This window comes from Cuculus canorus, chromosome 1, assembly GCF_017976375.1.
Source record: "Cuculus canorus isolate bCucCan1 chromosome 1, bCucCan1.pri, whole genome shotgun sequence".
Classification (NCBI taxonomy): Eukaryota; Metazoa; Chordata; class Aves; order Cuculiformes; family Cuculidae; genus Cuculus; species Cuculus canorus.
Window position 1 is genome coordinate 78,322,552 of NC_071401.1, and position 288,358 is coordinate 78,610,909.

The window sequence follows — 288,358 nt, forward strand, 5'->3', positions numbered from 1 at the left end:
CTTGTTGGAGTACAGACAAGACAGTGAAATGGGTCAGTAAATTGCCAGAAGTCATGCTTTAGGCACAGAGTAAAGTGGTTTGTTTCATCTTATTGTATAAACACAATAAAAGTGCATATTTGGCATTAATGGGGATATCTTTTACAAATGGACAACAGACATTTTGCAGTTTTAAGGCTAAAATGCATCAGCTGAGCAGAGATGGTGAGTACTTGCTGGAGGAATTAAGGACAGTTCCTGTGCCCATCTAGCTGTAACACAGCTGAGGCTGTTATTCACAGTGCTGAAAGGGCATCCTGATCCAGTGGGAGGTGTCCCTGTCCATGGCAGAGGTTGGAACTGGATGGGCTTTGAGGTCCCTTCCGACCTAAACCATTTACAGTTAGTGAAACTGTAAACAGCATCAATAATTATTGTATTACCTTCTTGATCATCTTCTGCCATTATTTTTTTTTACCTAACTCTGTTTATTATCACTTTTTCTATCCATTTTTTATCCAATCCTCATTTCTTGCGAAGTATAGTAGAAAGCAGATGTTGTTTAGCATCATGTGCCACTGTATATCAGAATAGCGAACAGACATGAAGTGCCAAATATGAGATGGTCATTCAAGTAAATCATTGCTCTTATTTAAAAAGGTGTGGTCATAGTTTCACTAAGCAAAGTACCGCTAGAGACTGTGGTTTGCCAATAGGTTAGGTTGTCTCTACCCAGGTTGTGTAACCACGCAAGCTTAAAATGTTTGACTGGATAAGATTGTATGCCTTGGCTCAAAATGGCTCTAAAAAGTCAACTAGCAATTCCACAGCATATGTGCCAGCAGGAGAGTCTAGATTACTGGAGCACAAGGAGTACTAGAGTTCAGAAATAAGAATAAAAGGAAAGCTTTGAAAAGTGAGGTTCTTTTATATTGTTGAAGTAATCTTTTTTTTTTTTTTCCAGTTTGTTTCAGGTGGGGAAAAAGAGATCTTGACTTTTTTTTTAAGCAGAGACAATTAATTCTGGTACAACGTTTAGCATATTCATAATGCTGCTTCACAAAGGAGAGTGACACACAAAACACAGGAAAAATGTGTGCCAAATAAATCTGAAGTTGGTATTTGTTTTCACTGGGTTTTCCAGAGACACTGTAAATTCAGCTGCTTCTTGACTCTTATCATTTAAGAGTAGCAACAAGATCTTAAACATAGATTGCACTCAAAGCTCAACCAAACTGTAGCTGCAGTTTTGTAATACATGTTTTAAGAGGATGAGAGATAAATTAACAACAAATTTCACACAACTTTCAATGTAAAAATGAAGATACTATTATGAGAAATACTCTATTAATAGGAATCAGTGATGCTGCCCTAACACAAGTGACAAATCTGGTTGCTGGAGATCCATGGTAGCATCAGTTTCATTCCATTCTATTGAGGTCCTTTTTTTGAAGGTCTCTCATGAACTTCATATTGTAGCACTTTTCAGGGAGGTGCTCTGCTGCTATTTGCTGTTCATAACTTTTCTCTGCCTTTCCAAGCCAAGAGTAAAATGGTGCTGTTTATTATTTAAAATGTGTTCCTTTCAGTCTGCTATGCTCTGTACATTTGTTACTAAAGCCAAGAACTTCAACTCTAAAATGAAAAAAAAAAAAAGAACAGCTGTTTTTCTGGCAAAGAGAAAAGTTATCTTGTAACAGTCTGTGGTTAAGGACCAAATATGTTGAATTGCAGTCCTTCGGGAAACCTTCAGGTTGTAATGGCCCAGTTCATTGAGTGCCTGGAAGATAAGGAAAGAAACAGGAACACACTGATAATTTCTTGCATGGCTTGGGGGCTGGCTTGCTGCATTCTGGTATTAACAGAGCTATAAAGGCAGATGACTTCATATCCCCTTATTTTGTAGTACTGTAATTCAGCCAGGAAGTGACAAAGTCATGTTTTATTGAGGCCATGTCATCACTTGCCAGGCTGGGACAAAGTCTCCTTGCCAACTACAGATGGTAAAAAGCATTATTCATAAGCTCTTCTATATAAGAACTTTGCTGATAACTGAACTTTCTCATACACATGAAATGAAAAAAATGCCCTTTATTTACCATTGGCATGTTATTTACACTGTTTGCTAGCATGTGGCATAAGAGCAATTATCTCTTCATGAATACACCTCTGCGAAAAAAGTCCTTTAGGTGCAAATTCAGCTTTCAGATGAATGTGCACATGAGGAAGCAGCAAAGGTGGGTTGCAACAAGAGAAGATGAGCTGGGTGACAGGGAGTAAAGGGACACTGACTTCACTGAAAAGGGTCACTGTCCCACAGCACCCGAACAAGAAGAGCAGGGCATGTTCCATGACAATAGTCAGCCAAAACTCCAGTGAGCTCCAGACAAATCTGCAGGGAGGAAGCCACGCTGAGGTGCGGCTGGGTGTTGAACAGCAAGCTTGGGCACAAGGTGGGAAGCAGGACCAGGGCCACTGGGCTCAGCCAGGACCTGAGCTGAAATGTGATTCCTGCTGGCAGTAGGACACTGAGGCAGCTGCCCCTGCCAGTACTGCCCCAGCCCTGCTTACCACCACCAGCTGGATCAGGCAGCAGCCTCAGGCAGGGGCAGAGACCACAGGACCCACAGTCAGGACCCTACATTGTCTGCAGAACTTAAAATGAGTGATTTTGGTGTATATGTTTCAAACCACATTTTAGCTGGGCTTCTGTCTCTTCCTAAGAACTGGCAGGTCTGGCAGGTACACTTCACGTGGCCAGCCCTTTCAATGGCATTATTTGTTCTAGGTTTTGATCGTTCTACAGCAACTATTGTTTTTGTTACATACATGAATAATATTAACAAGGTGGACACAAGGGAGAAGGGCCTTCAGTTCCTGATTCTCAAGTATGTATGCATGTATTTTGGCCATAAGAGTAACTATATTGATGGTCCATTATGCCTACAAAAAGCATAATAGGTTATGCCTACAAAAAGCATAATAGGTTATGCCTATAAAAAGCATAAGGTTACAGCATAGACTGTTTCTATTTTCTTTTATGTTCCCATGTAAAAGAAAAAAAATACATCTTATCTCAGAAGTTTAAGAATTTTGTTTCTAGCTAGAATTTAAAAAATTCAAGGGACCTGGAAAAGCTTGAGAATTGGGCCCATGTAAACCTCATGAGGTTCAACAAGACCAACTGAGAGTTCCTGCACCTGGGCCAGGGCAGGTTTCAATACAGGCTGAGGATGGAGGGATTGAAAGCAGCCCTGAAGAGAGTGACTTGGGGTACTAGTAGATGAAAAGTTGAACATGACCCAACAATGTATGCTCACAGCCCAGACCATCAGCCATTTTTTGGGCTGCATCAAATGAAGCGTGGCTGGCAGATCGAGGGAGGCGATTCTGCCCATCTACTCTGCTGTGGTGAGACCTCACCTGGAGTATTGTGTTCAGCTCTGGAGTCCTCAGCACAGGAAGGACATGGAGCTCTTGGAGTGGGTCCAGAGGAGGGCCACAAAAATGATCAGAGGGCTCAAACACCCCTTGTATGAAGACAGACTGAAGGTTGGGGTTGTTCAGCCTTGAGAATAGAAGGCTCCAGGGAGGCCTTGGTGTGAACCTTGAAGGGGGCTTACGAGAAAGATGGGGATAGACTTTTTAGGAGGGCCTGTTGTGATGGGATAATGGGTAATAGTTACAAACTGAAAGAGGGTAGATTTAGATTAGATATAAGGAAGAAATTTTTTTATAGTGAGTGTGGTGAAACACTGGAACAGTTCACCCAGAGAGGTATTAGAAACACTATCCCTGGAAATATTCAAGATCAGGTTGGATGGAGTTCTAAGCAACCCAATGTAGCTGAAGATGTTCCTGCTTATTGCATGGAGTTGGATGTAATGACCTTTAAAGGTCCCTTCCAATCCAAACCATTCTATGATTGTAAATTTCCTTAAATGTTTCAAAGTGTCTGAAAGCCAGTGTTGTCTCAAGAAAAAAAGATGGTAGTTTCATTCCACAAGGTATCAAGTGCAAAACAGAGTAATCATTTCCTCCACTTCTAAATGCAGATTTTTTTTCTTTAAAATCACAAAATAATGCCAAAACTGATCAGAACTTATGTATTAGAATTGCCATCATTTAAAGGCCATTTTTCTACCCCTGCAGCACTTACTTGTAGTTCACTTCAGCATTGGATGAAAGGAGATATCAGGAAAAAAATACTTAAAAAATTTCGAAGTCCAGCTTTGTTAACTAAGAATGGGTCTAGTATCATCAGATTTGCCTCTAGCATGGGCTGCCCTTTAATAATCCTGCTCTTGTCAGTAGGAGATATTTCCTTTTGATGATACTGAGATCTTGTTTCCCATTCCTTGGGCTGGGTTGTAAATCTGATCCAGAACGAGATGACTCTGCAAGGGGTAATTCCAGTCTGATTGCATCTCCCTTTATGATCGGAAGCGTGTGATGACTGCTTTAGCAAATGGGTGTATTTCAAATGATCACTCCTTATGCCTGTGATCACCTATTCTTCTAGATGATGTGGGAGCCTCTTTAGATACACTTAAATAATTTCTGCTGGTTTAATTTTAATCAAATTTTGCCCTATTCTTGTGATAAATTGTAAGACCACAGAAAAGACTGTCAACAAGTTCTGTAACTTTTTTCCTGTAATCTTGTTTAAACGGTCAAGTTGATGTTATTCTGAATTACTACAAGAAATAAGAGGACTCTAGCTACTGTTTCTGAGTAACATACTTTGGATTTTGGTTAGTTCCTTCATCGACATGACTATTTTATAGCATCTCTATCTATAAAGCAAAGCTGCCTTACAGTCATGAGTTTGCTTACATGGGGCCACTGATGAGGAGCACAGTGAGACTGCTGCCTTTAATAAATAACTCTGACCTACAAATACTATATAACGACTTTCTAAACCTTAATAATTCAGGGCATTCTAGAGCAAATAAAACTCATCTCCTTGCACTGGAACAGCAGTCCTTCTCTTAAATGTCATACAACAGCGAGCAGTCACTACGACCCATCTGTAGACTCCTCAGTGCTGTGTGCTTGCTGTGAGCAAACTTCTTCCCATTATTGTGCTTGCCAAGTCCAAAGCGTTCTGCAGGTTCGTGGTTGAACAAAGACCACCTGACACCCCCTCTCCTGCGCACAGCATGTACAACCATAGAATCATAGAGGTTGGAGAAGACCGCTAAGGTCATTCAGTCCAACTGTCAGCCCAACACCACCATGCCTACCAAATCGTGTCCTGAAGTTCCACATCTACATGTTTTTTGAACGCTTCCAGGGATGGAGACTCCAACACTTCCCTGGGCAGCCTGCTCCAATACTTGACTGCTCTTTCATTAAAGATTTTTTTTCCTAACATCCAATCGAAACCTCCCCGGCACAACTTGAGGCCATTTTCTCTCATCCTATCACTTGTTTCTTGTGAAAAGAGACTAACACCCACCTCGCTACAACCTCCTTTCAGGTAGCTGTAGAGAGCGACAAGGCCTCCTCTGAGTCTCATTTCCTCTAGACTAAACAACCCCAGTTCCCTCAGCCACTCCTCCTAAGACTCATTCTCCAGCCCCTTCACCAGCTTTGTTGCTCTTCTCTGGAAAAGCTCCAGCACCTCAACATCTTTGTTGTAGTGAGGGGTCCAAAACTGAATACAGTATTCAAGGCGCGGCCTCACCAGCATGAAATACAGAGGCTCAATCACTTCCCTACTCGTGCTGGCCCTGCTGATTGTACCAACTCCAGGAGAAGGATCCGGGGGGGGGGGGGGGGGGGGTGTGTGTGTTGGTTGACAGCCGACTGAACATGAGCCAGCAGTGTGCCCAGGTGGCCAAGAAGGCCAATGGCATCTTGGCTTGTATCAGAAACGGTGTGACCAGCAGGTCCAGGGAGGTTATTCTCCCTCTGTACTCGGCACTGGTGAGACCGCACCTCGAATGCTGTGTTCAGTTCTGGGCCCCTCACCACAAGAAGGATGTTGAGGCTCTGGAGCGTGTCCAGAGAAGAGCAACAAAGCTGGCGAAGGGGCTGGAGAACAAGTCTTACGAGGAGCGGCTGAGGGAGCCGGGATTGTTTAGCCTGGAGAAGAGGAGGCTGAGGAGTGACCTTATCTCTCTTTACACTACCTGAGGCGCAGCGCCCCCACCGCCCCGCACACAGCCACAGCCACAGCCCACCCCGCTCCCGCCGCCCACACCATTCCCGACACAGCCCCGCACGCGGCTGCCGCTCCCCGCCCACCCCGGGGCGGGGCTCAGTCACGTGACACACGCGGGACCCCGCCCCCCGCCCGCTCCGCCATGTTGTTTCTTCCTTCCCCAGCGCCCGGCAGCGGCGGTGGCGTAGCCCGGGCTCGGCACCGGCGGCGGCACCCCCTCTCCTTCCCGTGGGCAGGTATCGGCTGGCGTGGCGCTCATCGCGCTTTCCTCTCCGTGTCTCCCTCCCTTTTTCCTAGCAGGCGTGGGGGGGACGAGCAGCAGCCGGTGTCCCGACGAGGGCGGGTCGCCCGCCCGCTGTTGGGGCTTGAGGGGGTCACGCTCCACACGCTGCGCCCCCCCTGCCAAGATCCGCGCGCTGCCCCAGGTTGACGCCTTCGCCCCCCGAGCTCCGCGTTCCCCCCGCCAGCTCTGCTCTTCCCGCCCACCGCCCCCCCCGGCTCCGCGCTCCCTCTCCGGCAGTCTCGGGGGAGCTGGAGGGGAAGGCGTTTTCTGGAGCTGACTTGGAGGGGGAGGCTTCGTTGTTTTCCTTCCTTCTGACTCCCCGCTTGTCCCTCCGATCCCCTGCCCGAGGTTGCCGGGCGCTGCGAGCCCCGGGGAGCGGGAGAGGAGCGTGGCGTGATCGGCGATCCCGTGACTCTGGGCAGGCGGGGGCTCCTGCCGGGCGAGGGTTCAGCCGGCGCCTGATCCGCAGCCTCTGGCTCCGCAGTGCTTCCTCGATAGGGATCTGTGATCGGTTTGGGTGAAACTCGGTTTCGTACCTGTCTGTGTCCTCCTCGCCTTTCAAACTGGGAGACACACACACGTGACCGACACGGCGATGACACCGATCTCTCGGCGTTTCTCTTTGCTTCAGGAGGACTTATGTGTTCCCAAGGGGCCCTTGAGCGGTGTAGTTTTTAGTTCTTTTTCAAACCAGTGACCCGATACAGCTCCTCTCTGCAGCGGCCGCTGGCTCCTCTGGCTCGGCAGATGGCTGTGCAAGCTTGGGTGATAGCTGGAGAGCCCAAAGGACTAGGTTAAGGTTGTTAAATCGCTTACATCTGAGTGGGTAATGAGCAGTTTCGGTTTAGATATTCCAGTTAAATGTAATTGGTGTGAAAATAATTGAACGAATAACAGAATAGTGCAGGAAAGGTAGTTTTAAACCCTATATTAGTGGCGTTTATAGCAAGGTTATATATAACCAGGTACATAGGGAACACTTAATTTTGTTAACTAGGGTGAGATGATGAGTAGGGAACTCCTCGGCTAAATTTTGGGTTGGAATTAAAACCGTTGCTTGTGTGCAGATAGCTCTCCTGCAGTCTGTTGCCCTACGTGTTGTTTTTCTTCTTTCTCTCTTGTCCACAGTAATTTATAGCTCTGCTAAATAAGCATGTGGTTTTTATTTGTCTTTACCTGAAGTTGTCAGTGCTTGCTTTTTTTTTTTGTAGAGCAAGGGTGGCCCCGGGTGTGTGTCTGAGGTTTTTTTTTTGTGACTGTTTAGTAGCTTATTAGGTAACAGGCTGTAACGGGAGACTGGAGTGAGAGCTATTTTTCAGACAAACCCAAAATAAATGTAAAACTTTTTTTTTTCCCAGCACTTTATTTCTAGAGAAACCTAACCAAAGGATGGTACAGCTACATCTGTGTATCAGCATGGTATTTCTAATGAACTGTTATTTTTCTGTCTTCTTTTAGGTTGTAGGGAGCTCTGTTTGTTGCCTCAATTTTAGTAAAGCTTTTTCCATTAAGTTAAAAATAGGGAGTGTGTAATTGGAGGAAAAAACTCTGGCAGTCATTGTTTTGAGTGCTCAAACAAACCATTGGTTTCCTTAAATTGAAAATACGCGAAAAAATTGCAGAAGGAAAAGTGAGGTATTTAGATTTCAAGCTATTTTAATCTGTCAATTTAGTGATAAATCATGAGAAACAGATCTTTTGGCTCCTCAGGATTGGAATTTTACATAATGTTTCACAATGAATAAAAATTTCTCAGCAAAAAGGCTTACAAGTATTCCTTAAGAGTCTGTGTTTGGTGTTTTTTTTTAAATAACATTCATTCTCTTTGGTGTTTTTTTTTTTTTGTTTTAATTCTTTACAGAGCGGGTAGTATGATGGCCACATACAGTGTAACTCGCTTAATCCCCTAGGGATGGGCTTTGGTCACATAGCTATATTGGCCAGAGTGGGAATATACAATGTAGCCTGACCAGCTGAGGCTGCTATTGCTAGGAGTTCCCGGAGGAAAAGGGGAAAGTAATACAAGGGAGTAAGGTGAGCACATATGAGCAGAAATAATTGCTTGGTAAGATACTGAAATTGTTAGAAATGTTGGACCAAGAGCAGCAGCATCTAGGGGGGTTTTGAAGTTGGCTGAAAGTAATAGAATATTTAATGCTCAACTGTGAGCTACTGAGAAATGTCTACTCTGATTAAATCAGAACAAATAATAGTTTGCTAATTCTACTTGAACATAGCAAACAAACTGGAAAGTGAAGGCCAAGTCTCTTCAAGATTAAACTAGCAAAGGTATTAATGTAGGTATTTCTTCTGACAAGAAGAAATTTTTTGCTGATTGAGTTTATGGCTAGATAAAAGTTAGAATAAATAAAGTAATTCTGGCAGTGGGTACTGGCATGATTTTATGTATAAGTGTTGTGCAGACTTAAGGATTCCTTCCCTTGGTTGCTGCTTCTTTCATAGTCCTGAGTCATGCCAAGCAAACTACATAGGAGTTAAAAATAACTTTATAAAGACACTTCAAAATGCAACTTTTTTGTATACATATGAGTGGCAACAGCTATATGTCAGTTCAGTTTGGGTTGTGTTAATATTTGGGTTGTGTTCATATTAGAAATTATTATGAACTCTAGTGATATTCTGGTGTTGGGTAAATTGTGTCTAGGCTGCTTACAACTAGAGGCAATTTTCAGATTACCTACCATCAAATTCTTAAAGATCTGTCTGACAGAAAACACAAACTACCTTCACAGTGCAATGACGAAATCGGAGATAAAGGATGGAAGACTTGCAAGGTTATTAGGATCTCAGTAGGTCGACCCATATAATTGAAGTGCTTCCTGACTTCCTTGGAACTATGCAGCTGATGAGTGGCTATCAGTAAAGGGGTGTTCCCTATCCACGGTTCTTAACGTGGGTACCCTGTGGAGGGGAGGGTCAGTTTGGAGGCTGACTATACTGTCCGAGCTTGTAAGGCATTTAAAAGTTTGAGCACCTTGGCTTAATATCTGTATCTTGGCCTTGGAATTTAGAGCAAAATCTTTCTAGGTCAAACAGATTTGTAGCCTCTTAAGCAGTAAAAAAATGTTCTTCTGCCACTTAATTGTCCAGGGTGTAACCTTCTAAATGCAAGAACAAGGATTGGCTTAGCAGAGAAAAGGGAGAAGACTTGGTTCTGTCTTTTTGGGTATCTGTAAGCTTGTGAATCTGCTATAGGGGACAAGTATAAATACTGTGTAGTGTCTGAGGGCTGAGAGATGTAAAAACTCCACAAACAGTAAGTGTTGAAAACTACTTTACATAGTTCTGTATTATGCACCTTCTGCTGCAACTCTGATAGTTCTTGTGACTTTTTTCAGACATTTTGCACAGAAGCAGTTTTTGTCATTTTTTTCCATGAGCCACTGCAATGAACAAACCACAGAAAGCAACTGATTTTATGCTGGCCTGGTAAATATTGTCATGCTTCATTAGTGTTAAGGAAAAAAAAATAATAATGAGGAAGTAAGTTTACAGTATGTTTTTGAAAGGCAAGTGTTTTTTTCAGACAAAATACTTGAGATCTTGGTGTGTCTTTTTAAACTGTTAATGTCTGATATTTCTGGTTTAACAAAATAAGAATACTTAGCAAAGAAAACTGTGAACCAGCTTCAGAGCTGAAATGGATGTGTTGTGTACGTGTAAATTTGAGAATAGATAGGCCTATGAGTTAGGAAACACATCTGCATTATTGTTATGCTACTTACAGAACTGCTAGTTTTGCTCATCCATAACTTCAAGAGAGTGTTTTTTCTTAAATCTTTATGAAAGGTGGCTCCCTTTTTAAGGAGACTTGGCTGAAAGTGTATTAGACTGTAAGTAAACGGGATTAGTTGGAACAAGGCATTACCTTGGTTTGTTTTTTCCTTTTCCAAGTCAAATGAGTGCTCTTCAACAACTTTAGCTAAAGGTCAGTGTGTCACATATCTTCAGGAAACCTTTGGGTTTAGTCTTTATTTCATACAGCAGGTGGTTCATCAGTGACCAGTGGGTGCAAGTGTGGTGGTTGAAATAACTTTTATTGCCTGTTTCCAAGTTAGAAAGTGCGTACAAGTGGAGTCACAACAGTCTGGAAGTTTGAAGTGTCCCTTACATCAGTTTCCTCAAGAATAATGAGGGAATTCAGTGGTGCTATTGCAATGGATCCAGTTTTTAGTCTTTCATTAAAACAGTGGGGGTAGAGGTAAGATTTCAGTTGCTATGTTTGGGAGTTTTTGTTGGTTGGTTTTGGGTTTTTTTAATTATTTTATGGTGTGCAGAGATCACTGTGGTAAAAGTGAAACTATAAATTGGTCCAATTGACTTGGTTTGCCTAATAGTTTAAGTGGGGTTGTAGCTTGCTGACATGACAGATACTATGAAATTACCATGTTGGCTAGCACTGTTTTTCCATAGACAGAACTTGTTCTCAGCAACCTGTCCTCAGCCTTCAGCACTGTGGTATGAGCAGGTCCTCCTTAATCTATTAAATGATATTTTTATAGTAAGAAAACCACATTCCTAGACAAAGTTTGTGTGTTGCTGCTATGGTTTTGTAGACCAAGTATCTCCCTCTTCTTTGAGTGCTGCCTCAGGACCCAAGTGTTAAAAGAGGTAATTCCATTCAAAACAAAAAGGCAGCTATGAAGCTGACAGTCATTGAATTTGAGAAAATCTAGATGGACAGATTGGACAAGGCAGTTTTTTTTCCAAGTTATTTTTAAAAAGGGAGATATTGAGAGGTGACTACTATTTGTATTATGGTATATGATCACGTTGGAAGTGGCACTTGGTAGAAACAGTTCCATGCTTTAAACAGCAATATTAAAGTCAGTGGTCCAAGAGCTTCAGTCCTTGTAAGCTGGTGGAGGCCAGAGTGCATCTGCTTTTTATTTGCTCAGAGTTTCTTTGAATATTGAAGTGGTAAAGGAACATGGGGGAGGGAAAAATCTTCTCTTTATAGACTCCTCTGTGTATTAGGTTGAGGCTGTGCTGCATATTTAGCTTAACACAAGAAATAATTGGGACTGATAGTTCTTTGTACTTCTGTGGTGTCTTGCAGTTCCTGATGTTTGTTAAAAAATTCAGACACATGTTGGAAATTTTAAGTTTTTTGTTTTGGTTGCAGATCCTGAGTGATGATTTAAACTGAACCATTAGGGTAATAAATATTCAGAGATATGATATCAGATGTTGACTGTTTCTTCCAAAAACATTGTCAAAAGGCACATTATACAGATAAGTTCAAAGTATGTAAGAGGAGAAATAACATTAATTCTCCACGTGTCTTAAGGACTTTATTGTTTTTTATTTGTTGGAGTATTAAGGCTTTGTAACTTAGAAAAAAATTAGAAAAATTGAGCTCTTTAGAAATCTTAACTTATGTAAGGATGTATCAGTGGAAAAAACACAGCAGCCTACTGTGCTGAAAACCACCATCCCGGTTTTGCTGATACTTCAAATCACTTAATCAGTGGGGCTGCAGATGAGTCCCTTACAGCCAAAACAATGTAATTGTTTACAATAAAGTCTTTGCTACTCCCAAATAAAAATGCTTCATAATGCCTTTGAACATGCTTATTTGCTGCTTCAGACCCAGCTTGTAAGTACGCACTTAAATGTCAGAACATATATCCCCTTTATTTTGGATTAAAAACTTTACAAAAACTGCTAGCTAAGATTGACAGCTTCTGCTGTGGAAGCTGAATGTCCTGAAAAGTGATGTTGCTTGCAGGATCATGTTGAGATATTTGATACTTGCTTATCAGTGCTGCAAGACTATTTCTGTAGCCTTTGTGTAGAAAGACCAGTTTCATTCTAATTTTAAAGGCACTTTTAATGGCTTGTGGCAGATCTGTAATTGTCTGCTCAATGAAAGTATTTTTATGGTCATCAGTCTTCTAGACTGCACTGTAATGGTCCATGCAAATTAACTTCTCACATTCTGGATGCACTAAAGCACTAGGTACTGTCAGTGGTTTCTTTGCTTGTGTTTTGTTTAAAATGTGACTTCATGGAGAATTTCATAATAATAACTGTAGTTCTTCGAACTGTAGAAGCTAAAGAAACAGGTGCAAAGTACCAGTCAGAACTATGTAAGTGAGGTTTTTTTATTCACATTGTCTTCTAGGGAACTTGTGATTTCAATAGGACAGAAAAAAAAATAATTGCAACTTGTTCCTACGCGGGAGTGAAAGAACAGGGAAACATTCAGTACCCTGTGTTCTCATGGATGCATTATTTATTAAAAAGATTATATTGTCTAATGGCATAGCTCAAATAACTTATTTGTTAACCCATAGTAAGAATTTGGGATATAAATGAAGATACTGGACCGTTTTAAATATTTCAGCATGAACCAGGAACTCATGTGCAAGTAGGCTGATAACTCTGATAAGGCTTTCCACATATATAAATAAGTACGTGTTCATATCCTGAGTCACAGCAATTATCCCATAGCTCTGTGAAAGGTAAATGAACAATGTATTTGCATCTCTTAAGCAATTTTAACATTGTTATCATACAAGGCTGTAGAAATATTAAGGATTTCTAAACATTGGTTTTAATTACACAGTATGAATAGATAGAATTACTTGCTTTGAGCAGAGTTTTAATGGAAGCAGCCACTGTTCCTTTTATTTTTGAAATGTCTTTGAGATGAGGCTTCAGCTGTGGATTGTGTCTAACAAATAAACATTCAAAGACGGAAAATTAAAGCCAAAAAAATTCCTGAAATTTCTCACTTCCAATTCAGGCCTTGATTCTAAGGCAGCAGAGTCATATGACTCTCACGCCAGCTTGTATCGGGCATTAATTCCATAATGATACTCTACGCATGATGTATATGCCAGTAAGCTAATTACAACTAGCAAGACTGCATTCCTTCCTTCAGAAAAGGAGATGGACTAGGCAACTAATGACCCGTTTCCATTTTAAATAGGTGGTATTTATAGAGGAGCCTGTTTTGCCTGAATAACTTTGGTCTCTCGGTAATGGGAAGGTATAGGAACAGCAGTTTTTCTCATACAGAAACTTAAGTTTGGTCTTTTTAAAATGAAGCTTTACTCTCAAGCAATTAAACCACTCTTTTTTGCAGTACTACATTGCCCTCCTTACAGTAGTGTAAACCTTGGGCTGGCACAAAGCACTAATTAGCTAACTAATTTAAAAAAAAAAAAGTCCTTTAACAATAAAATATGACAGTAAAAAAGCTTTATTGGTCCCACTAACTCACCATCCCTGCGTGGCAGCAAACTATTCACTAGCGCTTCAGGCTGTTTCTGAAAGTTTTACTATGCAAAGTTGACAACTGCTACCTGAACTGTTAGTGTAGACTTGGCCTCAGTTTTTGGCATTTTGAGTACCATTTGAAGGACCAACAGTGAATTTGCTTTTGTAGTAGTTGTAATAGTATTACATTCATCATGGCTGTTCTGCTAGGACTAGACTGTAAAATATTTAATATTTGTGTACTGATACGTAGTCAACTGACTTTGAAAATAAAAGTAAAGCATTTGCATTTGTTCTGCACTTGCTGTGAGTTGATCTAAAATTCCTTGTATGGCTGCAGTTTTAGGTGAAGTGCAGCAGTAATTCCAGTGCAACAGATTAGTGCCCTGCTTTATTCCTAAAGCTTTCTCTTCACTTTTGCACGTTAAAAAATAACGTTGCTAATGAAATACGTCACTGTGCTTTCTAAAACTCTAACAACTCCACTTTCTCCTATGGATCTTCAGCGAACAGAAGCTAATCATTGCACTTCGTGAATGTGATGCAGTACCCCTTCTGCACAACTGCTGGAGGGCTTGGGGGTTCTAAGTGACAGACCAGAAGATCATGCTGTGTAATTCACTGCTTAGACTTCCATATGGACTGCAGTCTGTGGAAGAGACCTCTCAGTCACGTGTTATTGAGTGGGTGCTCTTACTGTGATTACATTTCACTTGTTTAGCATAATCTCCTGATTTTGCAGGAAACTTGACGTTGGTGGACTTTTAACACTTTTTAGGTATTTATGTGTGTAAAACTTTTCTGCTCACAACTCTTTTTAAATGATTTTCTGAATCTTTACAGGTCTAGGAAACAGGAGGATCTACTCCCCTAACAATGGCTGCAAAATCATCACTCCTTAAAGTAATACTGCTAGGAGATGGTGGAGTTGGGAAGAGTTCCTTGATGAACAGATATGTCACCAACAAGTTTGATGCACAGCTGTTTCATACAATAGGTGTGGAATTTTTAAATAAAGAGTTGGAAGTTGATGGACACTTTGTTACAATGCAGATATGGGACACAGCAGGTCAGGAACGTTTTAGGAGCTTGCGGACTCCTTTCTATAGAGGTTCTGACTGTTGCCTGCTAACATTCAGTGTGGATGACTCTCAAAGCTTTCAAAACTTAAGCAACTGGAAGAAAGAATTCATTTATTATGCAGATGTCAAGGAGCCTGAAAGTTTTCCATTTGTGATACTGGGTAACAAAGTTGATATTGATGAAAGGCAAGTGTCTACAGAAGAAGCCCAAGACTGGTGCAGGAATAACGGCAACCATCCCTATTTTGAAACCAGTGCAAAAGATGCCACTAATGTTGCAGCAGCCTTTGAAGAAGCCGTTAGAAGAGTTCTAGCCTCTGAAGACAGATCAGATCACTTTATTCAAACAGATACAGTAAACCTTCATCGGAAGCCGAAACCCAGTTCATCATGCTGTTGACTTGATTTTTTTTGGTTTTTTTTTTTTTTTTGTTTGGCCAAATTACTTTTGATGAGCTCACTCTGTAATATAATGGAGACAGTGTAGTAGATAAAATAACAAATGGGTTCCACGCTAATATTAAAATTCTAATATTCTGCTGCTTTCTTGGGGAAGCAAAGGGGAGCACAAGAAAAATTTCCATTTGTGAGTGACCCATTATTGAATTAGCAACACTTTCTGTTAAGAAAGGTGTCAAGTAAAACTATTAATATCAAAATGTAATTTGCCAACTTTATTCAAATGATAAATACTTTGAATATAATTAAAACTTGAAAGTTCTAGAAGCACTACTTCAGAGAGACTGTTCTGGAATTCAGATGCAAAGATACTTTTATATGTGTATATTTTTATGAAATCAGCATTCCATTTTTGTTTTACTAGAAGTCACTTTCTTAACAATGCTAGATATTAAACCTCAGTCTCACTACATTCCTTTTGCTGTGAGTGGTACTTCATCTCTAATGTGTTTATTATAAGTTAAGGCAAATTACCTTCAGGTCATCTCCATTTGCCTAATGTTGCTATAATTTATGTAGGTTTTTAAGCAGGAAATTTATTTTCTACATATCTAATGTCCATATTCGTTTCATTTACTGCCCTAATACCAAACTCTTTTTCCAGCAGTTTAATGCAAGATACTGATGATTTTTTTTTAATACATGTCTTTGCCTTAAGTCCCATTTACCATGTTTCTGATCAATAACAATTTGAGTCCCTGAAGTATAACCATCTTTAGTTAAGAAAAAGATAGCTTTATTCAGTCAGCTTTATTACCACTTGAAGGGATCCACATTATGACAAATCTGTAAGAGAACGTTTAGTTCTGTCAGCCTTAAGGTTCCAAACTTCTCATTCCTGTTAACCTGAGTTATGAATGTGTTTACTAGTAATCTCTGCACTGTGAAACTAAGGATTGGCAATACGTAGAGAACTCAGGAAGCTCTTGACTTACCGTAGATTGACAGCTTTCAGCCCTAGTACAAGTAAATACCTACAGCTTGTAACTGAGCTAAATTTCATCCTTATTTAATTGCTATTTTAGGATATGGACTTACAAATTTTAAGACAGTGTCTTTTGTATTACTGTACTCATTACACTATGGTGAACAGAAGCAAATTCTGTACTTAATGGATAGTCTTTTCTGCAGTAATGCAGATGAAACCACATGAAGCGTATTTGAGGCTCTCCATTGCAGTTAAATGGTAGAATACTTGTTGCTGAATATTGGCTCTCAAGAGCATCCACTGTCCTTGTAATAACAAACCTGATGGTGCACTACTGCTTCAATGTGTAATCTGACTGCTAGCAGGCATGCGTGTACACAGCTTGTGGACTTCAGAAGGAAGTCTGCGGCCTCTGGGACAGGTTGTGTTATTCACTAAACTACACTGATTCTGCTTTCTGCACAGCAATTGTTTTGTTCCAATAGAAAAGCCGTTCTTGAGAGTACAGCAACAGCAAGAATTTTCTCTTAATGTATCTGTTCAGTCTGTACCAGGTGAAATTATTTGGAAGTAAAGCTTGCAAAACAAATCCTTGTTGCTCTTAAGACTTTTCTGAATGTATTGTGTTCTTGCTTGAACCGGTCCAGGACAACTTTACTCCATAGATCTGCTCCTGCTTAAAAGTGACATCTTTTTACCTTTTGTACATTCCTTAGTCCAACTAATTCTTACAGTTCTGCATATACAGCAGCATAACTGTGTTTTAAGCTTCAGTCACCCAACAGCTAAATATAGTTTGAGCTGCTACTTCTGTTATGTTTAATTTCTGAGTGAAAAGATCTGTGAAGAAAATCTTAGCCAAATTCATTGTGATCTTAAGCTGAGAGTGCAAAAAGCTTTAAAAACAAAGATTGCTTGCATTGGGGGGCTGTTAAGCCAATGACATGAAATTGTTGTAAGCTACTGCCTTGCTACTTAAAGCTTCCTTTAACATGCATTTTAGCAGAGAGTAAGGTTTAAACAAAACAGGAGATGAAGTTACTGTGACTGGAGTGCCATAGATATGATTTAGATAAGATTGCCAGAAGGAAACAGTTAAGGATGAGAACCATTGTGGTCTTTTTGAGCCTAAGTGTCCATCTGTCCCCTTTCCATGTAACATAGTTACCAAGCCTCCATCTGAGAAATAGGCTTGATAAAGTTAAATAAAACTTCAGAAAATATAAGTGTATTACTTGAGCCTTAGTAACTGCTGTACCACAACTGCACACCAAAAGCGTCAAGTAAAGATAAAGCGGGCTTTATGTGCTATAGTAGATAAGAGAGAATTGAGATCAGGTTTTGTTCTTAAAGGGAGACTGTCAACTATTTGAACAAAGCAAAAGTATGAGAGGCATTTCTGTACTTTATGAAAGCTTAGTATCTATCATTCAGTATAGGGGTACAGTAGGCGCTTGCGGCATACGTTTCACTTCACTGATTCAAGTACTACTGTACCTCAAGTATTAGGAGGTCCTGTTAGCAATGAGTTCTGTAGAGTGACAGAGCATACGTATAATATATGCATATAATATATATGCAAAGTTCTAGGTGTCCTTTAAAGTGAGAAAAAAAAATCCCTTGTCATGGCAATTTGGTGGAAGCAATGAAAGTTATGCATATCAGACAGCAAAATGGGAAAGGGCAGAATAAAATAGCTCGGACAGCTAACTGCTCATGTTACAGCAAAGTATATAGATGCTTGGCATAAGACGGCTGCCAGAACCTGACTGCTTGCTTTAACAATTGCTCTGTACTTCAAACAGGTCTTAGTTTAAGTCATATGACAGGCTATGTAAACAGTCACAGAACCTTGCAGAAAGTTGAGTCCAAGTTGCATTTCCGGCCTAGGTGTATTGAGGCTAGTTCATGTTCTTGGCTTGTGCTAATGTTCTCATTTCCCTATGCTTCATTCTTGCGCCATTTAGAGTAATTCTGCTCCCTTCAACTCATAAACTTTTTTTTTGTTTCCTTTATTGCATTATACAGATTATCTCCTGCTTTCTCATACTGCAACAGATTTCACTTGAATTCTTCATCCTAAGCCTCCTAGACTGGGCACAAACAGAATACTGCAAAGGAGGTCTCTCTTTTGCCTTGTCCATTGTGCTTCATATTCCTGGGAACTTTCATTGCCTGATGCATGCTAGAACTGCATCTTTCAGACCTAGAGGAGATTTTTGACTATAGTTGATCACAAGACAACTTCCACCTGTCAGTTTGGGATAGCAGTCTTACAGCTTATTGTAAAAAGTCACTAAAAAAGCATAAGCCAATGTTCCTCCATACACAGGGAAATCACAGGTACCTAGCCAAGGTCCTTCAGAACTCTGTCATGAGACAACATTCTTCACGGCAAACTCTATAATGATTAAGGTAATGATTTTGCACATAGTTCTCCCTTTCCTGTGGCTACTAACTGTTTTCATAAAGCCTAGACGGACCTATAAGACTGCATTTCCCATTTATAATTCCTATATTCAGAAGAAAAGGGCAAAGACATATGGGGGCTGTAAGAATGGGCACCATTTAGCAAACTGCCTTCAAAGATCAGGCAAGAGACCAAGTGCTTTCATTTTACATAACTTCCTACTGTGTGCTGACATAAAAAAATAAAATTATTAAAAAAAACAGTTTCCAGAAGTGGTGTAAAGTCTTAGTACTAATCCTTTATCTTTGCTAAAACTTTTCTTACTGCCACATATGTGATTATTTAACCTAAGTGTTTCCTCAATTAGTTTTAAATGTTGGTATTTTTCCAGCATTCCTGCTACTGAGGAGGCCGCAGAAGACAGCATAATAGCTCCAACTTAATAGTTAATGAATGAGAATCCTTTACCTCAATTGTGTTTCTGTTGCTTTCATGTATATAGCAAACAAAAAAAAAAACCCAAAACACCTCAGCTGATTTACATAAGATAACATGGCATGGCATTATCAAAATGCTGCAAAATGCTTTTTTTAAATGAAATAATACTGCAAAGACAAATATTCTTATCTTCATACCATTCTGCCAATAAAGGTAGCCTTATCATGATCATCTAGTTTTCTCCTAAATAATTTCAAGTATACTCAACAAGCAGTATTATTCCACATTTTATTTAAGGTAAATGTTGCAACCTTTATAGTGTGTTCTTTTTCTCGTGGAATATTTTACAGTGACAGTTCAGCAGTAAGTGTAAATTAAACAAGTAATGAGTGACTACATATAAAGCACATGTACATATGGTCCCTTTCATTACACAGACTATGTAACATGTACTGCCTAGAAGAGCATGCCACTTCCGTTGGAAATTATTTTTCAGACATTCAAAAAAAGTCCAAGAAGATCGCTTATACAGATTTGCTGCAAAAGGAAACAGACTACTTAAGAGATCGTGAACCAACCAAAATATTAAGTACATATATGCCAAATCACCCATTTAAAAACTACTCTTTTGGGATGATGGTTAAGTTTTGCGAAAGGATCCCTAACCACATTTTACAATGGAACAGTGGCTGGAAAGGCCAAATAATGCTTCAACAAATAGGAGTTTCATGGTTCAAACATCACAGTCTAAATATATTTTCAAAAAGGAAATGTGAACACTTGCAGAGCTAATGGAAAGAAGTGGGCTTAAACATGTAAATTTAGTTTAGATTTTTCCATTTGCTAATTAGAATTACAGTCAGGGCAGACATAACTATTCTGGTCTACTTTATTAACTCCATTCATGCAGGACTGCAGCTAAACATGTATTGCACAAAACATCTGGTACATTTGCAATTTTAAGCTTTTAAACTACATCTTTTTTTTTCTAAAAACTTCATGAAATACTGAAGACAAAGCTTTGCAGATATATCCTCTTTTAATTTAGGACTTTATAATACATACATTACACATTACAATATTAATATAGACAGGATTTAATACTACAAAGAGTAAAGTTAGTCTGCCAAGCAAGGTCTCTAGCAAAGGACTGTAAGTAGGAAGATTTGTAACAAAATTAACCACTTGAGCCAAACAGTCAAGAATTCCCTTTTGCTTCTCTTAAATCACATGACTGGAGATGTCTTCAGTGTTTAGATCTCATTTCCTCCCACCCTGTGTAAGAGGCTTACATTTTGCATATGCACTGACACCCACATGTCTTAGTTTGTACCTGTTCAGTCCCTGGCATTTTTAAACTTAGTTTTCATGACATATAGCAGGAAACTCCTTAAGTTAGACATTATAACCTGAGAAGCTTGACTGTTCTTAGCTATATCAGAAAAAAACCCAAACAACTGTCTTCAGCATTCAATTCGTCAATCTTCAGGGAGATGAATATCAAACGTGCTGAGACCTAACTGGAAGAACTACAGTTCAAATAATCAGGGAAGTATGGGAAAAGCACTCACTCTCTGCAAAGTTATTTATTCAGCTTAAAAGGTGTTTCTTCCCAAGGAACTGTACTTTCCTTTCAAAGGCACTGGATCGAATAGGAGAATTGAGTTCATAAAATGGATTCATTGCAAACTGAGGAAAGAAGAAAAATTCATCAATAAGCAGAAGGTCCACCACCAGAGAAGGTTATTTCAAATGGTAACTGTTACTAGCTTTCAGTCTATTTAGTGTCCCTAAAGAGCACAGAGATCCTCAACACTCACTTGCTTCCCTGGCCTTTGCGTTCTCCCTATGTATGTCCACAGTCATCCCTTAGTACCAGCTCCAGAGAACAGACCGATTGTGACCCCTGCGGAAATCTCTGGTTTGGACACCAGCATCACTCCAGTCCTGGCAGGAGGCCATCTCCCAGGCAGAGCTGGTGACTGCCCCATCTAGTGCCAGCACCGCCAGGCTGTCAGGACATGGGCTGCTTGTTCCGAGAGCCCAGTGCCTCGACTAGGCTTCTGCAGAATGGTCCTTTGCTTTTATTGTCACCATCAATCACAGAATCATAGACTCCTTCAGGTTGGAAAAGACCTTTAAGATCATCGAATCCAACTTAAACCTAATACTGCCAAGTCCACCTCTAAACCATCTCCCCAAGTGCCATACGTACGCATCTTTTAAATGCCTCCAGGGATGGTAACTCAGCCACTTCCCTGGGCAGCCTGTTTTAATGCCTGACAACCTTTTCTGTGAAGTCATATTTCCTAATATCCAATCTAAACCTCCCTTGGCACAACCTGAGGCTGTTTACTCTCATCCTATCACTTGTTACATGGGAGAAGACACCAACACTGGCCTCACCCCAACTCTACCTTTCAGGTAGTTGTAGAGTAATAAGCTCTCCCCTCACCCTCCTTTTCTTCAGACTAAACAACCCCAGTCCCAAAATCACTGGACTAAAATGAAAATAAATTCTGAAAGACCGCAGTAATTTATAAATAATAATTTATAATTTATAATAATGTATAAATTACTGTGGTCTTTCAGAATTTATATAATAATAATTATAATTATATAATAATAATTATAATAATAAAAATTAATAATAATTTATAAATTAATGATTAATTTTTAAATTAATAATTTCTAGATTTACAATTTATAAAAATGCTCTGTTAAAGGAAAATGCAACCTATATGTCACGTTATCAACGCTGGCTGATGAGGACAGCATGGGTGCTTCTTCATTTACACAGACCCCCATGAGAAAACATGCTAATAATAGTGGCATGTCTGAGCACGTACAGCAGAACATACTGAAAAATAACTGTAGTGAGACCATAAGAAGTGGGTTCTTACCTTTATATACAAGTCATATACATCATTAAAGAAGTTCTTAATTCCGTCTTCTTGCCTTATGTCGTGAAGCATTATAAATCTCATATGTAAAGCAATTAAGGAAAATTTAGCTTTTGCAAAGAAGAGATACATTTAACATATCCTGAGATAGGCATTTACACCTAATTCTGCATATACTTTAGATGTTTAGCTGTACTTGAAATAGCAGTGGCTTTACAAGAGGAAGCACTTAGTAACTGAAGCAGTGAAACTTAGAAAGCGTTACCTTTAAATTTAAAAATTCCTCTATTTGAAAATAATCACTTCTCTATTCAAGGTTATTCTTTTTAAAGCTATACAATTCTGAATGTGGATGACACTCTCACCACCTTTGACATACACCTCTGAAGTTAAAATGACACTCAGTGTTACTTGCTATGTAAAACAAATGCTTCACAACACTTCTAGGACTACCTGTACATAAGATCAAGCTTTGACTACATTTTCAAGGTTGGCACGCTTGACACCAAGCATATTTATCCCTGCTTCTCCTTCCTAGCACTACCAAAGGGAACAAAGAATCATATAAGCTTGCTTAGACCCTCTTATACCTCCTTCCTCCACTCCATGTGATTAGGCTATTTCAGCTCCTCCAAAACAAAAAATCCACCTTTCCAACTGGTCCTAGTTTTAAACAACTGCTGTGCCACCCAACTTACTTAATCCTGAACCTGGTGACTCCAACAATAACAGCGGTGAATAGCCAGAGAAATCTATTCCAAATTCATTTTACCTAACTTGTCCCTTTCTGTCAAAAGGCTTTTCCTATATAAATATAAGGAAAGAGAAGATGGAAGGATATGACCAGCTGTGACAAAAGCAGAAACAAACCATTCATTAAACTTGTCCACAGTCTTCAGGTACATGTTGTTAGAAAGCCACATGTTCTCATCTACGAGGTCAAGAGCAGCATGGGCAATGAACTGGTTGAGGTGACGATGATCATCCTAATGTATTTCCAGAAGACAGAGGATTGGTAATTCAGTGAAAGGATTGAAATATAAAGGGTAATTTGCTCAACTTGCTAAACGCCTACTGCTCAAGTTACATAAAGTTATGTACACCCCACTTTCCTGCCACACATGCCATCCTGTAATTAAGTGACACTAATATACATTGTTGTGATATGTAGTTTCAAGGGAGAAAAATGGTCATAATAAAAAGTTCATCGCAAAACCAATCTAGAGCATCAAAACTAATAAAGTCTACATTTACAGCTCGGGAATAAATTAAAGTGTGAATACTTTTGCTTACTAATGGGTGATCTCCCACTGAAAACTTATTCCACAACAGTGCCGTGATAAAAGTCTTTTTTTCTGCTTTTCAGTCACCTGTTTTTGTGAAATTTACAGCAATTTTTTGGACCATATTGTCTGTGTCAAATCTGGCAGAAATTGAACAATAGGTTACAATGTGTAAAAGTTGGGGGACAGATGAAAAAAGCAGAGAGAGGACAGATAGGCTGGTAATGCTATCTTCTAAAGACTCTGCTTTTTCAGGTTATTTGCCTTGAAACAGAATTTTTTATTGGTTGCGGGAGGGGGGTTCTTTTTCCTAAGAGCCTAATACAGAAAAACATCCTGCAACTGGTATTAAATATATGCTTGCAGATGTAAACTGCACCTCCTCCTATAATAAATACAAATGCCCTTCACAGAGTAAACACAGCACTTGGCTGTAACACTACAAGAGTCACATAGGGAAAGAGCCATTTACTTTGTACACTAACCAGAACACCAGAGTACATCTGCCAAGAAGAAACAGGCCTAAACCATACAATTAGCTTCAATTAGACTGGAAACTTAAGCAGTCTTGTGCTGTTCCTTATAATATAGGGATGCCTGTTAATGCCACTCTCACTTCTCAGTGTACTATGTTCTTCCTCCAGGTCAAGTTTGGCTCAGGGCATTAACAACTTTACAAGTTCCATTAAACCATACTGAAGAAGAGACTAAGTAGTGAAGTTTAAGGGGCAAAAGCTTGTGCTCATTTACCATGTACATTATACAAACCATTTACTTTAGGCAGCTGTGCATCTGCGCTGAATTCACTCTTAAATGGCATGTCTCAGAAACGAAGTGATAGTTGCCAAAACACATCAATGTCTACCAGTTCTCCTTCAGTGCTCATCAAGTTTAGGTTCTCTCTTAGGAGAAGAGTTAGTATTTCAACCTCAGACAGACAAGAAGTTTACCTGAGCCAAGTTAGTTCTATTAGCAGAATGCACATAATGAATTTTTCCACTATCTGACACATCCTCACACTCGCCAAGTCTAATCCAACTAGTCTGATGATTTTTTGTGGGACCAAAATACAGATGACAACACATTATTCATATCAGTGACAGCACAGACTTCCATTTTTGAACACAATCACAGATCCACACACCTTTACTCTGAAGCCTTTGCTGTTATATCACAATGGATAGATTTGTTCTTTTCCTGCTGGAAACACTACTTATTGAGTAGTCTTACATTTCTCATATTTTCAAACTCATATCAGTACAAGTTTTAAACCTTTCTTACATAAAACCAAGTATAACTGCTGAAGATGATTAAAAGAAATGTTTTTATATCATATAAAATAAAGGAATGAATATTGCCTTTAACAACATGCTGGTAATTTTTCCAATACACTGTAAAATTATAGAAGAAAATGCAACATAATTACATCATAGGAGTTATCACAGCGGGGAAAAAAACACACCTTGGACTCCACCTTTCCAGGAGGCAGAAACTCCATTTCAAATATGGGGTTATCATGATGCCCAACTATCACGAAGTAGAAACTTCCAGACATTCTTCAAAACAGTGTTCCTTACAACAAAAGACAGACATGCTGATGAGCCTAAATACAAACTCTCAATCTGTGTGCAAGTGCTCCTAAAAATACACCCATGTACTTCCTATGAAGAGAGAAAAAATGCTTTCTTAGGCAAGCACATTTATAGTCAAATAGTGAAGGAAATACCCTTAGAAAGCTGAACATCTCCTGGAAGTGACCCTAGTTACTACTGCCTCAAAAGGCTTAAGCTACAACTGACCGATGATTTAATTTATCCCCCGATGGCTGTTGCAGGGACTTGGACAGCAACAATCCTATGAAGTAAGGTGGTGTAACCCCCTCGGAAGTATCTTCTCCCATCTCTCCCTGGGGCCCCTAAAGTCAGGCAGCACAGGGTGGCATCACTCCTCCTTGCACACAGACAGTCCCACAATGTCCCACAGCCTGGCTCTGTCCCTGGGGATTACAGAGTACATAGAATCATTGGATGCCCTATGTCGGAAGGGACCCACTAGGATCCTCGAGCCCAACTCCTGTCCCTGCACAGGACAACCCCAACATCCACACCATGGGTCTGCGGGCGTTGTCTAAAGCTTCCCTGGGGAGCTTGTTCCAGTGTTCCACCAGTCCCCGGGTGAAGAAGGGGAGAGAAGACCCCTACATCTCCACCTCGCCCCACTCCCCTGAGGCTGCTGTCTCCAGGGGAAGGGCCTGGAGCAGCAGGGGGTGCTCATGGAACACGGGGGGGGGGAGGAAAGCTGGGATGGAGGAAGGAGGAATAAGATAAGATAGGATGGGAAGGATGGGAAAGGGAAGGAAGGGAGAGGAGGAGGAAGGAAGGGGAGAGGGAAAGCAAGGAGATAGGGGAGGAAGGAGGGGAAGGGGGGGAGGAGAGGAGAAAAGGGAGGGGGAAGGGGGAAAAGGAGGGCACGAGGAAGGGCATTTGGGGAGAGGGACAGAAGGGGCCCATCTCCCGCAGGGCCCCCGCCTACCCCTCGGTCCCGCAGCCGCTCCCGGAAGCGCTCCCCGCCCGCCCCGCCCCCCGGTGACGCCGCCGCTCGCGGGGCCGTGCCTGCCCCGTGCCCGCCCCGGCCCTTCCCCCGCCTGATGCCGCTGGGCGGGATGACCGCGGTTGGTGGGGAGACCCTGTCCCGGGATGAGCTCCGAAAAAGGCTCTATCAGACCTTTAAGGACCGAGGCGTGCTGGACACGCTCAAGGTGTGTTTTGTTTTCAGCGGGTGCGGCTGGACGCGGGGGGCGGGGAAGGGGCGCCGGAAAACGTGCCTCCCGCCGCCCCCAAATCTGGCGTTGTTGCCTCGGTGATGCCGCGAAAAGCCAAACTTAATTATTGTAGAATCATAGAACGGTTTGGGTTGGAAGGGACCTCAAATATCATCCAGTTCCAACCCCCCTGCCATGGGCAGGGACATCCCACCAGACCAGGCTGCCCAAGGCCCCATCCAGCCTGGCCTTGAACGCCTCCAGGGATGGGGCAGCCACAGCTTCCCTGGGCAACCTGTGCCAGTGCCTCACCGCCCCCATGGTGAAGAAATTCCTCCTTATGTCTGGCCTAAATCTGCCCCTCTCCAGTTTATACCCATTGCCCTTCGTCCTATCACCACAAGCCTTTGTAAACAGTCCCTCCCCAGCTTTAACCTAGGGCCCCTTCAAGCACGTAATTACTATAAACTGTAGATGGACTGTACGAGCTAAATGTCAATGTAATGACCGACATGTAAGCTTCTAGATTTTTTGCTTGGCCTAGTTATGCACCTGAAAATTCGTTAATATATTTTTTAATATTTGTCATCTTGGCATCTGAAGATGAACCTTGCTTGTTTTGCCAGTTTGATTATTAATCAGGTATTCCTTTTAATAAACGGTGCCAGGGTACATGTGGGGTAACCAACCTAATGTGTCCATCTGGTTATGTGGCTTTTATACTGGTTAAACATACATATCCGTATAGATTCCGGGAAATACTGGTTAAACATACGTATCCATACAGGTTACCAGAAACATGTTACATGTCCATTGTTTTTCTGGGAACTTATTATCGTAGTTTATATCACCCACTCATGTATGCACATCACGGTTGCTTTGTGTCTCCAGAAACCTGTGATGGTCTTTATCTTGTCTCCTTCCTCATTGTGTCCTCTTGGTGAGCTCAGGTCTGTCCTTCATGCGTGCTGCGGGACTGCCCTTTCAATACTTGATTTATTCCTTGTTTCAACTAGTAGACAAGCTAAGCTGTTGTTACAATCACATTCTTTCTAACTGCAAGCTGGCCAAGATTTGATTCTTACTATTCCTATTATTCTTGCTATTCTTATAATTGCTTAAGCTAATTAATCCCATGAACATCATGATGTATTCCTTTCTTCATCGTCCTAACTTGTATTCAGGTTTTTCTTTACTGGATACCAGGTTCTTCCTAAGCAGAAGTGTTGTTCATCGTGGATCAGTCTCAAAGGCTTCTTCAGGAAGGTTAAAGGCTGTATCAGGTCTCTGAAAATTTCCATGCTTGAGGAAAAAGTTAAGCAAGGAAGAGAGGAATGAAAGAATACAGCATTGGAGAGGATCACTTGGCTCACAGAGTCTGTTTATCATCTGTACTATATAAATTGTCATCCTAAAATTATCCTATATTTGTTATCTTCCTATAATTATCCTTCTAAAATATATTTCCAGTTCTGTTTTAGAACTATTTTGAGATGTTTTCTCCCTGTGCTCATTGAGGAGAGTGTTTTAGAATATGGCTGTGTTTGAGAGTGCAACTTTATTGTGATTTGTAGCCTGGGTTTATTTATGGTTGCTCTGGCTTTTTATATCTTGTGCTGAAAGTATATTTCAGTTGAGGTAGCTCTTGCATCTCTTGATGAATTTATAGGCAGCACCTTTTCTTCATTATTCTGTTCTATCGTGCTAAGCAAGTCAAGCTGCCGTAGTCTCATTGCTGGTTGCCACAGTAACCCTCTGCACCACTTTTAAGTTTCCCCCTTTTTTAAAGGAAGGATCGTGATTATTTTGAGCTTTCCAGGTGAAGTTTAGAATAGTATTACTTTTTCCCTGATTTTATAGGTAAATATGCATGAGACTGCATATCTCTCTTTTTGAGGTATGTTACATTTGTAGCTTTTTTTGCTTGATTGACACATCCACATCTTGCTTTTTCCAAACACTAGATCCCTTGTGGTATAGCCAGCGATTTTAATCAGGCCTTAAATGCTGAAATGTTGTATTTCATATACTGTTTTGCTAGTCATTAAACATTATCTCATTTGATTTTTTAATGATATCTTGATCTTTCTGCACTTTTATATACATCTTCATGTCATCAGCAAATTTTTTTTGTTCTGACTTTTTATGTCAAATTCATTGAAGTTAAAAAAAAAAAAAGAAGAATCAAGATCTGTATTTTAAGGATGCCACTGATAAGCGTATGGCCAAGAATATCCTGTTCAGGACAACTTTTTTCTCCCTTCGTAGTTAAAATACCAAACCTGCAATGCTTGAACCATTTCTTCAGGTTGTCTTAACTTAGTCTGTCTGGTGACATGCTGTTTAAGTCCCATTCTCCTGCATTTTCCTTGTCTAGAAGATTATACATAGCATTAAAGGTTTTATAGCTATTCTGAGCTAAAGAATCAATACAGTTTGGTTTCTTATGGCTTCATATGGATTTCTTATGGATTACGCTTTCTAATGAGAAGATGCTGAACTTTCTCGTGGTCTTATCTGACTGTCTCTGCTGATAAGAGGCAGAGTGGATCTGGAACTACAGGTATGCTGAATGGCCAACATATAACAAATTATTTCTGTCTTCCTTTCCTGTAGTAGGGATGGGGATTTAGTCCTGTGTTTTCCATCTGCTCTTTGTGACAAGTGTGTAAAAGGCTGCTGGTCTCAGTTGTTTTAGAGACAATGTCATCTCTGTCAGAGTTGATTGAAACTGGGCAAGTTCAGAAATTAGTAAGGAAAACAATTTTTTCAGTTTTCTTTTTTTTCGTCTCTATTGTCAGCCTAATTCCTGTAGAAAGCCACGCTGAAATATCAGGCTAGTCTGATGATCTGGCTTTGTTAAGGTTTGGTAAGTATTTTGTCCCATTTATGGTAACATCCTACTACTTTTAACAGCTTTGTCATGCCTGCTGTTGAAAATGTTAAGCACTATTTTTGTTGTGATCTTTTAGCATGCTATAAGCAATTTGTGTAATTATATGATGAAAATCATTACTTCTTTCTTTTACGGGAGGGAGACGTTCATATTTTAGTTTTTTCTCTTACAACTCACAGAATGCAAACAATAATAAAAATGCAGTTTAGTTATTATTAGTGCCTGTAGGCTTTTTTGATTAGTATTCTTCTGTTTACAAAATAATTGATATTAAAGACATTGAATTTCCTGTTTATTTTTCCATCTCCTTTTGTGATGGTATCAGCAGCTTCTCGATATGAGACTCAGAAGAGGGCTAGTGAGTTTTCCAAGTAGACTTGAAATTGAGGCCACATCAGGCAGGCTTTGTATAAGCCAGAGAGAAGGAGAACAGGAAAGCAGTGGTCTAAAAAGGAAGCTGGGGGGGCTAGATTGGAGTTTATGTGCGTTCTGGACTAAGAATGAGTTCTTGACTGAGAACAGTACTTCTTTTCAGTTCTTCATTTCATACATCCTAAGGGAAAGTCAAAGATCATTGTAGCCATCATAAAAGGGTTTTAAAGAAAGGCACGGTGTCCCAAGCACTGTTCTAAGTTTTGCAGAAGTTAGTCTGCAGGTTTCTGTTATGTAGATTGCAATGTAATACAAGTAAAATGAGACTCCCCGTGAATTTTGAAAAATAAAAACTCTTATTAAGTAACATGTAAACTGAGGATATAATGTATTTTCTGTATCAGACACAGCTCCGAAACCAGCTAATCCATGAACTAATGCACCCGATTTTAAGTGGGAAAGTTCGGCCACAGGCTGTTCCAAGTGATGATAGTCCACTTTTGATCACGGCTTCTAACAGCTTGGTGGCAGATCATCTTCAGAGATGTGGCTATGAGTATTCACTTTCTGTATTCTTTCCAGAAAGTGGATTGGAGAAGAAGAAGGTAAGTTCGGTAGTTTACCGCTTTTAAGACTTCTAGGAGCTTTGCAGTATTCCAGTAGAATTGAAAAAATATCCCCATTTTTGATTGTAAAATACAAACACAAGTACAGCTTCTGATCATCTCCATAAAAGATGTCATTGTTCAGGGCCATTTTCATGAATGCTTTACATTGGCAATAAGCTAATGATGCTGTTCTGGAAAGACATAGTGCAAGCCTCAACCTCACACTTGCTTCACCCTTAGCCGTAGTCTGGTGTGACCATTTATGAGACTGTGTGGCAGACCACTTGAGAAATGGATCCTGATTAAAGTTAACCTCTTGTCTGGCCTTTTTAACTACAAGATGTGGCTGAAAAGGGCAGTACTTGCCCTCTCTTGGTTTTTCCTTTATGAATATGTGTTAGGCTGAAATTGTTTCTAACTGAAAATTAATTTTTTGACCTGGTGAATTAGTTAATCGTAATTTTGGTTAGTAAGCTCATCTGATTTTTATGCTAAATCAAGAAAAGAGGTCATGAATGTAGCAAGAGCATGTATCCAGGATGGAGAGGAAAGCAAACTTATCTTTTTTCACAGCTTCAGTTGGTAATGCAATGGCATGCTAGCTGCTGTTTGTCTTGGGTAGTGAAGATAAGAAAATGGTTTTGCAAGGTGATAAATAGATCTTTCTCGAATGGAAACATTCTACAACTGTAAAATAGTGCCTATTACATATTTCAAATTAGTTAATCTTTTCTAACTTACCTTTTTTTCTTTAAAGCTGTGGACTATGCAAGATCTTCTTCAATTAATGAGGATCAATCCAAAATCCAGTCTTTACAAATCACTGGTAAAGTTATTTTTATTTTAAAAATAAGCTTAAATTGCATTTGTGATGGAATAGACTGGCTAAAACATCTTCTGTTTCTTACAGACTTCGGGAACTGAGAAGGAAAATAAAGGTACAAGATGCTTATCAGACAATAATTGTGTCAGCTTCGTTTTTATTGATATGAGAGCAACAGAAATTCAGATATCTTGAGTGTGTGTTGGTATGGAATAATATGGATTTCATCAGATTTTGAAACTTGCAGTACACCAGCATGATGAATATTACATCCCAGGATTATGCAACTCCTATTTGTGGTGTGGATTAAGAGTTAACATTCACCTACAAAATAAATGTCTTGAACATTAGAAATATGAAAAAAATTTCTAATCCGATATTATATATAATGCTCCTTAGAAGCTTTTCCTGCTAATTACGGCAAATTCAGATTTCGGTTTGTGTTAGTAAGTGACTGAATTAGCCTGCATAATATACTTCAAAAACTAGTTAAGGATTTGACTTTCCATTGTTCTATATAAGGAATAATTCTTACGTCTACATGATGAAACCTCGCTGTATTGTATAGTCTGAAGTAGCTTGATCTTCAGAAACCCCTGTTGCCTGATGATCTCATAACTAAAGTCGTAGTAATCTGCTCTCTCAAATGACCTTGGAAGTCGAAGAGACACAGTTGAAAGGAAAAGTTGCAAAAGGACAGCTTTTGCAGAGTGAGATGGACTGGATTATGCTTATAATAAAATCTTAGGAGTTTACTAGTATTGATTTTTAGTTAAATACTTGGTTCTTTCTGTAAATTGAATAGGTTTTATTGTACAGTGAAAATGAATTCATTAATTACAGGTTCAAGTTCACTTTTGGTATGAGATATTGAACTAATGTTTTGGCTTTTGATAGGTTTTCTTATGCAGATTTTAATCAGGCTTATGGAGCATCATCTAAATAAGGAAACTTATGACACAGAAACTCAGACTACCTCAGTGCCTGCTTACAGAGAATCTCTTGGTAAGTGCAACCTCTGCAAGCAAGTCTCCACAGGTATTTTCATCTTAGTAAATGGTATGAATTTATAAATTGTATGAATGGTATTCATTCATCACTTACTCAAATGCAGTGTAAAGTAATAATAAGTAAAGATCATACCTATTACTAGTATGTTGATTTTCTTACCATTCTTGAAATAAGGCAAAAGTCCTGTTATGTTTTTTTTTTTTTGTCACTCAGGTGTTTTCTTAGGCATTTAGCTAAAAGCTAAAAAGTACAGAGGGACTGTAAATGTTACGTGCTGAAATACATTCTGGAAAACATAATTGTAAATGTGTGCTTTGCTTCTCTTTCTATGATAGTGTTTCAGTGAAAGTTAGGCATAGATTGGGAGTCTTTGATTTATAATGTGCATGCTTTTAGTAACACAAAAACCCTAAAAATCAAATGCAGAAGAAAATTTTTATCCATTCATGATAAAAAAGGATTAATGACTATATAATACCACAAATAGTGCCTAAACTGCTACGTGTCTCCTCCTAGGTATATGTTGTGTGACATAGAGCTGATAAATGGTGTTTCTGTGCTGTCTCTACTTTTGTGCCACACAGGTCTTTCTATGACAGTGCTGTTTAGGTAAACTAAGAAACTTCCTACAGAGAGACAGGTTCCTACAGTCTTTCTAGGATAACTGTGGTGTCTGTTTTTAAATTGTGGTGGGTATATTGCTCTCTTTATAGCCGAGAAGCTTCACCTGATTGATGAACAGTTTGCAGACTCTTATCCACAACACCAGAAATATGAATCTTTAGAAGTAAAACTTCATCAATATCGAAAAGAAATAGAGAATCAGCTTCAAGAAGAAATGCGTCAGAAGGTATAACTGATCATTGAAATGTTTACTCAGCTTAGTCACACTATTTATTTTCTTTCCCAGTTAAGACTTTGAAGCTTGAATTTCAATATAACGCATAGCAACTGAGAGGCATGAATTGCTGCCTGTGCAGTTTGACAGATAGTTGAGTTAATATTTAATACTGATGAGAATTTACATACTATTTCAAAACATCGCACTGAAACGCTAAAGTCATAATACACAATATTTTGAATTATTTAGATTTTTTCTTCCTATAATTAAAGACAGCTCTTTTAGAGAATTTTCCTTCATTTTGGGAATAAAATGAGGATCTTTTCTTTTCACATAACCTGTCGATAATCATTATGTGGAAGAATGGAGCAGAGAGAATATACTGCAGTTCATTTAAATGAAGGTTTCTTTCCATTAATTTCTGTCAAGATCAACCACTTATTTGGATAGAAAAAAATTAGAGTGACTGTATTTTGTTTAAATATGTTTTTTCCATTAATTTCTGTGAAGATCAATATTTCATGCAGATATAAAAATGATAAGCTGATTATCAATTAGAATTCTTAGACAAACTTTTAAAGGCATTCTCCTGCATATAAACTGTTTGAGGAAATTGGTTTAGTCATATTTATTCAGCTAGACAAGTAGGAGACAGAGTTAAAACTGCCAGTGTATTTTACCTTCACTTTTATTTAGTCTTTATTCCCCAAAAGGCACTGCCTTTTAGTATGAAAAACATGTTAATTCATGTATTGCTAAGTTTGTCTCAGCCTAAGAAGAGCAGTTGCAACAGAGGGGATTGGACTGTTCACCAGATATAAATCACTTCTAAATTCAGTTAACTTTACACGGATTCCTTAGCAATGTGGCGTGAATGCAACACATTTCTGATCCAATTTGTCTGTGTACAAGTGATGCTGCACTGTCTTGCTGCTTCTTTAATTTAAAAAAAATAATTATGCCCACAGACCTGAACTCCTTGATCAGACATTCCTATTGTTCTTTTCCCCTTCTGCTTAACCTCCTTGTTTTCTCCAGTCTCACCATTTTTCTGTAATTCTCTGTTTATGATTTTGCTCATTTTTTTCTCACATTTTGTTTGGTATGCTTGCTTTCCATTTTCTTCCGAATTATTATTGCAGTCCTTTATAACCCCATTTGTTCTTGCATATATTCACATATTGCTTGGAGGCATGTTCCTTACAATTCTTCTGTGCAGTTGCAAGGTACATACTTTCCTGTTTGTACGCATTTTCTTTTTTTCCAGTTGTGTTAAGAAGCCTGTGAATCAGTACTGCTGTTTCTGTAACCCTCTTTATGTGTAGTTACATATTCTGCATTTTTTTAATACGATCAGCATTTTTACGTGTTGAATTTCTCTTGTCCCTGAGTGATTCAGGAGGGGTCTGTTCATGTTATTTTTTGCATCACCAGTCAAAAGTGGTTCTTTGGGAAAGGGGCAAGAATGAGGCAGTGTCAGAGGAGGAATTAAAGAGTGTGGCTGTTCCTTCATTGGAAGCAGAGTATCACTCCTGCAGTGTGTTTTTCTGCATCAGTTTCAGTTTTGCTCTTGTCTAAACCTATTAGTTTTATGTAGTTCTACTTTGGGATGCCAGATAAATGCATGAAAACTATGTGACATGCTAATACTATGTGCTGCTAAAATACTTCTATCACAGTAATTTAGTTTCATTGAACTATCATATATAACCTATAGGAATTTATATATAACATAACAGGAATTTCAAAGTGAAATTTAGTATTGTATGAGGGATTGTCTTTGTCAATTTGAAGGTGATCCAACTCAGCCTCTCTTCTTCGTTTATCTAAAAGCTAGAACATTTTAAAGAAGTTGAAATAGCAAAGATTAAAATGGAGGAGAAAGTGCAGACCCAGAAAGAAATCTCTGAGCTACGCCATGAGTTAGAGAGGACACATCAAGCAAAGTCTGAAGCCTTGATTTCACGTGAAAAGAATGCTATTGAGAGGCTTCAAAAGCAACAAGAGGTAAAGTTCCAAATATTTTTTTCTTAATCTAGTACAAAATAATTCAGTCAGTTGACTAAACTGTTCTTTTATCTTTGGGAAATTTACCTTCAGATCTTACTTGGATTATAACTTTATGTCTGGGAAATACGGCTTAACAAACTACACTTTTGCACCAGAAACATCAGCTGAGTCTTTCAGCATGGTTGTATGCACATGACTTGCAAACTTGATATAAGCACCTTTAAGGCAAAATTGTAATTTTCTTCTTCTTAGGCACTTGTTATTTCTTTGGAGAGGTATAATGCCTTGTATGCTTAAGGACAAAAAAAAGCTATTTTTTATGAATAAAAAGATAGGTGACTTTTGGTACTAGCATTTTCATTACTCGGAGGATTCCTTTTACCATTTGTTTGATTTTAATAAGTTAAAGTGCAAAAACTGAAAGACTGCGGTTGACTCAGTTTCAGTTTTAAATCTTGTTTTATCATTTTTTTTGGCATTTATTTTCTGAAATTTGTTTTTAAGAAAAACATACAAAACAATTGTTCATTTAAAAAATTCATCTGTTTGAACATGTTTATTCTGTAATTTTTTTAAAACAAATTTTCCTTTTATGTAAGTTTTAATTGGTGCTGTTTCTTAAAACAGAAATGTTTAGTGGTACCTAATAGTGGCTCCATTTAAAACATTTTTACACAGAATGGAAGGATAAAGGGAATAAAAAAACAATTACTATTGATTCTGCATGTTATTTCACATTATGAGTATATAAATAATACTTACTGAAGTAAGACCAATTCCTTGCAAGTCTGAACGTGTTAAATAGTAGATTCCTGTGTAAAGTATGAAGTAAAAATAATGATAATATTCTGTGATTCAGATAGAAGCAAAGGAAGTATATGCTCAGAGACAGAGTCTACTGAAAGATATTGAATTCATAAGGACCAGAGAGGTAGAACTGAAGCAAAGAATTGAAGCATTTGAAATGTAAGTTGCTGAAGGCCATATACAATTCTAACTGATGCATTTGTCCTTTTTCTGGATGGCGTGCTTCCAGATGTTGCTGCTTCTGTGACGTTAAAACAGATTATATATCCCAGAAGTTGTGTCTTTCATTTTGAGGCATATTGTGTACTGTCTCTCTTAGCAAGGAAACCCCATAAAAAAAGAAGTTTTGAGGTTTTTTTGTGTTCATCTGACCAAAATAGTGTGGCATAACTTTGGAGGCAAGGAAACAGATGTTTGCTTTGAAGTGCTTAAATTGAAAAAAACCCTAAAATTATGAAGCTAGACAGTAGGTAATCCTAACACTTAGGAAGCATGTGTATCGTATTTTGCTTTTCTAGTTCTTTTTTTTTTTTTTAACTTGTCGTTGGTAACATCGGTGTTTGTCAGTTAAATAAAAATAAATAACTAAACCAGATTTGTCCAGGTTTTCAGTACAACCCAACGTCATTACTCTGTTATCCGTTTTTAATAGCAAAATGAGCATCCCACTAACGAAAACTGTCTTTTTTTCAGGAAGCCAGCAGAGGGTGCTGATAGAGTAGCATGTTCATCAGTGTCTCCTCTGAAGGCTTTCTGATGTGGGAAGCTGAGACAAGGTTAACGTGGGATAGCTGCATAGTTGATTGATACTGGATTTTAAATAGGGCAGTTTAGTTTGTGTCACATCTTGTTCTGATGAATTACCATGACAGATTTAAATTGCTACAGTGCTACGAACAAGCACATAAACTTTTGATGTTTCTAAATGTTGTTTTAAAAAAACCCAAAACCTGATTTTTTTTGCTTTATAACTGGTATATTTATGGATATTTCAGAACTCAGAAACTTCAGGAAGAGAAAAATAAAGCTATTGATGATGCACTTCGTCGTCGGGAGGTTACTGTGAAGAACATAGAGGAAACATACGACCAAAAGCTTAAGGCAGAACTCTTAAAGTAAATTTTAATTTTGTCTCTAATAGGGCACATGTTTTCCTATGATAACAGAATAATTTGTTTTGAAAAGTGTAGCAAGGCAAGGACTTTGAAAATATGCACTCGTGTTTTTGTTTTAATCAGCTTGAATTCTTTACGTTATTAGAATCATAGAACCATGGGATCACTAGATTGGAAAAGACCTCCTGGATCATGAAGTCCAACCAGTAAACCATGTCCCTGACTTGTCTTTTAAATACCTCCAGGGATGGTGACTGAACCACCTCCCTGGGCAGCCTGTTCCAGTGCCCGATGACCCTTCTGTGAAAAATTTTTTTCTAATGTCCAGCCTGAACCTCCCCTGGCGGAGCTTGAGGCCATTCCCACTTGTCCTGTCCCCTGTCACCTGGGAGAAGAGGCCAGCTCCCTCCTCTCCACAACCTCCATTCAGGTACTTGTAGAGAGCAATGAGGTCTCCCCTCAGCCTCCTCTTCTCAAGGCTAAACAACCCCAGTTCCCTCAGCTGCTCCTCAGACTTGTTCTCCAGCCCCTTCACCAGCTTCGTTGCTCTTCTCTGGACACATTCCAGAACCTCAACATCCTTCTTGTGGTGAGGGACCCAGAACTGAACACAGGATTTGAGGTGCAGCCTCACTAGGCAGAATAACCTCCCTGGACCTGCTGGCTACGCCATTTCTGATACAAGCGAAGATGCTCAGGGCCTTCTTGGCCACCTGGGCACACTGCTGGCTCATGTTCAGTCAGCTGTCAATCAACACCCCAGGTCCTCCTCCTCTGTACAGCTCTCCAGCCACTCTTCCTCTAGTCTGTAGCACTGCATAGGGTTGTTGTGCCCCAAGTGCAAGACCCGGCATTTGGCCTTGTTGAACCTCATACCATTGGTCTCAGCCCATCAATCCAGCCTGTTAAGATCCCTTTGGAGAGCCTCCCTACCCTCCAGCAGATCCACACTTCCACCCAGCTTAACGTCATCCGCATACTTACTTAGGGTGCATTCAGTATTGCTTAGCTCTTCACTAGAGAAACAATATTCTGTCAATTTCAAAAAAAGCTTGCTATAGAAAATGATTATCTCTTGATTATAGGTTATATTATTGTTGTAGTTTTAATTCTGTGTTGTTATCTGGGAAAAGAGATGTGACGTTAGTTGTACGTTTAGACAAGAGAATGTGAAGCAACATTTGCGACTTCCTTTGACCACAATGAGAAGAACTGACCATTTTACAAATGCAGAAAAGGCGCAGAGGTGAAACAAGCATTAAAGAGATGTTAGAGGTTTCTTAGAAAAAGGGTGAGGCACTTTAGCCCAACATACAGATATATTGGCTCTTACCTTAACCGCTCTGTTTTTGGAGAGGATTCTCTGTTGTATATCACCCTCCCTTATTGACTACCATCTGCTTGAATGTGATTTCAAAGAATTTGCTTAGAAATGCTCTTTGAAAGCATAAGACATTGTCAGTGATGTTGGAGGTGTTGCAATGCATATACCCTAATTGTGCTATTGTATTTTCTTGGAGTGCCTTAGTCAATTGAAGTGTTTCTAAATGCTTCAATGCAGACAGGTCTCTTGGTATGTCATTGCTCATGTGTATGACATGTCATACACATCTGACATACGATATATGTCATACACATCATGACATATGATATGTCATGGCATGACACAGTGTTCCAGTTAGGCTGTTTAACCAAGTGACTGATGTATCGTTACTCTTTATGGCCAGCCAATGAAGGGTAAATATTACCTGTGTTAGTTTGTCTTTCCTTAAGTTACAAAGCTAAATTTCACTGGGAGGACAGTGTGACATTAGCACAGGTCATCCAGGGAGGTGGTGGAATATACATACTTTGAGGTTTTCCAGACTTGCTAGGAAGACCCACAGCGGACTGCTCTACAGTTGGTGGTTGTCTTGCTTTTTGAGCAGGTGATTGAGCAAGGTGATTGACAGGGCCCTTTCCAGCTATATCACTGGTTCTGTGAAAACTACTTTTGTTAAAAATAATTGTGTGATTGTAGTTTAGACTGGAAAAGATTGGAGTTTACACAACTACACATGTATGTGCGTACATGCATACTTTGGGAATAAATAATTCTTTTTACTTCTAGATATCAGCTTGAATTAAAAGAAGAATACATAGTCAGAACCAATAAAGTTACTGAAGATGAGAAGAAAAATAAAGGTAACCATCTCTCTGAGATACATTAAGTATCTGTTTATCTCTACAGCTTTTACCAACAGGTATCAGATTAGTGTTGTTACTGGACAGTCAACGATGTTCAGTAACAGTGGTGTAAGTGACAGAAAAGCCATCAAAACATGTAGCAGGAACCTGTGACAGGTCAGTAAGTCCTTGCAGTTCAGGATTCAGTGAAGACTGTGAGCTGGTCTTCTGCACAGAGGCTGCAAAGCATTTTGCTTTTTCAGTTTCCCGTCTCCTTCTGAAGCCCTAATAGCTTCTTCATTCTCTAATTAAACTCTGGTACAGTCGGGTACCATACCATTGAATGATTGCCAGTTTCTACATTTGTTGTGCACAAGATGTTTAGTTGGGGCTTGAGGACAAGATGAACATATTTAGACTTTAAAGTTAGGGACATGTGAAAGAAATGATATATCACGTGCATATGAAATTGATTACTTAATTCTTAAAGGAGTGTGTGTACGCGTATGTGTATACACAGTGTGATTTGGTTAGTTTTGGAGTGTGTATGACATTCAGTCATTTTTATGTCATGAATTAAATTGAATGTTTGGCTTAGCAGCTTAAACTGTTTTTTGCTGATAGTTTTTTACTGTAATACTCTACTTATTTTAATTCAGCATTTGTAATCCTCCCTGCAGAGCAAGCTAAGCTTTTGCATGAAGAAGCCATTGCTGTTAATTCAAAAAAGGAGGAACTCAAGCAAGCTGTATCACGCGCAAAAGAGCTTGAGGTAATGGTAAACACGAATTTAAAGAAGCTGTAGTCTAATTAGTGCTTTTGAGGCACATTTAAAAACAACACAAGAAAATAAAAATAAGTAGTACACCAATTCATAAGCTTCTAAACTGTTCTTTATCTGCAGCTGGATTTGGAGTCAGCAAAAGCCCAGATTCTATTGGTAAATAAACAAAACCAATTGTTGACGGAAAAATTAAAAGAGGTATCAGACTACGGTTTGCTAAAAGAGGAGAAATTGGAGCTTCAAGTGCAGAATAAACTACTTAGGCAACAGTTGGATGAGACTCGCAGTGAGAACCAGCATCTTCGAGACAGTCAGTGTGAATGATTTAGTAATTTTCTTGTTTCTGTTTCCCTACAAGTATTTGTTTAGAAATAAATCTTCATTAAAACATAATACATTCTTTGTATTATGTTCACTGGTAGCTTGTATTAAACTGCAGCTAAATGTTTGTGTGAAATGAAACAGTCCTTGGTACTGTAAGTTTATTTTCTTTAATACATCTGTATTGTAGAAATTCTGATCGAAGTGGTAGTTATTATATGAAGAATATCCCTTTTACCCTTTGAAAAAAAAGCAATGCAGTATTTCTAGCCATAGCATTAGTATGGTTAATAATGGTAAAAAAAAATTGCGGTATTATTTTTAAGTGCTTACCTGACTACAGTTATAAAATGCCGAGTATTTTTAATGTACATTTAAGATTCCAGGAGAGTAGAGATGTATCCCTCCAGTTATGTAAGGTAGGGATATGTCTTTTTCTTCCTGAATAGGCCAGTCTCTGTCTAGTTCTTATATGACTACACCAACAAAAATTTTAGTCCTTTGTAAAAGGGAGGAAAAAACATCCCTAATTATGTTATTCAAGCAGATCCATATTATGTTCCTAAACCCAAATCATTGTTACATTGTGAAAGGGTGTGGTGTAGACAAGTGCACATTCATTATTCTCATCTGAGTGTCTGGTGTTTGTCTTTCTGGGCAGAGCTGTCCCAGCCCTCAGCAGAGCACCTGGCCTGCCAAGTGGAGCTGAGAAGAGTGGAACATTCTAGGAAGCTGGCACTGGATGAATTTGAGAGTCATAGGCAGATTTTGGAAAAGCAGCTACAAAATGAGGTAAATTATTCTTTCTAAATAACTTGAATCCTTTCTTCTTCCTGTTGTCTTGTTCACCTTTATTTATGTACCTGTGCAGGCTGTTTAGTGTGTTGGTATTGTGCTTTTGTGTGTGTGTAAACAACTCTAAAGAAAAAAAGACCTAAACAACACCAGAAACTGGCAAAAAAACCCCAAACCAACATAACTAGAGTAAATCTTTCCAAGTCATTAAGTTGTCAGCGCTTACTTGCAATAGGATACTATCTGTGTTTTGGCTGAACCTGTAAAACATTTAGAACAAGTACTCAGCCTGGTGACATTATTAGTTTTGTTTGAATTATGCTGGTTTTCTATTTCTGTCTGTCTCCTATAGGTCGAACGTTGTGCCCAGTTGAAGACCCAATTGTTGGACTCCGAAGCTGCTGTCAGAAAGTTAAATGTGCAGGTTGAGGAGTTGAAACTGCAGGTGAAACAAACACAGGCAGGTTTGTATCTTACACTAGAGCAGTCCTTTATGAAGTTCACTTGCTTAAGCAGTGTAAGAATTCCCAGAAGCTTAAAAAAGCTGCAGTTGCATAGCACTAATGTACCAGCAGTGAGTGGATTTCAAGTTTAAAATTAAAATATATTTAGAAGCCCAGATTAAAAAGCAAACTCATTACAACTTCCCTTCGTTTCGGAAAACAGTCATATAAGAGGAAGGGAAAACATTCCTTCCTCAGCACTTCCATGTTTTTGTCTTTTTTCCTCAGTTTGAGGGCATTAATATTTGTTGATATTATAATCACCATTTTCCTGAAGATGAGTTGTATTTTAATGCATTTCAATTCTGTAATGTCCATAATAAGAATAATCTATTTGAAATTGTGTTGCATATGTCACAAATTTGCATCTAACTTTTAAACAGTTGTTGTCAAGGCTAGTAGCTTATGCACCTCATCTGGGCGTTAGAAGGAGGGAGGCACTTGAGTAAAGCAATTTAGTCTGCTGAAAATGTGTAGTTTTAAAGATGCCTATCTGTCCAATTGCTGATATCAGGTATGAAAAATAAAGGTTTTGGGGTGTCTATCTAATCTAAAAATATGGAGTATAATTCTGCAATGGTTATGTGTTACATACAGCATGAGTTGCACCGTAGTTCAGTTTATGCAATACTTCATATTGTTCACTAGACCAGTATGTACATTTTCATACATGTATCGATACTGTTTGGAACTGGAAATGCATTAGTGTCAAAATAGAAAATACACATATATTTTAATTAAATGACTGAAAGTACTGCAGGGACTTTTGGTTTTTTGTCAGAGTTAATGATGTTGTTGAATGACGTTGAATGTTGATTATGTAGAAGGCTGTCATTTTGCTGATAATGTTACAGCCCTGTAGGTTAGTCTTTTTGGCTTGCTGAAGAATACAACTGCAAGCCAGGAAGCAGGCAGCCCTGAAACATTCAGTTTAACTGACTGTTTTGGAGAAGTACTCTTTTTTAAAAAAAACCTACCTATGTTCTTTTTTTATCTAAACAGAAGGAAGCTTGTGGCCTGCCCTGTGTCACTCACCCTTTAATAGTGTGATTGGATATAATGTGTGCATAGTGGTGATATTTTCATTTTTATTCATTTATTTGGACATAATTTAAGAAATAACATTGTCGAGTGCACTCTTCAGGTAGTGTTACATGGAAGGATTATATATTAAAAGAATAGTATCAGTGATAATTTGAAGATATGGAGCTACATTAAAAATATATTAAAATCCACCCATTACATTCTCAAAATTTAAGCCAATTCTGTGTTGATAGTTTTGATCAAAATGGAATTTAAATGCTGTGTTTTACTCTTCCTGTTTTGTTATGGGTCTCCTCTCTCACTCTTTACTGTCACTCACCTTTCTCTTGCTATCATTTAGCTTTGGAAAATGAAGTGTATCGGAATCCAAAGCCTTCACTTGTTGATCGCTCTGTCCTTGACTTCACTGGTGACAAAATTTTACCTCATGACATTTACGTGGATAGCGCGTTCCTGAAGAATCAGGTTATGACCGACGTGACAAAGGTGAACGCTGTGCCAAGAGTTGGCTATTGGCAACAGGTACAGCCATGCAGTGCTTCTCCGGATTCTGACCTGGAGTGTATGGCGCAAACCCGGGCTAGAATAAAAGAACTAGAAAAAGAGGCAGAGTATTTGGAAGAAGCCTACAGGAACTACCAGCACAGAGTCATGCAGGATGCAGCTGCAAGCAGAACACCAAGAAACATTCAATCCTCTTTACTCCTACAGTGTGCTATTAGTAGGCCCGTCTTGACTACCCAGCCTGAACTTCTAGAGAATAATACCAGCTGCCAGCATTCCCCCCTGAGCAGTCCAAGAGGTGAAAAATACATGAAAAGAACTGGACAGGTTGATGTCTTTAAAAGTCCCTTGACACCACCACACAAAGGAGCTGCTTCTTCAAGACGCCTTTCTTCTACTCCTGTTTCCAAATTGGAAAGAGATGTCAGTATCAAGAAAATTTCAGATGGTGAGACACAATTGTTCATGTGTTGTGGTATTGGGTTTTACTTGTTTCTCTTGTACTGTGGGAAGAGAAGGATTTAGCAGTGATAGTCTTTCAGTCATTTGTATTTGCTAAGAGGCAGAGGTCAGAGGCAGAACATGCTAACTGCTTGAAGTATTGCTTCTTCATGGAAACAAGTACCGGAAAAGCACCTTGAGGGAGGCTAAATATACTGCGCTTAGTTCAAGTAGCTTTAAAGAGAAGACTATGCCATATAATTCGCTGCAGGTGTAACCTTATGATATGCAGAGTTGCTATTAAGTATATCTACATTGTAACATTTATGTTAATTTCCTAGTTTTAATAACATTCCCTCTGTATTCTTATCCTTTCATTTAAATATTGTTGTTAATGTGTGCAGCAGAAGACCACATCATTTAGCTTCTCTTAAATTGATTTTCCCAATTTAAAAAGTCCAGATTTGCTTTTGTTTGTTCTTTTTGCTGTAGTATCTTTATCAAATATTCCTGATCCATAATGGAAGGAGGAAGGAGATTAGTGTTTGGTTGTGATTGGAGAATTGTGATTTGCTATTAATTCCATAGTCTCTAATAATTATTTAGTTGTGTTTTTTTCAAAGGGGCAGTATTCAGAAAAGCAAGCAAAATTGAAAAGAATTGAAAAATTTAAAAAAATTGCATTGTTTCAAATCTTCAGTACATCTGCTTCTTGAGTCATGCAATTCTTGTCACCCTAGCTTAAAGCGGATTTAATAGGATGTACTACATCCTGTTCTTGTCCATTTGTTCTGCATGTGAAAAATTGACAGGTTGTTTTATAAAAGATTGGATGTGAGTGGGCTGAGGGTTCCCACCACACACAGGTACTGCTGATATATGAGTACAACATAACGGCTGGGTCTTGTTCTGTTAGTGCTCAGCTTCCTTAGAGGGTGTTTGACTATGTTGCGTGGGCATAGGGACTGTCTAGAGATAAAAATCCATGGGCAACCTTGGCCTGAGGCATCCAACTCCTCCAGTGTCATGTGCACCATGAATGGAGTGCACCTCGATATGACCACCTGAAAGAACTTAAGGTAGTGGAGTGTTAATGGCTTTTCCTCTATCTCTTGAGCCAAATTAGAACTGACTACTGTAAAAGTTTTTTGGTCAATAAAGAGAAGAAAAACAATGGTTCCTGCTTACTCAGTGAATACCATATCGTGTGGAAAAGATACTTTATAGTCTGTTAATGGAAGACCTATGCAGCTGCAAGAAAGGAAACTTAAGATTACAAAGCAATATTTAAGCAAAGTGCTGGACTTCGCAAGTTTGATTAAAAGCCTTTGTAATACAGAGGGTTTGGTTTTTAACTTTGTTTCCTAGGAAACTCAAAATTTCTCTGGTCATACTATCTGTCTGTTTTCCTTCCCTGATAACTTTTCAGCTCTTGATAAATAGCTGAGGTTAAAATCCTCAAAGATTTTCTTCTTTGCTTCACCACCCATTTTAACAAATCTGTAGAAAATGTAACCTCCAAGTTAACTTACCTAATGAAGAATGGCTTTTGAGAGACCTCAAGCATTATCTTTTGCTGGCTAGTAAGCACATCTCTTGCTTGAAAACTGGGACCATAACTGTTTTCTTTATTGCCTAGCATGGGAGAAATTATTTAGTGTTTGGCAGAGGAGCTGTGGTTTGTTATGAACATGGATGTATTATGGGGTGATAGTCATAGGCTTTGTGAGGAGTAAGTTTATGATAGTGAAGTCTTGTAGAGGAGTATTCCCATAGAGCAGAGGTAAAAAAGAAAATAAGCCAGTACAGAAAATTTATGTTAAGATCTGGATACTCTGTGCCTGCACAGACCAATTATGCATATATTGTAAAAAGCAGCCTTGTCTGAGATGTGATAAGACAAATAACTGACTAATACAAATTTTATCTGCAGGCATTGGTGGCTCGTACCTTGCCTCTTCACAGCAGAGTGTTGACCAGGTGTTTTCTCCTATTTCAAAGCCACATATACTTTCATCTTCTGACTCTGTTTCTTCATCACCCTCCAGCCGTGGCCAGAGAACCAGGTAATGTTGTTTAAAAAGCAACATTTTTAACCTGTTTTTTTTAAGAAACATTTATCTAATTGTTCATGATGATAGCTGCTTTTACAATTCAAGTAAGCCATTAATTTTGTCAGAACTTCAGTAAAGATGGTAAGGATTTCCATTCTTCAATATAATGCTTCAAGAGGAACTTAGTTTTAAAAAAAACCAAACAACTCCTCCTCCTGCCAAAACCAAACACCTTTGGCACATATGATTTGACATTTTCACCTCTGTTAAATTTATGCTTTCTTACGGTACAAAATTATGTTAAGTGAAAATACTTAAACCTGAAGTACATTCAAAAATTCAGATGAATGCAATTTTTTTCCAAAAAAGGAGTCTTGTCCTGTCACAAAGTAAAACTTAAATTATTTACAAAGTGTTTTGTAAAGTCATTTCGCTGTTGTAGTTGAGCAAGGATGAAAGGTTATTCCAAAGATTCCCTCTGTTGGGGAGAAACAATAATGGTAGCATTAGGTCCATAGCTTAAAAAATCCGCTGCCGTGGAAAAGTGCTAAGCAAAGGACTAAAAAACCTGGAGACTGAGAACGTGAGGCATCCTCAGGGTATTTTGTTTTAATGGAGATATAGCAAATTGATAAATAAGCATCACTGAAACTTAGCTCAAATTCTGCTCTTTAGGGATATTGGTTCCTCTGTGACTAAAATACTTTTTAGTACTGTGCTTTTTAGCACTTTTGGTTTGTGCTTCTTCAGCCACTGTAGTATTGCTTTGTTATGGTCTGTGGCTTCAAATATAGAAGGGGGTTCATTGATGTGCACTGTCACCACTAAGGCACACCTGTCAGATACAAATCACACAAAGTCTGGATGTCCCTGGGCTCAGGTAAGGCTGATTTACTTTGTTTATTTTCGGGCTGCTATATAGATATCTCTTTAGATATAGCTCTAGATTTAACAATAAACTTGCGCTTTCCCCCTTCTTCTCTGCTTTTCCCCCTTCTCTGGTTTTCTAATTTCTGTGTGTCAGTGTTCTGATGAGCTTTTGGAAGTGTTGGATTATGTTATTTAAAGCAAAGTATGCTGTGTGTCCTTATATTTTAAGAGCTGCAAGTTCTGCAGCACTTGAAATCTACTATGTCAGCATAGACCTCTTTGTGTTTTCCTTACACAGTTGACCACTTTCACACAGGTGGGTGAAGAATTCATTGTTAAAAAATAAATATTCTGTTAATCACTAATTTAGGAAAATGTGTTTTCTAAAAGTTTGCTAAAAATGTAAACTGTTGCTAAAAGTGAATCTCAGTTAAACTACTGTTTTGTATACCTATGTATAGTATCTATGAAAAAAGTTTGTTTTTTTTAAACATGTTAGGAATGTATGCATATGTCCAAGATCTATCCAGCTTCTCCTGGTATCCCATAACTTTGAACCATATAGATAATTTAAAAATTTAGACAGTGTACTTTTTTGAGTGAGAATAATGCCTATACTGTGCTGCAAATGGCAACGTGAAGGTATTACGCTGGCCAAGAAACATACTAGCACTTGGTATGTCTTATTTACAGAAATCCTATTGGAATTCCTCACCCTTTTATGGATTATCTCAATGTGATGAGCTTTTGCTGATGGAAGCTTGATAGTTTCTGCTGTCTGAGAATTTAAATCAAGGCAGTTGTACTTTCTCACTTCATTCATTACAAGCTGGAGTGCTAACTTTTTTTTTTGTTCATGTGCCTAACTTTTCTGAAGAGGAATCTCCAGTCTCCTTTGCATGTGGGAAGGGGTTGGGTAGCAGAACTTTTCTCTTTTCCTTTGTTTTTTTTGTTTGTTTGTTTGTTTTTTAAGATCTCTTTTAAATAGATTAATAACTTGGCAAAATTAAGCTACATAAAGACGACTTTTCTTTCCTCTCTGCATCTCCTATTTCCATGTAAGAAATTCTTCTGTTCTTAATGGTCACTGGTGCCTCCACTCTCCAAAACTGAGAATTCTGAATGAGTGTCTCCAGAAAAAGCTAGAGTATTTAACTTTTAATGTTTCCTAAGAAGAGACACTTGAATCAGCCTTAACCTGCTAGCCATCATTCCGCATTTGATGGCTGAAGAAAGACTGCTTGTCCTGGGGCTGCTTTAGCAGGCATTCACAGGGCTTTCTTATTTTGTTGTTATTAAGTCCTCGGTATATATTTAATGTAGCGAGGGTCTCATTTATGGTTAGAATTTGGGGAGAGCCTTTGTGCTCTTGGCCTTGAAAAGAAGCTGTTTGGATTTCTGGGGACTGTGAGGTTATTTCCTTTACATGGCTGTCTCTTTTTTCTTTCCCTGCTCATTCACATTTTCTACAGTATGACTCGCATTCTCTGTATTCCTGTGACGGACCTTACAAAGCGAAGGTTGAATGTTTAAGGTGATGTGGGAAAACGCTCTAATACTGTGTACGTCTTTGGAGGATGTGGTAGAGTCCATGCTGCCTGAAGAGCTAACAGTATGAGCGAGTTGTGTTGCAGAGAACAGGCCAGGGTTTTGGCAGGCATCTGTGGGTTGTATTTGCTTTCTTGGGTTCTTTGTGACAAAGCAAGGGTATGAGGTCCAAATAATTTTCTTGAACTTACTGCTTTCCCAAGACATTCTTAAAGCAAAAAAAATGTTTTGTTGAGTATTTTTTTAATTTCTTGTGCCTTGGACTGTTTTCTGTTACATAAAATATTTGAGAAATGCATGTGTGGGCTTTTCCAGTTATTTACTCTCATTATTAGGCAAATGCCACATCATTGATGTGTATTGTGGGATTAGTTTATGACCTGTAGATTTTAAGTGGCAATGGGAACTTCAAAACAAAAAGAAAATAGGATGCTGTAACACCAATAAGCCATTGCAAGTTAGACCTCTGTTAGTGGGGAGAGACAATTGCTTCTGTGACTACAGGAGCTCCTTGCTTATTTATGTTTCAAGATATGAGCAGTATGAAGGCAGCCAATAAACACAGACAGGAAGACTAGAGTTACAAGGCAGATTAATATATTAAAACCATTGCTTTTTTTTGTTTAATGGTGAAGGAACTGATTGTGAGGGTTGTTCTTTTTTTAGCCTAAAACTGGTAATTTTGGGCATTAAAAAAAATAGTTTAGATGGTGGTTGCTGGGTTTTTTTGATTAAGTTTTGATGATAATTTTAAGCATAACACATGCAATTTAGTAATTGGGTCTTGATTGGCCTATGAGTACTGTTTTATGGAGTACTATGAGTACTTTGTTTGGTAGAATGAAATTTGAAAATGGTTTGGAAATACATGGGTTTACTAGGGTTCATGAGGCAGGCCGATCCTCTGTTTGCTGACTGTTGCAGGACCCTGTATTGAAGAAAGTGGCATGCATGTCCTCCAACCTTGCATCCTTAAGAATTATTTGATGCTTAACCATTTCTGTGAAGGAAAGACTAAAAAAATGAAGTAGACTTCTGAAAGCTTGAAGTTCCATTTACCCTGTCGTATTTAATTTACAGGATATTTTTCCCCACTGGCGTTACTGTACTATCCTTCTGACAATGCAGATTTATTTGATTTTCCCCAGATTTATATTTCTTATTGAACATATCTCATCGTGGGCCTATGCGTTCTTTGTTCTCCACTTTTGCCCCATAGGAGACCTGAACTTCATAGAAATTGTAAGCACAAACATATTTATGCTGGGGTGAAGAGCGCCAGCTGGTGTGAAATAAGCTCCTTTATGAAGTGCTACTGCTGAATTTTGTTAGTGATCTGCCTTCCTTTTTCTGTTCTGGTTCTAGTCAGAGTTTGGTATCTGGGTCACGTGGGAGATACCGTTCTTTCACATGATCTTTCTGATGAGATAAACAGGGATTTATAATGGGGGCACTAACCTAATTTTTCATAGCACCCAGATTTTCACCCCTGCATATATGTTTTGCCAGATGCCTACCTAATCCTAATACATTTTAAACACATCTGTTGAGATGACATCAAAGTGGGAATTGGAGACTGTAACGCAGAGCCTAAAAAGGCGAATTTGTTAGTTTCAGTTTGACTAAGCGTCACACTTTGTTGTATTTCTCCTTGTCTTCTTTTTTTCTTTTCTTACTGCTTTTCATGCCTTCTGAGAATATATTTTGTTTTAATGTAATGCCTTTATGTCATATACAGGCCTTGGGCAAAGGCTGCAGAGAGATGGCTATCAGAGAGACAGAGCTGACTTCTGGTCTAAGTGAGAGAACTGTATTTAAATAACAACTTTTGAGTCAGAAAGTTGCAGCATTTTGGTTGCTTGGTTTTTGCTAGTCTGTTGCTAAGCATATGAGTAAACTTTGTATTTAAATCTCCGATTGCTATTTGTTTAAAAGTTTAGCATTATATTTATTAAGTTGTTTATGTTCTTTCTTCTTCTTTCAGACTTCATAATCAACAAACAGACAAACAAGATTTCAGTGATATCCCCAAACCAGAGAAACTGATGTATGAGGACCTTGAAGAACCCATTTCTTCTCCGGAGTGTAAGTTTTAGTGCATTTTAGTCAGTTTGTTTAACACCTTAGGATTTACCAGTTGCAAGGCAATTATCTTGATAGTTTAAGACTCTAGTTGGAGAGAAAATAATCCGACTCATGCTGGAAATAAGAAAACAAACTGGCTTAGGTGGTGAGAAATAAATTTTCTTTGTATTTGAATCTTTAGAGGAGAATGATATATAGCAATAAGTAAATACTAAAACTGAGTTGGTTTTGAAATTTGTGAACATACTTTTTGGTAGTAACTGTTGCACAACCTTCTTCTGATTAGTGGGGGTAGGTCTGACAGTTGTTTCAGAATGTTTTAAAATTGTGTAGGATATTTTTTTAAAAAAACAGTAAAGTGTGCTAGTATATGAACTAAAGTGAAATAGCATGGAGTGTTCATTATGGACCAACATCAGAGCAGTATTACCAAGCTGTAATTCTGAAGATAAGTTTCTGCATCTGTTATATATAGTCTTGTTGATTTTTTTTCTTTCAGCAACTGAGACTTTAATAGAATTACGAATTAGGAGTTACTTTAGAACCGTGTATAAATGTGTGAAGAACACTTGCAATTATGTTGTCATTAATCAGCATCTCTGAGTAGTTTTCAAACATATGGTTCATTTACTGAAATGTGAATTTTATCCTAATTTTTTTCCCTGCTGAGATCAGCTTTTTATTTATTTACATTTCTGCTCTCCGTTGAGTGCAAGAAGGATTTTATCATTATGTTGTGTTTTGCATTGCATGCTATAAAATGTTTCCTTCTCTCTGTGTGCTACAGTCAGTCCTGGAGGGTCAGTTTTCAAAAAATCTTGATGTAAATAAGGTACTGTAGGAAGAGGAGGATAATATAATATAATGCACTTTATAGCCCTTTGTATATGGAGAGAGAAATAGAAGCACAGTTACTGGCTTTATTTCCTAGTTTTTTTGGCATTTGAGTGACATCTTAAAGTTGGATCTGATCAGCCATGTCTTCCATGAAACTGTCGGTTTTAGAGTCAGTGAAACCATCAAGAAAGATGTGAACATCAAGCTGAATGCTTTTCTCTTTTCCAAATTTGGTTAGGTCTGTAAAGTCTTGAGACTGGTGGAGATACGCCAGTGGGTGGTATAATTAAATTCATAGTTAGTAAAGAGATTATAATTATTGCCTGGGAGAGTTAGAATCACTGATTTCAAAGATGTTTCTGTCTGGTGTGAGTGTGTTCTTGGGTCCAAGACTGGTTTATTCCTTTGGTTGTGGTTAGGTTGTATGAAAGATGGAATGAAGCCTTTGCTCGCTCTCCTGAACCTGTGAGAATATGGCTTTCAGTATTTTAAAAACAAGCAACAAAATAAAAAGGATATTGGTTGTTTAAAGAGCAAACGTGCTGATAATACTTGGTGATAACTAGCAGAAGCTGATGACTCTTCTATGCGCTTCTTGGTGAAGTTTTACTCAGTACATTTGTTATTTCTTAATTTAATTCATTTTGTTTTCTTTATACCAGGTCTCTATACCAGGCATTATTTGAGTCTGAACTGAGCCTGAGCCACTAGTGTTTCTACTCACCTTACCTTTTTATTAAATTTTGATTTAATTGTTTAATTTCATATTAGAGGCTTTTAGGAATACATTACACTTACTTTATCACATATGCAAATAGATTGGTATTTTCTGGGCAATTAGACCTGAGTAGATGCTGTGTCCCAATAATCTACCACTGTATCATTTAGTGATATGTCATAGTCAAAGGAATAATTTTAAATTGTGCATATACCAATCATTTGTACATCAACAGTACTTTAGTTGGTTCAGATTGCATCAAAAGACAATCTCAGTATGTAGAAGGAAATCGGAATTGCTAAAAAGGGGAGAAGGTGACAGAGGAGGAATATATATAAAATATAATGTAGAATATCTGTATCCAGATAGCAGTATCCATCCTGTGCACTGAAGAAGGTAAGGATCCTAATAAAGAAATAGGATGTGATATGTGATATACGTTGGTTTATATACATGGAAAAGATGAGCTAAGCTTGGACATGCAATTTTTATGTGACCTGTATTTATTTATGTAAAGAAATGAAAACTTCTTGTTTTTCAGTTGTGTATTTATTCACGTATCTCTTTTTGCTTTGTAAACAGATGTGTTCCAATAGCTAATTTAAAAACTAACAGTTCTGTAATTAAAGAAGCAAGTCCAGCCTATGATAATTCTTAATCCTCAGGGAAATGGTCAAGCTGGAGGGAAAATGCTCAATTAGTGCTGATATTTATGTGTTCTAATTCAGCCATTCCCACACTTTGTGTCCATTGCTGTGCTTCACTATTGTAATAACAAAATAATGAAGCCATTGTTCAAATTTCTTCTCCAGATCAGGGGGACATTCCAGAGCAGTGTGAAAGTGATGCCTTGCATCCATCTGGGGACATCGTCAATGGAAACCATGTCACAGCCACTGTGCCAGCAACAGCCACTTCGCTGCAGGACTTAAGTGAGTTCTTAGCTCAGAAACAAAAGTGAATACCGCTTTAAAATGTCAAATGTATAAGACAAAAGGCCAGATATTTAACATGCTGTAGGTCTGTATGATGGTGCGATTAAAACATTTTTCCAAAAGTGCTAAATATATAATAAAGAGGAAAGAGTGTTTTCTTTTGCCTTACTGTATGAGGATGTCTTTTTCATCTTGGTTTTGATAAATTTCCTTTTGGCACCTGTCCCACACTCCTGTCCAGCTTCTGGAGAGATTATTTTGTTTTTTTCTTTTCTTTTTAGAATAAATCTTATTTCTGCTTGTGATAGAAACAAGACTTGAAAGTTTTTGTTTTGATTAAGTATTTTATATACTGCTTGTCTGGATTTTTTTTCATTTTTCTTTACTCTGTTCACAAACTGTATTACCACAATGCTATTTTCATTCTTTGGGTAGATGACAATGGTTTCAGTGCAGCATATGCTGCTTTTCTGATTGTTCTAGATGGAAGCATTATAATTATTTTTAATTAGAGAAGAGTTTTATAGCTCCTAACGGCTCCCAGTATTTAGTTTGTCCATCTAATTACTATCTGAATGCTGTTCTACTTACACAGCTTTTTAAATATACTGGTCACATCAGCTGTGTGCCCTGCAATAATTTTCAAAGGTTTTTTAAGTACTTTGCTTTATAAAGAATTGTATTCAGCCCTATTGCAGAGACGGAAGGAATATAACATGAACTTCAGGATAACAGATTTAATGAGAAAGTCCATTGTAGAAATGAGAAGTGCAGAGAGATTTGTCAACTCCCTGTCCTTTACTTTGGCTTTACTGTTTAACTCTCAATCAGTCATATATCAGACTAAAAATGTATAGAGGTGAGAAGAAACATTACCAGATACCTATAGAGTAACTTTGGTGTATGTAAAACTTAATATCCAGTTGTTTTTCATTTACTATTTATGTTATACTGGAACCTGTTACTTATTTATATGCTACTGTAGTAGATTACTGAACTACATAAATCAAATCACATATGCTGAAATAATTTTTCACAGCGGTGCTAGATCAAAGACAGAGTGAAGAGCAGAACAGAGAAGTTGAGACAAACTTAGAAGAAGAAAGGAAAGCAAGAGAAGAAAGGAGAGAGACAGAACAACAGGAAGCTTTGGAAAGAGAGCAAACAGAAGCGGAAAAGCTTAACAAAGAGGTGGTGATTTAGTATTTTAATTTCTGACAGTGATGCCGCTTTATAGTGCCGTGTATTTTAGGATCCCTGTGTGCGTGTTATTTGGTTAAAAATAGATTTTATTTTTTACGTGCAAGTAGTTACTTATGCGAAGTAACTTTCTCACTGGAAATACATGCTTTTTCTTCTATGCACCATGTAACTGGGAGCTACAGTTTTATGGCCAGGACTTAGAAGGCAGCCATCAACAGGCTATTGGAACTAGCTACAGATTTCCTGACTTTCTGCTCCGGATCACTGCTGGTGGAACAACATCAGAACGTGTCCATCTGTTCACTAGCCTGTATAAAGATATCTAGGATACTTTCTAGGCAGTAGAAGTTATAAGGAGACCTTAAGGAGTTTGCATAAATCCCTCTAAGCTAATGCAGCACGTGTTGAAGTAGTGTTCTGGCCTCGTAAGACCTGTATGAAATGTGGTTTTTTCCTCCCTCCATCTTCCTCTTCCCACCCTTAAACCTTGGTTAAATTGATTCAGTGTAGTGGTACTGATCAGACATGCTTGTGGTACCCTTCACACCAGCAAACTCAGCCCTTCAAGAAACTTACATACCCGTGTCAGCTCATCTTCTTCAATTCACATGTAGATGTTATACAATAGAAGCCTCAGGCCTCGCAGCATCTCAGACATCCAGACAGGATTAGAGAGTGGGATTTTTTGAATGCACTTTTTTGAATTGAAGCAATAGGTTAACAGTTGATCTTGAACTGCATGTAAGAAATTTAACGCTGTTTAGACTGGCATGTTTTACTGAGGTTAACAAGAACTCCTGCACGTAGTGCAGGTGTAACGGTATTTTTCTTGAGCTGAGTGGTATTTAATTTTGATTTTGTGTCTGAAAGTGGATCCAAGACTCGACAAAAATAGATGAAGAAAAAGAAGATAAGGGGGAAAGAAAATCTGAAAACAGTAATTCTGGTGCTGAAGATGACTTAAAGGATCCTACTCCAAATCCATTAGAAAAATACATGAGAATAATTCAGCAGAGAAGAGAGCAGGAACCAGCAAACAAGGTGATTATTCTCAAAACCTGTTCTGAAAAATATTATTGGTTGAATTTATGTCTAGGTAAAATATGCTTAAAATGAAAACAATATTTTCATGTTTTCATTTCTTCTTCATTCAGCAGCTTTGTGTAACAACCCACAGAGATTGGATTTGTATTGCAGAGATGTGTTGATTCAAATAGAAAAAATGAAACCTGTTCTATAAGGTTGTTTTTTTTTCCCTGCTTTGATACGGGGGTTGGTTGGTTGTTTTCCAGGTACTAGGACAGTATTTAAACTTAAATGTCCTCAATTTTCAGTTTAAACTGTGCTTAAATACAGCTTGAATGTACACAATTCTGTTTGTTGTCCACCTCCACAACTGATTGATCAATCCATAGTTTATTCTGGCAGAATGGAAAATCTGACCTTACAGAACAGGTGTGTTCATGGGTGAACATCACTTTGATGAACGACTGCAGCATGCTTTTGTTCTGACATTATCCAAATCTGATTCTTCCAAAACTTCATTATTCTGGATGTAATGCAGCAGTTGTGGAGGTAGGGGTTTTATTTTCAATTAGGTGCCTTGAAGTACAGGTGCTGTTACTAACAGTCACTTAAACCTTGACTTAAGAACCAGCTACAGAAAATGTATTTTTCTGTTGATTGTTAGGATTCAAAGAGAGAAGAAATGGGAGAAGTATCACTTACAGAGGGACTTCTGTCCAGTGAAAAGGATGACAGGTAAGGCTCATGTATTACTATTAACCACTTCTGTTGCCCTATGTTAATAAATAGCCACGGTATTAATTGGTGTTGAAACATCTGCCTTCTTAAAAACTAAAATAAATATAAATAAACTAGTAATCAAAAGCAGATGTTTTGGAAAAAATGAGGATCCTTCCATTTCTTAAGACGGGAATTTAGTTAGTACTACATGGCATTGGGATCTGGGAAGGACACTCAATTATCTCTTTCAGTAGCTGTGGCAATTAAAACCTTTTATCAGCCACTGAGCGGCACCTCAGCTCCTTCACAGTGAGCTGAAGTATGGCAGGTTCTTCTTGGGAAATGGCCCTGTGAAAGTCTGCCTGAGCTGCAGCGTGCAGACAGCCTGTTATTCGCATTGACTCTGGCTTTGACTGATCAGTAGCCTCATGGACTTCAAACAAACAAATTCACACATTTTTTTTTCAAGATTTTGGCTGCCTGTGCTGAGTTAACACTGTGAGAGCATTTCCTCTGGGTCTCTCTAGACATTGATAAATAAGGATATGTAGTTTTTAGTTGCTTGATTGGGGAAATTAAAAACCCAACCCCACATCTATCATCACAGAATCATACAATGGTTTGGGTCAGAAGGGACATTAAAGGTCATGCAGTTCCAATCCCCCTGTCATGGGCCAGGACACCTCCCACTGGATCAGGCTGCTCACAGCCTCATCCAACCTGGCTTTCTTTCTGTTTATTTGAAGATGCAGAATCGAAAATACATATAAGCAAAAAATATTAAACTCTCACACCAACAGTAGCAATGATTCAGTATTATCCATGCCTTTGAAGTGCAGTTTTATGTACCAGACCTCATCCTGGTGCTCCTGAATTGGTGGTATCTGTACAGTGTTCTTTTCACCAGGAGCAGAGAGCTAGTCCTGCTTTTTGATAGATGAGATGGCTTTCTGGCCACGAAGGCCCGACTTCTCTACATTAATGGCTTTGCTTATTGCCTTCAGTTCACTGAGACAGCAAGAGAACTGCAGCATAGCTGGACATAAATTAAAGCTAGTGATTATATGCAGTCTCTTAAACTGCATAGAACCCTAATTTTCTCTCAAAGCAAGTATTTATATTTAAGATAAGAAACCACTCTGGACTCATATCATTTTCTTTCCTTCCCTTCTATGCTTAATACAGTGCTACAGGCAATTCTCATGGAGACACAGATGAAAACTTCTGGTGAAAAATATCTACTGATTTTTTCTTTTTTATTTTTATTAATACTACAATGGAGATATTTTTAAAGCATCTTTCTACTGGTAAGAAGTTGTAATAAGTTTTAGGCACAAAAATTGCAGGCTGTGTAATTACTAATTAATAAAGTTGATTTTGAACTATCTCATCACTTCAGTCACCAACTTTAACTACTGAGCCCTGATGTGCTATTAATCCAGAATGAGGCACTTGAGTGGGGACAGAGGAAGGACAAAACCGCATAAAGAAAGGAATCTGTATGTTCAGGTAGATTGGCTTTGGCGCTGAATTCCTATACACACTGACAGCTTTTCAAGTTGTATGCACCCCCCAACCCCTTCCCCTCGACTGTTACAAACTGTAGGTCAAAGATATGGTGTACAGGTAACAAAAAAACTCAGTCATCACAGCATTTTTACAGGTGTCCTGTGAAGACCTTTGCCTTGTGCAGAGAGCAGAGTGTCAGAACCAAGCTGATATGGCCCTGTTGCTGCTATGGCAGGGGGAAAAAAGCACTTTAAAAGCAGCCTTATCTCATGTATCACCTTGTTGGTATTAACCAGCCCAGAATGGAGAGATTCAAATAAAAAATGCTATTTAACTCATCTTTATTTAAGCTTTGTATTTTGTAGGTAGATTATAGGCAAGATCATTAAACTTTATTTACAGTATAAAATACAGTATTTTTATCAATGAAGTAATTTTGAGTGGCAGCATATATTACAACTTGCACTGCATCTGAGGCTGCTCATCTTAACCTAACTACAAGAACGTGAAGCCAAGTTTGACAGAATATAGGGGCAAAAACCAAAGCTCTGTCTTGTAAATTAATTGGCTGTTGAAACACGATGTATCAAAAATGCGACAGAAATAAACTTTGCTTTTAGAAATTAAGATAAAAGAGTGATTTGGTGGCTAGTCTGATTTCACATGCTGCTTAATTTGGTGTTGCAGCAATGCTAGCATTTCCAGAATTTCCAAGAGGCTCCTTCTGTTTGACATCAGGAATGGGATGGATAGTGCTCGTTGCATTATGCTGGCCTGGAACAACTACCAATACTTCATGCTAGGAACACTCGCTGACTTACCATGCTGAAGCGTACACCTATAGGGCATCCCTTCCCAGTACACAAGCAAATGGACACTATAGAACAAAACGTGTTTAACTTCAGATAGAGACATGAAGCCTAGAGGTGCATTAGTATGGAGTAGCTGTAGGTCTCGTTTCAAATAAGCGTACACAAGTGTTGTCTATTATCTACAAATATTTATTTTAACACTTGGATGTAACTACAGGAAGCCCTTGGCACTGATAGAAAATATTGATTCACTGTTAGGTTACAAAAATTTATACATAGCAAAATTTAATGCTCTTTACATAAAAATATTAGACTACTTAAACAAAACTTCAAAAACTCCCAGTAATAGCTACACTGAATTAGAAAAGAATTAGGCTTTAAGACACTGCCTCCATTATAACCCTTATGCAAACACTGGGCTAGAACATCACCTGCATTGCTGTAGAAATGTCTCCTTCATGCAACAGGTAAGAACATACACTAGGCTATTTTGTCATATTTGCTCTACATTGATCAACTTTGCCCCTTTTTTCAAACTGTCAAATTAGACTTCAGTATTTAACAAACGAAAAAAAAAATTGTATTTGAAGTTACTCCCCCCGAAAATGCCATTTCTCCTAATACTGACTTGAAGAAATTTGTGCTTCCTTTTATATTCAGCAAACAGTCAAAACTATCAAACCACACGTCGGCTTAACATGGGTATGACTTGAATATTCATTTTTTTTCAAATGACTGATGTATTTTACCTCCCCCCCAACATTTATATATATATCATATAGAACAAACACCAAATATACCATCACTAATACTCAAGATATCACTGAATGCTTCTGAAAAAAATGTTAATTAGAAGGCAGACTTCTATGGGAAATGACTTCAAAATGGCACCAGTTTGTTCGCTGCTTTTTCTGAACACCACGTTTTCTTAATGTGCTAATTAAGTAGTAAAAAGGAAAACACGTAAGCACTGACTATAAATTTGCTAAGCACCAAGACAGAAAGGTGGACATCCTGTATTCTGTTTTATGGCTGTAATTTTTATTGTTTGTGTAAAAACTCTGCAAACTTTCTCATCCACTTATTTGGAATAGTCAGATCAGTGTCATTTTAATAAGGTAACACTTTTCACTTAGTTAAAATGTAGGATAATGGTCTCCTGCCACTATATAAATGCTAAGACATTTATAGAAAATAAATATTAAGGCAAAGCTGACATTTATTTTCAAAGAAGGGGATCATTATCCAGATACGGGGATCTGCATTCCATTAAATAGTTAATAAAAAGATTAAAACTTGGGATACCTGCTCAATGCTCATGTAACCACAGGAGCACGACTGCTTCATCATAAAAAAGTGTGGCACAGAAGTAGAATGCTGTTCCTGTGGCCCATGGAAAAAGTGGTCAAAAGACGGCTCTGTTGCGCCTTAGAAACTGCTGCAACTGTGCTGTCACTTAAGCACGAGCTGTCAGAAATCTTAGCCAGCCACAGTTTCATTTGGTATATAAACGGAGATACTAAATCGCGCACGGTACACATGCCTCTGCCTAAGGTCTGTACAGAGACCTGCCTGCTGGTTTGGAGCACCTGCCAAGGTTTGGTGCAGGACGTCATGTGGTAGAACATGCCAAATATTAAACACCAAAAGTCTCAAAGAAGAATAATTTGGTCACTTGTGAAGTGTTGCCTTTTAAAATGCCTGGAATAAAATCTCCATTCTCTGTATGAAAGGATGGAAGATTACCCGTGGGAAGATTTCCCTATGAATGTGTTCCAGGAGCTGGAATGTGAAGCTTTTGCACTTCTCTCTAATTTTGTTTGGTAGACACACATCTGTACTGCAGAGCAGCTATCTGTTGATTTGTCAGAGCTACAGAATTCTTCTGCGGAATTACTGTGGCAAACATTTATGTGTAAGAATTGAGTTGCTCTTTTGACCGAGACTGGATATCCTGAAGCTCCTGCTCTTCTTTTGCTTTGATATCTTGGTAGGCCTGCATTTTGCTTGCATCCTTTAAGTAGGCCCAGTTAGAAGACAGTATCATGAGGAAGTGGATCTGGAAGAGAAGGGTGAGCATGATGGCTAGTGAGCATGTCAAGAGGCAAAGCAAGCTGCTAGTCAGATTAATAGGCGCTTTTTAACATAACGACCAAAACAAAAGTTACTCTACGTTAATAAGCATTCTGTTATTAAAACAAGCACAGAGGCTATTTTTCAAAGATCTCTAGAATTTGGCATGCTAATACTTCAGTTGGTTATTCACAATTTAGAGAAAGTTAGTATAACAGTAATAAAACAAGCTACGGAGTCATACGGATCAATTAAAATGCAGAATGGGGGGGGAAGCAGGAAAAAAGTTTTGCACGTGACAATTTATGTAATCTGTACACTACGAGGTGCTCAGAAGAACTGTTTTCTAAGGTGGTGGTGTTTATGCACAGATCCGAGCCCAGTTCCCGGTAATTCTTCTCCCCCAACAAGCAGATGAGAATTCCACCCTCCCCCTGGAAAAAGCCTGAAACTGTAAACAGTTTTATTCACGTGAACAAGGCTACATTAACAGATTGAGAAATTAAACAACAGAACATGAGTCCAAAACTAAGCAAAAGCATGCAATCACTCGATTAAGAAGTCTTACTCATATAATTTTATAGCTACATTTTAAACTTCCATTGTCCAACCTCAGGTGAAGAGTTTTATATCATATACAGCAACTGGTTCCTATTATTATTATTACTGTTGTTGTTGTGGTGGTGGTTTTTTTTCTCTAACTTGTGCATTCATCTCTTCCCAACTTCTTCTCACCACACTTCACGCAAAAAATCTACATCTGAAAACACCGATTCACTTTTTCTTTAGTCCCAACAGTGTAAAAAGATCTCTACACTCTATGCATGGTTTTGCTTCCTGTGCAGTCATACTTACAGTTTTGAGATCTGGCTACTGAGAAATCAGTTACTAAAGTGCGAGCCATACAAGAAGAGAAGCTATTTATATATGCTGTTTTTTACGAGTTCAGGGTCCAAAAGAAAGAATGTGATTGTTTTACGCGAGCTAATAAAAAGCTATATTTCCTTCCTAAAACAACATGATTTGGCAATTACTTGAAAATGATGTAAAAGAAAATGATCAGCTTTATCTTCCGTGCACCGGAAATACAAGCTAACTAATTCATAATACCTGGGCTTCTGATTTCTGCCAAAAGAGACAGGCACCACTTTACAATTCCTTTTCTTTTGTATCACATATATTTTGTATGCTCAGGGGCGGCTGTATTTGGCGTTTCAGGATGAGGAATAAATTAGTAATTCTGACCCTGCACCATTCCAGTATTTGTTTTAGAGATGACTGTCAGAAAGCAAGAGGAGACTTCGAAAGGGAAACATCCCATCCCCTGCGGGATGACTTACAAACACCCTTACAGTAACTGAATCCTCTCGACATGAAAGAATAGCCAGATCTCACCCACATCATAGTTCATATACAAGAAGTCATTTTATTAATCGGATAAGCTAAATGATGCTTACTGAAGCTATTTACAATTAACTGTAACAAAATTCAGAAAGCTAGACTTTTAGCCTAGGGTGTCAGTGGTATTTCAAGCTACGCAATGCAGCTCTTTACTGGGCTTATACAATTTAGAATTTAGTGCAGCAATCTTCCCGACTCTTAAACTTCAAAACAGCATAGTTATATGTAGTAGCCATCATGTAGATCAGCTGGTGGAAGAGAACAAAATACAGGAGAGTAAGATACAACAAGGTGAGCGGTCAAGCCCATTTGGGCAACTGTCGATACTTTTACAACAGATGTTATTCTGAGCTTCTTCCAGGGTGAAGATGCAAGATAAGTAACTTGCTATTTATCCAGGGAGGATAACCTACATCCGGACCTAAGTATTTCATTATCAAATAGCAAGTACTGCAGCTGGATTTGGTTGATAGAAAGTTAGGAGCTGGCAGATAGAGGGAAGCATTAGCTGTTTGAAGCAAGTCACCTTGTTAACGTCCCTTTTTCCAGCTGCTACCTGTAATTGGCATTGGACCAGGCAAACTGCCTGGGTCCAGGTAAAAAACCCAAGAGGTTACAAGCAACTGATCAAATAAAACTACAAAAATGAAAAGAAATAGCAGACGTAAAACCAGAAGTAGTGGGTAGACGTAGGATTTTCAAAGGATGTGCAAAGAATTTTATTCTAAGGGTGGGGAAAGTGGGTTAAGACTTTTTAAAGCAAAAGTTTGGGACCTGCTGAGCTGTAATGACCAAACCATAGCAGGAAATAATGGCAAGTACAGTGTGCCCTCCTTAATGTCTAGTATCACTATCTTTAAGATACACAAAATTTAACCTTAAAGCATCTTAAGCCTGAAAGGAACATGTTGCATGATAAAGCAAAAAATGCTACCCACCAGTGCTACGACAGTGGCACCAGCTCCAGCACAAGCCACAATGAACAGGTGATAGGACATGTAGAACTAGAGAAAAAAAAAAACCAGGTTAAAACACTGAAGTAACTGAGGATAGTACAAAATGCATTTTAACTGTTCTAGAGAATAAGGATAATAAAATATCTTTGTAGCAAGACAGTTGTAGCAAAGCATTAGAAAATAAAAATGTTCTGAAATAACTTTCATTTTCTGGATGATCTAATACAGAATAATTTCAGTGTTGTGTTTAAGTAAATTACTTTATACTATTAGTATTAGTTTTCTCCAGAAATTTTCATCAAGTTATTTATTTCACTGTGCCCAAGTGACTAGACACAAAAGCTGCACACAGGTTACGTTTCCGTACCTCATTCGTGTTGCAGATGTTCTCTAAAATCGGGCCACAGGCTTTGCCAGGTACAGCATTCCAAGGGATAATACCTGAAACACCACAGCAAAAGAAACCACTAATTTTAGCAACCAACATACACTTTCTGTTCCTCTCTTTTCCACCCACTGGCCAGTTGTGTTCCCATTCTGGGCATCCACGCAATGACCACTACAGCTTTGAGTTGGCAGGACGAATTAAAACAACTCCCTCGAGCTGTGCTTTCTCCCTGCACCGGGGCTCACTGCCAAGACATGTTCTCAGATGTGGTTTTCCCATATGGCAGCCAAATGGTTAGTTGGGTTTTTGCACTTCAGGTCCAGTCACATACTGCCTACGCCCCAAGTCAGCATTGAAAAGGGATAATCTGCATCTCCGAAGCACTTGGCACCTTTCAGGATGGCACTTACTGGATTAACTTCTACTTAAACAAGTCACTACTGTAGAAGAGTGTGAATGTGGAGCTAGAGGGAAGCATTACAGATTTTTTTTTTTCTGTTTTAGTTCCAGCAGGTAAAAAAAGCATTAAGTGAACACTACTACAAAAAAATTCAGTCTGCCGTACCTCACGTACTCCCAATTACTTTTCTTACAACTGAAAAATCTGAAAAGTCAACTGGATCTAGAAGGCTTAAAATAATCTAAACTTTTAGGCCCATAACAGATGTAAAGTTTAAGCAAAAGCTGTTAGAAATACGAGAAAAACTATTTCTCTCCTCCATATAACTTGAATTTCAAACTCAGCTGGCTGGAATTAGCAACTCTGTAAGAGGCAGGTCATTATTTCGGCATGGTACAGCTTTCAAAAAGATTTTACAGGGTTTACTTTAAAGCCAGCTTCTTCTCTGCAACTGTGATGTTTGAAGCCATTTAGCTACTGCTTCCACTCAGAAATGCAGGGATAGTTCAGTGACACAAGTTGCCTGCTACGGAGCTGCTCCCTCCCATCACTCATTGAAACCCAAATGATTTTAATGATCAGAGGGACAGCACAGCCCCACGTGGCACTTGCTCACACAGCTGTGAAACAACCAGGAGAAGCAGACAGGTGGAGGAGCACACCTTTTCCCAGCACTCCTAGGCTTTGCTGCTGAAAAAAAAGGTCTTCCGAGACTCCTGCTGTTAGTTGCTAAAGTAGGATGCAAACATTTAACTGATTTGAGCCTTCTTGCTTTTAAAAGCAATACATGTTATCTTTTCCTACTCGACTTACAGCCCAGATAGGAAAGCTTTCCTATCAAGCTTTCCAACCAAGCTTTCTTTTTCAATCCTGAACATGTTTTCTGAGCTTTGAATGACTTAGTCCGAAGAAAGAAGCATTCCTAGAAAATGCTAGCTAAATGAAGCCAGAAGTAATGGTGACAAAAACTCTTCAGTCTACCCTGTTTTAAGCTGTTGTCCCACTCCTCTGCTACCTGCAACCCCCCTCAGATTTCTGTGTGTCATCAGAAAGCAGTATGGATTCATTAGTATTTAAAGCAGGCTCCTGATTACAGGTTTTTGGGTTTTTAACATAAAGTAATTGTTAGAGCGAATTTCAGGTGTTAGCTTCATAATGTAAAAACAGCTCTTTGAAATGAGCAAATATATACGTATGTGTTCGAAAAAACACAATCTGTTAGCTATTTCTCAGCACTGTTTCTAAGCAGTTTTATTTTGAGGCAGGTCTATTTTTAAACCTAATATTATAGTATTGGAAACCACTACAAAATCATTTTAGATAAATGACTTGCCAGCTCAGTTAAATTGATTGCATCTGGAAAGAGATCAGTGTAATCTGAATTAATTAGAAAAGTAATAGCACTTTCAAAGACAGAACATGCTTCTGCATTTCGTTCATTCGATAAGGCTGAGACAAAACTACTGAAGACAGACCAAGGAGAAGGATAAGACATTTAATCAGGATTAAAATAAGTACCGTATTGCCTGATATCCACGCAGATCTGGTCCCCTGGAACTGTCACATTTGTCTGAAGAGATTTGATGACTTCACAAGTTGACCATATGTTATAGAACATAAAGACAGGCACAGCAGAGAAGCCGAAGACCCCAAGCCAGGCCACTCCAAGCACATAGGTGAGGAAAACAAACTGGACAGAGTAAAAACAAACACTTCACGGTTATTCTTTGAAAAGAGTACTTGAAATTTCCTTAAAAATCCTTCAACGTAATCTTTAATCATACTTTCAGAATGCAAGGGATAAAACATTTGATTTCCAAAAATAAATAAAGTCAGTATTCTCCTTGCTTACAAATACTTTGGTAGTTTAAGTGCTACTGAGAAAGTAATTCCAACATTCCCTTTTTCATCATCCTGCTTGAGTAAAGAGCTTGCCCTCCTGAAAGGGCAGTCCATTAATTTCTCAAGCTTCTCAGCTAAGCAGGGATGCTGGTTGTAGACTAAAACCAATAAAACTACAACAAAAATCAATTTAGGGAGTTTTTTTAATTAACTGCAGCATACTAGCATTTCTATACAACTTGCAAACCAAAACAATACAGTCAATCGATCTTCACAGAGCGCTCCCATACTCCCCGATTTATTGAAATCAATTTTGAATGTAACTTTTGAGAATACTTGTTCTTGAAAACATACCACAACTGTTACACAGCAGATAAGAAAGATTCAATTGATCTCATACATACCGCGAAGGAGAAAATTAGTTACTTTGCCTTAGGAAATCATGGATTTTCCATTGAAATTTGCTGGTTTGGGCTTGCTCGTTTTAAAAACAATTATTACGTGCATTTTCTTTGTTATAAGGTATCGCACCCATAACTTCGGAAATCTCCAGCTTCTCCCTCCCACTGGACCTCTTCCCTTTTCCCCTCTTCTTCCAAGTTTTATGGTGAAACAGTAGCTCTGCCATTAGTTCCTAGCTCCCTCCCCCCTGGTGAGAGGATTTGGATCCTACTTGGAAAGCAGAGGAACGCTGTTACATCTTGTGGTCCCTTTTACTTAACTGTAGGTGGGCTCGAAAGGCTTTACTTCCAGTAAAGCACTGATGCTGTACTATCTCACTTGAAGCTCGTGTGCCAAAGAATAGCCAGAATGGGAAAGGTTCTGACGGGGGACATTGTTTCAGTCTGACTCAGAACTGACAGAATGAACTAATGCTGCAGTGCTGGAATTTTGCATCCTCATAGGTTTTTGTCCAGATGCAGTGAACAACACTGCAAACGTTATCACAACGGTTGAGCAACTGGTTAGGGGTTATACAGTCAACGAAGGTGATGTGTGGATGGGATGGAAGTGACCCAAAGCTAAGGCCCATGAAAAACCCAGCTATCTTTTAATTTATACCCAATTGAAGTGAAATATCCTATTTTATATTTAACAGTGCCATACACCACACCTGTATGCTTTATGTGAGAACTTGTTCTTTGGATTTTGCTACGGACCAAGTGGACCAGTTTAGAGGACTTCTACAGAAAGATAAGCATGGTTTTGCATACCTATATGTGGAAGTGTGCGTGGAAGTACACAAAGCCTTTAAACTCTTGAGATAAAAAGAAAAAACACACTCCTTCTTGCACTTAATGTGCTGGAAATGACTATTCTGCACTACCACAGCCAACACAAATCATTTAGGAGAGCTGGAAGTCTGTCTTCTGTAATAACCTCATGCAAGATGGAAGGGACTGCCTTTCAAGACCTCACTCGGTAATGTAACAGAGGAAGAAGTAGAGGAGGTCTTGATCCAAGTGGCAAAAAAAAATTAAAAAAAATCACTGTATGTCCAGAAGTTTGTTGTCCGTACCCACTACTCCATTAAGATATTACATCTCCTTGCAAACCTTGACTAACCCTGGTGTTTTATGCAGCTGTAACCCTCCACAGTGGCATACAGGCACTTTTACACCGTTACTGTCACCACTGATGGGTCTTACCAGAGCGCCAGGCCATTACTTAGCTGCTAAATTCTCTCCTTTGTTGTGTAGGCAAATATAGGCAAACATGAAAACATGTTTTTCTGTCATATTTCCATGTGTCACACTGGTATTTGTATAAGCAGCTGACAATCATGTGCCTGCAACTACTTAACTGAACAAGCAATTGTCTGCACTACTGAGATGCACATATGTGTGTGTTTCTAATGCATTTTGGTACTTTGGAAAACACTGCTTTAGATCTAATTTTGTCCTTTATGCTTGCTAGAAAAAGGGTGAGTGAATAGCTGCTTAACTGGAAAATGATAGGATGTCTTATTTTTATTAGCTCCTGAAAAATTCACAAAGTATCCAACAGCACAGTGGAAAATTGTTAAGCCTCTTGAAAATAAACATGCATCTCCTTTGTATTTAACCAGCTGAAAGTACAAATTTTTTAAGTACAGGATATAGGTTGTGTATTAAAATGCAACAATCACATCAAAAGCCTCTTCTTCTTTTCACCCACACTTTCCCGTGGGCGATCTGTCATACCACTTAGCTTCCTCCATAACTACGAGCTTTGAATTCAGATTTTCAGAAATGGCTTTCAAATCCTGTCTCAGAAACACAGTTATGTCTCTGTTCTTACAGAGTGCGCCCTAGGGGGCAACGTGGGTGAGAATCTGAAGTTTTATTTTTAGTTAAACTTTGTTTAAAATGTTGTTCTGATACAGAAGTATACTGAAGGGAAGATGGCTTGTAACTTCAAAGCTTTAAGTGTTTCAGCCTTGTGAAAAGGACTATTTGCCACCTGCACAAAGCAAGACAGCAATTGACTCAAGCGCAAAGACGTTGCAAAGCTTCAGTCATTACTGTTTGTCTTAAGGATCCAGACATCTTCGAGCAGAAATGACTATGGGAGTCAGAGGCATTAATTTTTGTGATTTAAATAACTCTGCAAACTACAGCTATTTTACGGTCTGCCTTTAAACATCACTAGTATGCTCCAGGTTTAAAAGCACAAATTTAATTTCGTCTTGTATGCAGTGTTTTAAAGTTAGCAGTCTCCATCAGCTTAGTTTAGACCTGCAGGTTCAGCTTTATGACAGGGGAGGCCACGGTAGCACCCTGACGGTCCATCTGCAGAATTTGGATTTGACCAAGCATCCTTGAAGTTCAAAGAAGGACCAGCCACAGGGATTGACTCTGACTGCCCATCAGGAGTTAAACTAAGAAGGCAGCAATATACTGTGGTTCAAAAACACAGGAGTCAAACCAAGCCCAACAGGTTTCAGCCAGCAAAGATGACTGTTCCCATTACCAATTCTACTCACCATTCCACTGATGCAGCGGCCACACGCTGTCGTTTTGAACTCTCCATGCAGCTCCTTCACAGCACTTGTTGTATAAAAACCTTCTGCCAAAAGGATTATTCCATATAAGAAGAAAAATGATGCAATGCCATAAATTACATACTGCATTAGCTGTATTCTAAAATGGAAAAGAAAAAAAAAAAGATATTATGACATTACAGTCCTATAAAGAAAAGTCAGTCCTCCTAAATCATAACACGTATGAGATAATTCCATTTCTAGAAATACAGTTCAAGGCTTCTTAATGCATTTTAAGCAAGCAGGCTGCAGGAGAGCACCAGTACAACTATCCCACTTCTACAGGTAAGCCACACTGATGTGCATTAGTCTTGCATCTGCTGGAGCATTCCTTCTTTGTGCTGCAGTTCTTACACTGATTGATATTTGTCACCAGCTTGAAGCCTCAATTTCATACTTCCACTACGGAGATTTTTTTGGTTTTCTGTTTTTGAATGGGACATTCTACTCAGGGAATGCCTGGCAGGGATGACAGAGGGAGAGTAGTTTTAAACATCAAAGGCTGGTACTGAACTACTGACTAAACTACCAGGCTCCATGGTGATTCCTCTGGCATAGGGAAAGAAAGTAGTCCTGAAACTTCACCATTTCCACCTACAAAATCCAGTTCACGTATTTTGCAAAAACTTGCAAATTCAGTGATACTTCTCTGATACAAAACTCAGAAATGTGCAGTCAACTCTCTGTAGGAGGAATGGTTTGCTCTACAGCCCGTGGAGGGTACTTTCCAAAGTGAGCAAGTAGTTTCACAGTGCCTTAAGTCAAAGCAGTGCTGAGTTCCCAAAATATAATTAAATTTTTTAAAAAATTAAAATAAATATTTAGGAAATTATTCCCTTTCAGGGACTCTGGAATCATCCAGAGGAAGAAGACTGCAGGGCACATGGCATAAGCACTTCCCTTGGTTTTGATTTGAGAACGTTCTTGACTCTTTAAAAATCTACCATCTGCAATGACACTCTTTACAGTATTTTTAGTCTGGCTAGAACAGGCAAAAAATAATTTCTAAGTATTATCAACCAGATTCAGTATCTGAACTTGACTGTTTCAGTGGATCAGAATGCTATATCTTTCATATGACATTTCTCCTGGTCTCCAAAAGTCATACTTTGTTATTAGCACACATACTCCAGAACTTATGCTTTCTTAAAAGTAATCTGATTGGTGGGATGTTTATTCTGGATGAAGCTATCCGCAGAACAGAGAGTTTAATTTATCTACATCTATACTCCCCAGTTTTCTAAGGACAAATATATTTTTCCTCAAATGTTTTCTTCAATTCTTACCTCCCTCTACTAAGTAAATGCTAGCATACAGGTTCATCTCCAAGGAGCATCTGCATGTTTTAGCTTAATTTAAGGAAAACTGATTACTACCATTTATATACTTAAATGTAATCCAGAGAGATAGCACACTCCTTGTATAAAAATAAGATATTGCTCATTTAATGTGGGAAGTGTGATGTTTGTTTTCCAAACTGATTAAAAATAACAGGATAAATCTGTTGCACCTGTGCTGTAAAACATGAAAAAATTAAGTCAGCATTTCAGAGAGAACAGAATAATTCACTTCACCATCATTAATAGTCTAGGAGGAACTCGATGCATTTTACCAGAAATTAGTAATATGAAACCTGGTTAAAAATCCATTCCACAAAGGCTGCCCCACTAGGATAGTTTTCATTTATTTTATGCCTCTTTGTCCTTAAATTATTTGCCACTTTTTAGCATCTCTTCTCTCTTGCCTTCTTAGAACCCCACAGAGCCAAAGCCCTCAGCTGCTTCAGTAGGAATTACACATTTTCCCAGCTGCTAATGCTGTCTTGACAAGAACTGTCATCAACAATTCTGCAGAATTTAAGATTTGCTGCCTGCTACAGCTACTTTTGCAATTTCTTCTGTTTTGCTCAAATGAAGACTGATGCAAGCACAACAACATTCTGTTAGCCGGTCACTGAAGAACAGCTGCTTAGTTTCTTGCTAAATATTGTGACTAACTGCAGGGTCCCTGTGGCTCACGTGCTGAAGTTGGGGACGTGGTGCCCAGCCACACTGTGGGGCTGGGAGGAGGAATGGGACCCCAATGAGTGGCAGTTCCAGAGCTGCATGGTCAAGCCCAGAAACGGGCTGTGGGACCCATGTCAGTGTTCCCAGGGAATGGAGACAGGTGTGGAAGTCTCAGGCTGAGTGCATAGAACCACAAGTACATGCCACATGGGTTCCCTCTTCACAGATTCACATGGCCTGCACAAGGACCCTCATTCAGACCCCTTGGGTTGCTTTCAGTGGGTTTTGGCTCCTCTTCTTCACACTGCCTCCCTGCCCTGCATGGAGACATCTCCATGGGCTGGCCATGAGCTGTGCCTGTGGCCGGTGCTGGTCCACAGGAAGCAGCAGGCAAGAGGCAAAACCCTGGTGCAGTCAGCATCCCAACACTTGTGCCCAGTCATTATAAAATGCAACTCAAGCAGAATTCCATACTGCCATCGGACAAAAGCCTTTTCAAAGCTGTCATCTCTTCTAACTTTGTGTCAACAGCAAACACTAAATCTATCCTCTTTCACATCAAAACAGTTGCCCCTTGTTCTGGTACTATAGGACCTATTAAAAAAATTGTCAACCTCATTCTTGTAGGCTTCCTTTAAGCACTGAAAGACCCCAGTAAGGTCTCCCTGAAGCCTTCTCTTCTCCAGGATGGACAAGCCCAACTCAGCCTTCTTCATAGGAAAGGTGTTCTATCCCTCTGATCATCTTTGTGGCTCTCCTCTGGACCCACTCTAACAGGTCCATGGCTTTCCTGTGCTGAGGACTCCAGAACTGAATGTAGTACTCCACGTGAGGTCTCATGAGAGCGGAGTAGAAGGGCAGAATTACCTCCCTTGACCAGCTGGTCACACTCTTCTGGGCCTGCAAGCACATATTGCTGGCTCATGTTGAGCTTCTCATCCATCAGGGCTACTCTCAATCCATTCCCCATCCAGCCTACATTTGTGTTTGGGATTGCCCCAATGCAGGTGCAGGACCTTGGTGAACTTCACAAAATGCACAAAGGCCCACCTCTCAAGCCTGTCAAGGTCCCTTTGGATGGTACCCCTTTCCTCATGCATATGAACCACAGCACTCAGTTTGGTGTCATCTGCAAACCTGCAGAGGGTGCAGGTGCATATGATGAAGATATTAAACAGTATTGGTCTTAATAAAAACAAGTTGAGAAGAATACACACCCTGGTTCTTTGTGTTTAAACACCAAAAAAACACCAAGTGCCGTTGGACAGAGAAGCAGCTCGATACTCAGGGATGGAGACTGAGGTTTGAATCCATCTCTGCTCATTTAGCATGAGGCAGTTAGGAGGAGCAAAGGAAATGGGAGGCATACTTACACTTCACTCAGCAAAGCATGGTCACTGGCAGTCGTGGAGAAGTGCTGCTCCAGGATAGACACCGTTCCTGTAAGCGCCACATGGCCACAGCCACAAAACAACGCTACCCCCGAGAAGCAAAGAATGGTTGCCACGAGCGAAGCATATGGCACTCCTCCTAGGCACTTAATGCAACATTCAAAGCAACCTAAGCAGAAGAAAGAAAGCAAAAGAAACGTTATGAGCAAAAAGCAAATTATAAGGAAAAGAATATCTGTCCTTCACTTGGCAAAAGCCACAAGGACTGAAAGGCCCAAGCATTGACATACTAAGCAAAAATCTATAGGTGGTGCAAGACAGCATCACCCTCTAAAGCAGTGACCTACAGATCTGTTGGTATGGACTCAAAGCCCAGAAAGTGGGCTGAGTGCTTCTGTCTTTATAGGATCAAGAGGAGATCGATGAGACAGCCTATAAAATGGAAAAAGAAAAAAAATCACTTGTCTAAAGTCATCCATTGCGATTCAGCTGCTCATACAGAGCTCACCGCGTTTCATCATTACTAATGGCTGGAGCACCAGCTATGCTGGCACCATTCAGGAAGCCCGAGAAGCAAATACTCAAGACAATGAAGCCTTTTGGAAAAGTAAAAGACAATTTACACTTTCATTGGAAGAGGAATACATTCAGGTCTGCAAAATCTAATTACTCTACACTCTCCCATTGCTCCTGAGCATCTTTTTTTGTATAAATCCATATAAGGTTATAGGAATACAGATATTTTAACAAGAGAAAAGTTGAATGGGGGCCAAAGAGTGGTAATTTTTTTCGAGGGCAATGAGATGAACCTGACCTGAGATGAATTGACCAGAGACAATACATTTCCAGCTTTATAGGATGCACTGGATTTACAGTGATCCCTCAATAGCCTGCAGTAGCATAATCATAGTTTTAATGAAATGTACCATTTAAGCAGCCCGACTTAACAAGACACCCCTCAGAACTGCTGCTCTACAAACCCTGTAATAAGGCGGTTGCAGCTGAACTGCCAGGTTCCTCCTGACCATGTGGCCAGAAAACCCATCTGCTTGCAGAGCTGGGAAATGCAAATCGGAAACAAACACAGCTTTTAACTGCGCCATAATGGTAATGGCAATCCATACCAATTCATTACTTCAGGGTGATGGCATTAAGCTGTCTCCATTAATGTGCATTTCATACAACTGCGCAAAACACAAGCCATTAAGCCAACGCTTAATGGAGCAACCAACATTGCATGTCGCAGGAACAGCCCACTGCTTCTATGGGAAGGCGTTAAATGGACAAAGCATTTGAAGGCAGGGAGACAGCTGGCGAGTACGTACATCACATCTTCTCACCCCCAAAACTCCTTGTGATGATCAGCAAGTCTCCATCCGTCAAACGAGGCAAGTTTATTTTTATCATCCTCCATTTCCCACTACTGAACAAGTTGCAAAGCAGGCACCTCCATGAAACACTGGGGAATAATATGCATCCCATAACTGAAAGCTTTCCCATTTCCTAAGCGGGAAACTCTCTGTTTAGTGAGTCACTAGGAAGTGTCCTACTCAGGCTTGAGCAGCTATCAGCACCAAAAGTGACTTATGAAATGCCACTTTGCTAACTGCAGAAAAGATTTAATTGTACAGAAACAAGCCTGGAAAGCTTTTATAGTCAAGCCCACAGCTGGAGTCTGCTCAGTAGGAACTGTCTTCATGACAAAAACACTGCCAAATGAACAAACACTGCAGCTTAGCAGTGACAGGGCAAACAAAATCCAAATACACCCTATCAGAGGAAATCATCTCTGTTTTTTGTTTTATCACAGAGGTCCAGAGTCGAGTTCAGACACCAGACGTCGCAGAGCAATTCTCTGCTTTGGGAAATCTGCCTGAGCACAGCTCACAAGCCAATGCAATGGCAGTTGTACGTGTGAGGCTGGCTCGCCTCCGCAGCATCTGCTCCTGGGTCAGGCCCAAACCTCTGAGAGTTAATCCAAGAAACGCTTACACCTGGTGCAGGATTAGCAGTGAAGGATTACTGAAGAGTAACCATGCTCCAATCCAACAGACAATGCTCAACACACGTGTGGTCAAAGCCCAGCACAAAACAAATGCCCTTTCGGGCTGCATTCCTAAAGGAGAAGGTGACTAAACACTAGATCATTGCTTGGTGAGGAGGAGGTTGATCACCTAATCATGTGGATCCACAGATTGCTTTGCAGAAGGATACTTTCAGAGACAGGAAATAGAACTAGCTGGAAGCAAAGAGACTGACAAGGTTTGAAAGAAAAGCTGCCAGTTCCAAAAAATGGGGGCAGCCTGCTTGACAAAACCAGATCGGTGTAGACCTGGGACTGATGATTAACTCCCTCAACTACATACCTGTCCTCCCAGTACACCACGCTACATAGCCAGCTTTCCAGGCCACCAGCAGAACATTTGCCCTGGAGAGCTTGTCAGATCCCTTATCTGAACACACGGCAGTACCTTCCACTAACCCACAGACCCTCAACACAAGCCAACAGTGGCAAACCCTCTCTCAACTTCCAGCAAGTGGCAGCCATACATAGCATCTTTGTGGCCATACTCTTTATGTCTTCCTCTACAGTGCAAGGAAAAAAGGCATCTCAATATTTGAGTGGCCTTCATCATATCAGGGCAGACCACAGCCAAGAGACGCCCTAAAAGGCATCTAAAGCCAACCACACTGTTTTGGGTAAGGCAGAGAAAACTGCCTAGATGTGTAACTGCAGAAACTACTAACCTTCACACCAAGACAAAAATAGAGAGGGAAATAGCATGCTGCCAGCTTGCAAGCACAAGAAGCATCCCAAAACAGCATGTTTAGAAGAGACAGCATCCATCTATACATAGTCATTCTGCATCCAAGTTGACAGCAGAGCTGCACAGCCTCCTGCCAGGGGGTAACTAACTGTGGGACACAACCTGATCACAGTGCTGGGACTGAGAGACAACCCCCTGCCCTGAGATCCCACTGTGAATGCTCTTTAGGACCAGCTTAAATGCCTAGCCTGAGCAATATAGCTCGTTTTATAATTTTATTCAAAAACAAGCCTAAACCAGTACTGTCAAAGGCAGCTTTCAAAACCAGCTAAAATTTGAGGCTCATCGAGCATTAAGATATGCTTAACAAACTTCCCAAACAAGCACTGAAGCAAATCAGAAGATTTCTGAAAAAAAATGAAAGCTTCCCAGGAAACCTGCTTTAGTCTCTCTGTAACCTCAAGTCAAGAAGTACCTTCCTACAGTATGACTGAAAACCCACGATAAAGTTTGTTCAGTTCATGTTCATAAAATAGCTTGCTAACATATTGATGACAACTGCAGGCTGAAGGCCTGTGAACTCAAAGGGACAAAAATAAGTAGTATTAAAATAAATTTAGTTCCAATTTGCCAGTAGTTTTTGCTTTCCATATGGCCAACACGCTGAACTTTTCAGCTATATATCCACTTCCAACGTAACAGTGCAAAACGATTTAAATATGAAACTGTACAGCACAAACACACATCACTGCTTCTCTCTTTTCAATGGCCATTTTGTGCAAAGCATCACTGGAACCTTTTGTGCAACTCAGCAGAATAAAAACATTTTTTGTCCTCAGGCTGGCGAGCAGCAGTTGCCATGGAGGCAGGTTAATAACAGCCCAATGATTTGCCCAGAGCTGCCTGTGATCTTGGCTTCAGATTTAACACACTCTCAGAAGGAGGCCAGCTAAAACAAGGACTGAGATTATTCTCCAGGGAATGAATGCTATTAAACACACACACACACACAAATATTCTTGCTAAAGGACAAAAATAAAGAGGAGAGAAAAAAACAGGAACCAGCTATTCTTTTAATCTCCTGGAAACCAACAGTCACAGGAAATTGGTAAAGGATGAACCTACATATGTACACAAATCGGCAATTGGTTGCTTAATGTATGAAGAACACTAATACAATCCACCCAGCAGCATACATGGTACTGCATATATGCAGGGGCTTAGCCATTCAATTTCCCATGTCAAATGGCAATTGTGTTGCTAAACCTTCTTTGGTACTTTAAGTAGGGCTTTAAGATTTAAACTCAGAAAAGCAAGGTAATGCAGAATTAAAGGAAAGTGGTCTTGAAAAAAAAAACAGAAAAAAAAAAAGGGGCAAGTCGCAGACTCTTAACTCATGCTACTAAGCTCAAGACGGAGTAGAAGGACAAAATCTGTGCTTTGGATATGACAAAAGACAATACATTGGGATCAGGCAGCTGTCTTAGTATTCCCAGGGCTTGCTCTAGGAAGATCAGACATCGGCTCTTGAAGCCCAGATTCAAAAAACTGAGACAGACACATGTTCACAAAGCGATCCCTGAAAGAACCATGGAAAACATGATGTAAGAGTAGAGTGTCCACAACTGGACAGATAACCAGTTGGTCCTCTAATGTCCCAAAATCCTCCTAGGTTGAACTAGTGCCTCAGTGTATCTCCGGTACGAACCATTGATCCCATTTTCAAGGTCACTAAGGAACAAAAAAAACTAAGGAAACAAAGAAAACTTGAAAGGGGGTTTGAAAAGCTTTCCATTTCAGAGAGCTAAACCTCCAGGCTCCCATGGCTGTTTTCTGATTTACTTCCCACTCTCTCTTCCTTAGAAGTTTCATCTGTCTTGCTGTTCTGAAAGATGAATCAATGGGAACCATTTTTTTTCCTCAACACTTACTTCCTGTAATTTTGTAATGCATTTTTAGAAATCCTGGTATGTTGGACACATGGTAGAAATTACACTGTGTGTTCCCCACAGAACCACAATCTCTGTTGGCTTCAGCACCACAGCTCAGGCACTACGTGTGGAGGAACTACCTTAACAAAAAGAAGGTTGCAAGAAACTCAAGGGGAAAAAAAAGCAATAGATATCATCTTAAATGGAGCCATGGCATGTAAATCAGGCTCATTAAATATCCATGAGAGTCTAGTGTTGGGAGCATTACTCCCAATTCACAAAGAAATATAAGAGAACTCAATCCTCTACATTCACCTCCTGTTTCCCCAGTGCTGAATATTATCCAATACTAAGCATGTATAGTATCACCAGATTCGTAAACCACCATGGATCCTTGTCAGAGAATGAACTTTTTGTCAATGAAAGCAAACGCCAATGTTATTTTCTGCCACTTACTGTATTTTTCAAAATCTCCATTCTGAAAAGCTTATGCATGGTAGGATGTACATTTTCACACCTTACAGCAAGATTGACAGCTACAGGGAAAGCAGTGAGAGATGCTGGAATACACTAATACCCCAGAAGCATAAAAATGGAACTCACCTCCTTCTTCCCTGTGTGAGAATAAGCCAGTACCTGGCAGTATGATAACTTTACCTCTCACACCTGTCACCCACATGATCAGCCAAGGGTCAGTGGCAACAGTAGAATAAGATATAATATTTAATCTTACAAGGGTAAGATTTAAACCTCGTGACAAATTCTCTCCACACTTTAATAGGGACACTAAAATAAAGAGTTTTTGTGTTAAATCACTTGGAAGTCTTTGTTGAAGCTCTATCCTTACCTATTCCTGTTCACCTTAAATTCTTCTGATTTACAAAACATGACAAAAAGCTAAAAGCTGTTACTAATTACAATAAATGCTTGTTCGCCACACGTTTGGATTAAGTACATTAAACGAGTGATGGGCTCAAATAGAGAAAATCCTTTATCTTCCTCCCACAAAGCTCTTAAACCTCTTCCACAGAAAAATTCCTCTCAAGTTCAACATTTCCTAATTTTGCCTTTCTGTCCTCTGTGAATCAGAAGGTGTGAAATTGTTACATTGAAAATCAACCCTTCATGAGAGCTAGAAAACTTAGCACAAGGGTACTTTAGTCTAGCCAGATCGATAATCTTTCCCTTGCATTCACATCCCCCTCTTCCAGAGTTGTAAATCAATAAAGAGTTCTTCAATCCAGCATAGCATCTGTAACAAAGAAGCCGTGACCTTGGGAGACCACAGCCATCAGGGCTGCCACAAAGAATCAGGCCTGAAATCAAGCAAAACCACCACTCTCATCCTCCACAGCAGCTAGCACAAGATGCTTCAGCCAAGTGAAACACACTGAGATCTGGGGTAGTCTGATCCATGCAGTAAATCTCATCCCACCCTGTACTATTAAAGAGCTACTAAAAGAACAAGTAGCTCCTTTCAGGAGATTATCAGCATTAATTGCAACTTCTCCAGATATTCTTAATACATATACATTTGATTTCAGCACTGACATACAGCTAATTCCCCACTTCTGAGAAGGAATCTGTTCTCTGTTAATGGTTTTAAGTCTTAAAACTTCATTAGATGTTTCCACATTCTTGTGTAGCAGAGAACTAAAAAACCTTCTTCATGCTTTCTGTGCTGGAATCTCCTATGCAGAGAAACCAGGAGAACTGGTGCACACTAAGAACAAGATTCTCACTGCCTGGAAGCACCACTAGCAGACTGCTTTTTAAATACACAAAGCACCAAGTATCTCTGTGGTACTGCATAAGTGATGATAACAAGCTGCTCCTGAACACTCAGGCAAATATACAGTAAGCGGAGGTTTAAAATCAAGCACATTTTTTCTAACATGATTACTAAAAATGAAACCTAAACACCCTTGCAGAGGTTATCAATGTTCATCAACAGTGAAAGCTGAAGTTTTTTCCATTCCCTAAAGAAAACATGATGTTAACACTGAAGAAAAGGCTGTTTTATCAAGGCAGGATTTGTCTCTTCTGGATGTTGTTAAATGACCCACAGAAGCCTAAGAACAGATGGCAGTAAACATATCCCCTTTTTTTCTTCCAATCTCAGGCCCAAACCAGCACTTCTTAAAGAAAAAAAATTAGCATTCCTACTGCAGGAATCAAACCTGTTTCATCTGAGGACAGATGATCTGAATGGTCTTTTATAGGCCTTATCTAATTTATCTTCAAATTTATTGAAATACACGCACTCCCCAATTATATCATTCACAGCCTCTGTAAGGCTCATTAAGCTCACAGGTGTTCGGAAAGCATCTTTTTCAAACAGTGCATTCTACAAACCATGAATCACTACATCCATGCTCATTGCAAGCGCCCATCCCAAGTGTTTGCAGTGTGAGAGCAAGAACACAAACCTGCATGGGAAGAACGCTGCTGCCTCATAAGACTGTGGGACAAGAGAATTGTCCAGCTTCATTGATTTTGAATAAACGTCAGGCAAAACTTTATCTTAACTTATGTTAACATAACACTTGTAGTGATAGGACTAGAGGGAATAGATATAAACTGCAGAGGGGGAGATTTAGACTGGACATTAGGAAGAATTTCTTCACCATGAGTGGTGAGGCACTGAAATAGGTTGCCCAAGGAAGCTGTGGCTGCCCCACCCCTGGAGGTGTTCAAGGCCAGGTTGGACGGGGCCTTGGGCAGCCTGATCTGGTGGGATGTCCCAGTCCATGGCAGGAGGGTTGGGACTAGATGATCTTTAAGGTCCCTTCCAACCCAAACTATTCTATGATTCTATGTCTTCTCTGTGTTACTTTTGGCCTACAAAACACTGGAAACTACAGCAGAAGAAAAATACCACTTATACTTTGGGAAAGGCCTTACTTCAAAGAGGATTATATAAGGATCCTTGAGTATGGGTATTTTTTAGCTGTAAGCTACTTCTGCAGAAAAATATTAAGTTGGTGATTTAAAAAGACCTCTTGCATAAAGGACAGCTCCATCAGTATTGATATAAGCTTTGGTATTAATCCTTCTGGAGACTCGTTCTAGTGTTTTACTCTCCAAAGCAACCTTTGGGACTTTTGCACAGCCTAAGGAATGGGGAAGGGCTCATTGACACAAAGAGCTCAAATTGCAAACACGCACCATAAGCAAGGGCAGCCTCTGGTCCAAACTGTGGCTGTAACTCTCAGCTGACACATCAACAACTCACTGCTCAATATGCATTAAGACATTCCTCCTTTCTGCCCCTCACCTCCCTAATTTTTGGCTTCTTGGATAAGCGATCAGTTTCTCCAAGGTCAACGTGCAAGAACTTGGGCTTCAGCAGGTTCCAGTCCATGTGGTTATTTTGGACAAAGTCAAGCCAAAGAGACAAATAAAGTGATGGGCAGACTGCCAAAGATACTAAAATGCCTGAAGGACTAGACGAGCTCAGTAGGGGAGGTCCAAAAGCACCTAAGGACTTCAGTGCCATGGGTTACTTCAAGCAGTTCTGCGATACCTTCTGTAAGAACTTCTGAGACTCCTTAACTCAGATCCACCTGTACCTGGCTGACACCACTTTAAAAGCTAACTTTACTTAATCAAAGGTGAGCATCTTACCTGGAAGGCTGGAGTTGAGTCTCTTAGCTCCACCCTTCTGGCAGCTGTAACTCATCTCACTCTCCATCAGCTTTCAGCACTCAGAGCAAAACCTTTGTCACACTGGATTTCAGCAACCACTACAGAGGGCTTCCCCAGCTGACTCCTCCCTAGCTACAAAGAAGCAAACAGAAACACAACCTCTCTCCCTAGTGCTGAGACAAAACCAGTGTGTGGGGGTATTTCAGCAGATCTATGACTGGGAAGGTAATTCTCCATTTCAGAGATTACTAAAGCTGCTAAGATCATATCAGATGTTTACCTAATGATGGGACTAGAGAAGTGGTAAAAACCTGACTGCAGAAGTACTTTTCCCCGAAACAGTTTTCACTTAGTATTTCTCCAACTGAGTCCCCACCACACCATTTGCAAAATTCAAGCTTGCTTCAGAAAGGGAGCAGGCTGTTTTAAGTTAAATACTCCATATTCGCATGCCCTTATACACTCAGAAGGCAGCTGAAACGCCTCCCAGCATCTGGGCAAAGCAAGTTAAGGAAAAAAAAAAAAGATTCCCATAAAGCAAACAACCACCCACCCAGCCTGGAAGAATGCCTACAGCTTAAGCTCATGTTAAACAACCATTTCTAAGTTTCTCTTGCTAAAGAAAAAGATGGTACTTTGCTTCCTGGGGAAAAAAAAGAAAATGTTTTAGGCAGTTTGAAAGGCTCATTAAGCTGGCAGGTGTTCTGGGGATGTCTTGGCTCCAGCACTATACTGACTCTTCCCTTATTGCTCAAGTGGCAGATTAAAGCTTTAAGATGGAGAAGGGAGATCATGGAGACACTGGAGAAGAGGTGGATGCCTCAAGGACTGCCACAGAGATGCTCTCCTAGTGATGTCCATTCAGATGCCATCAGAGGAGGTAGAGTAGAAACGTCCACTCTGCAAAGCCACCATAGAAATAATATGGCTTGTCAAAGAAACAGTTTATCTCAGATAGTAGCCAACGCAACCCAGCAGTGGGGAGCTGTATGCCAGTACCAAAGGGAGGTGGTGTATTAAAGCTGTGACTTGTGTTGTGACTGAAGTGACCTTTTTCCTTCCAATCTAAGGGAAAGGATCAAAGACCAATATTTTCAATGTGGCTAACCCATCACTGGCAAATTACTCTTACTCAAGACGTGTTCAGAGCAGTTTCATTGCTGCCTAGAAACCTTTTAATTTCTTTAAGTGCAGCCATTTAAAGCACCTTCCCTTGAATTGGCATTTCAGGGCTTGGTTGGTGGGCGATTTTTCCGCACCCCATCAGCAAGAACACTTTCATCTTCAACTTCTCCACAACAGGCACCATATTTACCTGCATGTTATTTCAAGAGGCTTCCCAAGGCAGCTTGTATAGGGTTCAGTTGCCTAAACAAGGGCTTCTAGCAGCATTTTAGGTGCCAGACTCCCAGCTGCTGTGACAGAAGGCTGTGCGTCTCCTCTGCGCCCTGGCTCATCTGTGCCAGCATATACGTATGTGCCTCATCACTGGAGACAGCTGGCAGGGCAGAAGACCCCAGTAACCAGGCACCTGGCCTGTTCCCTCCGTGCTCTCCTTCACAGGAAGGCAGTGTCCATAACCTGTCACTCCTTCCTGAAGCATTTCTTCCTCATACAAAATATCCCACATGCAAGGACCTGAAGTTTTGGAAGGTCTTCTGGCAGCACTGACTCTGTCACCCAGGTCATTTATCATAAATTATGGCCAAAATTAATATTGATATTGCAGATGTAAATCATGATTTGCAACCAAAGTATTTGTAAAAAAAAAAAACAACAAAAAACCATTCTGAAATACATAAACATTTTATTCCTAAAGAACAAATGTGTGAAAATATAATGGAAAAGGGAAGGATTAGGCAGCAAGCTTTGGTGAATATTTCCCTGCAGTAACTGTAAAAGTCTCTGATGCGGAGGCAGGCATCTCCAGCAAACAAGCTGTCAAGCAGGCTTCAGTCAATCAGCTCCATAAAGAGAAGAGGATTGCTGGATCGAGCTAGCTGCAAATGCTATCTGTGAGCATGTATATCATTCACTGTGTTAACCCTCAATCAGACTGGAATTTTCCAATGCAATCAATCATGTGCTCAATTTCAGATGCCTTTCTGAGATGCTTCAAAACTAAATTTGCCACTAACTCTTAAAATGAAGCTTCAGAAAAGCAAAGTAGGATCTTTTTGAGGTCTCAAGCCAGATACTGAAAGGATAGACATATGGAATCGCCAAATCATTTTTAAAGCCTTAAATGAAATCCTCCTTTTGATTCTGATGTGCACACTTAACGGGTTCTAGCAAGAGAAAAATGCAAACAAAACCACGGAATATCATCTAGGAAGCATATTGCAAGAGACAAATAAATCAGATGTGCTGTCACTGCTTTAGTGTCAATTACTGCATTTGTGGCTGATGCGTCTGACAGATTCACCTGCATTCAAAACACACATCCTAAACTGTCTCATCTGTAAACAGTTTTGAAGCCATCGGGCAGCACAGTTAAAAGGGAGGTCTTCCTCACCACGCATTATTTTCTTTCAAGCATTAACAACCAAATTTAAATTTACATGAAGTATTCGTGTGAAAGAAGTAGACTCCTTACAGCCTGAACAAACGAAACAAGAAAAATAGAAGAACATTTATCTTAAATTGTTAGGACTAGTGCAAAGCATTAGGTTCATGCTACTACCATTTCTGAACTCTCCATTTCCCTTTCACCCAGCCCTTTATTTACCTTGAATCCCCAAAGGACTAATATTGCCTCTCAATGCTGGCACATGGTGGTACCGGTGTGGCCTTGAACTGCTGTACATCCAGTGGTACCTGCCAATTTCCATTTCTGGTCTGGTGATCACTGCCAATTTTAGGTGGTAAAAAGTCAGTGTCACCAGCAAGTTTTAGTTCAGTACTTTCAGTCATTTAATTTTCAAAGTAAGAGCCCAGAAAAACATGTTGTAGTTTTAGAACTGAAACAAACCAAGGGAAGGGGTGGGAGGGACAATCAACAGGGAAATGCTCACCAGGTGTTAAAGAAGGCTGAATAGCTAAAACTCCACCTAGGATCTGAATTAAACACGTAAGGAGTGACTTTTCCTTCCCACCACCCACTGTCATGTCTCCCTCTCTTATCCATGGCAAAGAGCTCTGCTCACAAAGTAAAGAAAGATGAAGTAATGGAAAACCACGTTACCTGTTTTCTAAAAGACCCTAAATATGTCAAAGAAAATGGTTATTATCATACATAGATGTAAGGCAAACACAGCAGTTTGCTCCATTACTTGCTTACACTAAAAATAAAAAAAAAGTCATGGGCTTTTTCTCACAACAGCTCTGCTCATGTCCAGAAATCTGGACTGAGTATGTCAAAACAGGCTTATTCCATGTTTAAAATGAATGAAAACAATTATCCTTCTCCTCATCTTTTCAGAGGACATGCGAAGCTCAGCAACCAGATCCCACGCACAGTAACACGCCTGACCCACTTGCACACTCATCACACGCTCACGGCACAGATTTCTGAGCCCCCTGAAAGATGCCACTGGCGAAACAACATCAAACCACTTCTGAACCTCCATCTCCCCCCTCGGCACGGCTATGGCTTTGCCAGCCCGCTAGGGTGAGGCAGATGGAGCTTTATTCAACATGTACCACTCTACAGGGGCTGAATGAAAAAGGAACCATCCTCTAGCCAAAATAAATCCAACTTAAGCAGTATTTTGGCAGGTGGGGGCTGTGAAGGTTACAACGCTGAAAATCGATCCACCACAGACTAGATCAGAAACAAATCTGAGGGGGCAGGGGGAATAGGAACACCATAAATTTCTGGCTTGGAAGTTCCTGGTCCTGGTCCCTCTCTCATGTGGTTTTGCTGCTGGTGCAATGAGGAGTTTGGCACAGCTATATTTACATGTGAGAAAAAAATCTTGGCGTCAAATCCAAATGTTGGATCTAGAGATTTGAAACAAGAACTTTTTCGTCTCCTACACTGGCAAATGAACTCCAATACTAAAACAGTCTTTTGCATTTGGGATGCAAACCGAGTTACCAATGGCTCTCAAAACCATACTCTGCAACTTGGTATTTCTGCCCTCTATGACTCACTCAGCAACCAGCAAGCAGGTATCAGGTAGTATATTTTTTCTAACAGATGTTACTCCCTTTTGTACAGCTTACCCTTCCTTTTAGGAAAGGCAAATTCCACATCTTATGAGCATAATGAAATTCAAAATACACCAAAAGTATTGTTCCAAAATGACTGCAGGCTCAGGATGGTATCATCCCCTTCTGCTTACACAGGAACAATCCTGTTTATGAGATCACAAGGAACACCGTAATAATTGAATTGGATACAAAATGGAAAATAACAGAGTTCATTGCCAGTACTGCATATGGTCTCCCCCCTCCCTCCTAAGTGCTCTCTGCTTTTTTGAATCTACTTACTGGACATTGGTAACAGGTTCTGATTTAATAATAAATTAAAAACTACCAGCCACGAAGACTTCTGGGAAGTAAAACATTCTTCATTTGCATTGCAGCAGGCTCTAGACCAAGCCCTTGGCACCAAAAGAATTTTATCCTACTGGACCTGAACCCGCAATTTGAGATTTCTCCTGTAGTAGCTATAAAATCCACTTGGTGAGAGCAGCAGGGCAGGCAGCTGGCTTTCTCCCTTAGCCTGGGGGGAAACTGGTGAAGTCATTGCTGTCTGCTGTGAGCAAACATCAAACCCTGAATTGCGGAGACAGCACGTAAAACTTGTAGCATCATTTCTGTAAGTGAAAATATTCTACGAAGTTGGGCTTTTCTAATTGGCAATTTCTGGATTTGCAATGAGAGGGCTCCCTTTACTAGGAGCCGGTTCAAACTCCATAAAGAATCTCAGTTTTTCCACTGATCTGGAATGGGCCACTTAACAATGGCCCTTACTGCATGCCTTATGTGACTTCTGAAGTTGAAGAGTTATCTTTCGGTGACTTCCCTAGGACCAACTTGGGTCCACCCATGCAAAAATCACCACCAGGTCAAAAGCCTCACAGGATTCAATGGCATAACAACAACTGCACACAGCATATATAAACTAGAATTTAACTCTGTGCCCCTAATAATTAGGAAAGGAAACAGGTGTAAATTTCTTCCTTATCTCTTGCTTTTTGAGGAACTAACTACACAAACTGCATTCCCAGGTGTAGCTTACAATGCCCTCCATGCACAGCCAGGCTCATGCAGCTCAAGGCCTCCCGTCTCAATCAGGTCATACTCAATCCTGCACGGATGCAGCAGCTACAGAGCTGATGTTTTCATGTCATATCACACAGGCACGCTGATGGTGATTGTGGTGTTCAATATTCATATGGGATGAATTATCTTGCATGCCTGTAATAGAATTCCTAGTGCTCAACATCCCCATGCTTGCTGCATTTAACATATGGTTTTAGAGGAAACAAACAGTTAGACATTCATCTGCTGCAGTTGAGGAAGCAGTCCATGGGAGCAAAGAGAAGGCTGTCATTCCGTCGCTTATGATCTGACAATCTGGTGATAAATATTGTACATTAGGAGCAAGGCTGGCCAGGAAATGGGGAATGGTCAGAGTAACTGAAGGGGGCTTCGCCCATCCCTCTTCTCCCCCGTTTTTAGCCCCTTTGCTCTCGTTGCAGAGCCCATTGTGCGCACACAGTGCCATCTGTGGGGTTTTTTTTTTCTCATCTGTTACTATATCCTGTGGCACACATGTCTAGGTTTTCTGCTTTCATGAGGTCATACAGACCACCACGAGCACGTTCTCTGAGTGTTTTTCAGTCTCCTCCTATTTAGAAACCAAATCCTATTCATTAAAACCTAAATCACTAAGCCTGCCAAATTATTATCCCCAGAATATCGCGTGTCCCAGATTCTCCCTGGGCTGGACCTCTCTTTCTACAGTCATATTCTTCAGGGACTTAAAGCTGTTATTGTTTTCAAGGGAGCTGAAAGACCAATAAACTGCTTGAATCATGAAAAAATATGCAGCATACTAAAATCTTTGAACAGCTTGACAGCTCCGAAATCACCATGTGAGCCTAACATTAAGGAAGTAAGTTTGAATTTGTTGGCTAGTAATGATAATACATATATAAAATGACAATTTTTCCAATTTGCTGTAATGAAAAATATATCTGTATGTGCGACACATGAAAATGTTATAAGGTCACTCCATAAAAAGAAATTTGCTGAAAGCGAAATAAACTGCACATTAATTCACTCCTTTCTCACATCGCACTTCAACACCTCCATTTACACTGCTGCACATGGTTATACAGTTGTGTTTAAAAGAAGCATTTTCCTTCTATTTTTTACTAGCACATACTTGTCCATTTAGAGTTTAAAATCTGAAACATTGCTTCATATACCATGAAAATAATAATCAAATCTCAAAGCCACTCTTGAGCACGAGGTCTTCTTTCATCGAGAGTACATTAGTAGGGAAGAGCCAATTAAAAGGAACCTTGGGTACAGCTGCTCAGGCTGGTTTTTCATTATTCCTCAGCACAGCACATGCAATTTGAACATTATATGCATTCATACAAGGAAGCTATATCCCAATATAACAGCTTTCTTCTGTCCTCTCTTGTGTAGCTGGTGAATGCACCATTTCATCCACAGTTGAGTTTATTTTGTTTTGTTTTGTTTTTTTTAATTTTGAAACTTGGTAGTATTTCTCATAGTTAAATGAAAAGGGAAATTTCTTGTCTCTGTTAATATGTATCAGGATCTATATCCTTCACTGCTGATGTAAAACGGCATTTCGTTTTTCCTATTTATTCCACCTCAGTAAATCTGCCTGCCCAATCCTCACGTTTTGATTTAATTTAATGCCTGCAAGATAAACCCTGTCATTTGTAATAATTTGTAAACCTTCATCTTTAAAATGCATCCAATCTGTCCTGCAGCCCTGTAAAGTATCTGTTAAACATTTTGCTTCAGCTTGCTCATGGTGTTCTCCTCTGATAAGGGTTGCTGATACACAATACAAAGCTGACTTATTTCTTATCTCCATCAACATGGGTGTTGTTCCATTTCCAATTAAAAAAACTGGGGCAGCAGCCAGTCATGCGGGTGCAGAGAAACAAATGTCTGATAAACACTGAATCCATCAGCTGGGCAGTATCACTGCCTGAATCAGGCAGGGGATTCACAAAATAATTATTAAAGTATGAAAGTGGAATTAATATACAGTTTAGTGAACTTTAAAAACCTAAATGAGATCAATCATTTTCATTTATCAATCAGTGAATATTCATAAAGCACATTAGCTTGTGTAAATTGGCTCAGGTACACTGCAATCCAATATAACTGGCCATTTGCATTAGCCACAGGGATGAGGAAACACGGACCAGTACCTATAAGACACCATCATTCAGATTTGACTGTATTAGGTGCTTGAACTGAAAACAGATCTTCCTGCTCACCCCAAATGTTTGGGCAGCATTCTGCAGCCCTGTTCTCCTCCAGAGTACAAGGAGCTCTCTATGTTGGGTCCTAACCCAACTTCCAAGTATTGTTTCTATACAATTACAGTGCATCACTGAGGAGATTCTTGCATTAAAAGACACAACCCAGAAACTTGTAGCTTAAAATTCTGGTAAAGGAAAGTACAAATTGCTAATAGATAAGTGCAGATATCTTCCTCAGAATTTGGCAGTGCCAAGCATAATTTGTGTGAACCTTGATGCCTACAGTGAAAAACGCTCACGACCTTCTCCTGCTCTGTCTCAGCAACAGCAACGTCCCCACAACCCCTTCAGATACTCGTTTGTCTTCCTGGACTTTGCAGTTCATTTCTGGAAGGAAGAGTAAAACGACTTTCTGATAGTGCTTCAACTGCTTCAAGCTGTGGTGGCTGCCTCATCATCACTGGATCTAGGGCATCTCAAAAAGAACAGCCATTACACTAAGTCCAGGTGGGATCTTGGAGGAAGAAGAGAATGTTGGAAGCTTGAGAATCATGTAAGGCATAGCAAGAAGAAAATCCCACCCAGACAGCAAATTAACACATCTGCCTAGGGGTCAGCTTTTATACCCCAAACTGAGGCAGCCGTGTTTTCCTGGAAGTTTCTTCACACAGAGAAAAAGCTCATTTTTCTCCATGAGAGCTGCTGCTGAAAGAGCCCTTTGGAACAATCCTGCCATTTCAGAGGTAGCTGATGCCTGCTGAGCCCATCTAAAAACCCAACTGGGCTCAGTGGTCTTAGCATTTTGGAAAACCCGTCACCTCCAACCAAATATGCCTCCTCCATCACTGCTTCATGGCAGTAACTTTGCATGGGTATCTGGGCTATTTATTTTGCTACTGAAACTAGGAGTAGAATTGTTTCAGCTTTATGCATTTTATTTCATGTGAAACGTATTGGTAACTTAAGTGAATAGAAATAAGAAGCGTAATGTGAAAGATCATGTGTAACTTTCAGAAACTAAGGAATTGGCAAGAACAAAGCCTCGAAGTGTTTACATACACATACCTATGTAACAGATCCGAAGTATAAAATTGTCACAGAAAACCAAGGAAATAGTGGTGAAATTAAGATAGGAAGTTCCCCTGCTTGCGTCCTATGAAAGCAACAGATCAACCACCTTGACTTGGTAACAGATTGACCGTTCTACATGTTGTGCTTTCAACCTTGCCAAAATAAAAGGGAAACCATAAACTCATCATAAACACACTCAGCAACACATGTCATTTCGCACAGCTGCTAATGCATACAGATAACTTTCTTTGAGGTTTATTGTACATGAATTTCTTTTAAACTAATAGAATTTATCAATCAGAAGGAAAAAAATTGCTCTAATTTTTGAATAATGATCTATGCATTCAAGGTGGTTCTATAGTCAAGGTATTTAGGACATTCTGTACATTAATTACTCAAAATCTACAGTGAGGTAGGTTATTGTCCACATACACTAATGGCTTTCAGAGCTTAATCTCTCATCAGTGGACCTCCTTTTGTGAAATCCCTAAGGGATTATGTAGTACTATGTCTAATCACTTGACAAATTTCATTTGCTTGAAACCGAAGCTAGGTTTGAATTATACAAACCATGTAGGAGGAAACAGATTTAAAGTAGGAAAACAAAATCTGGTACTGGACAGTACTGAGATTTATCAATACATTCATATTTGAACTATTTAACAATAAATGAAAAAACTCTACTTAGGGAAATGCATCAGTTGTGTATCAGCTGGTTAGGCAAGTAAGATAGTCAGATTGCTTATTAATGGCATATAACAGGTTCAAAAGTATACTATGAATCCTAACAGTAGAAATTTTAATAATTTTGTTGCTGCTGCATATTAAAAAAAAAAAGCTACGATTTGTACAGTAGTTTGATATACTGAAGAGGGACATTTATTTGGCGTAAATTATATGTCACGGAAACAAAACACCCTTTGCTAGTTGAATTTACCCTCTGAAGTTCAGCACTCCAGACCACATAAATCATCTGTAAGGCTGGGATCAATGAAGCACCTCTCCTTCTGTGCTGCCATCTCCCTACCAGAATCACTACCACAGAATTGTTCTCTCCATTAAGCATCAATTCTCAGTGATTAACACATCCCGAAACCTAATGTTGTAAAACTCATTGCATTATCCCCCGTTATCATAGCACAGGCAGATCTCTACATAAGCAAAATTTGCACGACAACACCATAGAAAAGGAATTAAAAATTAAGAGTAACATTTGGAACCAAGTAACTAGACAAAGGTTGGGTGATATTATAATCTACTATATGTTATTATAACCTAGGTCTCCCACACTGCATTGCAAAGCCTTGCTACATGGCTAGTCTTGATGAAAACACCAGATTATGGTTCTGAAAACAACACGCAAACACACAGGCACACGCTACCTCTGTAAACCAAATTTACCAAAATCTATCAAAGACACAGCAATAACAAGACTTCACTCGCAAACATCATTTCTGCTTAGGTTAGAACAGACTCAGAGCAAATACAGATGCAGACAGAAAGATTGCTGCTCTATTAATTTGTTGTCAAGCCATGCAGAAAAGGACGTCTGAAAGCCTGAAGATGCAGTAATGATTGTTTAAGAGCGATTCGAAAAAGTGACAAAACTGGCCTAAACCTTTTTAAGCCCTCTGAATGAAAAGATTTAAACAGGCTATTGTTAGACCCCTGGGTACCTTTTTTCTCTTGGCTTTGTTCTGCATTTTCCTCCGCTGCAGTTTCCATGGCTGGCTTCATACCATCCACCAAAAATGCCGCCCCCCCTCCCCCCCCAGCAAGCACTTTTTCTCTTCGCCTCCTTTCTCACTCCCTTCCGTCTCCTATTTACAGCGGCAGTGATTGAGCGGCTCTGTTCTCCCCTACAGTAGATTACAGTCCTTTCCAAAACGCCAGAAAAGTCTTGTCAGCTTCAATTTCGCTCCGCTGACTGGTCCACGAGAAGCTGTGCCAGCGAGCGCTCAGCCATACGTCATCGAAGTCCCCAGCTATAAGATAGCCATCCTGTGCCCGGCTGTGCCCCGGTTTGCTGCGTTGTGGGGACTAGCATCACCAGCTTGCACCCCCTTCTTCTTGCCCTTCGCTCTCCCTCTCTCTCCTTGCCTCCCAAGGCTCCCAATGAATGTTAATCAATTCTCTAAGCGATGAATGGATAGGTGACATCGGGAGGGGAGATGCGGGCGAGAAAGAAAGGAGCCCCCCAGCTGCCATGGGGTGAGCCCCCCAGACGCTGTCTCTAAGGGTAGTGCACGCCGGCACACAATCACAAGGCTCCCTTTCCCATGGGACCTCGTTATTATGCTTCACGTTTTGATTTATTCCACATGCCCTCTGCTCTTTCAAGGGGCGGAGGGTGATGGGTCTGTTCTCTCTGTTTGCTTTCTTTGCCGAGTAAGTTCCGCTCACCCACAGTAAAAGACTGTGTGAGAGAAGCATAAAAGCAAAAGTGGGCATATATATATATACACACACACACAAATGGAAAATTTGAATTCTTTCTCTGACTAGCAAGGATGATGGAAAAAAAAAAGCAAAGAAAAATTCAAGCAAGCAGAAAGGAAGCAAGCTCAAGTGACCAAAAATGCACGTGCAACACTTTGAAGGATAAAATGTTTAACAAAACACAGCTTGGGCTTTTAAAACGATCTCTGCCATTAGAGATCTCAAGCCATGCTAAAAAGTGAGTGCAGAGTTGCTGTTGAGCACGTTTGATTGCTCCCCTAAATGCAGACAGACTGCAGTGTGATTTAACAAGCTGTGCAACAAAACCTGGACACGTCCATGTTGCACTGTGTGAGGTGACTTTAGGTGGCCCCAGCCCCCTCTAGGCAGCCTTGTGCCAGGGAGCCACAGAGCCAGCAACACCACAAAGGGGTATTAATCACCTTCCGAACCCCAAGACAACTGATATATTTAAGGCTGTATTGTACTGACACTAATTAACCTTGCCTATCACTTTGCTTGTCTCAATAGCCTCAGAGTGAGCCACACTGCACAGGGCAGACATGTCCAAAGGCACCCCTTTTTGTGTGTAGGATGATGGAGCAACCATGGAGTAATGGCCTTTGCGGTCTGGAAGGCTTTGCTGGTCCAGCTGCTGCAGCTGATTCTGCAGGCTGCAAAGATGTTGAGCAGATTCAGCAAATGCTGGGGATGTTAAAACCTACACCCTGCATGTTCCATATAACAGATTAGAGCAAAAGAGTGGGAAGAGGGAAGCAGTCCAAAGATCTGTAACTGCAATTCAGCCTCTTCTGGTTAAAGTTATTACACCCACAATTTTGCTGTGCATTTTTGTTTCTATAGAAGCCTAGTGAAAAGCACAAAATCCTCAGACCCAACCTTTAGAGAAAGTTCCATTCTCTTGCAAGAAATCAGTGCACAAATCTTCTCTCCCCACGGACGCCACAGTTGTTACTTTGCTTTGGGCATCACTGCTCAGACATATGCTTCATCCCAGCTGCCAAGAAGTCTTGGACTCATCCTCAGCATTCATATTGAAGCATGACAACCTGACGTCAAGCATTTGTCTAAAAGATTTCTTGGAGTCCAGGAGAAGTCTGCAGTTGAAGCTCCCACCTCAGCAGACCTCTTTATAACCAGGATGAAGTTAATTTGTAGAGGAGATGAAGTATCCTCAGGAACCAATGTCAGGCAATGGCTTGGGTTCCTGAAGGTAATCAAATCAGCAGCCCCAGCTGAGACCTCAACCCAGGTGCAAGGCATATTTCTCCAGTCTCCTTCTCTAATGCCCACATAGCAGTCCATACACGTACTGAAATCCCTGCCCAGCAAGACCATGTACTGCAAATGCACTCCCTCAAGGGAGCAACTGAAAGGTGAAACCATAGGTGATGTGTTTGCTGTATTCTTTTAACCATTACTAAAAGCTATTCAAATCCCACAGTCAAGAAATGAAAGACAACTTCTTTCCATTTGGGATAATGATTATACAAAGGCAACACTCTATGAAGAGTGATTTCTTTCCCCATTCAACATCAATAAGACTGAAAAGCCTTAGCAATTGCACCTTACTTCTGCAAGTCACAAATTTTGCTCATTGGTCAAAACAGTTAATCTCAGACATTAAAATTCCTTCCTTGGAACTTCCCATTGTTCGGTCAGTACTTCTGGTCACTGCTGTCTTAGTCTAGAACTCCATTTCTTAGTGATCTTTGCTTACTTTGGAGGGTCTAAAAGTTTAAAAGGTTGAAACCTCTCTTCTGGCTATCCCAAGTTAAAAAAGACCTGTTAAAAAAAACTATTTGAGTGGTATAATATTAATCCACTTATCAGTATAAATATACAGGAAATACGAACGTCATCTGGAATTTCCTGTCTAATGTATTTTCTGCCTAAAGAAAGAACCTTTGGTTACAGACTATCCCTGGAGAAAACCCACTGACTAAGCCTTCCACTCTGCATCAGTGAGATCCACTCCTTCAAACAGCTCTATGATTTACTGCTGGAAAGCAGTTTTTGTGAGGCAGGCTCAGGGCTTCAGAGCAGATGTTTTACCAACATGAAACTAACAGGCTGGGAGACTGTTTCCCCTACTTTCTCCCAGGATAATGCTTTCCCCAAATGAGCAATGAGGGAATAGAGTGCACAATACCAGAATTTAAATCACAGGAGCTTGAGCTGAAGACTTCAGAAGCCATCAATCCCAACTATTCAAAAGCACTGGTTCTACCTACTAAATCATGCTTTAAAAGCTGCAAGTGATGCATGACTGTAAAATTCTCTCCCCTCACTTCTTATGACTTTCCAGGTTGCTGTAGTATATGATGGGTTTTAAGCACTTGTCATCTTAAGTCATTTCTTAATCTTCAAACTCTGTCCCACCACTGATAAACACAGCAGGCAAAATTATACGCTACTTCCTCTGGGGCTAACATAGGTACTGGTCTTGCACTTCGAGCATTAACCTCAGTCAGCAAGTTGTCTCATCCTACACTCCATCCCTTAATCTGATACATCCTTTTTGTAATATGTGATGAGATTGGGCGACATCAAGTCTATGTCAACATGGCAGAAGACAAAGCCACAAAGGGAGAAATTACAAATGCTTTCTTAAGGACTGATATTCAGCAAAAATCTGCAGTACAGATCAGGCTTATTTAGACAACCAGCAACTAGAGAAGACAGCTAGCTTACATTTCACGAGTTTAGCACAGCATTTTATTTGCAGAAAAAGAAAAAAAAAGAAAAGGGGGGGAGGGGCTGAGCAATAAGAGTTTCTGCTGCTGAAGCACAGCTCTGAGTCTACAGCCAAACCTCAGGATGAACAGCAGTGGAGCAAAGTATGTGAAGGCACTGCAGACCAAGTGACATACATGGCAAAATAGATTTTTTTAAAAAGAGGTTTAAATCTATTTTATCTACCTTTAAAAAAAAATCCATTTAATCATTTTGCTCAGTCAAGTAAAACAGTACAATCACACAAGTTAAAAAAAGGTATTAAAACCCCAATTCTGTTCACATGCGAATTCCTTTCAAACATCTATCTATGCCACTGAATCTAGTTTACATTCTCCAAGGCTGAGAAGCTCTATCATAAGCAACAGCAAATTCTTCACAAGCTTTCAAGAGATGAATACACACTTGCTATTTCTACAAGGGCTTCACAGAGCTGTAATAAAGACTGTTCTCACATACTTCAAGAGCAATTTGAGATTAGCTTGTGAGAATGGAGACTCAGAAGTTAACATTCAGAGACTGTCCCTCAAACAAGAGTGACACGTATTCCAAACAACTAATTTAAAAGACAACTTGTTGAATACTCTTTTTGGGGGGAGGGAAGAAACATGAAAAAATATTGAAGAGAAAGAACAAATAGACATGCAGACACTTGGCCTGTCTCTCAACATAACTGCTCACGTTCAGACCAGCTTTAGGCCAGTTACCGAAGACTTGAATATAAAACCCGATCTGAATGCTTATGGAAAAGCAGACAAATTTTCCATGTGGATAGAATCAAAGCATGACAACAAGCTCTTAGCTGCACAGCAGGCATACACCTGGCAAGCACTTGAAATAGAACGGGCTCTAGATTTTTAAGACATACTAAATTTCTAGGAAACTGAAATCCAAATCAATGAACGAATAAAAGTAGGAAAAAAATACACTTTTATCACAGTATAAAATATAAACTACTAAAAAATTTAAGTCTGCACTGCATTTAAGGAACTCCATTTTGGATTTCTGTAGATTAAGCATGGTTAGTGGTTATCTTTGCAACTGAAGAAAACCACTGAGTTAACTGATGCAACTAAATCCAAGTGTATGACATCAACAGTCCTGTGACCCCCTTAAAAAAGCCTCACGAAGACGGCAACTACTGCTACCCAGCCAAATGCCTGGCAGCAAGAAAACAGGCAAGTGGATGCAGTTCAGTTGCTGGTTTCATCCACTTCTCTGGCTGGCCTGCTAGCTTCCAGCTGAACCACTGCTTTAGCCCATTGCAGTCACAGACACTGGTGAGAATCAAAGGCAATAAAAAGCCTAAATCCAGAATATACACAGATGGCTAACCTTTACTTGGAACATAAAGAGGGGAAAGAAGGAAATCCCATAAAGAGTGAATAGAGGGTTCTGTATGGCTTTTCCAGTAGTTAACTCTCATCAAGTCCTAGTCTCAAAGATTACTCAAACAGCAGAGATGTGAAAGCTCTCAAAGAAAAAAGCCTGAAGAACTACAGTCAAAGTGAAAATGAAAGCAAATGTTGATGATGTTCTTAAGAAGCTGGGATACCCACTTCTGCTTATCAAAAAAAGCTAGATATTATTTGATTATTAATCCTAACTAATGGCTTCAAGGCCTTTCTGGGAGTAAGAAGCTTGTATTTTAAAAACAGACTTGAGGAAAATAATTCAAAACCCCGACAGACAGAACACGAGAATCTCAACCACACCAAAGACTTTTGCGGAAAAGCAATAAAAATTAAAACAAAATAGGCTACATTTGAAACTGAGCTGGAAGAAACACCACCCCTTGCATTCCTCTCATGTGAGGCTGCCTAGAGCAGCACCACACTCTTGGCAAGCCAGAAAGAAAAATGCTGACAAACTGGAACCCATTTATCCTACAGCTGAAAAAGCAAGGAAATACAGGAAATTGATGCAATGACATCCTAGCATATCCCCCTGAAGTAGTTTCATTCAGCAAGCAATGTTCAGAGTGCCAACCCTGAGGGTTGCCTTCAGCTTTTACTCCTGCTCAAGAATGTTATGGCAATATGTATAGCTTCCTACAAGTGTAATGCATGGCAAATGTCAAATTTCAATTTAGGCAGCACAAGAATGCTTAGAGTTACTCAGTCTTACATACATTTTCTGTCCAGCAGTGGCAACATCTTCACATACATGACTAATATATGACGTCTTCCAATAGTGCTTCAGATGCTCCTTCATCATTTTAAGGGCTAGCTTCTTGATTTTGGCACATATAACCACCCTTTTTTGTTCTCGCTGTCACCTTCACAATACAAAGGAGATTCTCAGCTGTCATGCTCGTGTCTCCATCCCTCTGCCTTGAGTCATGCATTCAGCAGCAGCAGCAGGAAAGTGATATGCTCAGGTCTTTTGTATTCATTTCCTTAATTCTGGGCCTTGAAGACAATCCAACCTACTTAGCTTTTGCTCTGAACCCTCTTCTCCAATACTGTTGCCAAAGCCCACTGCCATCTCAGAATACTAACAAGACTTCCTAAATAGTTGGATATACTGAAATAGCATCCTAGATATTTATGTTGTACTTGCTAGCACTTAAGTAGAAGTGCCTCTTGTACTTGTAGAAGAGCTATTTCTGCCAGAGTTTTAGAAGGCAGCAAAGGTATCATTATAATCCTGTGCTGCTAATACAGCTGCTTAGTCTCCACGCACCTGATAGTTTGAGAGAGGATTGGTATTGGGAGGCTACCTATTGAATTTTTTTTTCTAGCTATAAATAAATACGAACTTCACTGAGTTCAGCCTTGACACAAACTTATATTTCTGCTCCACAAAGTCAGACTTAATCAGACAATCCTGTGTTAACTTTATATCCAGTTCTGATTTTCAAAACTGCCCTCCCACTCTTCGCATAGACTTCAGCATCCCACCTACAATCTCTCATCTATTCAGTGCTCATTTTGTTCTTCAGTCTTGGCCTCAGTCCAGTCTTTTCACAAAGCATGGAAAAAAGCATGGAAACTTGAAGAACTACAAAATGCTAAAGCTCCCCAGAAAGAAAGCAGAGGCACTCGTTATACAAAAGTACCCACACTGGAGGGGCATAGGGAGAGACTGGGATGAAGACAGCTCCTGAATTTCATGAGGTATTTCATGCATAAATCATAGATATAAATGCATATGTATACATATGCAGAAAAACATATATGTGTCGGTATATGCATGTAAACAAAGAAAACATACATATGACTATTTATCTATTTTTATTGGGCAGGAAACTTTATCAGCACCACAGGAATCACAATAAGGAATACACACTAATTTATACAGTAATGCAATAGGTGTTAAGTTTGATAATGAATGCACAACTAAGCACCATTCCGGTGCTGCAGCCTTCTCCAGCCCAAGATTTCAGGTCTAAGAACCAAGTTACTCAATATCAGACTCAAGTAAGAGCATTATTTCTTAGGCATCATTACCCAATCACCTCAGTATCCTGGGCTGAAAGGCTGGCCCACCAATACCAGGCTCAGCTGTATGTCACTCCAAGATCTGCTCATGGATTACTGGGCAGTTGTGTGTCAACATTTTCAAAAGCCCGTGTAATTTGGCAGTCAAAATGTTGACGTAAAAGAGAGCATCAAAATAATGATTGGTACAAGTTACTGAAATTCATTGTTTAAAGTTTCAGTACCTTGTAAGTCGCTGTTACTGTAGCGGTTTCCCTGATACTGAAAATTCCCATTCCAGTGTAATTAAACTGTACTTTGGGAAAGACCCTGAACCGGTTCTGTCACGCAGACCTGGACAGCCTGTTGAATTGCAAATATAGTTTCTGTTCACACACAAGACACTAGTCATGAAATCCTCAGTTAAGACACTAACGAAAGGGTTCCCAATTAATCATTGTATTCTTTGCAAGAGCAGATATCCTCATTAGGAAAGCGGCAGGACATTAACAAGTTCCACTTTGACGGTGTCCAATTAACTCATCTACTAAATATGTGCCAGGCAGCTTCAACTGGCCCAGCTTTTCCCATCTCCTCTTTCTAGGTGCACCAATTGGGACCCCAGTCATGTATAAAGCAGTGGTTCTTTCTACACTTTGCAAAGCCTTTGAGAACACCATCAGTGGACAATAAACAACAGCCACCCAAGTGTTCAACAGGTCCTTCACTTGCGTCCATAAAAAGTTAAGTGAGCACTCAGCAAGTTCAGTGCAATTAAAAAAAAAACCCAAACCCCCACCCTCCACCTTATAAACGGGGAATGGCTTAACCCGGCAATGACAAGCACGGTTGGAGCTCCGTCTGGATCATGTCATGGCTCGATTTTTGCCGAACCTCAGCAGCGTATGATCCTGCATACAAAGTGAGCTCTGACACAAAAGTGCTATAGGGTGAGTTAAGGACAAAGTAGCAGCTTTCAGCCTGATTCCCAGATATGCTGTCAAGTAAAATCTCTTGCCAGGGCAGGATTATTCCCCAAAGTACACATTTCCAACAATTCGTCTTGCCTAATTTTTTAAATGTCTCGAGCTTGGAGCCTCTTGATCGTTTCGCAGAAAGAGCCATTCTGCAGCCGGCAGGTTTTGAGGCTTGGCACAAAGGAGGGCTTGCACAATGGCCAGGCGCCCACTGCAGTCAATGCAGAAGGAGCAGTTTTTCCAAAAGGAGCTTGAGTGGGTTCTCAGCCTCCAAACTGGCCTCCTGTCCCACTACCTGGAAACCCCACAAACTCTCTTCTGAGTGATTCCACCCTGACACTGCCTACCTACATCCCTATTTCTCTGTTTCTTTCCAAACATGACATTCCCTTGTTTTAAATGGCTGCAAGGCATAATTTCTGAACTTTATCATGAGTCAGAGTGAAATTCATCTAGCATCTACTTTTCTTCATCTGTTCCTTGTACCTTTCCCATTCCATTTCATTTCTGCTCCTTGGGTTTGAGCACATTTGTAACCCTTTTTCTTGTACTCAGAGCTCCCCAAGCATAAGCACTAAACATTATCATTATGTGCTTGCTGTAGAGACCCTCGCATTCATGATTCAAAATGGCACTGGGCATTTTCGCTCTCAGTAGTACTACAGACACATCTTGTGTACATATCACCAGTACAAATTCCTGAAGAGAATCAATCACCTACTCCACCTTTCTGCACCTTTTAGAGAGGAAAAGAAAGGAGCTAAGGAACTCAGGAAAACGAATGGATATATTGGAAAAAAAAAAAATAATTAAAACATCAGAGAAAACCACATGGCAGAAATGACATCAAAGCCTCTGGCTATGAGTCTTTCTTTGGTCTGTAGGAAGAACTGCATATCTCTACCAAAAAACTGTACTATACCAAGTGTGCACTCACCTTCCATTGCTTAACATGGGACAGAGCTCTTATTGCAGATGTGAGACTTGCCCACAGGTTGCAGAAGATCTCAGCTTCTCAAGCCAAAATCAACCTGTGCAGAAGTTTATTAGTACAGGGAAGAAACTAAAGACCAACTACAGCTTTAAAAGTATTTGCAAGCACTTAATTCCAGCTATGGTCCTCAGAAATATTAAAACTAATTGTGTGTTCAAGTGCAGCACATACTTCTATTGCTGAAAGAACATCACCAGATTGCAAATGCAATCAAAAGCCCATTTTCTTAGTGTAATTTGCCATTAGCACACTGCAGGTTTATAGAGCCAAACAAACAACTGCAACTAAATTCTCATTGCCATTTCAAACTGTTTCCAAGTAAATATCATAGCAACATTATCAGAACCTCCAGTTCACTTAATCCCAAACTCTAAAATTAAACAACACCAGCACCTGTTAAAAAGAAAACAGAAAATATTGTCCTCCTGGGTAAACTGAGCACCTCCCTGTATTCAGATCAACAGTCAGACTCCTAAGACAGTTAAAGATCTTTTCATGACTTTAAAAAAGAAAAAAAAGAGATGAAAAAAACAAATCCTAGGGTTTTATATATATCATGCAGTTTTTAAAGAGCAGTGCTTACTGATTGTTAATACATACCAAACACTGAATCTATTTATTTCAACCTAAAAAATAATCATATAAACGACTGATAACAGATTTAAGTAGCATTTCATAGATTCCCTGCTGTTTCATGACTGTAAAGAAGAAACCCATTCCAAGTGCAGCGGCACCCATTTCCTGAGCTGAAGACGCCTCTTTACTGTGGGAACTCAGCATCGCATAGCCAGCAAGCACCACCGCCCCGCAAGCATCAGCAACTTGGAAAGGATGCAACAGAGGACTTGTCAGGAAAAAAAATCAGCTATTTCAGCTTAAACTGCACTTATAGTCAACAGAAAGTAGCTGCCTGCATCATCCAGAAAGAAACAGTGGGTTACAGGGCGGCAGGGCAGGCAGCAGCCGCCCTTCTGCTCTTGTCCTGGTTGGTTGGGAGTTGGCTAACGCTGGAAGCATCCCAAGGATGCCTGCAGCAGGGAGTCCCAGCAGGGCCAAGGGCAGCAGCCAGCGCCCATGGGAACCTGAACGGCCCTGGGGCCACAGGGCTTCACGGGTGACCGGGCTCGTCAGCCCTATTCAGCCCCACTCCCCATGCACAATAACCAGCAGCCACGCTCCCATAATATGGGCCTCCCCCTTTTATCATCCTTCATATCTCAGCGATGACAGGACTGAAAGGGCTTCTGATGGGAAATGTGCTTCGAATTAGCATATTTCCCCCTGCGTACAATGGAGGCATTAAGCTGCTGTGTTTTGAAAGTCCAAACAAAAGCAGCCCAGGCTGTTTTAGCAGTGCTGTTTGAAGTTTTATTCCCCCCCCCCTCTCCCGAGTTGCAAGCATATCTAACAAATTTTCACTCTTTCTGAAAAGAAGGAAGCACAACTGATAAAATCTTTTTGGTAAATTATATTATTTAATATGTTTCAGACTTTAAAATAAAAGCAAATCTTTCAAAGTCGCTCTTGGCAACCTGGTGTCTGATCTTACCTCTAATGAGCCTGTCTGGCTGCCCCCAGCACTTGCACGGACCCCGTCATTGGGTATTTTGGAATCCAAATACATTCACAGTAACCCAATATAAAGTGTTCAGTACCCACAGCTCAATTTGCCACCCTGTGCCAGGGGCACACTGCTGAAAATACCAGTTTTCTATGAGAAATTAAAGCATTGTGCTGCAAGGACAAACAAACAAACTTCATCCTCCCCCCCTCCCTTACTCCCCTAAGACTCCCAGACTATCCTTTGGTTTAACTTGCCGGTTATGAACAAGAGGGCTGAATCTCGAAAGTACAATCTTTATTAAATGGCTTCAAATCTTCAAATTCAAAATTGAATAGCTATTTACCAGTGAAAGGACTGCAGGAGGAAAGAGATGGAAATTACACCAGTTCAGCATAGGGAGGAAGGAAAACAAAGCACTCCTGTATCAAAACATCTTTGGGCAACAACTGCTAGGAGAAGAAATCTACCTTTGCTCAGTGTGTTGGTCTATAATTGCTCATTAGCACAGCTGGACCATTAGGAAGCCAGTTTGTGGCTGTCTTGGTTAAGAGGCACATCTTCCTTCCTCCTATGTTAAACAGAATTTTCTGTGAAAGGAAGAAATAATCTTATATGGTCAAAATGTTTCACAGAGGAAGGGTTTGGTGGTTTGGGTTTTTTCTTCTTCTCGTCCTCCTCCTCCTTCTTCTTCTTCTTCTTCCCCTCCAAAGATTTCCAAGGTATTTATGTAATCTTCTATATGCGGCACAGCTAAGAACAAAAACCATGCTCCTTAACAACATGAGATTACAGCAGAAAAGCAGAATGCCAATGAGATCCCAGGCAGGCAGTTTGCAGTGAGGTGGCTATAAACTGTTCATTAAAAAAAGGCTGGGATGCAGCCTTGCAAAGTCTTGTAGGAGAAATGTCTGCTTTGTTCAGACTCATCTCCTTTTCCGTTTCAGGAAATTTTCCTGAAGACCAGGATTGATTTCTTTAGCAGCAGTGCTCAAAATACTTAACAGTCTCTGCTGTGTACAAGCACTTCACTGTCAAACATCCACTTTTACCCTACCACGTGCCAAGTGGCCCACACATCCCTGTGCTCCTTCCCATAGAGTACCCAACCAGCCTTCTTTCTAAATCTGCATTACCTGGCAGGCATTTCACCTACTTATTTGCACCAGAACAAATGAGTTCCTGGTACTGATGCGGTATGTTGTCCATATGGCAACTACATAGCAGTGACTGAGGTCTAACAGCAGACATAGCCCTCCCTCTGGCACATGTTCTCATTCCCTTCTAACCAAAACGTCCTACAGCCCAAGGATCCCTCTGCTAATAACCTGCACTTTCCTCTGATGCACTAGCTCAGTCAACAAGGAGCCAACTTTACCCCCAGGAAAGCCTTTTCATCATCTCCAACAGCCATACATCGGCTTTAGCTGTGTGTTTGCTGCACTTGGGGCCACACTTGACTGGATGACAAGTTTCTGACCAAGAGGGACTAAAAGAATCTGGCTGCAGAGTACAATGTCTTATTTAGCTTTATTTCTCTACTATCACCTGTAAACTGCCTTAAAGGCCTGATGCATACTTTCCCATGCTCTGAGGCACTTCACAACTTAGTACCAAAACAGTGGACAAGACCTCCACATGTTATGGCAGAGAAGTCTCACATCAAAGCAAAAGCAGGAAGAACTTAGGATGCCTTTTAGAAATCTTCATTTAGTCATTAACAGATGGATGAGAGTAATAAAGCAGTCTAGGGAGGAGACAGAGGAATTAAACAACAAAATGGAGATTGTTTTTCTCATTCAGACTAGGATGAGCAGAACTTCACTTTGTAAGCACTCCTTCTGAGATGAGTCCTTTGGAAGTGTTGCTCAATCAATCACCATGACAGCTTGGCACAGAAAATGAAATAAAATAGATTTCAGCTCCATTTACAAACAGATGTAATTGCACCACCGCAGTTCTTAAAGATCACAAAAAGGTAGTAAAATAAATACGTACTAAAAAGGTCCAGTAAGCCCAACAATGAGATTTTAGGCTTCTTGGAGGTGGGATCTATCAACAGAAACTTTAAGTAAAACAGCCTTGTAACTTTGAGTTTAGATCAGGAAAGCTGAGGAAAAAAAAAGCCTTCCACTGATTAGGAGATCTCACCTGTGGAATGTCTCTCCAGCATGGCTGGGATGATATGAAGAGAGGAAGTGAAAGAAGTCAAAGCAGGGTAAAGCACTGCCTTTCATGTTGCTAGTGCCCCAAAGGGACCTGACCACAGTACTTTACCAACCAATCAAGAAAGTGTTCTCAAATTCCAGTTATTCTTCAGATTCACTGGATTCAGACCAAGGATGAACACACAGCACATGCCACCATCCACTGTGGTGTTCTGGCACAGGGCAGCACCCTACCAACAACAGCACCACTCTTTCCTTTCAAAAGCCCCAGAAAAAGAGCTCTGTATTCTCACATGATGAGACAGGTTTTTACAGCTTGGATCACTACAGGGTATTGAACCCTGGCAGTATTCTTACTGAAAGTTCACTTGCTTCTTCTTAGACCTCAAGAGATACATACCATATATAAGCTAAGGTAAAGCCATCCTTACTACATTCATTTTGGCATCATGAGTCACTATCTGGCTGAAACAAAACTATCTTCTCACCTCCACATTGAGCAAGTGCTATCAACTTTTCCAGTATCCTGCCTACTGCTATTTTCTTCTGTCTAAGTGAGCAACATAGAAGCATCACAGAATACACTTCACGCTTCGGCTTTCAACGAGAAGAGAAAGCCACAGAAAACCTCCAGGACATACTATGCATGCTCCTGCAGGCAGAAATAGTTTCTGGACTTCTATATTAATCTCATGGAAAAAAAAAAAACCCAAAACTACTTTACACTCAGAGATTGATTTGCTATGAAGTAGGACAAGTCCCTCACATCGCCTTTCCTGTTCTTTCAACTCAGTCTAACAAAACTGATTTCCTGCCTTTTTACTACTTTTACTATTTTCTAAACACTGCCATGACTCGGGAACACTTGCTGAAGGTATGAAGTTAAGGCAGAGGTGATTTTCAGTCTTTTCAGGATATGGAACAAATTTACTAGTCTAAAATTTCTGCTCTAAATATGAGAGCTCCAGCAATCATTCAGACAGACACGTGAATAAGAGTTAATGAAAGCACCCTGGACTCCTAAGGCTGCCTTGGCACAGACGGGCCCCCAAAACAGAAGACTCCCTTGAAGCTACGGCTGGAGAGCTCGGAACACCAAATACTGGCACAGGGCCACCAGCTACATGATGACCAGGCTCAGGAGAGCAATGCAAGCTGGCACAGAGCAGGGCAAGGAAGAGAAGAAAGTGCTTCCCACGTTTCACACTATGCATCCTACTCCATTCTAGTTGAAGTGCAGTGTCTAGATGGAAGCCATCATTCACAGTCACTGAAGTTTCCCACAGGGATCCTTTATGGGTCCCATGCACGGCACATGAGCTGATCCCAAACTGGGGAGGAATATCCTGCATCCTGCTAGAGAGGGACTTCCACGTAGAGATGTGCCTCTGAAGTGTAACAACTCCAGGAACACACAAATGTCCGCATACTTGAAAACGTACAAGCCCTTCTTCTCCTCAAAAGCCATACTCTCCTCTTTGCTTCGCACCTATGCTATACCTGCAATACAGCATCACCAGAGATGCTGACGAAATTTCATCTCTCCTACATATTTCAAAGTGAAAGGGTTTAGAGCTTCATACAAAAAAACCCAATCCAACACGTAGCAACCAAATACGTGTGATGCCCTACAGAATTAAGTCAAATACAATTTTTCTAGTTTTGAGTCATTGGGCACAGTGTGTTAGACGTGCTGGTCCATCCTGATAACTATTATTGAAGATTTTTACTGAGGACACAGAATACCTACTAACAACACATACAGATGTCCTCTTCCCACCTCTAGAGTTGAAGTGGCATTATGAAAATGCTGTGCAAATAAGCCTCCCGCATTCCCACAGAAAATCAGAAATTCTGCACCTAAAGCTGAGCAGATAGTCAGAACTGCAGCAGAGAAGGAAGACATAAATGCAGCTATTTCTACCTTAAAATATTTGTAACACAACTTGTCATTTTCTTTTTGAAAAGCCTTTGCTTCTCAGTGCTGGTGTATACCCTAAATATAGAGGCACAGGGCAAGTATTTCTATTCCTCTACAGTAAGCATTATAGAAAAGAGTTTCTGACTCCATCTCTCCTTTGCACCACGTTTCAGCCTGAATTTAACCTTTTTTCACTGTACAAAATAGCTGATGCGCATGTAAGTGAACAAGGTTAGAGGGGAAAGTATGTTTGTGCCTGGAAACCTGCCATTACAACACAATGTTAGAAAAGGAAGTACATGAACTGAATACTGTCCTTTTCTGTTTGCTGAGATACTTCATAAATGTAGGACAGGTGTATTATCCTTTTTAATGAACAAACTAGGCCACAAAAATTGCTTTCACAAACACTAAAATCACTTTATTGATCTTTCACAGTATGTGCCGAGATTTCGATAGACTGTGAACTACAGGGGTCAATTAGCTACAACAGATATCATTAAACATACCAAATTATCTGAACAGAAAATGTTAACAAATAAAATGGGTTACCATTCATATGTGCTACGTCTCCTGGGAGCAAGAAAGCTACTTTCAAATTATCCCCAAGGAACATGTCAGTAATACTTGTTTGAATTTTTAGCTAAGCTATTTCTTTCTTTCTTTGACTTTTATAAAAAGTTTCCTAAACTCTTCATGATAATTAGATTCTAATCCAATTCACCAGATGTGGGCAGTCATCAGTACTCTTCCCATTAAGAACTTCCTTAAAAAAAATATTGCTTCAGTTCCTTGTTGGCAAGGCAGCGCTCTTCAGCATTTTGTTCTAACAAGAGTATCAACCAGGGACTGAAGTGAGCAGCACAGGTTACGTTTCTACCTTAGACCAAGTTTCTCTCCTCAATAGTTTTTGTATCATTTACCACTTACTTATGCTTGTGCCTGAATGCAACATCAAGAGCATCAACTATTTTCAGTGCAACAGCAGTATTTTATATCTTACCAGGTAATTCAACAATGTTCCTTTTTAGAGCGGATTTAATGGAGCCAGGGGAAAATGGAAATGCAGTTTCAAAAGTGAGATGGTTAAGACTCATACCGCACTTCGGAAATATCCATGCAGCTGGGACAATGACTAGCAACTATGACATTACATTTAAATACTGGTACCCAATACTTACTGATTAGCACCTCTCTGGAATTCTGCTCCTTTTAAGAAGTTTCATTCTTCTGCCTTCAAAACAGCTACGATTTACTAATACATAATATGCCTTAATACCCCTCTGACAAGCTCTACTGGCACAGTCATATTTTTCCCACTTGGATTTTCACACCATTTGAATGCATGATTGTCAGCCTCCTCTGCCTCCACCTCTCCTTTCCTACAGTATGTGCAGCACTCATTTACTTCACATTATAAAAAGCACTAGTGGATTCTGAAGCCACTAAGAAGAAATAGCAAGCATGTGGGATCTGTGGGAAATCTGATCCAGCAAGTGAGATGAGCTTCAATTTTAGAAGTAACTCATAAATAGGGGAGAAGTTTCAAACAGTATTACCATCAGACAGGTTGGATTTTCCTTTTATAGTTATGCATAAGAACTGAGGCCACGGCCCTTGCAGAGGACTGCGAGAAACCTGGTTTGTTGATTTTGGCTGTTTTTCTTTGTTGTTTGTTTTTTGATTTGTTTTTGTGGGGTTTTTTTTCCCTTTTTTTTTTTTTTTTAGGAACAAGGCAGATGGCCCTGGCTTCAAATATAGAAAAATCTTCCTACACAAAACAGAGGTGCTGGCACACGATACGTGGGTAGAAGGTTTTTCTGGATACTTCCCTGGGAATGTGTGCACCCAAGAGGTGAAATGGCAGGATGAAAGAGAAAAGAGAGGGGGGAAAAAAACCCAAACCCACAAATGGAAAAACAAAGCTCAGAAGGAAGAGAGAAGAAGGAAGCACAAAAGCAGCAGGCTTGGTGACACTGTGTTGGTCACAGAGGAAAATGCAAAATGCATAGCCTTCTGAGGAGGTGGGGAGTGCAAATGCACCTTTACACTGTGATTCCGATGACCATGGTGATTACTATTTCTAAATGACTAAAAGGAACTTGACATGGTGAGCAAAGAAATTACTTCAGTTCAGATGCAGGAGGTGGCAGAGCTCTGTCAGACTCCATTCATCTCCCAGAGGAGCAGGAAAGCAGCTCCTCAAGTCCTGCAAGCAGACAGTGTCATGCCAAACTCATGGTGGGTTTTACTCCATAACTGGACCACTTCAGGAGCCCAAACCTGAACCTCTCTCATTCAAGCAGCAATTAGCAGTAGCTATCTTCTTGTTCACGGTCTTCCTCTCCTGATGCTCGTTGCCTGCCACGGCCATGGGCTCGCTTTCTTTGTCTCCCTCCTGAATAACTCCTCCTGCTTTCAGCCTGTGCTTAATCCTCCAGGAAACCTCACTCTCCGGAGAAGAAGAGTGCTTCTGTACATAATCTCCAGACAGCAGCTGTGACCCTCAGCACCCAGAAAGGGGATCATTGTGCAGAACCGTGGTATCAGGGATGAACTTCCCCTCTCCCCCCTGCCATTTATTTAAAGGCTGCTGGAAGCTTGGTTAGTTTATGCGAACACGCTGCCAGTAGCAATTTTCACCGGCAGCTGTTGGGTGCTTGTCCCTTTGCCCTCAATGCAGGCTACCCTCAGAATCTGCACAACCATCTACTTTATTATTTTTTATTTTGCATTTTCAGGGATTGAACTTCCCACCTGCCAACAGAAGGAGCACTTGTTTTTTTTTTTTTTTTTTTTTTTTTTTTTTTTTGCATGTGGCCCCTCAGGCTGTCGCAGTATTAATGAAAAGTCACTTTGTCCATTTTTAATATTCAGAAACACAGAAGAGCTGTGCTTTCTTGTAGTCCTTTTGTGTAGGAGTAGCTCAAAGATACTAAATTCAAAGCTGCAAAGGCTCAGATCTGAGCCACCTAAAAAAATTTCTTTTTTTTTCTTTTTTTTTTTTTTTGTGTTCCCCCCCCCCTTTTACACTATATACTGATTCTCAAGACAGACTACTCTACCAGTACCCGTCAGTAAAGCAACAGGTGTTATTTCAAGGCAGAAGAATCTGAACAATGTAATCCTTCATGGCAGGCTTATCAGCCTTTTAGCACACTCTGCTTGTATTATTCTGACATGAGATAAACTTACGTAATGGCACAGAACGTACTAATTCACAGGATAACAACATGGATCCTGAGTTCCAAACACTGTACTTTTGTTTCAGTCTGTGGATATTTCCCATACTCCTAAGAAAGGCATACGCTGTGCAAACACTTTTAAAAGCATCCAAATGGAATTCAATATATCGAAAGAAGCTAAATTACTCTGGAGTGATTAATAAACGTGCTTCAGCAAAATGGCACACAAGAATAATTAAGGACTAAACCTACACAGATACTAAGACAACTAAAATCTCTCCAGTTTCTTATACAGTTGATCAGAAAAGCCCAATTGCCCACTGACTGTATATAGGTGGTATAAAACTGGTTCCAGACCACAGCAAGCAACTACAAACCTTCCCATCTTCTAATGCAATTCCTCACTTTTGCAGGATTGAAATGCTCCTGTTTGGAGACAGTGAAGCTAGATGTGGCCGTGAAGCTGAACAATACCCCTCCTCTGCCTCCTCGGAAGAGTGCTAGAAGCATCCGTCTAGGATCTCGTCTCTGGCAGAGTTAAAGAGTCAGAGCAAAAATGGTATTAGAAAAACAAAACTGTCTGAAATGGCAAAAATGCCAGGGGAAAAACATTGCCAGCACTTTATTTTTTTCCAAAATTAGATCATTTGACCTATCCCTCATCCCAGAGATCAAATATAAAACACCTCAAGGATAACGAAATTATTTTTTATCTCTAGCTCAATAAGTTTTCTAGATTCTGCCTTCACAATCCAAGGCATCATCTCTGTACTAAAAGAACATAATCCTGGTGAAAGGTGAATAGTGACCATTCATCTTACCAAAATGGATGACAGCATTGCTCTGGTTCCATTCAGCCCTTGAACCATTTTTGATATCAAAGTCCTAAGCAGAAAAGAAAAATAATCTAAAAGCACTCACAGTACTTTCTCAAAGGCTGAGACAGATTCCCAAAAGGAATTTTATACTGAGCTCCTATTTGCCCACCTTTAAAGCACACCTTCCCTTCCCTCCTTGGAGACAATTATACTCAGAGGAGGTACATGCATACACACATTCCTGCTAGCTTTGGCACACATCTTCAGGATTTGTGGACCTGGTGATGAAAGCCACTTTGGTACTATGGGCTGGAGAAAAGCTCCCAGCTAACTGCATGTAGGTGAACCTTTCCCACTCACACCTACTTCCCTTTTCTCATTAGAGCAAAGTACTTGGTTTATACTACCTGCCACGCTAGTGCTGCATACACAGGCTGCTCTGAGTATCCAAGCATTCATACAATGATGCAGCCCTTATACACGTGAGGTGCCTTCAACCAGTCAGCAGGCTGAAGCCCTCATCCCATAGTGACAAAATGCTGCAGGCAGCAACAGGCCATGAATATTTATATATTGCTATATCTGTTCATGTATCATCGGTGAGCATCAGTGCTACTTCAGGTGGTTGGCACCGAGGCTGCCTTCCTCATCAAATGCTTTGCAGGGAGTAAGCAGCTCTGAGGCAGATCCGTAATCGCTGCAGATGCTGTTTGCCTGTCTTGACCGCGTCTACACAAGTGAACATATGGCCTTCTAGCACAAGACCAGCTTATACAGTCATTAATTAAATATAATTTCAGCCTGTTCTACACATCCGATACAAAACTCTGTTCTCTGGCAGGAATACTCTTGTGCTGTAGAAGATTCCTCTCTTTGTGAATTGTCTCCTCTGATGAGGGACATGAAACTCCTTTGCCTGTAACTAGATAAATTTCTGGTTTTTAACAAAGGCAGCTGTAGCAGCGTAAACACACCCAACTTCCCAGTGGGTTTCTTCACACTTTCTCTGGCAAGCAAGTATTCTTACTAAAACGGAAGATGGGCACTCTCCTCTCTCCCTCCAGCATGCAATACCTAAGAAGTTATCCAAAAGCACCACCACAGCCCAGCAAGGCATTATGATGCTAGCAACTAAGTTATGCTGCTAGGCTCGGAGAGCTAGTCTCCAAACTCGAGGACAGCTCATGGAAGTAAATTATCTGCCATGTAGCCATACCTCAGTCGTCTCTATATCAAGGTGGACTTGGTGAATTGTTGGAGCTGGCCTATTTTAAAATGAATAATCAGAAAGAATGTTAATGAATGCTGAAGGCTCAGAAGAGTTGGTATACAAAACACACTTTCTGTTAAAGAAGGCAAAATTTTGTCTCACTGCTTAATCATCTCACACAACAGCACTGAACAGCATAAGACGCATACACAGTGGCACTCTGTGCTGCCACTCAGTAGTAACCAGACCACATGAGAACCTCATTGGGGTTTCCTCACTGACCAACATGCTAAGGAGGACTTTAAGTCCCACTCTCGTCCTTCATCCCTTATAGCATCGTGTACAAGTCTGCAACAGTGCAAATTTTTTGTTCTCCTCTGCAGAAAAGCACAGGAAATTTATGGAGCTTGTGAGAATTTCCTAAATCATATGAGGTATAAACTTCCAATTTGCAGGTATTTTAAAGAAAAAGTGAGGATTTAAGAGCAACAACAAAAAAACCCAGGCATTTGAGTGATAGCATCTAGTTCAATCACTCTTCTTTGATGGCACTGAACTATTCCTGGATTCCTATAGAAGAACTTTTAAACTTGTCGTAGTAGCTCTTGATTGGACACTAGTTACAGAACAAAAAATTCCCCAACAACAGTGGCCCTTCGAAATACAGTGATGGGTAGATGTGCTTTTTTGTGGAAACAATAAGAGCTTTAAGAGCTTTCCTTAGAAGCTAGCTGGTTCACTGGCTTTCCCTTGAACCCTGTAATGTTTGCATATGCTTATCTTTAGCTCAGCAAATAAACTTACTTAAAAGTGCATTGAAGCCCTCTTTCATGTGAACCCTGTCAGCTTTACTGAATTGTAAAAGACACAAGAGAGAGATGAGATCTACTAGAGATGAGATTTACTAGAGATCACGGAGATGAGCAGTCATGAATTATATATACCTAATTATTACAAGAGAAAACTAGTTCTAACTTCTTTGTTGTGTTTCATTGTAATGGATTATTTTTTTTAAGACTGACTTCCAGCATATGCTCAGTGTTAGTAGAAAAGGTATATTTTAAACACCTATAGTATATGAATAATACTGTGCTTATGTAGTATATTCATCCTTTCTCAATTCCTGAGTTCCAAATGATTAATAGCTACTTAGTGGACACTAATATAATTCTTCACTATTGACTTCTGAAGTTGGGAACTGCTGCCAGCTGATCACTGTTGCCAAACATAGATACTTTCCTCATGCAGAGGTATGTACAAGGCAGCATTCGGTGGTCCATGTACAATTTAGGATTCCTTAATATTATTTATTTTTACGTTCATAGACTGTATCAAGATCTCTACAAACTGAAGAGTTCAAGGTTTGTTTAACATCTTTGCCATCTCTATCCCTTTCCCAAAGGAGGTTGCAGAGTGATGACAACAAGCTAGTAACGGAGAATCGATGAATGTGGTTGATATTCACGTTGATATTTGCATGGAAGGCTCTAGAGAAAGATCTGGCACCTGGAGATTTCAGTCTGCCCCAATAGGCTGGAGACAAATCACTGAACTGGCCGCCCAACACCTGATAGTAAAGTGCTATAGTAAGTCACAAGGTGGCACAAGACAAGAATGTCTACAACATCAGAAGGCATTTAATTGAAGGTAATACATACCACGTGGACACTTAACAAGCTAGACAGAGTCTGGTACTCCCAAAACCTACAGGATGTGTGCCTAAATATTTCAGTTTCCCTCATCTATGGTCTACATTTTGCATCTCAAATCACATGCATATGCCATATGAGGGGCAGAAGCTCCTAGGAGATCAGGTTTGCAAAAAGTCAGCACAAGGTCAGCACCCACTTGGGAGTAAAGGATAATGACATTTAGCTCTGACATCTGTGAACAGGCACAAGCCTCAAATGGGCACAGTCTAAGCAAATAGGAAGGATTACTGGACAGCAGGAACATAAAAGCAGACATTTCCCAGTTCTAACTTTGGTGAGTTTAGCAGAATCTACTCTTAAGGAGTAACATGTAGAGCTTCAAATAAGTCAGAACTGTCAACAGAAAATATTACACAATTTAGTAAGCTGCCTCTAAAAGTTTCCTGAAGAGTGGAACCTAACTGTACATAAAAGCCTCCAAGATCCCTTACTTCTCCACAGGTCACTGATCTGGATTTTTGTTCTGTATTTTCTTCCATTTCCTCTGATGCCCAAACAAATACTCTGCTAGAACAGCTTATAATGTGCATCATCCATTCCTGCAGTGAAAAGACTACGAAGAAAGGCCACATTTCCTTCCACTGCCAAAACCACTTAGACATTTTGGCAACGTAGGACACATTCTTTATGTTAACTGGCAGCTACTGTCTGACAGCTGTTCAGCAGCCTATCCGAAAAAAAACCTGATGGCCTCACTCCAGTTCCTGACAGACTTATTCCAGATCACAAAGTTTCCAGATTATTAAAGCCCACAAGGCTTTACCCAGTGAGTCCCATATCACCTCACTCTCTTCTACCTGTGCTACAAAGCTATATTATTTCTTCCGCATAAAGACAGCTAATCTGATGTCTTTTAGGATTCAGCCAGATGGGGAACCTACCAAATTTATGCTTCAGTTCTTTCATAAATGAATCATCAGCATAATAAAGAGTGTTACTTATTAGCAGCATTTTACGTTCCAACTTCCAGAAATCAAATCTTGTTATGCTCTTGCTTTATGAATCAAATCTCTGTCCACTGGTAGAATATTCTTCCGCACAGAGACTGACCTGGCAACATCTTAACCTTCTCTTGGATCAAAGCAAAAACTCACAGCTTTTCTAGACTTACTGTTCTCTTTGCAACTCGTGATTCGTTCACGCAGTACTGAATCTCCATCACTCCAGGAACCAGGGATCAGCTGCATTCCTTTATCGAGGATGCCACACTGAACGCTCATGTTTCATTATCCACCACAAACCATATTGTGTCTCTCAGACCACAGTTCTTCCCCGTCTTGGATTCTGATCTATATTTGGGTTCTAGATACAATCTCTTTTTCAATTGTTTCAATACTCTATCTTCATCACCTATGGCTGGTTGAATTAATTTAATAATAGATTAGCCTTCTCCCTCATCAGCCCCACCAAAAAAACCATCAATTTGTAGCCCACTGGATTTTTATGAAGACATTTTATGTCATCTATAATTTACTTACAACAGCATTTATTTACAGTTTAAACGGTGCTACCAGATTTTCTTATGCATTTTTTCTTCTTTATTGTTCAACAATAATTAAATAGTCCCCCTTAATTAGACTTGTGGGACAATGCAGCCCAGGTACTCCAAGGGCAGCTAACATTGTGTGACTTACTTTTCCACTTCTAGGTCTGATGGTAAGGAGAAAAAAATCCAAATACTGCTTTCTTGTGTCACAAAGATTTTCATCTCAGCTCAGCTTTTAAATGGCTTCTACAATTTCACATGGTATAGAAGATAGATCTAAACACTACTTGGCTGAGCTCTTCCCAGAAAAAAAAAAAATATATATTCTTCACAAGTATCTCAATACAAGAGACTTTGTCTTTCAGTGAGCACTGCCTAGTACTCTTCTGCAAGTCATCTACCACTTCAAAAAATACGCATAAGAACACCAATGGGCAGAATGTGACAGGAAATCGAATTTTCTTATCAAGCTCCTTCCAGCCTGGACCACACACTTACTTCATTTAGAATTTCTTTGATATTGATGGACCAGAATTTCTATGGACTTGCAACAGGATAGCACTGACACATCTGTGTTAAAAAACTAAGATATGTGAATTAATGAGTTACTTCGGAATAGCACGAAAAGAAACATCTAGAACAGAAAGCATAAACATGTCTTCCAGAAAACACTATTTTCTGCTGAAACATGTAAGGTTAGTTAATGCTAAGGAATTTTCCCTTTCTGACCTGTTGCGCTGGGAAACACCTACAATACCAACTCTTTTTTGCTTATCTTGAATCTGTCTGGCAACAGGCAATCAATATCCTCTCCAACAACCATAAAGTAAAGAAAAACTCTTACAGAGCATTAAAGCTGGATATTCCTGCTACTTTATGTGTTTAGCTTAAGCCACGTGAAAATTTAACATTTAAACATGCTTTGAAACAAGTACTTGGAAAACGTCCTGGAGTTTGGCTGGGAAGAGACAAGTGTTTGAAATCGCTGCTATTTGTTTTTCTCAGCATTCAGGAACTGGGGCTATGAGACTGGATTCTTCTAAACTGCTCTTAGCAAAGAGTCTATACTAGGGAAAGCGAAGTTATACAGTACTTTAAACTTACTATTTTTGCTTGCCAACACATTTTTACGCACATAATGAAAATAAGTCCTGAGCATACTTCTTCATAGCTACCTACATGACAGTCCTCAGAAGCCAGGGAGTAACAGTCATGGACTTCCCTCCGATTCATGGCTGTAGGATAATACCCTGAACATACAGCACCTTGTTGCATGGGACTCCTGACCTCTAGTCGCTCACCAAATAGTTGCTTTTGTAGTCTCCTGACATCTACCAAGACCATCCCCGCTCCATTTCATTTCAGTTGTCAGCAATCACACAGAAAATGCGACCATAGAATAGAACGACAAACTCATGCAATACCACAGATATTGGTATGAATAGGTGAAGACTAATTTCATAAAATCATAGAATAATTTAGCGTGGCAAGATTCCTGGTGGCTTCTAGTCCATGCCTTGGCCAAAGCAGGGTCAGTTACAGCAGACTGCTTATAGCTTAGTCCAATTTTGTACCGAGTATGTCCAGGGATGGGGCGTCCACAGCCTCCCTAGGCAACCTCTTCCAGTGCTTAACCACCCTCATGGGGAAAAAAAAAGATTTCCTTGGATCTCACCAGAAATTCCCATGTTCCAGGATGTAGTTTCTTATCCTAACACCATGCGCCTTCAAGGTGAGCCTGGCTTTCTTCTCCAAACTCTTCCATTAGGGCATGAAAGACTACTCACCATGAAAAAAGAGAATATAAATGTTTTCTTTCCCCCATTTAAAACATCTTTGCCAAATATAAAACTGATATAGTCCTCAAAGTGTCTTGCAATCACACAACTTTCATGGAAGAGATGAAAATATTTGTAAAAAAGTACACTTTAAGAGGATGCTTCAGAAAGAGCCCCGTTAAAGATCTTATTCTGCACAATCACACACAGATTTCAAAAGAAAACAGACTACTCAGTATTAAATAAAAAACCAGAGAAAGGGGGGAAAATTCCTTTGTTAGTGCCAAAATCTTCAACTCTTTCAAAAAAAAAAAAAAAAAAAAATCACATCCTGTAGTTCTAAAAGCTGCTGCAAGAATCAACATGGTACTTTTTCTTTCAGGAAGAAGAAAGTTAGTTTCCCATCAGGCGATCACAGCTAAAACAATTCATCCACATTGCGATTAAATGAAACTTTTAAAATGTACTCAAAAGCTACATTCAATCCTGTAAGGAAGAATGACCTCCCTCATAATGAACTCCAAGGCTGGCAGCCAGCTTACAGAGGTTTTGTAATGACCAGTTTTGGCTTCAGAGTAGCTGGTAGCTTCATTTTGCGTGTAGCATAGCAAGTCTGGGGACCTCCTGAAACACTGAAAAATGAAACTCGAAAGTCTGCAGTTGAGGCTGGAAAATTATATTTTGTGTTTAAGTAATATACTATAAACCTAAAACTTTGCTTTTCTTTAAATTTTGTGTCTTCAGATAAGCACTAGAACTGGATTTCTGCAGGCTATATTAAATGCTATATTTCAGTTTTAAGTGAGTATGACAGGTGAAGAAAGCTTCTTACATACTAAAGAACGTAAGTTGGATTGAGGGATGGAGAATACTCCTGAATGCAGTTTGCTAACAAAAGTCCTAATCCATGTAAGAGCCAAAAACCACCCTACCTGCACTGGAGCAAAAGGTCACCTGTGAAGGAAGGCTGAGGAAAAAGCAAGGTGAGGAACAACAGGATGAAGCTGTTCCACAGAACAAACCTGCTATGCAAGGTGTACAGTGAGGTCCCTTCACCCCTCCACCGCGCACCTCTGCCCCCAGCACTACCTTGCTGCTGGTAATACAACACATTGAACAATAAAAGATATATGGTTGCTGTACATGGCTAACAGCTGCAGCTGGTCCATCCTGGCCCAGACAAACCAGAAGGACAACTTTTAGGTATCTCGCTGGACTTCAGTACTTTGAGCTTGGAAGTGAGGTTCTGCAGAAGACGGCTGTTGCATACAGGCTAGCAGCCAGGCTGGGATACAGAAGCATGATCGCACCAGGTGACAAGAAGAGAACCTTGGCTCTAAGCATTTTCAGGTCTCAGGTAGGGACTTCTGCATATTCCAGACCCAGATGGAGAAAATTCTGTCCAAGGAAAATTTCTTGAAAGCCTCTGTTCCAAAACATGCTGGCCATGTGAAAAGAAGGCAAAGGCCAAGGTGATAGCATTGGGAGTTAGTTATGTGCACAGCAAGAACACATGCATGCGGGTGACAGCACAGTCCATGTCTGGAGCTCTGCCTCTGTGCCCTCCTCCTCAGAGCCATTTTATAAGAACACAGTGCCCATCAATCTCAGAAATCCACATTCACAGAAGACATGCAAACTCTCTCATGCATTTCCTTCTGCCTTTGGTACAATATAACTCAGGACTAGGAAGAAAGACTGTGCTTGCTCAGAACTCCAGATTGAAACAGAAGAAAACTCCCTTGGTTCCCCTGCCCAAAGATGAGGTCCCAGAAGTTTTCTAAATTTAATTGGGAAGGGATTTTCACATTTGTAAATTCAGCCTTTTGTAGCTGAATCCTCTTTTGGTATGGGGTTTGGCCTGAATTTACTGTACCTTATAACAATTACACTGCCCCTGCTGCTACAGCACCAGTCTGTTTTTTCAGACTCAATGTATTGAATACATTATTGAAGCATTAAATCAAAATAGAACATACAGAGCTCAGACGTGTGCCTGCAAATACAATTAAATGTTAAAAGTCCAATAACCATTCTATAGATGGCTGCACAACTGGCAAATTTGGAGAAGCAGTTTGCTAGTGAAAGATCTCTCTGAACTAACACTCTATTCCTCTGAGGTCAACATCAAAACAACAATCCTATTCCAGAGAACATGCCCATTTAATCTTTACTATCAAGAGGGCATTCCATTCATTCAAAAAGGATCAAAACCAAAAAAGCTTTGTTTGTACTCTAATACTCAATGCCTACTGTTGTGGGACTCCTGGCTAGAACAATATAACCAAGCTAAGAACATAACAGAGTAAACTAGGAGGGGGGACAACTCTAAGAATTCATAGTGACTGATACGGTTTTCATACTTTTTCTCCAGCACGTTATTGTCCGAGGCACGGTGGTAGCTCAGGAACACATGCCCAAATTAGATTCACTCTAGCTAGCACAGTTATTAGCTGCAAGCCAAGTCACAAGGAAAGAGATGCAAGAACAAGCTGTATGAATTCAAGCACATGGGTATTTCATCTGAAATGAAGGGCAAAACACCACAATTACATTGCAGTCCCCATGAAACCGCATCTCCTTCGGTAAGTCTGACTTGTCAACCCCTCAGTCTTGCCTGCATTTTCTCTACAGCTATATCCAGCAACAGGGATCACCACAGCCCTTCACGTCTGCGTCCCTTCCCTCCACTGGCCTATATCTGCATCTGTGTTACTAGTAATAGAGCACAGTAATAGAAATAAGCAAAATATAGGCCATTTTTTTCCCTCTGTAATATAAATCCACTTTTGGGCTTCAACAGCAAGTGTGTTAAACACATAAGAGCCGTAAAAGCCCTGAGACTTACGCACGATGAACACAAGGGAAGAATGGGATTCTGCACTAGTAGAAAGTACAGTATGCAATTACAGCAACTACAGATATTCCATGTGGAAGATTTATTGGCAAAGCTCCACAGGGCCTGTAATCCCTAGCACGATTTCCTGTTCTCTTTTTAAAGGAAGATAACCTTTTGGCAATAGTTTTTTATAAGACGACAGCAATTGCTCATGATAAAGAGCTTAATTAGAGAAAGATAAAGTATTTAATTGAAGAAGATGACAGCAAAATACATCCTATACAATTCTCAATTTTTGTAATACTTGATAAAATGGAAAAAAAAAAAAACCAACCTTAAATTTAGCACAAGAAAATACCTAACAAAACATAGGATGGGGATTGGAAAACACTTTCAAGCCAGCTGCAGATAGCTGGACAACAGAGTACACATATTCTACTTTCCCTTGGGTAATTTGTGGGTTTCTTGCTGGAAATGGAAGTAACTGTGTTATACACAGACTTCTAATGAAATGTTGCAATGGAGTCCTTTGTTACCGTGTGACTAGGACACTGCATGACCGCATGCTTCATTTTACTCAGAAATGAAGCCTAAGGAATTTTAATCAAACACAAACCCAACACAACATGCAGCATGGCCAAAAGTAACCTTAGACATCTTGTCTTAGACAAATGGTAACGTAAAAAGTAAGCAGGGTCTAGACCTCAACAAAAGAAACCTCAAACCCCACAATATGCGATAAAACTGAGAGGCAGAGAAATATAAGGATTATGAAGGCAAGGATAGGCAACAACTGCTCCATGCCTGTAGGTGCTCAGTTGCCACAGCAACGTGAGATAGGCTGGAGGGGGTGGGAAGCGGCAAGGAGGTATCTAGAACTGCATTGCTCACACCCTCCCATCCTGCAGCTCATATACACCACTAAGTGTTGGCAGCTCTGAGACATCTAAACTGCAGAGGAAACACCACCAGGAAATATGCAGATAAACAAAAAAAGTATCCACTAAATATTAAATGGACTTTGCATTGACTTTGACATCTGCAAATACCAGCCCCTGAATGGATTTCTAGACACTTTTAACCACTGAAAGCAAAACACAGGCTGAAAAAACATGGCACCAACGGCACACCTCAGCCAGCGGTTAAGTGTGGTTCCCAGTCCTGAGTTAGGTTGAGCTTTTCCTACCATACCACAACAGTTTGCATACAGGTGCCATAAGGAACATACCTGCACAGAGCACAGGAAGTGCAGAAGTCACTCCAAAGCAACATCCCAAGCTCTCCCTCAACCAGGAAGAGCAAGACAGATGCTTTGAACATAAACATCTACTGGGCAGCCAGTGAAGAAACAGAATACAAGCAAGTCACAGCTCACTGTGTTCTAGCCTGCCCCTTAATTACATTTAGACAGCACACACTAATGAAGTACTTGGGGCTCAATGCCTTTTCAGGTAGCAGCAACTGCTGTTCCAGGGTAGGGAAACAGAGTAAAGCCAATCCATATTTGGAAGCAGAAGCCGTTGGATTCAACAAAAACAAGCAGAGAAACCACATTGTTCATTTGGCTGTAGGAAAAAAAAATAAGAAGAAAAACTTCCTTCAAAACAAGAAAGGAAAGTCAGGAACTCATCCCAGAACAGGAGATGACCTGTGTAGCTCCTCACAGCTGATGACTACCTGCAGGGCTGGGAAATTGAGTGAAACTGGCTTGATGTAAGAAAGCACCAAACTTCAGGGAAGTCAAAATTATGCAGCTGAGATCTGTTTGTCATTATTTAGATCCTGAATTGGCAAGATGTGAAAAGCACAAAAACAGACACTAGACACTTTGGACACTAAGGTCAGGCATGTGCATAGACCTCACCAGCAACATAACTTATGCAGCAGTTTATGCAATACTTGAATAGAAATACCACATATTCACTACCTGGTGGACTGGAAAATTTATCTTGGGCACACCTAGATGTAACAGAAGATGCAGACATATGTCCCTTCCTGGGTCCCACTAAAAAAGAGGTGCCTTCCCTGAAGTGCTCATCACCCCATGTCAAGCAGGAGGGGTGCTGCTCCCCCAGCTCTGCCACTGCAAGCCCCACAAGAGCCAGGAACTCTCAGACAAACAGCTGAGCAAAGAGTAACAAACATCCGGGTGCTGGCACGGGGCTTGTGTGCAGGGTCCACATCTGCCTTTGCCCAAAGGGAATAAGCATTTAATGGAAGCATTTTCTCCAGATGTAAAACCAGTTTTGAAAGCCAAAGAGAGCCCGGAAATGTATTTCTTGGCTTGGCCTGGCCTCGGAGCCTAATAAGAGACACTCATGGCAAACCTGGGTTTGTGCCAGCAGTAGTTTGAATGCAGAGCCCTTCCTCCTTTCCACAGCAATTGGCTTGAGAGGTTTACATCCATGATCCTAAGCGTGCACAGATGCAAGAAAAGGATCAAGGAAAGCAATATTTAGGATAGTTAAGGAAGGTGGCAGAAAGAATTGGTATTTATCTGTTCTCCTGCACAGAGTCACCAAGCCTTTGAGAAAAGGACCTAGTAATCTAAAAGCAACACGCAGGCCTCGAGACAACATGCATTTTGAGCTCACATACAGAAACAGCACTTTCAAAGGACCAAACCCAAGCCTTGATGAAGCCCAGGTGAGTCCTCTAATGCTACTAACAGATGATTTTGCACACCTGTGAACATAGCTCTAGCAAGACTATGATCTACAACAGAGAAAATCCTGCTCTTCTCTGTGTGCAGTGTATCAATGAGGGCAGGCAGTCACATAATGGACAATACTGCCTATGTGTCCCGCTACTTTTCATCCAGCTGCTTTCTTCTAACTAAATACATTTTGTGTTCATTGTAAACTATCCAGGAAACAGATCATAGATAAGCACTGTTACACAGAAAGATGATACTTCTGAAACACAGGACACAAGGCCATGTTAGGGTACATGTGCATGCACATACATACATATATGGAGAAATTATTTGTTCAAGGACTATTAAAAGTGGTAAATAATATATATGCAGCACCCTGCCTGAGCAAGCAACTTTCCAGTCCCCCTGCTTTCCTCCCCTTCAGTCAAGAATGCGTTCAGAACTATTCAAGAGGGATCCCAGCTGAAAAACCTCTCTCCTCTTTGTAGAGCATCCTTAAGTGCTGCCCTTGAGCTGGACTTGCTAAAACGCCCTGCCAGCTCAGAAGCATACCAGCCAGCACAGGACAGCAACATTATCAACCTCCATGTGGCACTGTACATCAGCTGGAAGACGTATGGCCCAAATGTGAAAAGCTAGTAGTGCACAAATGACTTGCATCATCTCCTACATACCCAAAGAATTTGCAAGTCGGGTTCCTGTAAACGCACCTCCACTGATAGGAACTTTGAAACAAAGCTACAGGAGGCTGCAGAGGCAGTTTCACAAGACCCCACTTGCCTAATTGGAAACAAAAGCATATTTTTCTTTGCAACTGACATCTCATGAGACTCACTGCTTTCCAAAGTACAAAGAATGTGTGCAGGGAAATATGAGGTCTGTCATATGACCTTCATGTCTTTCATAATCATTTTTTTGGGAAAAAAAAATGTGTCAGCGCTTGGCACAGAAGGTGTCTTTTTTCAGACCAAAATGTGATGTCTGTTTTGTTTTAACAACTGAAAAGCATCATCTATCCCAGACACCACTGGCATGATAGTTATTTTTAGTGTCCTTGTCACTTGTATCTTGTCTACAGAGGTAAAGCAATGGCAGGTAAGTCTACGGAAATATTAAATCCATTGCTATCCCCAAGCCTGTTTAACTAATCTATACTTGCACTGAGTTTGGCTCTCCTCCTCTAAAATATTAAACCAGCATTTTAATTTAACATTAATTCCCACAATTTACACTGTGCTATTTGTCAAAAGCACTACCAGATTACTTTTTGAAACACTGCCCTGCAAACTGCAAGCAGCAAAATGAAGTATTTTACTTGCACGTAGTCCAGTCTCAGAATAAAACTTAATGGCCATACTCCTCCACTGTTCATACATACTGTGTGCTGAGGCAATGCCCGTCATAAAAAGGCGCATACTTAAAGCAAAGGGCAAACAAAATAGACGAATTTAAATCATGTAATTTAGAGATGGGTTGTTTACCAGCCCTCACAGAAGAAACACGGCTATAGTTTTAAATACAGAAAAAAAAAGCCAGATCTGTTTAAGACACATATGAGTGAGGTCTACACGCACACATCTATGGGGACCAAAACACTGTGGCATGCCTGTACTGGACTTGTGGTGGTTGAAACCGTAAGGAAGACATGTCACTGTTCAGCCATTTGTTCTTCAAGTTAAGAGAGGAGGAGGTGAGCTATCTTCACTTTCCTTACATTAACTTAGCACTTTTATAATACAGCAAGTCAATATGGGACACAGAACATTACCATGTGCAAATGTGGCTCACACTGTTGAGTAATACCACTATTTTAAACCCTCTGCTGCTAAGCAACACTGACAGTATGGTTAGAACATTTTGGAAATACGGAATGCTTCAGTTCTCCCCCACACAGACATGTACAAAAGCTGGTCCCACACAGTACATCTATCCAGAAGCTATTCAAAACTGGAGCTTCAGTTTTTATCAGACTGGTTCTCCACAGCATTGCAAGGACATTGGTCATACATTGCGCAGAAGCAGTGGCTAAACAGATGCACAAACCTGGCCCCTTGATTTGTATTCAGGCATCCCAAAGACACCATTCCCAGGAAGGCTCAGCAGTCACTCGCTTATGTTGGATACACACAGCTAACAAATAAACAATAAAATGTTCAGACCCCTTAATTCAGAACAACACAGGCAGGTATCACCTCCAAATATTATGCTTACCTCATCTGTCCAAAAATGGGCAATTTATGTCCCTTTCTTTAAGTGCCAGAAGGACACTACAACCCAAAGAGTAATGGCTGCTAACATGAAAAATTTCCAATGCCTGCAGAGCAACAGGAACAGAAGAGAGCATAGGGAAAATAAAACATTAAATGTCTTAGGAGACAGCCAAGATATGGATGGGAGGACTTCAGTGAAATTGCACTTACTACACTGAAGAATACTTAATTTGAAACCCTTCTATTTATGTACACTTCAGTGGAAGGTGGTGTGAAACCAAGCTTGGAGGTCTCTAGCCCAGGGGCTGCCAGCAGTTAGTCCCTTTAAATAGGTCTCATTGCATAAAGGACTTCCGCACTCTTCTCTTTACCAAACAATCCACACAAAATGGTCTGGTGCCCATTAACTCTGTCTCCTCTTGCATGGACTGTTTCACAAGGGTGGTCCACGTTTCCACAGGCAGAAGTGTACCTCTGAGATACACCTCATTAAGAAATGTTGCCCAGTTTTGACAAAACACAGAGCAAACTTTTCATAACCTTACTCCTCTCATTGTTATTCTAATTTATTCGAGCGTACTTTATTTTGCCACAGACTCTAGCAAGGTTACAATATTCATGTCTCTCCGACTATTAATTTTATGGCATCTTTCACTTCATCGTATATTTACCCATCTATTAACTTACATGGATGATTTCATTGCTAATCATTTCTAACACCCTTTTAGACATTTGTGACTTCAATACTGAAGATGTAGGTGGATGAAAAGACTTGTTTGTCTTCCTCCTCCCTCTTGCAATCTAAAATTAAATTGATGTGACCAGGACAGCGTGCCTCACACATCATATATTTCTCTGACAGACAGCACAGGTCTAGACCCAATTTCCACCCTAAAAGTGAATCACTGAAGAACGGCAAGGCAAACCTTAAGTGTAGACACTACAGACTCCTGGAGAAAGTGTGACATAAGATGTAGAACCCAAATTTGGGTATCATAAAGGTATCATTATGTAAGATGCACTGGAAAAAAAATGGTGTTTATCTTCCAGCTGACTGATTTTTACTGGAACAGACCCTAATATGGTAAAGCGAGAACTATATTACTTTTATTCTGCTGTAGGTGAAACAGGTCTTCTTACCTACAGAAAATGCACTTAATATAACATCTCTTTGGACCATTCTCTCTTTATTCCAAAATAAGGTCCAGCAGTCCACTCTCCATAATTAACAGAGTGTAGTAACCCATCACATATGTCTCCCTGATCTGCGACATGACTTATCTTGGTGATCAACTGCTGTGGAAGACAATACAGTTCAAGCACAGCAGCACTCAGCCTGCAGTATTTAAAAAGCCTTCTCTAGTTATCGAAAGGCAACTCTTTTCTCTCTTTTCATCATGACACACTGCAAAACAAGAGACTACAGCATGACTAACGAATCCCTGAATTCCCATCTGCCAACACAAGTCACTAGCGTTTTACCCGCTCACCCCCAACTACTCAGTGCTCCGAAGCGTCTGTTGAGCCCTGCACCCGGTCTGCCTCAAAATGGGATCGCTGAAAACTGCAGCACACACCACACAACCAAAATCTTCCTGTCAGGGCACTGGGCACCTCTCGCTTTTTATGTTGTTAGACAAAAGGGTACTTTTGATAGCTTTTTCTTCTTTTGTTCCACCATCAAGTTTCATTGGCTGTAAATCACAGGAAGACTGCAGAGTTCACTTTCATTTCCACGTCCAGTATCAAAGTTTACTTTCACAACTGCAGGAGTGGGAGATAGGCATAGATCATTATCTAGTATGTAATTTAATGATTTGCTTGCAAATTTTCTGTCCTCATTAGAGCTCTTCTTTTCATTAAAGCTCTCAATGCCAAAACAAACAAACAAACAAACAAAAAGCGTATCTTCAAGGTCCAAACCGTCAAAAGGGGAAGAGAAAGTTGAGATGAGCAAGCTCATTGACCTCTGCCATTTCAGCTGTCTTTTAATGACCTGGTCTGTAAGCTCAGGAACTCAAAATGATCCTCATTGTCTTCTCTGTTCTCTCTCCCTTTTCCTCAGTCTACCAACAGCGGGTCCCACCGAATCTGAAATCAAACACCACCACAACTTTGGTGACAAGTAATACCTGGAGCACAGGCACTCAGTAACAGCAGGATAAATATCAACTAAAGGTAGCATGGAGGGAATCCACAGCCATTTTGATGCAAGTTTGCTCCATCTAGAGAAATAAAGAAGTGCAGCGGACCTGCTGAGGGTATCCTGCCTACCCAGCCGCTCTGTTGCGTGAGGGGATTCTTATTCTGCTGAGAAGGAACCATATGCTGTAAGCTGTCACGATCAGCAACAGTATAACTGCATTAGCACCTACATGGCTCAAATCGGGAGAAGGCTCCTGCTGTGTTAGGCATGTCAGAAATGAAGAAAGCCGTAATCCTAGACTGAATTCTGTGCTATGGAGACAAGTTGAAGGAGCTGAACAAAAGAATCAGAGAGGAGGGAATACCCATTGACTAAAGGATAAAGCAATAGTGAAATCGGGGCACCAAAATCTAAGACTTCAATCAGATATTTGAATTCATGGCTAGCCTGATACTACTAAGGTAGGTGCACCCTGAGAAAGGATGAGATGGCTAAGCATCACTTCTCCAGGCAGGGAACTCTTTCCATTTTCAAACAGAGGCACTACGAAGAATCAAAATGTATGTGCAAAAAAAAAAAAAAAAAAAAAAACACCAAAAAAACAATGATGAAAGTCAACAGAATTGTTTGAGCAAGAATTCATATCCAGACCAAGCTGGTGCCTTAATGCCTTGTTTCTTCACATGCATTATACAGGAAAAATGCTTTAATCAATTTTTGTGCTTTTTGGGAGCATATTTGGTAACAATCCAGCAGCTGGCTAGCTCAGAGCACGCAAAAGTCAGCATTGTACCATCACACATCATTACCAAATCCCACTAGTATAGTGCATAGGATATTGCGATGAGGAAAGGAGTTGGTTTTTTTTCCCTTCATCACTTCTTGTTCACAAGGATGCAAAGGTCAGAAGTGGCTTAAATAAGTAGCAATTGCTCAATGTTATCAGAGAAAAAGTCAATGGGAACACACTAGTCATACTGTCATGAAGACGCAAAGGACGGGGGAAAGACAATGGTAGTCATTCATTTTGTAAAATGACGTGTTGCAGCAAGACTTTTGGGCAGTGCTTTCCTCAACAGAAGGCAGAAAATACGATCAAATGCCCATCCCTCTGCTTCTCTTATTTGATTTTTCAAACAGAACAAACAACAAATGTTAAGTGGAATCATCCATCCTCTGTTCCTCCAAAAACTCTTCCAATAGCACCTGGTTAGAGAGAATGATGCCTAGCTTCTCGGTTTCTGATGTATCATAACCAAAGCTATCACAGAAAAGAAAATATTCTTCCTATGAAGCTGGGAACAATTTGTTTCCATGGCAGCAAGGACAGTGATGAGCAGCTCTGGTAAATAGCTCGAGAATTATTAGCAGCTTAACATGGATCAGATGATTTACATACAACATAAATAGTGCAGGAGGTGATGAAAGCAATAGCCTTTGAAGAATGAGAATGATAGAGCCAATCATCAGATCTAGACTCTGTATTTCCCTTTCATCCCTGTGCATAGTCAGGAGAAAACTGTCAGCACAGATGGATAAACAGCGCTGGAGGAGATACAATGGCATCTTTGAATCATAATGCTGTAATCCCAAAGTGGGCTTCCAACAGCCGACATCCGCATGAGAAGAGCAGTAATTTTAACAATTTTCAAAGTGAGGTGTAAACTTTGTTTAATATACGCTCTGCAACACACTGTCAACTGTTACCTGAAACAGTCTGACAGACACTGTGCTTGTCTGTTTGTGGAAGTTGCACATGTAAAACAACATCCACGCAAACCGCCTTTTCATCAGTGAAATAAATGTAATCCACCTCTGGTTTTGAGGGGACTGAGACAGAACTTCAAGACAACACAAACCCATGAGTAGAACCTAAGTCAAGTTCCTAGTCATCTGCCTTGGGCACAGAATTCCACTCCCTCCCAATACTGGTTTGCCCATAAGTGCCCTAAGTCATTAGAGGATCCCACATTAATACTGTTGTGTATTGGCCCTTTACAACTTTGAACTAGAATTTTGGTTCCAAATTTAACCGAACTAAACACATTGACTGTCAACTAGCTGCAACAGTTTCTGTAAAAGGATATTTGCCTAAAAGCTCTTGAAATTCCATAACTTTTCATGTACAAAAAGTTGCACATCATCTACAAGTTTCCACTCTGTGACAGAAGATTAAACTCCCTGCAAAATTTTTCTATACTCATTCACTTCATTTTGTTTATTATTAATGCTGAAGATTGCTAGCAGGCACATTCTGAAAGGAATATTGCCAATGTTTTTATGACACTGTAACCCTGAAGGCACCTTGAAGACTAAGTAGCATCACAGCTATGCCAGGGACAATCCACTTAAGAAAATCAAGCTGAAATTCCTCGCTTGGTATTTCTGAGAACAAGGTGGCAAAGTTTTAACAAATCCATCACTGAAGGTATTCTGTATAAGACAACTCAGAAAAGTTTCCATGGAGATTATATCCAGTCTCCAGTACAGATAATATCCATATCGGTTGATGCAAATCCGTAACTGAAGAATAAAAAAAACAGGTGGAGCAATTTATTTTCTTCTATGTGGAACAATAAAACATTCTGTTGTTCCCTTCGGGTTTCTCAGCTCCACATTACACAACAAGAAATATCCCCTCAGAAGCATTTCAGAGTCAAGCTTTGAAAAAAGCTAGACCTGACATCTTCCTGTTCAGGGAATTATCTTTTGCAGCCATCAAGTAGTCTTGAAATAATAGCATGGGAAGATAAGCACTATGAGGATGCATTCATCTCCTAGGAAATAATATGTCCATATGTATACAGAGAAAAAAAAAAATCTATAGAACGATGTTTCTGGGAACATGGGAACAGGAATTTTGTGTTGCTTAAAAATGTAAGTAATGATGCCCAGCTGTGTCAGAGCAATAGCCATCTAGCCCAGCATTCTGACTCAGAGAATGACAAAAGCAGATGCTATTTAGAAATATCATGTAAGTCTGGCCATTTTTGCAGCTCTTTCCCCTTATGCTCCCTGAGGATTTGGAATTGCTATATTAAAGAAGCCAGTGTGGGTACTTGGAACTTACTACTGAAATTTTCCCTGAAATCTTGAATCCTTTCCTGCCTATAAATTACAGCCTTCAAAAATTAACCCTTGTTGTGTTAGATACTGCAGAGTTTTATCAGCAGTAGTGCATAGATTCCAATGACAAAAGCCGCCTCAAAATAAGACACAGGCAGGTATCTGCAACTCATTGACACGTATAATGATTTTTCCTTTAATTACCTGTGTATGAAATGTCCTCCTTTAACTTAGTTCAATTCCTGTTTGTTCATTTAGGAGCACTCACAAGTTGAATTCTACTAAAAATTACTGAAGCCAAGCCAGTGTGCACTGGGGATCCTGGCAGAAAAAATGTAGGTGTCATCTTTATTTCCTTTCTAAATGGCATGAAGACCCTTTCCAGGAAAGACTATTTTTACACTTCATTTCCCTATTTTAACCTACCATTTTTTGCAACTGTTTACACTCTTAGACCACATTTCATTGCTTGCACAGTACTACAGCACTGCAAGGGACCAAGAGGCTGTCACCACCATATCATGCGAAGTCAAGCACTGTCATCTGAGCTTACCACAGCTCTGAAGCAGAAGCTACCACTACCCTCAGCCTCAGTCAAGAGCCAATAACAAACCTCAGGCCTTACTCTCTTGCACACATTCACTTAAAGTAAGACTGTTGATTTCTATGCAAAAAAAGACACATATTGAAGTTAAGGCCCGTCTCTTGCAGTTCATGGAAAAGGTTGCCCACACAGCAAGCAAGTCATTTAAAAGCTTATTCCTGTGCCAGTTTGGTTTACCGTCTAGCCAGGAAACGCTTCTGCCCTGCCCCACTCAAAGGACATCAGCATTATTCAACTTTAGCAAGAGCAGTCATTATTCTGGCTAAAAGCCATGAAGTGTCACCTTCTGAGTATACTAACTGAAGGAAAGCTTTGGAATGAGAAGAAAAGCTGAGGAAAAAAACAAGCACATAGAAGTTATATTTACCCTTTGATCCACAGAGAAAGATCTCGCTTGCAACTGGATCTTAGTTAAAGGGCTGCATAAGTACACTGGTACCTTTTTTAAGCTTGATATGGTCACCAGAATATGATAAGCAAGTGACATGTGACATCGGCTTCACAGAAACCTCTTCTGGTGACAAGTGTTAGCTGAGTTTTTATGTACCTGGCAAGCCAAGGAGGCAGGGTCTCAAATATTTACATCTCAAACACTTAAACATAAGCCTACAAAGCACTGCCTGCATCAGCCTGACAGAGCCCAGATCAAAGGTACCCCCACACCCACTGCTTATGCCCTCCTTCAAAAGCACGTCTGAGTAGACCCAGGCTAAAAGCTAAGCTCAGAAGTAGCCAAAAGCAGCTGAAAGATCACTTGAAGTTGTGAGGGAAAGCTCTCTGGTTGCTGTTCGGCCAACAATGTCCTTGTGGTCAAAACAGGTGGATTAAATTGAAGAACATCAGTCAAGAGGCCAGTTCTCTCAGGGTCTCTCAGCAGCCAGCATTGCCAGAGTACTGCTGACACCAGCTACCCTCTCCCTGTAAAGGGCTATTCTACAAGCTCCCACCTCGCATGGTTAGCTAGAGAAGGCCTCCTCAGCTACGCAGCTAAAGTTAGCTGGTAACATAGAAACGCGTTCACACTACCCACATATCCAGATGTCAGATTAATTTAAGCATCTTTAACCATATTCAAAATCTATACATTGCCAGGAAAACAAGTGCAGTAATTTGTGCCTGTGAGAACTTCAACTGGCAAATCCAGAAGTGACATGTAACTGATAAACAGGTTAGATAGTGGAAATAATGATGCATTTGGCCATGGCTGTAATTTGTCAATATAGTGCTTTTAGCAAGCAAAAAGCATTTGCACAGAGACCTAGAAAATGAAGCACTGCTAAAAAGATCAGCTGCTAGAAGCAACACTGCCATCTCATGATTTTAATTCAAGTCTCATGATATTCAGTGCTTTTATCAGGGCTTCAGCTTCTCAACCGTTAAGTCTCAGCTATAAGTTGTATAAAAACCAAAACCAAACCAAATTTTGTACTCATCATGTTTTCTGAGAAAAAGTCTGAGAAGGTAACCTTTAACAAGTCACAAACCAGCAAAACTGAAGAACCCAAAGCACACAATTTAAAAACAAGCTGTGTGCTTTTGGGTGATGACTTCCTGACAGCCTGACCTTCTGCATCAGACACCGATCTCATGAGCTTGGTAAGCATAGTCGAAACCCAGGAGATGAGTTCACAGACTGATCTGAAAAGGTCTGATCCTCTACTCTACCAGCTCCAGAGCTCAAGTTCTGGGCATCTGAAGGGAAAAAAAACCCCAAACAACCAAAGACAAGAGTCCACATCTTCCTTGCAATGCTAACAACTGCTAGAATGAAAATGTATGTCCCAAAGCTCGGTGGTGTTTCTAGTTCCTAGCAAACACTAAACATGCCTGATGGACAAACAATCTGCAGATCCCCACTCTGCCACTGACAATTTAGTGGCAAAGTGCTTTCACAACCAGGCTGTGGTTTGGTGTTCACAAGCACACCAAGAGTCATTTAAACCTGAAGCAAGAAGGCCTTCTGCTGTTCAGAGCAACATCTAGCTGCTTGGCTGAGAAGGATGGAGGCACAACCTACATACCGATTCCTCTTCATGATGTTTCTCACCCAGCACCCAGCTTCTCCCGAAACCTGCTGATGGGCTTTCTCCCATCGAGCAGGAGTAGGGAAAACCCTCCACCTGCATCAATTTGAAGTGCCCTCTCAGCAATAAACGTGAGGTTTCAATCTCCTGACACAAAGGATTGATTTAAGGGAGAGGATGCTCCCTGAGGGAGTGCTTAGCAGCCAAAGATAAGGGTGGAGGCTTTCTGGGTCCTACCCACCTCAAAGACTCCTGGGCATTAAAGAGCCTCTAAATGACACACTTTTGATGCACAGAAGTCTTGCAGCTATAAAAGGGGAAGGACAGAGACCAGAAACTTCAGGTGAAGTGCTCCAACAGACTGAGATGCAAATACTCCCAACTTGCTGCAAGCAAGCCTCTCCAAGGAGTATGCAGGGCACTGCACCCCAAGTTCCCCCAGCTGCCCAATCCCAGCCAGTCCCTCTGCCCAGGAGGCAGCTGCAGCCCTGCCACCCACCCACTGTGTGCTAGCTGGTGCCCACAGGTGACCCATGCCCAAAAGCAGCAGGAGCTCCTCTGCCAGGTTCTGGGTGAGTTTCTCCCAGGCTACATCTACTTATGGAGGCAAGAAAGTTGTAAGACTTGGCAGAGGAATGCATGAAGCTTTGAGCCATGTTCTTGATGATAGGTCTTGCTCTGAAGGGGCTCCCCACAACAGCAGATGCCTTAGAAGGGTTTTTTCCATTCCTTCCCCACAAACTCCACTTACATAGGAGAGATTTTCTGGACTGTTAGGTTTCTGAAGGAGAAAACTTGAATGGCAAGGCTCATGACTGCTTTCCTTTGCAGAGGAGCACCAGCAGAGGCCACCATAAACCCAACTCAGCAGGTTTCCAGTTGCACAGGCAGGTGAGTGGGTTCACCCACACTGAAGGGAAAAGGCACTGCAGGTGGGATCAGGACTTCAGCTACACCTAGGCCTGCATTTGAACAAGGCACTAAAGTAAGCCTCATCAGTGGCAGCCAGAAGCTCTTCATGTGTTTTCCACAGTTTCGTTTTTATTTCCCTATTTTTCAGTTTGAAGCTCATTATTACGTTCAGAAGAGCACTAGGGAAAAAAGGGTAATATGACAGTATTTCCTGGGCATCATGCAAAGTGCTGTGGCATTCAGCAAGGAGAAATCCTGATGAATCTTTATCAAGAGAGGCTGGGGTTAAGCTGTCATTCCTATATTCTCTTGCAGCTCACACCAAAACCTCATTCACCGATGTCAAATCCTGGTTTGCCTAGGAGAAACTAATACAGGCCAGTTATTTTTCCTCTCAGCTTTCTCCCCAGTTAAGTCATCACTGAAACTCCTGTATACCTGAAGGACACATTCTCATACGCACTCAGTTCCATAGGAACAGTTACTGGCTGAATAAAGTATATAGAAACATGCAATACTTTAGTACCATGAAACAAGGTTCCTTCAATTTAACAGTTATAAATCACTGCTGGACTAACAAATGCAGTGTGACCAGGCCAGTTCAAGCCAAGCCTTGTTTCTGGCCTTACACACACTAACGTAAACACCAGTCTGAAATGCAAGCGGATTTTGCATCGTCACCAAATGTACATTTTCTGTAGATGAGAAGTTGTGGAAGGGAGATATACTCAAATGATGTTATTCTGGCTGATGCTCTTGAAGGAGCATCTTGAACTGCAGGTAAGAGCAAGGTGACTTCTAAAAAACACATTTTTTTATAAAACAAAAAAAAATGCACAGATTTCTAACTAGCTACAAACAAGGTGATCTTGTCCTTGTCATTACTGAAACATTGAAGCAATACTGCTACTTCAAGTACTGCAGCAACCTTCCAACTCTCCTTTCCTACCAACATCACTGCCATGCTGTTGCTTGAGGGAGGATCACCAGATGAGCAATATGCCTGTAAGTTTACAAAGACCATTTGTTTTATTACAACACTTGAACATTAGTTTTTTTTTCTTACTGCTTTTCCATAACATTCCTCACACAAAAAAATCTCCCTTCCTAGTAGTATTTTTTATTCCTATCATACTATTGGCTACAGATCCCAAATAAGACAAAGCTAGGTGCTAATTATCACATGTACAGTGGTTATTTACATTACTTGTCCCAGCTGTAGGGGTCAAGGCAAAGTCCTGGAGGCTGTGTCATAGGGATCTTACTTGTGGCAGGACAGAGCTTTTCTCAGCATCCATCAATACCCAGTAACCAAACAACACTGACTGCAGGAGACCATTTCCTCCCACAGCCAGAAGTTTTAGCACCTGGCAGTTACTACGCTAGCACAGCCCCTATACTGGTCATACACAACACCCCCAAGTCACTTGCTTCAGCGGGCCAGTAAACAGAACCTCCTAAAATTGTGTGCTTTCTGGCTTATGCTAGAAAGCATCAACAAGCAACCTCTTCTAAAATGTATGCAGGTGTTTGGCTTTTTTTAAAGCTGCGTGTAAAAGAAAAAATATAACAATATATAACTGTTTAAATATCAGCCATGCAGCTTTACACAATCAGTGACAGATTATGCAAAGACACTGCATGAAAAATGTTCTCCAGCACATGTGTATATGAGCTCATACGGCTTGAAGGAACATTAAGAGTATCTTAAGCTCTTCCTTAATCCAAAAGCTTTCATTAAAAACCCATTTTTATTTCCTGAACAGGAAGGCTTTCAGGCAATGCCATCTTGAACTTCCATAAGCAGAGTGCACAGTTGACCTCATCAATATACCTTTAAAAGAAATCATAAAACCACAAACCCTCAATCCTGGCTCTCAAGCACTGCGTCTGGATCTTAGGTGGGGGCATTTACCAGAACCAGCAGGTCTCTTCGAATCAAAACAGTAGAAAGGCCTCCCTTGGCCCTTTGCACTCCATAAAAATGAGAACAACAGCCTTCATCCAAGGTCAGATTAAAATCCCCCATTCTGGGTTAAGCAGAGGGGTATTTACCACAGATTCTGTGGAGGCTGATTCTGGGGTCCGGAGGTCCTCGGATAGATGGGTCCAGGCTGGATGACCATCTAAGAGTCGCAAAACCTTGTTCTCACAAAGCAAGCCCACCTTTCCTGTTCACCCACAGCCAACACTTGGATGCAATAGGCGAGTATAAACCAGTAGCTGTAGCTAATTACTGCTGCTACATATCTATATGTCATTCTTCACCGCCTAATTATGTGCTATTCAAGCACTACAGGTCATTAATTGAGCATTACGGGTTAAAGCCACATAAATCAAGGTTACAGTGATAAACAGGAAAAAAAGCAAATGTGCTTTCTCACAATTGCTTATGCTACCTGTTTGCTACCGAACACACCACAGGTTTGCAAATAACTTTATTTTGTAGACTCAGACAGACCTCCACCTGTGATTAGATCAATAGCCTATAAATAAAAGATGGAGGCATGACAAACTATTTTGAACATCTGAAAGGTTTTTGCAAAGAGGATGAGAGTGTATTATCCTCCCTATCCACCAGAGACAGATAGTACAGTTGGCTTAAAATGATACTACGAGGAAATTTAGACTGATTACTATGAAACTGTGGGGAGGAGGTGGTTGAGGGAAGAGGAACAATGGAAAAAAACAAAGACACAACCATCTTGAGGTGTAAGGACCGGAACAGGTCACCCAGAGCTGCCTACAGTGTCAGTCCCTGGAGGCTTTTCAGAACAGACAAGACAAATGCATGCTAGGAATTGCACAGTCTGCCAGGAGCTGGGTGAGAACCAAAGGGATGACAGGTATGGGTGTACTTTCTTACAATGTTGTGATTATCACATTTAATTCACTTCCTTTTTTTCTTACAAATGCTTTAACCAGCAGCTACGTATCTATCAGATAGCTGACAGGAGATTACCGCTTAGAGAGGATGCATTCACCAGAAGTGAATAACAATCTTAAGACTTTTAGAAATGGCTGAAGAGAGGAGGAGGAGAAGCTCTTACCTTCAACAATTCACCACTGCCTGACTCATGACTTTGAACTACCCCCTTGTAAATGCCTCCTGAATTTCAAAGCAATGCAAACCCCCATCCAAGTGGTTTTTAAAGGTTTTTCGGAACAGGGATGTTTCAATTTTACTTTTTGATCCAAGAAGTGAGAGGAAATACCAGTTTCAGCTATCCAGTTATCTTTTCCTGGATAGCATGTGGCACAAAAGAATAATTCTTTGGTATTTTGTTGTACAGTCATGAAGATCAATATTTTGAAAGCATAACAATCTTTTCTCCAGGTCAGTAAAAGAAGATTGATTACATTTTTTTTTTTACTGATTCAAGGACAGCACAAGTTATTTTCTTCCCTCTTCATGCTCGTATATATTAATACTTTAAAATGAAGTTTTGTCTAAGTTGCTTTTCTTTGTTTAACTATGTGGCTAAATAAATGGTACCGTACTGCTCTGGATAATACGTAACAGCTTTCATCCACAGATTTTTGGCATCTGAGTCCTTAAAACTGTCACAGAAAGCAAAAGAAAATTTAAAAGTAACACCAAGGATTTCTAAAAATCTTTCGTAGTTCATTAGTGACCAGATCTTTCCAGTATCTCCTAAAGTTTATGCAATTCTTTCCACTCATTGGTATTGGCTGCGCTCCACAAATGTATCTATTCAACATATATATTTGCTCTGTTTGGCCATTGGCTTTTTTAAAGAAGTTTTTTCCAGTCAGGAAAAGTCCAGTTACAAACCTACAAAACAATAACCTTAACCACATAATAATGGTAAGTTTCAATGACGGTTTGCCTAAAAACCACTAGATATATTTTAGACTCACTTTTACAATGAGTTAAATCCACTATCAATGGTTCAAAGCATTCAATAGCTCTCTTCAGTGTCAGAAAACACTTAAATGAGTGTCTATGGGAAGAGTCAACCATAAATTCTCATAAAATAGTCTGACTCATTAATAGTGCTTAAACAACAGGCACTCATACTAAATTGTTCATTAATGAAAGAAGGTGTTTGTCATTAACAAAGAACAGTAACAGGCTATAAGACTACATGATAAGGGTAGAGGAGAGGACAAATGCACACTAAACAAAAGCTGAAACTTGACTTCATTGCCAAGTCTTCACTTCACAGCAGGACACTGCATAAAATGATGTATGACACTACCTGGTCACATACAGCTGCTAAGAGTTACAGGAATACATTCCAAATTTGACTTGGGTCTTTTAAACCAAGTCAGTCATGATAAATCACAGATGAATTAAGATTCCCCGCAAAATCTGGCAGTAGTTTGAAAGACCAGTTGTCTGACAGTTGTCTAACTTACCTTCTCAAGTAACTCAGATAACAAGCATACAAAGTCTATTTCATGCCAGGGGTTTCTCGCCCATAGTTATCTACCCAAATTTCCCTGGAGAGGGCGCAGGAGAAACGGGGTAAGAAAAACAATCACATACACCCCACAAAGGTGTGCTAAGAACTGCACAAATTATGCCAGAGTCACTGGAAGAAACCTCTGGAGGTGAAAGAGATGAACCTCCTGCTTATAAATGGGCTAGTTTCAAAGTTCGACCAGGTTGCTGAGGGCCTTGCCCAACTGAGTTTTGAAAATCTCCAAGAACAGAGTTTCCACAACTTTTGTGAGTGACTTCCAGCACTTACCCACTCTCACTGCAGGTTTTTCTTCTTACATCCAATAAATAAATTATTTTATTGCAATAAGTTACAATTGCCTTCTGTCTACCTCGTGTGTGTATATCTGAGAAGTATGTGTCTCCAGCTTCTCTACAACAGCCTCATTATTATTTGGGGATTAGATGTGGCCCCAACCCCAGCCTTCTTCCTTTGCTCAGCCTCTCGTCATATGCTCCAGTCCCCTAAAGATTTCACTGGATTTCTGCTGGACTTCCTCTCTGACCTCTCAAATCCAAGATAAAGCAGTTATTAACTACTTTTTAGTGGCAGCTCAAGGAGCAACAAGTCTGCTTCGAACATTTCAGTGGGTCTTACACTAAGAGGACATGCAGAGAAGCACCAACAAATCTTTTTCTGAACAAGCAGTGATCATAACAAAGTACCTAAAAGGTATGCTCTTCTTTTCCCGCAACAGTTAGGTTGGTCAACAACTTCAGTCTCATTGACCTCTCGACTAAGAGCCACCACCCTTGTCAAAAGTCTTCAACCATAATTGGCAAAAATAAAATAAAATTAATTGCACTGTAAAAACAACCAAGATGCATCAAGACAGCATTTGGATTAAAAAACCCAACTGTTTGTAAACCAAGTACAGCCTTATGATCTTCACTCATAGAAGACGTGAGAGGCAATGACCCTAACAATGATAAGGTCAACAGCAGAGCAAGAGTCAAAAATGTAGCTGTGGCAAAAGGCACCCTCTATTTCTCCTTCTCCACTTTTGTTGATTAGAAAGAAATATTAAGATTTTCACTTGCAGGCTCAGAGAAGTAATTTCAATTTACTATCATAAGTCTTGAAAATCGAGGTTTGCTGAATCCAAGCATCACTAAGACTATGCCAAATCAGTAATTATCATTGCACATTCACCCCCACGTGCCCCCCCCCCCCCCCAGAAAAGGGCCTTACTAACCAAAACACATTCCACTGCAATTCTATAGGAAATAATATAATTTTCACAGCCCAGAATCAGCTTCTGGCTCTCCCAGACAGGGACAATCCCTGTTCCCACTTCAGAGTAGTTTTATTTCAAGAGTACCGAAACAGATTACAAAAACATTCCTCGAGTGCAGGACAGACAATCTACTGGTACTTACCTGCAAAAGTTCAATTTTTCATTCTTCTCAATTCCTACAACTGCCAAAAGGTATGCAATTTAAGTTCTATTTCAGTTTATTGCTTTAATTATCTGGTCCATATCTTCAGCTTACATAATGATCATATACTTAGCAAACAGACACAAAGACTAACACACAAGTTGCAGGATGTCAGGCTCTGGGCAGGTGGTGGAAAAAGGGGAAGAAACATATCAAGATACAGAGTATTTCCATAAATCATTTTCACAAAGCAGTCACAAAGAAAGCATTTATCTGAAACTGAGTAATTTAGTGTTGTGCTGGTCTGCTTTCCAGCTGCAAATTATGCTCAAGCACCGAAAGGAATGTACTAAACCTGTTCCAAAATGACCAGATGTGCACACTCAAACACCATTCACACCACTCTGGTGAACAGCTGGAGCCAAGTTTTGACAAGGCAACACTGCAGTTTAGTACTGACAGACAATAACATCTGAATTACGACCAAATGATACAGTCCAGCCAAAACCAAACCAACAAAAGCTGGGGACATCATAGGAACACATTCAATAGCAAAGGAACACTAATGCTAAACTGAATAGGCAAAATTAGCACTGTCCTCTTACAAAAGTGCATAGGGATTGAACAGCTAGGGAACATCAATACTACAAAATCCTAAAAACTACTATATTCATGTGTAAATGCACTCAGTTTTCAGGCTCAGACCAGAGCTAATTTGACACGACCCCCCATCCTCCAGCAACATGTTCATCAAGGACACTGGGACCTTATCAGCAGTGGTTTCACTGTATGGATCCAACCCTAAGGAGCTGCACACTACTTGCTTGTGAAGGATATGACCACCTCAGGCTGCACCTATCAGATGCACACAACCTCTCATCTGTGCAGACCTGGACGTGGTGCAGGAGAAACACAGCTCTCATTAGGCCCAGCAAGAGATGCAGGTTTCACCTACTTGGCTGCGGCAAGCTGTCATGTGTTCAGTTTGACTAAAATAGTGAAGTATTTCCTTCAATACCCTACCTCAATAAGCTCTCTAGAAGATCAGAAGCTGTGCTATGCCTATTCATCCCCACCATTTCAGCATCACTTCATTGTTTTACTTCTTCCTGAAGTCTGCTCTGTCAAAGCTAAACATAATTTGAAGAGAGAACTACAGAAAAAAAAAAGCTACAAATCAAAAAACGCATCAAACAGCTAAAAGCCAAGGCAAAATAAGTCACAATGACTCCACTCCCTTTTACTTTCTAATTTTTCATGCTTTACATGGACCACTTCCTTGGCACAGACACTACTCTGAACCCCAGTCTGCTATCCAAGCATGACTGAGGAGCTGTGTTGTGGTAGAGGAGGAGAGGAAAGTATTACAAAAGTAAATGAAAAACTAAGTAAAAGACATTCTTTAGTTTTCCTCAAAAGTCAAACTACTTCTGAGCTTTGAAAACCTATGCCGAGGTGTACATTGATTTATCACCTACATGATTATTGTGTATAGTGTGTACCTAAGCAGCTTATGCTTTCTGTCAAGTTTCAAAGAAAAACAAATCAGATTAGCAGCAGTCACCAGCTAAGCACCAAGAATTAGAATTTGGCTTTTTCTCTTTAAACTCTTATTTCTTGCTCATTTGATTTATTTGCTAGCCCAGTCACTTAGACTTTAGGAAAATTATTCAGAATTGGAAAAAACCCAGCCTTTGTCACCACAGGGCAAGGAAGCACACCCCAGAGCCAGCTCTGCTAACCCTCCTGTGATCACAAGATTTTTGTGAACCATCCTGCCCAAAGCAGCCCACCGCATTAGACAGCTCAAGTATAAGCTGTCTAACCTTACTCAGTTGGGAGGTAAGATGATGCCATTCCTGCCCCACCCTGGTACATACAGCCCACCTACACTGTAGAAAGGAGAGAGGTAGGGACTGCACAGACAGTGGACAGGCATGAGCTTCCCAGCTCCTGCTCCTCCACCTCCTCATCTTCCCTCACACCTGTACCTTCTCATGCAGACTTGTATCAAAACAAGTGTAGATCACATGCAGCATGTGGGAGATCACGTGTGGGTTTAAAATACAGCATACACTTAGTCAGGAGTGATCAGATGGAACTATTTCTACTTATTAGCTGCATGTGTCCCTTCTAAAGGCAAGTTTAACACAAAGGCTATTTATAGCTCAGTCAACACGTATTAAGTGGTCACTGGACAACCAGCTAAGAAATAAATTTGCAAAGTGACAGCAGCTGACATGCAGGGCAAACACTGCTGAGGCCTCAGTACCCACAGCATATGCTCTTCTAGAGGTGAGGAGGGGACATGACTCCAAGCCAGCTCTACCCCGATCCCATGAACTGACCAACCCCCATCGGTGGGAACTTCCCAAGTGCCCTCCTGGAGAGCACATTTCAAGTCTAGTTTCATCCAAAAGGAACAGAGTCCACTTGCTCCAGAACTACTCTAAAGTTCGAATCAAAGCACGGTGCATAAGGATACATGAGATTTGCTTCAAAGCCTCATCCCTGGGTCAAAAATAAAACAGGAATTAAGAAATCCTGCCAGTCAAGACATTTACTTGACTACAGATTTCCACTCACTTTCTGAATTTAAAATATTTGAGCTTATACACTGCTCTGCTATAATTTTCACTGTCAAAATTTTTTTCCTGCAGTTCAAAAGAATTACAAGAATTCCCTTCGGCTTCACAGCTCTCAATTTTCAGCTTTGCGTGGCGACCCCAGCTCCTATGAGTATAGAACACTACAGAGCAGAGAAGGCCGTCTCCTCTGTACTCCCCACTCTCCTTCCCCATCTCATTAAAGGGTTAGCTTATTTGCATGCTTATTCATAATTTCTTCCTCTCTAGAACACCATACTGGATGCAGCCCCTGCAGGACAGTTAATTTGAGGAATATACCCGCATTTAAAGCGGAAATTTTCCTCTGCAGGTGGACTGAAACAATACACTGCAGATAAATATTTTTCAGCTGAGCAAAAGTGGGGCCTTAACGGTGATCTGCAGTCAATCACACTGATTAACTTAATTAACTTAACTAAACTGGGAGCACTGTGATAAGGAAAGGAGGTCTTCACCTGTTGTTTCGTCAATAAGTTAACAACAACCTTACCAACAGTAGGACAGTACTTTTCTCCACAGGTTACTTTCTTTCAAGTCATGAGATATATTTTCACATATCTCCTTCAAGGAAAATAATCCTTTGAGCTTGACAGTTCCATTTATCCCTCAGCAAATTAAAAAAAAGAAAAGCAGCACAAACATTAATGTTTAATGTAATTCAGTCTTAACAGGTACCTTAAAGTCTGTCAAAGGTTTATCTAACTACCATGTTCAATAATAATCTATCTTCCTCACAGCAGGATATTAGTGCCAAATATTCACATCCGTAAGCCCTGCTTCAGAGTCCTGGCAAATAAGCATTCAAACATTCCGCTGAATATTGAGCTGCTTCTGTACAAAAACTTGTGTTGCATCTACGCTGCACCAAATGTGAGAAAAGAAAAAGATTTATACATAAGTAATCAGATGCACAACAGAGTGACTAACTTAAAAACTACGTCCAGCTCTTTTGACAAATTTGACAGCTGTTCCGGAATACATCTTTTCTCCTCTTTTCATCCCTTCTTTCTTCCCCATTTTCTTTCTAACAGATGCTTTTATTCTTGTTTGGGTTTTTTTTGTTTCTCCTCCTCTCTTCAGTGGCAGCACCAAGGGGAAGGAGGGAGGAAACGTAGGGTGCTAATGCACAAAGCAGCACTTGTTAAAAACTGAACATATCCAGGCAATGCGCCAAATTTAATTCCAAAGACTCTGCTTGTGATTCAATGCTAAAATGGAATATAGCATTGTTCTATCTGTCTGTAGGACACTGTGTCTTCTATGGAAGAGGGGTTAAAAACAAAAGGACAAAACCCAGCTTGACACTCCCCCAGCCTCCAAGCACACACGCTTCATTCCAGAAAATAGCATATTATGTGGCCTTCAGAGTTGTTAGAAATAAATCAAGCAGCAAAAAAACAGGATTATTTCACAAACATAATGAAAAAACATTACTGAAGTTCGCAGCAGATGCAGTAAGCGAAAAAGGGTCAAAATAGTCTGCTTTTATCAGATTCGCCACATTCATTTTTTGGATTCGGACCTTGTTGCACTGAAAACTGTTCATTAAGAAGGGATATCAGAATCTGGCCTGAAAATACTGAGCCCCGTGTCCTTGAAACATGTGAAGTTTTGCAAAGCTTTGCAAATTCTTTAAAACCAGACTGTGATTCTGGTATTTCTTTAATAAGCAGTCATTACCAGAGGCTAAAGGAGGGACCACTCAGGTGAGAAAGTGCTCATACCTGTAAATCAGCAGCTCTAAAGCTAAGACTAAGATTAGTTATGAAATGGGGGAGGGAGAAAGAGAAAGAGAGATTACTTATGCCTAAAATTATAATGAGTAATAGTCACATACACTTTCTCCCCCACAATTTGCCATGCAGACTGATTCGTCCCAACAGATATTACACCATAACTCATAACAGTTGCACAGTGGAAAAGAGTATTAAATTGTGAAACAGGCACTACATGAGTTTAAATTCCAGATGATTTACATCGTGTTCTGTTAGCAGCATTACATACCCAAAATAAAATGCATATACTGACATCCACAGAAGTAATAATACACTAAACTATATATGTAAGTTGTGTGCGGAGATAAATCAGTATTTGACTGATGAGGTCCCAAGCACAAATTTAAACTCGCTTTCCCTTTAGACCATTCTTTTCTTTTTTAACCCCATATGCAAGAAGCGCTTCCTTTCCCATGACTTTCCACTTTCCCCCCACTTACAGCCTTTCCCATCTCTGCCTCAATCCCCCTGATCCTCCTCATCATCATCCACCCCCTCTCCTCTTCAACCCAGGTCACTCAGTCACCAGTTGAGCAGGGATTAGCACCTCATAAGGGCTCGAAGCAGATGTTCCTCTTCCCTAGTCCAGCTGTGGAGTCTCCACCTTCATTTGAACCACCACTAACAGGGTACAGCTTTCCCTTGCAGAGCACAAGGGAAAATTTATTTTTAAAGATGGGTAGACAAAGCAGGAAAGGACTGCACATCTCAAGGCCAGGAAAGAGTAAAAGGGCTTTTCCATTCAAGAGCTGTCAAGCATGCAAACTCTAGGAAACGCTGTTATTCTTCTCAAAACCCTGTTAGCCAGCTCTTTCTCAGACATGCAGCAGAAGCAGAGGTCCCTCCATCATCTGGATGACCATGCAACTTGGTCTTGCCATGTAAACACAGAAAGCAACAACAGGCTGGTTTGCAGGCAGGGCTTGCTTCTTACTTCTGAAGCTCCAGAGGTGACAGAGCCAGAGAGCTCCAAATCAAAAATGTGAAGCAGCAATGGGTTTTTTCTTGCTTTCTTGCTGTAATGTTTTGCAGGGCTTTTTTTCCCCCTCTTAAGTGATAAAAAACTGTGTCTTTCGTATTTGGACAAACATACATAGAAAGGCAGGGAAGAAGGATAACAGGCCAAGAGAGCGTTGGAAGGAAACTAAACTGCAGGAAAAATTTTACATTGGTTTCCGAAAGGCAACACAATGCCTCTTTCCCCAGCCACAGCCTGTTTCTTCTTCCAATCTTTTGCTTTATGGTTGCAACAGGAGAAGCCAAAAGGACAGGATTTACAGGCCTTTATATACACCGCTCTTTTGGAGAGTTCAGACAGGCATAGTAGCTGAAAATGCTAAGAACAAGTATGAATTAAGCCTGCAACTCTGAGTCATGTTTTTTCCAGAGAGCCACTCCTTTAGCATCACTCTGTTTCCGCACCGCAGCATTTTAAAGATAATAATTACTCATTAAGTACCTCAAATACATAAGCAAATGGAAGAGAAGTGAGCTAAAAGAATTCAATTCATTTGCTCGAAGCCATAAAACCAAGAAACAGGTACTGATATGACTTAAAATTCACGTAAATCACATGACATTTCCCAATACAGCATATAGAGCATATTGCCTTAATGAACAGCTTAGCATTTTGCTAAGCCAATATGCTTGTTCCTGTGAAAAAAGCACTTGGGAAGATTCTCAAGAACATTTTCATCAGACGGGACTTTCCGTAGTCAAAAAGATAATGCTCTCTCAATAATGTGCAAACTTGACATTAAAAAGCAAAAGCAACTGATAATGCTTTTCTACAGAAGATGCGTGTTCCTCAATCATAGAATGATTTGGGTTGGAAAGGATCATCTAGTTCCAACCCCCCTGCCATGGGCAGGGACACCTTCCACCAGATCAGGCTGCTCACAGCCGCATCCAACCTGGTCTTGAACACCTCCAGGAATGGGATATCCATGATTTCTCTGGGCAACCTGTTTCATATTCAAATACATACAAGATCCACTGACCCCTCATTATCACTGCTTAGGACACCATGCTCTTGACAATTTTAGCTGTTAGGAAGACTTGCATGTTGCCTTCTGAGTCTGATTTAGTGTCACATTTAACAAAGTTTAAACACCACAACAAATTAACTCTCTCGCAGCCTTTATGTTCCAAATTCCCACAGACCTGGCTCTTAAGGAATTAAGCTTTTTGGAAATTCAAGAATTAAGAAAGCTCTTGTACACAAAGTGTTCATTTAGAAAGGACAGAAGTTCTGCATCCTCAAGCATTTTCTTAAATACCCCGTTTCATAACAAGGTATTTATAGTATTTCCCAACTTGTCACATGAAATAACCTGTTTCTGCAGTAACTCTAGAGCATTCTTCTTAAAACAAACATGTGTAACATAGATAAGACTGTGCACTCAAAAAGTACTTTTTATGCACCTGACACAGCATGGGTGGCTTGCAGACTAGCAAATCTATGGTAATAAATGGAGTCTGAAGATGGACAGCCCTTTCATACATTTCTCACCCAATGTTTTAAATAGTGAAAAAAACCAGGAAGACTGGGACACCATTGCTTGTAAACTGTTGTGGTGGGTTTTTTTCTTTAGAGGAACAGTTCCTCTAATCAAAGCACACGATTGTTCTTCGTATCACAGTTACAACCATATAAATGAAGAACCCTAAAGAAGTTGCATAGTCTCACAGGAAAGCAAGAGTTTTGCCCTAACCACGTTAATGGTCTAATAGCTGTCAGCTCTCAAGTCGACTCTGTCTCGAAGTGCAGAGACATATACAAGGTTGAGTTTAAGTTTTCGTTTAAGTCTTCTCTGGCTTCCTATGTGAACCGCAGTGGACATTACATAGATACTAAAAAACTGGTTGGAAGGTCAAAGACTTTAAAGCCACACATAAAAATTACTTATTTCTTGGCAGGTAAGCAGTACCCAGAAAAGGACTGAACAAGCCTTATGTGGCATTGCAGTCATCAACTGAGTTTAGAGAATTTTGTAGCAGGGCATAGTGTTTGTTACTAGTTGTGTTTCCATTTCAGATTGATATACTTTCAAGACTTAAGGCATTTGGAAACAGCTACATATCTTAAAATAGAGAAATTTTGTTTCCCATATTGCTTCCCATAATTGCCCTAGGCTATATAATTAGGGTGAGCTTCAGCTCTAATGAGCCATACGCAAACCCACAAAACAGTCCCTGCTCCCAGACAACTACACCCTAAGGTTTGTTTCTTACAGGCACGTACCACTTTCCTTCGCAAGACTAGTTTAATTGGTGTATACGGTTCTACAAGGAATGACAGTACAATGTCACTGTACTGTCAGTACAATGTCATTGTACAATGACAGTACAATGACAGTACAAAGAAAGCCACAGTGGTAGAAGCATGAAGCGACATCTCAACTATTTATTCTTATTTTAAAACCACATAGAGGGTAGATATGCAACAGAAGAATCTATTTCTGACCATATAGGTACCTAGAGAAAATATGTCATCAACAAAACAGAAGAAAGTTGCTTACTTTTGTCTTCTCAAAGGAGACATTTCTGGTAATAGAAAGGCACTGCAGAATTCTTTCTTTTAAAGAAATCCAACAGTCATTACAAAGCAACACTGCTGCATTGATAGTATCGCTTTACTCTAAAAAGGCACAGTTTCTGCCACCTAGCTGCTACATGTAGGTTCACTTACGTCTATATCTAAAGGAGTTTCAGCATTTCAAAGATGAAAGTTTATTCACAATATAATGTAGTTTTCAAATATTATAGCATTAGTTTTAATTAAGTGCATTAAATGCACGTGTAAAAGGAGCTATCTAAGAGGAAGCACCTAGGAAGGCTGCAGTTATAGTAACTGTTAGTGCCTCATTACTGAAAAATTAACTGGCATTGGGGGAAAACTGAAAAAATGCAACTCTAGAAAAGCACAACCGGCATGTTCCCCTGCAGTCTTGGCAATCAATTCAGCACTTCACAACACATCCATAAGTCTGTCAGAAGCCCTGTTTTCAATTAACTATAAGAACTTTTAACATATTTTGCAACTATGAAACAGTATAAACTTTGCTGGTATACTGACAATCTCTGTCACAAACCAAACTTTTATTTATTGCAATGCATTTAATTGCTAGATGAGAAGCAGTGGTAACAACAGAGTTAAAAAAATAGTGGTGTGTGGCTCCAGGAAAAGAAAAGTTTGAAGCCAAAGCTCCTACATGTTATCCCATTGCTAACCTGAATTATCTGTTAGAAGCCAATAATCATGCTTTCACATGTCATTTCTCTACATCAGCTTAGTCATTTGTATACAAGTTACAAAGTCCTTCACTTTCATGAGAGCTATTGCTTACCATGGTAGTGATCCTCACTGACAAATGTCCAAGATCATGCTCACAGCATGTTTTGTACATCTTATTATAATCAAAACTTTCTTCCTGGATAATCAAATAGCAATGCATATTCCAGTAACTGCTTACCTGAAAGATGAAGCTAGGGAAATATTTCTTTTGTTCTTTAATGCAAGGTGTCAGCCAAACCAAAATTATTCCAATTCATGCTTTATGAACTACCCCAAACCATTTTTTTTCCTACTTCCAAGTCTAATACGAAGTATGACTTTTCCTCTCTGTTAAAGCAAGCAAGAATTTGCAGTGGTAATAAAAAACTGCTGCAAAGCCTCAAATCAGCTAAATTTTACCTGCTCTTTATGTGTATTTTCCTATGTGTGTTTTTAACACCAGTTGGCACATAGAGACCCCAATTTAGCAGACTACTTGCACATTCCACAGCTAAGTACATAAAGTATTGCTTCTTGAGCTCGTGAGGCTGCTTGTCAAACTGCCTAAGGACAAGCATATATATTAGTGCATTTCTGAAATGGGACAAAATTTTGTATTAACGAGAATGTGCCACTAACAGATTGCACCGTAAGACAAAGTTCCCCTCTGAGAATTAGTTATTGAAATAAGCATACATTTGATTTCCCATTTCAGCCTATTTTTTTCAAATAGGCACTTAAGATTGCCATTTGCACCTGCTGCCTTTCTCCAGCTTGCCATATAATGGGGGAAAGAGGGGCCAACACTGAGCACTACGAAGAAAAGACAATCAGTTCTGTGTCTCTAAAGCAAAGTTATCCACTTCAGAGCAATCTTCATCACTTTTAAAACTCTTTGTATTTGGACGTTTCAGGAGGTGGCCACCCACCAATGTAACATTTTGTAGAAAACAACCTTTTAAGAAGAATTAATGCATTTACTTTTTAAGCTCTTCCCTCAAACTAAGCTAAAACCAAGTTAACTCTCCTGTTTTTTTACAACATCAAGGCAATACAATCTGGCTCTAGAGCCTCCTTTTTCTTCTTATGGAAGACAGCTGAGTGAATTGCTTTGGAACTTTAAAAAAGAAAATTACAACTTTTTGCTCTTAGGTTCCTTTACAGCAACCACTAATAAGTATCCCGTAAATCATGGCTAATTTTTAACTTTAAACACACCACTGACTCAGCTTGCTTTAGGTGAAGAGTTTAATAAACTCCTAGTAACTGGAAGAAGTTCAGCTGAACGTAAAATTCTTCAAATCAAAGACACCTACATTAGATGTCCATTGAGGGTCTTTTACTGCACTTCTAAAATTAAATTGGGCTGTGTAGAGCCTTATGTCAAAAAGTCTTATACAAAAGCAAAATGAAACTTGGCAGGATAGCTCCGTGGTCTATGGCACAGAATAAGCAGGCCATCTAGGCAAGAAACTCCAGCATTTCTACCATCATATTAATGATATTTACTAGAGACTGAACAGGTGGCAGCAGTGAGATTTGAAAAAACAATTCTTTCATGTGAAGTAGTCTAATACCAATGGAAGCTGTACAGGACAAAAAGATAGGCAATTATTTCACAGCACTTTAATTGCACTCCCAATTTTTGGGACACAGTTTTATTGTAACTTTACACCTTCTTGTAAAAATGCTGCAGGAAACACAAAAGGAAATTATCATTTACCTTCCAAAGGAAGTTTAAGGACTGTGCGCACATATTCAACGACAGATTCCTATACCAGACAACCAAAGCCATGGTGGCAAAATGACGCTCTAACAGTAGCTATAGACGGTTTCTCTTCCCTCACTGTAGTAATTCCCTAACTGTTTTAGTAAAGGGCAGATGTGCATGACCCAATTGAATACCCATTTTTATTTTGTTATGGCTTTGGGGAAGGAAGAGAGTGTTGCACGCAGAATTCAGCGTTGATTAGAAAGCACTAACATTTGGCTGAACAAAACCCAATTTAGCCCCCTGGGCCTGTCTGACCCACTAACCCCACTAACCACTGCTTCCTAACTACTCTGTTATGACAAAGTTTGCCTGAAAAATGCAGAGCTTGTGTGGCAAAAGAATATGACGCTTACATCAGTTTTGCAACCTTTCCTTTACAACATAACTGTGAAAATCCTCATTCCCGCACCCTCACATTTATTGTTTGGAAGTAAACATCTGTAATAGAGATGTAACAACTGATGGGGCCTCTTTGGTGACCAAACTGAGAATGCACAAAAGTATCAGTTAGACATATTACAAAGCTCAAATGCAGCCAATGAATTTACGGCAAGATCTGCTTTCACTATAGGGAAAAGACGGGGGAAGAAGTACAGAGTATTTTGAGAATTTAAACATACCATCCCTACGTTATAGGACAACACTTTTCCTCCAGACACTATTAAGTCTATCCAAATAGGTATCACTTACCAAAAAAGTGATTCACGTTTTGTTTCCACAGTTTTCTTTCAGATATGCTTTCTTAAAACACAGCTCTTGTTACGGGCTTGGAGGGTTTGTGCTCTCCTGTGGACCTTCAGCATGAAACAGAACTAGCCTTACCTCCCCCAAAAGAAAGAGCAAAAGTACTAGTGTCGTGCAGGAAGAGAGGCACACTATATGCATTTGAACTGTCTCGTGCAATGCCATCAACAAATTTATCAAGATCTGGTGCCAAACTTAAGTCTCAGTTCTAAAGCACACATGAAAAACTGCATCTTATATTATGAAGAACAAAACAAAAAAAAAAAGTAGCTTTCCCTTCATCCAAGAGCAAAGATTCTGTGGTGCTCAAGAACAATACCTGCAGCTCTCCAATGGATACCGATCCATCTCCTGCACAGAAGTACAGAGACAGCAGAGAGACCTTTTCTAAAGAGCATGGAACATCTCACGAGTAGCGGAGGTAAAGGATACCTTACAAATATGTAATTCTTTAAAGGGAGAAGGGACTGTCACGTTTAGAGATGATCAATACTTAATCATTTTACAGGACCAAAGAAAATTATATTCAGTGACCTCTAATTTCTCTGGTTTTCCAAAGATAAATTAGAACTTCAGAGGAAGAAACAGGGAAAATCTCCACAGCCCAAACCACAGTTTCCCTGTACAACACACAGATTTCCTTTCTTTTTCAACTGCTCTCAAGCCAAGGGGATGTCCAGTATGAGCCATCCAACTAAGGATTGGTTTCATTTCACAGCAGAGACTATTCTTTCAGAGGAAAAACAAAAAGAAAAGCAGCATACCACAATGTACATTTCAGACATTTTTTCCACTAAAGACGTTTCAATTTCTTATGAGAGAAAGGCCTTTCTAGTATCAGTATCCTGCTTGTCTGTATTAAAAAAAAAAAGTCCCTACTGTTTTTTTGTTTTTCTGCCAACATCAACATCGTAAATACTGGAAAAACAAACAGTAATGAAAAAAGAATAATATTCACTCCATCACTAGAGGTCACAGGCATGGAGGGCCTTACCGCACCACTGTACAGCACATCAGAACAAGGCAGGGGCATCAGGGCATCCAGGCACTATACTGGAGAAGAATCTGGGAAGTATTTTCAGCAGCTCCCAGTGGATACTGTCTGAAAATTGCCTTGGAAAACAAGTAGCACAGCTGTAACATGGGAGACTTGGACACTAGAGCTCCACAGTTGTGACATGATGACAAGACAACCTGATGCAAAATCCTTCTTTATTAAAAAGCTTTACTGCAATTTTTTGATGATAACCCACATTCATTTTACTGTCCCCACAAAGAGGGCCTGAACATACTCTTTTAAATGGTGGCATCTACATATAAAGAAAATGTAGACATGTCTTCCACCTTATATGAAAGAAAACCATAATCAAGGGACTCAGCACTCAAACCGAGAGAGCTTCCATGGTTTGAGATTAAAACAATCCCATACTATTTGGTTCAACAAGGTGAAGTGTTGGGTCCTGCACTCAGGCCACAACAACTCCATGCAACACTACAAATGGATGGGAAACTGCCCATTGGAAAAGAACCTGGGGGTGTTGGCTAAGAAGGCCAACAGAATCCTGGCTTGTATCAGAAACAGTGTGGCCAGAAGGAGCAGGGAAGTGATTGTCCCCCTATACTTGGCATTGGTGAAGCTGCACCTTGAATATTGTGTTCAGTTTTGGGCCTCTCACTAAAAGAAAGATGTTGAGGTGCTGGAGCATGTTCAGAGAAGGGTAATGAATCTGGTGAAGGCTCTGGAGCACAGATGTTATGAAGAGCACTGAAGGAACCGGGGCTGTTTAGGCTAGAGAAAAGGAGGCTGCAGGGAGACCTTATCACTCTTTACAACTACCTGGTCTCTTCTCCCCGTTAACAAAATAAGAGAAAAGGGCCTCAAGTGGTGCCAGGGGAGGCTTAGGCTAGATATTAGAAAATTAAGTAATTAGATATTAGGAAATACGACTTCACCGAAAGGGTCGTCTAGCACTGGAACAGGCTGCCCAGAAAAGTGGTTGAGTCACCATTCCTGGAGGTATTTAAAAGATTTGTAGACGTGGCACTTAAGGACGTGATTTAGTGGTGGATTTGGCAATAATCGGTTCACAGTTGCACTCAATGATCTTAAAGGTCTTTTTCCAACCCAAATAATTCTACAATTCTTGTTTTTTCCTGAAGTTCACACACACACACACACACAAAAGGCAACATCCTTAAAGCCCAAAGGACTTAAACATTAATGTAATAACTCCAAGCAACCTGAATTTGTTAACTAAACACTTCCAAAGACCTTGAGAAGAACGACATTCAGTACAGTTGTGCATGCAGTGCAGTTACCTTCTCAATCCCCATCTTCTCATCTCACAGTCCTGGCTTTCTGGTGACTGACTAACACAAGATCCTGGCAGCCATCAGCAAACTCTGCAGTGGGCACCACGTGCCTGACAGAGCACCACCAGGACTTACATTAAGTGTTAGCCAAAGCCATGTTTTCTCTACAGTGATGAAGGGTCTCATCTAAACTGATACTACCCCAGCATATGCTGTTGAGCTCATGGAGTGGCAGGCGAATGAATGGCATAGAAGGGAAAGATTTAGCAAAGCCAAATCCCGCTAGAGTTAATAATCATGCTGTAATTCAAACCAGGCTCTTCCAAAGTAGTTCAGGTTCATTTTAATTACTGTGCAAGTTTTTTCTTGGCATAAGCCAAAGGGGTTCACATCATAATCGCAGCAACTACTTGGGAGGCAGGAAGCTGCTGTGCTTAACCTATGAGTACCATGACGTGAATTAATTAGCATGTAGCGCAGCACATTTCCTTAAATCATCTTCAGTCCATACATCCCTGGTCTTACATCCAGGGTCACCACAGCCATGAGGGAAACAAAAGACGGTGGTGAAGCTTGCTGGTGCTGCTCTCCTGCCTTTTCCACATGCTTCCACAGGGGCACAGCTCCTGGGGCTAACATTTAGGATGGTATTTCCTCATGCAAACTCCTACTGTGCATGCTACAGGTAAGCCTACGCACAGCTCCGTGAAAAGAGACAGCAGGAGATGGAGTTCACAAGCAAAGCTGGAAATGAAAAAGTCTGCATGCTATTGTGCAAGAGAGTGAATTAATAGACAATTTAAGGTCATGCAAACTGAGGCAAGTTCAGGTTACTGTATGAACCCTCACAGGAAAGAAGCTACACAGCCCAGACATACACACCTAGAAATTTTTGCCCTAGTGCATAAAGTGACATTGTGATTTCCCTTAGATGCAAACCCACCCAGTCCACTGCGCTTCTTGTAAATGAAACTTATGTCAGCAGTATATACAAACACAAGGAGGACCCTTTTACATAATATTACTTTTACATCTGCAAATACTCCTTTGTATTGCATCAACTGCATTCCATAAACAACAACAGAACAAAAAAATATCAAAAAAGGCAAACGTAAAAAAATAAAAGGAAAGAAAAATGAAAAAAAGAAAGTTTGCCTTGTTTCATACTAAGTCCAGAAAGGCCTCAGAAGAACCATACTCAAAAAATCTTTGCAGAAGGGATCGCAGATGCCCAAGCCATGTCTTACACTTCCCTGCAGCCAGAAGAGCCCCTCATCATGATGGTCTCCCACAGAGGGGATGCTGGCAGTGGGCACACAGCTATGAAGGACTGTAATCCTGCTGTCCCTCTCTCACACTTCACGTTTTGCATCATTAACTGCAGTGCTTAAGAGAAACACAGCTGGTCTTGGCAGGTCATCCTCAAAGAAGAAAGGCAGTTTCTGGATAATAAGTACAAAAGCTCCTTAAAAGCCGTGATGACCTAGGGGAAGGATTTTAAATTAATTGCCAGTATCTCCTAGCAGGAAGCACCAGCACGGTATAATCTGAGTGCTGTGGGAGGCCTTGGATGCAGGCTGTCACCAGGGTGCTCTTCCCAGACGGCCCCTTCAGGACAAAGAAGAGTGCACAGCAGCTGCCAAGTGCCCCAGCTCCAACCATGTCAGCCACCAAAGAGTGAAGTTTCCTGCTGCAAGTTCATTCGTGACTGTGGAAGTCATCTGACTGCCCAAGAGCAAAAGCCCGAGTTTCTCCGGGATTGCACGCAGCAGTTTAGGATCAATTCAATTTTGGGATACTGCTGTGATTTAGCCTGACACAAAAAAATATGTCAATGGCAAATGAATGCAAAAATATGTTCAATGGCAAATGAACGCAAGTTCAACAAGGCCAAGTGCGAGATCCTGCATCTGGATCAATGTAATCCCAAAAACAGGCAAGGTAACGAGTGGACAGAAAGCAGCCTTGTAGAGAAGGACTTGGGAGGTACCGGTGGATGAAAAACTGAGTATGAGCTATCAATGCATGCTTGCAGCCCAGAAAGCCAAGCATATTCTACTCTGCTCTTGTGAGACTCCACCTGGAGTACAGCTCTGGAGTCCTCTGTGTCCAGAGGAGGGACACAAAAATGACCAGAGGACTGGAACACTCTGAAGAAAGGCTGAGAGAGTTGGCTTTGTTCAGCCCAGAGAAGAGAACACTCCGGGGAGACCTTATAGCAGCCTTCCAGTACATAAAGGGGAACTACAGGAAAGATGGGAAGGGGCTCTTTATGATGGAGTGCAGTGATAGGATGTGGAGTAACGGTTTTAAGCTGAAAGAGGGTAGTTTAGATTAGATATTAGGAAGAAAATTTTTCCTGTGGGGGTGGTGAGGTACTGGAACAGGTCGCCCAGACAAGTTGTGGATGTCCTATCCCTGGAAGAGTTCAAGATCATGTTGGATGAGGCACTAGCAACCTGATCTAGTGGAAAGCATTCATGCCCACACCATGGGGTGTGGAACTAGATAATTTTTAAGGTCCCTTCCAACCCAAACTGTTCTACGATTCAGTGATTTCTCTTCCACATTTAAACTCGGATAAGGAGAAGAAATCTCTCTCCACAAAAATCTAATAATCATATGCAAATCCAAAGCACATCTGTTGGAGCAGTGAAGCATATGCAATTAAAAGCTTGACATATTTTCTGAGTATGGCAATACAAAACACTTACTTTATTTACGAGGTACAGGAACTGACATAAGGGACATTTCACACATGCAGAAGATGACAGACTACAGGCCATGTGGGAAGTGGGCACAGCAGTCACTCTCTCAAATAAATATGGAAGGAGAAAGATATTCTGTCCTCCTACCAATCTTACCATCCACTTCCCTAAAAACAAAGGGTTAAGGATCAAGTATTTTAAGAAGGATTACAGTAGATGAGAAATTAAGCAGGTATGATGGTATTTTTGAATCCATAAATCTGCCTTACACCACAGCAAAGAGGAAGGAATGCTTTCAGAAACTCATGGTTTGGCTGGATAATTGCTTCTTCCCTTCTGCGTCTTCTTATGAAGCTGGTATAAAACCCTCCTCTGGAGTCCTGCACAGGGACCCATTTAGCATGCCAGAAGAACTAATGAACAGAGATATCGGCTTTCCAAGCAGCTGTTAGGGCTTCTCTTGGTTTTTGTTTTTTTTTTTCATTTGGTTTGTTGTTTGTTTTTTTTTTTAACAGAAACACAGGTATTGTTTCCATTTTCATCCTACAGTTAAACTCTAACAATTGTGTTGCAAACAAGGATTATTCTTAATTCTCTAACTCATTTGAACAGAATTCCTTCTAAGAGGGCAGATGAACTCAAGTAGATTGCCATTTTACAGCCAGGACACTGCCCAATTTAGCAAGTACCTCAACATACAAAAACCAAGCAGGACTATCTAAGATCAACCAATCAAGCATGAAACAAAATAATTTCATCAACTAAACACATTTTGTAAGGAGTAGATAGTGCTTGAATGTAATTATGTTGGTATTTTCACTGATTTTTTCTTTGTATGTTCTTATAAGAACAGGAAAAAGATTCAGTATGCAGTAATTAACACATTTATACATCAGGTTTTAACAGCAGCTGGGACATTCCCATTAGCCTTGGTGACAACATTTAATATTCCACGTGTGCCATGCCCTTCTGTCACTGCGCAAACAGAAAGCCAAGCTTCCAATTTCCCTCTAGTAAAGCACTTAATTTTGCTTTAAAAGGGGTGTCTCCTGACTTTGCTTTTTTCCAAAGCTGTTTCTCTCAGTGTCCCCACTATTTTCGTTCTCTAGCAGAAATATAATGCTTACTTTGCAATGGATAAAAGTTATCAGCTATCACAGAGAGACATCATCTACCTGCACATGCCCAGTGTACCACTGGATGGTATCACAGCCATGTTCACCATTCATGCAAAACTGGCAAATGCTCTTAGCCACCATTTCAGGGAGAAACCCTTCAATGGAAGATCCAACACCAACCGGAATAACGGAAGCAGGGAACTATCTATCCACATATACACCTCTGCTCACAAAACCTGGTAGAACACAACTTACAGAAAGGAAAGGACAAGGTGAAACGACAAGGTTTGACCATGAGGTCAGGCACTTCCTCTCTGCAAGGATGATGGAAAGAGCCTAAACCATGCTGGGGAGCTGACTGTAATGAGGAAAACATTGAGTAGCTTTTATGATGATAGCCATAGAGCACCTAAGAAAATTAAAAAAATAAAGTTTTACGGGAAAATAAAGTCATTTTAATGAAATCTGCAGACTGTTTAAGGCTAAAATCATGTGAATCCTGACTCATGCTGCTACTTCATTTGTGTTCTGTTTCAGTTCCACCCACTCCTCAAACATTTACCTTCAGTCCACCACGTCTACTTTAAATTAGCATTTTCAAGAGTTTTTTTTAATTCCTTCCTGGTCCTTTTCTGCCTCCCTGAGGTTTCCACTGAGGAATAAGAGGAGTTAATTATGCGGTGGATTACAACAATTTCTTGCAAGCACATTGGTGGCAGATAGGACAAAAAAAACCTTGAAGAATTTCAGGAGGAGGTTAAAGATTGAGTATCTCTTATAGGCTTCTCAGCTCAAGTTTGAGGAGAAAACCAGGTATTTTCAAACAGTTTGAAAATAATTTAAAGCAAGAGACTAAAAATTATAGGCTATAAACTCCAAAATTACATAAGCAGCTATGTTTCATTCCATGTCATTATTTCTTTAAGTTTCCTGACATTATCTGAAATGAGGCATTTCCACTGGACAATTATCAAGCATGAGAAATTGCCACTTCCATTTTAGCATGGAATGTGGAAAACATCTATGGAGTGAGGGTACACACTGCGCGAGAGAAATAATTACTAACACAGGCTGCATCAGCATAGAAAAGCCCCCTCCACGCTGCATTCCTTACAGCTGGACTCAATGATGTTAAAGGTCTTTTCCAGCCTAAAAGATTCTGTGACTCTGTATTTGCTTACGCAACAATCTGGCTCAATGAAACAGTTATCAGCTTTAGTACCTAATAACTTCACTGTCTGGGGAATAAGCAATAACAGATGATTCACTAAGATCCTGTTAAATTCCCCTGACATGGTATGACAAGTACCTCTGAGATTTCAAGAGATTTCAAGGCTTTTGTACTAGCATCCATCACAGAGCCTAAGTATATGTTGCATTAAGAGTTATTGTTCACTACACCCTGCAAGTTGTGGGCTCTCAACATATGTGCCAGAGCAGATCCCTAGGCTTGCACCAGAAGATCTCAGCTCCAAACACTCCCACTATCTCCTTCCTCTTGTCTGGTTTGGGTTTTTTTGGTGGTTTTTTTTTTTTTTTGGTAATACATGTCTAAGCAGCTCAAGAAAAGCATCTGATTTCCCATAAGGGAAGTTTCATGTGGAAAACTTCTTTTCAGCTGTGTGCCTAACAAATACAACTACTCATTTTACACTTTTGTTTGGGAAAGTGCAGATATTTATGTCAACACAGTTCTGGTAACAAAAGCATGAGTTTACAAACAAACAGCGCTCATTTAAAACCTTAGAAAAGTTATTCTTTAAAAAAATCAAAACCAAAATACACAGAGAACCACCATCAGCAAAATGAATATTGCTTTAATAGAGACGTTAGGAAAAAGTATTGAATATCCTGCCAGAAATCTGCACTAACTCAGATTTGCACAGCATGGTGCATGCCCAGAACTTCATTCCAAAGCCTGACAGAGGCTCTCAGAATCTTGAACTTAAGCAGCTTTAAAAAGAAGTCTCAAATTGATGAAAGCATTGTCTTGTCATGAAACACCAGTGTCTCACCAGAAAGCAAAACATACATAAACCCATGGAGTTTTAAAAAAATCTAGGGTAAACCTCTCTTGAAGATATACTAAGGTTGAACAGCAGCTGCTCTCCTGGGCAGGCTCACAAAGGGCACGGGTGGAAGCCCGTAGGCAGTCAATTCTCACCTTCACCCAGCAGCTTCACTAATGCATATTTGGTATTTGAACTGAAAAGCCTGAATTAATTTTCTATCATGCAAGCTGATAAACACGCAGACTAAAAGGTAAAGCAAAATCCAGACACTGGAGAGTCTCAGTTAGGTGTGCCTTGCTGGCAGCACGAGAAAGTCAGATTCCTCCTCAGTTCACCATCAGTGGCAGGCTCCACAGCTCCAGCTCAGCAAAACAACCAATAAGCCCAAACGTATGTTTCCAATATTAGGAAAAAACAGTGCATACTCAAAACCTAATACGCCGCTGGCTAGACTCCCATCACTTACTCTGGTTTTTGGGTCTCTCAACCAGCCATATCATTTACACAAGGTCTCCCTTCTGCCTGCCAGTCCACAAACCAGCACCTAGAAGGCAAGCCAGCTGCTTCCTTACTCCTGAGCCACTAATGGGGCAAGTTTTGCCATTTGCTTTCAACGCAATCCCATTCACTGATTTTAGACTAAGGCAATTCTTATATTTTCATCGGTATTGAAGAAATTTATACATAGCCAGTTTTAGGCTGTAATATGCAATGACTGCATATTTTAATATGCTTTTAATAAAACATAATAACCCCCCCACAAAATTATGAGGGCTGTATCTTATGTTGGATACTCCAAATCATATCATAACTTCTCCATTACCCAGGTCCCAGCTTTTGTAGAACCACAGTCCTTTTCAACATTCTCCCCCTCCAGGCAAAAAAGAAGTCCCCAAACACTAAGTACAAACACATTCCCGAAAGTTGCTTCCTGTACATATAACTTCAGGCTAAAATTTCTAAGTGTCAAAAGCACTCAACTATCAAAGTATGAAACAAACACACACAAGACTGATGCACAGCAAAGCAGTGAGGTTCATACAATGCGATAGCTCTGAGTCAGGCACATCTTTCTATTAATGAAACATGAGCTCCATTCAGTTTGAAATTGCTGCTATTCAAACAGCTCCAAAAAAAAATGGAGAACAAAAGATTTTGAATTCTCATAGTTCTTTGCTTCGCTTGTAAATGTTTCCCAAGCCGCAAATCCACATGCAAGCTTTTGAGCCTAAAGCCCAAGAGACAAATAATTACGGAGCAGGAGACTGCCAAAGCACCAAGACAGAGCAGCAACAGAAGGTAAAAAACAGCTGAAGACTAAGCGTACGTACAATGCTATCTGCTTGTTACAATGAATGGTCAAAACTCCTCCACTGCTGATCACTGTGTTTGCAGGGGAGGGGCGACATAGAATTTCAACAGGCACAGCCACCCTGGCACCCCAGCTGTCAGAGGTTCATGCCTGCCTGGAGAAGAGAAGTTGGGAGAGGATCAGAAGATGAGATTCCTCCCCCAGTACTGTCAGGCTGAGTTTGCTTCCTCTGGGCCACAGCCTACGTTCCATATGACTTGGAAGAAGCCACCTTACAAGATGGATGTGATGGACAAGAGCCATCACAGTTCTGTTTTGTCCTTTGCCCATTGTGGGTACTGCTCTGTTAATCCTCTCAGTACACACTTCTGCATCTGTACAGAGCCTTGCAGGATCAGCTGAGATCTATTACTTTAACATAAACCTCTTCAATGTCCGGCATGGAAACCACACTATCTTTCCTTACATTTGCTCACCATGACTCAAACCCAGAGGAACTCATACCCAAACAGATTTTAAGGAACCAGCCAGGAAAACAGAAAATATTTTGATTTTGCTGGTTGGCTCAAACCAATCCAGCCACACGCACACCGAGTCGAACCCTGGAAAATGATCCCCACAAAACGTGTCACCGCACACCCCACCAGACCAGCACCCCAGCATGCACTCTACTGGGAGTGAGCCTTGGCCACACACTCTGGGGAAAAAGCACGTATGTTAGAAGGACTCTATAAGCAAATATATATGTCCTCTGCAGCACTAACATTGTGGTGCCACAAAGGGAACAATTTTTTGTGGGTAGACCTCAGCAACCCACAGGAAGGCAGCTCCCATGGCTCCATGCAAGCTTTCGGTGTGTAAAAACACCGAAAGGTACTGAGGACGTATCCATGGGGACCAGGTGTGTGACTCTAAGGAGGGCTGAAGGGCACACACAGCTGGGATTTACATGGGGGAGGTCAAAAACAAGAGAAATCCAGCAGTTTCAGTGGGAAGAACAGCCATTGTGGGGAGTGTGGTAATGCAACAACCCACAGCAGCTCCCTTTGCAAACTCCGTAGCTCAGTGGAATTTCACTGGACAGAATGTTCTTGCACTTCTAGAAAGATAACAATGCATTTGCATCCAAATACCATCAGTGGAAGTACAATACGTGCAGTGATTCTGCGTCTGGCTGTACATCTATATCCCAGGGAAAACAAAATCCTTGTTACAACAACGTGCACCCACTCAGCGACGACACAAAAGAGATACCAAGATGCAGGCTTCACTGGGTTTATTTTAACCTTATGTTGAAATGGACTCACTACTTATTTTTCAGACTAATAACTTTAGATATTACTAAATACCGAACGGGACTTTGAGCAAGTGAAAACATGTCCCTGCCCCAGCACAGGGATTGGATTAGATGATCTTCAAAGGTCCCTTCCAACTCAAATCATTCTGTGATTGGCTAGCATTAGCCTTCAGAAAAAAAAAAAGCTATAGAAAAATTACTGTTTAAAAAATGATGCTTGTAACATGACAACTGCTGGAATAAATAGGACATGGAAACAAACTTTGAGAAAAAATACCTGTCTTGAGAAAAATAATTAAAGTCCTTTAAACATTGAAAGTGACCTGCAGATTCCAATTGGTTTAAGGAATTCTAGAAACACACACAAAACGACAGATAATCAGGCACTGTCACAGTTCAGCCCTCCCACAGATGTAATCTATAATCCAGTATGTTTTTCTGAAATGTAACTTCTCAAGATCTATTATGACACACATGGGACAGCAGATTTTTCTATATTATTGAAACACACATTTAGAAAGAGAACAAGAGGGAGAATCTGTAAATATGGTGAAAGCACCATTTTTTTAGGATACTGGGGAATATCTGAAATTCACAACATCTTCTCTTCAACGACCTTCTCAGACAAAAAGGTGAGAAGGCAAAATTAATTTGCCAGTCAGAAGGCAAAATTAAGTACTTTTTAACAGCCTAAGCCGGCGTGGTAGAGACAGAGAAAGGGCAGCAGTATAGAATTGTATATTTCACAGGTTTTAAAAGAAGATAGATTTAATATTAGTTGGGTTTTGTTAACAGGAATGAGGTCAAATATATTTAAGAGGTGCAGGATTTAAGAGACTACTGACTACAACACTTGGCAATTGAAATCCAGCCACGCTTAATGACCAATACTAATCAGATTTTACTGTTACTGTGACATAGAAAAGATCCAGCTCCCTCCTGGAAAAGTGTACAGGTGAATAGAAAGAAAGAGGACTGATTCTCTTTCAAGATTTGCCCCTAGCTGTTTATAAGAAGGAAGTCTGGTTTAGGGACTATTTGAACCTACTTTGGGCACATTTCATATAACAGCTGAAAAGGTGAGGACTGTTTCTGTGAGTGGCAGAAGCCCCTAAGGTGGAACTCCCAATGTTACTGCCTGCAGGGAGGGATGGTTCGCTCTGAGATGCAGGAAGAGCTGCAGGAGCTGGATGTACTACGGACGGTGTGAAGGACAAGGCGATAGCCCCAGTACAGCACAGATGCCCCTCAGAACTTGTGGGTCTGCAGGCTCCAGGAGGCAGCAGTTCCTGCACAGGGAATGCAGAGAGATGGGACACAAACCCACATGGAGATGCGTATAATTTCATCCCCTAATCGTGTTCTCCTTAGTGTCTTCTTTTTAAAAATCAAAGAAAACGTAATACACGTAATACATTCTGCTCCAATCACTTTTCTTACTTGAAAGCAAGAGTCTGGGGAGTACAAACAAGAAAAGGTGTAAAATTATGAAACCACACAGCTCCGAAGAAATGATGCTGTATCACGCTTTTCTAACTTTTAGGAATTAAAAACCTTTTGCATTATTTCTTCATTTCATAAAACAACAGCCCCTTCCCACCTCCTAGATGAGACACAATATTTGGGAGAGTGTGTGCCATGACCTAAGACACCAGTGGGTGGGTCTTCTAGCACAGGATGCACAAAGCACTGTGCTGGTCTAATACTGACGACTCTCTAACCAGACACAAACCCTAACTGGTGCTGAACGCAAGACGCCTGACTTTTTGAAGTGCCGAGGGAGCCAAAGTTCCAATGAACATCAATGACCATGGTGGGCCCTCAGCACCTCCAAAACGAATAAAAAAAATGATGATCAGCCCAAGCAAGCCAGTTCTACACAAAAGTTTTGTGTGAGCAAGGACAATTCAAATGGTTCCAATAAGAACCAGTCAAATGCATCCTTACAGTTGGATTGGAAAGCTTGATACAGTGCCAGGGCTCCAAACAAGTCCTGGTTAAATGGTCACATCAGCCTCGGCCTACCTAAGGCCAAAGCAGCAGTTATGCAATGGCATAAACAAAACATCGTATTCATGCGAGACTGGGTCCCCAGCCAACAAAGACTTCTTTTTGTGTCTTCTTTTTGAAGTTTTTTGATTGAAATTTGTGCTAGAAGTCCCTCTCTCAACTGATCACACCACTGTTACCCAGTCAGGCGTGACTTGACCATCCAACAATGTTTCCAAGCAAAGAAATTGGCAGATCTTGGAGTTTTGTGCTACTGTCATCATTATGAGCAAAATGTTCAAGAAACGCTTTCTTCTCTCCACTCCCTTTTTCTCAACTGTTACATTCAGGACAAGACATTCTATACGGGTATAAAACACACATTTCACCCACTTTTGTAGATCCACAATTTGAAAGACTCAGTGTAGTGTTCTTTCAAGATTTTAGGAGTAAAAGATTTACTGCTCCTCAAGATCAAACCCCCACAAACATTTCAAACCCTCATGCAACTTAATATACTGAAGAAAAATCAATTTCTTAGACTTATCAGCAACGACACTTAAGAACAATTTTACATGGGTTATCTAACAAATTTTATTCCTCCTCCAAATAAAACGTTGTAATCCAATGAATACACTTCTTTTAACAGGACACTTGAAAACATCCCTTTCTCTCCTTCTGCCTTTCATCCCCATTCCAAGATTTATTTGACATTAATCCATGGCAGTGTAAAAGTGCACATTAGGGAAAGGATTCTAAGATACAGATAGACATGGAGAGGCGGTCAACTTTACAGTTTCATTTAATATCAAAAGTTGACATAGGGAAAGCAGTGTAAAAAGTGAGTGTTGGAATATATATGCAAAAAATAAGCTTTGTGGTGCCGATAATACTGCTGGTTTGTCTGTTTCAGCCTCCAGAGCTACAGGGGCAGTAGTAATCAATACTTTAACTGAGAGAGATGCTGGAAACTTCAAAAATGCTTAGTAAAAAGGATTGTAATACTACAGGAGTCTGATCTTCACTAAGCTATGGAACAAACCCGTTAACAAGCATTTAGAAATTAAGGAATTAGGTGATGCGAATTAATTTAACAAAGTAGCAACCAGAGGAATTCTGTCAGCTTCCTTTCGCTTTGGCTGAGTAATTAATCCTTTTTAATTTTTTCTTCTCCTTAATTAAAACCAGAGACAGTGCCAGCATCAGTATGTGCATATTAAAACTTGAGCACGCACCGATAGCTCTACTCTAGCAGCTGCAACCCCTAAGCAAGAATACACTACTGGCAAACTGGACCAAAGATAATGCTGCATCATTTATTTCTTCTTTTTTTTTTTTTTTTTTTTCCCCCTAAACCTCCTAACTTTAATTACTGCTTACATCATTTGGATCTCTTGTTGTCGAAAGGAATGCCCGCAGGAAGGAGCTCGCAGGAAGGAGCCCATGCTAAAAGGATGCGAGCTCTGTAGGTGTGTTGTCTATGGAATGACCCATGCGCAGGACGAACCGTTCCCTTGCCAGGGCCCCACTTCTGCTCGTGTTAATGCACTCACAAATTCAGATGCAGTTCTTTCCTCCTGGGATGTGCCAGACAGGACCCCTGCCCCTCTTTGCTTCAGATGCTGGCACTAAGGGTACCCCTGACCCCCAGAGGGTCCTGCTTCTTACGTCTCTCCCTGCAGTGCTTCCCTCCCTATAAATTTAGGAGTGGATTAACACGCACCTACAGCGCTCGCATCCTTTTAGCGCGGGCTGCTTCCCGCGAGCATTCCTTTCAACCAACAACAAATCCAAATGAATTAAGCAGTAATGAAAATTAGGAGTGCTTCCCTCCCTGTAAGTTTGGCAACAGAAGCTGCCACTTTCCATCGATGCCAAGTTCTCTCCGCCACTACAGGAAGGAAAAGCACGCCACGTTATCCCAACGACCCACGGGATTCCCCAATGCTCACACCAAAACGCATTATGCCCGTACTCAACGCTTCCCACCTGCAAAAAAAAATTCAGGTCCACTCCCTGTGCCCGGCGTTTATCCGTCCTCTCCCCCGGCAGAGCCCGAACCGCACCCCGGGGCGCACAGAGGGGGCTCGGCGGGACCCCCGAGGGGAAACCCGAGCGACACCGAATCGCTGCCAGCCCCGATGGGGGCTCGGGACCGGGGCAGCCGAGCCGCTCCCGCCTCCCCGGCTCCAGGGGACAACGCACACTCCGTGCCGGCTGCGCACAAAAGCCTCCACGAAACTAGAGCGTCTTGCATTACTATTAATTTCTTTTGGGTTTTTTTTTTTTTTTTTCCTTTTTTTAAAGGAAAGGGGAACGCTCTGCAGCCGGCGAGGTCCCGGTGCCCCCCCGCTCCCGGAGTTCCAGCGGCAGCAGCCCCAGCGGAGCGAGAGGCGCGAAGGGGCAGGCGTCTCCATCCTGTTCCTCCGAGCGTGCAACAGGCGGCTGCCCCCACCCCGCAGCGCCCCCGGGGCTGCCCCGCTCCTGCCCCCGCTCCCCGCAGCCCCGGCTCCCCTTGCACACCCAGCAGCGGCGGCTCTCCCTAAGCTCCCGGCTCCCCCTGCATCCCCGCAGCAGGGGCTCCCCCTGCACCCCCTGCATCCCCATAGCGGGAGCTCCCTTTGTACCCCCGGCTCCCCTTGCACCCGTGGCTCCCCCTGCATCCTCTGCTCCCCCGACTCTCCTTGCACCCTCACAGCAAGAGCTCCCTTTGCACTCCCGGCTTCCCCCGCATCCCCGGCTCCCCCCGCCATCCCCGCAGCGGGGGCTCCCCCCGCATCCCGTGCCGCTCACCCATGTCTGTCGCCCCGCTGCGGGGAGGGAGCAGGGCAGGCTCTCTCTTCGCCGGGCTGCGCTGTGCCGGGGCGGGAGCCGCTCGCACACTGTGGGTCCCCACTGGCCTCCGGCGGCTGCGGCGCGGCGAGGAGGGGCGGGGACGGCCCCGCCTGCCTCCCGCACCGCCCGCGGGGCGCCCGGGCCCGTCCCGTCCCTGCCCGCCGCGGGGCAGAGCTGCCGCAGCGCCCCGGCGCGGGGGGACCCCGAAACAGCCCTGCGTGCGTACCTCCAACGCGGTTCTCCTCCAGGGTTTGTCATTCGCTTCCAGGCGGGACCCCTGCCCCTCTCTTCGCTTGGGATGCCGGGCACTAAGGGCACCCCTGACCTTCAGAGGCTCCTGCTGCTTAATGTCTCTTGCCGGCAATGGCAAGGGCGCTCTGCCCAAACATGACGTTATTTCATTAATACCTATTTCCCTATTCTTTATTTCTCTGCCTCTTCTGACCCGGTGAATGCTGCTTCGCAGAGTTCACCCAGCACTGCGGCAGCTGCCGCTCCCATGAGGTTCCAGCCACGCAACCTTGGGCTCGAGGTGACTCGCGAGAAATGTATCTGAGCTTTTGGGAAAACCAGTGAAGGGAAACCCCTAAGTAACAGACTGGGGTGGTTTAGGGGCATATGGATGGCTTCTCCGCTAGGAGCTTACTGGTGAACCCCCCCATACAGAGCTACCTTGGGCGCACCAATAACTGTGCTGCACGGGAATAAGCCTTCAGAGGCGCAGGCAGTGGGAATGGACAAGAGGGGCCAAGTCAGCTTTTTCAGTTTAGTTGCTTTTCTCAGTTGGACTTTGACCATCAGGGTGATTTGATTGCTTCAGACGCAAAGGCCAGCACTTCAGTGAGAACAAATGCTTCTACGGTGACTAATATCAATCAGGTTGTGCTGATTTACATTAATTGGGTACTTGGCATGCATTTCTGTTGCCTTTATCGTGATAATACTATCATTTTCTGTTATTTACATAGAATGTAAGGATATACATTTCACCTTCTCCCATGATTATTAACAAATTGATCCGTTAAATTATATAACCATATTATTCTTCTCTAAGTGAGATCGATTGCTTAAGAACACATATTAATAAAACACGAAGGCAAAGGCGTGACTAAAACACGAACACTCCTTGGCATGGGAATTAGTCCGTACTTGGCAATTTCCAGCCTCTGCTCCTGAAGTGGTATGTGTCTGCGCTCACATAGAAAATTGTGATGTTAAAGCTATGGTTTGTTTTCCGTTATAAGAAAAATCCCAGTCTCGCGGGGCCAAAATAATCTGAAGCTTTTGTATTGATCAAGGAACACATCATAGAAACACAGAATGGTTTGGGTTGGAAAGGACCTTAAAGATCACTTAGTTCAAACCCTCCTGCCATGGGCAGGGACGCTTCCCACTAGATCTGACTGTTGAATATGCATTTTTCCAGTAAAGACTATGGGCCCAACATCATGCAAGCACTGCAGCATTGGGGAGTAAATGCTTCTTCTCTAAGAGGTGATAAGTGGATTGATTAGGTAAGCCATTTCATAAGGTAGGAAAAAAGAATCATACTAAAGCTGATCACTAGCAATCTGCTTCTAGTCCGCACTGGGAATTAAGAGTAGATGAGCTATGCACCTTTGAAAAATGAGATTAATTATGCAAATAGCACATGACCCTTACCTAGAGTGGCTAAATAGCACTGAAACATGGCAGGAACTGAAGGCACCCAGCTCTTATTATGAGGGTCTACATTTGTTTTATTTTTAAAGATAATTTATATAGTTAAATTTATGTTCTGTGACACTCTTGCAGCATACTGCTTGATTAATATTAGTATCAGCTGGAAAACAGGTCTGTGATTCTGACTATGTTTGCACTTATGGGTAACTTTGCATCATTGAAATCCATGAGACTAGTTGTGCAAGGGAAACTGGTCAGCCTGGTCAGTGCTATCCGTGCTGTGTTGACATACTTGAACTCAAGTATTGGGTAGACATTCCTGTGGTAGTTGTCCATGTTAACACGAATGCAGTGAGAGAAGGGAGAAGCTGTCCTTTGTTAGCTTTCTGTCATCCTCTGAAATATTGGTCATTTTTGTTGTCAAAGATCAAAGCAAAGAACAGCTTTGATTGATATTGATTATGGCTCAGCAGCCAATGGGCATTTCCACTCAGAGATACTGAGTCTCTGACAAGTGAAGAAAGAAGTTGGCAGGGCTGACGTCAGAAGTTTTGGTTCCTTAAGAAAACTGCGTCACAATACTCAAATGAGGTCAAGAAGGCAGGAGTACTTAGCTGGAATTTCTACTAGGAACAGAAACTAACGGATTTCATTTCAGAACTAAGATGTCTGTATAAACAGGTCCTTCCCTACTTGGGAAAGGCTTATGATTGGATTCTGGTCCATGCTCTTACCCTTATCTAGTACATAACAGTAAGAAGAAAGGCTGGAGTGTGCAGCATTTCAGCAAGTCTCAGTAGCTGAATGGCTCCTTGGGTGGTAGAGCTGGTAGCCATAACGTAGTGCTAAAAGCCTGCTGTAAATTATGCTGGAAACCAGACTGATCCTGCCAGTCATGGTATCAAAGGATTGTATAAAAGAGTTAGTGCCACTGCAAATCTAATCTATAAAAGAGAAGGGGAAGGTTAGAATTCTGCATTGATTAATGTCATTTGTTGTCTATGCTGAGTGCTCAAAGCCTTTTCCATAGGCTGGGTAACAACCTGTGAACGTTTCTCTATTTGTAGTGTGTGATATCAGGTATTTAAAGAAATGTGTTCACTCTCTGTACCAATATGCTTGGTGTATTTCCTAACCTAGTTCGAAGCAGTTTGCTCTTCTCTGGAGATGTTTTAAGGAGGCCATCTGATTTGCAGAAGAAAATTTAAGCTGAATTTCAATGTCAAGATCAGTCAAGGAGAGGTAATATGGAACGGAAGTGTCTTATCGGTTGCAACTGAGACCACATTATCAAGTTGAAAATCCATATTTTACTGTTTGACCATTTCCAGCAATCAGTGGTGAAACAGATTCCGAGAACTCCATCTGTCTCCTCACTTCTTCAGTAAAGAATATCCTATCTCTAAAAAAAAAAAATCCCTTTTTTCCTTGTGGACAGCAACCTGTTTGCTTATCTATTTTCCACTGCTACCGTCTTTCCTCAGGCTGCCTAACTAGACAGATTACCCTAGATATGGAAACCTATCCAACTGAAAGCAGAATCGAAGGCAGTATGTTTCCACTTATTGTTTTAGCTTAGACCGAACATTTAGTTGCATTAAAGATGGTAGTTTAATAAAAAAGATGTTCTAGTGGGATGCCTGCTTTGATGGGTTCTCGGCTCACATATATTGTGTCTTTTTGTTGGCCATATGTTAGCCCCCTCCCATGGCTTCATCTACTAGCAGTGAAGCTAAGGCTTAATCATGAATACTACTTCTTCTGACTGCCATACAGGCAGTGCCAGTGGATAGCAATCATTGCCAGTTTCCAGGGGATTAGAGAGAGTCTTTAGAGTGCCACTCCTGCACTTAATTTTGCAAAAATCCTGTGAGTCTCCGAAACCTTATACAATTGGAGACTAACAGAACAGCCTCCCTTTCAAAGTTAACACAGGTGTACTTCAGATTTAAGGGAATCAGAAGTGATAAAATCTGATTTAGTTGTAGTGAGTGTTCTCTGTGGCCTTTCTCAAGGGGGTTCATCGGTCCTCTCTGTCTCCAGCTTTTGTGATTCCATGTACAGTCGAGGTATGCTGAAGTTTTTCTCTCCCATGTGATCTTCCATTCAAAGTACTGTTACAGAAGCCACGGATGTCAAAGAGAAATAAGATGACAATTGGATCACTTTGTACTGTCACCTGCATGCAAAGAAGAGGTGACCTCTTTGTGTTTTGAACTCAGCATCTTGATGTAGATTAAGGGGAATGACTCATGCTCTCCTATGTCATTTGTACTTTTTATATGAAGCTGATCCACTTTAGACTCAAACTGCTGCTACCAAAACCCCTTCTTAATGCTCACTGCAGAGATCTGTTTGCAAAGTTCATCGAGCAAAATGCTGAACAAAATTGTTCGGATCATTGGCACTGCGTAGTCTGGGGGAAAAGAGAGAAAGGAAAAGATTAAAAAAAAGAAGTAACTCAGTGGTTTAGCCAGCATGTAGGTAGTCCTCCTGGATTTTAACATTCAGGTACAATTGTGTAAGGAATAAATATTCTTTAAAATGAAAAATGCTTCTTATTAGCAAGTAAGTCATATTTCCAGCAACCATTTCTCAATATGTAAATATGAGCAGTGATTGCTTTAGAATAGATATAATTATATATTCAACAGAATGCATAATTTTTTCCCCAATGAACCATAGTTAATTTTATCTGAAAATTAGTGATTACCATTTTGCTGTTAATTATGGAGAACTAAATACGTCTTCAGTATTAAAGATAGACTCATTTCTGTCTCATAAACCCTAAGTCACTTGTGGAATAACCGATGTCACGTTATGATTTTAATGATACAAAAAACCTAATTAGACTATATCACTGAAAATGAAGGATTAATATTTAGCTTAGGACCTCTGGCAACTAAAGAATCATCATTCACTTAGTTATGTGTGAGGGAGCTTACCCTAAGAACAGTATTTTGCGCTTAAATGCATGGCTATTCTGTTAGTGTTCATGAGCGATACAAGTCTGAGGGGGAAGACCAGAGGGAAGAGAGTGATAGTATTAGCTGGTTTTATTCTGGATACACACACTCGCTTCTGTGTCTTTCTCTGCCTGCATGCCACGTAGGTAACCCATAGCTGGTAGGGGACCAGGTAGGAGATAATGTGAGGTCTGAAAGAGGGTGGATGGTCTCAGTAAGGCATTAAACAGACCAGAAAGCTTGTGAGAGTGAAAGAGTAAACTAACATCTCTAAAACTGGATGCTTATTATACAGAAAGAATACAAGTCAGTATGACCTTTCCTTCTGTGTGCAGCCCACCTTGTTTCATCCTCCCTGATGTGGATGAGAAATGCCGACAACCCTTTCTCAAAGTGAGGCAGAGAAAAGTCTTACCTCCGGCTATGAGAGTCACAATAAAATGATCCTGGAGAAGGCACTCTTCTGAACACCTAACTCTAAAACATCCAGGCTCAAAAATGGACTTCAGTATGGTCAGAGATGGTGGGTTCAGTCTACAAGCTTGGCTATAAACATTCACTGAAGTGCTTTGCTAAGTTGCTGTTATGTTGTGGGCTAGGATCCTGTGGGCTGGAGAAGCCAGTCTGTCTTTAGGAGGAGCTGACTCAAATGTATGGATTATCCAACATTTTCGTTAGCACCAATGGGGATATTTGAATGTAAAATAATTTGCAAATGAAGAAACCAGACCGGGGCCAAATGCACACTCAAGGATCATTAGCATTCAACCTCAGAGCAATTTCTTTGGGAGCCTATATGTACTCATTGCAATATCCTGAAAATAATTGCATACATATGTATGTTAGCCCCACCCTCCAGAGGTATCAATAGACTTACCCTAAGTTTTATGCTGACTTGCAAATTAAGGGAATAGACTTTATTTTAAGAGTGTTGAACACATGGCTGTCATCCAATAACTTGAGTATGGCACCCACCCAAGAAAGTGCTCCAAGGCAGTGTAATCAGGACAGAATTCCTGGCAAAAGTACATTTTCAGACAAGGCTCACTCTCTTTTTCCAAAGTAGAAAACTCTTTTGATGACAAGCACGGAGAGTATTTAAGAACATTCTCAGGTGGCTTTTTTTTTTTTTTTCCCCCCAAACTGAAAATCAAACTCAAAGAACTGGAAAAGAAAACTGCAGGACTCCTTTTTACACTTTTCCTGATCAAGTTGGGCAGTGCAGGCTGAGTAACAGCCAGCTGATTTCATTTTAGTTCTCATTTTTTTCAATTCTGTCAATAGGCACAAGCTTGTAAAATATTGCAGAAGGTTTTAATTCTGCTTTGTAAACAGAAATGGTGCCTAAGACTTAAACTGTGTCAGAAAGCTGAGTTAAATTCTCTTTTAATGGACTACGCAGCTTTAGTTTTCTACCAGTATACACTTCAAAATGCAGATTGGGGTTTTGTGTTGGGGTTCCCTCTCCAGCCAAGCACACACAATGTTTTACTGCCTCCGTATTGCTCTTCATGCTTTGCGGTCCACTTCTAGCAAATGTGTTTTTTGGCAAAAATGTAATATATTGCAGGAAAGATGGGAATGACTCAGTAATTCAACATCAGTGTAACTCGCTCAACATGCCCAACAGCACAGCAGCACAGTGCAACCAGGCTGCAGAGGATGGATGTCCTGTGCGGTGGGAGCTATGGCAGCTGGTGAAACCCAGCAGGTTCTTCACTGGTAGGTAATAAAACTGGGACTAAGGCATGATGTCCTCCATCAGCTCAGTGGGGTTTTAGAAGGAAAGTATGGGGTTAGGTCTGCTGGTATAATGGAAATGCTTCGCTTCCCTCTGACTTCACACAAAGCTAAATCCTTTAGACGGGTCAGAAATGTAACATTCCGGAAGAAAAAAGCACAACCCACTCAGGTCAGATGAATGACAGCCCTCCAGCAAAGCCTAACCAGGATGAGAATGCAACTGAGGAACTGGAAAAATAACCATGTGATGAAGTTTGATATTAAACCTTACTTTTGGAAAATGAGTTTAACATCTCATTCCCTAGACTAATAAACTTGTGTTTTCCCTCAAAAAAATCCTAACAGCTGTTGCAAACATAAACATTTTCCTCCTGTTTTCAATTCAGACAATGAATTTTTGCAAATGCCGAGCATTAAAAATAAAAAAGGCAGGACACTGTAGTCACCCATACATATCCATTCTCCAATTAGGAGAGATGTAAAAGTAAATAAACGAAAGTGTCAAGGTCTTACACTAGTAATCATTTTATCATTCATTTATAGCATACATAAGATAGGTTGGAGAGCCTGAATTTTTTAAATAAAGATCCCTTTTTTTAAGAATCTTGTTATTTGATTCTTGTTATCTTGGATATCATATTCAGCAAACAGAAAAACAGTACCGTTCCAGGAGAGGAATGTAATAAAACTTTTTATTAAAGCTATATTAAACATGGGCTACTGTCATAGGTGTATTTGGATACTTACTTTTTGTACTTTTTGTAGATTCAGTTCAGGCCAAACTCAAGTCTTTGTTAGCTGCCAGATAGCCTAGAACATTCATTCCGGCCTCCCATATTCCAAGGAAATAACTTCTTTGTGTTGAAAAGATGAAAGGGACACAGACAAACCAAACATCACATGAACCAGGCAGACAAAATGACCCAGGACCATTAAAGAAGTTACAGAAAATGCAGCTTGGGAAATTGTTTCTAAAGGCAACAGCACTTCTAGCAGCCCTTGGGCCTTCCCTGTTTGGAGCCCACCTTGAAAAGGATGCAGAAGTGCATGCCCAGGCCTTGAAGTAGTGTGTAATGGGTCATCTATATGAAAACAGTAATGGGATGATGCTGTAATGAGCGTGGAGATGATCACCTGGATGCCTGGAGGTAGATGATCTAGTGGAAGATGATCAGCAACCTGCTGTAGCTCAAGGTGTCCCTGCCCATAGTAGGGGTCATTGGAACTACATGAACTTTAAGGTCCCTTCCAAACCATTCCATGATTCTATGATTCTATGACTCTATGATTCTATGATGTGCACGAGGAACAGGAGACAAGACCTAGCACTGGCTTTCAGACCTGCTGCATTTCTGCAGGAGAAGAGAGGCTGGAGCAGAGGTGAATGAGATCAACAAGCTGGCAATTAAGGCAACAAAACCAGGAGGAGTCAGGAAAAGATGCAGAGAAAGAGGCAAGGCTCTGGAAGCAAGCCCAGTAATGAACAAACCAAGAGACAATGTTTATATTTCAGAAAGGAAAAAAAAGGTCTTATTACAGCTATTTATAAGGCACCAGCTGCTGCTTCACCTGCAGTGCCATGTAGCCCCATCTCTGAAGCGGCTGTGTACGTGTTGGTGGCTTGTGTCCTTTCTTTCCTATGATTCCCACAGGCTTTGGACCATGCTCCTATAGATTTTCAAGCTTAAGAATTCCAGCAAGTAAAGTTAGAAAGTTGTAGCCATTAAAATAATAGGTGATCCCTAGATAAAGCAAACAGTGCTATGTAGAGAATTTATTAGCGGCAGGCATAGAAGCCTGTATCAGCACTTTACTGATGGATAAATCAGTGGGTTTGCTAATGAGGTTTCGGTTCTCTCGATTGAATTGGATTTGTAAGAGAGAAATGCAGCTGCAGACTGAATTGCTTTATATGACAAGAGAATAATGAGTAGCCAATCCTGAACACCCAGGGTTTCTGTATATGTGGGATAATTTAGCTTCTGTTCTTGTTGTTATTATTTTATATGCAAATGGAATTATCAATGCCTTTATATAATCACTTCCTGGATCACATCTATTCTAGAGTTTTTGCCTGTTTCTGTGCAAGAAAAATTTTATCCACTTGTTTTAGCCAGGGTTTAACACTAAATCCTAGTCCTACTGGAGCCTGTGTGAATAGGCCATAGATATGGCCTATTCAGAGGATGTTGACGGTAAACAGAAAATACTGGAACTGCCTGTAGGTTATGAAAGTGCTATATTTATTTGGAGATAGGGCCATTACCTTATGCTGTTATCTGCATGTTACATGTGTTGGGTTTTGCATATTTGATGTTTACTTAACATGCATATCAGGTTAACAGTAGCGTTTTGGAGATGATCTGGCTAAGTGCCCTCATCAGCCTCTTGCTAGGTTGTTCTCTGGGGTTCCAAGCCAGTAAATCACTATGTGTTTTAAGCTCTAAATAGGCTACTGCTCCCCCTCTGAAGGATCACGCTGAGCTGAAGCAATGCTCAGTGAAAAAGTAGAAAGTGGAATGCCAGCTGGCCAAAGAGGGATGAAAAGAGAGAAAAAAAAGAGATAAAATCATTCTTAATTTGAGAAACTGCCTTAGAAATGTCCTCATCTGCTGTGTGGGAACAGATCTTGGTTGCATGGTTAGTCTTTGAAATGGCTAAGCTCCTGAATTACAGTTACACCTTGCCATGGGAGAGATAGAGTTGACAAGAGAAGTACTGTTCAGATACACTATAAATTAAACAGATGGATTGTGAAGTCCAAGGCTCTGTATTCAGTAATTGTTCCTCCCACTAGGAGGAACAAAACCTTACAGAAGCTTGCCCTGGTGCTCAACAGGATCACGGTGGTTTCATTGCACTGCAACTTTAGAAAGGCTTCAGTCAGTAGTTAAGAGAAGTGGTGATATTTACCATGGGTGATTGACTGGAGTCTGCTCACAGTGTGGAGACATGAACTGGTGGTGACACCTTTCCCAGCACTTGCACAGCATGAGGAAGTTTTGTGGTTTAATTAGGAAAAGAGGAGCAAGTGATCTTCCCTCTGCCACCAACACCTCAGGGACAGCACTGTGGGAAGGGCATTGGTACTTTGGGCTTTTAGCATTATGGTGCCAGAGGCACTGACTTTTTTCTGGTCATCTGAAATAGTCCTTCTCATTCACTCTGCTGGTTGCTGAGTGTCTGGGCAACATTTCGTGCCCTGCTTGTGGGAGGCGGACAGGAGTGTAGGAGCTGAGAGAACAGAATCAAGCTGCAGAAGAATGTGCATTGGGGTGGAGGGATCGGAGCTTCTGTGGAAAAGATGAGGGAGCAAGAAGGGAGCATAGGTAGACTGAAAATGACAGGCAGGAGACATTTTGGAAACTGCTCAGCTAGATCCTTGGAGATCTAAAGGATGATGAACATTGCCAGAATGTCTAGGTTTCTGCTTACTGTCCTGATTTCAGCTGGGATAGAGCTAGTTTTCTTCGTAGTAACTGGTATAGTGCTGTGCTTTGGATTTAGCGTGAGAATAATGTTTACACACTGAAGTTTTCAGTTGTTGCTAAGCAGTGATTGTACTAAGTAAAGGACTTTTCCGCTTGGCGTGCTCTGCCAGTGAGCAGGTGCACAAGAAGCTGGGAGGGAGCATAACCAGGACAGCTGACCCAAACTGGCCAAATAGGTATTTCATACCATATGACATCATGCTCAGTATATAAACCGGGAGGAATTGGCTAAGGGATTGGTATTGCTGCTCGGGGATGGGCTGGGCATCAGTCAACAGGTGGCGAGCAACTGCATTGTGCATCGCTTGTCTTGTATGTTCTTTTATTTTCATTATTATTATTATTCTCTCTTCCTTTGCTGTCCTATTAAACTGTCTTTTTCTCAGCCCATGAATCTTATTTTTTCCCCATCCTCCTCTCCATCCCACTGGTGGTGGTGGTGTGTGTGTATGAGCAAGTGACTGCATGGTGCTATTGTTGCAGGCTGGAGTTAAACTACAGCATAGAAAAATCATAGAACCATAGAATTATTTAGGTTGGAAAAGCCCTTTAAAATGCATCACAGTGCATATCCACTTAATTCCAGGTAGCTTTGTGGGGATGGCGGCAGTGGGAGAGGCAGTGTAGGTGTTTTTCCTACATTCAGTATGTATTGAGATGTTATTTCAAGCTCTGCAAAGTGAAGCTGCTCAGCCGTTCACATTTAAAGGTTGCTCGGCTAAGAAGCATTAAAAAAAAACTTTCAAATTTTATTTTGGGAGATCAAGAATTAAAATAATATTGGAAAATCAACAAACCCAAAAAAATTTTTTTGACACTTTCTCTTCACAATTATTATTATCATTTTGGACACACTACCAAGGAAAAAAAATCTGCATTGTGCTTGAGATTCTGTTGTATATTTTCTAGCATTACAGTGGTTTTACATCATTTCACACTTCAAAAGCCTGACATGAAGGAAGTTAAACTTGCAAAATAAAACAGTTCAATTACTGATTTTTAATATGTTATTTTAACATATTAAAATATTTTAAGGTTCAACAACAGAAGCTTATGGTATGTTTTACTCCATCAGTATGTGGTATCTTCTTGGACTGAAGCGAACAGTTCTGCTACATTGATGGGACCATCGCACTCCAGGCTATGCTTGGAATGACAGTTTCCACAATGTAACACAAACCACTAGCGCAGTTAATTGTCATCAATGTATTTACTACAAAAAAGCTTTACCCATAGCCATGCTGGAGAAACAGATTTCATCTTGCTAGACTTGAATAATGCAAGTAACACTGCTAGACTGAAAGAGCTATTGAAGGGAAGAGACCACAGCAAGGCAGCTATTTTTCTCCTTCCAAACAAAATTTAACTGTTGTTGACAGGGAAAGTATAGGACATCTTTATAGAGCAGGTCTACATAGTAAAACACATTTGTAAAGGGCAAATAAAACTAAGCTCTTTAAAGGTTGTCTAGAGAAGCACTTTTGCACTCTGGAGCTACATACAGGTTTATGCTCTCATACTGGAGCTGTAGATGACCTGAAAATGGATCTGCTCAACAGAACAAGCACAGGAGAAAGCACTGAGCACTCCTTTTGCCAGTCATTCCTCTATTTTCATTGCTGGCAGAGGAGAGCAGTTCTGGAATAAGGAGTTTCTGTAGCACAATGCAGTTGTTCTTTCTGGTCTGTCCCTGAAATGAATTAATCATCTGGCATTTATGGTTATCACGGCCATGGTACCCAGCCACGTCACACAGATGATGCACTCAGCATCACAGCTTTGAGAGCAAAAGCAAGCCTTGAAAAGGGCAGGATGGTTTGCATGTTCCAAGTTCAATGGTCAGCAAAAAAAACCAAAGACCACAGCACCAATATATAATGATAAAAACAGCCGCCATGACTGCTGCTCAGCTGCAGGAGGTGCCAAGAAAGGACATCACGCGTGCCCCTGGAACACTCAGGGCAGTGACACCAAAAGAGGGCCACAAATCAGCTGCGGCACTGCTGCAACACAGCTCTGTGGCAGAGCAGTACAAATGAAAATATCACGTTATGCTCAGGATGACTCTGTATCAAACAAATACTTTCTTGTCTCTAATTCAGGGTGATCAGGCATTACTGGCAATCCTAAATTCATCAGAGGTACAGAAAATTGTTAACAAGTCACGAATATTATTATATTCCCAGATGTGATGATTATGTAGAGTATTTTTTTTTTTTTATTGCTTTTGGTTTACAGTCCATTTCAGATTTATACTCTGCAGTCATGTGAGGATTATTCTGTTTGGAGCAACTCATCAATCTTTTGTGTTTCGAGTGCATTGCAGCATAACTGGCTGAAGTTTTAGCTCAACCTCACCACTTTGCTCAAAAGAAAGATAGTGGGAGCCTTAACCACTTAACCACTTCATGGAATATGCTACAGACCAGAAGTGTGGCCTTTGATTAATTATTTCTTAAGTAAAAATATACCTCAAACACCTCCTCTATCACAACAGTAACTCCTTTCCTTCTGCCCAGGGGCAGGATATTACAGTACCATAATTAATACAAAAACAATCCCCAAGATATGTAGTCTGTACCCGTCTTCAGATTTTTGGAGCTCTCTGACAAAGAACAACTTAAGCTTGTGACAGTCTTGGTATTCTGTTATGCTTTGCAACTGCCAAGTAGGCCATGCAGTCTTAACCAGCACAAGTGGGGGTAACAGTAAATAGAATTTGTTTTAAAGTGGAGCCTAATTAATTTCTGAAATGGATTAGATGATGTGGTTGCTGGAGGTAGCTATGTGAGAAGCAAAATTAATGAAATACAAAGCATGGACTTTTTCTTGCTGGATGCTTGTACATGTCTAAACCAAAAGACTTGATTAAATCTTGGGCCTGAATCTTAATTCCTGCTATAGTTCACACCGAAGCAAAGGGTGTGAACTGAATTGTGCAAGTATGCTCCTTGGCACAGTGTCTGCAAACCTGAAAGCTCAAAACACTAACTTTCACACAGCAAGCAGCAATGAAATAAAAATCATTAGAAATCTTGGGATAAACTCTTCCGTGGGTTTGTCCAAAATGAGTGTTCAGCAAGGAAAATAAACGCATCCTTTTCTAGATGTTTTGTAATAAAAGAAAGCTGGCTAGCGTGCCTGATGAAAGAAATGCAAAAGGATTGCTTTTATACGAAAGTAGGAAAAATCCTTGAAGTCTTCAAGTACTATGAAAATGTGCTCATACGTTCTCTTCTAGCAGTGGCAACATTGCTTTATGAAGGCTCACTCCTATGGAGCTTGCTGTCTCCATAAATCTGCTCATCCAATTGTGTGAGTGGTTCCCTTAATCTTTCCAGGACAAATAAACTGGGTTACATTAAACGGTTTAGCAGCAGGGCTCCACCAACTTAATTCCTTTTTACATACAGTGAGGGAGTGACAGTGCAATTAAGATCTGCTGGCAGACCTTAATGGCAACTTTGGTGGAGTTGAGCCACAGGGGTGACTTCTGTACCTAGGAAAAAGGATAAATGGGATACCTGAAAGCTGAAACTCAGGACTGGTATTTCAATCTTGATTTTCAGTATAAGCAGCAGAGGAAATATTCTAAAAATCACTATAAACAGATCAGAAGCCTGATGGCAACCATCTGGAGGACGGTATATGAAAATCCCATGAATAAAGCATTTTGTTACCCTTTCCAACTTCCAGAAAGGTACAACTTAGGGACATCCCAACACAGTGCTGTAAATCAATTTTTAACATCCACTGATAGACTTTTGCCTCACATCTTTATTAAACCCAAATTTTGGCAAATTTTTTATTTAAAACAAACTCTAAAAATTAAGGAAGACCACTCTGAACTGTATTTGGAAAACATCCCTACCAATCCTTTCCACTTTTCTCGTCCCTCCCCACAAAGGTATTTCTTTGGGATGCCTGTAAATAACAGTCAAGGCACAGCAGTTTTCTTTATTCTAGCTTTTCAAAAGGCTTTGTAGGCAGAAGATCTCAGTGTGGTTTAAGAAACCAGCAGAAGCAGTGGCATTATCAGGCTGAAAAGTATTATCTTTTCAAAAACTCTGTGTGTTCTCACTTATTCTATTTGTTCACTTTCTTAGAAGAAAACAATTCATGATTAAAGGGGAAAAAACCCCTTCTGTGACTGTAATAGAATCCATCCACAGAGGATCTTGGTCACACACTCAAAGACTCAAGTCTTTCTCTGCTTTTACACTGCTCCTACCCTGCCAAAACTAATAGTTGAGGCTGATGCATGTTGGCTATCCTGCTGCAAAGAATGGACTGGGTCCAAGTAATTCTTCTGCTACAACAGCTAGGTCTTCAAAAGAACAGCCGAATAGCAATGTCACAGTCTATCATCTACATAGACCTCCAGTGCACGAGCCTCTGTGTACCAGCTCAGCAATTCCAGCTATGTAAGAATATACGAAGGGATGCGAAGCCTTGAACCTCATACCCTGGCTGTAGTCATCCTTCAGGAGCAGCTGGACTCCTTTGCAAGCTGCTGTTCTTCCTAAGAGAAAAGCTATGAGAATTTCTTTTCTTCAAATTTAGACTATCCAGATGGGACCACAGAAGACAACAAAGCAGGTTAGACAATGTAGACGTTAGATAAATTAGCACACAAACATGAAGACAGAATTATGCTACAGCAAGAACATATTATGTATCAAATACTGTATTTCCTGGTAACTTAGGCTTTTAAGAAATTAGAAGGAAAATAAGATTCTGGATAGTTGCTTTTGACAAACTATATTTTATATTTTAGGCAATAGTCTTAGCCCCTCTGTAAATCTTTCAGCCAAAATATTCAGACCAGCATGCCAAAAACCATAATTAAAAATCGAAATATAAGCAGCTGAATCAGAGTGTCTTGCTTTTCTCAATTTCTATTCAAAGAGTTTGAACCTTATTAATGCAGCTGATGAAGATGGCAATAAAAATATATTTCATGTAATGACTGAGAGAGGAGCTTTTGCAAAGAAAGAAAAAGACATGAGTGAACAAATCCATATGGATTATATATGTGCTCATCTTACACAAAGGCTGTTTGTGAAATTTAGGTTTCTTTTTATTAAAGCTTCTTCTAAGTACAAGATGTTTGCAGCTAGCCATTGTACAAGACTGCCATCAAAAAGGATGAATACTTAGCAATAAGGCTGATTAAAAGAAAAATTATACTCATCAAAAGCATTTAATCTCTTCTCAGTTTGCCTTTACACACAGACACACTAAACTGTGAGCTGCTTTATGGGGAAATAATTCTAAAAGGATGAGCGTTCTTGACAATGTCACCATTGCATAAGAGTAAGCAGTTTTTCTTTCAATAGGAAACAGAGGTTATTGCTTCATTTGTATGGTAAATTTATACTGCACCAAAAAAGGTTTAAAAATTATTTTTAAAGAACGCTTTCAGTAGAAAAACAACTACTACCATTTTTCTCTGATCTTCAAAGTGTCTTCAACCAATCACTAACTCTTCTTCTGAAGATGAGGCTGGTTTGCGTATCTGCATGTAGCAAACAAAGAAACCAGTTTCTGAAATGAAATTGTTTGTATGACAACTTGTACTTGCAACTTCAAAGTGTAATTCCTTCTCCTGGAGCTCATGAGAAACAGCACTACCAGTAAGCAAAGAATTTGGGCCAGATTGTACAAGCGGTTGGCACAACTGAAAGTGATGGTGTGATGTTCCGGATAAGGAAGAATGAAGTCTGCAGCATCACAGGCATAACACTGTATTAGGGAGCGAAGAGTACACTGTCCCATGATTGAAGATTGCAGCATAACACATATGTGCAAGAAAGATGAATGTCGCAGGCATATATGAGTTGCAGTTGCATTGCTTCCACGATCACGTTTTTATGTGAGGTATTTCTCAGAAATATAACATGACATAGGAGATGGAGTAACAGAACTGCAACACAAGATCTCAAAGTTCCACTTAACTACCAGCAAAAAGCGACATCTCGCCAACTGCCAGCAACAGACCATACCTTGAAATTCAGGAGCAGTAAAGAGATTATTTGGCAGCAACTCTAAGTCTGTACTTCCATCTTCCTCCCTTTCAGGCCTTAATACATAGTTCCTAGGTAATATTTCATCCAGCTCTCTCTATTTCCAACCTCATGTAGCATTACTAAACCCTCTTACAAATAGTGAGAAGAATGAAGGGCAAAAAAGTCTCTTCTATGTTTTATGTGAAGTAGGAAAGGAATTCAATGTTTTTCTCGTACGAGATCTCTACGAACACTTCTGGAGACCAGAGTTTCTGCTAGCAGAACCAGTTGGATGCAGAAAAAAAAACACAGCAAGAACTGGGAATTGGGTTGAAAAGTAAGAACAGTCCAGTACTACTCCTCCTTTCTTCTGTACTGAACTGCACAGGGCAGACCACACTGGAAACATTTAAAGTAGGAACAGAGAAATCTATGCACATTAATCTCGGACAGGGTTTCTCCCCAGCACATGCAAGAGCCCTCCCATTCATTTTGTGCCATACCGTGTGTGTGTGTGTGGTATTGACTGGCACTCCTGTGAAAGTCCTGTCAACACATCTTTTGCTTTTCAGTATGTTAAAACTGTCCTTGCTCCAAGCTCAACATTCCTTGAACAATACAGCAGCTAAAAGAAGCTTTAGCATCCGAGAACTTGAGCATTGAAGTATGGAAGTTAGTTTATAAAAAACAAAAAATAAATTACAAGTTGTTAAAGAAGCAAATGTATTTGGTTAACAGAAGGAAACCCAAACAAAACACTGAATTTCTGACAAAACCTGCCAAAACCAAGAGTGAGGATAAATGCAGTATTGTTCATAACCCTTTTCCCTCTCACATAAGTTTTTCCGATTCATCACACTGGTAGTAAGTCTTGGGGACTTTGGGCTTTTAATTTCAGCATTCAAGTTGACTCCATCTCATGCATCTAAAGCAAAGGAGGTGGAGCTAAAATGAAAATGCTGCTTTGAAAAAACATAGTAACAACTAGTAAACCCACAGACCTTCCAAACTGCATTGCAGACTTGCTTTGGTGCTGCTGGCTGCAAGAGAGGGCACAGCAATTGCTAGTGTGTATTACAAGCCACGCATGCTACAGAGATACACCAGAAACAATGGGCATCAACTGAAGTTAGAATTTCAGAGAATTTTAGTTGTGACCTTCCTCTGTTGCCAGAAAGGCACACAAATATTTGTGACAAAACACTATAAGGTTCCCTTGCCCTGGCACAGAAATGCTGCTTAATGCAAACTATTGCCCTTCAGCACACTGATGCGTAGTAGCAGTGCTTCACAGAAAGTCCTTAGAAGCGTTCAGGTTACCATTTTCTAAGGAGTATTAATTTTCTAAGGAGCATTGAGCGCCAATTGTGCCTGTCTTACACAGACCACTTATGTGCCTCACTCTGCCTGGTCAGCTATTAATGGGGCAAGCACAACTGACCAGAAGTAGAGTGACACAAGCGGAGCTAAGTAGCCTGTGCAGATGGAAGAGTACGCACAGAGGCAAATTTAACTAGCCCATATTTAAGCTTTGAGCATGTGTTATGCAGGTGAACATTGCACAGCTGTACCTAAAATAAACATAGCACTGAGTGCTATGTGGCTTCCACACCTCTAGATACAGCATGCAGATGCACCCTTAGTCTATCAAACTATTCCATCTTCTTTAAACCTTCAAATCAATGAAATGATTTTTATTAAAATGGCAAAAATTGCCCAAAAGTGCTCTGTCCTCTTAAGTTTCTCTTCTGCTAAGCAGATCTCTAATGACAGGGCCACATCAAGCTGCTCCCCCTTCCTTCATTAAAACATTTTTCTACATAAATTTTCTTTAAAGCGGAACTCCTGCCAGACAAGTATCAGCCTGGAAGAAAAACTTCCTGCTTTATTATAAACCTTTGAAAAAGATGTCAACTGGCCGGGCTACAGAAATTGAATATGTTGTATCTTGGCCAATGGGCTCCCATTTCTCAAAAAAATCCAAGGTTAGCAGACATAACACTTCAAGTTGTGTTGCTTTAAACAGGATCCAAATGCTACTATGTTAAATAAGACTGAAAAATGGAACTACTTTATTTCCTAAATGGGAAGAGACGACAATCCATATAGTCATTTTATTTTTCACTTTGCTTTAAGTTTTCCCAGTTCACCGAGTATAGAAGTTGTTGTTTCTTGCAAGCACAGTCCAGGCAGGTGAGTATTAAATGAGTGAAACTATGACTTTAGATAGTTTTGATATTACCATCTCTTCTATTACTATTTGACAACTGTATGTTGGTAGAACAGACTGTGACAATCGCAGACTGACAGCGTAAAAGGAACCCAGGGCAAAGAAACATGCTGCCCATGCCAGCCTCTGCCCCAAACCCCAACCAAACCCAAAATTTGCAATTTGCTCTTTCGGCAGCACAACCTGAGGCACCCACCCTACACCTCTGTGTCAGGTCAGAGCAAAGTCTAGCTACTCACAGCTTAAGGGGAATAATGGGCCAGTATTTAGGCTGCTTTTTGTCACAGTTTCTATCAAAGATAAGCTGCATGGCAGCCTCCATTGCCTGGATTTTGGCAGCTGCTGCACCATACAGTTTCTTCATTTCTGCCATTCGCCTCTCCCCAGGCCTTTCTGTAGGTGGCTGTGCAGAACGCTCCGTCCTTCGGTGAAGGTCTTGATCGGCTTCCACATACTGGTCCTCAGCTTCCAGCTCCTGCTGTCTTCCTAGACAAATAAACCAAACGAGATGTAAACTACTGAGCTATGAATCAATCACAATGTATATTAACTTTTAAAATATTATATATTCAAATTTGTGCTTGATCTAGACGCTTGAGATCCACACATTCTAGGGTGCAGCCAACTTCTGCAACTGATAAAACAACTTGCATATTACTTGTTCTGCTATGTGTATTATGCATAATGACAAATGCCTACTAAATATTATGATAAAGCCAGGCTGGAAGAAGTGGGAAGAAAGGAAGATCATAGAACTAAATACGAGGACTATAGAAAAGCTCTGTATTAGTAATAACAAGCAAAAATCAACATTGCTTTACTTCTCTCCAACATACACACATGCCTTGAAAAGAAAGAAACTGAAACAAAAACCAACCAATACACACAAAAAAATACTCTGTCCCACCCCCCAAAAAACCAAACAACCCCAAAAATTCAACCAAGAGAGCTGGTTTCCAAAGTAATGACTCAGCTCTTCAAATAAAGAAACAATGCACAGGAAACACAACTTTAGCTGAACCATAGCCAAGAGAAAATGTAATCAGTTATTACTCTACAAAAGTGAACAAATTGGTCTGTCATGTGTCTGCCATAACGCACATCTAAAGAAACACAGCTGTTAACTGTGTTTAGACAAGAGATCTCATCTATTTCTCAAGACTTATAAAGTTCAAAATCAACTGCCTTACTGCCATTGTTTTGAAGACAAACCAGAACAGCACACAACATAAATCCCTGCACCATGTCTGTTAAAGTGGATTTAAAACAATTCAGAGAGGTGAAGTATTTGGCCTGATCTGTCAGCAAAAATCCTTGGGAAGCAAGAACTTGATTCTGCATGCCCAAACATACTTCCACTTTCTGGGAACTGCTCTGATAGAACAAATAATGCTTTATGCAGTTAAAACAGCAAAGCATTATTCAAGACTCTCCTCTTCTGGGGACATTTCTATGAGATGAAGAAAAACACCTGGCAGTTGAACTTCACCTACCAATAACAAATGACAGTTCTCAAAAATGCATCACAGAAACAGTTCACTGCTGATGCCACCACTTTTTTTTTTTTTTTTTTTTTTTAATAACACCAAAGGGGACAAGAGTGTCCACAGGTCAGGATGCATTAGTCACATACAGGACGTTCTTCTCAGAGTTTAGTGCCACGTACCTCTTCCCTCCTTCCCTTGAGACAGAGATTTAGCTTCCACAAAACACATGACATCTGCAAACCCTAACCCAAAGTTAAGTATCCTACCATATCTGTGTCAAACATCTGCAGCTTATTTTTACACTGGAAAGTATTGTACAGAGCAGCCAACTAACTGTCGCTCAGCCTTACTAGATGAATTATCCCCCGTACTTCACAGAAAATAGGTATTTTAAACACTATATTCAGAAGCTTCAATTGTGGCATCTTTTTGTCTGACAGGGACACAGAAAGCTCTTTCCCATCATTACAAACACCATCCAGTTTTGTGCTGGTAGGCCAAGGACAGGAATGCTTGAGGGGTTATTAACAATCTATTCCAATTTCACTTTCTGTGATTTTGCTTTAAGGGCACACCCCTATGTAGACTGCACTGCCAGAATTCAGGAAGAAACATACATTAGAGCCCATATGCATTTTTGGAAGAGTCTGATTTATTTTGTGTCAGGCTACTTCAAGCAGAAGGTCTGAGTTAAAAGAACTAACATTGCCTACAGAGGGCTCAGCACCACCAGACAGGCTACAGCACTCAGGCTGTGACTACACAGATCACTTGCATCCCACTGAAACTATCTTCCTGCAGCACTAGACTGCCCACAGATAGGTAAGATGCTTTCAGGCATGAACTTGATGCAAATTACACTGAGTAGTATTAGATAGAAAATAAAAATTTGTGCTGGAAAAACAATGTGACTCACTGCAGGTTACACAGCATAACTTTGTCAGGGCAATTAACTGAACCCATATTTGTTGACTCTCTTGAGCCACAAAGATAGTTCCTTGTACTTCTCTATTGCCCACAGATATTTTTTACGCATTGGTTCTATAGCTGCACGCTAGAAACAGCTGCTTCCTTGCCTTCTTGCCATAGAATGCTGATAGCTCACTGCACACAATAACACTTAAGAAAAATTAATTTATCTGGACAATTAATTCTTCTGTTTGGAAATTAAATGGGTATCCAGCAGAAGCCTTATGATAGATGAGCGGATTACAGTTTAGTATGCATTAATCTCCATTTTGTAGCACAGAGCAGTTCATAAACCTGTAGATCCAAATGATAATAATCAAAATAATAATACCAATAAAAATTCCATTCTTAAAATTACTTAACAAATCTCTGGAGTATCTGTTTTACTTTATACTCATCAGGTGTACTGCCCTTAACTTTCTAAGCTGACTTTTACTATTTCAAAGCCAAGGGTTAAAAAATTCCCACAGCGACTCTATTACAGAGTCCCAGACATGTAAAACAGCTCTACAGAGCCCAGGCAGAGACTGGGGACAGAAATCCTGTACAGGGACCTACAGTTTTTTCTGTACCAAATTTAATCACAGAACATGGCTACTGTCGCTGTTGGAATACGCTGAAGTTTCAAATCCGTTATTTGTGGAGAGATGCTAACATGACAAACTTCACTGTTAGTGACAGCACTATTTGCTGTCATGGACAATCAAGGAAAGGTAAAGCCATGGAAATAAAGCCATGTGTACCGCTTTGGGAAAAAACAGTATTTCCAGCCAAACATAAACATAAGAAACAGATGACAAGAGAGAAAGTTTTGTCTTGGTGAGATACATGCTAAACTTTCTTTCGCAGGGCAGGGGCTGGGAAGTAGAACTGCTCTTATTTCCTGCAGCCTGGGTTTTTTTGATTACCTCAAAATTTACTTTAAAAACACCACAAAGCAATGCAACTTGAGCTTAATGTGCAAGTACCTCTTCATCAAAAAGATGAAAAGCACCTGACAACTGAACAAACAAAATTATAAACTATCTATAGCATTAAACCTATAGAGGCAAACAGAATTTCTCTGAAGCAAGTACCACAAAATCATCTATGAACTACGTAGCAAGGTTTACCAAAACACTAATTCTATGTAAGCAGCAACAAAGTTCCCAGCTCATTCTAAAATCAGTTTCACACTCCAAATTTGCAAGTCTTTGTGTTGCCAAGTTATAAATGTAAAACAATTTTTACACAGTTCTAAGCAGTTCCTCATTCCACATTCACACAGCGCTTTCTTTTACAGCATTCAGCTTCAACTAATGGCAAACTTCCTCCCATTGTGGGACAGTACTTTGCAAATGTTCACAAGGCAGGCAGCTGCCATGGTGGTCGGTCCCTACACAAAGGAAAAGCACTGCTATCATTTTCCTAATTGGTCAGCTCCATTTCTTCCCAAAGATGCTCTTCCTCTCTTGAAGCTCTTCTCAGAATTAATTTCTTCCTACAAAGTCCAGTCCATTTGGGAAATCATCATTACCTGGCCAGAACCAATTGAGACATCTTTTTCCAAACATCGTAAATAGCCTTTTTTCTTTATCTTTAAGGAATACTGAGATCTCTACCTAACTCATAATGCATGCTGGGACATCATCAGTTATTCCAGTTTTGGGTTGCCGTCTGTTGTTCCCTGAAATTTTCCCCACCTTATACAGATGACTTTTAATATGGGGTATAATAGCTGAAAGGAAAAATGAGCATATGTAGACAACTACCTCCATACTCAGGGACTGCCAAAAGCAGGATAAACAGTAACTAGTATCTTAGCTATTCACTGCATTTTGGTCTCCATATGCACACAAATACCCTTTTACAAGTTTTCAGCAAAACTATGACCTAAGCCCTTCAAGATGTAAACTATTTCCCCCACAGGCATTTAGAAACTCAGATGTCCTGTTTCTCTTATTTTCTAAGAAGGAGACCATCACATACTTTCGTAAGTTTGATCCACTTTGCTCTCCTTTCTTTGTAATATCCTTTGAGAAGCTTAAGTAGTAATAAAAAATTTCCTCTCTGGAATTCACCCTCTTATTAAAAGAATAAAAACAAAACCAAAAAACAAAACAAGGAGAAAAACAACCTTAAAACTAAAACGCAAATAAATTTCCTTATTTGGAGAAAAGTCTTAATGGAGAGGCTTTTCAACATTTAAAGGAGACAAAAGTAGGGAGGGTAATCATCCGCATCAGATTTTTAATGAAAGATTTATACCCAGTGTTGTGTTGTTTCTTGTACATTTCCACCTCTTAATATGTATACGTCCAACCCTTAGCTCACTGCAGCTACTGATCCTAGGTGATCTGACGATGTTCCTTATACAGGCAGTCTTCTTCACTGTTCTATAGCTGCATACGCTCTGCAGTCTACCATGTTCTACCCCTCACAATGGTAGTAATGGCAAGTGACCAGGGGCTTCTTCCTTCTAAGTATCAAATGGCCTCTACTGACATTCAGTTTCTTTCTTAGCACATTATTCTTCAAGGAAATATTGCACTTTCCCCAGTCTTGATCTGTTTTTACTTTTCCATGATTTCAGACGGACCTAGACCCCCGTTCACATATTTACCTGCTTATTCCAAGTGATGAATGATTTTCTGTTACTGCTGCACGTGCACATTTTGAGCCTTCTCGTCTTGTCTTAAATGCTACCTGAGATGATCTTGAGCAGCCCACACTAACCAAGTTAAAAACACTGCCCAATTCTACTGATTAAAAACTCCTAGTTCTCTCTTTGAATGTCACTTCCTACAAGCCTATCTGCTGTGTTAAATATTCTGCCCACACAGGCTTCTCAACACAAAATTTGTCAGCTTCTTTGTCTCCCTAGAAAAGCTAAGTTCCTTTACCATAAACTTACATACAATTTTTTTCTGAGATGATAGCATCAGACCATTTTTTTATGCCTGCACTCTCATAAACCAGGCACATCATGGGGAAAACCAGAATGTTTGCCTAAAGGAATTCCAACAAAATAAGGATTTAAACCTGAGGATTTGTAAACACAATATTCAAGGAGTTCAATTTCTAAAGAACTTTGAACTTCCAGAGAGCTGAGATCACTAGCATTACTCTTTATCAGGTGCAAAGCTTTGCAGGACCCGCAAAGATGCAGAGATTCCATCAGTGGGAGCCTGTGAGATACAAACAATTGTGACTTACCCCCACATCTGTAAAAATAAAATATTCAGGGATGCTGAAAATGGCAGTCTTGCTTTCTCACTTTGGAACACCATGCAACTCACAGAAATTGTGGAAATATACTGGAAGAACAGAGTGATGATTTTACAGTGGAATGAACAGCCTTATTCTATGCGTAAGCTGGCTTGGGGAAAAATACACTTATGCTTAAACTTCTTAAATTTAAAACCTTGTGCTTGCAAAAAAAACCCCAAACCAAAAGGATTACAGATGACATGACGTAACTTCCTGCTTCACTTTTAACAGAAGTCTGATTTACAGAGAAATGAAGACAGCTAGGCCATATCTTACTATGCCAGCAGCCTAACCCATGCAGCAAAATAAGATGTTGTAGCTGATTTGAAAACACTAATTTGCAGTAAAAGTGACTTTTTGGAGGGGATAATTGCCTGCAATGATAAGCTCTCAGTCACCAGACTCACAACCACCATGAAAGCAAACTACCAAAACCACTGAGGGTATTAAAACACCAAGCATCTACACTGATAAGTTTTCCATCACAGCTGAGGAGAGAATGAGTTAAAATAAATTGAATATTTCACCACATATATCTACAAGCAATGCAATATTCTCAAGAAAATAAAAAATGTTCTGTTACAGGCTTTGAAGTAAGAGCAGATGTGATTCCTTGGCAGGCTTCTACCAGTTCCATGGTTCCACAGGCATTTTTCTGTCCTCAGCTACAAAACCAGCTTAGGCAGTTTATGCTCCCCTTCTTCCTCCCTTAGTGGCATGCTCCCAGGCCCCTCAAGGATGTTGCTACCATTGTTTAAGGGGCCATACAATGAGTCCTAAAAAAAAAAAAAAAAAAAAAATCCCAACCCCCAATAAATTATATTTAATCCTGGTTCAGTTCAGTGTCTTGCACCACACACACACTAATGGGGCAACACTGGAGCAGGAGTGAATTGTTAGGAAGAAAAGTTGCTTAACCTCGCTTTGCACTTTTGAGATGTGTTCATCGAAGCACAGCCTGACTGAACACCTATTGGTAGAAGCAGGAAATACTCTAAGGCGAGAAAGTGTGCTCCCTAAAAAAGATACAGTTCCAACAGGCTGTCTAAGCAGACAGCAAACAGATTTTGCAAATCTGAGTACTCAGTTTGATACTTTCACTATAATGCAGACTTTCTACATATTTTAAAGAGGACACCTCTGTAGAGAGAGGGCAAAATTACTTACCGAGACAGCAAGTGGAGAGAAACTATCTTTGCAATCAAAATTAATACAAAGCCAGGAAATAAAATTGGAACCAAGGTGTTCCACTTACAGGTTTGCTGCTGGGTAGTATGTACCACTCTCAGGATAATTAACCACACACTTCACTATAATGAATCCATAGAATGAATGTAATACTTCCCTAGTGACAGAGAGTTTTAAAGAATTAATCATCTTGCATTATTTTGAAATCCGTGAGTTAAGTAACTAGCATAAAGGTACACATTTAACTGGAGAATAAAGAAGCCAATTTCTGGTTTAGAAATAGGATTAAAACCCAAGAAGAGTTGGTTGTCTTGTGGTCTCCAAAACAAACTGCCAAAGATCCTAGAAGGAAACAATACATACCTTCGTGTCCACATTTTCACTAGCAGTAGTCTACACTGGTTACTGCCCAGCTAAACAACAAAGTACCTTTCTTTTATTTTCTTCTAGTATCTTCCACAATAAAACCCTTAAGAAGGAGTATTCTTATTGCAACCAGAAAATGAACTGAGACAATCAAACCCCATAAACACCAGACAACCAGCTAGATCAGTGGAACCTCAAGTGAAGACCTGCTCTAGAAATCTGAATGCTCTACATGTAACTCATAATCAGGTTTATGTTACAAAACACACAGGCAAGCCCAGCGTGACCAGGCATCTATACCACACCAAGAGATACCAAGGTGTCCAGACTTGTGCACTTGTGCCACCTGACAGAATTAAACAGCCAGGAAGCTGCTGACAGACCACTGCTTAGAAATTAGTACAGGACCAGGCACTGGCATCTGCCTCCAGTAAGGATCAAGTCTACAGCAATAAGATTAAATACAGACCAGCTGACTCTGCATTCCCATCCCCCAAAACAACTCCAATCTGTCACTGATGGCAACAATGCTGACGCCAGACAAAGACACCAGTGCTAGAGTAAACAGAAGGATTACTTAAAGCTATATATAACTGCATCTACATATACACATACATATATGGCACAGTCAGAGAAGACCAAGCAAAGAAGTGTTCAAATTTAAAAGTGCCTCTTTAAAAGCAAACCAGCACATTGAAGAAACTTGAGTTTTCACAATAATTTTTCACATGTGCCCTGAATAGAAATCAAGCACAGACACTTGTAAGACAGTATTCCACAAGGTACAGAGTGCTAGACAGCTAAACAATACTGAAAGCTTGGTGCCTTCAGGCAAGAAAAAAAGCAAGTAGCCTGTACCAGTCTTCTAAATCAAACTCACACATTTGAAATTTCTTTCTTGACTCAGGCCACAGACTACACTGCTGAATTCAACTTTGTTTTATTGCATGACATGAGAAAGCAGCTCAGTAATATATGCAGGGAAAACTGCAAATGTATAAATTTATAAATAAATCAAAAAAAAAGAAAACTTTCTTTGAGAGCAACCTGTAACCATGTTGTTGGTTTTCTAAAAGGAGTTATAATCAAGCTATGGACTGACCTTTCAGATAACCAGCAGGTCCATAAGTAAAGTATTACTGCAGGCAACATGGAACTAAGTAACAATCTCTGAGCCAGATAAAATTATTTCAGCATGTAAATATACATTATTTCCATACTATCAGTAAACTACAGTGTGCTGCCTGGCCAATCATTTTGAAAGAGCCATCTGGAAAAAGTGTCAAACTAAGGGAATCAGCAAAATCTATCGCAACTCCTGAAAGAGAAGGCTGAGCAGTAGCTTTGGAAACTTAGTTTACCTTCAACTTTCTAGAGTTTCTCATCGCTTGTTTCAGCATTCTAGTAAGTTAAATGAAATATACTTAAATGCATGAGGATAACTGCTATGGCCAGTATTAAAAACACAACAAAAAACATTGGGAAAATATGCCAGAGAAAACTGGCACATATGTGTCTATTGTACCTCCCACAAAAGGGAGAAACTTGCCACTAGAATTAATTCCAAAGTTGGCTGCTGGAGTAGTAGTCTGAGCATTATCTCTTTCAAAAAGGGAGCTGGCACTCCTGCCTTCAGCAAGTCACTTTGTACTTCTTAGTAAGTGAGAGCTCCATGTCTCCCCCTCAGTCACTTCAACAGTGCAATTCACACGTGAAGGAAGTGTTTAAGTGACTTGAAGAGAAGACTTCACATGAGGAGAGCCATCAGACTTAAAGCCCATCTAGCCTCACAGCCTGTTTACCACAAAGTAACTAATGCCAAGGGAAGAATGCAAAAGCAGGGAATGCAAGTAACTACACTTCACCAGCTTTACCTACAGAGAAATGGAGAGATCAAAAAAAAGGCAGATACCTCTTCCTGCACTCCTCCAAAGCCAGCCATATGTTCTGCTATCTACCCACCTCAACACTTCCTCCACAAACGTGTCACACATGATGCAGTCTCCATAATCTGAACTCTTCTACAATTCTTCAGCCTCCTTCCTACCATACCAGCAGCCAAAAATCCCCAAATTTTAAAGTGAGTCTTCCAACCTTTTTGCTCAGCAACCACAGCAGAAATTGAAGACCTCCTAGAAAAGCTGCTCTGCACGCTCTTTGGAGACCTGCATTCCCTGTCAGTTTCTCCAATTTCTGTGGATACAGAGCTGACTTTTTGAACAACAATCACCACTACAGCAAGGACAAATGAAATGAAACATAGATGATTCATATCCAGCTAAGGTAATAGGTAAAGGTAATAAAAATAACAATCAGTAGTAATACACCCATGTTATTTATTTCAGTACTAATACCTATTTATGATTTGGTCTTTATTTTACATTGCCTCTGTGATTTCAAGTGTATTGCAGAGCCGCATTCTGACAATTTAGACATAAGTTCTTGAAAATATCAGGGGGAAGCTTTGATAACCAGATGGACAGGTATGGGTACTTTGGAGGCCAATAACTTTAACAGCAATGAACAGCTGGATCAACCTGTATTGAGTACCTCACATGGCTGTAGCACAACTGTTTGCCTCAGTGTGCTGTCCAACCAACCTTCTCTATTTTCCAGAGAGACAGGGAAGTGCTATCACTCCTGTATAAAAAGAAAAAAGACACAAATTCCTAGAGCAAGTGGTGCCTTACATTCCTTGGAATGGGCTTCACAGCAGATCACATCACAAACTGGCACAGGTGCTCAACCCAGGCACTGAAAAAGATGAGAATGACAATATTCCCTTCACCTTGGGGTTTAAGATGCATTATACTTTGGGCATATCACTAGCTCTCTTCTTCCTGGAAGGCACAGTTGGAAGAGAAAGATTATTATATTGGATATCTGTTTCTAAATTCCACCCATGTTGAAAGCTTCGTGGATCTAATAATCCTAAATGGCATGTCCAAGGTCATTCTGTAAGTCTGAAAATACTACCAAGTTGCCATGGGTAGCCTAACAGCCTCTGTCTGTTTCACTTTATTTTGAGCATGTGAGGAAATGAGTTTCAAAAAGAGGCAGATGGAAGTCTCTGAACTCTCTGTTTCTGCCTGCACAGCACCCACATTACCCTAATGACAATGCACATGAATTCTATCTGGATGCTTCCGATAAAACTGAGCCACAGTGAGAGATGGTGAAAAGCAAATGGTGTCTCTGAAGTCTTGGCATTAACAACGCCCCATTAAAACCAGCAGGGGTAAACTGTGGGTCTCCAAGCACATACACACAAGGGCTCTGCTTTATAACAGAGACTTAAAGTGTTTAACACTTGGAATATTTTGCTGCCATGCTCTGTTGTAGATTCTGAGATTTTGTAGATAAATAGCATAGAAAGCACACAACGTCACTATATCCTCTTCCATCTTCGTCCTTAATAATGCTTTTCATAATCACTTCAGTGCTGTATACCCCGAAACATTAAACATTCTTGATACAGCAGCAGTTCCCTCAGTTGTGTTAGAAAACGCTTAATTCATAGCTTACACTGTCATTGTCTGCTTACAAAGCTGAGAGTATCGCACTAAAGGCAGATGAATTCAGACTTCTTAGCACAGAACTGAGTTAGAGCTCTATCCTAAGTAAAAACATTTAGATATTCAGCAATGCTGCACGTGGCACTCAGATGGAACCAGTAATCGAGGAATTTTAGGTGAAATGGAAAAGTGCATAAACTGTGGAGACAGACTACCCAAGACAAGCGATTAGCACAGAACAGCTTTTATATCAATTTTCCCTAGAGCTGTGTCTGTCAGCATGGTCTCACCTGCTCTTTTCCACAGCAGCTGCAGCTGTTTTCACAGGCTACCCTGCAGGGGCAAAGAATTAAGAGAAGACTGGAGGAGCCACTCAGAGCAGCTGCAGATGCTAATGGTATAATCAAGCAGGCAGACCTGCCTTCAAAAAATTACCAGCACTTTTGAGTGCAAGTAGTGTCTGCATCTTCCCACACCAAATTGTTCTTACATGAAGCAGTCTTCCATTACAGCCTTCTGAAAGCTATTTTCAGTCAAATGGCAAGACACTGTTGCATACATGGCCTCCGAGCCCTGGGTTCTGCCTGGTGGTTCTTTGCCAAAGCTTTGCAGAGCCCAGGTATGTCACAGCAATGTCCTCAAGCATTGGAAATCACACAGACACAAAGCAGGCAGTGGCATTCTGCTTGTCTGACCTAAAACCGAATTGTTATGTGTATTTTCCTCTTTAAAAGAAAGTTCCAACAGCTAATTCATCACAGCCATGAAAGTGACCGTGTATATGATAGCAAACTGCTGTTTCCTGTTTCCATGGGATCCTTCTGAGACCAGCAACTATAAAGAACCATCTGTCAAAAGCAGATCTAGCACATGGATGGTGAGGTACAAGGAAGCAATGATCTGTCTCTGTCCTGCACATCTTATTTCTTGCAGATATAAAAAGGCAGCTTATGGTACTCCATACTTTACAGAGTAAAGGATGCTTGGAGAATGTAGTACACTACCTAGGTCTGAGAGGTATGGGACTTAGAAAAATTACGTCATGCTTTTGAACAGCCAGAGGGAAGACTTAAATGCAACTAAGAACATCCCCAAGAAGCACAGTACATTATGATCACAATTACACGAAGAATCAGAACAACAGAGTAGCCTGACAAGAAAACTAGACAATCACTAGATAATTATGATTGCATATGAAGAAACAACTTAAGAGGAAAGAAATTAAAACTGTCTGTAAGGGATTTTAACCAAATGTATCATATATCTGGAATACCAGATGAGTTTGTAGTGCATTAGATGTCTGAGTTCATACATCCTCAGCAAAACTCGGCTCACAATTCGTCAGGGCATTCCAGGAAAATACAACTTGAATGCAACATGACATGAATATAAAACCTAGTAAGAATTTGACATGAATTCAAAGGCAAAGAAATTGTTTTAAAAGAGACTGTGAATGACTGTATCACTGCTAAAGTGTTAAATCATGCAGCAAGGCTCAGAGTTTGCCAGTTTCAAAGGCTTTACTGTGCAAGTCAGCCAATCACTACAAGTGCCCACTGTGAAAACAAAAAAAATCGCTACAGAAGTTAGGAACCTGCTTGTTGAAGTTTGTACCGGTTATATAAAAAATGAAAAAAAACTTAGGTTTTCTTCTTTGGCTAGTTTGATGCAATGGCTTTCTTATCTTTGAAACTTTTGGCTTTGCAATTAGCGTTACATTTGTATTTCACCAAAATGCCTTTCCCAACTACACTGCAGGCCTATTTAAGTCTTCCACAGTTAAAGTTTGCAAGATCTTATGTTCCAATGTCTGCGATCATGTTTACCTCCAGCAGACTCTACATCAGGCATTAGAAGTGAAGAGTTTGACAGCAGCTAGGATCCATTTTAGTCGATTTGATTATCCTTCTACACACCGATGAAACATGGATCGTGTGTGGGAACCAACTATGTCTTACTTGGTAAATCAAGACTGTCATTATGCATTTCCAAAATAGCTGCATTAATGCTGCATAGTAATTTCTAATTTTGCAGGGCCTGAAAAACACCAGACTAATGGAAATCATCCTTCAAAAAGATAAATCAGATCTCCACCCTCCATACTAGTATCCCCTTCTTTGTGTCAAATTCCCATTTATGTTTGTCCCATCACTCTTTTCCTATGTGTCTCGCACTTCAGTAAGTTGCAATAAACATATATTAAACTCCTGCATAGCATTTATTTTAAGAGAAAAGAAAGCCAGGTGTCTTCTCCACAAGTACATATCAAGGTGCAGGGGTCAAAGGCTGCAAACTCCACCTGGAGCCCCTTATTTATGCCAGAGAAAGAAAACACAAGACACAGCCTTCCCCTTAATTTTCCCTAACAGCTGGCTTGTACTTCATCTGATCATCCAGGTCATTATTGATATTCTGCTTTGACACATAACTAAACAATGTAATTCAGTTCAGAAAAAATTTACAACTCTTACCTCAACATTACAAATGTCTCTTCCAGAGCTGGATGCCTAAATTTTAGGCATTACTAAGCTTTAAAGTCCCTCAGTTTCTCTAAAAATCTGCTCCTAAGATGGAGGGGCAGCCCAGGACATACCGTTACGAGAGGAAATACTTAAGTAACTGTGGGTTTCTTTTCTGGATGCATTATTTCCATCTTCCTAAGCATCAATACAGAACAACAATCATTCTTCAGCACAGTATGGAAGCTAAAAAATGACAGTATCATTATAGATCGCAGCTTAATGAACCCCTAAATTTCATTTTGTTCAGTAACAGCATCCAGGAAAATTAATAACAACTACCTCATAAAATAGAGTGGTACCACCTTCAACACAGTATCCATACCAGTTCATTTCACATGATCAGGTAAACAATGATTTCCCCCTCCTGCTGCTGATGTTTCTTCTTATGCGAAAGTTCAACAGAATTAAAAATGTATTCTATTTTCCTTCCCCCTCCACAAAAGAAAAAAGTATTTCTGAACAAGACCATACTGTACTTTTAATTACTCATAAATTTAGCACTTAGATAGCACTAAGTTCTGAGACACTTTTAAATTTCAATTAAATCAAGTACTTGTTTACTTTTTCATGCTTGGAGAAGTACAGATGATTACTATTATTATCCTCATTTTATCAGGGAAAATATTAAGGAAACAGGCATGCAGTAGCTAAAGACCAGACTCTGCTTAAATTTTCAGGAAGATCTGGAATAGCGCTGCTGAAGAGAATGGACTCACACCTGCCCAGAACTAGGTTACTACATGGCACACAGCAGAGACTTCATAATATGAAAAGGCTCCAAGTACTGCTGTGGTGGAAGGAACAAAAGTAAAATCTTAATCTGAGTCACAAACTTCTTCTGGATTTACGGGCTCATCATAAAGAATCAAATCTTATTTTTAGCAAGAGCAGTTGGTGAGGGACCGGGAAGAGATTAAATAGGCATACCAAGGTCATATAGGACATTTGTGACAAAAAACATCTCTGAGCTTAGATTTCCCAACTTCCAGGATACCACTTTTATCACTTGCACACCTTTTAAACACCACTAACCATAAAGACAAAATGAATCCAAAGAACATGTACTGCATTTCTAGAAGTAATAGAGCATCTTAAAGCTTTCTGTACCTCATCAAAGAATGTTTCAACACAGAACACCAAGCTGATTCTGCACAAGCATGACAAGAAAGGGATGCATGTCAGGCATTACCACTGAGCTCATTAACTCACCTTTGTCTGTGAAATAAAGCAGCTGTGTGTGCATTATACTGATGCAAGCGCAAAGTTAAACTCAGGTGTTTCAGTTCATTGGATACCCTCTGATCAAAGAGCTTAACATGATTTCTATCTCTCCCTCCCAATCCCTGCCTTTATTACTCATTTTTACAACATTTACCTCTTTCAAAGAAAGCTCTATTAGGTATTTCCTATTAGAGTAACATGGGAAAAGTTATTTTTATCATGCTGCTTTCTTAAAGCAGATAATAAATCTGCCTGCAACATTTGTATATGTAGTAAAGTGTCAGTAAAATACAACATAATATTTTATTTCTTTTAAAGATTTCACAAAAACAAAGATGACCAGTAGCTCTGAGGATGAAGACCTGGGAAAAAAAAAACATTTGGCTTATTTTCCCTGTTTAAAGACTTGGGTCCTGTATTAAGATGCAAAAGAAAGAGAAACCTGTGGTAGAGAATGAAGAGTACCCTAGGGATGCAGGAGGAGAAGAAAAAGGCTGTGGAATTTTACTGTGGGGTTATCAAAAAAATAACAAACAAAATGTTTGCTCCATTTTATAAAACACATTCAGGATTACTCTAGGGTTTAGTTAATGTAGTGAAGCACTTCCTCTGGGTTCCCCTCTCAGACATATAGCATGTTAGCTAGATTTAACCATAAAAATTTGGGAGTTTTTCCTTCAGCACTGAAGATGAATATTGTCTTCTGGACAAGTACATTATTGTCCTATTTGCAGTCATAATTTTCTCTCTTCACAAAAAAACCCTTCAAACGTTTTCTGATGCTTATTTCTAATGAATGGTATTCAAGTGCACCCACCAGCTTTGCCTGTTTCATTCTGTTTGGCTTGCTCACGTGTAGAACCTATTTCTGTGAATTGTTACAAAACCTATAAATGCTGAAGCCACCCATCACTCAATGTTATGGCCACCGAATACCAGAAAACATAGAACAAGCATGGACTTACGCAGTTCTTCCCGGTGCCTCTCTGTCTGCGCAAAAAACTGACGAAGCTCCTCTGTGATCTCCATGTTACTCAAGTCGTATTCTATCTCCCCTTCAGACTCAGAGTATTCCTCCATTTCAGAGTCACCATCCTCCTTTCCCTGGTGGGCACCTGCGTACTGCTGAGCTGCCCCACGGTACTGATCTCTGCCATGAGGGCTATAGCTGGAAGAATAGCTCTGGGTATGTGGGAGATCATTCCCATCCCAATCTGAGTAGCGGCTACTTGGAGTGGTTGTAGAAGGATGCCATGGTTGGTGATAAAAGGACTCCATGGCTTTCCTGTAGGCTTTCTGGTGTCTATGCATCCAGCGCATAGCTAAGTCATAGTGCTTCCAGTATCTTGCATACACTCGCTGAGAATACCATGGCTCTGTGTCTTCCTGTGGCCAAAAAAAGCGAAGGCAAAAGAACATCAAGGTTAAAAAAAAAAGTAAAAAAGGAGAAAATAATTGAGGAGAGAAATACTGCCAACTCAAACACAAAAGTCTTCCTTTTAATAACTAGTCATCCTTTTCCTATGTTACCTCATTACTCTGACAAAAGATTGTTTTCGCATGAACACAACTACCAATGAAGAGTTAGCAGTAGAGAAGTCGTCATGTCCAGAAGGACTTTCAAAGTGTTTGTGCTACTACAGTGGAAACCAGTTATTTTTAAGGCTGCGTGGATGCCGTGTGGGTATGTTCCACATTTCCTTAGCCACTCACATGAGTTGTAAGAACTGAATCATTCCAAGGTGTATGTGTTACAACCTACACCTGATTTCCAAATCCGCAGACAGAAAACACAAGAGATTAAAATTCCTCCACATTAAACAAAGGCATTCATTTTATCCAGTAACATATTTCCTCCATCTGCCTGCCAAAGTAAGTTTCCTAGAAAAGGTCAAATGGCAATTCAGCCAAGTTCATATATCCATCATGGCCTTGATCAAAAATAAGACTGTATTTAGCCAAGTGCGAGCTGCCAGTAAATTCCCCTTTTGTACTCATCAGCAACCAACATATGAAAAGGGGTAATAAAGTACCACTGATAAAGTACATGGAAAAATAGTTCTATAAAATGAAACATACTGCAACACACCTTCTGTCTTGCACCTAATCTTGGTTTTCCTGAAAAAACACAGCTTCACACTGTTCTGACTTTACCAGAAACTACAAAGCCCCGCAGTCCCTCTAGCCTTAAGCCCACCTTCTTACAGGCTACTTCATCTTCCTCATCATCCTACTCTCAAAAAGAGGGGATAATAGAGACTCTTAAAAGAAGGCCATAAAGTAAACCAGAGCCTAGAAAAACTAAGATAAATAGTAAGCTTTTTTCTTTCCCCAACATCTTAATTTCCACAGAAAATCTTTCATCTGGGCCAAAACAGAATGCCTATGATTTAAATTGGAAGAATTTTAATTAAGCCATGTTTTGGCAAACACTCAAAACTATGGCAAGATTAGCTGAGGTTTTCAGAGATGAATGTGACATTTACAGCCCTTTATTAGTTTTTTAAGAAAAGGGCATACAAGACAAAAATCTTTCTTTAAGCATGTTTTCTTGATCTGCACTGGCACCATTCCATAGCCTTAAAGGAATGATTGCCTGGAAAAAATATCCCAAAACAAACCTAAGAAATCCTTTCCATTTAGTGCTAATAACATCAAGTGAGGTTAATTTCATTTACTTACATTTGTTTTCACTTTCTGGTTCTCAGGCAATAACGTAAATGCTAAAGAGTTTGGAATATTAACTTTAACTCTGATGTTTCTCTTCTTTCTGCAAAATTGAGTCCATTATCCCATAAAAGATCCATAAATGCTATTTGTTTTTAAGGTCATTGGTAAGTGCTCTCAGAAACAAAACACCTCCGGACATTAGAGTCCATAAAGAAAACTCACTTCAACAAACATGCATTCCTTAAGAAATTCTGATCAAAAAATGCACCCTATTTGTGAAGAGCTGTGGGGCACAGCTACATGATTTAAAAGTCCAGACAAATTATCTTTCTGGATAGTAACAATTAATGGAGGTGAAACTTCATTCTAATTCTCCTCCTGGTCTAACATTGCAATGTTGCAAGATCATGCATTTCAGAAGATTTATTCCTAAGATGAGTGGGTGCAAGAAAAGCATCTGCCTTCCATATGGAATTTCTTCATTCTTAATCATCCAACCACTTAAAAGCTAGGATGAACAGTGTTTTATTTACAGATCTTGTTTTGCTTAAGAATGTCACACTGACTCCTCATCCTTCAGCACCCAGATGAGAATGCCCTGTTGTCAAATCTAATACATTCACAGGTTGCTTTTAGAAGATTTTGTCTTCTTTTATCCTACTACTTAAAAATCCAGTTTTGAAACACCACAAAGCTTCACAAAAGCAGGTATCTCCTACATTCTATGTATTTCCAAAGAAGACAACATACTCTTTTAAAGTCAAAAATTATCTCGTTTTACCAAAGCATTTCTAAAAAGGGCCTTGATGACTTTACTGAAAGCTCTGGAATCCAGCTGGCTGACTTGTCTAGCCAACTAGCTCCAGTAGTTAATTTAGGGGAAAGAAAGACAAAAAGCTACTTCATGTAGACAGAACTGTGATGTTGGCACCTGTCCAACTACTTTTTGTGGCTTTTTTGTTTAAAGTGACCCTTGAAAACCCCTTTTACATTTGAATTTTAAAAATACATCTGTTAAAAAAGATATTACAGAAATGTTTTACATTGGGGTGGAAAAGGGAAAGGAACACTTTAAAGTCTGACTTAGTTCTATGTCTGTGCTTTTTCAGCTGTAGAATAAATGGAAATAAAGAGATTTCCTCAAGGAAACAAAAGCTATAAATCTAGGGCAAATGATCAGAATCCTCTGTTCTTTTCCTGTTATGTCTCTGGAGTCTTCCCAGCAGCAGACAAATCACTCACTGTTGTAATATGAATTCTACTTTCAAAGCAATTCAGCTACTTTCACATCTAATTTTTACATATCCGCACTGACAGTTCAATAAAAGTGTTTATATGCATTTTGTATATAAAATGTGACTAAGTTATCACACAGAAACCCACAAAGACCACTTACCATATCTTGTGGAGTTTATTCTGGTGATTAAGACGAACTAGGAAAAAAAAAAAAAGCTTTTTAATTCATAAAAATATATGCATTAAGATGGTCACAAGCACAGAATATACTTTTGTTAAACTTGAATATTATGGTCTACAGCTATTACCTATCCCCTCTCTGTTGCAGCTAGCTGATATCTCCTATTTATAGTTTTTTAACCACCATCAGCAGTAGTCTTATTCCTTAAAATTCCCCACTAAAACAAGGAGGTTAAAAAGGAGCCTTCTACACAATGCAGCCAAAACTCCTGAGACTGAACACAGTGTTTCCCTATCACCGTTTTATTTTCTATTTTCTCCCATACTTTATTCTTATACAACCTTTATTTTCCAAATTAATGACAACAAAAATCATAAACTTGGAACACGAAACAAGCTGTTCTCAGTTTTTAGTGGTGTCTGTACAGGGACATCTACAAAAGAAGCAATTACCATAAAATGATTAAATCCATCTTGACTCCATTAAAGTAGTAAAGTTTCTGTTGAAATCTATGGTACACTTATAACCGTGTACAATCCCTTCTTTCACTTTATTTCTCTTTTTTTTTCAGACATCTGATCTTGTCTCTCATAAAACACAGGGCAATTCAGTTGCAATCGTACTTTTTAAATGTGAGGAAAAGACAAAAGGAAGAGGGGCAACTGGAGAGGGGTTAAAAAAAAAGAAGAAAAAGGGAGAGGAGACAGGGAGAACAAGATATCCATAAACACCAGGCAGGATTTACAATTAACATCATTTTCACTGTGATTTACCAGCATGGAACACCCAACAATTAATTTTATTACATTAAGATGTTAGCTGCTTCACCCAGACATTTCTCCTGATGCTCTCACCGTCAACTGGAACTTTATGTTAGGTGAGTGCCGGAAAGGTAACAGAAACTCTTTACGCTAAAGGACCATTGCTACCCCTAAGGCATGGTCAAATGCTAGTCCCAGCAACACTGGAATATAGACAAGACAGCACTTAAAACCGTTGCAGATTTATACCAGCATAAAACTAGAATTTTTCAAAATGTGTATGAATACAGTACATATACCAGATATGTTCTGCCTCATACTTAACAATACTGATAAAATAGCAAGTTTTTGTCTCTTAAGAGAAACTGCATTGCATGAAATGAGAACAGGGATGGGTCACAAAGGCAAATTATTTTCCTTTGCAAAGCCCACGCTAAGCACAAACCCACAAACCCTTGGTCACACCAACCCACCTACAAGAAGCACTACCTCCATGAGCAGCCCCATTGCAATCAATGGGACGACTCACGCAAGCAAAGCATTGCAGGATCATTAGGCAACCAAAGTGTGCAAGTCCATTGTATTCTCTCCTGTCTGTTTGGAGGATGAAGAAAACTCAGAGATGAGGTCACTTTAAAACACTGCTGTGACTTGTACCACTCAAACCACACACATACATGAAAGGGTCCTGGGATATCGCCCTTTCTTCATTTCAAATACCACATTTCCCATGCTAGCCCTCTTAAAAACTTTAATTTCCACTCTCATGATGTACACGTGTACTTTTTGTCCCTTTCCCATATGTATCTGGCTAGTGTCAAGGCTACCATACTGTCTTCTTCTCACGCTTAAAAACCTAAGTCCATGACAGCAGGTTCTTCCATCTTTCACTTCATAAAATGTATTTGTATCTCATTTTCATGTTTCACCCTAATTCATACACGACAAAAGATTCTTTGAACTAGTTTCACCACAGAAATCAGGTTCATAGCTTAATGTAAATAGACTTTCTAAAGCAATAAGTGAAGTTTGACACTTTGCTATTAATACACAACATGTACATATGCTCTCTGAAGGGGAACGCGGGAAAAAACACTGGCAAAACTATCCAACTGTATTAGCTTACCAAATATGAAAAACCTGTTTTGCCAAACACAGAAGCTTTAATTATTTTCATAAATTATTTATGAAACATTAGACTACAAATATAAAGCAGAGCATAACAATGCTGCAAGCCAGGACACTAAATTAAAGAATGAGTTTGCTTTATTTTCAGCTGAAGTAACAAACTACATAAAATATGAAACATGTCAAGAAGAAGAAAATAAACACGCTAGCTCTACCTCGATAAATCATACTTTAAAAAATACAACATGGAAGCAACCAAACATACTATACTGACCAGAAAATGTAGAATTTAAAATGATGAAGAGATTTGTCTGTGTATGCTGACCATTAATGATGAAAGTTATTTTTTTGATAAATGTTACTACTTCCTTTTCTCAGTTTTAAAAAACTTCCCAGACGATACTTAAATATGTGAAAACTTCATTGTTTTATATATATATATATATTTAGATATATCCAAACTCAGTACCCAGTTCCTGGCAATGGCTAGTAGATGTTCAGTGAAATATAACATTATAGCGCATGCATACAGGGATTACTTTTCTAGACACACTTCTCCTGATTACAGCAAGTGGCAGTTCAGATACTTTGTTCAGCTGCAAACTTTTTTTGGCTTATAAAGCCAGAATTTGTCATTTCGATGTTTCCATGTCAAACCATGGCAGGAAGTTTCACAGTTTAAGGTGTTAAACATCAGTCTGTGCTGTGCATTTTGAACTTGCCTTACTACATACTCTTTAGAATATCTGAAGAATCCAATAAGAAAAGCATGCCATGTAACATCAATAGTGTGAATCTTCCCACAAACACCGATTTCATTCTAATGCTTACTTTTGGTGCCGAATTCCCATAAAGGAGAAATGTCTGAAAAGTGTTTTGACGGTCTGTGCTTCAGATTAATACTGTGCATTGCTGGTGTATGATGGTAACCTTAATACCAAAGCATCCTGGTTACGCAAAAATTTAAGCATGTGATGGCTGAGACAGTTTCCCTTGAAAAGAAGCAAAGGTAAACTAGGTAAACTCCCCCCTCCACCCCGTATATGCTGCATTCTTGTTTGTGAATGGCAGTAAATATAAGACCTGGCTGGCGCTTAGGATATACCTATGGCTGGTTGGTTGTCACCCCAGCAGGCGAGTCAGCTGAGCTACAAAGACTTACCTATTACTATGGTATCTTCACACCAGTGTCCTCACACTGATAGTAGCAATTCCTGCAAACAGAAGGGAAACAAATTACATGTGAGCCAAAATTATGTTAATTGCAGGGACAACTCACATTTAACATTTAGACCTGAAAACAAAGCAAGCAAATCAAACTTTAGCACATGTGCTATGACTGTTTTGGCAGGAGCAGAGCCTGAGACAGCGTCATCCTCTGCTGCTCCCCAAAAGAGGGTCTTCTCTGAGATTCAGGACACAAACCTAAAAGCTATTTGGGCCAAAGCTGAGAAGTCAAAAGTGCTATAAGCTATACAATTACAGAATCATAGAATCACTAGGATGGAAAAGACCTTTTGAGATCATTGAGTGCAACCATACCTGTCCACTAATAAATCATATCCCTAAACACTTCATCTACATGTCTTTTAAATGCTTCCAGGGATGGTGACTCAACCACTGCCTTGAAAAGCCTGTTTCAGCACCTGATAACTCTTTTGGTGAAGAAATTTTTCCTGACATCTAATCTGAGCCTCCCCTGGTGCAGCTCGAGTTCATTCCCTCTTGTTCTATCACCTACCACTTGGAAAAAGAGACTAACGTGCACCTCTCTACAAACTCCTTTCAGGGAGTTGGAGACAGTGATAAGGTCTCCCCTCAGCTGCTTTTTCTCCAGGCTAAACAAGCCCAGTTCCCTCAGCTGCTCCTCATAAGTCTTGTTCTCCAGTCCCTTCAACAGCTTCGTTGCTCTTCTCTGGATGCGCTCCAGCACCTCGATGTCTTTCTTGCAGTGATGGGCCCAAAACTGAACACAATATTCAAGGTGTGGCCTCACCAGTGCTGATTGAAGGGGCTCAATCACTTCCTTGGTCCTGCTAGACACACTGTTTCTGATACAGACCAAGATGCCATTGGCCTTCTTGGCCACCTGGGCACAAATTCAGATTATTAGTATCCCCAGTTAGCTTCTGTTTCTTTCACATAAGGCTTGTCACTTTAATTGTAAGTAAGAAGATGAAACTTGTAGACTTTTAAAGGCAAAATCCAAGCCCTGGTCTTGATACAAGAAGTAGTTACTGTTACAAAAAGAGGAGTATTTTTTATTTAAGCCAAAGTAGAGTTAAATTTCATCTGAGTAATCATATTTTTTGGAAGTTAGAAAGAATACCCCTCTGACGGCACATTTTCTTTCAAACAGTGTTTTTACAGACACTGTTCATTCTTTGGAGAGGATAATGTCTTGTGTGAAGCATCATCTATGCCGAGCAGATGTCTCTGCTTCTGTATCACCTCTGTTTGCAGCCTTTCTGCATCTCAAATGCAAGGTCAGGAAGAGGCGACCCCAAAACTCCAAATTAGCAAGAGTTTTGTGTGTTGTGAAATTCATAATAACATTAAAATTAGTCCTTGGAAAGTAATGGAATATGCATACGCAACTTTCCAGTACCTGATAGGGGCCTACAAGAAAGCTGGGGAGGGACTGTTTACAAAGGCTTGTGGGGATAGGACCAGGGGGAATGGGTATAAACTGGAGAGGGGCAGATTTAGACTGGACATAAGGAAGAATTTCTTCATGATGAGGGTGGTGAGACACTGGCACAGGTTTCCCAGGGAAGCTGTGGATACCCCATCCCTGGAGGTGTTCCAGGCCAGGTCGGATGGGGCCTTGGGCAGCCTGATTTAGGGGGATGTCCCTGTTCATGGCAGGGGGTTGGAACTGGATGGGATGTAAGGTCCTTTCCAACCCAAACCATTATGTAATTCTATGATTTCTGGGAGAATTTACACACGTGCATGTAAGCGGGAAACACACTCTGTCCCAGCTCTGGTCTGGCTGCACACGATGGACGGAGATCGCTCCCTCCTGTTGCCCAGCCCTGATAAAGGATGCTCGCTCTCTAAAGCTCCAAAATGAGTCTTAGAGAATTTATCTGCCGGCATTTTCGGTATCAATCTCACAGTGCCAATCTCCCGCGCCCAGTCTCCGCCTGAGGCGCCACCGAACCCAAGCGCAGCTCCCATAGGGCGAACAATAAAGCCCCGGAGCTAGCAGGAAAACCCGCTTCCTTAGGAAAAACAGCCTTTACACCCGCCCCAGGCGAGAGGAATAAGGGCAGGGAAAGCCCCACTGACCGCGGATCGCACCCCCCCCACCTCCGCGCCCCCCGCACCCACCAGCCCTCCACGCGGCCGCAGCTCCACCTCCTTCCCGCGCGGGGCGGCACCTCCGCCCGCTGCTTCCGCCCGGCCCCTGCGCGGCCCCGCGGCGCCACCTGCTGGGGAACCGCCCCCCCCGCCCGCCCTTCCCGGACCGCGGGGAGCGCTGTGGGGGAAAAGAGGTCAGGGACCGTCGAGGGCAGGCGTGGCTGTGCGCTGCTAAATCGTAGCGTTTGGGCTGGAAGGGACCTTAAAGACCATCCAGTTCCAACCCCCCTGCCACGGGCAGGGACATCCCACTGGATCAGGCTGCCCAAGGCCCCATCTAACCTGGCCTTGAACACCTCCAGGGATGGGGCATCCACAACTTCCCTGGGCAACCCGTGCCAGTGTCTCATCACTCTCATTGTGAAGAAATTCCTCCTTATGTCTATTCTGAATCCGCCCCTCTCCAGTTTATACCCATTGCCCATTGTCCTATCACTACAAGCCTTTATAAACAGTCCCTCCCCAGCTTTCCTGTAGCCCCTTCAGGTACTGGGAGGTCACCATAAGGCCTTCCCAGTGCCTTCTCTTCTCCAGGCTGAACAACCCCAACTCTCAGCCTGTCCACATAGCAGAGGTGCTCCAGCCCTCTGATCATCTTTGTAGCTCTCCTCTGGACCTGTACCAACAGGGCTCCAGCCTGCTCCGTATCGTTCTTACATTGAGGATTCCAGAACTGGACACAATACTCCAGATGAGGTCTCACAAGAGAGGAATAGAGAGGCAGAATCAGTTCCCTCACCCTGCTGGCCACGCTTCTTTTGATGCAGCCCAGGATACAGTTGGCCTTCTGGGCTGTGAGCAAGTGTTGCCAGCTCATGTCGAGCTTCTCATCAACCAGCACCTCCAAGTCCTTCTCTGCAAGGCTGGTCTCAATCATCCCCCATCCTGTATTGAAACCACAGATTGCCTCAACCCAAGTGCAGGACCTTGTACTTGGCCTGGTTGAACCTCATGATGTTCTCACCGGCCCTCTTCTTTAGCCTGTCCAGGTCCCTCTGGATGACATCCCATCCTTCTGGTGTGGCAACTGCACCACTTATGTGCCTGATGACCATTTCAGTGAAAATTTTTTTCCTAATGTCCAATCTAGACTTCCCCTGACACAGCTTGATGCCATTCCCTCTTGTCCTACCACCTACCACTTGGGAGAAGCGACCAACACCCACATCTCCGCAACCTCCTTTTAGGTAGCTGTAGAGAGCAATAAGGTCTCCCCTCAGCCTCCTCTTCTCCAGGTTAAACAACCCCAGTTCCCTCAGCTGCTCCTCATAAGACTTGTAAAGTATAGAATCATAGGATGTCCTGGGTTGAAAGGGACCCATAAGGATCATTGTCTGGTTCCTGTCCCTGCATAGGACAACCCCAACCTTCACACCGTGCATCTGAGGGCATTGTCCAATTTTGAGGGAGGCAATTCTCCATCTCTGCTCTCATGACACCCCAGCTGGAGTGCTGTGTCCAGTTCTGGAATACATAAGGAGGATATGGAACTGTTGCAACAGATCCAGAGGAGGCCACAAAGATGATGAGAGAGCTGGAGTGCCTCTGCTATGAGGACAGGAGGAGAGTTGGGGTTGTTCAGCTTGGAGAGGAGGAGGCTCTGGGGAGACCTTACAGCAACCTTCCAGTACCTGAGGGTACTGGAAGAAGCTGGGGAGGGACTTGCTGCAAGGGTGTGTAGTGATAGGACTAGGGGGAATGGCTGTAAATTGGAGAGGGGAAGATTTAGATTAGGCATTAGGAAAAAATTCTTCACAATAAGGGTCGTGAGGCACTGGAACAAGTTGCTGAGGGAAGCTGTGGATGCTTCATCCCCGGAAGTCTTCAAGGCCAGGCTGGATGAGGCCTTGAGCAGCCTAGTTTCATGGGAGGTGTCCCTGCCCATGGCAGGGGGGTTGGAACTGGATGATCTTTAAATCCCTTCCAACCCAAATCATTCCATGATTCTTTGACTGTCGGGCTTGATGCTGTGACTACTTCCCTAAGGAGCTATTCCAGTGTTGAACTGCCTTCTGGGTGAACCTTTTCCTAATATCCAACCTAAACCTCTTGGGGCTCATCTTCCTGCCATTCTCTTGGGTCCTATCACTGGTTGCCAGAGAGAAGAGATCAGCGCCTGCTCCTCCTCGTTCCCTTGTGAGAAAGCTGTAAAATGCAACGGCGTCAACCCTCAGTCTCCTCCAGGCTGAACAGTCCAAGAATTGAGCCACTCCTCATGTGGCTTTCTATGTACACCCACCACCAACAGGTTGCCCAGAGAGGCAGTAGATGCCCCATCCCTGGAATTGTTCAAGGCCAAGTTGGATGGAGGATGGAGCTCTGTGCAGCCTGTTCTAGTGGAAGGTGTCCCTGCCCATGGCAGGGGGTTGGAACTAGATGACCTTTAAAGGTCCCTTCCAACACAAACCAGTCTATGAGTCTATGATTCTACGAGCTAAATTATTACTCGAAACATGTATGTGCTGTGGTGGGTGGCACTGTGATACTTTGTCCGAGGATTTTTTTTTTCCTAACTAATTTCTAAATCTTCTGTTCAGGTTCTGTGCCATTACTTAGCCAGTATTTTCACAGGACTGTGTGCGAGGAGCCCATTTGGGGCCTGTCATGACCAGCAGAGCAGATACTGCTTTTTCCTTTGTGTAGCATTTTACATAATTTCTGTGTGTTAAATCTGCCTGTTATCATGCAGTGCTGTAATGTTGTTATGTTTTTCTTCATGGTCAGTAAACCCCTAAGCTTTACTGAACTGAATAGCACAGCACTCTCACCAGCCCATGCCCTTCTTCGGACAACTCACGGGTGAACTGCACAGTGTGAGTGCAGCTCCTGCCACCCATCCTGACAGGGAGGGCTTCCTCAAAGCACCTCTCCTGCTGTCAAAGCTCACAGTTATTTTTCCTCTCTACTTTGCTTGCTTTTAATTAACACTTCTAGTATAAGAAACTCACATTTTATTCCCATTTTTCAGCTCTCCTGGTGTGCTTACTGCCCTAGCTGCTTGCCTGCTGAAAATCCCAGCAGACTGTATCAAGACAATTTCCCTTTGTTACTTGCTTGAATTAAAAATCTCCATTTTGAAACATGGAGACTTTAAAAAGCACACACATTCAGTTTCCTTCATATAGCAAATTTCTACATTAATCTCTCATATATCTACTGAAGTTATTATTTGAAATAATTTCTACTAATTTGCCTGGTGTGGGCATTAATAGTTCGTAAGATCTTCAGATGTTTTTAGGAGCCTGTTTTACTAACATTGTCAAGTTAGCTACCTTGTACTCTTGTACTGAGAACTTCAATTGACGCAATTTGCTCATACTTGAGTTCAAGAATACTTGAGGATTGATTCAGTTCTGTGTTCTTTTCAGCATGCTCCTGGAACAGCTCACCGGCCCTGCAGACCTGCTGTTGCCCAATTTCTTTGTTTTGTCAGCTGCTCTACAAACACTTGTAGTGAAAAAGATCTTCTAATGCACCTCTCCACATGCTAACATGGGAGCTTCTCCAAGTTTCTCTATGATGATTACAGATAAAAACCAAACCAAACTAATTAAACCAACAAACCAACAATTACTTAATGGCCAAAACTTTTGAATATTTAAATCAGAGCAGGCAGCAATGAGTTACAATAAATGAAGATGAGAACCAATCTCATTTTTTTGCTGCTGTATCCTTTACAAGGTATATATTTCCTTCCCAAGATCATTCTGATTCTGTTTATGACTTCTGCAACAACAACAGTGGTCTGGTTCACATACCTGTCACTTTGCATTTCTAATCAATGTTACATATTGTGAATAGAACTAAACCGATTCATATGTACATACTGACTTTGACTCGCCTTCTCACCAAGCTGCCTGGCATTACAATTGCTGGTCATCACATTGAGATATACATTTTTTTCATCAACAGCATTTGGATAGTGTCATTATATCATATATTTTCAGATTATTATATTATTGGCAAAATTAGACACTGCTTTATTTGCTATCATCAGTATAAAATCTCAGATTTGAAGAAATCTGCAGCACTTTACTGCTTTAGGACAAATATGGCAGGAGTGTTAGAGAAGGTAATCTGGCAATGATAGCGATGCAGTAAAACGTGCAAGAGTTTAATGATAAGAAGCAAATACACTGATCATTCTCAACATATTAAAGCTGTGAATCAACCCTCTTTTAATGCTAATAGCTTCATCACTGTGTAAGTATTCTCTTCCTCCAGCTACTCTATCACTGTATAGTTTCCAGTGGGAGTTAGGCATCTGTGTAGAGCTCAAGGGTCTAAATAATACAGTAGACTTTGACTGTGGTCCTGTTCACCCCCTGCCTCACAAGTGTTTTGTGATTTCCCCATGTGCAGCTAAGAAATTAATAGACAACCTCTCCTTTTCCAAGGCAAAATAGATTTTCTCATGACCACTCAACGCTCTCGAAGACTCTCAACTTTTCTTGCTCCCCCCTGATCTGCGTTTTCTCACAGGCAATCTAGTTGCTTTATGCTCACACATTGATCCTTGCCTTTGCATGTGGCAAACTGGTAGCTGAAAGTTGGGGACAGCAGAACATCTATGTTAACTCAGAGAGTCACTAGGTTAGAAAAAGATATTAGGCAAATCATACAAGGCATAGCTATTAGTCATCAAGATACGGTTCTGGTTTAGGAAGTCTGTGTGTGCTAAGAAAGAGATACTGTATGCTCACCCTGCTCATTCCTGAGGACTCTGCCATTGGCTGCTCTCAAGGACAGTGTAAGTGGCTGGACAGAGCTTCAGTCTGACTTGGTGAAGTGATTCTTATGTTACATAAATAGTAAAGCAAAGGCAGGTAGTACTGCTCAACTGCTATACTTTGTATGGGAGAAAGGCATCAGGGCAAACTTCACAAAGGTGTGGCATATGTATTGATTTTATTAAGGTTATCAATCTCAACCAAAGACTTCAAGTAAGACATTTACTGATGCTGCTGTGTAGATTTTGGAAATTATTGTACTGCTCTTGGCTTTCTGATACCTTAGTTTAAAATACTACTTTTTTGGTAGTATCACTTGTAATGAAATGCACATTGTCTTCATTCACTGCTTCCTACTTATTCCCTTCTACCTGCCCTACTTATGTATATTTGCAATTACATCGTTATTGTCTATGTGAAAATGCATCAGAAGCTATATATCTTATGTGACTGACATTAATACCTCATTAAATAAAGCCCTGATCATATGTGATTTTTGAGCAGTAAGATCAGTACTTTCTGCCTGCCTAAAGGCAGATTTCTTTCTTTGTGTTTTACCTGATTATTTTCACTGGATCATTTCTGAATCTTTCACTTCACAAGATATCTGCTGCTGTAACAGCTGAGTTTTTCTTGGGAGACTGTGCAGGTCTTTCACATGTTTAAAGTCTACATTTTATCAGCGGAGAAGGAACAGGTTGGCAAAGATTTGCTTTTAGAGGCAACTCATTTACACTGTCCTTAACACAGTGCAGCAATAGTGATGGTCTCACCTTAATTCTTAATTTGTAAATAATTTTCTTCTACACCCATGAAACACGAAACAAGTAAATTGAATCTAAAACAAAGTGCATAGTCCTGCAATTTCTTTCCCAAAGGTTTGGTCTTATTTTCATAGAATATCTCAAGTTGGAAGGGACTTGTAAGGTATCCTGTAATACAGCAGGACCCTCTTGAACTACTTTCTCCCATAGCTGGGTTCCTTGCAGCTTTCAGTGTTGCTGCAGTGGTTGAAGATTAGGCACGAACCAGACTGAAAATAAACATGGTGTTTCCTGGCAAGAGAATGAAATGTTATAGAACAGATATTGGAGTAGGAAAATTTCCTCATAAGAAACAGCATTCGCAGTTGTCAGGTCTAGACAGTTTAGAGAGCATTTATTGGATACTCAGATTCATTAATTAGCCACTTACTTAAATTAACTTATGCTTTAAGAAGCAAGGAGGGCAATGACTGAGGGTCTGTAAAAAATGTAGAAAGTTTAAATTTGCAACACATTTTAAGGCTTATATAAGCTGAAAAGAGCACTTTAAGCATCAGATCTGAAAGAGTGGTACTTTCCAGCACAAGGGGATGGCGATAGGAAGCAAAAAAGTAGATATTTTTCTTGTACCACTGTTCAAGAAGTACACAGCTGTCACAACCAAATGTGTGGCTCAGTTTGACTTGTGTAAATTTGTATATAGAACATTATTTTGCAAAGATTGTGTTATTATAATATTGCTCTACTGAGTTAAGCCTAATCTAATGTAAGCCACCCTTAAAACTGCAGACTAATTATTGACTGGCCAAAGCACTGAAAACAGTGACTCTCCTTGTCCTTTGTTAAGACAAAATCATATTTAACATTACATTATTTGTAGCAGATTTTCAGCCATGATGCAAATTCTATTTTTGTATTAAAACAAATCCTCCTTAAGCCTAGCTCATTTTAATCTGAATCAAAAATTCATAAAATGTTTAGAAGATCAATGCTTCTTTTTGTGGGGTGTGGAGTGTGTGCGTGAGCAGGAAACTATATGTGTTCCTTCTCTTATTTAAGCTTTTGGAGAAGGGAAAAGGACAGGCTACTGGAGGCAGAGAGTAGAGAGAAGTAGAAATATCTTAAAGACAATTTTACTGCCAAAGAAAACATACAGTGGAGCTAAACTTCTGGACCAAGCATTATCACTCTTATGCAAAGCTGTATGTAGTTAATCCCTCCTTTCTCTAGTACCTATTGCCTCATTAATAAATGTTAGTGAATTCAAAATCAGCAATACCTCTCTCTGAAGACTTTCCCTGCTAGATAGGGGGCTAATATTCCTTTTGCTGGCTTTCTATGCTTATTTATAGTGTGACAGGGATTTCCACACTTGAGCTGGTTACTCTTCAGATACCTTTGTAGACATTGGCAAAGCACAGTAATGCTCTTTGGGTGTTCATCTGATGCACCTTTTTACTGTGGGGTGAAATGAATCGCGCCTCAGAAGAGCTTGTTCCTACTACTGACTTTCAGGGAAGCCTGATGCGATTCTCATGAGGTGCTTTTGTTGCAAGGTGTACGTTTAGCTAGATAAATCCCATCGAGAGAAACTGTAAAAGTGCAAAAAGTTGATAAAGGAGAATAAGGCGACACTGATGATAAGGGTTAAAAGCTCACCTAAGCCAATAGATGGCAGCATTGTAAGTGGTAACGCTCAACCCTCTGCCTGAAGCAGCCGTGCCGGGGATTCTAAACAGGTTGCTCTGGAGGAGTAAAAGAGCTGTCAAATAGCCCTGGCTCGTGTACCTCTGGCTTGCTAAAATATGATGTCTTCTCTCAGCTTTCAGATGACACACAGTCTCCCTTTTTCACAGAGCTAACGAAGGCGACCTTGCACCATCCAGACTTCCCTAGTTCGAAAGGCAAAATAGGACAGCATTCAGCTATTTCTTGTATTTCTGTTTCTGGAAGCTTAACACTGGAACATTTGGGCTAGCAGGATTTAGACCAGAATTTTATGTGGTAATTTTATGCAGTATACACACACAATAAAACATTATGATACATTTTCATCTCATCTTTGAATTTTATTCTGTTGGTCTTTAGTAATTGGATTGATTTCATGTATCTTTGTTAATTTTGGCATTATTATACAGCAACAGAATTTAAAATTGTATAATTAGGAAATACAGATGACATTGTGCTCTTTCTCTTGTACAGTAAAACATAGAATTGTTTCACATTTGTCATCAGTTATTTTTAATTCAGAAAACTCATTAATAATGTCAGAAGTGCTTTAAGTGCAAACAGTTAGCAGGTAACATGTGAAAAGGCCACAGTAGGACATCTTCATCAGAAGATGTCAGACAGGTTTGATTCCTTTGCCCAAGGAGAGCCGCAGGGCCTTGAGAGGATCAGGGAAGAGTTGTGTAGCCAAATGGCTGTGACCACAGCTGTGTGGGAAGAGACTAGGTCTCCTGGTAAATCCTGTGCTTCTTCTGACTATGCGGGATAGTTTCTACCCCATCAGTAATGCTCCTGGCTTAAGTGCTACTGTGTACGGAGTAAGTGTCTGTTTGATTTGAGCTCCTCATGTCTGAATGTGGCCTCGAGAAAGCGTGTTGGAACAAACTGCATGTGGGTTAAACCAACAGTATACTTGCCTTCATTATTTCCCCGACTCTTCTATTTTCTGTAACATCATTAAGCCCCAAAAGATCCCCAAATGCATACGGGTAGAAAGATTCCACCAAAGCGAACAGGCATATATGTGCAGAAAGAGTTTGTGCAAATCCTCTGGCTTGGGATGACGTTTGTTCGTTATTGGACACATGTTAATTTCTGCCTAGCCTTAAAAATCAGTCTTTGATTGACCATAGGTTAGTCACAGAAGTGCTGAGTAACACCTTGAATTCGATTAAAATTACTCAGGTACATACTTTGTCAGGCCTTGTTGCTGTTTCATGTATTAGCATTGCCTTCCACCTTTATTTTTCTTCATTTCTTCTATTATTTCTTGTACCTATCTGTAATGTCCACAGCTATTGGTGCAGGCTGTTGGTTTGTTAGCCCTAGCTTGCTCTCATCTTGAATTGTTATTGCAGTATGCCTCACTGATGATGTTTCCATGACCTTTTGAATTTCCTCAATTGTAAACGGCTGTGCTCAGTACAGTAGGTGATAATAATTACATGCATACCTGCACCTAGTTCCTGAGAGACCATAGCATGCTGACCTATCTTCTGCTACAAGAGGGTTCTGAGGAGGCAAAAAGCTTTCTTTATGTTACCTGTATCTTCTCCTATAAAAGGCTTTAGTCACAGATACTGTGAACTGAGACTAGAAGTGCACTGATGAACAGCACAGAATATAGATTAGCTATGTACTCAAGTTGACCTGCCCCAAATAAAGGACAGCTGCCCAGTCCTCCCAATAGGAGGACCAAGGGGAATCTCTATCCTTTACTGGAGGCAGGGAGAGCAACAGTGACAAAGGATGAGGATAAGGATGAGGATAGGGCTGAGGTACTTAACGCCTTCTTTGCCTCAGTCTTTAATAGTAAGGTAAGATGCTCTCTGGGTATTCAGCCTCCTGAGACAGAAGATAGGGAGAAGGAGCAGAACAAAGCTGCAATGATACAAGAGGAAATGGCTAGAGACCTACTTGGCCAATTAGATATTCACAAGTCTATGAGGCCTGATGGGATCCACCCCAGGGTATTAAGGGAGCTGGCAGAGTTGCTCACCAAAACCCTTCCCATCATCTACCAGCAGTCCTGGCTGACTTGGGAGGTTCCACTTGACTGGAGGCTGGCAACTGTTATGCCTATTTATAAGAAGAGTTGAAGGGAGAACCCGGGCAACTACAGGCCTGTCAGTTTGACCTCAGTGCTTGGGAAAGCTATGGAGCAGGTCATATTGAATGCTGTCACACAGCACACAAAAGACAGCCAGGTGACCAGGCCCAGTGAATATGTGTTTATGAAAGGCAGGTCCTGCCAAACTAACCTGACGTCTATGACAAAGTGACCTGCTTAATGGATGAGGGAAAGGCTGTGGGTGTACTTTGACTTCAGTAAAGCCTTTGACGCTGTTTCTCACAGTTTGAGAAACTGGCTGCCATTGGCCTGGACAGGCGCACCATCTGCTAGGTTAAAAACTGGCTGGATGTCCAGTGTGTTGGTACATGGAGTTAAAGCTGGTTGAAAGCCAGTCACAAGTGGTATTCCCCAAGGTGCAGTGTTGGGTCCAATATCTTTGTCAAAGCCTGTTTAAGATCTTTATCTATGATCCGGATGTGGAGAATGAGAGTGCCCTTAGTAAGTCTGCAGACAACACTATACTGTGCGGAAGTGTCGATCTGCTGGAGGGTAGGGAGGCTCTGCAAAGGGATCTGAACAGGCTGGATTGATGGGCTGAGGGCAGTAGGATGAGGTTCAACAATGCCGAGTGCAGAGTCCTGCACCTGGGACACAACAACCCCATGCAGCACTACAGGCCTGGGGAAGGGTGGCTGGAAACTGCCTGTCAGAGAAGGACATGGGGGTGTTGGTTGACAGCTGACTGAATGTGAGTTAGCAGTGTGCCCAGATGGCAGAGAAGGCCAGCGGCATCTTGGCCTTGTTAGAAACAGTGTGTCCAGCAGGACCAGAGAAGTGATCGTGCCCCTGTACTCTTCACTGGTGACACCACACTTTGAACACTGTGTTCAGTTTTGGGCCCCTTGCTACAAGAAAGACATTAAAGTCCTGTAGTGTGTCCAGAGAAGAGTGACAAAACTGATGAAGGGGCTGAACAAGTCTTATGAGGAGCGGCTGAGGGAACTGGGGTTGTTTAGCCTGGAGAAGAGGAGGCTGAGGGGAAACTTTATCACTGTCTGCAACTACCTTAAAGGAGGTTGTAGTGAGGTGGGTGTTGGTCTCTTCTTCCAAGTGACAGGCAATAGGGTGAGGTGGCCTCAAGTTGCACCAGGGGAGGTTCAGATTAGACTTCAGGAAAACTTTCTTCACCGAAAGGTTTATAAGGCACTGGAACAGGCTGCCTAGGGAGGTGGTTGAGTCACCACCCCTGGAGTTATGTAAAAATAGGTAGATGAAGTGCTTAGGGATATGACTTAGTAGTGGGCAGGTACGGTTGGATTCGATGATCTCAAAGGTCTTTTCCAACCAAGTGGTTCTATGATTCTATGATCTATGTAAAAGCATTGCTCAGTCTCCATAGGACTGAGAATGACGAGATGCCTATTGAATCACTCTAAGAGCTACATAAAGTTCCAGGCACAAGGACAGGAGATGGCAATGGCTCTTGAGCTAGGTGTACAGGTGGATTGCAACCCAGCAAGGTTGATCTCAGCAGCTTCTTCTAGCAGACAAGGTTTTGGATGACCCACGGGATGTGGAGCCAGTACAACCCTGAGAGGTGGAAGAACTACATGTGAACTGCTCAAAAAACTTCTGTAATCTTGGAACTACATATGTTTTTTTTAGTCTCAGAGTTCTTAAGGTTTTCCATTCCTTAATGGTCTAATTAAGTCTGTTAAACTTGACATTGACTCTAACAGGAATGAGGGGGAAAACACAGATGTAGTAGAGGACATGTGTGCATGGCTTTTGGATGCTTAAGCCACAATGTGTGATCCAGAGCTGAAAGCTGTATCTGATGATTTCTGTTCAACCCATGTGTGTGTCTCAGAGAGTTACTTGAAAAACCTTTGTACTGATACCTGTATTTATTCTACTAAATTTAAGCTTCCAGCTGAAGTGGTTGTACTTCATTTCTAGTCAGTGAAGACCTGCGTCTCCAGCGGCAGTGTTTCTGCCCGTTGGCGTTAGACCAAATGCAGATGCAAGCTTAGGTACTTCTGCTATGTAATTAAAGGTAGGTAGGAAGAAGTTGGAGAAACCATAGTATGGAGATGTCTTTATCTGCAGCTGTTTTTGAAAAAAAAAAAAAAAAAAAAAGATGCATGTCTCTGTCTTTTAGGTGATGCGGAAATGTCATAATGAATGTGCCCTCGCTGATTATAGAATAGCTTGCTGAGTACATCACTTCCTTAGAAAACGAGACATCTGGGTTTAATTCCCTTCTAAGCCTCAGAGGCTTAATGCTTACCCCCAGGAGAACAAACAAACTGGTTGCATCTCACTGACCTTGAAAGCCAGACTCCTGTTTATAGGCCAACATCAACATTTTGTTTTTCATTCTAGGTTTTTGTATGTGTCCACAGACATTATTTGGCAAGCTGTTCTGTTGACTTTGCTAGAGATATTGCAATGCTCCAGCCAAATACTTTGACCAATGTAGAAAAAAAGACTCTGACAAAGTGATTTGAAAATCAGGGGAATAAATAGCATGTTTGTTGCAGTAGGAATGAGTAATCATGAAAAAAAAAAATTGTTAGGTAGGTTCATAAATTTTAAACATTGTGAGTATCAACTGTTTGTTTTATTTGTCTAATCACCAGTTGTACCCAGTTTCTGCATATGATTACCTCCATTATGTTATTTCAGTGAGAATGCAGTCCTGGGTTGACGTTTTCATGGAAACATTTGCTGGTGCTCTCAGTGTATTTTGTACTTGCACAGAAGTACCTGGGGGACCCACCATAGTGGGATCTCCCTAGGAATGGGGACATAAGAAAGTAAACAATTTTCTTCAAGAAAATTTGGTGAGGGCTGCGAGAGGTGTGTTGTGTCAGCCCCACCTTCAGCGTACTCCCATGGGATCTGGCTATTGGTGAAGCTGATTCCTGCTTTTGGGCAGGAGAGGTGAAATCCCTTAGGAATGTATGTTTATACATTGTATCATAAATGTGCAGCAAAGCCTCTGCTGTTCAGAAATGTCAGATCCACTGTTTGTGGGGGTGCTGTTCGTTTGCTTATGTGCAAGAAAATCAAGGCAGCCTGGACATAAGAAATTCATGCTGCAGTAAATATGCTGCTTCTCCAGCAGCCTTATGTAGTTCTAGGGTTGGCTGAGCAGGTGCTCTTGAGTTGGGTTATGCACAGGCAACAAAACCTCAGGAGCTTCCTCACATACAGCACTCCAGAATCTCCAGACAAATTGATACATACCTCAGATTTCCTCTACTGAAAATTCCCAAATCATAAAAACGGGCACGTACCGGAAAGCCTAGCTGCATGCACCCCCAAAGGAATGGCCTACATGCAACATGTAGATACTGCCATTCTCCCTCCTGAAGACTCAGTGGGCTTTTCTATCACAGGACAGGAGATAAAATATATTTATTGCAGCTGACATGCCTTCTTACTGTGCTCTGAGATGTGCACGTGAAGTCACTTAAGAAACCTGATGCACATGCATAGTCCTTCCACATGGCCAGGAGTGATGTATGTGAAGATGTATGTAGAGGAAAGACCTTGTTAATGCTCCTAAGATGCTGCATGTGTGTTTGTTTATATGAGTGAGAAAGTTAGCAGTGAATGGCTGCTGAATGCCACCATAGCAGGTTATGTGATGCATGCTGGCAGAAAGATGGCATCACTGCTCAGCTGTTAGCCTTGAATCACCATTCTCAGTGCAAAATAAAAATGAGGAGATAAGACAACCGATACACAGAGAAGACAGACTCTGTGTGTGAAGTGAAATTGCAGTCTTCACAAATTTAATACAGAGAATTCATAATATCAAGCTGATTTTAAATTGTACGTACAGTGATTCTACAAATCATTGCATAACCGTTTACAGACAGTCACATAGAAGTAATAGGCACAATCTTTGAAAGTCCTAGCTCTTTTATCCTTGAAGAAGATGAACATTTAGTTTATTACCAACATTATGCTTCGTACAAGTTTTGCAGAGAAGTTAACACAGGGTTGATGACCTGACTATATCAGTCATATTGGAGTGGATTGGGCTAGGATTCAGTAATGACCCTATAAAAACAGTAAAAGGCATATAAGTCCATGTACTGCCTTAGTAAATATTCAATGATAAATTGAAGTGGCCTTCATTTGCCAATAATTAATTGTGAATTGTTCATCTGTTCCTGGTTAATTTACGTGGTCTTTGGGAGTTTTATCTTCCCAGTTTGGTATGCTGTGATTTACAACTGAAGCACCTCCCTGTTAAAAGAGAACTTCCTATATCCGCAGAGACTCCTGCAGAATGAATAATGAAGTACTTTTTATTAAATGACTGTGAAAATCAAAATCTCACTACCAGTATTTCATAGAGAGAGGGTTTATCTTACAAGGACGTGCACATGTTGTTGAACCAGTGTGACAGGAAATCTTCAGGAGCAGAGATGATAATCTGTTTCTACAAAATGACAGAAATGCTGGTGTGATAAATAATACTTGCTTTCAAAAGCAAATGCAATATTGCTGAATTTCCCATGCTTGTGTATATTCGCGATATTACCAGACAAACCAGCTGTTACTTCACTTCTGTTATTTCTTATTATACTTACTGTATGTTGTATCTAGACACTGAGCAAGCTGTTATGTACGCTATACAGGCACCGGATACACAAAACAACTAATCTGCTAGCATAGAAATGAAGATGAATGCAATCCTATTGTGGGAAAGGAGATGGAGATTGTTATTTGTATTGTAAGTAGTTGGATGGTGTTCAAATGCAGCTGTAATGGATATGATATGACATAAGTGGATAGATCCAGAGGTGGTTCCAGAGATTTATTCCTGAGAACATAATTCCACTCTACACATCAGCATTCTGTGATACACTTTACAAAAAAAAAAAAAAAAAGCTTGTGTGTTTGCATTATTATTTTACAGGTTTATGAGAGCACTGTAAAACTCCTTATATGAGATTTTTTTGTTATATTTAGAGTCCTATTCCTAGGAAGTAACAATTAATTTCTGAGAATACAAACACTGAAAATCCTTCTCAGAATCCTTCTGGCTGGCTTAGCTTGTACAGAATTACCAGGGCTTATTGTATTACTACTGGTTTAATGGTGTTAGGTTTTCAGAATATATTTTCATGAACTATCGCAAACGTCTTTCTATTTTTATCCTTTTTCAGAATGGCTATGACCTGTTATTACTGTGAACAATAAGGAGGCCAAGCTGTCCACAGCTAAGATCATGATTGTTTCTACAGTGTCTTTGTGATATTGTCTTAGTCTTCAAGTAAGGTAGCCACCTTTGCTTCTGTAGTCACTCTGAGTTTATGCCATTTACCTCAGTGAAAACACTGTCACTGCTTCAGAATGCGTATAGGTGAGGCAACACTAAGGATTAGGCAGGAGACAGCAAGAGGAAAGGCAAGATTATTTGCAAGCCTGAGCATTACAGGAGGAGAAGTCAGCAGTACGACAGCATATTTGTAGGGCAGCAGTAGGAGATGGCAACTATTGGTGCATGTGATGCTGAGATCTACTTTGTGTGCCAAGGCTGTAGTTATTTGAGTACGGAATGATCCTCAGAACAGTTTGTTCTGAAGCACGCGGTTGCTTCCTTGGACATAAATAATTTTTGATGCATCAGTCTGGTACCATCCCTGTGGGTTGGTAAGAGAATACAGTCTGCACTACATACTTTCATTAACTTTGTATGCAAGAGTTTCAGGGGTCCTGTGGCCTAAAGGTACTTCTGATCGCTTTGTTGGCTAGAAGAAAGTGCCGTTTTCATACACTTCCATGCTGACCACAAGGAATGGTGAAGATGGGGTAGCGACAGTGAAGACTGGATAGCGACAGTCATACAACAAACACTATGCTGAGCAGTGATAATGTGTAGGGCTGCTACCAGCCCTACATATTAGCCCATCAGCCTGGAGGTGGGCACTCTTACTGCTTTCAAGCCACTTTTTGCTGTTTTAAAAATACCCCTCCCTGTTGTTTGTGGAAATGGTGGGGTGTGAAAATAGCCAAGGGAAACTCATGTCTTGTTGTGTGAGGTTGTCCCAAGTGACACAGTGCTTCTGCTAGACCGTCTCCTGTGGTCAGGAGCTGCTATCCCCAAGGGTGAGTGTCAAAGGCAGAAGACTTCTATGGTGCTGCCTCAGCTCCCCTGTAGGCACATTCTTTCCAGAGTCGTTATTACTGTATGCATTTCCAGCTGAAAAAGTGGTGTACAGCGTATACTAACATATTCACAAAATTCCTTAAACCTCAGACAGTATCATTCAGGAATTCAAAGAAAGTAAACAATCAAAATCCTTGTGGTGGAGAAGCCAAATTAAAAAAGTAAAAAGTATGCAAGTTATAGAGAAATGCTGGTAAAAGCAGAAAAACTACATGCCAAGCTTTGTATCATAAGGATCTAAGAAATTAGTTTATTCCTCTTTCATTCCTTTCCTCTCATTTACCTCATTACTATTCTCATTGGTCTAGAATTTACAGATGTCTGTAATTTGGCATTTTTAATTTTGAAATAGTGTTCTCTGCCTTTTCTTGGCATCTAAATGCTATTCAGATTTCATTGTTAGATTGTCTGGACATTGCTTATACGACATTACATTTTTCAAACTCTCAAGACACACAGCCTTCAATTTTTTTATTTAGATTAATTTTGGCTCATTTTGTCTTCCTAGAATAGATATAACTGAGATTACAACATGTTCATTATCTTGTAATTATTATAGAAGTCTTTCCTCAGCGCATTAATAAAAGTTATACTCTTTGACACATTTATAAGGGTTATCCACTAATGAGTTACAGTTTTCATGTGTATACAACAGGTCTACATTCCATCAGCCTTCATTAAACAAGAAAAATAGAAGGAGCAGAATACTAGCTGGGATGTGCTGGTGCACAGCCAGGTTTTCTCTTAATATTTCCTCTGTCTACCACTTCAGGAATTTTGATGACACAGCCTGGATGATAATAATATAAAGTATATTGAGTCATAAAGCATTTTAAAAGAATTCTCAATACCACTTTTATTCAAAACATTCAAGCCAAGTGTGGACAACCTGCAAGAGCAAGACAGGGGCAGTGAGGGGCAGCACAGGTGTAGGGTGGTGGTGGCAGGGGCACAAAGTTCTGTTAGGGGCTGCTGGTGTAGCTGGGGGGCAAAAGAAATTGAAGCAGGAAGAGATAATAACCATGAAGAGTGATTTTTGAGATGATCTAAGTGGATATGCAGGGAGTTAACCAAGAAGATATCACTGGCTGGCAAGACAAGGTGCCAGGAACCCTTCTGCAAGGCTGCAATGCTGACTGAGATGTTGAAAGCTGGGATGGACGGGGCTGGTGTGGCTTGGTCTGCAAGGATTTTTCAGGGAAAAAAAGAGATAAAAGTTGCTATATTTAAGAGGGCTGGAGGAAAGCCTGCAGGAGTGTAGGGCTGAGTAAAGGTGACCATATTTAAAAAGGAGGTGGAAGCAAGAGGTTAGACAAGCTATGGCAAGAAGAGCAGAATGGGACCTTGCTATAAATGTTAGATAACTTTGTAAATATAGTTGCCAGCTGTCTAATGTTGTTGCGACAGCTCTAAAAATAATAGCACTCTAGTTTTTGTGAAATCTTTTCTTGTTAAACATTTTGACAACTGAACTTCTGCAGTGGTCTAATTGGTCGTCTCACCACTATCTTTTTGTAGATTTCAAATTGTTACAAAAAAATGTTCAGTCCTTATGTAAGCTGTTATAGCTCACAGAGAAAACATCTATCAACTCACACAAATTATTCACACAAATTATTGTATGACCCTGCAATAAGAATGGTCATAAAATATGCCAGGTGTTCACAGCTGTGTTTCCTTGAACACGAACAACAGTGCTTTCATGATCATACTCTGTAACATGACAAATAAGCTGAACTGGAAACTACTTGAAATAATGACATCAGAGGGGAACAGCTGTAGAAAATTTTATCTTTTCCAAAGCCTAATTACACTTAACCTGTTGTTCAAGTGCTTGAAAACCATGTGATATATAGCTAATGTTTAAATGCCCTTGATCTGAGCCTTTTCTAAGAGCTGCATCAGTGTGCATTCCTATGTAAAATTGTGGGACTATCACAAATAGACAAAAAGCCCAAGGTGATTCTGCACCTAACTAGCTGGGGGAAAAGTTTCACAAAATGTCTGTGGGAACAGCTTCCAGTCTCAGTAATGGGAAAAAGCCATTTATGCAACTGTCATTTTCTCTGTATTACGTCGTCTTGTTTCTAAAGAGTTTGTCTGCAGCAGAGATATACTGGGGCAGTATTGATAAAGTCTGGTTGTTTCAAAGCAAACAAACACTGGGAATTTCTCTCACGGAATTTATTTTTTGCAGTAATGGCATTTAAACTAAAATGGCACGATTCCTTTCTGTGAATAAAAAAAACCTCACAGCAATTAGAATGTTTTTGTTGATCATGGTTCCTGGCAAGGACATACTGGGTTTTTTTCTATCTTAGTCAGGTATAATTAGGCACTGCAGCAAGCACTTGCAAGATAATCTGCTCTAGAGCAGTAAGGCAAAGCAGAAATTCCCCCAGCAGTACAAAGAAGCAGAAATGGCCCCCAGCAGAATATTGTGAAACACAACCTGTTTTACTGGCATTGCCTATAGCAGTGGATGCAGCTTATTTGGAAGTGCAAGTGGGAAGCTGAGGTAAATTAGATATCAAATGCTGTGAAACCTGGGTTGTGCCCAAATGTTGCTGTGCAGAGCAATTGCTCTGATTATGCTGTGTCAAGGTCTGCTTTTTACTTTTGTTTATAATGGGTGATTATTTAAAGAAAAAAAAAATCTGTTTGCTCCAGGTGAGCACATCATCACTTCAGAAAAGCTCCAGTTTTCCACCCAAACAGGCAATTTCCCTAATAAATATTTGATTTACTTTGGCAAACATCAACATTTAAATGGCAATCCCTCTACATCTATAAAAAGCGCAGCAACTCAGGACTTGTTTTTCTTCAATGTCCCCTCCTGGACCTATCCTACTTTTTTCTCTGTTCTTGCCTTGCTTCTCTTAGTAATAACTTCTACCTCCTCAGAAAGTCAGACTTATTGCACAGATGTTTCTCTCTGCTCTTTAAAGAGGAAAGATAGGCCATGGTCAGCACAATATACAGCATCCTCCTGAGCAAACTATCTTGAGTGCAAACTGCACCCTGCAGCATAGAGGCACTTGAGAACAGAGATGCTGATGAAAACAGCACGGCTGAGTGCTTACATGGAAGTGGGAACATTGAAAACAGGCAAGATCAGGGTCTGGAAGGGAATAAAGTTAACGTCCCCAAATGTGTCAGCCCCCCTCTTTTGAACCTTGTGTTGTCATTTACACTATGAGAAGGCTGTAAAATACTGTCGAGCTGACTTTTTTCCTACTAATACTAATTAATGTATAATAAGAATCAGACTCTTATTATTTCACCATGTTAGGCGAATTGTTTTGCTCTGTACCATTTTTTTGCTATGCTTTGTGATGATAATTACAGTAAGAAGATGATGGTGGGAAACTTTGCCTGAAGCATTTTTATCTGTTTTTTTTTTCTCCTTCTCTTTATTTAGCACCTTTCTACAAACACTGGCTATTAGATGGTGAATTTTAAACAGCCAAAGAAAGGTTTATTTAGCATGGGAAATGTTAACAGATAGTATGTATGTGGCAGGGTAATGTATACCTAGCTCTCCACAACAGCTTTAAGAGTAGTATTAACCTAAATAAAATATTTCTCTAAAAATGCGATTTGAAAGAGAATGTGAGGATCTGTGTTTACCCACTGTGGATTTATTTTAATAGTTTTTTCTTCTCCCATGAGTACTGAAATATGTGATTCTTCTTCCTGGTGTTGGATTTGATTTTGCCTGTTCCCTAAAGAGGGAGTTCAAATTTGTCTTAATAACATTTGAACTGGAGAACTTCATATGGAATCCAAAGTACTTTGTGTTCTCAAGAGCTGATCTGAAACCCAAGTAAACAAAATGAAATAAAAATGACCATGCAAATAATCTCGTGACTCATTCAGTTGAGATTTTTTTCTGAGTTTGATTTAATTTCTTCTAAATGATCTGTCTGTACTCGCAGAACTCAGCAATTTGAGCACTGCAATAAATGCCACTATCCTGCACTCTCAAGCAGTGACCTGGAGCAGAAAATCATCCGCTCCTGCTCTCTCTCTTCAGAAAAATGCAGAAATGAGGCCAGGTACAGCTCCTATGACAGAAGCAAAAGCATTGGACCTTCTAGCTATATCTACATCAATAAATTGAAACTGCCTGAGCATGATGCCTGGTGCTGTTACCCAACGATGTGCGACACCCAATAGCCACACTGCTAAACCATTCTCTGTAATAAAAGATGCTGCATGCTGACTGCCTGTCCATGGTAGTATTTGAATCATAAATGGAAATTTTTGAGTAGTGTTAGTTGAAATGGTCCTGAACTATGCCAGGGATCACTAAGAATTTAATGGTGTGAAGAATCCAGCCTGGCTGTGTTGAATCTGAGTTGTGGCTTGGTGCTGTTTGATTTACAAGTATAGGCATAGCATTTCTAATTTTCAGCTGTCCCCCGTTAAATGCATCATCAGTTATATGCTGGATTTATTTGGTCATACTTCTAAACACAGGAGCTTCCTGCTCTGTTTCTTTTCCTGTATACGTGGATTTTTCTCTTGTACACCGTAACCCCAGTTAACCTGTTCTCTCTGTACTTTGATAACTTCCTTATCAATTGTTATTGTAAGAGAATAATCCTTCTTCTACATCACTTAAAGCACTGCCATGACCCATGGATGGAGCTGAACTCCGCCCTTCATTCACCAGCAGTCACCTAGTTATCAGTTGATGAGAAAGCTGCAAAAGTTGTTTTTTCTTTCTCTTCTCTGCTGCTAGTGAACGGGAGGATGAAAGGGGCAGAGACGTGTCTTTCCTTGAGGTTATATTTTTTTATTGTTGATTAGACTAATCCAGAGTGCAAGCAAGCTTCCCTTTTAGGACTTTAAATAAATAATGACACTCAATGGCTCAGCCCATCATCATTAAACACACTTTTCATGGAGGCCTGTGAATTCCATACTGGCCTTATTAAAGCCGTGGAAATTTCATCAGTGCTGATGGTTCTGTGTAGTGATTTAATTGAATTTTCTTATTGCTGGAGCGTGTCATTGTGCCAGTGATTTTCATGCTGGCTCTCTAAACTTAAGGAATTTTTGGTCAAGTCTAAAAAATCCAAAATGGATTTTATCGGTGTTTAGTCTACTGGCAACCTATAAGGCCTGAATGAACAAGCCCTTAATTGGAGGGCTAGGGAATTTTCTTTGTTTTTGTCTTTTTACTAAAGGACTTAATTTTCAACTCTTCTTTTTTTCATTGTTTCTTTCAAGCAGTACACTCAGTGGACTTTCTAGCCTGTGACATAAGACTTAGGAAACTCCCAGCGTGTAAACAGAAGAAGCTTGAACTCATTAGTATGTACTAGGTAAAGCTGGATTTAATTTTGCAAAAAAAACCATGCTACAAAAAGCTGGGCAATACAGACGTGTTAAGCTCTAATCTAATATTGTTCTGGGAAAGCACAAATCTATTCAAGACACAATAACTTCTACATTAACACGGGATTGTGGCTGAGAATTTAAATGCTGCAAAGCTGGAGGAATTCCCACAGCAATCAAATTTCAGGCCTCTGTGGTATTGAAGATTAATTTTAGACTGGGCAATGTTTTTGTATGATAAAACCATTAAAAGCTTTGATCAGGAAAGGCAGCTGTGAGGTGGAGGAATTGGAGAACTTGGTGGTGATGTGAGCAAGCAGAGATCATAGACACAGGATACTGACACTGAAGTGTATATGTCTGCACAAAACATGTATCAATGAAGAGGAGATCCACAGTAACAGGCTGATGCCTGTCTCGCCTGGGTATCTCTGAAGAGGCAAATAAACAAGATCAAAATCTACAGCCAGAATACAGCTCACAATATTTTATATCTTGGAGTATGAGCCATACATTTCTACTGACTCTGCATAATGCCCAGTTCTTCACCATACCTCAGCTCAGGTAGTGCATACTGCTTTGGACACGTGGTGCTACACAAGTGATGCAGAAATAAATAGTGAAAGCAAATGATCTTACATTTGTGACTTAATGTTCAAAGGTAATTTTCTCTTTTTACAAGCTCTGTAATTTGAATTTCATGATTTTATAACCATAAGTTGAAGCCTTCTCTGTAGTACACTTGCTAGTTTTTGAGTATAAAGCAACTTGTGCTTCTAAGCAGGTGCACAGCCAAATTTTGTATGATCTAGATTTTTCTTCATGACCTCTAATTACTGTCCTTGATACAGTGAGTTTTATTTATGGAGCCTAGAAGGCATTGAGTTTACAAATTATTATGACTAGATGGGCAGCATGTCTGTACTTGACAATCAGACATTTATGATATCTGGGCATTTGGGTTTTTTTTTTTTCACTCGCTGATGAGGCTAGGGCCAATCAGGTATCATCCTCAGAGAGGAAATAACCCATGGTGAAAAACCATGAAATCCCACAAAGCAGTTTTTGATACTGTCCCAGGTGTTCTGATAGTTTCACTCAATAAAACCCCCATCTTCTCATGCTATTTCATCAGAAAACAGAAACATGAAGAAGACAAGTTCTAGAAAAGATGCAGTGGGAAAATTCTTGGAGTGACTATAAGAGAAATGACCTAGGTCAGAGGATATAAGGTCACATTTCGCATACTGTTGCTCTTGAAGGAAAGGGCTGTGGGTCTCATAGTCTTCTATTTGTGGCACGCTGATATCAACCTGAAAAATGCTAGCGACTTAATCAAATGGACAAATATTGCTAAAGTTTTTTTAATAGTACCAGGTGGTAATCCTTGTTCTGTACTTACTAGTGTTGGCGTAAAGTCAGAATACCAACTAATTCCAGTTAAATTGTTCTATATTTGCCTATTCTAACAGAGTAAAATTCACTCTGGTATTTTTGCAGGCTATTATTTGGCAGACCACCATATCTTTAATGCGACTTACTGTAACTAAGAGTGGGATTTATTTGTACATTTTACAATTTTATAATATACAATGTCTGTAGCTGCACTGGATTAGAATTGCAGTACTGGGAAAACCAAATCACAAAATGAAACAATTTAATCAGAAACTAGAAAGACAGGACTGGAGATGCTGCAAGGGTTATGTTTGTTCTACATTCATGCTACATTTATTTACACTGAAAAATAGAAGCAGTGGAAGTAAAAGTTCGGTTCATTCCACTTCGTAAGATTTTCAGTGCAACACTATATTTTGTTGAACTCCATTCATCCCATTCTGGGGATAAAGGTGTTCTGGCAATATATATATGAATACTATAGAATATATCAAAACAATATTTCACTGTGTTACTAGCAGTGCATCAGCTCCTAGTTTGTAGCTGCAGGCTGGAATATACGCTTCTTCGCTTAGCTAATGAACTGCTCAGGGAAATGTATTTACTGTGCTGCTTTGGTAGGTGAGATCGTGCAAAGACGAGGTCTGCTAGATGACCTCTAAAAAGGCAGCAAATAGCATGTCCCTAGAAAAAAGAGTGATGGGCTCAGCTCCCTGCTGACCCCATGTTTACAACTGGAAGGCATCAAGTCTTGCTCATCCTGAGCTGGGGATCTGCTTGCTGGAGCAGCACGAGGAGGCGCCCACAGGAGAGGTCTTGTCATTCCAAACTCCCACAGACATAAACATTTAATGCAAAACTTTCAGAGTAGTGCCTGCTGGGAGCTCCCTTCTCTTCTCCTCTGGACAACCGTCTTTTCAGCAATGCACCAGCACTCCTAAGGAAACTTTCAGGATTATTTCTTCATCATTAAGGGGCTTCCAGGCAGCAGGGGGAAGCTGGTGTCTTCTTTAGCACTTTAAATCATTCTTCAGGGACCTTCTTTCACAGGCTAAGTAGCCCTAAGCTGGGTACTCTGAATTATTTTTATTATTCATGCTTTCTGTGGCCAGGCATCCTGTTTTGAGATGTTCAGCACTTGTGTCAGGCAACTAAAGTAGGCGGTCTGAATAGATGCCATTGTGCCAGAGGACCGCAGGGAGAACAAATGCCAAATTTAAGATTATATTCTACAAACAGAAAGCTTATTGCTGCTGTCTAGCTCAGCAAGCCAATTCAAAGCCAATCCCTTGAGCCAAAAGCGAACCAGCTCTAGTTATTTCTGAGTCCAAGCACAGAAGGCAAGTAATTTGTTTTGGACTTGGATTTGCAGATGGGAAAACTGATGTACTGCATCTGGATGTTTATGTTACTTATTTGTGATTTTATTTATGAAAAAACATGGAATCAGAGCAACAAGTTAGTGAATTGCTTGCAAAACTTGCTTTAAATTTTGTATGCTTTTTATCTAAGTGCTGAAGTATGGATTTCAGCATGTCCCTTTTTCTGTTTTGATTGCTTTGATTTATTCTGTAAGAAGTTCTGTATGCCTGTCCAATAAAATCATGCATTTGGAAGTGTTTTTTGCATTCTTTCAGTATTAGCCTTTTGTTTTCTGTTTTGCATGCTCAGGACTGTTAATGCACACTGTGAAAATAAACTCACTTCTTCAAAAGCATCTATCCTTTTTCTGTCCACATGGGCGTGACTCTTTTGGGAAAGCGAATATGGACAAGGAGGAAAAGTAAACTGGAGTACACCATAATAACCTGACTAACTCTTTTTCCCTTCCTCAGCATGCTGAATCAGTTTTAGCTGGGCATTGGAGAATCCTTGGGAGACGCTGCATGCGTCTTTTCAATAAGCTGGTGTTAGTTTGCCTTCCTCAGCTCTCTTTCTCCAAGTGCTGTGAAACATCTCCTATGAAATGTGGGAAACGGTGCAATCTGAGCTCAATATTAAATCCAGTTCTGTATGGCAGCATCCAGTATGGAGGTTACAGCTCCAGACTTTCTTACCATTTTTTTCCCCTGCATTTCAGTAGGAGCACTGCAGTGCTTTCCTTATTAGAACTCTTCTGGTTTTCCAGATCTCAAAAACTTTGTTTTGCTTCCCATGTACAAATTTGCATTTTTATTCCTGTGCGAATGATGTAGCTAATAAGTGCTGTTCAGAAGTAACTTTGCCAGCTTGAGCTGAGGATTTGGTACACAGGACTCACAACAGAATGTGTATGCCTGAACATGGGGGTAGTGTAGGGCAGGAAAACATGAAAGGGAAAATCAGTCCTCTGCCATAATCAGAGAAATTGTGTCCAAATAGAAAAACAGTTCCCTTTTTTTAAAGGGATTTCTGTAAAATCAGACTTTAACAACTTTCTTGCTTAAGTTTCTGGACAGTTGCAATTCTTTTAAAAGAAACGTAGATATGAACTGTTGCAAAAGAATTTGGGGTGGAATAATGTCCACTGTGAAATCAATAGCTGGACATTATATTTATTTTAGTGTTTTCTATGCTGTAATTTGAAGGGGAGAGGATTGTGTTGTGTTTATTCTGTCACTCTGCTGCTTTTCTACTTTGCTGTTGTAGGAACAAAATTACTTGTCCAATGTGTCACTCAATGTATAGTAAGCAGCTTGAAACGACTTCTATTGAAAAAGCAATTACCTTTCCTGCATCAAAAAAAAGCATGTAGATGTCATGGCCTTTTTTTGCTAGGAAAACTGCTTAATGACTCAGGACATGTACATAAAAAATTAATAAGTCTATTTTACAGCCTTGTTGTATACAGGACTTTCCACATTTCAGAATTCTTACTCCAGAAGAGCTTTTGTGTGTGTGGGCGTACATGTGTGGGCGTGTGTCAGAATCAAAGGAACATGATGTCCTTTACTTTAATAGTTTATTTTATGTTATTGCTTTGTGTTTTGCAGTCCCTCTAGCCAATCTGCCTTTATGAACTGAAGAGAATAGGAGCCAAGGGCCTAATATTACAGTAAATTAGGCACTGAATTTCTACTTGGGTGATTTAGTTTTGAATTTAGCCTTTATTCTAACTAGATAATGTACAGAGATATTATATTGAGCATTAGGAGACTTGCCCCTTTCCTCGGCAACAAGAAGATGGTAGTCAAGGAGTGAAGAGGAATACTTCCCTTTTAAACTCTCTCTGCTCTGGTCTTCTGAGTTGCTTCTCAGACTTTCATACAGCCTGCCTCGGACATTCAGGGGTCTAGTTGCTAGGGCTATTGGGATTTTTAATTGTTCCTGGAGCAGGAGTAGGATGATTTCTATCCATAGAGAGAAACAGGCAGTGTCTCTTCATGTTACTAGTCTCAAAAAAAAATGTTAATATTTTATAATTTTTTTCTATCGTTACTAAAAGCAAACTGGGTTAGGAGAGAGGAAATTCATAGAGTTTATCTTTTGCCTTTTCACAGTTTATGAGATACTCTGTGTTGGAAATATGATCAAATTAGAAACCTTCTGTTACTTTCTCAGTGAATGTAGCAACATGTTTGTGGGCTGAATTTATCCGGATTCCTTGGAATATAGCCATTTTAAGGAAAATTGTGCTCTGGTGCTACTGAGAGGGTTTGGAGTAATCCTCTTTTTGTGCTCCAATTATTGTAAAAATCAACTATGTCAAAAATTCACTACTTTTCATTTTACACTGGCATTATGCATCCTGATTCAAATTTTCACAATGCATTTTCATGGTTATTTCACATAAAAATGGTTACAGCTTTTTATCTTCACACCTCCAGTCCTTTCTGCTAGAGGCTGTGTCAACAGGAGGTTTAATTGTATGGCATATTCAGGAACTGTAGTAACATGTTTCTGGGCGGATGATCAGTGAGCTTGGTTAAAAATATTGTGTCATCCCATTTAACAGGTGAAGGCTTCCAGGTGCACTCTCACAAGCACAGTCCCTAACTGAAGGCTAACTGCCCTCCGGCCTTACATGAGTGCAGGTGTCCCGACTAGCAAATACCTAGGACCTGCTTGACAAAATTGTCCTGGAACTCCAGAATGCCTGAAGACCTGGATGTTTGGGCTTTTCCTTCTTTCCAGCTGACTTGCATTGGTAAGACTTTCTGTTGTGGTAGTTATTTTCCTGTTCAGAAGCCATGATATTTTGTATTAGCCTTAGTGAAAAATTACATCATATGTAGAGTCAGCAACCCAAAAGGCTTTCTTTCTGGCTTCTTTATAGCCATAGTTACATTGATCAAACACAGAAAATAGCAATGAAGTACAATGACTAAGCATCTGACACGGAAACTGCTGCTTTTTATACCAAACTATTGGTATTTCCCTGTCAACTCAGGTTTGCCTATCTGCTTTCAGTACCCATGCCATATCTCCTGTTGCCTAAGTTTCTTCTTTTGAAGCAGAGATTGCCTTGTTTCACTATGCATGTGATCATTGCTGTACTTCTGTTAGGAAAACAAACTGTTCGTAACAGAAAAGACAGAAGTGACTTGTGCAATGTGCAGTTCAGATGAGATTACCAATGTATAGTTGCCCCTGAAAAAATAATGCTATATGTTTTCCTAAAACTTTTATTAAAACAAATTATTTGACCAGAATCTTGTTGACTGCAGCTTTAAAGGACTGGGGCTTTATGGTGGATTATTTACTCAGGGGTGAAAGCAAACCAACATCACAAAGAAGGCAAACTATATGCTGAGCCACTTTAGGAGGAAGGTGGCCAACAGGTCAAGGGAAGGCATTATACCTCTTTCCTCAGCACTTATGAGGCTACCACTAGGACACTGTGGTTAAGGATGGATGGGGACAAACTGAAGAAGGTCCAGTGAAGTGCTGCCAAGGTGGCTGGGAGCTGGACCACATACTGCATGAAGACAGACTGACCTAATAGCAGCCTGCAACTACTTGAAGGACAGTAAGAAAGATGATGAACCGAAATCCTTTTTGATAGTGTATAATGATAGAACAAGTGGTGACTGCCACAAAGCATGGCAGTTGACATTCAGGCTGAATGTTAGAAAACTCTTGGTCTCCAGGAGGGCAAGGCAGTACTGGAACAGGTGCCCAGAGAAGTTTCATGATATACATTGGAGATTTTGGAGACTGGACTGGACAAAGACACAGATGACCTGATTGAGCACTGTTGAAAGCCTTTGTTTAAGTAGAAGATATATTCACATGCCTTTAAACCAACACTTCTGCAATTCTGCCCCTTTGTATCTATACCTACATTATATTTCTGGCAATGGGTCTAATCCTAGAAACCCAGAATACTGTTAAGACCCGGCAAGTGGCATCCACAATACTCTATGAAGTCAGGCTGTCTGTAGGTTTAATTTGTCTGGAGACAGGTAATTTTGGGGTCTTTGTAGGGAGGACTCCTGGACTCCTGATAGGATGTTGGCCATGTGCTGCCTTTTAAAAGGCAGGAGGAGGCCGTATGTTGTTCCATGTTCTGCTCATGTAGCAGAGAGGTGCAGTGCCACCTGAAAGCACAGGGCATATTCAGGATCTCTTTTCAAGGAATATGAGCTGGATGGTCCACTTACAAAGATATGGAGGATTTTCACTAGTGCTGTTTATTTCATACTAGAGATATGAAACCTTTTTTGTATGACAAGAAAGAGGTGGATATTTAGCACGGGAAAGGCGACTGTGATGTGGAGAGAGAGAGGACAGAAATATGAGCTTCACAAAAGTGAATAGAGGTTAATTGACTGTTTGCTATGTTCCAGCACAAGGACTGAGAGAATATGAGAGACAAAGAAAGAGAATATGAAATAACAGCAATGAACAGAAATCTTAAAATGATGAAATTCTGGTAGATCTTTGTGCCACATGTGGTTACTAGGGTAGCTGGAGAGTGGTAGACTTCTCTGCCACAGATATTGCAGGTGAGAAAGGTTTACATAAGTTCAAGAGGAACTGGATGGAAGAAAAAAGCCATTGAGCACTGTTGGGTACAAATAAACCTTTGGCTCTGGAAGTCTTGAACTGCAGTCTACTGGACTAATGAAGACTATATGAAGGAATTATCACTATATTCTGCTCTTCCTTAGGCAGCTGGTGGTGGCCACGCTTAGAGACAGGATACTGGGTTAGGTAGAGTGTCAGTCTGGTCTTCTCCACTCTTGAGCTGAAAGAGATCTACAGCAGTGTGTGCTGTGGCTGGGTGATTTGGCCTAGAGCCTGGCTTTTAAGCTGCTTCAGTGCAGCAGTGGAGACGTAGGAAGGTATAGAGCCTGGCAGAGGGCTGAAGTGCATGGACAGAAGGACCAATTTGTTGACAATTGAATAGCAACATGCAATAAAGCAAGCTTCTAAGATGTTTATGTGATGATGAACTATTCCATATTTGTGAAACCAGGAAGGAAAAAGAGAACAGATGGCAGAACCTTAGTGATCCCTAGTGCTGCAGATCTGGTGGTGATGCTGTTCTAATAGCCAGGGCATCATCGAGATGAAACAATCCGACTCTTTTTTGCAGAGGATCAGCTGTGGAGTGCTTGGAGTGCTCAGGGCATAGACACCTGTGTTCACAATACTTTTATACCTCCTATAGGCTTGAATGCAGCCTAGATCCAATACCTAGTGCATTTACCCATTCATTAAGTATCACTGGCATTGTTTCATTTTCTAGTCAATTCAGCTGAGACAAGCCGACCCATCCATGGATGTCAGTGGCCTGAGATCAGCCCTAGACTTTGCAGGCAAACTGTCTAAGGTCATGCCTGTGTTACTGAATTCAGAAGCACTTTCCATGTCCTGGCTCTAGATGGATCTTCAGGACCCATCCCACCTCCTGTGGTATCAGGTTTGCACCAAATCCTCTTCATTCAAACCTCTTAATCCTTCTGCGGAAGTATGGCAAACCCTGAAGTGTAAGCTATAACCTAAACAGACACAATGCGGAAATGCAAATGAATGAGAATGAAGAAAAAGCTCATACAATAGTCCTTCTATCACCTGCAATGGATATTGGAAGAAGATGAAGACTATCTCTGAGACAAGCTTCTGAAGACATGTACATACTGGATGTGGCATCCATTCTGCCTGTCTCAGCTTGTGACTGGCAAAGGTGCTGCTGGAGGACAGAGTTTTCTAACATGAGGTTTGAGTATAACTGTCCAGACTGTGATGAACATGAGGCTGGAACATAGTGATGACGTTCAGCCCTCAGTGGTGACCAGCAGCCTGGAATGCCAATCTTGACTGGAGAGTTGAGAAGGAGTTGAGGCCCATGGCATGTGTCTCATCCATGGAGACTTCACAGCAGAGTGCTGTGAGACAAATAATGAACAGCTATGGAATTCTTCAGGGCTGTTTTTTTTTCCTTCCAGACATAACCAGAGGGACAGACACAAAATAATTGTATTTTGAATTTCACTTTGGGAGCTAGTCTATGCATGGCTGCCTGGCATGGCTTTCTTTTAATTTTTTATGTCATTTAAATGTTTGTGTTTTAGTTCATTACAAATCTTAAAACAAGACTCTTAAATAAAAAGTAGGTTTTTATCCAGTGACCTACAAAAAGTAATTGCTGCCTTTCCAGACATTCTGTTTAAAAATTAATAATCAGAGTTGTCCAGCAGTGAAACTTTTCTTTTAAAATGAATATAATTTTTTTAAAACGTGCACCAAAGAAACTTACAGTACTACTCAGGAATAAAACAAACCACCTGTTCTGAGAACTGCACTAAAAATTGTAAATTGCAGTACATTGTGCAACTCCTCCCATAAGTCTGCTTGAGGTTTTTGCTGCAGTACACACAGGTCCCAGCAGCTCCCTCCCTACTCCTCAGCAAGCTTCTGTCATCTGGAAAAGAAGGTGCTGTGGTTCTCAGGGTCCCTCCTGCTGCAGCCCCTAAGTGATCCAGTTCTATATCCCACTGTTGAAGGGGGCTGTTCCCTCTCTGCAGCTGCACACCGCCCTGGTGGGAGGCACACCTGGTCTGAACTGTGCCTAGTCTGAATGGTTCTTCTCAGCAGTGAAGGATTTTTTAGGATATCTTTTTATAAACCAAAAGCCAGACACCAAAGCAAACCTCTTCAATATTTCTGCTGGAGTGAGTAAGCCCTAGCAGCACAGCAGGGCAGAGGAGACCCTGTCTCCATGCATGGACAGCTTTGCCTCTGACCATTGAGTATGGACCACAGCCACTCTACTTAGAAGGCCACCACCAGCCCTGGACACTCTTCCAGTGCCCCAGCAGGCTATGACAGCATCTTCCAGCCCTTCACAGACTTGGGACCAAACAAAAGTTGGCTTGTTTTCCTGCACAGCCCCGCAAGGGAGGGAGGCAGCGGTGCTGGAAAGCAGCATCTTTGCTACCAGCGTGAGCTCTGGCTCGCTCTGCATCAAACGGGTTTCCTCTAGCCCCTGGTGATATGCTTGGGCATGCTCCCGGCACCCCTGCTTGAAGAGGAGAGCAGTCCAAGGCCATCTGTGCTCTCTCTGTGCTATTAAGGGATCAGCAGCTGGCCATGTCAGCTGTGTCTGCTCTAATAAATTAAGCAGTGCCAGGGCACATCACTGGACTTGATTATTTATATTGTTAAATTATTGAAATGCCCCCCAGCTTGCCTTTGGCCAAGTAGTGTTCTGCCAAATGATTCTCAAGCACAGTTCAGAAGTTAGCTTAGGCCAGGGACTGCTCCCAAGTGCAGTGTATCCGCAGCCCCCTATTTTACAGGATAAGGGAGTTTAATAGTATGGATACAAGCTGTTCCATACTACTTGGCCTTAGTGGCAAAGAGCAGCTTCAGGCATGCTTCCTTCAGCAGCATGGGTATAGCTTTTGGGTCCAAACCTCATTCATGCCATCAGAGTGGAATAAGCTTAAAAATCCAGTCTTGAAAAAGAAAACCATCTGATACAAGCAGTTGTTAATTTTGGATTTTTTTTTTGTTGTTTTTATTTGTTCCTGAAATATCTGACCTCCATTTTGTTTGAATACATTTTTTTAATGTAGCCACTCATTATTTTGCTGTGTCTCAGTGACATACAAACACTAGATTTTGCCCTTAGTGTTTTAGGACGTCTCTTGAAGGAAGTGCTAAAGCTGCAAAAAGAGTTTGAGTGTTTTCTTCCAGCTTGGTAGAAAAATTTATGAATAATAGCTCCCTGGAAAGCCTGTTCAAACACATTATGTATCCCATATACTCACATTATGTATATATGCATACACATTTAACATTCAATAACTAACTTTTATTTAAAGATGAAAAGCATCTTATGATCTTGATATTCTCATGAACACCTGAATGCCCTTACAAATTGTCACAACTCTAAGTTTTTCTTGGATTTTCTCCCACTCATTTTTTTCTCTGTTAATTACTTTTTCCAATGGAGTTGATATTTCTCTGCAACACCAACATTTTTTATAAACAGTAAATTTAATTTATTCTCTGTGGAATCAACCCAAATGTTCAAGATTTGCTTTCTTGGTTACTGTTTGAAGTGTAATATTAGCTGTGAAAACTGAAGACTTTAGCACCCGCTGTTTCTTGGACAAACTTAATATCTTCCTGTTTTCTGATCCAGACACTATGAAGTAAGAAAAAACAGCTCTGCTTGTACCCTTACTCTCAGCTGGAGTCACAGAAGCACGTATTTTGGGGCTGTAAATATTTTGATGGGAATTTCATCCTTATTTTAGGCTCACATTTAGAAAATATTCAACAATGGGAGAGACTGCATCTTCTCAAGCCACAGCAGAGTGTGCCCTAGGTATTCCTATCTAAGTCTCGTGTTCTGCCCTGACAGAGGAAAATCTTGATATCAATCCCCCGCCTCCCCGCCACGAAATATTTAAATGACAAGCATGACCTCAGTTCCAGTTTGCTACATTCCCACAGAATAAACATGGAGCTGAATAACAATGCCTGGATGGACGAGGCCACTTTGCTATTTGCTTCAAATTTTCCTAGGTTAAATTGAAAAGAGAGAGGCTTTTAAACTCACACTCTTGATTTTTGAGTTCCTCAGCAGGTAACAACAAGGTTTTTCAACAGCCTTCTTATTTGGGCAGGAAAAATTATTCCATTGCAAGGATGGAACCAAATGTCTAGTTTTAGCTTTAGAAATTTAGTTATTATTATTTTAGTTATTTTCTTCCATTATGAGACAATATTTGAAACTTTCAGAAACTACTCTCAGCCTCGTGGACTTGGATTTCATCTTGTTGTGCTTCTGCTCTTGACAGTTATGGTAGTGGAGGGCTACAGGAAAGGAAACATGGAGACTTCTGACAGCAATGTTGAGCTTGAGAAACAGGTTCCTCGCAATTTATAAGAGAAAAGCAAAGATGTTAAAATCTCCTTGATGGTGCACTGAAGAGTGAAAAGTTGTAGTGAGACAAGACAGAATTTAAGATGTATTTGAACAGCAGCCAATTGTAGAATGGAGTGCCTGAGGAAAAAAAAAAACCCAACCAACAATAACCAAAACCCAGAGCTTGCTTCAAAGTTTGGGTCAAGTTGTGGAAAAAAAAGTTGTGCTCTATTGACAAAGGAAAAAGACAGAGAAAAGAAACAGAGGTTAGAACAGAGGAAGGAGTGGTGCTCAATAGAAACCAACGAAGTCAAATTGCATTAAAGTAGTTTGAGGGATTTCGCTGATTTAAAGCCTTTAGAAATCTGTATGATATACTTATTCTCACAAATTAAAACAGAGTAATAGGTTTTATAATTTAACAAGAGATTGGTCCTGAGTTCTCTGTGCCCTTCAGAGTTTTCCTGCAACTAATTAAGTGGAAATCATCATTAAAAAAAAAAAATATTATTTCAGTCTTTAAGCAATGGGAAAAGGAAACCTTTCCTATCCTTTGCATAATTTCATCTTCCCTTACAAATCAGAGCACAGCCCTGTCTCATAGCAGATATAAATCCATGATATCTGTCTATATTGTAAGAAAAATATAATGAAAATGCAGAAGAAAAGTGTCATCACTTAGGTTTATTGGAAGTGATTAAAAGACAAAGAAAATTAGATTGATAGATTAAAAGCAGAACAGCAGATCATTAGATTTTGCTGGTGCTGCATAGGAAGCACTATGCTTTGTTACTCCCTGACCAGCCCAATCCAATTAAATCCCATCAAAGTTAATTCACTGCAGTGGACATGTTGTGGCCACGGGTAGGCAAATGTTGACCATTGATAGTCAAGGTCTAAAACATGTTTTTTTCAAGCACTGTTGCAGTGATAATGTCTCTGGCCTCCGTCCTCCCACTGTGTATAAAGTCAGCACTGAGCTCCCAGTGGCCATATGGCTCTTGCTCCTGAGCTTCTAGGTGCAAGTACCTGCCCCAGGTCCCTCCTGACTCCTAGCAGGGTTGGCATGTGTGCAGCTTAAACACGTCCAGTGTGAGCATGGTTGCTATGGGAAACATGAGCAACAACAAGTCTTGAGGACCATGGAAGCCCTGGGGCTATGGAAGGGATTAAATGCGATGTATTTCATACAGTCAGTGGAACAGCAGCCATTTCTCCTCTTCCACTCCCACAGGTTTCATTAAAATGCCCAGCCAAAGGACAAAGGTGAAGTGTGAAAAGAAGGATGCTCTGAAACCTCCATTAGCAGAAGTACTCTTCACCACATGATGGGCAAATGATACAGTGATTGTGCAGCCCTCATCCAAGCTGTGGTTACAGTCAGAGTTGGCTCAAGACATTCAGATCTGTAGGGAGAGCTCAGTATCTGCAAAGAAGGCTCTGGATGGGTAATGGGAAGAGAAGAGGAAAGAGGGAAACAGCAGTTTTGGATAACTCTGAGTACATGAAACAGATGTATAGGTGACTTAAGGCAGTGGAAGTTTTGGGAGGCTCAGAGAAAGAATTGGAGTTTTGGAGAGCAGAGGTGGAGACAGAAGCCTGGGATTTCTTTCCTGGGATATGGGACTTCCACTTCCTCTTGTGATGTGACCTGCTCCCTCTACAGCTTTGGAGAATTAGAGTCACTTAATTGTCTCCAAAGTAAAATCAAAGAGCATGTCGATATTAACAGAGAACAGAAAATTTACTGCTGTTCTCCCTGCTTTACTCTTACTGTAAATTTGTAATGCTTCTCTCTTTTAGATTTGTAAGATAACAGACCCAACACCTCTTAGAGACGATGTGCTAACCCAGTTAGCCTTACATTAAAGTCATGATAAAGCATGATGATATTTCCACTCCCTGCAACTTGGATTTGGAATTCTCTGAGTTTGATTTGACAGATGGCTTAAAAATAATACCATCATTCTGTGTACAAAATCTGCCCACCTTAATGCTATTTTGATTCCTTTGAAATTCTTTGTTCAACTTTGTTGCTAACTCTAGGTAATATGCCCATTTCCAACTGCTTTTAACAGCTTTCATGTCTCCAGCTTCACAATATATCACAGTGTGGTTGCTTCTGCTGAGTCCACTTTGATTTCTGTTATGACAAATTACCTCCTGGTAGTCAGATTCGTAATTATTAGTAATATAAGGCAGCTATTTCTCCTTTAATATTTTTAGGCATCTGCAGAAAACATTGTTGACCTTTTTTTTTTCCATATCTTTCTGCTTCTGTGCTTACAGAAATAAAAATATTTCATTTGTTCTTTAAAAGATTTCAAGCCCTCTTTCATCTAAGATCTAAGAGCCAGATTGTTATTTGCATCAAAAACTAAGTCGTGGACCAAGATGCCATTGTGCTTAATGCTTTACAGACAGACATAAAAAACGGTCCTTGACCAAAAGAGCTTACAACCCAAGTATGAAAGCAGAGGCACTGAACAAACAAATTACCAGGGCGCCGCAAGGAATGGATAATATACCATTGGTCATCATGGGAAGTGGGGCTTTGCATATGCAGGAAAGAACCTTTGTTTTCTCTGAGACTTTGTGTGTGGAAAATCTTACAACAAGGGTATGAAAAAAATCATAACTACAGTTTCAAAACAAGTATACATAGACAGAAGAGTATTTACAAACATTTCTAGTACCTCAATTTTTTATTATAATCCGTCTGAATTGCGACAATGCATCACTAAGAGAATGGAATCCGATACACTCCATTTTCATATGGACCTCAACTTTTTAGTTTATCCTGCACCTTTGATAAGATGCACAAACTCCTAACTTCCTAACCAACTTGCAACAGGTAGTTAGGGGCTTAAATCTTTTATTGAATCTTGCTATTGATGGACTAGTGATTTTACAGCACAGTGTGAGAGACGCTGTTTACAATGTAATTTAAGGACCTTCTATCATTTGACTGAGGCAGAACGTCCTTCAAAATGACGACTTCCTTGGTCTCTCTATTGGTACTCATAGTGCAACCTGTAAAATGGTGGGAGACATTAATTGAACACTGAGATAAGACAAGAAAAGACGTAGCCTACACTCATGACTTTTGATCATTTACAGTTTTGCAGGATGAACTACCTGTCTGAAAGTTAAAGTATGTTATATATAACGCTGGTAATGTAAGTTTGAATTAGAGAGATCTAGTCATGTATTTAGAGAGACAAAAGTGGAGTTCAGAGTTTTTTCAGAGAGATGGCAGCCAGGTTAATTTCTCCAAGGAAGAATGTCAAACCCAACATCACAGTAAATCAAATAACTTGATTGATGGTTCCGTGCTTTATGTGGTTTTGTTATTGCTCATTCAAGAATTATATCATTTGCCCTGCCTAGGCCACTTGGCTGGTGTTTCTTGTCTCAGGTACTTGCAGACTGAATTTATCTGGTGTGCCAATTATAGTGTCTAGATCATTTTGGATCACACTAGAAAATAAATGCACAATAGCTGCAATGGAGGAACAGCAAAAGGAAAGATAGTAATCTTTGGTAACTAACAAATATGACTCCTTTATGGAAGAACCCAAGAACAAAGAATAAAGGCTTTAAAGAATAGCAGATTATGATAGTTTAGTGGGTTGGTCTAGAAATAAAGTCTGTAACAAATATAAAAATATTTGCTATATGGTTTCTAGTGACTAGAGGGAAAGAAATGATTATGTGTTTATATGGGATTAGGGACAAATTTAGAGCGATATCTTTGCAACTTGCAACTGCTTGGGCACGACTAAAGCAAATATATATGTTACTAGTAATTTTCAAGTGTACATTGTGATTTTTATTAGCATAGTTATAGAATTGGCATCTCCCAAGATGAAAAATCCCAACTAAATTATCCAAGCCTATGAGACTGGCTTGCAGATAATGATATCTTAGCTGCACTTCTTGAGTTATTTTATCACCTGAAACCATTCACAAACACAGTTAATAGTTTTTGAGTCTGTCAGTAACCCAAAGAGCTTGATTTCGTTCTGAATAAACACTATATCCTGATGTAACAAGCTGGTCCTAGTGTCAGATATTGCAAGACTCCCAATCAAGTTAGGAGACTGACATCCCTCAGAATGAGAGGTGCTGATGCAAGTGCTGGGATGCAAGCAGATAAAATTATAGCATATTCCCATGCCACTCTTCTAAAAGTTCTAATCTGCACAGGGAGAGTGACTGAACACTTTCAAGCTGAGCATTCCAAAAAGGAAAGGGAAATTGCTCTCCAAGCAGCTATAGAGTCTGTATTTCTTCTAACAAAGTCCCTCACAAATGCAGGCCTAATTTTGCATGCTGTCAACAAGGTCATAGCCAAAGATAAAACAGGGCCAGAACAAACAACCTACATGAGTTTGTCTTGGTGGCATAGCATCTGATGTGTTATTCCGTGGTGTATCATTAATGTTGCAGCACACACCAAAACAACACAAGGTAGAATATTTGATCTCAAAAGACAAGATTTGGTGTGGTGTCAGTATTCTCTTGGAAACAGAGTTTGCAAAAGCCATTCCCATCAAATGATGCTGAAAGCTACTTGCTTTATGCACTGCATTTCTATTTTGAACGTTCTTCCTCAGAGAATAATATGGGTGAAGAGGACTTCACAGAACACGAATATGGAGCATCTATGATAGCCATTCCTGAACTCAGTGACTAAAAAGAAAATGATGCTATCTTGTATGAAGTGGACCCAGCTGACACATCAGATTGAATTTTCTTTTTAAATTATAGTGAGCAGCTGCAATATTTTTGTTTAACACACCTTTTTGCAATGTAGTAGTTACAGAACTGTATGTATCCAGTTATTTCCAGAAAGAAGAGGAATTGAACAACAAGCAGATTGCATGCTTTCACTTTTAACTTGCATGCTTCTCTTTTTCCAGTTATGATCAGAGACTATAAAAGAAATAGCTCACTGATATTTTTGGGAAGTGTAAAAGAGAAGCAAACCTCTCCTCAGTGCCTTTGGTTTCCATGGCGCTTTTGAAGAGTAAACAGGGAAGTTTTTATGTCTGTGTAAGTCAGGCAAAGCCAGCTGTGAGTTACTCAACACCATAGATCTGAAGCCTCCACTGAAGGAGTCATCATAAAAAAAGAGGGAAACACCAATAATTTATGAACCAGGATTAAGGAGCACTACCCAGAGTGCTTAGAAAAATGCACTTATGCAGTACCTCACTGGGGAGCTTTTATTATAGGTCAGGACCACAGAGAATTCTAGTTTGTTTGAACTTCTGAAACCCTGTGTCATTCTGCATCAGAGCAAGATACTCTTTGGAGTGCTTTGTTGTAGGGAAAGGCTTGTGGAAAACTCTAGGAGAGCAAACAGCCTAGTGATTTGGCTGCATGTGCCAGCCCCTTCTAAATTAGGCTGAAGACATGCTGACCTGTGATGTCCACAGCAACCACTTAAGATGTGGGTGAATAGCTGCTCCTGAGGCTGATGTCTTTGAAAGGATATCATCCTTCAAAGGATCCTTCATCCTAGACTAGAAAAATCCTTCTGAGGTTTTCAACTGTTTTGCGGAATCAAACCCTATGACCCAAAATGAGTTATAAAGCAGGTATGTTTATTTCCAGTTTTGGGGTGCAAGGGGGTTTTTCTCCTAGCTTGCACACCATATGGCTTAACAAGCAGCTACTTATAGTGTAGAGACATGCATAGGTATAAATGCCTACTACATAATCATACCCTATCCCTGCTTCGTATTATAATTAGATCTGGAAAGTTCGCTCCAGTCTTGCGCCTGTGTAGTGCCTCCTGATGGTCGTGGGCCGGGGTCTTAGGGATGAATTAGGAAGTCTTCATCGGGATGAATATATTTCTTTTTGAACTTTGCGCAGAGTCAGTCTCCTCTGGCTGTTTTCAAAGTCCTGAACCAAATGCAGACAGCTTTCTGCATTCCAAGGCCCACTTATCAGAAAACTGCTGCTAGCTGGCTCCTTCATTATCAACTTCCAAGGTCTTCAAGGTGAATAACACCAAGCTCTAACGAACGCTCCCAACCCGCCTTGTCTGCTTTCGCTCATCACAACAAGTCTATGTGATGACTATATTCTGCACAAAAATTTAACTTTGCTTGCCACTCCTCGAAGAGATAGCAAGAAGTTTGCTTTTCCTCAACTGTTTCTCTTCTGGTGGAGTCCTATCCACATTGTAAAGGATTCTCCACTTGGTATAGAGCATGATATCTGCCCTGAACTGTACTGATAAGGTACGTGAAAGGACATGACACACAGATGTTCTCTGCATCCTTTAGTAGCTGGTGTCTGCGGCAGTGACCTACCTAGGGATGAGAAAAATAAAGAAAGTGTATCTTTGATCATTATTTTTAAGCCAACAAATTAAGTCTGAATAAGTGTTAAGAGTCTTGAAGGGGGGGTAAGAGCAGGGGATGACAAGTAGCGTAAAAGGCTTGAGAAGAAACATGAGGGCTTTCCCAGTGAAAGTTGAGCTAAACAGCTTAGTAGTCTGAGAAAGCTATTGTGAGGAAAAAAATGTGGCTTTAAGGCTACAGCCTCCCTTTTTTGTACTGACTCTTCTATAAAAACTATATTTTTTATTTCTCACAGTGCTCTGCAGGGCTTCGTGTCCCTGTCCTTAGTTGCATCCTTACTGATTGACATTTTTTAAATTCATAACGTATCTTCCTCCCCACTCAGCAAGTCAGTCCAATTCAAGATGAAATGGGGCAAGAGGCAGCATCCCCTTATACTTGTCTCTAAGAAATACCGTGAGTGAAGAAATTTCACCCTTTCTTCCTGCTTTTCCTGCCAGCTCTCTGACTCAGTTCATAAAGAGGTCCATGACCATTTGGTTGGTTACAGCTCAGGGGTTGCATGCTGTAGAGAGTATAGCATTTTGTTACAGCAGTATTTGTCCAAAGGGTGTGCAAAACTAAAGTACGTCTCACTTCCTATAATACCCTGTCTTCAGCTGTGAGGCCCCTCTCTGCAGCCTTGTGTCTCCTCCTTGATGTAATTCTTTTTGCCTGTTGATCAATAGCTATAATCTCAGTCAAAGATTTCTCATCATTAAACGCTGAAGGACACTACACCTCTGCCTTTTTCTCATTACCTTTGTTTTATCCCATTTTGTTCTCTTGTATTCCTCTGCCACCTTCATTTTCTTTCTCTTCCTTCTCCTGCTGTGAGTTTCCTATTTCCAAATGCTGCCTGACTTATCAGTGCAGTGTCTGCAGACAACAATGCTATTTGGATATACTTTGTTCTTCACAGACAACTCTGCTGTGATCTTCAGACTAGTCTTGTTGCCTTCTTCCCCGTTGTGTTTGGCAGGCTACAGCAGAACTCCAGCTGGAAGCCAGATTTAAGTTTAACACTGTGTTTATTCGTTATTCTTTTGGTTTGGCTGCACCTCTGATGTTGTACTTGCTATTGTCATTTTTTTTTTTTTGCAGCTACCATGAGCTTAAGAGATAGGAGTGGAGTGTTCCCACACCACAATCCTATTATCTGGTGAAGTTTTATAAACCCAGCATGTGTTTGTTGAACAGCCTTTTTCTCATATCTTTCCTGGTCTCCCAGAAATGCCTCAGATCTCTACCATGCTTAATGTCTTCTGCGTGCTCACTCTGGGTACAGCAGAATCTGGAGATGTCCAGGTGACTCTTCTCAAACTCGATGAAGTAAAAATATAAAGGATGTGGCGTATAGTATCACTTAAAGCCTTATCAAAGCCTACAACTCCCATTGCAATTGATTAAAACAATTTAAAAAGATAGGTCTAACAAAGCAAGCTCTTGGTTAAACCTAATCATACCTCTGCTCTTTTCCTTGATATATGTACCATATAGGAATTTTGAGGTTGCCTGTGTTACATTTGGATTCAGATGTGTCTTGTTTCCCTTTGGTCTTAGCTTGCTCCTACAAAAGCCGTGTACCCACAAAATACTTCCATGGGTGGGATGTGGCTAGTTAGGGCATTCTTCTGCTAAGGAACACATGACCTCTCAAGTGCATAAACACATACATATATGCATGTATGTGTGTGAATATATATATATATGCAAATATCGCTAAGTATGTATATTGATGTATGTGATGTGTCCATAAGGACTGAGTGAAGCACAGGTAAACAGATGCATGAAAATAGAATCATAGAATCATTAGGTTGGAAAAGACCTTTGAGATCATCAACTCCAACTGCACATGTCCCGTTTCAGGAAGGTGAAGTCATGGCAGTCAGTGATAGATGATAATTCTTTTGTGTGTGATATTTTAATTTTTCATGAAGTGTTTAAGGAGTATTTAGGTGACTCTGGGGACTGTTGTTCCCAGGCACTCAGGAAAGGGGCACACATATATTTTGTGCCTTTTTTGTGACCATGTTTTCCCTATTACTTGAGATCCCCTTTTAGTTTTCCATTATAAAGTAGAAAGGTTTTATTCCTCATAGAAGCAGCCCAGCCTGCACTCAGTATAGCCTCACGGGATTCAGAAGAAAGCCTTGAAAATCATGGGGTTCTGGTCATTGATTTGTTATTTGCAGGCGAAATTGATGGCTTTACTTTTACAAAGGAAAATGTTTTTCTTTCTACGTGTGATAAATATCTCTCTGCTGGAACAGTGATCTCTGTGCCCTAGGGACACAAAAGGTTTGGCTCATCTTCCTTACAAGAATGTGATGTTTCTTGAGACACAGATAAGACTTGGCCCTCAGTATCCTGTTACAAACTGTAAAAACTGCAGCTTTAAGTGAATTGATTTATCTGTGTCTTAAAACACAACCACCTGCGGATGGCTGCTACTACAGACCCTGAAACAAATCTACCTGGTTTTCACAACTACCTTTATGTATATAAAGATTTCTGGTTTAATATGCTTCCCTAGTCCTTGGGGCTCATGCTTTGCTTACAAGCTTATTTTTCTAGTTGCCAAATAGAAGAAACATTCTGTAATACACTGAGAGTGGGTAAAGGCTTTCAGAACAGCGTTTTGTGATAAGTAATGCTTTTAGTGCTACATTTAAGGCAGCAGTTGCATTGGTGACATAATTGCCTAACTTGTATTGTTAGGGTTTTTTTTTTTTGGACAGCATAAATTTTCATTAAGAATAGAGTTAAATAGCTTTGGTGGAAAACCAGGAGAAAACCCCACAAAACACTTCTCTGGTCTATGGGAAAAATAAAACTCCTAGGAGCCTCTAGAATTGTTCATAATAGTGGGCTTTGGATGTAAATAATCATGTTAAGTATGGCATGCTTGTACTGTGAAATTATTTTGTTTAGATATAGGTAAAAGATAGCTTTCTGAACTGTAAATCTTATATTTTAGAAAGCAGAGAAACATGCCAATATTGAATTTGGTGTATGGTTTGGGCATTTTTGTAATAAGATGGTCAGAACACTTCTGTTGAAATCAGAGATGCTTGTAGTATTAAACTTGTGAAGAAGAAAATGGCCTCAGAGAAAGAGATCTTCCCATCTTTGAAAACTTTAAAAATCAAAAGTCCTGGTAAATATATTTTAAGATTTATTTTTTGCAGGAGAGTCTTTGTTTTGTAAGTTGACAAACCCCTGATTGCTAGGAGGAGTAGGAATATGTTTAAATAAAGGGCCAGCAGATTTGTCCCTGTATTTTTTTGGTACTGAATTTTGTTCTGACTCTTTGCTTATGGAGATGGGTCTATCCTGCCTATAAAAAAAAAAATATATATAAATATATAGAAAAATAACCACTATCTCATAGCATGAAGCCTGCAAACAGGGGTGGGTTCAGAGACTTTTACATCACTAGGACAAAAAATTACAAGCAAATCTTCAAGAATCTCTACAGGTCTCTGCACTACAAACACCTAGCTGAAAGGCAACACCACCGACAACAGAAACAGCAGTCTCCTTATGTATGTGTCTCTAGATCTTTTTTGGTCTAATGTTCTGTGCCCTGGAGGAACAGATAATCATAGAATTATACAATCATGGAATAATTTGGGTTGGAAGGGACCTTAAAGATCATCCAGTTCCAACCCCTCTGCCATAGGCAGGGACATCCCACTAGATCAGGCTGCCCATGGCCCATCCAACCTGGCCTTGAACACCTCCAGGGATGGGATACCCACAACTTCCCCGGGCAATCTGTTCCAGTGTCTCACCACTCTCAGTGAAGAAATTCTTCCTTATGTCTGGTCTAAATCTGCCTCTCTTCAGCTTATACCCATCCCCTCTCCAGTTTATACCCGTAATACATAGAATTATTGCTCCCAGCCCTCAGTGGCAGCAAATGGGAGTTAGATCTGCAGATGTGCAAACTGTTGAGAAGCAGGAGACTTGTAACTAGCACTGTTTTGTAACTGATTTTAAAACACACTGAGATTTCATATGGTTTTAAAGAAGAGAACATCTGGAAAATAGAGTTGCTGACCATGGGTCCCAATAAGAGATGGTTTCGCTGAGGATATTGTGATACTGCGAGGGTTTATGAGAGAAAAAGATGGCTGTTGCTCTAGAGGAAAGAAAATACTTTGGTAAGTGCCTTGGTAAGTATTTATCGTAGCTGTTTGGAGAAGTAGGCTGAATTGTGTGGCTCAGTGGCAGATATGGCTGTGGGGAAAATGGAGCAAAACACTGTAGGAAGAGTGTTTGAGGGACTTAACAGGGGGAGGGCATGAAAGTAAAATATGAGGGTTTGGTTGTGGAAGTGCGAAAGGCTAAGAAATGTCTGTAGATGAAAGAAAAGAGAAATGCTAATGGAGTCACTGACATTAAGTGATATGAATTAGGAATGGATCATACTTGTCTCCAAGGGGGACTAAAGTTATCTCTAAAAATCTAGTTAGGCTCTTAAATAGAGCTTTAAACTAGATGTGAAGGGGGAAGGGGAGGAGACCAGGCTAGTTGGGAATGAGCCTGGAAGTGGGAAACCGGTGGCTGAGAAATGGTGTGCTGGAGAGGACCACCAGTACACCACAACAGGGCAAGTGAGGGCGAGTACAAGTGGGGACAGTAAGGATGAAACTGGGTCTGTGGAATTAGTTATTCCAAGGACTAGTCAATCGAGAATAAACTCTCTTCCCTTTACGAGGGCTGAAGGTTCATCAGCCCAGCTAAGTTCATTTACACCAATGCACGCAGCATGGGCAATAAGAAGGATGAGCTGGAAGCTGTTGTAGGGCAAGGTGACTATGATGTCATTGCCATCACAGAAACGTGGTGGGATGACTCACATAACTGGAGTACAGCTATGTTGGGATATAAACTCTTCAGGCGGGACAGGAAGGGTAGGAAAGGAGGTGGGGTAGCCCTCTAGGTCAAAGAGTGCTTTGATACTCTTGAACTGGATTATGGTGAGGACGGGATCGAGTGCCTATGGGTTAAAATCAGAGGAGCCCACAAGAAAGGAGACTTTGTGATAGGAGTCTGTTACAGACCACCCAGCCAAGAAGAAGCTGCTGATGAGCTCTTCTATAAACAGCTGGGGACAGTCTCTAAATCTCTGCCTCTTGTCCTTGTGGGAGACTTTAACTTTCCGGATGTCTGCTGGGAGTACAATACAGCAGAAAGGAAACAGTCTAGGAGGTTCCTGGAGTGCATCAAAGACAACTTCCTTGCACAACTGGTTAGCGAACCAACAAGGGAGGGTGCCTTCCTAGACCTGCTGTTTGCGAATAGAGAAGGTCTTGTTGGGGATTTGACGGTTGGAGGACGCCTGGGATTAAGCAATCATGAGATGATAGGGTTTTCAGTTCTAGGTGGGATAAAGAAGGGGACTAGCAAAACAGTCACATTAAACTTCCAGAGGACAGACTTTGGCCTGTTCAGAAGGTTGATTAGCAAAGTCCCGTGGGAAACAGTCCTTCAGGGCAAGGGAGCCCACGAGGGTTGGGCGCTCTTGAAAAATGAAATCCTAGCAGCTCAAGAGCAGGCCATCCCTGTGTTCCGGAAAAGGAGCCGGCGGGGGGAAAAGCCAGCTTGGTGGAGCAGGGAGATCTCAAGATGCGTCAATAATAATAAGAAGCTCTATGTGCTTTGGAGGAAAGGACAGGCATCTTGGGTGAACTACAGGGACGAAGTGAGATCGTGCAGGGAAAAAATCAGGAGGGCCAAGTCCCAACTAGAAATAAAACTCACTAAGTCTGTGAAAGACAACAAAAAGTCTTTCTACAAGTACATTAACAGGAAAAGGAGGACGAGGGAGAATATCCAGTCTCTATTGGATGCAGAAGGAATAACAGTGACAGGGGATAAGGACAAGGCTGAGGTACTTAATGCCTTCTTCACCTCAGTCTTTAATAGCAAAGAAAGTTGTTCCTTCTGTTTACAAATCCAAGAGTTAGAGGGGCAGATTGAGGCTCCCATGATCCAAGAGGAGGCGGTTAGAGACTTGCTTGCCCAGCTAGACGCCCACAAGTCTATGGGGCCGGATGGGATCCACCCAAGAGTATTGAAGGAGCTGGCGGATGTCCTTTCCAAACCCCTATCCATCATCTTCCAGAGGTCCTGGCTGACTGGGGAAGTTCCACTAGACTGGAGGCTGGCTGATGTTGTGCCCATATACAAGAAGGGTTGCAGAGAGGATCCAGGGAACTACAGGCCTGTCGGTCTCACCTCAGTGCCAGGGAAAGTCATGGAACGGGTAATCTTGAGTGCTATCATGAAGCACACGCAAGAGAACCGGGTGATCAGGCCCAGTCAACATGGGTTTACAAAGGGCAGATCTTGCCAAACTAACCTGATCACCTTCTATGACAAAATCACTCGACTACTGGATGGGGGAAAGGCTGTGGATGTAGTCTTCTTGGACTTTAGTAAAGCCTTTGACACAGTTTCTCACAGCATTCTGCTGCAGAAACTGTCAGCCTCTGGCCTGGACAGGCGCACTCTCTCCTGGGTTGAAAACTGGTTGGATGGCCGGGCCCAGAGAGTGGTGGTCAATGGAGTTAACTCCAGCCGGAGGCCAGTCACAAGTGGAGTTCCTCAGAGCTCAGTACTGGGTCCAGCTCTGTTCAATGTCTTTATCAATGACCTGGATGAAGGCATCGAGTGCACCCTCAGCAAGTTTGCAGATGACACTAAGCTGGGAGGAAGTGTCGATCTGCTGGAGGGTAGGGAGGCTCTGCAAAGGGATCTGAACAGGCTGGACTGCTGGGCCGAGAACAATGGGATGAGGTTTAACAAGGCCAAATGCCGGGTCCTGCACTTGGGGCACAACAACCCTATGCAGCGCTACAGACTGGGGGAAGAATGGCTGGAGAGCTGCACGGAAGAGAAGGACCTGGGGGTGCTGGTTGACAGCCGACTGAACATGAGCCAGCAGCGTGCCCAGGTGGCCAAGAAGGCCAACGGCATCTTGGCTTGTATCAGAAATGGGGTCATCAGCAGGTCCAGGGAGGTTATTCTCCCTCTGTACTCGGCACTGGTGAGACCGCACCTTGAATACTGTGTTCAGTTCTGGACCCCTCACCACAAGAAGGATGTTGAGGCTCTGGAGCGTGTCCAGAAAAGAGCAACAAAGCTGGTGAGGCAGCTGGAGAACAAGTCTTATGAGGAGCGGCTGAGAGAGCTGGGGTTGTTTAGCCTGGAGAAGAGGAGGCTGAGGGGAGACCTTATTACTCTCTACAACTACCTGAAAGGAGGTTGTGGAGAGGAGGGAGCTGGCCTCTTCTCCCAAGTGACAGGGGACAGGACAAGAGGGAATGGCCTGAAGCTCCGCCAGGGGAGGTTCAGGTTGGATATCAGAAAAAAATTCTTCACAGAAAGAGTCATTGGGCACTGGCACAGGCTGCCCAGGGAGGTGGTCGAGTCGCCTTCCCTGGAGGTGTTTAAGGAACGGGTGGATGAAGTGCTTAGGGACATGGTTTAGGGAGTGTTAGGAATGGGTTCTTTCCAACCTTGTGATTCTGTGATTCTGTGATTCTGTGAATTCAAGAGCCTTAGATCCTTTCTTGAGAGAGGCCTTTGTTGCCTACTTTAAATTGTGGTAGTGAGTCTTAACAGCACCCACCTTCTGCATGTATACAGCAAATGGTGAAGGGCCACAGACTCACTAAGGAGTATGGGAGGAAATGTTAGATGCAAAATAGCAAATACTGTATCCTGTGATATGCCTCTCTGTACAAAGAAGAGGTATTCGATAGATCTGAATTGTACAGATAATACATATACCCACAAAACCATGTTGCAGTCTGTCACTTGTCCTTCTTGTCTGTGGGCAACCACAGGCATAGAAATAGAGAGATGAGCAAGAAACATGAGTGGCTTGGCTGAGAAAAAACATTCCTCCCTGAGGCAAGAGGGATGGAAAAATGCTTATGGCTCAGAGTTTGGGTACTTTTGTTCAGTGCTTCAGGATCCCAGAAATGTTTGAAAACGTGTGACACTCCTAAACATCCTCAGACTTGTCTCATTCTGTGATGTCAAAATTATTGCAGAATTTTGAAATCAAAAAATAATTTGGAAAAAGAAAATATTTTGAAGCATAGTTGATAATATATTTGAAGTTCTCCCTTCAAATGCTTGCTTTGCTTGACTGTGACATGTAAAGGTTACATCAGCTGTCTGTGAAACTGCAGATGATACTGTTGTTCTGAAAAGTGGCTAGAGGCTTACATCATTTTGGCATTGTTATCAGGGTCAAAGAGTCATATAAAGCTTTCAGGGATAAATGCTGCATTGTGTGTGGACAAAAATTGCAAGTCCAGGCAGAAGTATGTATTGAAGTACCCCTTTATGTAGAAATTGATTTATGTTTTATAACCACTTAACCCCAAAACTAAATAAAACCTAGAATCAAAAAGTTAAATTTTTAGAGTTCTGAATGGAAGCAGAAATGCATATTCTTAATTACATTTGTCCAGTGACCATAAAGTTGGAAAGAGTGTACAGAAAGTAAAACCGAAGTATATTTATCAACCTTGAAGATTTTTATGGACATTAGATTGGTGTGGCATGAATAAGGGGATGTCATGAACCATCAAGGGTCAATGTGCACAGAAGTGGAACCTGTGTTTCATAATCTCAGAATTTTTTGATCCATGAAATCTAGCAAGCATCCTACAGCATGAGTTTGAATTTTTAAAGGATAGTCCTCCCATTTGCAGATGTGCCTAAGTATCAGTATTAGGTCTTTGCCTGGAGTGGGTGAAAACAATTTCTAAATGGCTTGGGAAGAGCAGGGGGAGGATGCTTACCTTGATAGGGGAACTCTCCCCCTGCAGTCTGCAGGACGTTGCCATTCTGAAGGGCAGTCCTGATTTCTTTCCACTAAAATCATAGAATCATAGAATGGTTTGAGTTGGAAGGGACCTTAAAGATCACACAGTTCCAACCCCCCCTGCCATGGACAGGGATACCTCCCACTAGATCAGGCTGCCCAAAGCCCCATCCAGCCTGGCATTGGACACCTCCAAGAAATGGAGTTTTCACAACTTCCCTGGGCAACCTGTGCCAGTGCCTCACCATCCTCATTGTGAAGAAATTCCTCCTCATGTCTAGTCTAAATCTGCCCCTCTCCAATTTATAGTCATTGCCCCTAGTCCTATCACTATAAGACTTTATAAAAAGTCCCTCCGCAGCTTTCTTGTAGCCCTTTCAGGTACTGGAAGGTCGCTATAAGGGCTCCTCAGAGCCTTCTCTTCTCCAGGCTGAACAACCCTCGTTCCAACAACTCCATATCCTTCTTATGTTAAGGATTCCAGAACCAGACACAATACTCCAAGTGGGATCTCACAAGAGAGGAATAAGGGGCAGAATCACCTCCCTTGAACTTCTGGCCATGCTTCTTTTGATGCAGCCCAGGATACGGTTGGCCTTCTGGGCTGCAAGTGAGTGTTGCCAGCTCATGTCGAGCTTCTCGTCAATCAGAATGTTTTAAGATGATGCAAAAAAAAATATCCTTCGGTCTACGAGTAAGGCTAAAATCAAAACCAGAAATACCCCAGTCTGTTCCAGTGTATAACCTTGGCATCTGCCTGCATGAGTACTTGTAGGTTTAAATTCTTAAGAACTGGAAACAGAGTGGTTCTTCCTTCAGGCTGCTGTAGCTGACAGACTGACACATAGCCAACTCCATCCATATGGTGGTTCTTGCATCATTCACGTGTGGAACACACAGAGCTAATGAGGACTGGAGAGTCATTTGCCAGGATTTTTTGAGTCTTTGATGGGAAATGCATTGCCATTGAGCTTAATACCATTTTTTCGGTTGTAGGGATTTTGCTGGAATTTTTTTTGGTTGTTTTTGTTTTTTTTAATTTTTTTTTTTTTTTTTTAAATAATGAGTGTACCTGTGACTGTAAAACAGAGAGAACGCCCTTCTAGAAACAAGATATAGTTTTCTTTATATCAGAAACAAGACATGACCGATCACCTCTGAAGATAAGGGGTATGCCACCAGCACTGTTCGGGAGTATGAGTCTTCTATGAAAAAAGAATTGCTGTGGATTTTTTAATCAAAACCCAGACACCACTGTTTTTGAAGCACAGGGATGCTCTTTTCTTCTGAGGAGACAGAGACCTAACCTGCCATGAAATGCATGACTGTACCTTTCTGAGTATATAGTTTCATCTTGGACAGAAATGATACACATGCACAAACACACACATATGCACAGACTTGAACTGCACATGGGACAAATTTGCAGCTAATGGAAATTGAAATTTTTAATTGAAATTAACACTTCGATAAATCACTTTTCATTTACTGTAACCTAACTGTCTTCCTCCTCCGTTTGGCCTTCAATGTTAGCAACCCCATGCTTTCCATGAGTTAATATGTGTCTGTGCCTCATTCACTGGTGTTTCCAGAGAGATCTTCCTCTGTGGCTTGGCCATAGTTGTGATGGATACTGCTGGCTGACACTCTGGAACTGGTCTTTGAGGCTCAGGAAGACTTTCTGGCTCCTGCCTATCTGACATCTGGCTTTGATTTCATGTTTCCAAAAAAGAGGCAGCAGCTGTCATCAGGCTTGCTGCACTCTTGTGACAGCACCCATCGCTCATCATGAAGTGTGCTTTGGCAAATGCCTAGCAGAGCCATGCGTCTCTCTCCTATTAGTCACCCCCCTTTTGTGGACCACTCAGTCAGGAAAAGAATTATCAGATTTTAGTGACTAGTTGCTGGAGATAATTGTGGTTCTTTGAATCTCAATATAAATTGCCTGTCAAGGAGTGGACTACAGATCCAATTACTTGTTGATTAATTATATTTCTTTAATTAAATTTAATTCTTCAAAATGGGAACAGGGACTAGGCTTCATAAAGGCTTCAGTGATAATAATCCCTTATGATAGTGCAGGACAGAGTATTTAAACATGTCCTGTGAAAAAGAAAACACACTGCACACAAGACGTGCATTTTCCAAAGGGGCAATTTTCAGAAATTCCCAAGAGTGGGGTAGATAAGAAGAAGAGTTGAAGCCAAATGGGAATCTGGCATTTTATACTCCTCTCATTATTAAGGCAGTGTTCCTCCAACTCCATAAAATGGCCTTCCCCCTGCACTCCTTCACTTAAGTGTAATATCTCTGCCTGGTCCTACAACCATGTGGACTGGATGCTCTCTCCAATGTGCTACCAGGACACTGACAGCTGGCTAATTTCTCTTGGGCAACTTATTCAGTCACACAGGATGAGCCAAACCACAGATTTACACCACCTCCCTCCCTTACCCCTGTGGCATGGCTGCACCTTTCATTGCCCATCTCGCTCCTCATCCCTCACTCACCTTTCTGGTCCCTGTCTTTCCAACAGCAAAGTGCTCAGGAAGCCTCCCAGATGCCTACAAGTCAATCCAAAGACCTCATACCTGGTGTAGTAGCAAAGGAGAGATGATCTCTAGGTTCCACCTGGCCTCTCTTTTACAAGGACTCTGTCAGGGATGGGATGAAAGCTCTTCCAATTTCCTAAGTCTCTCTGCCACATGGGTCCTCTGCTTCCAACAAAACAGGTGCTGGCAGAAAAGCCTGACTCCCGCTCAGCACACTTCTGTGGTGTTTGTCCAGCGTGGAGCCTGTGATTTAGCAAGGATGTGTTTTGTATGGCTTTTCATCTGTTGCAGTCATTCGTTGGTATTTCTTCTGCGTGGAATCTTGTTTTGATCTGCAGCCTCTCCAGCTGCCTGGCCAGGGGAGATGCATGTTCCTCTATGGCTGAGACAGCTGTGTTAGACTCTTTTGCCATTTGAATTATTGATACAGCATATCTCAGATGAATTTATTCACACTGTTTTGGGCAACATCTCCAGCTCCTCTACAATGGCTGTTTATGCTAATTTCTCCTTGGGGAAGATCCCCTAATGCTGAGAAACTTCTGAGATCCCACTGGAGATTTTGCTTCAGTTATAAACTGGATTTGATCCCTTTCTTGTGCAGTGGCTGTCATGATTAGAGATGTCTTGTGAATACTTTCAATACTGAACTGTTTTATCTGACTGCTCCTCGGAGAGTATCTTAGCTGCTACTTAGAGCTGCATTCACTCTAACAGTCTTCTCAATATCGTACCTTGGAGAATGTTTATTTTCAATTGTCTTGGTAATGTGTATGTGTTTTAATTCCTTGAGAATTTCCTCTTGTAGGTCCTCATTCTTCTCACTTAATGTGTGCACCCAGCAAAGAACCAAGGCTTGCATCAAATGCCAGACAAAGGAAATCTCAGAAGGAAGAACTGCAAAAACATACGTGTCCTGAAAATCCTTCTCCAGACTCTGCCAAATCCATATAGGTCCCACTGATGCTCAATATACTCCAGAAAAATCGGCAAAGCAGTCTCCAAATAAGATAAGAAGAAATAGGCTGTACCTCCACTTACAGTTTCAGGGAGAAAAAATGATAAAGTTATTGCTAGAGAGTATTTATGAACATTAAAATAACAGTAGGAGGCTGAAGAAATCTGACTGAATTTCTGCTACTAGAGGAGAAAGCAGCCATAAAGGATTCAGAAATTCTTCCTAACCGCATCAGGCTATCAGTTTCCTGATGTACTAGTTCTGTGGTCACACCCTGGGGATCTAATTCTCCAAGTAATTTGTTGCGATTTGTTCCCACAATTTCACTTTTAATCCAGTGTCTCAGCAGCCAAACAGTGCGACTTGAGCCCAGTTTTCACTGAGTGGCTGTTGGGGAGGAAAAGCTAGTTTTGGTAATTCACTGAAAATCACTGCCATTGGGGCAGAGCAGCAGGGACAGATGAGGCACAGGCACATTTGGGTTTCAAGAAGGAAAAAAGGAGGTCTGGAGAGCAGGATACAGGCTGTCGCCATTACTAGCAGTTATCTGGTAATGCTGTTTATGCAGCCTGATTAGTTGTGAAATTTTAGGCAGTGAAGTTTTGGGATTGTATTGAGCTTTGGTATCTAAAATGTATACTTGAGATAAATGTTTAGGTGCCTGCCGCAATCAGTGGAGGAAACAGGCAAAACTAGATCAGATTAAAAGGGCAAAATGTTGAAGACCTGTTGGAAGAATCCTACTTTCTGTAACTGTCAGCAGTAGAATCCACCTTTGACTAGAATATAAAAAACCCATCCTAGCTGTGAAAAAGCCCATGTACCCTTATCTCTGTAAAGATGCAGAGAATGAACGTTCCATTCCCTAGACTTTTAGTGTAGCTGTTGTGCATGAATGGTCTTCTGACCAACTTTTAGTGATTTCTCAAGCATTTAAAAGAAAAGGTTATGGCAAATGAGATGCTCTCATGAAGAATACCCCTAGATTAGACAGCTAACACAAAATGAACAAGCAGGCCAGATCAATCTGACCCCATTTGATCCCAGAGGGCTGTTAAAATTGCGGTCATGAGAGCTGTGGCTTAGGGTTGGTAACCAAACCTAATGCAAGGTGAAATGTGGTGTCAAAACCAGGTCAGTACACAGTAACACATAGCAGAGCAATCCACTTCAGCACTATTTTCACTTGTTTGCCAAACTTAAACATCAGGCTGAAATTTTTCTTGGTTTCTCAGCAATTCACCTTCTGCCATTTCTCACTCCCACTTTGTTTTCCTGTCTTTTTCTTTCCTAGGCTCACCAGTCCCTTTCACTGGTACGGAAAGGTCATGTCGGGGAGGACTGGAACTGAACAGGTGGAAATTATCTCAGCTTTTCTGATCTGTTCAGTCCTTTCGTGGTTTGTGAATGTGCTCAGTGATGTTTCTCAAGCAACATATAAGCTGACACAGACCATACATCAAAGCCAAGATTCTGCTGAAGTTCAGGCAGACCCCTGCCTGTACCACCCTGGCCCTACCAAACCCCTGCAATAGGCTGGACATATCCTAGTGACATATTTATGAATATCATAGAATCATAGAATCATAGAATGGTTTTGGTTGGAAGGGACCTTAAAGATCATTCAGTTTCCAAGTACCCTGCCATGGACAGTGACATCTTCCACTAGAGCAGATTGCTTAAAGCCTCTTCTAACCTGGCCTTGAACACTTCCAGGGATGAGGCATCCACAACTTCTCTGCACAATCTGATACAGTGCTTCACCACCCTCACAGTAAAAAATTTCTTCCTAATGCCTCATCTAAATCTCCCCTCTTTCAGCTTAAAATTTACCTCTTATCCTATTGCTACACTCCCTGATAGAGCCCCTCCCCAATCCCACATGTCAGTGTAGCACGGGTTTTTTTTTCTTGCTTTGAAAACTATCTAGTGTTTAATTGGCATGTAATAAGTTCAAGTGGAAAGACTTTTCTCCATTTTGAGAAACAGCCTAGTAGATATCTGCCTCAGACAAATTTCTTCTCATATTTCTCTTGGATTTTTTGCCACTTTATATTCCCACTTTAAACAGTTCTGTTTCTGGTCTTCTTCATTTTCCTCTTAGTCTTTCACACACTTTAATGTAAAAATCTAGCTTGATCTCATCTTCGTAAACACATCTTAAGAAAAACACTTGAAGATACCCTCAAAATCTTATCTCTATGTATATTATATACTTGCTGCTTCCGTACTTTTATTACTCTTTCTTCCTTCCACAGCTCTACTCCTTTTTGTTCTGTTTCCCTGACTTCTCTATGGTTCCCTGAAGTTTTCTGAGTAATAAAATGGATACAACTGAGAGCCGTGGGCCACAGGAGTGTTTCCCAGCATCACACATAAAAAAGCTGCCCTGCCCCTGCCAAGCTGCTCAGACACGGCTCTAAATTATCCTGTCCATTTTTGTTACTGCTTGTTATCACAAGATTCAAATTCCCTACATGGGGGACAGCTAGGATTGGCTTTTTATTTTCTATCCAAAGGTAGACTCTATACAGGTAAAAGTTACAGTGAATGGGATTCATCCAACAGGTCTTGGACACTCTCAGTGTACACTTTTAGTCTGATCTACTTTTGCTTGTTTCCACTGTTGACCATCAAAGGCGCCTGAATATTTAGCTCAAACATATGTTTTAGTTAACAAAAGTTAAAGCAGTTAGTAAATACACTGATGATTTCCATGCTTCACTTTTTCCCAGGATAGCTTCATTTTGGCTGCCATTTTCCCCAGCTGTATTTACATGATGCATGTCTCCTCCATCTGCTGTGTCTCAACCAGTGTGGTACCTGCAGCATCAACTCTGGGAAAATTCTCTGGTTCAGATGCTTTCTCCTCTTCCCATTCCTTCCTTGTGTTGTTTCACATCTCTTCTCTACTCCTGACTTGGAAATCTGTTACCTATTTCTTCATCTATGACAAAACATAGGAAAGAGAATTGATTGGCTCAGTTGGTTGAAGTTTGAGTCCTTTCAATTACAGGGGGAAAAACAGTGTTCGTTTGGTTTGAAAAAATAGTGTTTAGTTAAAAATTGTCCCTCAACAGCCTGAGGGGGGATTCAGCTGACCATAGTCTTCTACGTAGGTACTTGCTGTCCAATCTCCTGCTGTGGTCAAGGGAGAAAAGTGGGCAATTCTCTTAATCCTAAGGGAAATATCCAAAACAGATGGTGAAGAGCCCCTAGTACAACTAGTGTTGATGTCTCAGTTTAGGTGATATCATCGTGTCTGTCCTATAGAGGGTTTTTATTCTAGAGGCAAATGTTTTAAATAGTAACTTCAACAGCATTTCGCCAGATATAAATTCATTCTCAATGTTTACCCTTTTGCTCATTGTTTGAGTTTCTCTCAGGCTAAACAAGCAATTACATTTTGCCTACAGTAAATCTCTCTTTGCAGATCCCGTGGATGCTGGCATCCACCCTGTAACACTACTACACAGAAGATGTTGCTGCTTTCCCTCCCTGCCCATACTGTTTGTTTCCTGTTCTCCTCCTCTGAACTCCATGCAGACTAAATCAGATTGCTGTCTGCTTTGGATTCCCCACCCATGGTTCCTGCAAGAATGGTATTTTGAGGCAAAGTTCACTCAAAATGTAGCATTTGGAAAGTTTTATTGAAATTGGCAAAACAGTATGCGGTTCTTACCTGTGGGACAGAGCTTAAATGCCCGTGTTATATTGGCACCTTTCAGACCAAATGCTTCTCCTGCATAATGATGCTTGCTGTAAAGGGCATCAGAACCACTAGAGGAAAGGAAGAAGTAGAACCAAATTCTGTCCTGGTGGAGTATGTAGAAACCCCACTGATTTAGTATGTTTTTAACAGGGTTTATTTGAACGCTGCTGGCAGGAACGTGTTCCCCAGGGTGGCTGAGTAAAATCAGGTTGAACTCTCATTTCTTTAGCTGAAGAGACAGTAGGGATACACTGGTACAGATGGCAGGGAAAATAAAATGCAGGCAAACAGAGATTATGCTTCTGCCTTAAAATTTGAAGCTGAACACTTTGCACTTGCCTTTTCTATTACTTGAAGTCCCCTATAATTAATCTACTGTCAGAAAAATTCAATTTGTTGTTGCTAGGCATGAAGACCATCGACAGGGAGCTACTAAAGTAGCACCTGTATTCCTCGCAAAGACTGGAGTCAGCAAGAAATACATTTTCCAGCTCACCCACTGACTAGTTGAGTGTTCATGGGGAAATGGAGCTTAAAAGGGGTTAAGTAGGGATAAAATACATTTGCAAAGCACTTGAGAGCTGTGTAAATGCTAATTGTAGGTTGCTGCATGGCCTGTGGCTTAGATAGCTGCCTCCTTCTTTCAGCCTACCACCACCCTGTGAGTGAGCATCTTGTCTCTGCCCAGGGACCAGTCGAAGAACCTCTTGCCTCTGGATGTTTTTTTCTGCCTAGAGTATTGTGAATGGAGAAGTGGAAAACTTCTATGCCTTTTGGACAGCAGAGCTCACCTCTCACCAGCAACCCATGGTATGCATTACCTTACTAGCTCTTTATGGTGATCCTCTTTCCCAGAGGAGCCAGGGCAGTTTTCCAGCCAAAAGCTGACCAGAGAAAAACAGGCTTCTCAGGATCTGCAAGTGTCTGTGTTGCTCCTGGCTCTGTCTGTAAATGGCTGTAAACACAGTAGGACAGCTCTGTTTTCTAGTAGGACTACTGTAGTTCAGGAGGTTGAGACTGGGGAGACACATTTCTGATCCTGCTCACTCTTGTATGGACTGCCAAATACTGAGATATGTTGTAATTTACCCTTTCCTTGTGCAATCCTTGAGCATGATCCTATCCAGCCTGGATGAGGTGGTCCCCCTTGGCTTTCTAGGGCTAGCTGGATGATCCAAAGACACTTGTATTTGTTTCTCTCTCAAAAAAAAATTGGAAACATAGCTTATGGCAAGCCTCAGAGTTGACAATTAACTTTTGAGCACTGAAGGTTGGTCCTCCTTTTCTTTTCAGGCAGGAATTTGCAGGATTTTATCTAGATTGGCATACATCAGATAGCTCCAGACACATCCTCAGCGCACATGCCTCACGACTGTGCTCTGCAAAGACAGAAAAGCTAACACTTGCAGTAAACATCAGACAGCCTCTAGGCATAATGTTAAGCTGTTGGAGCTTAAATCCCTCTGCCCTGAAAGTATAGGCTCTCTGTGCATGCACAGACCATCTATAGAATAGTGTAGACACATCCCCAAAGATATGGATTTGTTGCATGTGCTGTGCAAAGGGCATATTCATGATTTCCCAGTGAATGTTTGCAGTATTTAGCTGTGCTGGTTTAGGGATACAGGTGGGGCAAAGATCATAGGTAGAGGTAGCACGCTGTAGTAGATTAGCTGTCAGAGCCGAGCAAGCTCTCTGGGGCATAAACCCTGCTTGAGACCTGCAATAGAAGGGAAGGGAAGGGAAGGGAAGGGAAGGGAAGGGAAGGGAAGGGAAGGGAAGGGAAGGGAAGGGAAGGGAAGGGAAGGGAAGGGAAGGGAAGGGAAGGGAAGGGAAGGGAAGGGAAGGGAAGGGAAGGGAAGGGAAGGGAAGGGAAGGGAAGGGAAGGGAAGGGAAGGGAGGAGCAGAATGCACCTTTACTTTTGCTTGAATGAAAGATGTATATTGCACAAGAGAGCTGTGGACAGATGTTTATCTTTTCAATACCTTCACACACATAAATAAAACATACTTATTTCCAGAAACTGCTAATGACATTTAACATTGGGAACAATAGTGTATATTATCCATGACACAGAGACTCTTGCATTGAGATGCAGATTCCAGTACAAATGCTGTGGGTATTTGTTCGTGACTAATATTTAAATAAAGGAGTGTGAGAATAACTAATTAGAGATACTACTTTCTCCTTTAGCTCATGCCCATCACAAGTTTAGAGAGGACTGATATCACTTAAGTGTCTTCTGAGTTTTCTTCTTTGTAAAAGTCTTTTTTTATATTTGCCTTTGATACTTTTGGTATCAGATACTGTTTACCACCTCTAGATACAAACTCCCTTTAAAAATATTCTGGTTACAAAATTGTATCTTGATATTTCTATATTCTTATCAGGAGGAGAAGGGTACTGTGTATTTGGTCTATCAGCAGAACCATAAATCTGCAAAGCTTTTATAAATACTTAATAAATACACTGAGAGTGCTGGTTTGCATTTCATTTTGAAGTCAGACTTTAAAGTATTCAGTTGATGGTTTTATTATTGAGACTTCAGCTGAATAGCAATCCTTATGAAAATATTTCGATGGAGAATTCTAGACTAAAGTTCACTGGCACTCCGTGACACGATCCTCTAATGCCTCTAACTGTAAAGAAAAAGTCAGCAAATACATTGCCTATCATCTCATTGAAACTGAATGTGTACCTAATTTCATCATTAGTTATGATTCATGTGTTAGGTGAGATATATGGGAGGAGAACCAAAATTCATGTATGTTAATTTTGTTATCAGCTTTTAGTCTCTAATCCTGTCATTTAGAGATATCCTATCACATGGTGCACCTTGTTTCATGAAGAAGAGGTAAGGAAGGAATTCAATATCAATTCTCTTTACATAGGTCACTATTACCTTCAGGGATGCCATTGGTACCTGATTTTCCTGCCACGGTTAAAGTGTCTTGAAGCTTCTTTAAAGGGTGCTGTAACAGTAAGTGTCCTTTTATCCACTGATCACTTGGAAACAGGCCTATTAGGAAACTCCTTCTATTGGGATAATTCATTTAGGCTGTTCAAATACTTGCCTAAACCAATAAACGGATTATCTAGGCTATGTTTCATTACATGCTTGTGTCTCATGTTGCTATGAACAAATCTCCTTTGACAGGAAAGAAGTCAGGAGTCTATTTTTAACACATCTAAGCAATAGAGTTCCCATCGTAGCTTAGAGTTTATTTATCTTTTAAGCATCCAGGCTACATCTAAATGGTTAGAACTGGGAGCACTTCTCCCATGGGTGGATACATATGTCGGTGATATCCTGGCTTAACCTCAGGATGGTGCTCAAAGATATCCCTTCCTTCTTTTCATTTTAAGATTATTTTATAAAAAAGGCCTTTTCTCTGTCTGTACAAGGGGAATTACTCTAACAATAATTTTTGAGAGCCCTAATCTGCTACAGCCAAGGAATAAATAGCAGTCTTGAATAACAGTGCTTATAATTATGTATAAACCTGATATGTTTTTTATATAATGCTGACTGGTTTTATTTTGAAAAATTGAAATATTATTAAAGCCAAATTGATTATGTCATAGTTTTCAGTCTAATTCTCCATCACGTAAGAATGACAATGAGTTTATTCTACTTAATATTCTACATAAGCTACAGAAGTTAAGATCCTCAATATCATTTAAATTTAACAGAGTGGTGGTGTTTACTCTGTTCGCAAGCCAAGAATGTCTGAGGATGAAAGAGGTCTAAAACCAAGGCAGTTGCTTCTACCTGGAAGCTTCTGTAGGTTTGCAAATGTCATAAACGCACATGAAATGAAGAACAAAGCTTGTAGAAAGAGAGTTTTGTAATAAAGGATTTGCAAACATTTATAAGCAATCATAGAAACTAATATAAATAAGAAATGTGTATACACATATAAACAGTTACTCTCCAGCCATGTAAGTAGCTATTGAAAGAAAGTAAACAAAAACAGAAATGGCATTTCAGTCACGGATTTGGCTAGTGCACCTCTGTTGGATGAATAAGCATTTCAGTTGGATGGAAATATCATAATTCATACTTACTGTGTGCCCAGACTTGCACACTTCCTCTCCTCTCCTCTCCTCTCCTCTCCTCTCCTCTCCTCTCCTCTCCTCTCCTCTCCTCTCCTCTCCTCTCCTCTCCTCTCCTCTCCTCTCCTCTCCTCTCCTCTCCTCTCCTCTCCTCTCCTCTCCTCTCCTCTCCTCTCCTCTCCTCTCCTCTGGTAAAGATTATAGTTGTAGCTTGTGGAACATCTTGACACTTTCAAATTTGTCTTAACTCACAATCATACAAAAAACCACCAATTTGCCGGCTTCCCACAAAATAAGAAAAAATATTCAGAACCGTGTAATTGTTTAATTCAGATAACATCAAGATATTATAATGTAAAATATGTTATAGAGTTGTAATGTAATAGAATGATGATTTGCATATTTTATATAGCTAAAGGAAGTGAATCAACACAAAGCAAATTTGATTTTAATCATGTTTGAAACAATAAGCTCCAACATCAAAAAGTGTTGGAAAATTGAAATAATTCAAATTAATTTACATGGGTTTTGTCATGAGATTTTTTTTAACTGACATATTCCTTCCTCCACTGATTTTACTTTAGTTAAATTGTCTTTTTAAATGTAAATTTTGACCTGTTCTCTCTCTGAAAACAAAGTCATTATTGACTAGTGAAGAGAGTTGCTGTGAAAGACACATGAGAAGCATTCAGTAATTTTCTTTGCAATCTTTTGTCGATGGCCATGTGTAAAGGATAATTTAAGTCATCTATGTAGGCTTATTCCCATATGCTAAGACTCCATGACTCTGTTCAGGAACTTTCTAAACAGGAATCAGTATGGCTGAGCTATGGCTAATGATGTGCAAGAAACAAGTGTTCAGAGACCTTGAAATTCACAGGTCAACTGAACAGCATGCATGCAGCATGTCCGTTCTTGCAACAATGCTGTACTGCACACAACTTGTGTACCATAAATGTAATGTTTCCTGAAAACTGCTTAAAGGCACTTATTCCATCCAACATCCATGAAGCGAATCAGATGACTCATTTAGGTGCCTAGGACCGTTTCACATCACCCAGCATGTAGGAGATATTTAAAAGGGCTTGTGGATGCAGCATAGGACACATGGGAGATCTTTGTCCACCTAGAGAAGCAGCTGGAGGACATATGGGGTATTCCAGGGTATCTGAAGCGGCACTGGACACATATAGTTGATGACAAGAAACATTCCTATCAAGAACCTCAGGCTTATATATGTGTGTATATAAACATATATAGGTTTAAAATGCATACAGGTTTTAAAATCTACTTCAACAAAATTTCTGGGCAAAAAGAAGGGATAATGTCTAGAGAAAGGAAGACATCTGTGAAATACTCTCACTAGTTCTAGTATAAGTTCTCTCAGCTTAAAGATTTTCCACACTATGACACCTGAACAGGTCCTCTGATAATTCTCTGGGTTTGAGAGTGGGTTGCCCAATGTATCTGTAGCTCTGCTGATTGCTTCTTGTCTGGCTACACATAGTTTGTTTAAAGCCAGGAAATGAAAACATCTTTTGTTTCACTGAAACCACTCAACATCTCATGGCAGAATAATAGGACTGCAGCAGCAGTAAATTTAACTAAGGCAGCCTGAGATCTGTAATAACTATTTCTCAGAACCCGTGGAAGTTGAAGAAGGTCTGACAGATGAACAAACCTAATATCTTTCTTCAAAAAAAAATGTAAGAGCATGCCAGCCAGTTTAAATCTAATGCTGGTAATAAGCAGTAAACAGAATGTTATCACAAATTCAGGAAGACCTCTGACACTGTCATATTGTATTCTCTTAATAGTATCATAAAGAAACTACAGAAATCTAAATTAGCTGAAACTACTGTAAAATGAAAACAGAGCTGCAGAAAACACCAAATCATCAGAAAGCTTTGTTAGTCATTATTGTCACACCAGCCTCTGCAGAGTAAAGTTCTTCAATGTTCTGATACTGTGCAATGTCACAAGAGGGAACTGCACAGGGCAAGAGGGAACTGCACAGGCAGTGAAAACAGGGACAGGTAACCTGTGTATAGTGTATAGTGACGCTGCCTGGTCATGTGGGGATGAGGTCAGGAAGGCCAAGGAGCAGCTGAAGATGAACTTGGCAAGAGAAGTGAAGACCAACAAGAAGGGCTTCTATAGGTATGTCAATCAGAAGAGGAAGGTTAAAGAGAATGTACCCCCACTGATGGTTGAAAATGGTGACCTCTTATCAACAAATGAGAAGGCGGCTGAGGTATTTAAAAATTTCTTTGCCTCAGTCTTCACTGACAACCACTCTCCTCAACTCTCCTGGGTCATGGGACAACAAAATATTGACCAGGGGGTAAACCCCCTCCCACTGTAGAGGAGGATCAATTTCGCAAACACCTGAGGAACCTGAACATATATAAGTCCATGGGACCGGATGAGATGCATCCCAGAGTCCTGACAGAACTGGCCGATGTGGTTGCTAAGCCACTCTCCATGATATTTGAAAAGTCATGGCAGTCAGGAGAAGTCCCTGGTGACTGGAAGAAGGATAACATTGTGCCCATTTTTAAAAAGGGTAGAAAAGACAACCCTGAGAACTACGGACCTGTCAGCCTCACCTCTGTGCCTGGGAAGATCATGGAACAGATCCTCCTAGAAGCTATGCTAAAGCACATGGAGGGCAGGGAGGTGATTAATGGCAGCCAGCATGGCTTCACCAGGGGCAAGTCCTGTCTGACCAACTTAGTGGCTTTCTATGATGGGGTAACCACAGCAGTGGATACAGGTACACCAATGGATTTGATTTATCTGGACTTCTGTAAAGCCTTTGACATGGTCCCCCACAACATCCTTCTCTCCAGATTGGAGAGACGTGGATTTGATGGGTGGACGGTTTGGTGGATAAGAAACTGTTTGGATGGTCGTATTCAAAGGGTAGTGGTCAATGGCTCTAAGTCCGGAGGGAGATCCATGAAAAGTGGTGTCGCTCAGGAGTCCGTAATGGGACCAGTCCTGTTTAATATCTTCATCAATGATATTGACAGCGAGATTGAGTGCACCCTCAGCAAGTTTGCAGATGACACCAAGCTGAGTGGTGCAGTTGCCACATTGGAAGGACGGGATGTCATCCAGAGGGACCTGAACAGGCTGGAGAAGTGGGCCTGTGAGAACGTCATGAGGTTCAAAAAGGCCAAGTGTAAGGTCCTACATTTGGGTCAGGGCAATCCCTGATTTCAGTACAGGATGGGGGATGAAGTGATTGAGAGAAGCCCTGCAGAGAAGGACTTGCAGGTCCTGGTTGATGAGAAGATCGACATGAGCCAGCAATGTGTGCTCACAGCCCTGAAGGCCAACCCTGTCCTGGGCTGGCATCAAAAGAAGTGCAGCCAGCAGGTCGAAGGAGGTGATTCTGCCCTTCTATTCCCCTCTTGTGAGTCCTCATCTGGAGTATTGTGTCCAGTTCCGGAATCCTCAACATAAGAAGGATATGGAGCTGTTGGAACGGGTCCAGAGGAGGGCTACAAGTCTGATCAGAGGTCTGGAGCACCTCCCATATTAGGACAGGCTGAGGAGTTGGGATGGTTCAGCTTGGAGAAGAGAAGGCTTCAAGGAGATCTTATAGCAACCTTCCAGTACCTGAAGGGGCTACAAGAAAGCTGCAGAGGGACTGTTTATAAAGGCTTGTAGTGATAGGACCAGGGACAATGGGGATACACTGGAGAGGGGCAGATTTGGGCTAGACATTAGGAAGAATTTCTTCATGCTGAGAGTGGTGAGGCACTGGCACAGGTTGCCCAGGGAAGCTGTAGCTGCCCCATCCCTGGAGGTGTTCAAGGCCAGGTTGGATGGGGCCTTGGGCAGCCTGATCTAGGGGGAGGTGTCCCTGCCCATGGCAGGGGGATTGGAACTGGATGGGCTTTATGGTCCCTTCCAACCCAAACTATTCTACAATTTCATGAGTATTTTTGCCAATGACTTGAATGAAAGATTAGGAGTATACTTTGCAGGTGCAGAAATCACACTGAATGATGGAACTAGAAATCCGAATTACATTGTCACACCAGAGGAAAATACCAGAAAATATATGATGAAGCTGAATGTAAAAATTCAAGTGCTTCTAAAACGAAAAGAAATTGTTTGATATTTTGGCAGGAATATTCGTTTGAATAAATGCAATAAATGTAAGATGCTGGACTGAATAAAGGCCATATGGGGAAAACTGATGTAGAAAATGACCTCAGGATCTAGTAACTTACGTACTGAATATGAGTCAGTAATACTTTGTAGTTATGAACAAGATGCACAATATAGTCAATTGTGTAACAAAAAAAGAATATGGTCTGAGACATTAAAAATTACAGAAACCATAGAGTTCAGAACATTTAGAAATTAGAAATAATATTTTTAATAAAGTTTTTATACAACTTCCAATATAGTAAGTACTTTCTAGTTTTCAGAGACAGAACAGAGAACTGCAGGGGCTTTCTAGCTGCATAGGTTGTAATTTTGCCGTCAAGTCCCTATGCAAGAGAATCAAACTCCACTTTATGTGTGGGGCTAACTCAGCACACTGAACATTACAGCAGACACCTGATATGTTTATGGCCTTACTAAAAGCAGCTGTAGTAGAACACTGCAAGCATGACCTGCCCAGGTGCAGTACAGCTTTTCAAACGTGACAACGAAGTTGTGGAGGTCACAGTAAATGGAGAAAGAGAGACAGTGTTCTTCAAGAGAAATGCAAGCAATTTGCATGCAACAACAGCAAATATTTGAAGACAAAGGACAGATCTTCTTGATGTTATCCTGTTGGCTTCAAGGTTTATTCTGATGTGTTCTGGCACAGATGAAAGGATGGGCATGAACAGGATACTTCACTAGGTTACAGATCCTTTGCCGACTGTTTACTCTGTCCTTGCAGAACCTCTCTGGGAGCGTCAGTGGGTTTTTTTCCATGGCAGTAGAGAGATTAAATTCTCTCTCTTCTGATTCTCTAGTGTATTGTAAAATTTTGTGTATCACAGGAAGTTCAAAATCTTGTCTTTAGTTACTCAAACGCAAGGATTCTGGAGAATGAGAGGATTATTATCAGAAATATTACACTATGCCTGTTTTTTTTTCTTGCATATGATAAACATACTTTTATAAGCACATTTCATAAATTTATTCCAAAGCACTTTGCACTTACTTTCTTATGAATATGTAGAATTTCTAATAAATTGTGTACTAATTATATAAATAATTTTTTTGAAATAGTATGAAAAATAATTGAAAAGAAGGGGCAAGATATGTAAACCACTAAGCAAGAAGCATGGAAAACAGTAAATTCTGTTAAACTTCCAACAATCTATAGTCCATACAGGTTCTATATCCACCAGGTAGAGAAAACAGCAATGTAAACTGAATTTAAGGGCACTGTCTTAAGTTACTACTGCTTTTCCAGTGTCATTAAGACACTGTATCTACCTCATGGAAAAATAGATTCCTGCATTTTTTTTGTAGCGTAGGGTCTTTGCAAGAGTTTTTATGTCTTCTTTAGTTTGTAGTTCAGTGAGGTAACCATAAAATTTGGGGCCTTCTGAGATTCTGAGTATTTGAACTCAAACAACCCACAGAATATATATAAAAAAATTGTATAATTGACTGAATGCCAATAGAGATTCTCTACTGTATTACAGAAGGACAAATTTCCTATTCCAGTTAATCACTCTTGTCTTCCAGCATAGTTTCTAGCTACCATTTCTTAAATTTCACAATAGATTAAAGTTCAGTAGTGTCAGTATTTCACTATTTGTCTCCATCGGTAGTTCTTGTCTCTGAAATGAAACCACAACCAAGACATTCCCACCTTGTGTATACACTATGGCTAGAGTTTTTGCTGTTTTCTCAGCATGAAAGTATTTGTTCCAGTGGGTTTGGATGCTTTAGGCCAGCATAATACCGGTATACATTGCAGATCTTGTTACTTGAAAAAAACCCAAAACATTTCTGAACATTGCAGAAAATATTATATTATGTCTTTAGGCTTTACTATCAGTATCTCTTTCATGCTGTTAAAGACTCATTTCTTTTGGATGCAGTATAGTAAATTTCCTGTTTTCTTTAAGAGCTAAATTTTAAACCACTGGAAAATGCAGTGCAAAAGTTTCTAAAAGTAAAAAAAAAAGAAAGATTATACTTATGATGAATTGTTGTATGATTTTAAACCCTTATTTAGCATCTCTGCCAAAAGATGTACAGTAGTAGTCAACTATAATTCCCAAAGGGAAGTTGATTTCCCAAGGTTGTCACAAACATTTATATTTACAAAAGAAAATGTGCAGAGACCAAAGTTTTCAACAAAGTAAGAATTAAATCTATATGTTTCAAACTTTTTGTGTGATTGTATTGACATTCTGTTTCACATCATGAGGAGGATTAAGAATACTTGTTTTGGAAAATTCCCCCCAAAGACTTTACTTTTGCTGAAGCAAAGGTGCTGTTGGAGTTGAATCAGCATCCTGTACTGGTTGAAGAGTAGGAGTAATATTACATGAGTCATTCAAGATGAATTGCCCTGGTTTTAGATAGGAACTCTTGGTTGTTATTGTAAAGAAACTGTACGTGCATCCATCACGCTTTGAAAGTAATTGCTTACTTTATGTAGCTGTTGATGCTAATTACATTGCAGGATCTAATGTGACAGGCTATTTGTTATCCTTGAAGCAGAAAGTTCAATACGTTAGCTGGTAGCATTTTTCTGAAGTACTTGACAAAGCCACCAGTCGTCTGATTTTTCTTCATAATTCTGCAGGTGACTTAGATAGCATTTATATTTCTTAGTATTTTGGCCTCAACTTTGGTGTGTGAAGCCTGTTGGAGAGTCAAGTAGTGAACAGTGGATACTGCGTTTTCATAGAAATCCTGTATTATGTGACTCCTTAATTTTGTTTGATTGTCAGTGAATATTGTTTTGTTTTGTCCTCACTTTTATAGACACAGTAGCTCTCAAGTGTGTTAGAAAAAGGACCAGAATCTGTTTCTGAAACTGAAAGCAAAGTTCCATAAAAGCATTAGGCAGATTCCACCATTTTTCTATTTTCAGCAAGACTTGTACATAGAAAAATGTTTAGAATATGAAGGTTTACAATGACTGATCTGTTTGCCACAAATCTCGTACATTCTATGGAATGAAAGAGCAGTTTCTTTTTCTCCTTTCTCTCCAAGGCTAACGTGCTAAGTGTAGTTATGTATATATTTGCATGTACGGTTTAAACCCAGTCATGGTGAGTCTTAGCAGGATTGACTTGGAGAATGGTATTTTTGAGCATGTGGGAATCCTTATTGCCCTGAACTCCAGAGGCCGACACATGCTCTACACGTCACTTTAGCAGATGGCACTTCTAGATGCAAAGTTCTCATGAAAATATGTCAGACAGAGAGAGATTTGAGAACGTAGTATTAGTAACGTCAGTGTGAATAATATCTGTGACTCTATAAAGTAATACTAGGGAAAAAAAAATCAGTGTATCAAAAAGCTAAGCTAGCCCATAAAAGTGAATGCAATCCAAGTTAACTGACTTCTGCAGTCCTCTAGATATCAGAGAAATTCAGAATCTTTAAAGGCTTTATGGGAAATAAACAAGGCTCTCAAGTCTGGATGCATTCCTTCTTAGCAACTAATGTGATTATTGATAGCAAAGTTTCAAAGCCCTCTGACGACAGAGGTGTATGACTGCACTCCAGATCATCTGAAACACAATGGAAAAAAAGAGATTTAAAGAATAAGTTTCTGCAATGATGCCATTTGCATCTGCAGAAACTTGTTTTTCACATTTATTCAAAGGAATGTGTGTATATTTACATGTATTTATGAATATATTTACATATATAAACCCCCTCATCTTAAAACGCTTCTTTATTAAAATAGCTCGGAATTCATAATGCAGTTTTGACCTCTTAAGTTTAAATAATGTACACAGTGTTGTTCACCTAGAAAACATGTGTAGTTTGTCTGATCTAAAACAAAGCAAATGACCTAAGACCAAAGACTGCTTGCTGCAACAGGTGACTTATCAATACTGTATCAACAGTTGACTGAGTGTAGTTGATTCATTACAGTCTGAAACAGTGGGTTCACTTCAATCATACGAAGATGTTTTTTTCGCCTGAAAATGCAGTTCATTATGGAATTGGTTATTCATTTTAGTGCACATATAAAGCATTATATTTTTTCCCAAAACCTTATAGCAGCTTATATCATTGCATGGCAAGCATAATTCCATGCTCATTGTACCCTTCTGCGCTCTCCAGCTGACTCAGGTGAAATGTATGAAATGAGTAAATGCCATTGCCATGAAAGAGTCTTTACTTGTAATATATACCCTTTAAAACATTATATCTCTAAAAAGTACCCTCCATACACCAAGCCTAAACAGAAGGAAAAATAAATCAAAAAAGCAAGGCAAAATTCACCCTTTTTGTGAAGACACTTAAGTGGCCCTGAAACATACCTTGGACCAAGAAAGGCAAGGGCAGCTCTTCACATTAACTGCCTGAAACCAAGCAGAATCACTGAACCTGGTGACCTATGAAATGTCAATACCAAAATCAAAGCTGTTGTGTTGGTGCCGTCTGCCACATGTGGTGAACTGAAAACACTCAGTAAGAGGCTCACACTGTATCCCACCAACTAAAATGTAAAAGCTCCAGAAGCCATGGATTATGGTGCTAAGCTAAGGTATTTTCCACGGTCTAGTGTACTGCAAAGGGAGTTGGTGTGCAGTGTCTGTTAATGTTGAACATGGGAAACTATTCCAACAAGTGCGGTATGAGAACTATTGAAGAAGGAATTGCACATCTAGATGCTGCTGCTTTTTTTGGTATTAATTTATCATGCATCATTTCCTATTATTTCATGTCATGACATATTCTATTAAGTTATTTTAGCGTACAGGTTGTGACTGCAGCTGGCACCATATGTCACATTATATCACATCAGGTGGCAGCATAAGGTAAATGCTTGGTTTGAGCTTTTACTTTTTTTTCGTCAAATTGAACTGTTAGGGCCATTCAGGTGAATGAAGTGAAGAGGGTAAGAAATGAACAAACCACCTTGGGCTTACTGAAAGGGTAAAAATCTCAATAGCCTTTGGGGGTTGGACATCCCCCAAGGCAATCTTGCCATATCCCAGCACTCTCACCTTGTCTCTGTGGAGCCCTTGGCTTTGTCCCAGTATGAGTACAACTGCCTGTCTCGCAGGCACAAGCATGGTTTGTTTTGCCTGGGAGCCCTCTTGCTTTGGAGAAGAAAAACTCAGTTGTGTTTTGAGATTTGGAGGCTGAAAACTCCACATGGTCCCTTCCCCTGCTCTACTGCTGGGCACTACAACTCATTTGGATGAGTTCAGTACTTTTTGGCAACCATATCTGGAGGCTTAAGCTTGCTCAGAAACCTGAGCATAAGGAGACTGGCAGCCATCCCTTGCCCAGATCCTGGGTTAGGGAACTGCAGAGGGGTGAATTTATATATATGCTCCCTGAAACCAAGGTATTATCCCTGATTTTGTCGAGATATGACCCACTGACAAGAACAGGTACAAAGTGGAAAGTAGATTTGTGACTCCACTTCTACCCGTTCACAAGACAGGCTCCGTCTTGCCTGAATACTTAGTTCTCCCTGACTTTTAAGTCTGCATAGCTGCCTACTTTCAGGGGTGCATTAGCAAATACACCTTCCTTTTTCACTTCTCCTCCTGAGAAATGATATTCCGATCAAATGAGTAACAACTAACCTTCCAGTCCTAGCTGGGAGCAAAAACTGGAATACTCCTGCAGTCCCTCTGCCCCTTCCTTTTTGCCTAGAGATCTTATCTTTTTTTTTTTGCACTGCAGCAAGCCTTTGGGAAGGTTCCAGCTCTTAAGGTTTACCAAAGACTGAAACAGCAATCTGAGAAATGATACACCAGGACTGGCATTACCACTTCTTAACTGTTCATAGTGAACTCAGTGGTGCAGCCTCCTGCCTTTTTGCCCTTCTGCCACCTTGGTGTGTCAAACTTGGCTGAATCAAGAACTGCCAGTCTGCTACCCTGGCTGATGAGTCCCTGTACACGCAAAATAGCTGAAGGAGTGACAGTCCCTGAGTAAGTGGTTTACTTCATTAATTCTCTGATGCTATGGGTTTCAGCTGGACTTTTAACGCTTCTAGCAAGATTCCTCAACTCATACACTTTTCAGCCTGTGTGTCTCCATGCAGGCCTCTTGAGATGAGGCACAAGGTGTGTTACTGACTTTATCATCCTTACTGTATGTGAGATATTTTGCTTGCAGATAATGACGTGGATCTGCCAACGGTTCCCCAGATACAAGCAAAAGACCTTTTGTTTTCAAGCAGCTAGCAGTCACAACTCTCAGCACTGACATTTTCATTCCTGTGTATTCAGGGGCTGTGAATAAATGTAGACTGGAAATCAGAAAAATGACAGCCTATAACAGCCTTCCAGTAAGAATGATGGGAGTGAATTATTTTTCAGATGGACCAAAGCAGGAAAATGATCGGGTGGTGTGGGCAACTGTGATAGCTGAAGGTTTTGTCACAGTGATTCTTGTGTTTCCTTACAGTGCTGTTTTCTGCTTATAGGAAAAAACAGATTCCCTTCTGTTCCCTTTTTTTCAAACTCTTACTGCCTTATGAGCATTTGGTGCAAGTTTAGGTTGTTGGATGCTAACCTCCTTGCACCTTTAGCTCTCACTTAAGTGCTCTGATGCTTCGTAATCTGCTCAGTTAGGCCCAGATGCCAGTTCCATTTATACTGGCAAAGTCACTCTCCAAAGCTAATGGTCCACTAATGCTGTCCTACAATTCCCTCTGTGAGTCCAGATAGACAAACAAGTTCCCAAACCTTCGTCAGTGAAAAGATCAGAGTAGCTTAGCATAATGTAGCATCAAGAACCACAAGAGACGTCTGCAGATCTAAAAAGGTAACATGAATAAGCAGAGTACCATCGAAGCCCATTAGATTGATTGTGACTTTGTAGTGTGATTAAAATCGCTCAGACAAGGGTAATCCATCTGTGCTGATGCAAGATAACTATTCTTGTGAGTTAATGGTGTGTTAAAGAACATGCAGCATTTTTATCTTTTAAGAATATAGGAACATTTGGTTCAGACAAAAGTGCTGTCTCGTCCTGTACTCTGTCTTTGACAGCAACCAGCAGTGGTTTCAAATGACAAGGATAAAAAGGGACCCTGGACTTGCCCCAGGGATAAAACTGCTAGTTATTTTTTGGAAGTGTGAACACCTCTGATGAAGAAATATCTCTAGGTGAGGCAAGGAGAGAAACAGCTGAGCCGAGTTCCAGCAACAAAATTGAGACTTTATTCAAATTAATGGAAAACGTGGATTTCCATGGGGCTGGGATTTCAAAACAAATTTTCACCCTTTGAATTTTTCATGGCAGACACGTCTGTTTCTATTAAATCTCTCAGAATCAAAAGCTACTTATTTTCATCCCTCTAGGCCCTGCTCTCCTATTAAGAAAATCACCACTGCCAGGGTGCTAGGACTCCAAAGGTCTATAGGCTCAGACTTTCTGTGTGTAAAAACAGCCTGCTTTTATTGCAGTCTGAAACTGCAGATGCCTTTCAGTTAGCTGATGAACTGATGCTGTATCTCTGAGATAAATGTTGAAATATAATGTCATGTGTATGCACTTAAACCTGAGATAGCAAAGGTTCGATGATTCCTGATTGTATACACATGCTCAAGTATTAGAGCACAATGTGAACCCTGTTTCTCAGGAAGAACTAAGGAAGCTGTGTCTCTGGTGTGCTTAGACCATTTTTGTGAGACCAGGAAGAGGTCTCAGAGGATGTCCCAGGCTGCTGCAGCAACTAGTATGGAAACAAGGAAAAATGATGCTGGAACCTACCAGGCTCTTCTTCCCTTGTTTTAACTGTTTTTGACTGGGGATGACAGATCCAGAAATCCTACCAGGTGTATCAAGGCACAACTTGAGATAAAACTGAAACCCAGCCATTCTTATACTTTGCTTTACTTTGTTTTGTCACTGTTTTGCAACTGAGCCAAACCCTGTTCCTGAGAGTCAACTTGCCTGGGAATTCTCCCACTATTTTGAGACAGAGACTAGTCCAGGCTGTGCAGATTTCCCAGTGAACTCTCTAGAAAATGTTGAGGTGCTTTGTTTAATGTAAGCAATGTTATATTGAACAGCATCATGAATTGCTTTCCATCTTATTTTACCAGGATTAACATTTCTAATGAAATTGGTAGCTTCAATTTCTTCTGAAATGGATGCTTATCTACACCATCTAGCTCTAACCCTAGCATAGAATCAGGCTCTTGGCCTGATTCTGCAATGACTGAAATTTCATTTCAATGCAATGAAATACATTTAAGGTTAAAATATGTATCAGTCTTACCATATCAAAATCCTCTAGAGTGCTGATGGGCTGCATTCACAGTCCATGGGACATCTTATTTAGTGTGTGTTCATATTAGGGGTAGGCTGTCCAGTTCTACCATGCTGTACCTTTGGAAGAGAGTAAAAGCATAAGTTACCGGTAAGGATGAAAAATGAATGAGCACATCTAAGAGATGATACAGCTAACTCAGTTGACAAATTAAAGGATTCTGCAGCCCTGCAGCACAACACATGCTGATATGAAAGAACAAAAAATGTATCTTCTGTGATTAATATTATCATCTTCATGACCAATATCTTGAAGATCAATATTGCAGCAGGCTGAAATATGAACAAAGACAGTTTCTTTTTTATGCTACTGAATACAAACAGTCTTTTACCATCTCTATGTCAAAAACAAATTAGTTTTTTGTATGAAAAGGAGTGATTCAGAAGAAATTACCAATTTTTTTGCTGTTTCCCTAGTTAGAGTAAGGATACTCAGGTCTGTTGGAGAGAAGGCAGTACTTTTATCTAACTGTGAAAAAGGTATTTTTTTTTCTTTGAGCATCTCAGAACTACTGGTGATTAATGAGGGTCACGCTTTCAGACAATGTCTTTAATAATGTTCTGTATCGGAGAGATCTTAAAGTAACTGCATGTTGAAAGGAAGAAGTGGAGAATTGTTCCTTACAGGTTGTTACAAAAGTGTTCTTGAGGAAGGGAGCAGGTAATGATCTTTCTGCACAAAGGTAGTTGCAGAACTCTTATATAAAATTCCAGAGTTTTCATGGACTTCTCATGGTGCCTGTCACTAGCACAAACAAGAAACAAGCTTGGACTACCTCATAAACTGCAACAGAGAATATGACAATTTCCTGTTGGCATAGACTGCAAAATTAGTTTGTCACTACCCCTTAAGTAGCAAAATAAAACAAAAAACCCATTCATTTTGAAGAATAAAAAGATGAACACATTATGTTGGAATAAAGGTCCTTTAACCTGTTTTGTCTTCTGTGGCTTCCACAAATAGATGTTAATTTTTAACATAAATGAAAGGCAGCACTGTAGCCTAAAAACTTCTATTTAAAATTGGGACTCTGAAAGGTAACTACACGACGCACTCCAAGAAATTTTGAAACCAGAGAAAGTCTCCGAATGACAAACATCACATTAGCCTCACATATGCAGAATCTAAATACTAGAATTGCCTAAACCTGCACTTTGGAGTCTGAGAGAGATGTTGAAACACTTGCACATCCAGGATGTGGATACCACTGAAAGCGGCAGGCAAGTGAGATGAAATTTCTTAATTGCAACCAGAGAGAAGGTGTGGAATGGAAACAAATGGCTGTATTTCTGAAGATCAGCCTTAAGGTTAAATGCATAGCAGCTGTCTCTAGTTTAAAGAAGTGTAAGGGTTTTGGCTTTATACTCTGAAGCATAAGTTCTTTTACAATTAGTTAAAACTTGCGCAGAGTCTTGGGCTATATTCAGCCCCTGGATAGTCAAATACATATACAAAACTCTGACTCAAGTGGAAACTTCATGCTTGTTCCCCAGGAAGGACTTTAGAGTTGCTATTTAATATGGCTTCTGACATTTTAGGCTCTTCTTTCCTGTAGAAGTAAGAGGATTCACACATCAGAGAGCATTCCCAGCCTTGATGTGCCCTGGTGACCGCTGCCTGCTAAGTTCATTCACTGATTGCCAGGGAGAAGTATACCTTCATGGAGAAGGTAGGTTTAATTTTCCAAAACAAAACCTTACAGATTCAGATGTGAATAGATATGAAAAGGCATTTATTATTAATGTCTTTCATTAAATATTTATAAGGAGTCATAACGTTTGCCTGGTAGTTTAACCATACTATTTAGAGATTTATTTCTCTTCCTCCTCTTTTGGATTACTAACACAGCTGTACTTTCACAAGCCTTGAATTAGCTGTCTTGACTCCACTTTAGCATCAATCGCATTTCTCCAGACAAAGATTAGGGGTGTGATTCAGCTGGACATTTATGTCTTTTTGTAGCATGATATGTTGTTCTGATGAGAGCTAATGAGCCTCTGGGTATTGCACGTGTTTCCCACTGAGCTAGGTCAAAGTTTTCTAGAGATACACTTCCTCACATCATCCTCTCCCAAGTAAGCTTGAGGGTAATACCAAGTAACAAAAACAGTGTATCAGAGAGTTTCAAATTCTTGCAGAAGTCTCTTTTTTTCACACTATCTATTAATCTATACAGCCATTACAGTCTGAGGAGTCTGGGAGATACTCAGTTGTCCAGATATAGGTGTCTGCTTTAGGGGTGAGCTGAACTACTCTTGAGGTTCCAGTTGCCTTGATTAGGTCTTCATGGATTGCAATGGGAGCTTAGGCATCCAACTCGCATTTAGAAACCATGTATTGCAAGCTGAATCCCAAGCAAAGTGTTCAATGTTACTTTTCAGGACTGTATTTGGTTGCTCACACAGAGGTGTCAGATGCCATTTGAAATGCCCCCAGGGATCTCACTTGGCAGCTAGGAACCACACTGGAAAGATGAAAGACTCTCAGGGTCCTATTCTGTATAGTCCAGTCGCTGGTTTTATGGCACTAGGTATTTGTATTCATATACTTGAATTCTGCTGTTAAATCACATTGATTATCTTGTTCTAGCAAAATGGAGATGGATGGTGTTAAAGAAAGAATAAGCACGTACCTTATATTTGATAACATTTTCATAATAAATGCTTTACTACAGACTTTTCACAGTCTTTTTTTGCTGGCTTATTTTTAACCACGTATTGATTTTGAACATGTTCCTGCCTTTTTTTGTTTGGTGTTTTCCTTTGTTTATCTGCATCATGGCTATTTGTTTTGTAACTAATAACAGGAATATACTTCTATAATCAGTCAAAAATTATCTTTATTTGTTTTATTTTTTATAACGGTTAATTTTTTAAATGTGCTTCTGCTTTGTGCTGATGTTATTGTAGCTGTTTACTTAGCATGATGCATTTCATTCCTCTAATAACTGCTCTCTTACAAAATTAGTGAATTTTGCATAAATGAGTGTGTAATTACAGACTTCTTTCAAAAACAGAAGCAATCTTTCACTTTCAATAAAATGTATTAAATGGTGTTGATTGCCTACATTTTATGCATAAAATTGAATTGAGATATATGCATTTGTTCCTTCAGGGCAACAGAGTGGACAGAAAGCTGTTGCAGTTATTCAGTGATATGAGGTAATATCACAGCTTATTTCAGCTCTGATATAGAACTGCTTGAAAGTTTTTTGGGTAAGGATAATGTTGCTTCTTTCTCAGGAAATTTTTGTAAGGACACAGAGGTAAATTTTTATTGTGGCTGATTTTTATCTAGTCTCTCCTGATATGTCAGAATTTCATGTATTGCCTCAAGATCTGAGACCTATACTTCTACTGATGATTTTCATACTCATGATTATCTTCTTGATAACTACATGATCATTTAGGTGACAGATGAAATTTTTCCTGATGGTTTGGTATTCACTGGTCTACCTTTGTTAACATACGAAGCAAGCCACTGCTACTGTGATTAACAGCTTTATGCATTACGTCTTGATTCACTCAATCTAAAGCTCTTACTGAAGTTACATTTTTTTCACAGGACCCGAGAAGACATTTTGAAGAACATCACAGCTGACAGACTGCCTGGTCCATACCTATGGGGATGTTAACTTCAGCCACAAGAGGAACAATTCCCAGATACAGGAAGCAATATCTGTTTGTGTTTGTGGATTTACCTCTGCTTACATGAGGTGTGATAGTGTCACATTCAACTTTCTTGCAATGCCAATGACAATTTTCCTCAAAGTTCATAGCAGGTACAGAAATTACTTCAGGACTTCTATACATTCGATTCAAACTCATTTCCTTTAGAAAAAGCTCCAAGTTGCATAGAAGATATCTCATCATTAAAAATATTGCTACTTCTTTAATGATCTAATTAGTTTTACCTGCCAAGGTCAGTCTCATTGATTTCAATTAAAAAGAAAAAGAAAAGACCTATCAAGTGACCTACTTCTTAATGTATTCAGTAAGATCAAGGTTGGAGCAGCAAAAAGTTTTAATGAACACAATCCCTGTTTACTGAAAGTAAAGCTATTACTGATTTCTTATTGATCTGAAAAAGAAAGGACAAACTAGGTTAGAGGATATTTCATGTTTTGTCATTAAAAATCGATGAAACCAAGACTGACCTGATTTCTCCCTCTTGTGTTTATGCTTGAAACAGATTAGATTGTTAAAGGAACAGTAATAGTCTAATTATTTAGACCATTCTTAGTTCAAATTGTAGAAGTGGCTGAACTTGCCTAACTATAAATAATAAAATACCTTTATCTACAGAACAAGATCTAGGGAAATGGTGTGTTGGGAGTCAGACTGTGGCCACAGACCAGTATTATTAATTTATGTCATCATTTCACAAGTACCATATAGCATTAGGTTGAATGGAAACATAAAAGTTCAGAAGAAATAAAATCTTATGGATCAGACTTGAGCAATGAGCGAACTCTCATCTCTTTAAAGAGGCATAAGCCACTAAAGCCTTTCTGATAATGTTTAATGTACATCATACGTTGTGAACTGGTTGTCTAAAGGCCATTTTCAAGGCCTATAAGGCAAATAACACAGGATTTTAGCCAGATATGTAGGATATTTTGGTGACTGCTCTGTCTATACAGCTAAATAAAAGTGGTAGAAAGAGAAACCCTGAGCACTGGATTGCTATGTGACTGTTACCTCTCATCTGAGCTCTGCTTTGGACCACTCCAGCAGGCTCTTTCTAAGGCCATATTTCTGTAGATGTTGGCAGTGTAGCTGTGAGCTAGCCACTGCCACTTGGTCTTGGTGCCAGGAATTGCTCCTCAACATTTTTTTTTTAGTTGGCAATAGGAACACGGTCACTGGGAATTACTTGGAGCCCAGCTTTTCTAACCCTTTATGTGATGTGCTGTATTCTTGATGCGCCGTCACGGGAGTGTCAGTAGAGTGCTTCTATCAGCAACAATGCCTTTTTGAATAAGGAACTTCTGGGCTCAGCTCATAGATTGGATAAGGACATCACTTCTGGGAACTGTCTGACCTTTCTGGCTTCTTTGACCTAGAAGGTGTTTGCCTTGGTGAGCTCACTGAAATAATGTATAATGGAGAAATGCATGTTACCGTGTTGGTGATTTTCTAGCCTTTCAATGCATTGTTTTCTATTTTCACCTTGAACTTTTGTGTAAAATTTCCCTAGAGCAGTACTAGCATTAGCCTTAGCCAAGAGGCTCATCTTGTCCTATACTGAAGGGCTCTGAAGGGCTGAGTGACACGGCCAACTATTGTATTTCTTTCTGAAGTAAGTAAATAGGTTTTATTTTTTTTCTAATTCATGCCTGCAACTTAAAACAAGCTTAAAACAATAATCACTCAAGCCTTCTTCTCTAGGCAGACAATCAATCAGGCTTTGAATGACTGTTGTGCAGGTGAAATCTAATTTACTTTTGCTGATGTATGCAGTTATAGTTTCCACCATTTATATTTCTATGTATAGAGAATCATCTTTGGTTAGGCTATACTGTTTAGGCTTTATATATTATTTGTATGTCCCTAATGGTTTTAGGCATTTAGTTGAGTAAGTCTTATCTATGTCCATTTTGGTTCAGCTGCAAAATCCCCAAGTAAGCTTTTATTAAACATAATATATCTTCATATAACTTCTTCAGAATCCCATTCAGTCAATAATTTGATTACAAAACCTTCACACTCTTTTTGTCACATCTAGGATGAGACCAACAACTTGGTAATTATAAACCTGAAGTTTTTGGGTCATATGCTATTAGGTCATTGCTGATAAACTCAGCTTTGCAGAAGCACAACAAAGTAGTCAATGAAAGAGAACTTTTTTGTTCTACAACAAATTTTTACTCCAAAATTCAAGTGACAAACCATAGTCTATTTAAGTCTCCTTATCTTTACTATTATTATAAGATTCATGAACAACTTCTGTGCAGGACTGCATAGTCAGATACAAATAAAGCAGACAAATGTCCTGCTCTGCATGTTTTTAAATGTTGAGATGTAGCTAGGTTATTTTCCTAGCAGTCTTCTGGGAAATTAATGCATTTCAAACCTAGATAGTATCATTTGTTAGGTATCTTCAGTTTCTGCTTAAATAAATGCAAAAAAACCCTTCACAAAACAAAGCCTAGCATTCAAAATGCACAGACTGTAGTTTCTACAGTAAGACAGACAGTTATATAGCAATGGATGCTATGGCTATCGTGCTGGTACAACTATATGTCCTAACTCATGGTGTATGTGTGTAGGTGATTGGCAACCAAGGGCTACTTCTTACATGAAGTACCAGCAGTGAAGTCGTTTCACTCCTTGCATAGGAACAGTGAAGAACTCACGAGAAATTTGTAAAAAAGAAGAGGAACAATTACTTGCAAAAGAAAAGGAGCGATTAGTTGCAAATAACACGTGAGAGAATTCTAGTAATCCACTTTGTAGTATGATAAAACATGTGAATGGTACAATGATTGACACTGGAGAAAAATCTCATTTGCAATTGCTGTTCTAGACATTTCTTGTGAACTGCAAAAGATGCTATGCTTATCCTTGGAAAGGAAAACTGTAGGTATTTTGAATTTTTGATTTCCTATTCTCCATCATACCATTCTCCAGTTTGCTGTTTGCCACCAGCCTGATAATGACCTAGTTCAAGAAAACAGCCTTGTTCCCAAAGTGTATTTGATTTTACATTTAAAGTTTACATGCTAAATTCCTTCTGGGACTTCAAGTCTTCAAATTAAAGCCTTGTGAAAGAATTTTAAGAATTCTAGCTGTATTTTATTAACACAATAGAATTACCTTTTTTTGTAATTAAAAATTGAATACCACAATAGCTTGCTCTATGGCCGCACATTGTTATTTTGCTGCTATTAACTAAAGAAGCTCCTCTTGGGACTTCGTGGGGTCTTAAATACTGATGCAAAAATCCATCGTACTGAATTAAGTGCAAGGTAATTATCTCATTCCTTCAGAAGACTTTGAAAATTCACTCCTCAGTGTTTAATACTCACTTGGTGCCCCATATGTGAAGTTATAGGTCACACACTAGAACCCAGGGAAAGAAGTTTGGTTGCCCTCCTTACGTGAAAAGGGTATGCAAATCAAATGTAAAGCAAACAAAAAAACCCCAACCCCCACCTCCTTACCTTTTTTAAACTTCTGAGAGAAAAAGTACCAAAATTACTCTACATGTTGCTCCTTGTATTGTAGTCTGACATCCTGCTATTGTAATGGTCCTTACTGGAGGAAGCACAGTACTTGAAGAAGTTCGCCATGTCCTCCAAAATCTACTAGTGTAGCATATGCCTTGGCATCCATGTTGCTATGAAGACAGACCTGTTGGGAATGCTACCATAGTAGAAACATTCATTACTTGCGGATGGGCTACAGCAGGGAAGAGATTTCCCTCCCTTCTTGCCCTCAATAGTATAGAGGATGTGAAATCTCTCATGGAATGCTGTGTTTTTGGTTTTCAGTTACTTGAACTCTGTTTTGGCTTTCTAACACTGAACAACTTATTCATAAAATAAAATAAAACAACTTATTCATCCCTTCCTCTAACCCTTCCACTCAGAAAAAAAGAGAAGGAAAACAAACTAGTAACATCTTAATCCTGCAAACCAGGCTGACCATAACACTCTGTCCTCCTGTCCTCTCTCATAAAACAGTGTGATGAGTTAACAAGCTTACATCACAGCTGGAAACCAGATGCGCAGGTGGAGAAAGGCAGGTAAAGTGATTTGTCTGGAGGGCAGAGCCAGGGATGAATGCCACTGAAAAACCTGATCCCAGGCAGACAGGGGAGCAGGACGGTGAGAGGCTGCATCTGCACAAGGGATTGTCCTGGCTGCCCCAGCAGAACGTGCTGGGGACCATGTCTGGAGTCAGGTCTTTAGCCCCGAGCCCAGCCAGCCTGGGAAAACTCAGGCGAACCAGGTTTACATTGCCCTTAAGGCAAACACATTCCTGTGCCTTTAAGGCAATTTACTTGTGACATCTAAAACAGCTTGCTAAAGATCTCTGTTTCCCATTCTTGACTTTTGAAGTCTGCATCCCTGGACAACAATTCATCTTTATCCCCTGAATTGTTTTTTCTATCCTGTCCCTGATGTCTCTAGGTCCAAATGACCCATGGCTGATTAATCCTTCTGGTTGAGCTAGACATGTGAAATATTAGCCTCCTATAGCCATTTCTAAAATACCACAAATGGCACAATGCCACAAAGACAAGATGACTGTATGAGTGACACTGCCTGTTTGGACAACACTAGTGTTGCCATAAAAGAAATCACTAGAGGGACAAAACAAACTTCCTTTGTATTTATTTAGTTTTAAGAAACGTATAGTGTACAGCACTTAGAATTAAAATCATGGAAGCAGAAGCTGATAACAAAATAGAAAGCATGGAAAGGGATAAAAATAAAGCACAGATCTTGTGTTTGGATGATTCTCACCTACGTGGCAATTAAAACCACAGCATGTAAAGGTGCTAATCCTCCACAACTAGAGAACTGAATTCAGACCCACAAAGGTCCCTTGGCTTACTCCAACAGACTGTTTGTCATCATTCACACATTGGAAGAGTGGTATCCGGTTCCCTTGGTTTTTAGGGTTCTTTGGCCTCCCACTTATGTTGCCAGGAAATAACATGGGTTGACCAGTGACGATGTTTATAACTGATTCCTAAATAGTAAGCTAATTCTTTTTTTTTTGCCAAGCAGTTATACCAGCCAGCTGCTAAATTATTAGAAGAATGTTGACAAAAGCATTTGAACAATATTTGATTTTTATATTTACATAGAATAAAACAAAGCAAATAGAGATTCATAAAATGATAGCTAAGTTATTATCTCAGCTTACATAATGATCAAAAAAAGCTAATATACTTCTTGTTAATTCTCTTATGGCTGTGTGATTCTTGTGGCTAACAGGTGCCAGTGGCCGAGTAACATTTCCTTGTCAGGCCATGACATCCCACTATCTGGGAGGTTTCCAACATTTTCCCTGTCCCTTTATGAGCTTGATTTCTTCATTATCTGCCAGTATTACCATTCATTATATTAAAACCTAATTTTGCCTTTGCATAAACAACAGTAGACATATATATCACTGTTATTACTGGTGCTAGTTGAAAATCTACAAAAGCCCAGAAGTAACTTCTGTCAGTTTTGGTTTTCATTGTTTTATTGAAGTACTGAGGGTTTTTTTTGTTTCCACTCTAGGGGAAAACTACTCTATCAAATGATGGCTTTCAACAGTGAAAACCATGCAGGAGTTCTATACATTTTAATTTCTACATTTAAAGTCTTAGTGGGGGGAGGAGGTGAAATTTGCTTCTAACGTGTCAGGTTCTCATTTAAACAACTGTGTTTTGAATCAATATTTTTCTGGGGAAAGATTTGTATTGTAAAATGGGATGTCATTATTTTGGGTTCAGATGATGCTGGAAGCTACTTTTTAGAGCATCCAAACTTTCTTGAGAACTTTTGTAGCTGTTGTCCTCTGAGAAATTAGTCGCCCGTGATCAGATTGCAAACTGGGATGGTAAGGCACCCAAAAAGCCTACTATGAAACCTAATTCAGTGAATTTTAGTATTACTAATCTTTGTGACTATTATAGCACATGATGAATTTCCAGGAAGATAAGGATTCAGGGCAAAGTAGCCTCTCGAGGCAGCATTTAGCTGCTCATAGACTGTGTTTCCTACTATATAGCCAAAATGTGTACTTTATAAATCATTGTAATCTCCAACACTTCCTTAACTGCATAAAGGTGAACATGATTTTATTTGAGTTATAAAGATGGAACAGGGTTATCCAAACTTTTCTTGAGTGGTCATATAAGCCAAGTCTTCCAGTGTTTTACTTTTTATTAGGTAAACAGTATTAGGCCATTTTTGTGTAGTGTTTGTAGGTGTGCTGACTGTTTTTTCAATCTGGTGTTAGCTCCATGAGAATAGAAGTTAATTACATTTTTGATAAATAGCTTTTGCCAAATGCATGCTCAGAAAAGCGTGGGATTAACACTCTGAATATGTGGTTTGCAAGAAACGATGCAAGCACCTCCATACTCAGGAAAGTCCTTGCTGGCTTAGCTGCAAATGGGATCCCACACCATAAATAAATTACTAGAGTGATCTTTTTTAGTAACTCTTGGGACTTTGCCGGTCATTACACACACTTCTGAATCTCTTCTGACTTTGCATGAGAAAAAAAGAAGTTTGAAAAGGAATCGTTTAGCAATGCTTGTCACTGAAAATCTGAAGTGGAGGTAGGAAGGTATGTGCTGAAAGCAGTTCCATTGTTTGTTGAGTGGCAACTTGAGTGGCATATCTGTGTCAGACATAAGCCTCTCTCATGTTCCCAAACTGTACACAGCATTGAACAGATGAGTAAAGGAACAATAACTCCACAGTTCACGTAATCAGTTGCACAATGCAGCACTTCTTTTCTAGACTCTTCAAAATCTTGGTTTTAATGTGTGCTGCCAAGAATGAGTGAAGAGTCCTTTAGTTCTTCTTTCAGCAACAGTCTCTTGTGCTTCTTCAGAATTCATACACAGAGGAACTCACTGTGCAGGTCATGCAGTCAGAAGACAAATGAACGTGTCCACTCCTTTTAATTCTCCGTGGTCACCTAGAACAGAGCAAGATTTAAAAACCAATATTTTGTGCTTTATTGTCAATCACTGATGCTATTGTTACAAATCATAGAATCATAGAATAGTTAGGGTTGGAAGGGACCTTAAAGATCATCTAGTTTCAACTCCCCTGCCATGGGCAGGGACATCCTGCTAAATCAGGCTGCCCAAGGTCCCATCCAACCTGGCCTTGAACACATCCAGGGATGGGGCATCCACAACCTCCCTGGGCAACCTGTGCCAGTGCCTCACCATTCTCGTGGTGAAGAAATTCTTCCTAATGTCCAGTCTAAATCTGCCCCTCTCCAGTTTATAGTCATTGCCCCGGTCCTATCCCCACAAGCCTTTACAAATAGCCCCTCTCCAGCTTTTCTGTAGGCCCCCTTCAAGTACTGGAAGGTCACTATAAGATCTCCTCTTCTCCAGGCTGGACAATCCCAACTCTCTCAGTCTGTCCTCCGATCATCTTTGTAGCCCTGCTCTGGACCCATTCCAACAGCTCCATATCCTTCTTACATTGAGGATTCCAGAACTGGGCACAGTATTCCAGATGACGTCTCACAAGAGATGAATAGAGGGGCAGAATCTCCTCCCTCAACCTGCTGGCCACACTGAGGCCAAATACACACACTTGTTTTCAAGCCAACAGCTTGAAACCGTTCATGCAGTTTGAAGAGTTGATTGTAATGCACAGTATCTTTTTACTTAACCCTATACTTGGCCAGTTTAGGTTTTGATTTGTACTTTGATTTCTGCCCCTCTTTATTTTCTTGTGTTTATGTAGACAAGGTGATGATCAAGCAATTTAGATCTCGATGATTAAATTAGGATGGATTTTATTTTTTTTAAATAAACTTAAGAAACAGACTCACATAGGTCTTCTGATATTTCAGGGAGTTCTGTCTATGTTCAGAATCATAATTTTGGATGAAAGCCTTACAGCACCATGTGCATCAGGGTTAAGATATGTTCCTCTGTTCCAGTATTTGGTAGGTATATGAGGTAACAGGAAAGCCATAATGTGTAGACCTTGTCTGGGGTATGCATGGTAATGGATATAGCTGAAAAGTAAGTTTTAAGATAAACATTGTTTTCTGACCACAAAGGT

At 40.4% G+C, this 288,358-nt stretch overlaps 5 protein-coding genes across 16 annotated transcripts; 2 read left to right on the forward strand and 3 right to left on the reverse strand.

The window, feature by feature from the left end:
- Positions 1 to 6,255: 6,255 nt before the first annotated feature.
- RAB9A (RAB9A, member RAS oncogene family) lies at positions 6,256 to 17,705 on the forward strand. Its single transcript, XM_054065800.1, has 2 exons — positions 6,256 to 6,384; positions 14,523 to 17,705. The coding sequence occupies exon 2, from the start codon at positions 14,556 to 14,558 to the stop codon at positions 15,159 to 15,161; it is 606 nt and encodes a 201-aa protein (XP_053921775.1). The 5' UTR covers positions 6,256 to 6,384; positions 14,523 to 14,555; the 3' UTR covers positions 15,162 to 17,705.
- A 10-nt stretch (positions 17,706 to 17,715) lies between these two features.
- On the reverse strand, positions 17,716 to 25,755 carry TRAPPC2 (trafficking protein particle complex subunit 2). 2 transcript variants are annotated; one of them, XM_054065820.1, is made up of 6 exons: positions 25,715 to 25,755; positions 24,645 to 24,754; positions 22,737 to 22,885; positions 21,900 to 21,981; positions 20,568 to 20,685; positions 17,716 to 19,533 (listed from the first exon to the last, which is right to left on the reverse strand). In XM_054065820.1, the coding sequence occupies exons 2-5, from the start codon at positions 24,735 to 24,737 to the stop codon at positions 20,587 to 20,589; spliced, it is 423 nt and encodes a 140-aa protein (XP_053921795.1). In that variant the 5' UTR covers positions 24,738 to 24,754; positions 25,715 to 25,755; the 3' UTR covers positions 17,716 to 19,533; positions 20,568 to 20,586. The 2 variants fall into 2 exon arrangements, with proteins under 2 accessions (XP_053921795.1, XP_053921787.1); XM_054065812.1 differs by lacking the exon at positions 17,716 to 19,533 and having other exon boundaries at positions 19,540 to 20,685.
- Positions 25,756 to 25,809: 54 nt separating this feature from the next.
- OFD1 (OFD1 centriole and centriolar satellite protein) lies at positions 25,810 to 57,579 on the forward strand. 2 transcript variants are annotated; one of them, XM_054065692.1, is made up of 23 exons: positions 25,810 to 25,940; positions 28,745 to 28,812; positions 29,616 to 29,816; positions 30,577 to 30,645; positions 30,730 to 30,757; positions 31,540 to 31,647; positions 32,367 to 32,503; positions 34,328 to 34,501; positions 35,364 to 35,470; positions 36,307 to 36,426; positions 38,537 to 38,610; positions 39,273 to 39,364; positions 39,497 to 39,686; positions 40,359 to 40,489; positions 40,845 to 40,956; positions 42,380 to 42,991; positions 44,918 to 45,050; positions 49,441 to 49,541; positions 51,909 to 52,028; positions 53,071 to 53,222; positions 54,105 to 54,275; positions 54,925 to 54,995; positions 56,166 to 57,579. In XM_054065692.1, exons 3-23 carry the CDS (start codon positions 29,649 to 29,651, stop codon positions 56,209 to 56,211), a joined length of 2,916 nt encoding a protein of 971 aa, XP_053921667.1. In that variant the 5' UTR covers positions 25,810 to 25,940; positions 28,745 to 28,812; positions 29,616 to 29,648; the 3' UTR covers positions 56,212 to 57,579. The 2 variants fall into 2 exon arrangements, with proteins under 2 accessions (XP_053921667.1, XP_053921660.1); XM_054065685.1 differs by lacking the exon at positions 28,745 to 28,812 and having other exon boundaries at positions 25,813 to 25,940.
- Positions 56,814 to 163,252, reverse strand: GPM6B (glycoprotein M6B). 10 transcript variants are annotated; one of them, XM_054065711.1, is made up of 8 exons: positions 163,097 to 163,115; positions 81,856 to 81,975; positions 70,763 to 70,949; positions 67,327 to 67,483; positions 64,038 to 64,209; positions 62,099 to 62,172; positions 61,714 to 61,779; positions 56,814 to 59,360 (listed from the first exon to the last, which is right to left on the reverse strand). In XM_054065711.1, exons 1-8 carry the CDS (start codon positions 163,098 to 163,100, stop codon positions 59,211 to 59,213), a joined length of 930 nt encoding a protein of 309 aa, XP_053921686.1. In that variant the 5' UTR covers positions 163,101 to 163,115; the 3' UTR covers positions 56,814 to 59,210. The 10 variants fall into 10 exon arrangements, with proteins under 10 accessions (XP_053921686.1, XP_053921695.1, XP_009554256.1 ...); XM_054065720.1 differs by lacking the exon at positions 163,097 to 163,115 and adding an exon at positions 127,942 to 127,975; XM_009555961.2 differs by lacking the exon at positions 163,097 to 163,115 and adding an exon at positions 89,302 to 89,377.
- A 17,856-nt stretch (positions 163,253 to 181,108) lies between these two features.
- Positions 181,109 to 205,135, reverse strand: GEMIN8 (gem nuclear organelle associated protein 8). The gene is made up of 5 exons (XM_054065787.1): positions 205,068 to 205,135; positions 202,894 to 202,945; positions 199,822 to 199,858; positions 196,721 to 197,141; positions 181,109 to 181,724 (listed from the first exon to the last, which is right to left on the reverse strand). The coding sequence occupies exons 3-5, from the start codon at positions 199,822 to 199,824 to the stop codon at positions 181,474 to 181,476; spliced, it is 675 nt and encodes a 224-aa protein (XP_053921762.1). The 5' UTR covers positions 199,825 to 199,858; positions 202,894 to 202,945; positions 205,068 to 205,135; the 3' UTR covers positions 181,109 to 181,473.
- Positions 205,136 to 288,358: the final 83,223 nt, after the last annotated feature.

Coding starts and splice junctions, on each gene's coding strand:
- RAB9A (XM_054065800.1), top strand. CDS start 14,556: ATGGCTGCAAAATCATCACTCCTTAAAGTAATACTGCTAGGAGATGGT.
- TRAPPC2 (XM_054065820.1), bottom strand. CDS start 24,737: ATGTCTGGAAGTTTCTACTTCGTGATAGTTGGGCATCATGATAACCCC. Junction 21,982..22,736: donor TTTGTCACAGCTGGTCATAT/CCTTCCATCTTC, acceptor TGCTTTACATAT/GAGATTTATAATGCTTCACG. Junction 20,686..21,899: donor TATATGACTTGTATATAAAG/GTAAGAACCCAC, acceptor TTCTTTCCTCAG/TTTGCAATGAATCCATTTTA.
- OFD1 (XM_054065685.1), top strand. CDS start 25,830: ATGCCGCTGGGCGGGATGACCGCGGTTGGTGGGGAGACCCTGTCCCGG. Junction 39,687..40,358: donor GAACCAGCATCTTCGAGACA/GTCAGTGTGAAT, acceptor CTTTCTGGGCAG/AGCTGTCCCAGCCCTCAGCA. Junction 45,051..49,440: donor AGCCGTGGCCAGAGAACCAG/GTAATGTTGTTT, acceptor TTCTTCTTTCAG/ACTTCATAATCAACAAACAG.
- GPM6B (XM_009555961.2), bottom strand. CDS start 89,362: ATGAAGCCAGCCATGGAAACTGCAGCGGAGGAAAATGCAGAACAAAGC. Junction 70,950..81,855: donor TAGTCCTTTGGGGATTCAAG/GTAAATAAAGGG, acceptor TCTTCTGCTTAG/GTTGCTTTGAATGTTGCATT. Junction 59,361..61,713: donor GTGCCACTGTCGTAGCACTG/GTGGGTAGCATT, acceptor CTTCTCTTCCAG/ATCCACTTCCTCATGATACT.
- GEMIN8 (XM_054065787.1), bottom strand. Junction 181,725..196,720: donor GAGGCACCGGGAAGAACTGC/GTAAGTCCATGC, acceptor TTATTTGTCTAG/GAAGACAGCAGGAGCTGGAA.